This window comes from Ovis aries, chromosome X, assembly GCF_016772045.2.
Source record: "Ovis aries strain OAR_USU_Benz2616 breed Rambouillet chromosome X, ARS-UI_Ramb_v3.0, whole genome shotgun sequence".
Classification (NCBI taxonomy): Eukaryota; Metazoa; Chordata; class Mammalia; order Artiodactyla; family Bovidae; genus Ovis; species Ovis aries.
The window spans coordinates 71,431,301-71,719,658 of NC_056080.1; the positions used below are offsets into that span (position 1 = coordinate 71,431,301).

General features: G+C 37.7%; 1 protein-coding gene, 1 long non-coding RNA gene, 2 other non-coding genes and 1 pseudogene across 11 annotated transcripts; 4 read left to right on the plus strand and 1 right to left on the minus strand.

The window, feature by feature from the left end:
* Positions 1 to 5,983: 5,983 nt before the first annotated feature.
* LOC114111871 (U6 spliceosomal RNA) lies at positions 5,984 to 6,089 on the plus strand. Its single transcript, XR_003587603.1, has one exon. It is a non-coding gene; the product is annotated as a U6 spliceosomal RNA (small nuclear RNA).
* Positions 6,090 to 50,255: 44,166 nt separating this feature from the next.
* BRWD3 (bromodomain and WD repeat domain containing 3) lies at positions 50,256 to 213,871 on the minus strand. 8 transcript variants are annotated; one of them, XM_042242418.2, is made up of 41 exons: positions 213,640 to 213,871; positions 213,455 to 213,513; positions 213,222 to 213,251; positions 212,758 to 212,817; positions 200,261 to 200,411; positions 198,511 to 198,609; positions 157,726 to 157,886; positions 156,161 to 156,382; positions 150,746 to 150,846; positions 150,159 to 150,229; positions 149,103 to 149,203; positions 146,851 to 146,891; positions 143,302 to 143,406; positions 142,115 to 142,268; positions 138,936 to 139,070; positions 137,574 to 137,702; positions 135,434 to 135,659; positions 132,309 to 132,476; positions 129,775 to 129,958; positions 126,374 to 126,467; positions 123,653 to 123,802; positions 121,600 to 121,676; positions 120,848 to 121,016; positions 119,317 to 119,430; positions 108,481 to 108,588; positions 102,781 to 102,905; positions 100,447 to 100,529; positions 99,300 to 99,411; positions 98,288 to 98,349; positions 98,029 to 98,184; positions 97,227 to 97,347; positions 96,062 to 96,187; positions 95,896 to 95,974; positions 91,664 to 91,720; positions 77,358 to 77,498; positions 76,404 to 76,475; positions 74,833 to 74,985; positions 73,340 to 73,503; positions 72,862 to 72,959; positions 68,435 to 68,593; positions 50,256 to 50,822 (listed from the first exon to the last, which is right to left on the minus strand). In XM_042242418.2, exons 1-41 carry the CDS (start codon positions 213,668 to 213,670, stop codon positions 50,746 to 50,748), a joined length of 4,725 nt encoding a protein of 1,574 aa, XP_042098352.1. In that variant the 5' UTR covers positions 213,671 to 213,871; the 3' UTR covers positions 50,256 to 50,745. The 8 variants fall into 8 exon arrangements, 7 of the variants coding, with proteins under 7 accessions (XP_042098352.1, XP_004022269.1, XP_042098350.1 ...); XM_004022220.5 differs by lacking the exon at positions 50,256 to 50,822 and adding an exon at positions 53,482 to 59,112; XM_042242416.1 differs by lacking the exons at positions 50,256 to 50,822; positions 200,261 to 200,411; positions 212,758 to 212,817; ... (1 more) ...; positions 213,455 to 213,513; positions 213,640 to 213,871 and adding exons at positions 53,482 to 59,112; positions 180,095 to 180,216 and having other exon boundaries at positions 198,511 to 198,611.
* TRNAG-CCC (transfer RNA glycine (anticodon CCC)) lies at positions 51,180 to 51,251 on the plus strand. The gene has a single exon. It is a non-coding gene; the product is annotated as a tRNA-Gly (tRNA).
* On the plus strand, positions 103,459 to 104,779 carry LOC105605518 (tubulin alpha-1C chain-like; annotated as a pseudogene).
* Positions 213,186 to 216,112, plus strand: LOC132658749 (uncharacterized). The gene is made up of 2 exons (XR_009598746.1): positions 213,186 to 213,502; positions 215,516 to 216,112. It is a non-coding gene; the product is annotated as an uncharacterized LOC132658749 (long non-coding RNA).
* Positions 216,113 to 288,358: the final 72,246 nt, after the last annotated feature.

The following is a 288,358-nucleotide window of genomic DNA, read 5'->3' on the forward strand; positions in this document are numbered from 1 at the left end:
GGTTTTATTTGGGGAATGACAAAAATTTTATACAATTAGTGGAGATGGTTGTGTCTCTCAGAAAGCCTCTGAATCATAAGCTTTAAAATATGTTAAATTGTGAGTTTTATGTTATGTAAATTTTGCATTAATAAAATATAAGTAATATAACCTAAAAAATGATAATCTAACCTTCTACCTTAAATCACTGATAACATAACAAACTAAATCCAAAGCAAAATGTAGGGAGATAATAAGAATTGTTGTTCAGTTGTTCAGTCTTGTCTGACTCTTTGCAACCCCGTGGACTGTAGCACACCAGGTTTCCCTGCCCTTCACCATCTCCTGGAGTTTGCTCAATCTCATGTCCATTGAGTTGATGATGCTATCCAAATATCTTGTCCTCTTTTGTCCCCTTCTTCTTCTTCCTACAGTCTTTCCCAGCATCAGGGTCTTTTCCAATGAGTCAGCTCTACACATCAGGTGAGCAAAATATTGGAGCTTCAGCTTCAGCATCAGTCCTTCCAAAGAAAATTCAGGACTGATTTCCTTTGGGATTGACTGGTTTGATCTCCTCACAGTCCAAGGGAGCATTCTCAAGTCTTCTCCAGCACCACAGTTCAAAGGCATCAATTCTTAGTTGCTCAGCCATTTTTTTATTGTCCAGCTCTCACATCTGTACAAGACTACAGGAAAAAAAGCCATAGCTTTGATTATATAGACCTTTATAGGCAAAGTGGTGTCTCTACTTTTTAATATGCTGTCTAGGTTTGTCATTGCTTTTCTTTCAGGGAGCAAGCGTCTTTTATTTTCACGGCTGCAGCCACCATCCACAGTGACTTTGGAGCCCAAGAAAATAAAGTCTGTCACTGTTTCCATTGATTTCTCATCTATTTGCCATGAAGTGATGGGACCAAATGCCATGATCTTTGTTTCTTGAATTGTAGGGAAAGAGCAAATTAGCCAAGATGGCATGTTCAGGCACTCTAACCCCACGTTTTGTATATAATGACTATATAACAGCCGAGATCACATAGCTCTGTGCATGAACATCATGAGGTACTCACTTGGTCATGGGTGTGTGGTATGGATCTATGAGCTCCACCTAGAAAGTGGCAGCAATTACTGATATGTCCATTGGATCAGCCATGAAAGGAGAGAATATAACATGTCTGTTGCTACGGCTGCTGCACCATCCAGGAGAGAATACTTTTATGGTTGCTGTGCCAGCCAGGGGAGAGGTTGTGTTGTGTTAGGTTATGCTACAGCTTCTTCTATGGCTTCCGGTCAGTCAGGAGAGAATATGTGTGTCTGTAGTTTCTACAGCTCCTCGATTCTCCTTCCAGCCTCTTAGCTCATGCCTTGCCTACTCTTCAGTAAACAATGCAGACAGTGTGAACACTGAGACAATTGGCATAATGAACAGGATCAGCAATACATGAATGTTGAGTTTTAAGTCAGCTGTTTCACTCTTCTCTTTCACCTTCATCAATAGGCTTTTTAATTCTCTTCACTTTCTGCCACAAGGGCAGTGTCATCTGCATATCTGAGGTTATTGTTATTTCTCCCCACTATCTTGATTCCAGCTTGTGCTTCTTCCAGTCCAGCATTTCACATGATGTACTCTGCATATAAGTCAAATAAGCAAAATGACAATATACAGCCTTGATGTACTCCTTTCCCAATTTTGAACCAGTCCATTGTTTAGTTCTAACAGGCTCCTCTCTCCATGGAATTCTCCAGGCAAGAATATTGGAGTAGGTGGCCATTCCTTTCTCCACGAGATCTTCCCCATCCAGGGATTGAATGTGCATCTCCTGCATGGCAGGCAGATTCTTTACTGTTTGAGCCACCAGGGAAGCCTAATAAAGATTAGAGAATAAGTTAATAAATTAAATTAATAGAATAGAGAAAATCAACAGGATGAAAATGATCTTAAGAGGGACAACAAAACTGGAAAATCTCTTTCTAGACTTACAAAGAATAAAATGAGAAATGACACTAATTGCTAAAAGCAGGAATGAAAGAGGGGACATTAGTACCAAACTTAGAGAAATAAGAATTAAAAGAGAATACTATTAACAATTGTATGCCAACAAATTAGATAATGTGGATAAATATCTACAAGGGCAAATAGAACATATGAATGAATCTATTATGGCCAAGGGAGCTTCCCTGGTGACTAAGATGGCAAAGAATCCACCTGAACTCCTGGACACCTGGGTTTGATTCCTGGGTTGGGAAGGTCCCCTGGAGAAGAGAATGGTTACCCATTCTAGTATTCTTGTCTGGAGATTCCCATGGACAGAGGAGTCTGGCAGGCTATATTCCATGGTGTTGCAAAGAGTCAGACACAACTGAACAACTAACACTTTCACTTTCTACCCACCTTTTTCATAACAGCTAGACAATGTATTAGAAATATAAAACCTACCCACAAAGTAAAGCACTGTCCCAGATGCTTTCCTTCAGTGGTAAATTCTAAAAACAAACAAACAAAATTTTAAAAATAACTATTAACTTCTCACAAAGTCTTTAAACAAATAGAATGGAGAAATCCTTGTATCAGTTTACATTTTTACCAGCATTGAAAAGTGTTCCCTTTTCTTCACATCCTCTTTAGCATTTATTGTTTGTAGATTTTGATAATGGCCATCCTGACTCATGTGAGGTGAAACCTCATTGTAGTTTTGATTTGCATTTCTCTAATAATTAGTGGTATTCATGTATTTGTTGGCCCATCTGTATATCTTCTTTGGAGAAATGTTTATGTGGGTCTTCTGCCCAGTTTTTGATTGGGTTGTTTGCTGACACTGAGCTATGTGAGCTGCTTGTATATTTTGGAGATTAATCCTTTGTCCATTGCATTGTTTGCAAATATTTTCTGAGGATTGCCTTTTCATATTGTTTATGATTTTCTTTGCTATGCAAAGAAATTTAATTATTTTATTAAATTAATTAAGCTAGTTTCAGTTTAATTAGTTCCCATTGGTTTATTTTTATTTTCATTACTCTAGGAGGTGTGTTAAATACTTTGTGATTTATGTCAAAGAATATTTTGTCTATGTTTTTCTCTAAGAGTTTTATAGTGTCTGGCCTTGCCTTTAGGTCTTTAATCCACTTTGAGTTTATTTTTGTGTCTGGTGTAAATAGAAATAGAACTACCATATGACCCAGCAATCCCACTACGGGGCATATACCCTGAGAAAACCATAGTTTGAAAAGGCACATATACCCCAATGTTCATTGCAGCACTATTTACGATAGCCAGAACATGGAAGCAACCTAAATGTCCACCAACAGATGAATGAATAAAGAATATTTTATGTGTGTGTATATATATATACATACATATATATATATGTATACACACACACACACACACACTATGGAATATTACTCAGCCAAAATGAGAATGAAATTGGATCATATATAGTGATGTGGATAAACCCAGAGTCTGTCATACAGAGTGAAGTCAGAAAGAGAAAAACAAATATCATATAGTAACATATGTATATGGAATCTAGAAGAAGAAATCTACATGAACCTATTTTCAGGGCAGGAATAGAGATGCAGATGTGGACAATGGACTTTTGACACAGCAAGGAAGAGAGTGTAGGACGAATTGATAGAGTACCATTGACATACATATATACTCCATGCTAAGTTGCTTCAGTCATGTCCAACTTTTTGAGGGCCCCATGGAATGTAGCCCTCCAGGCTCCTATGTCCATAGGATTCTACAGGCAAGAATACTGGAGTGGGTTTCCATGCCCTCCTCCAAGGGATCTTCCTGACCCAGGGATCAAACCCTCTTCTCTTATGTCTCCTGCGTTGGTGGTTGGGTTCTTTAACTTAGCACCACCTGGGATGCCCACACACTAACATATGTAAAATTGACAGCTAGTGGGAAGCTGCCGTATAGCACAGGGACCTCAGCTCTGTGCTCTGTGATGACATAGAGGGGTAGGATGGGGGGTGTCAGGGTGGCTCAAGAGGTAGGGGATATATGTATACATATAGCTGATTCATTTTGTTATACAGCAGAATCTAACACATCATTGTAAAGCAATTATACTCTAATAATAAAAGTTTTTTTTAATGACAATAAGTAAACTAGAAAATAATTAAAAAAAAGAATGATTTTGGTGTTGCATAACAACCTACATTTACTTAATATCACAAAACTGTACACTGAAAATGGTTAAAATGATAATTTTTATGTTATACATATTTTGCAATTAAAAAAAAAACAGAAAGGAGGAAACACTTCTCAGCTCATTTTGTTAGGTCAGTACTACCTTGATACCAAAATCAAACAAACAATGTCACAAAAAAAGAAAATGACAAGTTAGCATCTCTTATAAATATGCATGCAAATACCCTTAACAAATTACTAGCAAACAAAATTTTGCACTATATAAAAATAATTATACATCCTAATCAAGTGGGTTTTGTCCAGGAAGTAAGTCTGTTTTTCATCTGTATATCAACAAATATAATACACAATGTCAACAGTGTAAAGTACAAAAAACTTACTATTATCCCAATAGACGTACAAAAAACATTTCACAAGATTCAATACCCCATCATGATTTTTAAAAACAGAGTGAAAAAGAATTTCTTCAATGTGATTAAAAGGATCTCTATTAAAAACTTACAGTTTAAATCATACTTGATGAGAGACTGAAAGGTCTCTCCTCTCTTAGATCACGAATAAAATAAGGATGTTCATTCTGATCACTTCTATTCAATCATATATTGAAGGTTTTAAACAAGACAATGAAATAAAAGAATCTAGAATAGAAAAAAAAAAGAAGTAAAGCTATACCAATTGGGAAATTATGTAATTCTATACATAGAAAACCCTCTAAAAAAGTATAGACTAAAAATGAGTTAACCATTGTTGCAGGATGCAAGGTCAATATACAAAAATCACTTGTATTTCTATATAATAGAGATGAACAAATCAAAAAGAAAACTAAGAAAACAAATCCATTTACAAGATCATCATAAAAATAAAATACCTAGGAATAAATTTAAGAGGTGCAAAACTAATACACTTCAAACTATAAACATTGTCTTAAAAATTATAAAAGAACTAAACAAAAACATGTGACACGTTAAGGTGTTGAAAAACATCAACATCCCTAAATTCATTATAGGTTCTTCACAATTCCCATCAAAGTATCCAGGGTCTTCTTAATTGCAAAACTAGTCCTCAAATTTATACAGTGGTTCAATGTACTCAGAATAATAAAAATGATCCTCAAAATAAAGAAGAAAGTTAGAAGACTTACATATCCAAAGTTTAAAACTCACTACAAAGAAACAGTGACCCCCCCCCAAAAAAAAGGAGAAGAAGATTGTAGTATTGGCATAAAGGTAAACATATAAGTCAATTATATTGAACTCAAAATCTAGAAATAAACTTTTACATTTATAGTCAGTTGATTTTCAACAAGGGTGCTGAGGCAATTGAATGGAGAAGGAACCGGGATTTTTTTGTAAGTATGTTTCAAAAATTGGTGCTAAGGCAACTGGATATCCACATGCAAAAGAATAAATTTCTTTTATTCACTATAAACAAGACTTACCTCACACCAAAAACAAAAACAAACTCAAAATGAAACAAAGAACTAAAGGGAGAACTAAAACTAGTAAATTCTTGGAAGAAAACCTAGGTGTAAATTTTTATGACCTTGGCTTGGATAATGGTGACAGATATAATACCAAAATCACAAGCAACAAAAGAAAAAATAAATAAATTGGACTGCATCAAAATGTTTAAAAGCGTATGCTTCAAACGATACCATGAACAGTATTAAAAGACAGCTCACTGATTTGGGAAAATTTTTTGCAAATTATGTGTCTGATAAGGGCACTGTATATAGAACATAAAAGAACTCCTAACCTCAAGAACAACAATAAAAACAGGCAATTAAAAACTGGGCAAAGGATTTATATATAGAGAGAGGTATAGTTGATTTAAAATGTTATCATAGTGCTCGCTTCAGCAGCACATATACAGAAATTGGAACGATACAAGAAGATTAGCATGGACCCTGCACAAGGATGACATGCAAATTCGTGAAGCCTTCCATACTTTTTGGGGTGATTTTTTTCCTCTTTTTCTTTAATATAGTATTTTTGAAAATCCAACCTCAACCCTAAATTTTTAATCTTTGCTTTTTGGTATTTGCAATCAATTTTGTACCTTTAAGAACCCAATCGTCAGTACCCATTTTTACTTGTGAGCGAGATTACTGGTTTGACTGCTCTCTCTCCCTTTGGACTCTCCTTTTTCTCCACCAAGTCGTCTTTATCTCCTCCCTCCCCTTTCTCTTCTCTACCCAACTCTATGAATTTCTTTGTGTGTTCTGGATGGTGGTGAACACTTAGGGAACTGATTACTGGCTGGATCTGTCTCTCTCCTTTTGATTCCTCCCTTTATCCTCATGGCCATCTCTGTCTCCTTCCTCCCTCGTCTCTTCTCTGTATAACTCTGTGAACATCTCTGAGTGGTCTAGACTGTGGAACACACATAAGAAAGTGATTACTGGTTAGCTTGCTCTCTTGTCTTTTGATTTCACCTCGTCTCATTCTGCTCACCTCTATCACCCTCCTCCCTCTTCTCTTCTCTGTGCATCTCTGTGAACCTCTCTGGGTGTCCCTCACTGTGGAGAAACTTTTCATCTTTAACCTAGATGTTTTACAACAGTGCTGTATAGATGGAGAAGTCTTGAGACTACTGTAAAAATAAGACTGAAAACCAGAAGCAGGAAGCTTAAGTCCAAATCCTGAGAACGCCAGAGAAATTCTGACTCCAGGGAACATTAATTGACAGGAGCTCATCAAACACCTCCATACCTACACTGAAACCAAGCACTACCCAACAAGTTCCAGAGCAAGACATACCATGCAAATTATCCAGCAACACAGAAACATAGCCCTGAGCTTCAATATACAAGCTGCCCAAAGTCACTCCAAACCCATTGACATCTCATAACTCATTACTGGACACTTCATTGCACTCCAGAGAGAAGTCCAGCCCCACCCACCAGAGCACCTACACAAGCTTTCCTAACCAGGAAACCTTGATAAGCCACCTGTACAGCCCCACCCACAGCGAGGAAACTCCAGAATAAAGAGAAATGCACAAACTGCCAGAATACATAAAGGACACCCCAAACACAGAAATATAAACAAGATGAAGAGACAGAGGAATACCCAGCAGGTAAAGGAACAGGATAAATGCCCATCAAACCAAACAAAACAGGAAGAGATAGGGAATCCACCTGGTAAAGAATTCCTAATAATGATAGTGAAAATGATCCAAAATCTTGAAATCAAATGGAATCACAGGTAAATAACCTGGAGACAAAGATTGAGAAGATGTAAGAAAGGTTTAACAAGGACCTAGAAGAAATTAAAAAGAGTCAATATATAATGAATAATGTAATAAATGAGATCAGAAACACTCTGGAGGGAACAAATAGTATAAAAAGAGAGGCAGAAGATGGGATTAGTGAGGTAGAAGATAGAATGGTAGAAATGAATCAGAGAGGAAAAAAAAGAAAAACTAATTAAAAGAAATCAGGACAATTTCAGGGACCTCTGGGACAATGTTAAGCTCCCCAACATTCAAATCACAGGAGTCCCAGAAGAAGAAGACAAAAAGAAAGACCATGAGAAAATACTTTAGGATATAATAGTTGAAAACTTCCCTAAAATGGGGAAGGAAGTTATCACCCAAGTCCAAGAAACCCAGAGAGTCCTGAACAGGATAAACCCAAGGCAAAACACCCCAAGACACATATTAATCAAATGAACAAAGAACAAATATTAAAAGCAGCAAGGGAAAAACAACAAATAACACACAAAGGGATTCCCATAATGATAACAGCTGATCTTTCAATAGAAACTCTTCAGACCAGGAAAGAATGGCGGGGCATACTTAAAGTGATGAAAGAAAATAACCTACAGCCCAGATTACTGTACCCAGCAAGGATCTCATTAAAATATGAAGGAGAAATCAAAAGCTTTACAGGCCAGCAAAAGCTGAGAAAATTCAGCACCACCAAACCAGCTCTCCAACAAATGCTAAAGGATCTTCTCTAGACAGGAAACACAAAAAGGGTGTATAAACTTCAACCCAAAACAATAAAGTAAATGACAACAGGATCATACTTATCAATAATTACCTTATACATAAATGGGTTGAATGCCCCAACCAAAAGACAAAGACTGGCTGAATGGATACAAAAACAAAAAGCCTATATACGTTGTCTACAAGAGACCCACCTCAAAACAGGGGACACATACAGACTGAAAGTGAAGGGCTGGAAAAAGATATTCTACGCAAATAGAGACCAAAAGAAACCAGGAGTAGCAATACTCATATCAGATAAAATAAGCTTTAAAACAAAGGCTGTGAAAAGAGACAAAGAAGGACACTACATAATGATCAAAGGATCAATCCAAGAAGAAGATATAACAATTATAAATATATATGCACCCAACATAGGAGCACCACAATATGTAAGACAAATGCTAATAAGTATGATAGGGGAAACTAACAATAACACAATAATAGTGGCAGATTTTAATACCCCACTCACACCTATGGATAGATCAACTAAACAGAAAATTAACAAGGAAACACAAACTTTAAATGATACAATAGACCAGTTAGACCTAATTGATATCTATAGGACATTTCTCCCCAAAACAATGAATTTCACCTTTTTCTCAAGCGCACATGGAACCTTCTCCAGGATAGATCACATCCTGGGCCATAAATCTAGCCTTGGTAAATTAAAAAAAAAAAAAAGAAATCATTCCAAGCATCTTTTCTGACCACAATGCAGTAAGATTAGATCTCAACTACAGGAGGAAAACTATTAAAAACTCCAAAATATGGAGGCTGAACAACACGCTGCTGAATAACCAACAAATCACAGAAGAAATAAAAAAAGAAATCAAAATATGCATAGAAATGAATGAAAATGAAAACACAACAACCCAAAACCTGTGGGACACTGTAAAAGCAGTGCTAAGGGGAAGGTTCATATCCCCTCCCTTTTGGGTCTCCCTCCCATCACCCTCCCCATCCCACCCCTCTAGGTTGATATAGAGTGCCTGTTTGAGTTTCCAGAGCCATATAGCAAATCCCCATTGGCTATCTATTTTACATATGGATTCATGTTGAGGTTTGACAGGAAACAACAAAATTCTCTAAAGCAATTATCCTTAAATAAAAAACAAATTAATTTTTTAAAAAAACCCTGCACTTTAGTAATGTATATCTTACTGCACTGTACATATCTTCTATCTTCTTCATGAGAGTGTGAGCTCCTTGAAAATGGTATATATCTTTGCACCCAAACATACTAAACACAGACATTCAACAAATGTTTTTTAGGAAGAAAGCAAAGTAAAAGTAATCTGCAGCCTTAGCTTTATTTATAACATATTATTACAAACTGTATTGAGAAACGGGGGGAAAAAGGAATATGCAAGCAATTCGAAACTCTGTTCAATTATCAATATACTTCCTATCTAAAGTGAAAAGATCACTGAACAGAGACATTAGAATACCCAGATCCTTTCTTGCAATGGCATTTAGGGATAAAAAGGGATACCAGTTAATACAAAAAAGCTAATTCAGAAAGTATACACAGAACACTAGATGGCAGCAGAAGAAACATTGAAAAGGCGGTATTCGGTTCAGTTCAGTTCAGTCGCTCATTTGTGTCCAACTCTTTGCGACCCCATGGACTGCAGCATGACAGGCCTCTCTGTCCCTCACCAACTCCCAGAGTTTGCTCAAACTCATCTCCATCGAGTCGGTGATGCCATCTAACCTTCTTATCCTCTGTTGTCCCCTTTTCCTCCTACTCTCAATCTTTCCCAGAATCGGGGTCTTTCAAATGAGTCAGTTCTTCACATCAGGTGGTCAGAGTATTGGAGTTTCAGCTTCAGCATCAGTCCTTTCGATGAATATTCAGGACTGATTTCCTTTAGGATGAATTGGTTGAATCTCCTTGCACTCCAAGGGACTCTCAAGAGTTTTCTCCAACACCACAGTTCAAAAGCATCAATTCTTCTGCACTAAGCTTTCTTTATACATGACTACTGGAGAAACCATAGCTTTGACTAGACAGATCTTTGTTGGTTAAGTAATGTCTCTGCTTTTTAATATGCTGTCTAGTTTGGTCATAGCTTTACTTCCAAGGAGCAAGCGTCTTTTAATTTCATAACTGCAGTCACCATCTTCAGTGATTTTGGAGCCCCAAAAAAATAAAGTCTGACACTGTTTCCACTGTTTCCCCAGCTATTTGTCATGAATTGATGGGACCAGATGCCATGATCTTAGTTTTCTGAATGTTGAGCTTTAAGCCAACTTTTTCACTCTCCTCTTTCACTTTCATCAAGATGCTCTTTAGCTCTTCTTTGCTCTCTGCCATAAGGGTGGTGTCATCTATTTATCTGAGTTTATTGATATTTCTCCCAGCAACTTTGATTTCAGCTTGTGCTTCATCCAGCCTGACATTCCGCATGATGTACTTTGCATATAAATTAAATAAACTGGGTGACAATATACAGCCTTGACGTATTCCTTTCCTGATTTGAAACCAAGCTGTTGTTCCATGTCCAGTTTTAACTGTTGCTTCTTTTGCTTCTTGACCTGCATACAGATTACTCAGGAGGCAGGTCAGGGGGTCTGGTATTCCCATCTCTTTGAGAATTTTCCAGTTTGCTGTGATCTACACAGTCAAAGGCTTTGTTGTAGTCAATAAAGCAAAAGCAGATATTTTTCTGGAACTCTCTTGCTTTTTTCTATGATCTAACAGATGTTGGAAATTTGATCTCTGGTTCTTCTCCTTTTTCTAAATCCAGCTTGAGCATCTGGAAGTTCACAGTTCATGTACCTTTGAAGCCTGCCTTGGGGAATTTTGAGCATTACTTTGCTAGTGTGTGAGATGAGTGCAATTGTATGGTAGTTTGGGCATTCTTTGGCATTGCCTTTCTTTGGGGTTGGAATGAAAACTGACCTTTTTCAGTCATGTGGCCACTGCTGAGTTTTCCAGATTTGCTGGCATGAGTGCAGCACTTTCACAGCACCATCTTTTAGGATTTTAAATAGCTCAACTGGAATTCCATTAACTCCATCAACTCCACTAGCTTTGTTTGTAGTGATGCTTCCTAAGGCCCACTTATCTTCACATTCCAGGATGTCTGGCTCTAGGTGAGTGATCACACCATTGTGGTTATCTGGGTCATGAAGATCTTTTTTGTATAGTTTTTCTGTGTATTCTTTCCACCTCTTCTTAATATCTTTGGCCTCTGTTTGGCCTATGCCATTTCTGTCCTTTGTTGTGCTCATCTTTGCATGAAATGTTCCCTTGGAATCTCTAATTTTCTTGGTATTAGGTGACATATATTAATATTAGCCCACTGCTGCTCTTCATTTGGCTACAGAGTTCAATTAACATCATCCTGGAGTGTGAAGCATACTAAAGGTATGGTGCTATAGGCCTTATCCTGTTTTTATCACAACTAAAAAGCAGTCAGATCTTGGCAAGTGTTTATTTAAGCGATTATTGTTCTGTCTTTTAGTTTCTACTTTAATTTGTTCCTTCTGATTATGAAATGGAGATAGATGATTGTTTTAGAGTTGCTTAAATATGAAACTTTTAAAACTTAAAAATTAGCTTGATGAATATTGTTTTGTTATGAAAGTGAATACCGTGAGGGAGAAGAGGAGTGCACAAGGGTATGTTGTCCTTTTTTTCCCTGCTTTTCAGTCTTTCTGCTGCTGCCATCTAGTGTTCTCTCTTATACTGCTTGCATTTGCTTTACCACTTCTGGGATAAGATAAAGTAGAACATGATCATAACAACTGTAGCTCTCATTTGTGATAGTCCCTGTAGCTTACAAAGTACTTTCACACATGTGTAATCATAAATTACTCCTAAGCAGCATTTCAATGATCCAGAGACTACAAAGACTCTAAAACAAATAATCGTACAATGTCAAAACTGAATAAGATATTAGAATATAGCTAGCTAAGTGGTTTTCAAGCCATGTTTTTCTCTATCCTAGAGGTCCAGGGAAGTGACTTGGGGGTAGAGGCAGGGGTAATGGGACTTCCTCCCCTCACTCCTACCACTATGAAATATACCTCCTTTATATATAGCACAGTTTCATTCATATGTTTTATCTATCTGGGTACTAATATGATTTTATTTTTCAGTATGAGGTTTTGTCCACTGCCAGGATTCTACTACTTAAAAGTAAAAATTGATAATTCATACAGATGAGAAAATTGAAGCTCAGAGAGTTTCAGTCATAAGTCAAAGATCACACAACTAATAAGTAGCAGAGCAAAATCTGCCTCATTCCAAGGCCCAGGTTGGCTTCCCAGACTATAGAGTTGCTTGTAATGAAGTAGATTAAATCCAGATGGTAAAAAGAAAGGAAAGATCAAACAGATGACTCTTTAAAAAAACTGTGGTAAAATATACATAACATACAATTTACCATTTTAATCATTATTTTAAGTTTATAATTCAGTGTCATTAAGTACATTTACAATGTGTATCCACATCGAATCCACCACTATCTATTTCCATAACTTGTTTTGTCATCCCAAACAGAAACTCCATACCCATTAATCAATAAATCCCCATTCTCCTCTCGATCCAGTTCCTGGAGACCAACAGTTATTCACTGTGTCTATGAATTTGACTGCTCTAGGAACCTTATATAAGTGGAATTATACAATATTTGTCCACCTATGACTGACTTATTTCACTTAGCATAATATCTTCAAGGTTCATCCATGTTGTAGCATGTGTTGGGGGAATTCCCTTCTTTTTTAAGCCTGAGTAATATTACATTGTATGTTATATACTACATTTTGTTTATTCATTAATCCATCAAAGGATATTGGATTGTTTTCTACTGTTGAATGTTGTCAATAATACTGCTATGAATATTGGTGTACAAATATATGTGACTCCCTGATTTCATTTACTTTGGTTATACATGAAAATAAAACTGCTAAATCATGCAGTATTTCTATATTTAACTTTTTACAAAACTACCAAATTGCTTTTCACATTGAAGTATATCTTTTTCTTTTATTCATTAAAAAAAATTGTAGTATTGTTTATATACAAAGTTGTGTTAGTTTCAGGTGTATAACAAAGCTTCCCTGATAGTTCAGTTGGTAAAGAATCCGCCTGCAATGCAAGGGACCTCGGTTCGATTCCTGGATTGGGAAGATCCGCTGAAGAAGGGATAAGCTACCCCCTCCAGTATTCTTGGGCTTCCCTCGTGGCCCAGCTGGTAAAGAATCCGCCTGCAACGGGGGAGACCTGGGTTCGAACCCTGGGTTGGGAAAATCCCCTGGAGAAGGAAAAGGCTACCCATTCCAGTATTCTGGCCTGGAGAACTCCATGGACTGTATAGTCCATGGGGTCACAAAGAGTTGGACACGACTGAGCAGCATTCACTTTCATATATATTTATATATATTTCCCTGGGTACATTTGATCCGTGGGTCAGGAAGATCTCCTGCAGTAAGAAATGGCAACCATTAACTCCAGTATTCTTGCCTGGAAAATTCCATGGACAGAGGAGCCTGATGGGCTACAGTACATGAGGTTGCAAAGAGTTGAACACAACTGAGAAAATACAACAGTATATGTCTGTGTGTATATATATATTCTTTTTCATTTCCCTGTGCTATGCGTTAGGTCCTTATTATCTATTTTCTATGATATTACTTATATGTGGAATCTAATAAAAATGATACAAATGAAATTTTTTACAAAAGAGACTCACCGTTCTCAAAATCAAATTTATGGTTACCTATGGGGAAAGGCGAGGAGAAGTGATTAATTAGGAGATTAGAGTTAACATATACATATTGAAGTATTTTTAAAAGCAATGGATTATAAATTCAGACAATATATTTTCCAAATAATTTATTTACCACTGCCAATAAAGATTTTCCTTTTATGTTAAACTGTTTTTTCATAGAACATTGTTGTCTATAATCAAGAACACCTTATGTGTTGATGGATGAACAGATTAAAAAAGTGGTATAGACGTACAGTGGAATATTTTTCAGCCTTAAAAAGGAATGAAGTTCTGGCACATCTACAACATGGATAACCTTGGGGACATATTGTTAAGTCAAATAAGCCAGACACAAGAAGACAAATATTGTTTGAGTCCACTCAGGTGAGGTATTTAGAGGAGTCAGATTCTTGGGACAGAAAGCACAATGATAGTTCCTGGGGTTTAGGGCATGAGAGTTGTTTAGTGGGACACTGTTTCAGTCTTGCAAGATGAAAAGAATTCACAAGGTTGGTTATACAACAACATGAATGTACTTAGTACTGAACTGTACATTCTAAAATGGTTAAAATGGTAAATTTTAGGTTCTGTGCATTTTACAATTAATTCTTTAATAAAAAGAAATTTAAAAGAACAACAACAACCAAGAAAAAACACCTTATGTGGTTTTTATCATTGCTTACATGAAGATTCTCTTGCTCTGCGTATAGTTACAATGAATTGAAGTTTTTGTTGATAATATTGCTTAAGTTAGAAGTCCTATGTTGTCTATGAAGATGCATTTCTTTACAATCTTTTCCTTTTTGTCTACCTTCCCTAACTTATTTTGGCAAGGCTCTAATCTAATAACAATTCTGACAATTCATCTAAGCATATCTGCCTCCAAAAGATGGAAAAATAAGACAAATATATCACACCATTTTTTTTGAAATTGCTCCAGATAAATTAAATGTCCCTTTCTCAGTGTTAAGTCTTCAGGTTTCCTAAAGCATAATTTTTTAATTAAAAAAAGTTTTTCACTTGGATCCGTTAATTAATGAACTGAATGATCAACTTAGAGTATTATGTCACAATGTCTCCTTTACCTGAGGTAACTTTGTGGTACAAATAAAATGTCATTTTTATTTTTAACCCCAGCACATAATGTGAAAAGTTTCCAGTGGAGGCATAATATGAAATCAAGTTGACCATGATTAATTCTACCATTATTGCTAATATCAGTGAATGTGACAAAAATAAATTTGCTTGAAGGAAGTATTATTAGATAAATTGATTCCTAAAAGATAAGTCTACCAACATACTGACAGGTTCAGGCAATTAATTAACCAAATTTTTTCCCAAGAGCTACTAATCTTCTGAGTTAACAAGAGAGGAAGATCCCTGTTTTCATGGAGGTTCTAGTCTAGTGCCATGAGACAGACAAAGCACAAATAAGTAAAAAATAGATTCAAATAGTGACAACTACTAGCTGAAAAGAGCTATTTTTTAGGTAAGATGGCCAGGGAAGACTTTTCTGAAGAAATATTTGAGCTGACACCTGAATGGCAAGTAGGAGGCAGCCATGCAAAATATGATCCTGGCAGAGGGAATGGAAAGTGTAAAGACCATGATGTAGGAGAGGGAAGGTACATATTTATGAGATCATGTAGGGTCTTGAAAATCACAAAAAGGAGTTTAAACTTTGATCTCAGTTCAACCTATATAAATAGAGTGGAATCACCAGGTGTATAATCTACTGCTGCTGCTAAGTCACCTCAGTCATGTCCGACTCTGTGCGACCCCATAGATGGCAGCCCACCAGGCTTCCGCATCCCTGGGATTCTCCAGGCAAGAACACTGGAGTGGGTTGCCATTTCCTTCTCCAATGCATGAAAGTGAAAAGTGAAGGTGAAGTCGTTCAGTTGTGTCCGACTCTTCGCAACCCCATGGACTGCAGCCTACCAGGCTTCTCTGTCCATGGGATTTTCCAGGCAAGAGCACTGGGGTAGGGTGCCCTTGCCTTCTCCTATGAGAGTCTAAATCTTGATTCAGACTTTTACAGGAGAATTTGCAATTTCCCTCATTCCTGTGGTAGAGGACAAGTCATTAGAAGTAAATCCTAAGATCGAAAAATGGTCATAGCTTTGTACCTTTATTACTACTAATTTATGGTTGGACACTACAGATGAAAAGGTAGGAAAACAGGTCAGTGGTATTCCTGCATTTTTGGGATGCTCTCAAGTAAAGTGTGTTGCAATAAGAGAAAACAGGGGGTTTTATTTTGAAGAATTTGAAAACCACATGATTTTATGGTTCAAGCTTGAGACATTTTGGGCCAGGGTGAGATAGTAAACCAATTATGACTTTCAATGCAAACCTAAAGGGTAAAAAATTTGCAGCTAATCCTTATTGTTTGGAACAAATGAGGTTTGGAGTTGGTGAAAGGTAATCTGGACAGTCATTGGAGTTTTACTGTTTTTATGGCACTTTCCTACCTTGTAACCCAAGTCTGCTCCCTATTTCCTATACTGCTTCAGGAGAAAAGTTGAAAAAAGTAAACATGTTACCTTAGAAAAGGACCAGAATTCCTAGGAACCAGAGGGATGATTTTTTTGCAGTTGAAGATGGAGAAGCTCTATACAGTCAGCAAAAACAAGACTGGGAGCTGAATGTGGCTCAGATCATGAACTCTTTATTGCAAAACTCAGACTTAAATTGAAGAAAGTAGGGAAATCCACTAGACCACTCAGGTATGACCTAAATCAAATCCCCTATGATTATACAACAGAAGTGACAAATAGACTCAAGGGATTAGATCTGGTAGACAGAATGCTACCAGATCTGGTAGACAGAAGAACTATGGACAGAGGTTTATGACATTGTACAGGAGACAGTGATCAAAACCACCCCTAAAAAAAAGAAATGTGAAGAGGCAAAATGGCTGTATGAGGAGACCTTACAGATAGCTGAAAAGAGAAGTGAAAGGCAAAGGTGAAAAGAAAGATATACCCATTTGAATGCACAGTTCCAAAGAATACCAGAGAGAAATAATAAAACTTTCCTAAGTGAATAATACAAAGAAATAGAGGAAAACAAAAGAATGGGAAAGACTAGTGATCGCTTCAAGATAAATAGAGATACCAAGTGAAAATTTCATGCAAAGATGGGCACAATAAAGGACAGAAAAAGTATTGACCTAACAGAGGCAGGAGATATTAAGAAGAAGTGGCAAGAATACACAGAAGAACTATGCAAAAAAGATCTTCATGACCCAGATAACCTCAATAATGTGATCATTCACCTAGAGCCAGACATCTTGGAGTGTGAAGTCAAGTGGGCCTTAGGAAACATCACTACAAACAAAGCTAGTGGAGGTGATGGAACTCCAGCTGAACTATTTCAAATTCTAAAAGATGATGCTGTGTAAGTGCTGCACTGAATATGCCAGCAAATCTGGAAAACTCATCAGTTGCCACAGGACTGGAAAAGGTCAGTTTTCATTCCAATCCCAAAGAAGGGTAATGCCAAAGAATGCTCAAACTACCACACAATAACATTCACTTCACATGCTAACAAAGTAATGCTCAAAATTCTCCAAGCTAGACTTCAAAAGTATATGAACTGTGAACTTCCAGATGTTCAAGCTAGATTTAGAAAAAGGAGAACCAGAGATTAAATTTTCAATATCTATTAGATCTTAGAAAAAGCAAGAGAGTTCCAGAAATATATCTACTTTTGCTTTATAGACTACACCAAAGCCTTTGACTATGTGGATCACAATAAACTGTGGAAAATTCTTCAAGAGATGGCAATACCAGACCACCTTATCTGCCTCATGAGAAGCCAGCATGCAGGTCAAGAAGCAACAGTTAGAACCAGACATAGAACAACAGACTGGTTCCAAAATGGGAAAGGAGAACATCAAGGCTGTATATAGTCACCCTGCTTATTTAACTTCTATGAAGAGTACATCATGCAAAATGCCAAGCTGGATGAAGCACAATCTCGAATCAAGACTGCTGGGAGAAATATCAATAACCTCAGATATGCAGATGATACCACCCTTATGGCAGAAAGTGAAGAAGAACTAAAGAGCCTCTTGATGAAAGTGAAAGAGGAGAGTGAAAAAGCTGGCTTAAAACTCAGCATTCAAAAAACGAAGATCATGGCATCTGGTCCCATCACTTCATAGCAAATAGATAGGAAAACAATGGGAACACTAAGAGACTTCATTTTGGGGGGTTCCAAAATCACTGCAGATGGTGACTGCAGCCATGAAATTAAAATATGCTTGCTCCTTGGAAGAAAAGCTGTGACAAACATAGACAGCATATTAAAAAGCAAAGACATTACTTTACCAATAGTCTATATAGTTAAAGCCATGGTTTTCCCAATAATCATGTATGGATGTGAGAGTTGGACCATAAAGAAAGCTAATCACTGAAGAATTGATCCTTTTGAGGTGTGGTACTAGAATTGATGTTTTTGAACTGTGGTGTTGGAGAAGACCCTTGAGATTCCCTTGGACTGCAAAGAGATTCAATCATTCCATCCTAAAGGAGCTCAGTCCTGGTTTTTCATTAGAAGGACTGATGTTGAAGCTAAAACTCAAATACTTTGGCCACCTGATGTGAAGAGCTGACTCATTTGAAAAGACCCTGATGCTGGGAAAGATTGAGGGCAGGAAGAGAAGGAGACGACAGAGGATGGGATGTTTGGATGGCATCACTGACTCAACGGACATGATTTTGAGTAGACTCTGGGAGTTGGTGATGGACAGGAGGCCTGGCGTGCTGCAGTTCATCTGGTCACAAAGAGTTGGACACGACTGAGCGACTAAACTGAACTGAACTGGACTCTAGAGTCCCTTGCAAGGAGATCAAACTAGTCAATTCTAAAGGAAATCAATCTTGAATATTTATTAGAAGGACTGATTCTGAAGCTGAAGCTTCAATACTTTGGCCACTTGAAATGAAGAACTGACTCATTGGAAAATACCCTGATGCTGGGAAAGACTGAAGGCAGGAGGAGAAGGGGACAACAGAGGATGAGATGGCTGGATGGCATCACTGACTCAAGGGACAAGGGTTTGAGAAAGCTCTGGGTGATGGTGAAGCACGGGGAAACCTGGCTTGGTGCAGTCCATGGGGTCGCAAAGAGTTGAACACCATGGAGTAACTGAACAACAACTACAGAAGGATGATGGAAGTGTGTAGACCTTAAAGAAATGCCACTTCATCTGATTAAGGCCTAGATGTAAGACCAGAAACTATAAAATTCTTAGAGGAAAACACAGGCAAATATTTTGACATAAATTGCAGCAAGATCCTCTATGACCTACCTACTAGAGTAATGGAGATAAAAACAAAAATACACAAATGGGACCTAATTAAACTTAAAAGTTTTTGCACATCAAAGAAAACCACAAACAAGGTGAAAAGACAACCCTTACAATGGGAGAAAATAATTGCAAATGAAACAACTGGCAAAGATTAATCTCCAAAATATACAAGCAGTTCATGCTATTCAAAATCAGAAAAGCAAACAACTCAACCAAAAAAAATGGACAAAAGACCTGAACAGACATTTCTCTGAAAGATGACATACAGATGGCCAACAAACCCATGAAAAGATGCTCAGCATCATCTACTGTTAGAGAAATGCAAATTAAAACTACAATGTAGTGTCACCTCACACAAGTCCAAATGGCCATCATCAAAAAAATCCACAAATAATAAATGCAGCAAGTATGTGGAGAAAAGGGAACCTTCCTGAACTGTTAGTTGGAATGTAAACTGACACAGCCACTATGGAAAACAATATGGAAATTCCTTTAAAAACTAGAAATAAAACTATCATATCACCCAGCAATACCACTGTGGGGCATATACCCTGAGAAAATAATAATTCAAAAAAACACTTGCACCCCAGTGTTCATTGCAGCAGCACATACAGTAGCCAAGACATAAAAGTAACCTAGATGTCCACAACAGATGAATGGATAAAGAATTTCTGGTACATATATACAATGGGATAACACAGCAGTAATTGGTTGCAGTCTCAAAAGTGACAGAATGATCTTGGTTCATTTCCAAGGAAAAACATTCAACATCACAGTAATCCAAGTCTATGCTCCAACCACTGATGCTGAAGAAGATGAAGTTGAATGATTGTATGAAGACCTACAAAATGTCCTAACACCCCCAAAAAAAAAGATGCCCCTTTCATCATAGGGGACTGGATTGCAAAAATAGTAAGTCAAGAAATACATGGAGGAGCAGGAAAGTTTGGCCTTGGAGTACAAAATAAAGCAGGGCAAAGGCTCTTCTTTTCTCAGGTATGATCATACCATTCAGGTATGATCTAAATCAAATACCTTATGATTATACAGTGGAGATGACAAATAGATTCAAGGGACTAGATCTGGTAGACAGAGCACCTGAAGAACTTTGGATAGAGGTTCATAATGGTAACCAAAACCATCCCCAAGAAAAAGAAATGCAAAAAGGTAAAGTGGTTGTCTGGGGAAGCTTTACACATAACTGAGAAAAGAAGAGAAGCAAAAGGCAAAGGAGAATGGGAATGATATATCCAACTTAATGTAGAGTTCCAAAGAATAACAAGGAGAGAGAAGAAAGCCTTGTTAACTGAACAATGCAAAGAAGTAGAGGAAAACAATAGAATGAGAAAGACTAGAGATCTCAAGAAAATTGGAGACACCTAGGGAATATTTCATGCAAAGATGGGCACAGTAAAGGACAGAAACAACAAGGACCTAACAGAAGCAGAAGAGATTAAGAAGAGGTGGCAAGAATACACAGAAGAACTATACAAAAAATCTTAATTAACTGGATAACCACATGGTGTTGCCACTCACCTAGAGCCAGACATCCTGGACTGTGAAATCAAGTGGGCCTTGGGAAGCGTTACTACAAACAAAGCTAATGGAGGTGATGGAAATTCAGCTGAGCTATTTCAAATCCTAAAAGACGATGCTGTGAAAATTCTGCACTAAATATGCCAGCAAATTTGGAAAACTCAGCAGTGGCCACAGGGCTGGAAAGGGTCAGCTTTCATTCCAATCCCAAAGAAAGGCAATGCCAAAGAATGTTGAAATTACTGTATAATTTCACTCATATAACATGCTAGAAAAGTTATGCTCAAAATCCTACAAGCTAGGCTTCAGCAGAATGTGAATGGAGAACTTCCAGATGTTCAAGCTGGATTTAGAAAAGACAGAGCAACCAGAGATCAAATTGCCAACATCTGCTGAACCATAGAAAAAGCAAGGGAATTTAAAAAAAAAGAAAAAAGAACTTATTTTTCATTGACTATGCTAAAGTCTTTGTATGGATCACAACAATCTTGGAAAAATTCTTTTTTTAATTTTTCCCCAGGTTTATTAAGATATAATTGACATACAACATTGTGTAAGTTAAAAGTACATAATGTGATGATTTGATACATGTGTCTTTTGTGAAATAATTACCACAACAAGGTTAATTAACACTTTCATCACCTCACATAATTACAATATTTCATAATGAATACATTTAAGATCTATTGTCTTAGCAACTTGAAAGTATTGTTAACTACAGTAAGCATACTATACATTAGAGTCCTCAGAACTTATTCATCTTATATCTGCAAAGTTGTATAGTTTAATCAGTACTTCTTGATTTCCTCCACTCCTTAGCCATTCATAACTATTATTCTATTCTGTTTCTATGAGTTCAACCTTTTCAGACTCCATGTGTAAGAGAAATCGTACAGTATTTGTCTTTCTCTGTTCTACTTATTTCATTTAATATGCCTTCAAAGTGCATCCAATTTGTTACAAATGTCAGGATTTTTTCTTTTTATGGCTAAATAGTATTCACATATATGTCCATATTGTATGTATACACACTTATACTATTCAGTCCATTTGCGCTAACTTTTCTGAGTGATGTAAGATGGGGGTCCAATTTTAACCTTTTGCATGTGACAATCCAGTTTGCTCAGAGCCATTAATTGAATAAACTATCATTTCTCCATTGAGTATTCTCGGCTCTGTTGTGAATATTAGTTGACGTATATGTATGGATCCATTTCTGGGCTCTCAATTCTGTTCCATTGGTCTACATGTCTATTTTCATGACAGTACCAAGCTGTTCTAATTACTATCAATTTGTAACATGGTTTGAAATCATGAGGTGTGATACTTCTGGCTTTGCTCTTACATCTTGAGGTTGCTTGGGCTCTTTGGGATCTTTCGTGGTTCCAAGTGAATTTTAGGGTTGTTTGCTCTATTCCTATGAAAAAAAAATGCCTGGAATATTTACAGGAATTGCATTGACTCTATAGATGGTTTGGAGTACTATAGACATTTTAACACTATACACTTGGTGTTAGGATACATGAGAAAGCAACTCTCTCTGCAGAAAGAACAGTAACAAAACTTACCTGATACAACTATGGTTCTGGATAGGGGAAAGGAAAATATCATCCTTGTGAAATAATAACCACAAATTGGCCCTCATGTGAGTGTTCAGCTAGGATTGTAGTCCAGACAAACCATAGCCAGACTTTCTTCTTTAATGTGGAGCTAGGTTGATAGTGACCAGAGGGCACTGGGAAAAGGAAACACTGGGAAATGGAAATCCTCACTGCGGAATGGAATTTCAAGTTAGGCCTCAAAGAGTTCCCACTAAAATGTTTCAAAGAATATACAACCACAGTCAGAAATCACCAAACAGCCACCTCTGCCCCAAACAAGCAACTATAAGTAAGCCAGCAGGAGAAAGAGAGAGAGACAATAGAATTAGATTCAGAGACTTCTGATGGTTGAGATTTAGACACTTAATACAAAAGATGTATATTTAAAAAGTAAAGGGGGATTGAAAATATTAGCAAATAGTAAGAAGTTATGAAAATGATTATGCATATTTTAAAATAGAAACAATCAGCGAGTTTCTGGAAATAAAAATATAATAATTATAGTGAAATAATCGTTAGATGCATTGAACAGTAGAATGGGTACAGCAGATGTTTAGTAAGCTGAAAAATATATTTATATAGTTGATCAAGAATGAAGCTTAAAGAGATAAATAGATGACAAGTATGAAATTCAATTTAAGAGACATGGAGAACAGAATATGAAGGTGTAATAAATTCTAACCGGGATTAGAGGAGATAGTGAAGGGAATAGAAGCATATAACATTCAAGAAATATAGGGTTGATAATTGTCCAGAAATGTTGAAAGTCGCTGATCCTCAGATTCAGAAACCTACAGCTTGCCTCCTTAAGGAATAAGATTCTAGAAAGAATGTTTGACATACAAGAAGAAATTGTGAGTAAAATACTGAGAAGTATGTGAGTAAATAAAAATAAACATTGAATAATGTAGCATGATAATGTTTAATTTGAAGGTTAAATAGTTAAGTAGAACTAAAATATGGGACCATAATAGTATCTAAGTTGGGATGATGGACCTTGAAGTGCTCTATGAACCTTGTGTCCTTGGTATCTCTTTTGTGTCCAAACTTCCTCTTCCTGTTTTTTAAAATTAAATTTACTTATCTATTTTTTAAATGAAACAAAGATGAGTATATTAATGATGAAGAAGAAAGTGAAGTGAAAGCCACTCAGTTGTGTCCAGCTATTTGTGACCCCATGGACTATACAGTCCATGGAATTCTCCAGGGCAGAATACTGGAGTGGGTAGCCTTTCCCTTCTCCAGGGGATCTTCCTAACCCAGGGATCAAACCCAGGTCTCCCGCACTGCAGGTAGATTTTTTTACCAGCTGAGCCACAAGGGAAGCCCCTTATATTTCTTCTGATTTTTGCTTTATGTATCCTTGATGATACATATGTATCCCTGATGATACATAAAGCAAAAATCAAAAGAAATAGAAAAGAAAAATATATAATCATGTGAAAGCAAAATCTGAAAATATTTTATCAAGTGTAGAAAAAATAAGAATAGGAGAATCTTGAGTGATGTCATTAATAATTTAACTGTAGATTTCTATTTATATTAATCTTATATCCTACACATATACACTTAAAATTTTGTATCTCATACTCTGTCATTAGGTTTCCATAGGATATTTAGAAAAACTGGCAAAAAGATAAACTACTAAATTTCAAAATGTAGAATTCTTTTTTTATTCAGTTATACAGATATATTATTTTTGAAATTATTTCTGTTATAGGTTATTATAAGATATTGACTATAGTTCCCTGTGCTATACAATAAACCTTTGTTGCTTGTTTCATATCGATTTTCTAAATTAGAAATCTATCCACACTAAGTCAAACAAGTAGAATCCAAATGTCATAAATTTTTACTTAGGAAAAAATTCATGTTTTCTATATATATATGTTATACATATTATTTATATGTATGTATAGAAGAGCTTTTCTGCTATGCTTGATAAAAGTTTGAGAAAGAACATAAAAAGAAGATATGGAGAAATTGGAAAGCATAAACTAAATGAAATGGGAGCACTGACATGAAATAGAAAAAGTAAAACAAAGTAAATGAAAGTAAAATATCCTCATATAGTCCAGTTGTTTTTAAACGTGGCTGCTCTCTAGAAACATATCTGGAGCTGTAGCCTAAAAAAGCAATACTTGAGCATTCATATTTTTCAACAAATTCCAAGATAATTCTGATATGAATTTGGATTTTTAAAAGTGATTACAGGTTTTTGTATTAAATGGTAGTTTTAGTGACACAGAATTCTATTATTTTTCTGTTGATAAATCATGATACAACGGTAATAAGTGAATAATTGTTCAGTCAGTTCAGTTCAGTTACTCAGCCATGTCTGACTCATTGCAACTCCATGGACTGCAGCACACCAGGTTTCCCTGTCCATCACCAACTTCCGGAGCTTGCTCAACTTCATGTCCATTGAGTCGGTGATGCCATCCAACCATCTCATCCTCTGCCATCCCTTTCTCCTCCTGCCTTCAATCTTTCCAAGCATTAGGGTATTTTCCAATGAGTTATTTCTTTGCATCAGGTGGCCAAAATATTGAGTTTTACCTTCAGCTTTAGTCCTTCCAATGAATATTCAGGACTGATTTCCTTTAGGATTGATGTTTGGTCTCCTTGCTGCCCAAGGGACTCTCAAGAGTCTTCTCCAACACCACAGTTCAAAAGCATCAATTCTTCAGTGCTCAGCTTTCTTTGTAGTTCAACCCATACATCCATACATGACTACTGGAAAAACCATAGCTTTGACTAGACAGACATTTGTTGGCAAAGTAATGTCTCTGCTTTATAATATGCTGTCTAGGTTAGTCATAGCTTTTCTTCCAAGAAGCAAGTGTCTTTTAAGTTCATGGCTGCAGTCACCAGCCAAAAAATCATTTTTGGCCCATTTTTGGAACAATGTTTCCATCGTTTCCCTGTATATTTGCCATGAAGTGAAGGGACCAGATGCTATGATCTTAGTTTTTTGAATGTTATGTTTTAAGTCAACTTTTTCACTCTTCTCTTTCATTTTCATCAAGTGGCTTTTAAGTTCTTCCTTTCTGCCCAAAGTGTGGTGTCATCTGAGTATCTGAAGTTACTGATATTTCTCCCAGCAATCTTGATTCCAGCTTGTGTTTCTTCCAGCCCAGCATTTTGCATGATGTACTCTGCATAAAAGTTAAATAAGCAGGGTGACAATATACAGCCTTGGCATACTCCTTTCCCAATTTGGAACTAGTCTGTTTTCTCATGTCCAGTTCTAACTGTTGCTTCTTGACCTGCATACAGATTTCTCAAGAGGCAGTTCAGATGGTCTGGTATTCCCATCTCTTCAAGAATTTTCCACACAGTTTATTGTGATCCACACAGTGAAAGGCTTTGGCATGGTCAATAAAACAGAAATAAATGTTTTTCTGGAACTCCCTTGCTTTTTTTTATGATCCAGCAGATGTTGGCAATTTGATCTCTGGTTCCTCTGCCTCTTACAAATCCAACTTGAGCATCTGGAAGTTCATGGTTCATGTAATAGTAACATAATCACGATAGTGAAAGGTATTTATCAATTTTCACAATCAATAGCCAGCAAAAAGTAAAAGATAATTACAATTGCAAGCCATAATGGGGACATGATTAACCTAACAATGTAAAATAATCACATGCAATTTGAGGGGTCAAGCAGAGTGATATGGTAAGTGGAAGTGCATACGTGCACATGTTTTCTTTTTCTTTTTTATTTTTTTTAGTTTTACTTTATTTTTTTTTAATTTTAATTTTTACTTTATTTTGCTTTACAATACTGTATTGGTTTTGCCATACATTGACATGAATCCACCACGGGTGTACATGAGTTCCCAAACATGAACCCCCCTCCCATCTCCCACTCCATATCATCTCTCTGGATCATCCTCGTGCACCAGTCCCAAGCGTCCTGTATCCTGTATCGAACAGAGACTGGCACTTCATTTCTTACATGATAGTATACATGTTTCAATGCCATTCTCCCAAATCATCCCACCCTCTCCCTCTCCCACAGAGTCCAAAAGTCCGTTCTATACATCTGTGTCTCTTTTGCTGTCTCGCATACAGGGTTATCATTACCATCTTTCTAAATTCAGTATATATGTGTTAGTATACTCTATTGGTGTTTTTCTTTCTGGCTTACTTCACTCTGTATAATCGGCTCCAGTTTTATCCACCTCATTAGAACTGATTCAAATGTATTATTTTTAATGGCTGAGGAATACTCCATTGTGAATATGTACCACAACTTTCTTATCCATTCATCTGCTGATGGACATCTAGGTTGTTTCCATGTCCTAGCTATTATAAACAGTGCTGTGATGAACATTGAGGTACACGTGTCTCTTTCAATTCTGGTTTCCTCGGTGTGTATGCCCAGCGGTGGGATTGCTGAGTCATAACGCCATTCTATTTCCAGTTTTTTAAGGAATCTCCACACTGTTCTCCATAGTGGCTGTACTAGTTTACATTCCCACCAACAGTGTAAGAGGGTTCCCTTTTCTCCACACCCTCTCCAGCATTTATTGCTTGTAGACTTTTGGATAGCAGCCATTCTGACTGGTGTGAGACGGTACCTCATTGTGGTTTTGATTTGCATTTCTCTGATAATGAGTGATGTTGAGCATCTTTTCCTGTGTTTGTTAGCCATCCGTATGTCTTCTTTGGAGAAATGTCTATTTAGTTCTTTGGCCCATTTTTTGATTGGGTCGTTTATTTTTCTGGAATTGAGCTGCATAAGTTGCTTGTATATTTTTGAGATTAGTTGTTTGTCAGTTGCTTCATTTGCTATTATTTTCTCCCATTCTGAAGGCTGTCTTTTCACCTTGCTTATAGTTTCCTTTGTTGACATGCACATGTTTTCATCTGCTCAGCCAATCTATGTATTTTTGTTGGTACATTTAATCCATTTACATTTAAGCTAATTATTTATATGTATGATCCTATTGCCATTTTCTTAATTCCTTTGGGTTTATTTTCTGTAAGTAGGTTTTTACCTTTTCTTGTGTCCTATCTAGAGAAGTTCTTTAGCATTCACATGAAACTGGTTTGGCGGTGATGAATTCTCTTAACTTTTGATTGTCTGGAAAGCTTTTGATCTTTCCATCAAATCTAAGAATCCTGCTGGGTAAAGTTATTCTTGGTTGCTGGTTCTTCCTTTTTAGCACTTTAAATATATCATGCCATTCTCTTCTGACTTGTGGCTTCCTGACCTGCATATAGATTTCTCAAGAGGCAGGTCAGATGGTCTGGTATTCCTATCTCTTGAAGAATTTTACATATGGTTTGTTGTGATCCACACAGTCAAAGGCTTTGGCATAGTCAATAAAGCAGAAATAGATGTTTTTCTGGAACTCTCTTGCTTTTTCCATGATCCAGCGGATGTTGGCAATTTGATCTCTGGTTCCTCTGCCTTTTCTAAAACCAGCTTGAATATCTGGACAGTCACGGTTCATGTATTGCTGAAGCCTGGCTTGGAGAATTTTGAGCATTACTTTAATAGCTTGTGAGATGAATGCAACTGTGCAGTAGTTTGAGCATTCTTTGGCATTGCCTTTCTTTGGGACTGGAATGAAAACTGACCTTTTCTAGGCCTGTGGCCACTGCTGAGTTTTCCAAATTTGCTGGCATATTGAGTGCAGTACTTTCACAGCATCATCTTTCAGGATTTGAAATAGCTCAACTGGAATTCCATCCCCTCCACTGGCTCTGTTCATAACGATGCTTTCTAAGGCCCACTTGATTTCACAGTCCAGGATGTCTGGCTCTAGGTGAGTGATCACACCATCATGATTATCTGGATCATGAAGATCTTTTTTGTACATCTCTTCTGTGTATTCCTGCCACCTCTTCTTAATATCTTCTGCTTCTGTTAGGTCCGCACCATTTCTGTCCTATATTGAGCCCATCTCTTCATGAAATGTTCCCTTGCTATCTCTAATTTTCTTGAGGAGATCTCTAGTCTTTCCATTCTATTGTTTTCCTCTATTTCTTTGCACTAATCACTGAGGAAGGCTCTCTTATCTCTCCTTGATATTCTTGAATACTCTGCATTCAAATGGGTATATCTTTCCTCTTCTCCTTTGCTTTTCACTTCTCTTCTTTTCACTGCTATTTGTAAGGCCTTCTCAGACAACCATTTTTGCTTTTTTGCATTTCTTTTTCTTGGGGATGGTCTTGATCCTTGTTTCCTGTACAATGTCACGAACCTCCATCCATAGTTCATCAAGCACTCTATCAGATCTAGTCCGTTAAATCTATTTCTCACTTCCACTGTATAATCATTAAGGATTTGATTTAGGTCATACCTGAATTGCCTAGTGGTTTTCCCTACTTTCTTCAAGTTAAGTCTGAATTTGGCAATAAGCAGTTCATGATCTGAGCCACAGTCAGGTCCCAGTCTTCTTTTTGCTGACTGTATAGAACTTCTCCATCTTTGGCTGCAAAGAATATAATCAATCTTATTTCGGTGTTAACCATCTGGTGATGTCCATGTGTAGAGTCTTCTCTTCTTTTATTGAAAGAGAGTGTTTGCTATGACCAGTGCATTCTCTTTTAGCAAAGCTCTATTAGCCTTTGCCCTGCTTCATTTTGTACTCCAAGGCCAAATTTGCCTGTCACTCCAGTTCTCTCTTGACTTCTTACTTTTGCATTCCAGTCCCCTATAATGAAAAGGACATATTTTTTGGATGTTAGTTCTAGAAGGTCTTGTAGGTCTTCATAGAGTCAGTTAACTTCAGCTTCTTCATCATTACTAGTCGGGACACACACTTAGATTACTGTGATATTGAATCGTTTGCCTTGGAAGCAAACAGAGATCATTCTGTCGTTTTTTAGATGGCATCCAAGTACTGCATTTCTGACTCTTTTGTTGACTATGATGGCTACTCCATTTCTTCTAAGGGATTCTTCTCCACAGTAATAGATATAATGGTCATCTGAGTTAAATTCACCAATTCCAGTCCATTTTAGTTCGCTGATTCCTAAAATATCAACATTCACCCTTGTCATCTCCTGTTTGGGACTTTTGGTACGTTTAATTTTGTCCCAGTGGTCTCTTAGGCTGCCTTCATTTCTTTTCATTCTTTTTCTATATTCTGTTCTGAAGCAGTGATTTCCACCATTCTGTCCTCCTGGTCATTTATCCATTCTTCTGCTTTAGTTATTCTGCTGTGGATTCCTTCTAGTGTGTTATTCATCTCTGTTTGTTCTATAGTTCTTGTAGGTCTTTGGTAAACATGTCTTGTGTCTTCTCAATGTTTGCTTCTTCTCTTTTCCGAAGATCCTGAATCATCTTCACTGTTATTATTCTGAATTCTTTTTCTGAAAGGTTGCCTATCTTCACTTCATTTAATTTTTTTTCTGGGGTTTTATCTTGTCACTTCATCTGGAACATATATTTCTGTTTTTGTGTGTGTGTTTGTGTGTGCTGATTAACTTTCTGTAATGTGGTTTTTGTTTTAGTCACTCTGAGACTGTGGTTCTTCTTGCTTCTTCTCTCTCCCCTCTCATGGAAGAGGCTAATACACTTGTGTAAGCATCCTGATGGTAGGGACTAGTGATGGGAAAACCTGGGTCTTGCTCTGGGGGGCAGAGCCTTGCTCAGTAAAGCTTTAAATCCAATTATCTGCTTATGGGTAGGGTTCGTACTCTGGTAGTTTTTTGGCCTAAGGTGACCCAGCCCTATGGCTCTATAGAGACTTCCAAGAGGGTTTACACCAAGGGGGTACCCTCCCAGGCTGCTGGTGCCAGTGTCTCCATCCCTATGGTGAGCACTTTCCAATCCATGCTTCCACAGGAGACCCTCCAATACTAGCAGGTACTTTTGGTTCAGTCTCCTATGGAGTCACTGTTCTTTCCCTCTGAGTTTTGGTGTGGGCAATGTTTTGTTTGTGCCCTCCAAGACTGGAGTTTTTGTTACCCTCAGTCTTGTGGAAGTCTTGCAATCAAATCTCACTGGTCTTCAAGTTCAGATTCCCTGGGGATTCCCAGTCCCTTCGTCGGAACCCCAGGCTGGGAAGCCTGATGTGGGGTTCATAACCTTCACAAAAGTGGGAGAAATTCTTTGGTACTATTGCTCTCCAGTTTGTGGGTCACCCACTTGGCGGGTATGGGATTTGATTTTATCATGATTGTGCCCCTCCTACCATCTCAGTGCTGCTGCTTCTTTGTCTTTGGATGTGAGGTATCATTTTTTGTCGGTTCCAGCGTCCTCCTGTTGATGGTTGTTCAACAGCTAGTTGTGATTTTGGTGCTCTCACAGGAGGAGATGAGCACACTCCACCATCTTCAACCGAAATTCTCTATGGAAAATTCTTAAAGAGATGGGAATACTGAAGAGGAAAAGTTTAAATTTTTACATAAGCTCCTGCTCTTTTTGCCTCTGTAACTCAGCTTGCTCCTTACAAAGTCTAGATCACATAGGTCTTAGAAAGTGGGGACTCACAATACTAGGAACTGGAGTTTATCTCACTCACCCTTGTCCTACTCTTTGCAATTGCCCTAGCCCCCACAAACCCACAAACCCACTTAATCATGACTGTCCATGTATAGAAACTCTGTAAGCCCTTTGTTCAGGGTTCTGCCAGTGTAATAAACCTGAGTTCTCCAACTCTCTGAGTGTGGTGCTTGGTTTCTCAAGAACTTGTTTCTGCAGCATTTCTGGAGGCCCCAGAGGTTCCAACCACACTGGCCCCTTGAGCCGCCAGACTGGTGGCTCGGCCAGGTCAGAGCAGAGGAGCCCTGAGACAAACAAAGAAGCATGCCACCCGATGGTTTTCCGGGTTCTCTTTCAGACTGGTGTTCCAACTCTCTGGATGGTCGAGCCCCAACTGGACTCATTGGAGGGATGGACCAACTCACCAGTAATGTCCACAGGATAAGGTAAAGCTCCGGGGCTGGTCCCCAGGCAGGAACCTACCCCAGTGGGTAGAAGAAGGGACTGATCACCTCCTTGGGCTCTCAGGAAGGGAGCATCAGATAGGGAGACCTGGGGACTGGGAAAAGGGAGGTACTGTGACAACCTCTGAGTGGTTGTGTGTGCATGATAGCTGATTGAAGGAAGTGAAAATGAGCTCCACAGTAATTGGACTATGGAACCTGACAGGGTCCAAAGCCTGTGGTTCCATGATGACCTTATAAGGCTGAAAGGTGGTGCCAGCCTCTGGGGGATTTGATCCCTCCCTGCGAAGCTGGTCCAGGTCGGGGGTGTACACCGACTTGCCAATGCTAAGAGGCATCTTAAATCTCCCTGAGGAGAGCGGCCAGGCAGAAAAATGAATGTGAATGAGTGTGTGGTCTGACTCGCTTGCACTTCAGGCTCAATTGTGTGGCTTCACGGCCTTCATGGCTACGGAGTCCAAGTGGGCCTTAGCTTATGGTTCCATAGTGACCTCATATGGCTCAAGGCAGTGTCTATCTTTGGGGGACCCAGTCCCTCCCTGTGAGACAGATCTGGATCAGGGTTTTATACTGATCCACCAATGCTAAGAGGCACCTAAGTTCCCCCTGGGGATGTGGCCAAGTGGGCACCTGAATGGTGTCCTCTTTTGAGGGGGAACCCACCCTTGTTTGTCTTTGCACCACCAACTCAGGGCAGGATACACAGGGAGGGAGAAATTATTGGTCACCAGTTATTCTCCTGTTGACTGACTCCTTGAGCTGACATCTTAAGAGATTAGGTTTTCCTCAAAATCCTGCCAGGTAGATTACATTTGTCAATGTGGGGGGAAGTTCCTCTAAGCCGACAGTTTTAGATTGCATGATAAAGAACTTTAAGAAGGGCTTGGTAGGAGATTATGGGGTCAAGATGACCCCCAGGAAGCTTCATAATTTATGCGAGATTGATTGGCAATCCTTTGACACTGGATGGTCACTGGAGGGCACTCTCGACCTGCCCACTGTTCAAGAAGTATACCAGGTAGTCACTGGGACTCCAGGACATCCAGATCAGTTTCCATACATAGACTCCTGGCTTCTAATGGCACAGATCCTGCCCCCATGGGCAAGATTTTGCATGAATGGACAGAGATAGAGTAGGGTATTTGTGGCCCATCCACTCAGAAAAAAGAAAGAAGGGGGAAAAAAACAAACAAACTATATATCAGGGAGATCCCGTGGAAGACCCACTACCACCCCAGCCATATGTTCCCCTGATTCCACAAGCCCCGGCACAGTCAGCATCGGACCCATTGCCAGACAGTCCACCTCCCGCAGTGTCCCCTGCACCACCTCATGAGCAAGACTCCAGCCCCAAGCCATTAGGGAAGTGGCTCTGCTTGGCCAGATAATCTAACCTGCTGGCCACAGCCCATCAGATGCCACTGCAAGAAACTCCAGGTCCTCAAAAAGTGAATGAGGATGGCTCAGTCTGTCCTGGTCACTCCATCCTCTATTACCAGACCTTCAGCACTACTCATCTCCTAAACTGGAAACACCTTAGAAGCCAGCCTACCCTGATAAACCACAGGTATGTTTGACCTCCTAGAATCCATTTTCCACACCCATCAGCCTACATGGGATGACTGTCACCAGTTCCTTATGTCTCTCTTCAGCACTGAGGAAAGGCAATGCATCTCAACAGAAGTCCAATAATGGCTCTGAGGACAAGCCTCCACAGAGGTCTTAGATGTGGAAGGATGGGAATAAGAAGTGATGCTGGAGATGAAACCTAATTAGGATTTCAATACCAGAGAAGGACAAGAAACCCTGGGTTGATACTGTGATGCCCTTCTACATGGACCTTGAGCAGGAGCCAAAAAGCCCACCAATATGTCCAAAATTACAAGGATAATCCAAAAAGTGGATGAGACCCCCAACCACCACCAAATTTTATGAGAGACTGTGTGAAGCATTCTGGACATACACCTCATTCAACCCTGAGACAGCCAATAATCAACAGATGATTAATGCTGCCTTTGTGGCTCAATCCTGTGCAGACATCCAACGAAAGCTCCAAAAGCTGGAAGGCTTCACTGGGATGAACGCCACACAGCTCTTGGAAGTAGTGAATAAAGTCTTTGTGAACCAAGACCATGAAGCCCAATGAGAAGTAGATTAAAAAAAAGAAACAGAAAGCAGCCCTGCTAGCAGCAGCATTGAGGAACTCAGATCCAGTGAAACAGACTGTTCTCTAATGGAAAGGGGAAACTAAGAAGAGACCACCACTACACTACGACCAGTTCACCTATTGCAAAGAGACTGGACACTGGAGGAATGAGTGCCTCCATTACAGAGGGATATATAAAGGATCAAAGAAGTTAAGTCAACCCAACAAAGAAAGGTACCAGCCTGAGCCGGCCGTCTAAAACCTTATCAGCCTGGCTAGAACAGAATCAGACTAGGGAAGACTGGGCTCCCTAATCCTGAGCCCCCGGGAGCCCACGGTCACAATGAAAGTAGGGGGCCAATCAATGACTTTTATGGTGGATACTAGAGTTGAGCACTCTGTGGTAACCACATGTGTGGCTCCCTCACAGGCCAAACAGCAGCTATTTTGGGGGCCACTGGGGACATGGCAGCCCACTCATTTTGCAAGGCCCATTCATGTCAGGTAGGGGGCCATCTGGTGACTCATGCATTTCTGTACTGACCAGAATGCCCCATTCCCCTGCTGGGTAGAGACTTACTGACAAAACTGGGGGCACAAATCACTTTTACCCCCAGAAAGCCTGTGGGCCTCACCTTGGGGAGCCAATCAGGTCTGATGATGGCCATGACTGTGCCCAGGGAAGATGAATGGCATCTCTATTCCTCAGGGAGGGAACAAATAAATCCCCCCAGACTGCTAAAAGAATTCCCTGAAGTCTGGGCAGAGAAGGGGACCCCTGCTGCTATTGCTGCTAAGTCACTTCAGTCGTGTCCGACTCTGTACGACCCCATAGATGGCAGCCCACCAGGCTCCCCGGTCCCTGGGATTCTCCAGGCAAGAACACTGGCTGCTACTGCTGCTAAGTCGCTTCAGTGGTGTCCGACTCTGTGCGACCCCATAGATGGAAGCCCACTAGGCTCCTCTGTCTTTGGGATTCTCCAGGCAAGAACACTGGAGTGGGTTGCCATTTCTTTCTCCAATGCATGAACGTGAAAAGTGAAAGTGAAGTCGCTCAGTTGTGTCTGACCCTTAGTGACCGCATGGACTGCAGCCTACCAGGCTCCTCTGCCCATGGGAGTTTCCAGGGAAGAGTACTGGAGTGGGTTTCCATTTCCTTCTCTGGAAGGGGACCCCAGGTTTGGCCAAAAACCATGCCCACATTGTAGTGGACCTGAGGCCAGGAGCCACTTCTGTTAGACAAAAACAATATCCAGTACCATGGGAGGCATGCCTGGGAATTCGGGACCACATCCGGAGCCTACAAGATGCTGAGATCCTAATCAAATGTCAGTCTCCTTGAAACACTCCACTCTTAACAGTCAAAAAGTCTGAAGGAAATGACTACCGCCCTGTCCAAGACCTCTGCACGGTCAACAGTGCTCTGATCACAATCCATCCAATGGTCCCAAATCCCTGCACTCTCCTGAGTCTCTTGCCCACTCAGGCAAGCTGGTTCACTTGCCTCGATCTAAAGGATGCATTTTTCTGCCTCCAGCTGTCATCAGCCAGCCAGCCCTTGCTTGCCTTGGAATGGGAAGACACCAGGAGAAAGACACAGCTGACTTGGACTCGACTGCCACAAGACTTTAAAAACTCACCTACCCTGTTCAGTGAAGCCCTGGCTGTGGACCTTGCTCCCTTTCCCAGAGAAACTTTAAACTGCACCCTACTCCAGCATGTGGATGACCTGTTGCTAGCCAGTCCCACCCAAGGGGATTGCTGGAGAGGCACCAAAGTCCTGTTGGCTCTACTCACCAAAGCAAGGTACAAGGTGTCGTGGAAAAAGGCTCAGATCTGAAGATAGGAGGTCAAGTACCTGGGGTTTGTCATCTCAAAAGGTCATCAGGCACTTGGATATGAGAGGAAGCAAGCTGAACACCAAGAAAGAAGTCTGTGAGTTCTTCAGGGCTGCCAGATTCTGCTAGATCTGGATACTGGGTTTCTCTGAAATTGCCAAGCCTTTGTTTAAAGCCACAGCAGGGTCTGATAAGGATCCCCTAGAGTGGGGACCTGAACAAGAAAAGGCCTTCAAGAAGATAGAGACTCTTGACCAGCGCTCCATCATTAGGGCTGACAGATGTGACTCAGGACTTTAACCTCTTTATACATGGGAAAGATCATATTGCACTGGGGGGTCCTCACACAAACAATTGGGCCATGGCAGCACCCAGCCTTATACCTGTCCAAACAACTGGATCCAGTGGCAGTGAGATGGCCGCCATGCCTCTGAGCATTAGCTGCCACTGTCATTTTGGTCAGAGAAGCAGATAAGCTTACTCTAGGACAAAATTTAAATGTAAGGGTTCCCCATGCTGTTACTGCCCTGATGAACAGCTAGGGGCATAAGTGGCTGACCAACTTCAGAATGATTCACTATCAAGGACTACTTTGTGAAAACCCACAGGTCCAACTTGAGACTGTGCAGATGCTGAACCCTGCCACCTTTTTACCTACAGAAGCAGGAACCCCTGATCATAACTGTGAGGAGGTCATAGATGAAATTTACTTGATCAGGTGGGACCTGACAGACATTCCCCTCCAGAACCCAGAACTGAAACTGTTCACTGATGGAAGCAGTTTCATCCAAGACAGGCAACACAAAGCAGGCTATGCCATAACAACAACTGATGAGATAGTGAAGGCTGAGGCTTTACCGCAAGGGTGGTCACCACAATGGGCTAAGCTATGGGCACTCACCCGGGCACTAAAGTATGCCAAAGGGAAACAAGTCAACGTCTATACTGATTCAAGGTATGCCTTTACTACTTTACATGTACATGGAAACATTTATAGAGAAAGGGGACTATTGACACCAGGGGGAAAGGAAATTAAAAACAAAAAAGAAATCCTTCAGCTGTTGGAAGCAGTCTGGAAGCCTTCCCAAGTGGAAATCATCCATTGTAAAGGCCATCAGCGAGGAACTAATTCAATAAGCAAAGGAAATCCATTGGCAGACCAGGCAGCCAAGGAAGTGGCAACCCAAATGAGCCCCACAGTGGGCCCCAAGTAAATCTTTAAGGTCCTCTTGGCACTAGAATTGCCTCCATCCCTGAGATACACTAAGGAAGAAGATCAATGGGCAAGGAAGAGATCAATGAAGGAGGAATAAAAGAAAAGGAGGGCTGGTGGAAGCTCTCAGACAAGACTCTTTGTCCCCAGCAATATAGCAATCCAGGTGGTAAAACAACATCATGAGACAACTCATTTAGGAAAAACTGCACTGAAGAGTTTACTGAGCTGCTACTATTTCATTCCTAAGCTCCCACCCCTGTGTGCCCAGATGAGTGCTAGATGTGTAACTAGTATTCAAAACAACACCAGCCAAGGACCAAGACCCAACCCAGAGGTTCAGACAGTTGGGACACTGCCCTTTGAAGATCTAGAAGTGGACTTTACTGAAGTCAAGCCGAATAGGGGCTATAAATATTTACTTGTGGTAGTCTGCACCTACTCGGGAAGGGGTGAAGCCTACCCTCCACACACTGAATGGACACGAGAAGTGGCCAAGGCCTTACTAGGAAACATAATCTCGAGATATGGGCTGCCTCTCTCCATAGAGTCTGACAATGGGCCAGCTTTTGTGTCTCAGCTAATCCAAACTTTATCCAGTACACTGGGAATCAGATGGAAGCTTCACACTGCTTCCAGGCCACAGAGCTCAGGGAAAGTTGAACGCATGAATTGGATCCTCAAGACTACATTAGCTAAACTCTGTCAGTTATCTTGGGTCGACATTTTACCCCTAGCCTTACTCCGAGCCTGATGCACTCCAAGGTCCTCAGGCTATTCTCCCTTTGAGATCTTAGATGGAAGAATGACCCCAGTGATAGGAAAACTCAAGGGAAACCCCCAACAACTAACTGACCTGGAGATGTCCTGAAACCCCCTGGCCCAAGGAAAAGTCTTCCACCATATTGCCCGAGAAACCTTAGAAAGGACACCCATTTCTTTGGGCAATTGGATTCATCCCTGTCAGTCAGGAGATGAAGTATGGGTTAAAGTTTGGAAAAAAGAACCATTTCAGCCAGTTTGGAGGGCCCTCGCATGGTCGTCCTGGCAGCCCTACTGCTATTAAAATTACAGGTGTCATCCCTTGGATCCACCACACCAGCGTCAAGAAGGCAGAGGCTGGTTTGGTTCCAAAAACAACGATTCTCACCCACAAAGGATGCTGAACCCTGCTCTAGTCACTCCAGAAGCTGGCTATCCAATGTACAGCAGAAGCTTGAGGATTCTTCATCCTTGCTCTAGCCACATTCTGGCAGTTGGCTGGTCAATGCACAGTGGAAGCTTGAGGATCCAGCTATCGAAATATCAACGGATTTTCATTGTCAACCCTGGACTCTATCCTTGATTGGTATTGCTCTGTCCTCGTCACTACAGGACTAGCTTCAGTCACTCCCCAGGACTGGGATTTGGGTCAGAAGCTGCGGTTAGCTGTCTATTATTTCACTGTAGTGGGAAGCCTCATTCTTATTAGATGTCACATATGATCAATTCTCCCTACTAACTAAATTGCTCCACAGTATAGCTTCACAATAAACTCAGTTGCTATAGCTGTGACAACCCAAAGATGGGGAGAAAACATTTTGCTAGTATTCAGTTATCTGTTATGTGCAGGCTGCTTTGCAGCCTTTTGTTGTCCCTTGCTGTAACAAATAGTGCCATTCCTTATCCATCATGCACCTGTCAACATTACAGTCTACCCTTGGAAAATCACTTACTTAACCATTAGCTAGAACAATGTATAGATAGCTAATCCTATAGGCTGATCACCTACTGCCTTCACAACCATATGATGTATATCCAGGGGCCTTGGTGCCAAAAATGTTTTCCAGTCATGTCCCCCCACCCACTGCTGCTACCTTTCCCCCACCAGAGGATCCAAACCCCGGGTAGTATCCTGACACCATGGCATTGCCATCATGCCCCTCTGCCTCCATCTACCCCAAATGCCACTCAGATGTTACAACCCAGTAAAGGCATCTGTCAAATAAATGGAGAAACCTACTAGACAGGGACAATAATACAGACAAACAAAATCAAAGACCAACTTTGCCCTAAAAAATCAGGCTCTACCTGTTGGCAGTATAACCCAGGTTACAGAGTTAACTCCCCTTAGACCTTAGTCTGAACCTGGTTCTCAACACAACTCATCACCTCCTTAATGACACCAACCCCCAGCTGGCTAAGGATTGCTGGCTTCGCTTATCCTTAAGAGCTTCACGGTACTTAGCTACACCAGTACTATTAATGCAACAGCCATGGGAAGTCCTATAGATCCATCCTTACAAGGGCCAGTCTTAAGGGCAATTGAGTTAACTCAAAAGGCTACAGCATGCTTTACAAATGATGGAGGAACTGAACCTGTAGGCCATTTAGCCAGGGACCAATGTAATCAAACTTTAAAAGGTGAGTGGCTCACTCATCCTCCCACAAACACAATGTGGTGCCGCTCCCAAGGCCTTTTTGTTTGTGAGGCAGATGCTTACTTGTGTCTACCAGTCAACTGGATGGGTATCTGCACCTTAGCTTTCCTCATTCCCCAGATAAATATTGTCCCTAGCAATCAGATTCTCACCGTACCACTGGCAGCACATACATGGTCAAAAAGAGCCATCCAGTTTATACCCCTACTAGTTGGTCTAGGAGAAGGCAATGGCAACCCACTCCAGTACTCCTGCCTGGAAAATCCCATGGGTGGAGGAGCCTGGTAGGCTGCCGTCCATGGGGTCGCTAAGAGTTGGACACGACTGAGCGACTTCACTTTCACTTTTCACATTCATGCATTGGAGAAGGAAATGGCAACCCACTCCAGTGTTCTTGCCTGGAGAATCCTAGGGATGGGGGATCCTGGTGGGCTGCCATCTATGGGGTTGCACAGAGTCGGACCTGACTGAAGCGACTTAGCAGCAGCAGCAGCAGTTGGTCTAGGAATCATTGGTCTAGGAATCACGGCTGGGATAGATACAGGAATAGGAGGAATTGCTTCATCAACCACCTTTTACCATACACTATCCAAAGACTTCACAGACAACATTGAGAGAGTAGCCAAATCTTTAGTGGCCTTACAGGACCAACTAGATTCCCTGGCTGAGGTGGTTTTACAGAATAGGAGAGGGCTAGACCTACTGACAGCTGAAAACTGAGGACTCTGCCTCTTCTTAAACGAAGAATGCTGCTTTTATGTAAACCAATCAGGAATAGTCAGGGACATGGCCCAACAGCTAAAGGAACAAATCATGAAAAGGAGAGAGGAAGTAGCAAATTCCTGGGGTAATTGGAACAATATCTGGAGCTGGGCATCGTGGCTTCTCCTTTTGACCTGTCCTCTCTTCATGTTCTTTGTGGTGCTCTTGTTTGGCCCTTGTACTCTGAATGCAATCAACCAGTTCATAACCTCTTGGATTGAATTCATAAAATTACAAATGGTAATAGCTCCGTATAGCCCCCTAAACAATGGGGAACCCTAAATGTCATACTAAAACATGAGATGGTGCTTTCTACAATGAGTGACAGAAGCATCAGGAGGGGGAAATTGAGAGGAAATGTTAAAATTTTTATATAACCTCCTGCTCTTTCTGCCCCTGTAACTCAGCTTGCTCTGATCATGTAGGTCTCAGAAAGTGGGACTAACAGTACTAGGAACTGGAGTTTATCTCACTTACCCTTGTCCTACTCTTTGCAATCGCCCTAGCCCCTGCAAGCCCACAAACACGCTTAACCATGCCTGTCCATGTATAAAAACTCTGTAATCCCTTTGTTCGGGGCTCAGAGCTTGGAGCGTTAACTCCTCTAGGCCCGCCAGTGTAATAAACCTGAATTCTCCAACTCTCTGAGTGTGGTGCTTTGTTTCTCAAGTACTGGTTTCTGCAACAATATAAGACCACCTTACCTGCCTCCTGAGAAATCTGTATGCAGGACAAGAAACAACAGTTAGAATTGGACATGGAACAACAGACTGGTACTGAACAGAAACAAGCTTCAATTGAAAAGAGATTTCAATGTATTTTTGGATTCTGACTGCTAGTGTTGGAGGGTCTCCTGTGGCGGCATGGGTTGGCAGTGACTCACTTCAGGGGGAGGGTCACTGGCAGCAGCAGTCCTGGGAGGTGCCCCTTGGTTAAGTCCTCTTGGAAGTCACCACCTACTATAGAGCCTGTAGACTCCAGGGCTGGCTCTGCTTAGGTCAAAAAACTCTTCAGTTCAGTTCAGTTCAGTCGCTCAGTCATGTCTGACTCTTTGCAACCCCATGGACTGCAGCACGCCAGGCCTCCCTGTCCATCACCAACTCCAGGAATTCATGCAAACCCATGTCCATTGAGTCGGTGATGCCATCCAACCATCTCATCCTCTGTTGTCCCCTTCTCCTCCTGCCCTCAATCTTTCCCAGCATCAGGGTCTTTTTCCAATGAGTCAGCTCTTTGCATCAGGTGGCCAAAGTACTGGAGTTTTACCTTCAACATCAGTCCTTCCAATGAATACCCAGGACTGATCTCCCTTAGGATGGACTGGTTGGATATCAGTGCAGTCCAAAGGACTTTCAAGCGTCTTCTCCAACACCACCGTTCAAAAGCATCAATTCTTCGGCGCTCACCCTTCTTCACAGTCCAACTCTCACATCCATACATGACTACTGGAAAAACCATAGCCTTGACTAAATGGATCTTTGTTGACAAAATAATCTCTGCTTTTTAATATGCTGTCTAGGTTGGTCATAACTTTGCTTCCAAGGAGTAAGGGTCTTTTAATTTCATGACTGCAATCACCATCTGCAGTGATTTTGGAGCCCAGAGAAATAAAGTCAGCTACTGTTTCCCCATCTATTTGCCATGAAGTTATGGGACCGGAGCCATGAACTTAGTTTTCTGAATGTTGAGCTTTAAGCCAACTTTTTCACTCTCCTCTTTCACTTTCATCAAGAGGCTCTTTAGTTGTTCACTTTCTGCCATAAGGGTGGTGTCATCTGCATATCTGAGGTGATTGATATTTCTCCTGGCAATCTTGATTCCAGCTTGTGCTCCTTCCAGCCCAGCATTTCTCATAATGTACTCTGCATATAAGTTCAATAAGCAGGGTGACAATATGCAGCTTTCACATACTCCTTTTCTTATTTGGAACCAGTCTGTTGTTCCATGTCCAGTTCCATATGTTGCTTCTTGACCTGCATACAGGTTTCTCAAGAGGTAAGTCAGGTGGTCTGGTGTTCCTATCTCTTGAAGAATTTTCCACAGTTTATTGTGATCCACACAGTCAAAGGCTTTGGCATAGTCAATAAAGCAGAAATAGATGTTTTTCTGGAACTGTCTTGCTTTTTCCATGATCTAGTGGATGTTGGCAATTTGATCTCTGGTTCCTCTGCCATTTCTAAAATCAGCTTGAATATCTGGAAGTTCATGGTTCATATACTGCTGAAGCCTGGCTTGGAGAACTTTAAGCATCACTTTACTAGAGTGTAGGATGAGTGCAATTGTGCAGTAGTTTGAGCATTCTTTGGCATTGCCTTTCTTTGGGATTGGAATGAAAATTAACATTTTCCAGGCCTGTGGCCACTGCTGAGTTTTCCAAATTTGCTGGCATATTGAGTGCAGCACTTTCACAGCATCATCTTTCAGGATTTGAAATAGCTCAACTGGAATTCCATCCCCTCCACTAGCTTTATTCACAACGATGCTTCCTAAGACCCACTTGATTTCACAGTCCAGGATGTCTGGCTCTAGGTGAGTGATCCCATCATAGTGATTATGTTGGTCGTGAAGATTTTTTTTGTATAGTTCTTCTGTGTATTTTTGCCACCTCTTCTTAATATCTTCTGCTTCTGTTAGGTCCATTCCATTTCTGTCCTTTATTGAGTCCATCTTTGCATGAAATGTTCCCTTGCTATCTCTAATTTTCTTGAAGAGATCTCTAGTCTTTCCCATTCTGTTGTTTCCTCTCTTTCTTGCATTGATCACTGAGGAAGGCTTTCTTATCTCTCCTTGCTATTCTTTGGAACTCTTCATTCAAATGTGTATATCTTTCCTTTTCTCCTTTGCTTTTTGCTTCTCTTCTTTTCACAGCTATTTGTAAGGCTTCCTCAGACAGCCATTTTACTTATTTACATTTCTTTTTCTTGGGGATGGTCTTGATCCCTGTCTCCTGTACAATGTCATGAACCTCTGTCCATAGTTCATCAGGCACTCTATCAGATCTAGTCCCTTAAATCTATTTCTCACTTCCACTGTATAGTCATAAGGGATTTGATTTAGGTGATACCTGAATGGTCTAGTGGTTTTCTCCACTTTCTTCAATTTCAGTCTGAATCTGACAATAAGGAGTTCATGATCTGAGCCACAGTCACCTGCCAGTCTTGTGTTTGCTGACTGTGTAGAGCTTCTCCATCATTGGCTGCAAAGAATATAATCAATCTGATTTTGGTGTCAACCATTTGGTGATGTCCATGTGTAGAGTCTTCTCTTGTGTTGTTGGAAGAGGGTGTTTGCTATGACCAGTGCGTTCTCTTGGCAGAACTCTATTACCCTTTGTCCTACTTCATTCTGTAGTCCAGGGCCAAATTTGCCTGTTACTCCAGTTCTCTCTTGACTTCCTAATTTTGCATTCCAGTCCCCTATAATGAAAAGGACATCTTTTTTGGGTGTTAGTTCTAGAAGGTCTTGTAGGTCTTCATAGAACTGTTCAACTTCAGCTCCTTCAGTGTTACTCGTTGGGGCATAGATTTGGATTACTGTGATATTGAATGGCTTGCCTTGGAAATGAACAGAGATCATTCTGTTGTTTTTGAGATTGCATCCCAGTATTGCATCTTGGAATCGTTTCTTGACCATGATGGCTACTCCATTTTTTCTAAGCGATTCCTGCCCACAGTAGTAGATATAATGGTCATCTGAGTTAAATTCACCCATTCCAGTCCATCTTAGCTCACTGATTCCTAGAATGTCGATGTTCACTGTTGTCATCTCTTGTTTGACCACTTCCAATTTGCCTTGATTCGTGGACCTAACATTCCAGGTTCCTATGCAATATTGCTCTTTACATCATCAAATCTTGCTTCCATCAGCAGTCCCATACACAACTGGGTGTTGTTTTTACTTTGGCTCCATCCCTTTATTTTTTCTGGAGTTATTTCTCCACTGTTCTCCAATGGCATATTGGGCACCTACCGACCTGGGGAGTTCATCTTTCAATGTCCTATCTTTTTGCCTTTTCATATTGTTCATGGGGTTCTCAAGGCAAGAATACTGAAGTGGTTTGCCATTCCCTACTCCAGTGGCCCACATTCTGTCAGACCTCTCCACCATGACCCGTCTGTCTTGGGTGGTCCCACATGGCATGGCTTAGTTTCAATGAGTTAGACAAGGCTGTGGTCCATGTGATCACATTGGCCTGTTATCTGTGATTGTAGTTTCAGTCTGTCTGCCCTCTGATGCCCTCTCAGTACCTACCATCTTACTTGGGTTTCTCTTACCTTGGATATGGGGTATCTCTTCACGGCTGCTCCAGCAAAGTGCAGCCACTGCTCCTTACCTCAGACTTGGGTTAGCTCCTCTCTGCCACCAGCCGTGACCTCGAGCATGGGGTAGCTATTCCCTAATAATCCTTTGGATTTCTTTAAGGTAGAAGGTAAAGTATTAAACTTTTGATTTCAGTAATTTGAGTCTATCTCATTTTTTTCTTAGTGTAGCTAAAGGTTTATCAGTTTTGTTGATCCATTCAGAGAGTTGACTTTTTTGTTTAATATACTCTATTGTTTTTCTATTATTTATTTCATTTATTTCCACTGTAATCTTTACCATACCCTTCTTCCCCCTTGCTTTTGGTTTAGACTGTTCTTTTTCTACTTTCTTAAAGTGAAAGGTTAGGTTATTGACTTGAGAGCTTTCTTCCATTTTATATATGTTTATTATTTTTGGCCTGCTGTGCAGCATGCATGATGTTAGTCCTGCAACCTAGGATTGAATCCATGCCCTTTGCATTGGGAATATGAAGTCTTAACCACTGAACTACCAGTAAAGTCCCTCTTCCATTTTATATATATAGGTATTTACAAGTATAAATTTTCCTTTGAGTACTCCTTTTGCTGATTTTGTGTTTCATTTTTTCTCATATCAATTATTTTCCAATTTCCCCTATAATTTCCTTTGGTCTGTCGGTTATTTAAGACTGTTGTTTTACTTCTACATAAAATTTTCAATTCCCTCCTGTTTGCTTTCAATTTCATTCCACTACAGTGGGAGGACATACTTTGCATGATTTAATCCTTTAAATCTATTAAAACTTGTTTTATGGCTTTACATATGGTATATTCTGGAGAATATCTCATGTGTTCTTGAAAATAATGTGTATTCTGCTGTTACTAGATGGTGTTCTATATATGTCTGTTAGGTCTAATTGGAGTAGAGTGTTGCTTGAGCCTTTTGTATCTTTAATTTTCTTCCTAGTTAGTCTATTTGTTATCGAAGGTGGAGAACTGAGTCCCCAAATACTGTTTAACTATCCTTTAATTATGTCACTTTTTGCTGCATGTGTTTGGGGCTGTTGTTGGGTACACGAAGATTTATAATGATCTTCCTTAAAGACTGACCCTTTTATTATTCTAAAATATACCTTTTTTTGATAGGGTCGTTTATTTTTCTGGAGTTGAGCTGCAGAAGTTGCTTGTATATTTTTGAGATTAGTTGTTTGTCAGTTGCTTCATTAGCTATTATTTTCTCCCATTCAGAAGGCTGTCTTTTCACCTTGCTTATATTTTCCTTTGTTGTGCAGAAGCTTTTAATTTTAATTAGATCCCATTTGTTTATTTTTGCTTTTATTTCCAGCATTCTGGGAGGTGGATCATAGAGGATCCTGCTGTGATTTATGTCTGAGAGTGTTTTGCCTATGTTCTCCTCTAGGAGTTTTATAGTTTCTGATCTTACATTTAGATCTTTAATCCATTTTGAGTTTATTTTTGTGTGCGGTGTTAGAAAGTGATCTAGTTTCATTCTTTTACAAGTGGTTGACCAGTTTTCCCAGCACCACTTGTTAAAGAGATTGTCTTTACTCCATTGTATATTCTTGCCTCCTTTGTCAAAGATAAGGTGTCCATATGTGTGTGGATTTATCTCCGGGCTTTCTATTTTGTTCCATTGATCTATATGTCAAAGAACTAAATAGACATTTCTCCAAAGAAGACACACGGATGGCTAACAAACACATGAAAAGATGCTCAACATCACTCATTATTAGAGAAATGCAAATCAAAACCACAATGAGGTACCACTTCACACCAGTCAGAATGGCTGCGATCCAAAAATCTGCAAGCAATAAATGCTGGAGAGGGTGTGGAGAAAAGGGAACCCTCCTACACTGTTGGTGGGAATGCAAACTGGTACAGCCACTATGGAGAACAGTGTGGAGATTCCTTAAAAAATTGCAAATAGAACTACCTTATGACCCAGCAATCCCACTTCTGGGCATACACACCGAGGAAACCAGAATTGAAAGAGACACATGTACCCCAATGTTCATCGCAGCACTGTTTATAATAGCCAGGACATGGAAACAACCTAGATGTCCATCAGCAGATGAATGGATAAGAAAGCTGTGGTACATATACACAATGGAGTATTACTCAGCGGTTAAAAAGAATTCATTTGAATCAGTTCTGATGAGATGGATGAAACTGGAGCCGATTATACAGAGTGAAGTAAGCCAGAAAGAAAAACACCAATACAGTATACTAACACATATATATGGAATTTAGGAAGATGGCAATGACGACCCTGTATGCAAGACAGGGAAAGAGACACAGATGTGTATAACGGACTTTTGGACTCAGAGGGAGAGGGAGAGGGTGGGATGATTTGGGAGAATGACATTCTAACATGTATACTATCATGTGAATTGAATCGCCAGTCTATGTCTGACGCAGGATGCAGCATGCTTGGGGCTGGTGCATGGGGATGACCCAGAAAGATGTTATGGGGAGGGAGGTGGGAGGGGGGTTCATGTTTGGGAACGCATGTAAGAATTAAAGATTTTAAAATGTAAAAAATAAAAAACTAAAAATAAAAAAAAATAAAAAAAAATATACCTTTTTATTGCTAGTACGTTTTGTCTTAAAGTCTACTTTTGTTTATATTTACTATACCCTCTCTACTTTTTGCCACCCTTCTACTTTTCATCTATTTGTATCTTTAAATCTAAAATATCTCCTGTATACAATGTATAGTGTTTTTTTTTTAATCTAGTCCAGCATATCTACCTTTTGATTTTATTGTTTAATCCTTTCACTTCTAAGGTCACATATACAGGTGAGTTTACTTTTGCCATTTGCTTTCACTTTTTGTCTCATGACTATTTTGTTGGAAACTGGACATTTAAAACAATATATTGTAGCAACTCTGGGCTTGTTAATGTTATTTGCTTATTTGTTTAGTAATGGATTAGATGATTTTAATGAGGTCTATTTCTCCTCCCACAGTCTTAAGAGTTTAATGTTGTGCCTCAGGGAGTTCGTTTCTAGTATGCCTATAATCACTCTGGGATGACAGTGATTTCAGAAGAGATCTCTTCCTCCTTTCCTGACTGTACTCAGCTGTCAAATTCCACTAATTACAGACTGATGGTTCAATTATTTTCAACAAGGCCTATTTGCATAAATTGCTCTACAAACTAAAGGTTTTGAAGTCTGTTTGATATTTGCCCTGACCTGAAGAATTCTCATTCCCCAACTCTCTCCTGCAAACTAGCGTGCCTCCGTATTGGCCTGTCCCCCCGCCACCCCCCCCGCCCAAGTCCTGTTAATTTTTTATTTGAGTATAATTGCTTTACAATATAGTGTTAGTTTCTGTTCTACAACAACATGAATCAGCTATATGTATACATATTTCTCTCCCTCTTGAGCCTCCCATGGTCATGCTAAAATTAATCTTTTAAGTTCTTTCTTTACACTTAAAATTGTATTTCATAAGCCTTCCTTTATGAAAACAGAAACACCCTAAAGTAGCTCAGATATTTGTCTTCAAATTAATAAATTTAATCCATACAATATAAGGGTTATCAAAAATCTAATAAAATCAAGTCTCCAATGAAAGTATATTTTAGACATTAGGAAAATGCATAAAGAATATGCAAAAATTGAGAATAAACTCATAAAGACATTAGAAATCATTTAGTGATCAACTTCACCCTTGTATAGCTAAAGAAAACTGAAACCAAGAAAGAAAAGGAAATTGGCCAAAGCCACTTAGTCTCCGACAGATCTAGGGTTAAAATAGACCAATGGGAAGTGGCATGTGTAATAACAGTTAAGTATATACACAGGCTTTGGAAACAGATCTGAGTGTAAACTCTGCCATTTATTAGCTGTGTGATATTGGGCAAGTTGTTTGCTTTTCTACACCTCAAGTTTCCTCATTTGCAAAATAGGGCCAATAATACCTTCTCAATAGTGTGGAGCTCTCAAGAAATCTATCACTAATGTATCAATTCTGACATTAAAATCTTACCCATCACAAACAATCCCTTTCCAACCCACTTCCTTCAAAAAAGTAAAACTCAGGTGGAGCTTCCCCTAACTTGTTTCTGAGGCTGCAGTGCTTGAAAGGTATCGACACTTAAATCCTAAACACTTGGTGTTCAGTTGTGAAGTCTGTCTGACTCTGCAAACCTATGGACTGCAGCATGCCAGGCTCCCCTGTCCTTCACTATCTCCTGGGGTTTGCTCAAATACATGTCCATTGAGTTAGATAGTGATGCTATCTAATCCCCTCTGCTACCCCCTTCTCCTTTTGCCTTCAGTCTTTCCCAGCATCAGGGTCTTTTCCAATGAGTCAGCTATTTGCATTAGGTGGTCAAAGTATTGGAGCTTCAGCTTCAGCATCAGTCCTTCCAATAAATATTCAGGGTTGATTTCCTTTAAGATTGACTGGTTTGATCTCCTTGCAGTCCAAGGGACTCTCAAGAGTCTTCTCCAGTACCATAATTTGAAAACATCAATTCTTGGGTGCTTAGCCTTCTTTATGGTCCAACTCTCACATCTGTACATGACTACTGGAAAAAAAAAATGTATTTTGACTGGCTAGACCTTTGTCAGCAAAGTGATGTCTCTGCTTTTTAATATGCTATCTAGATTTGTCATAGCTTTCCTTCCAAGGAATAAGCATATTTTAAGTTTCATGGCTGCAGTCACTATCCACAGTGATATTGGAGCCCAAGAAAATAAAATCTGTCACTGCTTCCACTTTTCCCTCTTCTATTTTTCATGAAGTGATGGGACCAGATGCCATGATCTCAGTTTTTTAATGCTGAGTTTCAAGCCAGCTTTCTCACTCTCCTCTTCCTCCCCATCAAGAGGCTCTTAAGAGGTTCTAAAGTTACTCTTTCTGCAATTAGAGTGGTATCATCTGCATAATTTAGGTTGCTATCTTATCTGGTATCATTGGCAACCTGAATACTAGAGAATTGTATTCCTTATTAACACACCAAATCCCATTCCTCTCTCTCCTCTAGTTAAGATGATTTTAGATATTTGTAAGTTTCCCTTCAGCTTCCCTTTCTCCCCTTACCCTCCACCATAACCACAGTACCTGACTCTAGAGTCAGACTATTTCCATCAAAACACATGTTAAGCATACAAGCTAGGCCACAGAATGGTGTCCAACCACAGCACAAGGCCTCAACCCAGGTTTCTAGGTTATATTATCCTAATGCAAGCAAAGGTTATCATAGGTATACTAAGTTAGCCAAACCAGACTTGCTCTATTTAGCTAGAAAATAAATTATTCATTTTGATGCCCAAAATAAAGTAGAATTGACTTATTAGAAATTAGGCAGCAAGCCTGAATAAAATTATTTTATTTTTTACTCTCTTTCTGTTTGATTTTTACAGTAATCTTTGTTGACAGAAGAACTGAATAGTCAATCTGTTAGAAATCAACATTTTTGTTCCTTGAATGACAATGAATGGAATGTGGTTAGAAAAGGTGGCATGATGAAATATGAATGAGACCAATGTAAAATGCCATAGCAAAATGCAACTCAGGCAGTCCTAATGGCTTTTTAAAACCCACTGAAGAATCCCATTACTTAAGAATAACAAGGGGAGATCTACTATGTGACAAAGACATTAGCTCTGAGTTCTTGAAGCTTTCCCCCCAATAACCACATAAACAGAACTGTTATAAAAAATAAAATACAAAAAACTGTTCTAAAATTCAAATTAGCAGGGGTTCAAATTTAGTTTTACTATACTTATACAGCTACTTGAAACACACCAAATCATCCCTGACCCAAAGTCTTACAAAAAAATCCAAATTAAAGTGGTACAAAAGAAGGACTGGTATATGAAAGATGGGTTAAAAAATGTTTCCTTTCTGAAACAGTCTTATTTTCCCTAGACATTTTCAATTTAGGAATTTTTTTTTAATGAAGGTAAAAGAGAAGAGTGACAAATTAAATGAGTGAAACTCAGAAGTGATTCAAGGAATAAAAAAAAAAAAATGAAAACACTTAACTAACCCATGGCTTAAACCAGGAACCTTCCCATATTCTCTGAGAACTGTACTTAAAACCCATTCAAACTCCAAAGGAAAAACAAAGTCTAGGTTTTGCAGCAGGAAAGAGATCAGTGTGTAAAGTAGCGGTAACCAATAAATTTTGTATCATGCACTGAAAAGGACACTTGTATAGACTATTAGCAGAATTAATCCTTAAAATAAGATATAAGCAAATTCTTTGATTTTCCTTGGATATTACCTTTGTGTAAGTATACATAAGATATGTATTTTCCTACTTATAAATCTGATATCTTAAAAAATTTTTAGCTCCTAACTACCACCTCTCCAAAGTACTAAGAGGCGTAAAGATCGACATCTTAATGTCTCCTTTATTAAATAATCTTAGCCATAAGCAAAAAGAAATGTCACCTTCAAAGTACACACTGTATGACTTTGCAGCTTTCATTTCATGGACAATGGAAAAGAGGAAAATGGAACCAAATATTACCCCATTAATAAGATACAAAAGTTAAGACTAGAAACCTGGAAGCAGATAGTCTGGATTAATCAAGGCTTTTCTATTTATCAGCCATGTGACCTTTAGCAAATTACTAGATTTCACTGAAATTCACTTTTCTGATCTGAAAAACAGAATTTATTGATAGTGTAATTCTGGTGCTTGAGTATATACTTAAAGATGAAATTTGTAAACTCCAAAGCTCTTTTAAAAAAATCACAATGCTTGGCACATAATAAGTACTCAGTAAAGGCTGAAATTAATTAATACATGTTGACTGAATTAATAAAATGAACAAATAAGCCTGAGAAGGAATAAATCAGTCTTCTTTTAGCCACCTCTTATCATTGATATGAAGAATATAGGCTATAAACTCCTGGTGGTAAGTATCTTCTTTTATGAAGGAGATCTTCATACATATCTGGAAAAAGAATGTAACTCATTATGTCAGATTTTTTTCCAACAACTTTGACCTGAATAATTAAGCAAAGTGATAAAAGATGAATATTTTGACAATGTTGAAATGTATTTACCAGTCATATTTTTGAGGTGACTGGAGAATAGAAATATATCGCTTAATAAGTATTTTTCTATATTATGTTAACTACTCAACACAATTAACAATAAAAATGAATAGCATCCTTCAAAAGTGAAAGGCAATGTGACTATGATCAAGCATTTACTACTCCATACCATCAGACTAGACAAAATTAACACTTATGTTTTTGTATACAAGGTTCGCTCTAATTTATAAATTAAAATTTAACAAATAGGGACTTCCCTGGTGGTCCAGTGGTTAAGACTCTGCGCTCCCAATGCAGGGGCCTGGGTTTGATCCCTGGTCAGGGAACTAGATCTCACATACCTCAACTAAGATCTGGAGCAGCCAAATTAAAAATATATATATATTAACAAACAAACAATTCAGAACGACCAGTATATCATTAATGTTTTAGGTGAACAATAACCAACAGTTACAAAAAAATCCTCTAAAAAATGAGTTAATGTATAATTTGGGCTGAAATATCTCATTTTAGCATGATATTCTAAAGTTTTTCTAAAAAGCAAAGAAAAATATTAAAAAACACCTTCAGAGTGTTAATGCCTTAAATTACTTGACAGAATACACAAAATACCAAACATAAATTAACATCGTGCTATACAAATACTACTTAGAACTGTAACATGACAAAAATCAACCACAAAAGCATTCTTAAAAATGAATAAATTCCACCAAGGAATATTAGTAACCTAAATCAAGCAATTTAAAATGTTTTTATTTCTTCATATATTTACTATAAAACTTATTTTCTGAAGAACATAAAGATGCTGAGAAGGCAATCTAATAGTACATAAAGTTTACAAATTAAAGGATACTAGCTTCAAAGTTGTTTTTAAAAGTGCTCCAATGTCAAATTAAGGTTTAATTTATTAATAATTAATAAAAGTTAGAATTATCTATTAGCTGTTTTATAACTGATAGGTGAAGTAACTTTATTAAGGCAACTGACATAGCTGGCAAATACTACAGTTACAAAAATAGGAAAAAAATTTTCTTCAAAATTCAGTAAAACACTGATACCATAAAAAGTTCTTTTTTATTTAATGATATATTTGGTTTACTAACAATAAGTAGCATTAAAAAAATCCTTTTAAGTACTTATACAAAAGCCCTAAGAAAGCAACCATAAGTATACAGGCTTAAGTATCCAAAGAAAACCAACCCACAGGCTCAATACACAGGTTTTCTTTTGTGCACTTATGGAAAGTAGTTTTAAATTATCAGGGACATATAACTCAAGAATAGGGTAGAGAGCACTCTGTCTTTGACCTTTCCAACTAGGAAAAAAATGGATCCTCTGGATACTGCTATAAAATTTTGTTATAAAAAATTATTTACTTTTTCTATCTTCAAAGGGCTTCACCATTGGCTCAGAGGTAAAGAATCCACCTGCAATGCAGGAGAGGAGGGGCTCAATCCCTGGGTCAGGAAGATCCCCTGGAGAAGGAAATGGCAACCTACTCTAGTATTTTTGTCTGGGAAATCCCATGGACAGAGGTGGTGGGCTACAGTGCATGGAGTCACAGAAGAGTCTGACAAGATTTAGTGACTTAATAACAATCTTTAAAAACCTATCAGGTGAAGTCAGAAGACATCAGATCCTGTTAATAAATAATTTTTAAGGTATACTTCTGTATCTTTAAAGAGGGCTATCTTTAACCAATGAAGCAACTACACATAAATACCAAACAATGTATCTCCACTTCAATCTCCAAATATTACAAAAATGTGGACTACTCTCATAGCCATAGGATGATGCCGGAAGGCAAAGTATTTTTTTTCTAAACACCTTATTTCTTAATTCTAAATGCACAAAATACAGTGCATGTATAAAACATACAGTCCAGTCTTTAGCCAGCTCACTTACCTTGAACTGAATGGAGTTCTGACCATTGGGAAGAAAATTCTCAGCAACCGTTTAGTTGCAGAAGTGGAATATTCTTGTTAAATGAGCCTTCACTTCCTGGCTCAAAAGTTACCTCTAACCTTACTTCTCTCCCTCTTTCACATACATTGAATCAAAGCACCATTTATAATATAGTTAAGCCTCTGTGGGCAATTTTACTATAAATAAGAATGGTGGAGATTCATAAGCTCAGCTGCTACAACTTGTAAGAAGCTTTAAACACATTAGAAATTTATTCATTTCAAAGACCTCTCTCTATAAAACAAAATGTTAAATAAAGCTTTGCCGGCTGTTTTTTAATGCACCAAGCAGCCCACATTTGAAATGTTAACATAGTTATTACCTAAAAATGACCCAAAGAATATCTGAAACAACTAAGGAAAAAAAAAAAAACCCTTAATTTTCTTTGATAGAAGGAAGCACCCTAGTTTCTTAGACTAAAATAATAACAATAAAATACTATATGACAAGAAATAAGAAAGGAAAGGCCTAAGAGTTACATGTTACAGTCTTTGAAGCTGGATAATGGAAAGGTAACTCCATATTTCTTTTTTCTTGTTAATTTATCTCCAGTATCTGAGTTGAAGCACAAAGCAGCAAGAGTGCAACTGATTCCAAACAACTTGGAATTTTATTGTAAACATCCCATAAAGAATGGCAACAAATTATTCCAGTTTTTTTCTTCGAAGATAATTGCTTATAATGACTAATAACTGCCAAACAAAACATCTTTTATAAACCAAGCCAGTTTAGTTTACCTTTCTTTACTGAATTTTAGTTTAATGGACATTTTGCCCATATACAACATCACATCAACTATTAACTGAAAGATTTTCCACCTTAAAATTTACGGATACTAAGAACAAACATAAGGTACAATTTTGTTAATACTTTGTTAGGAATTACAAAAGACAAGGATGATAAGTTACAGGACAAAGAAATAAATTACTGATTGCCATCACCACAGTATTGTTTAAAGAATTAACATTTGTAGTACTGCCTAATATGTATCTGGTGACACATGTAAACCACATTTCCCAAGTGGGTTTCTAAATATTCTTGTATGTGATTTCAAAAGTCAATTACCAATGGCAATTTTAATATGTATCAATAGTTTTATTTTTTAGAAAATACTTACAATGCTTTTATGTCAAAGTATCATATTCTAAATTTAATTAAGATAGGTCTAAGAATAACAAATGGGCACACATATAAATAAACAAACACATCTTAACTCTAAACTGCAGGGCCTTTCTACTGTACTTCTCCCATCAATGAATCATAAATTGCCAGTTTTGTCGAAGTTTGCTAAATTAGGTACAGTCTTCATTGAAGAAAGAGAAATGAAGGTAAGAGCAAGCAGGAGAGAAATGATGGAATAGGAAATAAGGATAAGACTATATGAGAAATAAGTGTCAAGAAATTTGAGGACAATACATATTATACAAAATACAGCACCATAAATATAATTTAACTTCATAATTAAAATTTAATCAAAACTTGTTAAATTTGGGAAAATGATCTTTGAATATTCTACTTTCAATAACTTTCATAAAGCCTCACGTAACACAAAAATGTTGGGGATGGAATTAACATTTAAAACAATGAACTTTAAATGTTAAAAGTTCCATTTCTTCCCCCAGAAGTAATTATTTATTTCCCAACTCAAAATGTTGGTTATTGTTTAAAAGGCAGGATATCAAAGCATACTGAAAATTATCTAGTAAAGTCTCCCTTCTGTGGATGTGAAAATCCCAACTTAAAGAAAATGCCAACTTTAAACATAAGTACCAGTTGATAAATGTGCATAAAATAATTCCCGAGATATAAAAGCAAGTAATAGATGTTTAATTTTATCACTACAAGATACAAATTTTGAAAAATTCTCCAAAAAGTTTTTATCAAAAGTTAGAAGTGGCATACACATCTTTCTATTTCAATCATTCTGTTATTATTATCTGATGACAATCTAGGATAACAACGAAAGCAATAACAAAGATAAATCACTCAAATTTACTTTAAAATATTGGAAGGCTGAGTTAGATATCTGAGCACACAGTTGTGCAGAATAAGATTTAATAATTTTACTCAGTTTCCTAGCCTCTGGGTGAAACAAAGTGCTGTATGGAAGAATTCGAGCACAAGCCTGATCTCTGGGAAAGGAAACGGACAAAGAAACACATGAAAGAAGGGCAAATTAAATTTTAAAAACAGGGCATATGTACACAACAAAACCTAGATTGTTTATCTAGAAGGCATAATGATATGGATAATCAAGCAGTATATATACAGGGTAAGTGCTTTACAACAGAAGCAATGAATTGGTAGACAGTGAATACAGCTGTCTTCCATATCAACTTTTTTTTTTTAATGTCTGAGATAAAACATGTTAAGTTGAGGGAAAAAAATCTATAGATCTGTGCACGCACACACAAGTGCATGCGTGCATGCACACACACACAAATTTAGTCATTACACTAAGAGGCCAGTGAATGTTTTAGAGAGCATCCTGTTGCTGGAAGAGATACACACAGCAAGCCATAGAAGCAACACAATCTGTTTCATAAACAGATACACATGCTAGAATCTTAAAGCTGGGAATTTAAACATTATTAGCATTCATGAGAAATATTACAATTCATTGACTATTAATATCTAGAACGGGAATAGGCTTTTACATGTATATGCTCTCATGGACCTAAATGTAACTTTTTTCTTAGAAATTCATTTAAAATTTAGACTTTTTTTTTTTTTTCAAATTTCTTAGCTCATTTCCTACTTGCTTTGCTATGGCTAAACCCAGATCTTATTTAGGTTTAAAGAACCTCTAAAAAATTAAAGTGATAAAATATCAATGCAATACAAATTACAACACATTCACAAGAGGTGATATTACAAAAAAAAAAAAAAGGCAAAGTATAAATTGGGGGGTGGGAATCCAGATATAAAGGTAAAAACACTGTCTTCCAAACTTTTATTTTTACACTTATTAAAATAATTGCATGCAAACAGAAAATTATCTGTTTTGTAGTAAGTGAAAACTATGCTCATCTAACATACCCTGGCGACTAACTTTTTACATCCTAATAACTGAAATCAACATTACAGCAAAATGCTGTTCACTAGTATTTTCACAGTATCTCACTACATATAAAATATTCTTTAAAATGTCTTCACCCTTTTTATTCTAATTATCTAAACCTAGAAAATCTTGACATTTGGGAAATAAATGTGCCATTTTTATTTTTCAAAATAAATTATAAATAAAGCTTGAGATAGCTAAATCACACAAATGGCAATTCTTCTACATTTCAAGAGGTCAGCTCTTCATAGAAGAATGTCAAAAAAATTTTTCACACTACAACGATATACATGATACACATTTGGATATATCCATGAATTTAAGTAACTATGTTACTTTGAATAGGGTAGGCCAAAGTGTTATCAATTCCAGGAAAACACAGGCACAAATTTAGTCTAAATGTCCAAGATATGAATAACTAAAATAGTACATTTTATAAAAAATCAAATGCAGAGTTTTAAACATGAATGTTTTAAAATCTATATTATGGGTTAAAAGTGGCAGCTGAGTTACAACCAGAAGTAATTTTGGTTTAGTGAAAAGTAGACTACAACAACCAAAAATAAACTTGATCTACTGTCAGGAAATAGAAATTAGTTCCATTAATAATTCACAATACTTTCTTAAAGCCTGAACATCATTTCTACTGCAAGTGAAAATTGCTTAAAGATGTTAGTCCAAGAAAAACCCCCACCCAACCCAACCAAAAAAGCAATGCTATGTGTGTACTCCTTCCTCTGCACTTAAGGATTTTCAGATGCATGAAATGATTGAAAACATGAGACAAATACATTAGCTTAAGAAATATCCTGGGATTACTAAGCATATATTAAGAAGTTCCTTTTATTTCATAAGTCTGATCTATGGGCAAATTAGTTGTTACAAAAACAGAGATCAATATTATTCTTACCTCAAAAATCTAGGTATCTAATGAATTAGCAAATTTGCAATCTCTCAAATTTGAGGAGTAAAATTGATCTTGGAACTCAAGCTCACTTATGGAACCAATGTGCACTCTACTGCTGTAAACAAGACCATAGGGTTTATTTTTAATCTATAAAATAATGACTCAAAATATCAGTGTGCAGTGCAACCAGGTTCTATTCTGAAAGATTAACAGAAGAACCCTTTGGAATGGTATGAGCTGAACCTACATTGATTCAAAATATTAGCTAGCTAAAACATTTTAACTCAAACTAGGTGCTGTGCTACAGTTACAAATTTAATATCAGTCACTCACAGCTGTTACTAAATAGCAAGTGGTAGCAGGGATATATAAGCAGTAGATCAAGTCTACTTACACAAATATGCTCTAAGAAAAGCCTAATAAGGTAGAGCTTATGATACTTGAAAAAATTTAATTGCAACTATTCATTTGAGAGCCAATACAATTATCAACAACCTCTCAGCTTATAACTTATGAGTATTCATTCCTACCAAGCTTGTTCTATTTCTCCTTAGTTAGTAATGAATAACAGCATCTATTTTTCTTAATGTTTCCAGTAGTTGTAGTTAATAGAGGTAGCTGAGCTACTATTCAGTTATTCTTTGTGGATGAGGATTTTTCAAATGTTTAAGTTATTCTTTAAGCTACACAAGTTCTATTAATGCAATAAAATATAACAGAAAAAAGAAAAAGGATGCAAGAAACTTTTGCATTTGGCACCTTGTCTAGATTGATACCTCAAGTATTCTTTTTTAATAAAGTTAATGCACACATCAGGACACACCACAAAGATCTGCTACATATTTACAAGGCACCAACCCTTTCTCACCTTTAACATGAATTAAGCAAATCAATGAAAAGCATATTAAGAACCCTCCCACCCCCCAAAAATAACTGTAGTATAAATATATACTTCAGTTCAGTACAATTCATGAAAGTTTGGCCTGGGAAGAGTAAAATAATCCAGATCGTTCTTACAATATAGAAACTGTAAACATTTAATAGCTGCCTTTAGGATTGGTGTATTGTGCAAAAGTTATTATTACTGGTACAAGAATCAAAATGGCAAAAACAAACTATATAAAACTCTGTAAGAAGGTGCTATACTTCTGTGATACAAAAGCAAAAGAGGGATATTCCATTTAGATAAAAATGTCATGCTACTCTTAAGAAGCTGAATGCTCCCTTAATGTAGTAAATCTGTAGTGTGTCTGTGGTTTGTGTGTGTGTGTGTGTGTAGAATTTTTTTTTTTAATTTAAGGCCTAATGAGTAAGGCTTGTTTGAACAAATGAAGTGTGGAGATCAAAAGTCTTGAAACAAATGTATACTGGCATAATGGAAAAGCACCAATGTGAAAGGAAGCAGAAGTCCCCACACAACTTGCTTTGTAGATTTCCTGGTAAATTCCCTGCAGTAGAAGGCCATTGAATTTTTAAAATTATTTTAAATTTATTAACTGCTAATAATTCCATCCCATGAGATGGCTAACCCTGGCTTTTTCTGTCATTTTACGCACTCTGCCTGATCTGGATGTACCAAGATTCAGAGGATCTTCAGTGGACACAAAATTGTCATTATCAGAATCATCATTATATAAAACAGTCCTCCTGCCTTGGTTTCTTGTTTTAATTCGAGGCAGTCTACTGAAGCGTCCTGAAAACATAGTATCAAATTCATCATCTGTAATACGTGCACGTTTGGCTCTGGTGGCTCCTCTAGAAGCACCTCTTCCTCCTCTCCCTCTTCCTCTCCCTCTCCCACCACCTCCACCTCTTCCTCGACTGCCTCGTCCCCTGCCTCCTCTTCCTCTGCCTCCTCTACTCCATCTACCCCATCTGCCCCATCTGCCCCTTCCTCCCGTGCCTCTCGTTTTCCAGTTTCTTTTTCCATTGGCATATTGCTTTCTGAGTTTTCTTTTAGGCCTAGTTTGTATGAATTTGCTATAATCATGGTCTCCATCTACATAATCTTGATCTGTTCTGGAAGTTGATTCAGAGTCAGAATCAGAACCACAGGTACTTTCAGAACTTAAACTGGATTCTAACTCTCCACTCTCTGAGCAGGATAAATGTGATTTCTCTTTTGTTTCTTTTTTCTCTTTCTCTTCTCTTCCCATGATTTCATCTTCTTCTGATGCACTAAGTAGTTTTCTCTTGATTCCTGTCCGGGGCTCTCTGCCATCACCATTTGTAAGGGGTCCATCAAGGGAGTGATCTAAATCAAGATGAATAATTTTTTAAAGTTAAGCTTTGACACTGATAAGATGATTATTTAGCTTCAAAAGTAAAGAAACAACCTATCAAAAAATATTTGGTGCCCAAATATAAATGGGGTAAAACCATACAGAGTGTTGGAGTATGAATTTAAATCTGTTTGAAATGGAAGATGTTGTTTAGATGCTAAGTGATGTTTGACTCATTTACAACCCTGTGGACTGCAGCCTGACAGGCTCCTCTGTCAATGGGATTTCCCAAGCAAGAATATTGGAGTGAGTTGCAATTTCCTCCTCCAGAGGATCTTCCTAACCCAGGGATTGAACCCACATCTCTTGCATTAGTAGGCAGATTCTTTATCACTAAGCCACCAGGGAAGCTCCTGAAATGGAAGACATTAAGGTTTTTATTTTTGTCTGACTAATTTTTGCAGGGATGAAGGGACTGTGTAGGGATGATGGGGGATGAAAAAGCTAGGCAAAAATGTAAGGGCTTCAACTCTAGGAGGGAACATGGGCACGTGTTTAGAATAATTTTATGCATTCATTCAACAATTATTACTGACTACTTACTATCAACTAGGCATTGTTTGGACACTGGAATATGGCAATGATGAGACAAAGTATTTGCTCCTTGAATTTATATTTTAGTGTGGAAACCCTGATAGACAATGAAGCAGACAAATAAATAATTTCAAGTACTAAAGTGGGTTATAAAGAAAACAAAAAGTGGGTAAAGAAAAGAGTGTGAATGTATGTATAACAGCTAGGGAAGATTTTTTGGCTGAGGCAGTATTTGAGAAAAAAACTGAATGAGGTGGTATCTGGACTTCCACTGGAGGAGACAGAAACCAGTAAAATTAAGAGTAGAAGAGAAAAATAGGAAATGAGTTGGAGATAACAGCCAATGTAGAATTTTAAAGCTAGAGAATGACAGCATTCAATTTACATTAAAAGAGTGCTATGGTTGCTGTCATCTGAGTTAATATTAGCCATTCCAGTTCATTTTAGTTATCTGATTCCTAAAATGTCAACGTTCACTCTTGCCATCTCCTGTTTGACCACTTCCAATTTGCCTTGATTCATGGACTTAACATTCCAGGTTCCTATGCAGTACTGCTCTTTATAGCATCAGACTGTGCTTCCATCACCAATCACATCCACAACTGGGTGTTGTTTTTGCTTTGGCTCCATCTCTTAATTCTTCCTGGAATTACTTCTCCACTGATCTCCAGTAGCATATTGGGGACCTACCAACCTGGGGAGTTCATCTTTCAGTGTCCTATCTTTTTGCCTTTCATACTATTCATGGGGTTCTCAAGGAAAGAATATGGAAGTGGTTTGCCACTCCCTCTGAAGTGGACCATATTTTGTCAGAACTCTCCACCATGACCCATCTGTTCTGAGTGGCCCTACACAGCATGGCTCATAGTTTCATTGAGTTAGACAAGGCTGTGGTCCATGTGATTAGATTGGTTAATTTTCTGTGATTGAAGGCAAAAATCCCTTAGAAGAAATGGAGTAGACATCATAGTCAACAAAAGAGTCCACAATGCAGTAGTACTTGGATGCAATCTCAAAAACATAATGCTCTCTCTTCATTTTCAAGCCAAGCCATTCAATTTCACGGTAATCCAAATCTATGCCCTGACCAGTAATGCTGAAGAAGCTGAAGTTGAATGGTTCTATGAAGACCCACAAGGCCTTCTAGAAGTAACACCCAAAAAAGATGTCCTTTTCATTATAGGGGACTGGAATGCAAAAGTAGGAAGTCAAGAAACATCTGGAGTAACAGGCAAATTTGGCCTTGGGATACAGAATGAAGTAGGGCAAAGGTTAATAGAGTTTTACCAAGAGGACACACTGGTCATAGCAAACATCCTCTTCCAGCAACACAAGAGAAGACTCTACACGTGGACATCACTGGAGGGTCAACACCAAAATCAGATTGATTATATTATTTGCAGCCAATGATGGAGCAGCTCTCTACAGTCAGCAAAAAATAGACCAGGAGCTGACTATAGCTCAGATCATGAACTCCTTATTGCCAAATTCAGACTTAAATTGAAGAAAGTAGGGAAAACCACTAGACCATTCAGGTATGGCCTAAATCAAATTCCTAACAATTATACAGTGGAAGTGAGAAATAGATTTACAGGACTAGATCTGGTAGAGTGCCTGATGAACTATGGATAGAGGTTCATGACACAGTACAGGAGACAGGGCTCAAGGCCATCCACAAGAAAAAGAAAAGCAAAAAAGCAAAATGGCTGTCTGAGAAGGCCTTAAAAATAACTGTGAAAAGAAGAGAAGCAAAAAGCAAAGGGGAAAAGGAAAGATATACCCATATGAATGCAGAGTTCCAAAGAATAGCAAGGAGAGATAAGAAAGCCTTCCTCAGTGATCAATGCAAAGAAATAGAGGCAAACAATAGACTGGAAAGACTAGAGATCTCTTCAAGAAAATTAGAGATACCAAGAGAATATTTCATACAAAGATGGACCTAATAAAGGACAGAAATGGTATGGATATAACAGAAGCAGAAGATATTAAGAAGAGGTGGCAAGAATTCACAGAAGAACTGTACAAAAAAGATCTTCATAAACCAGATAATCACAATGGTGTGATCATGCACCTAGAGCCAGACATCCTGGAATGTGAAGTCAAATGGGCCTTACAAAGCATCACTATGATCAAAGCTAGTGGAGTTGATGGAATTCCAATTGACCTATCTGAAATCCTAAAAGATGATGCTGTGAAAGTGCTGCACTCAATATGCCAACAAATTTGGAAAACTCAGCAGTGGCCACAGGACTGGAAAAGGTCGGCTTTCATTCCAACCCCTAAGAAAGGCAACACCAATAAATGCTCAATCTACCGCACAATTGCACTCATCTCACATGCTAGTAAAGTAATACCCAAATTCTCCAAGCCAGGCTTCAATAATACATGAACTGTGAATTTCCAAATGTTCAAGCTGGTGTTACAAAATGCAGAGGAACCAGAGATCAATCAAATTGCTAACATCTGTTGGATTATCAAAAAAGCAAGAGAGTTCCAGAAAAACATCTTCTGCTCTATTGACTATGCCAAAGTGACCGTGTGGTTCACAAGAAACTATGGAAAATTCTTCAAGAGATGGGAATACCAGACGACCTGACCTGCTTCTTGAGAAATCTGTATGCAGGTCAGGAAGCAACAGTTAGAACTAGACATGGAACAACAGATTTTTCTAACAGGAAAAGGAGTATGTCAAGGCTGTATATTGTCACCCTGCTTATTTAACTTCTATGCAGAGTACATCATGAGAAACACTGGGCTGGAAGAAACACAAGCTGGAATCAAGATGGCCAGGAGAAATAACAATAACCTCAGATATGCAGATGACACCACCCTTATGGCAGAAAGCGAAGAAGAACTAAAGAGCCTCTTGATGAAAGTGAAAGAGGAGAGTGAAAAAGGTGGCGTAAAGCTTAACATTCAGAAAACCAAGATCATGGCATCTGGTCCCATCACTTCATGGGAAATAGATGGGAAAACAGTGGAAACAGTGACAGACTTTATTTTGGGGGGCTCCAACACCAATGCAGATGGTGACTGCAGCCATGAAATTAAAAGACGCTTACTCCTTGGGAGCAAAATTATGACCAACCTAGACAGCATATTAAAAAGTGGAGACATTACTTTGCCAACAAAGTTTCATCTAGTGAAGGCTATGGTTTTTCCAGTAGTCATGTATGAATGTGAGAGTTGGACTATAAAGAAAGCTGAGTGCTAAAGAATTGATGTTTTTGAACTATGGTGTTTTAGAACACTCTTGAGTCCCTGAACTGCAAGGAGATCCAACCAGTCCATCCTAAAGGAAATCAGTCCTGAATATTCATTAGAAGGACTGATGTTGAGGCTGAAACTCCAATACTTTGGCCACCTGATGCGAAGAACTGACTCATTTGAAAAGACCCTGATGCTGGGAAAGATTGAAGGCGGGAGGAGAAGGAGACGACAAGAGGATGAGATGGTTGGATGGGTCACTGACTCAATGGACATGAGTTTGGGTAAATTCCGGGAGTTGGTGATGGACAGGGAGGCCTGGCGTGCTGCAGTCCATGGGGTTGCAAAGAGTCGGACATGACTGAGTGACTGAACTGAACTGAACTGAGGGTTGCTGTGCTATGGCAAATAGATGTGGAAACAATGGAAACAGTGACAGACTTTATTTTCTTGGCCTGCAAAATCACTGCAGGTTGTGACTGCAGCCATGAAATTAAAAGACACTTGCTCCTTGGAAGGAAAGCTATGACTAACCTGCTGCTGCTGCTGCTGCTGCTAAGTCGCTTCAGTCGTGTCCGACTCTGTGCGACCCCATAGACGGCAGCCCACCAGGCTCCCCCGTCCCTGGGATTCTCCAGGCAAGAACACTGGAGTGGGTTGCCATTTCCTTCTCCAATGCATGAAAGTGAAAACTGAAAGTGAAGTTGCTCAGTCGTGTCCAACTCTTAGCGACCCCATGGATTGTAGCCCACCAGGCTCCTTCGTCCATGGGATTTCCCAGGCAAGAGTACTGGAATGGGGTGCCACTGCCTTCTCTGATGACTAACCTAGACAGCATATTAAAAAGCAGAGACATTACTTTGCTGACAAAGGTCCATCTAGTCAAAGCTACGGTTTTTCCAGTAGTCATGTATGGATATGAGACTTAAATCATAAAGAAGGTTGAGTGCCTCAAAATCAATGCCTTTGAACTGTAGTGTTGGAGAAGACTTAGACAGCAAGTATATCAAACCAGTCAATTCTAAAGGCAATCAACCCTGGAATATTCAATGGAAGGACTGATACTTAAACTGAAATTCCATTACTGTGTCCATCTGTTTTCAAGAGCCAGCTCTTTAGAAAAGAGCCTGATGCTGGGAAAGACTGAAGGCTGGAGGAGAAGAGGATGACAGAGGATGAGCTGGTTGGATGGCATCATTACTGAGTCAATGGACATGAGTTTGAGCAATCTCCAGGAGATGATGAAGGACAGGGAAGCCTGGCATTCTGCAGTCCATGGGATCGCAAAGGGTTGGACATGACTGCTTGACTGAACACTGATGGCTGTTGTTCAGAGAACAGAACAGAGAAGGGGCAAGACTGGAAGCATAGATCAAGTGACAGTACACTGTAATAGACATGTTATGTAAGATATTATGAGAGATTTACCAATTGAGGTGATGAGAAGTGACTGGATTTACATATTTCCTTCTGGAGGAGCTATCAGAACCAACATTTATAGTTCAAACTGACAGGAATTGTTGACTGTCTGGATATGAAGTGTTAATCAAAAAGGAAAGTCAACTCCAAGGTTTTATGTATGGCCTGAATAACTTGGTGGATGCTGGAGATATTTTGCTTGGTTAGAGAACAATGAAGGAGAATAGGTTTGGGCAAGCTGTTGAAAAAAAAAATAGAGATTGCAGATTTAAATACTACTAGAAATCTTAAAGCATTTTAAGAAGAAAAAGAAAATCAGGTGGATATAGCAGTCTAGAAATAGAGCAGACCTGAATAGAGCTGGAGATATAGTTTTGGAAATTTTCAGTAAAGAAGTAACATTTATGGTGAAAAGAACTGAGAAAGCTCATTGAGAGAGCAAGAAGGTAGCTGAGGACTGAGACTTGGTATATTCCAACATTTAAAAATAAAAAATATTTGGCAAAGATAAGCAGGGTAGGAGGAAAACAGGAGTGGACTGGAAAAACTGGAGAGAACAAAGAGCAGGGTTATATGGTAATCATAATTACAAGATTGGTATAAGTGTTATGGACTGAATTTTGTGTGCCCTCCCACCTTTGCCAAATACATATGTTGAAGCTCTAGCCCCCAATATGACTGTATTTTGAGACAGGGCCCTTATAGAAATAATTAAAATTAAAAGAAATCATAAGGGTAGATGGGCCCTAATGCACCAGGACTGGCATCCTTAGAAGAGAAAGACACACCAGTGCTTTCTGGCTCTCCCTGACTGTGTATATAGAGAAAAAGCCACATGAGGACACAGGGAGAAGGTAGCCATCAGCATGTGAGGAAGAAAGTCCTGCTGGCACCTTGATCTTGGATTTTGGGCTTTCAGAACTGTGAGAAAATAATGTCTATTGCAGATTTATGAAAAGGTGCACAACATCTCTAATCATCAGGGCAATGCAAATCAAAAGCACAATCAGGTATCAGTTCACAGCTGTTAGGATGGCTAATATTGAAAAGATAAAGACTGGCAGTGGTTAAGACTACACACTTCCAATGCAGGGGGTGTAGTTTCAATTCCTGGTTGGGGAACTAAGAACCCACATGTTGCACAGCACAGCCAAAAATTTCGAAAAACTAAACAATAAAATACAAAATTGAAAAAAAAAGATAAGTGTTAGGGAGGATAAAGAGAAAAGGGAACCCTTGCACACTGTTGGAAAGAAAGTAAATCAGTACAGCCATTATGGAAATCAGTACAGATGTTCCCTAAAACAGAACTACCATTTGATTCAGCAATCCTACTTCTGGGCATATATCCAAAGAAACAGAAATCAGGATCTTGAAGATGTCTGTATTCCCATGTTCAATATAGCAGTATTCATAAGAGGCAAGACATGGAAACAGCCTATCTTCCTACAGATGAATGGATAAAAGAAAGGAATCCTGCCATTTACAACATGCATGGAACTGGAAGACATTAGGCTAAGCAAAATAAGCAATATACAGAAAAAGAAATATTGCACAATATCACTTATATGTGTAATTTAAAAGAGTCATACTCATAGAGGCAAAGAGTAGGATGGTGGCTACCAGGAGCTGGAGGGAGGAAAAATGTGGAGGTGTTGGTAAAAGGGTACAGATTGTTATTCTGGATGAATAAATTCTGGGTATCAAATATACAGCATGGTGACAACAGTTAATACTGTATTGTATACCTGAAATTCACTAAGAGGCTACACTTTAAATCTTCTACACACACACACACACACACACACACAGTGGCTATGTAGAGGTGATGGATAATGTTAGCTTAACTCTGGTGGCCATTTCTCAGTGCATATGTATATTTAACAAAATATCAAGTGGTACACTTTAAACATACAATTTTTAAATGTCAATGGTATCTCAATAAACCTGCTAAAAAATGAGTATCTGTTGTTTAAGCTACCCAGTCTGTAGTATCTCATTGTGATCACTCATGTTGACTACTAGACTAGGTGAAAAACTATGGGGATAGCAATATGAACTATAGACAAGAGATTTAAGTGATATTAAAAAGTTGTAGAATTTAGAAAACTTAGAAAGTGACACTTATGAGGGATAAAAGGTGAGTCAAAGAACATTGTAAAATTTTAAGCAGGATGACTCAGAAGATGACGGTGTCATTAAAATAGTGAGTGCAGAGAAAGAAGCACACTTGAAACAGAAAAATGGATGCTAAGCACACAAGAGAAACTTTTTTTAGGAAGTACTATAAATTATAATATAATTATACAAATTATATTAAATTTGATAGAACAAACAGATGTTAGGGCTAGATACATGAATTTGGAGTCATTAACATAAAGACCAGAGAAGGCAATGGCACCCCACTCCAGTACTCTTGCCTGGAAAATCCCATGGATGGAGGAGTCTGATAGGCTGCAGACTGTGGGGTCGCTAAGAGTCGGACATGACTGAGTGACTTCACTTTCACTTTTCACTTTCATGCACTGGAGAAGGAAATGGCAACCTACTCCAGTGTTCTTGGCTGGAGAATCCCAGGGAAGGGGTAGCCTGGTGGGCTGCCGTCTATGGGGTTGCACAGAGTCAGATATGACTGAAGCGACTTAGCAGCAGCATAAAGATGACTGATGTAGTTATTAGATTTCTTTATTTGTAGAAGACAAAAAAAAGTGAGAAACTGCAAATAGGAGGCATGAAGAGCCAAAGAATAGACAAAATATAGAAATATAGGCAAAACAGAGATATACAATCATTAGAGCATAGAAGCCAAGCAGTGGATTTCCTAGAGCAGGTAGTCAATAGCATGCAAAGACATAGAGAGATTGAGGAAGTGGGGTACTAAGAAAAGGACACTGGTTGGTCACTGAAGATTACTGGTGATTCTGAGGAGAATAGTTTTTGGGGAGTGGTGGCAGCAGAGGTCAGACTACAAAGGATAAAGGGATGTTTAGATGGAAAGAAAGAGTAGAAGCTATTCTTTCTAAAAGTTTGACAGTGAAGGAAAGGGCAAAAAGAGAAGTGGCAATGAATATAAAATGTATAGCAGGATCAAAGGTAAAGGTAAAGATATAGACTGGGGAAAATGAAGGCACTAATTATTTTAAAGTAATCAGATGCTTCAATATTTGTAATATAACATAAAATGTAATTTTAGAATATATATTTTTAATTTACTTAATAATTTAATACTAATAAACAACTTAACCTTTCATTAAAATTTATATAAATTAGAATGTATATATTCTAAAAAAAGATATTTGTAAAAGTATATTAATCATTCTTCCAAACTTCAGATGACTACATCAGAACTTCCTTTGAACATGGTCAGGGTCTACAACATAAAGCTTGCATAATGTTCAGTATTTATAACTGATGCCCCCAGACATGGTCCAAACTGGATGTACATGATAATGAATTATTAGGTCAGTGATTTCCTTTTTAGCAATGAAAATTATTCTTCAAATGAAAGTTATATGAAAGCCCATCACATGAAATAAAAATAAAAAGAGTTGTTCTGGTTGAAAGGAGAAAGTTCTTCTGCGACTTTCTGAAATACCTCTGTGGATTACCAAGAAATAGGTAGAGCACTCTGAAAACCCCTGAATTATTGAGACAGCAGGCCCCGGAGAAAGAGAATATCTGAGTTATATAGCTGGAAAACAAAAAGAAGGTTCCAAAAGTGGGTGTTGACTGAAAGAAGGCTCATTTTTTGACATAATCCCTTTGTAAAATACGGGTAGCCCTTAGAAATATTAGGCCTATTTAAAGATGATACTGAATTTTTTTTCCTTTTTTCTTAATGTGGTTTAATAAAATGAACAATCTTAAATACATCAAAAAGTCTGGGTTTTATATGCTCAGGGAAAGATCACTTTATTTAGTTTGTCTTCCCTACTCATTTTAAATTTTATTTTAAAAGACTAAGATATGTTTGGAAATGTGCATATGAAATCCTATCTGACTCAAATTTGACAGTATTGAAATCCTCATTAATTTTAAGGATATGCTAATTTTTACTACCTAAATATATCAGCTTTTAAAGGGTTTGCCATAAAGGAACAAAGAATAAATGCCCTGTTCATATTTATTTCTTACCTTGCTTAATTGGTAAAACTCTATTTCGAAATGATTTGGCTTTCCCTGGGTCATGGCTATTTCCACTTCGGTTATATCCACTGAAGCTCGATGAAGAAAATGGCCCATCTGGTTCATCATCAAGTAAATACAGTGAAAGCCCTTCAGCAGCATCTGAAACTTAATATTTAAAAAAAGACTATAATGTTAACATAATTATGCTTTCATAAAAACTAAAAAGGCTGCTTTTAAAACTATAGCTCACTCAGTTATTTCACTCTAACATCAAAATTACAAGTTGATTGAAGAAAAAATATGAATATTTTGAGAACAAACGGTTTATTACATCATTAAATTTTCAGGCTCCACCCATCAACACAAAATTGGATTAAGGATTTACTAAGCATGGCCCCTCACATCAGAACAAGATACAGTTTCTCCTTCAGTCAGTCTCTCCCATCAGGAAGCTTCCATAAGCTTCTTATCATTCTCCATCAGAGGGCAGACAGACTGAAAACCACAATCACAGAAAACTAACCAATCTAATACATGGACCACAGCCTTGTTTAACTCAATCAAACTATGAGCCATGCCATGTACGGCCACCCAAGACGGACGGGTCATAGTGGAAAGTTATGAGAAAATGTGGTCCACTGCAGAAGGGAATGGCAAAACACTTCAGTATTCTTGCCTTGAGAACCCCATGAACAGTATGAAAAGGCAAAAAGATAGGACAATGAAATATGAACTCCCCAGGTTGGCAGGTCCCCAATATGCTACTGCAGATCAGTAGAGAAATAACTCCATAAAGAATGAAGAGACAGAGCCAAAGCAAAAACAACACCCAGTTGTGGATGTGACTGGTAATAGAAGCAAAGTGTGATGCTATAAACAGCAATATTGCATAGGAACATGGAATGTTAGGTCCATGAATCAGGTAAACTGGAAGTGGTCAAACAGGAGATGGCAAGAGTGAACGTCGACATTTTAGGAATCAGAGAACTAAAATGGACTGGAATTGGTGAATTTAACTCAGATGACCATTATATCTATTATTGTGGGCAAGAATCCTTTAGAAGAAATGGAGTAGCCATCATAGTCAACAAAAGAGTCTGAAATGCAGTACTTGGATTCAATCTCAAAAATGACAGAATGATCTCTGTTCGTTTCCAAGGCAAACCATTCAATATCATGGTAATCCAAGTCTATGCCCTGACCAGTAATGCTGAAGAAGCTGAAGTTGAACTGTTCTATGAAGACCTACAAGACCTTCTAGAACTAACACGCAAAAAGATGTCCTTTTCATTATAGGGGACTGGAATGCAAAAGTAGGAAGTTAAGAAACACCTGGAGTAATAGGCAAATTTGGCCTTGGGGTACAGAATGAAGCAGGGCAAAGGTTAATAGAGTTTTAACAAGAGAACACAATGGTCATAGCAAACACCCTCTTTCCAACAATATGAGAGGAGACTCTACATATGGACATCACCAGTTGGTCAACACCAAAATCAGATTGATTATATTATTTGCAGCCAAAGATGGAGATGCTCTGTACAGTCAGCAAAAAGAAGACTGGGACCTGACTGTGGCTCAGATCATGAATTCTTTATTGCCAAACTCAGACTTAAATTGAAGAAAGTAGGGAAAACCACTAGATCATTCAGGTATGACCCAAATCAAATCCCTTATGATTATACAGTGGAAATGAAAAACAGATTCAATGTATTAGATCTGACAGACAGAGTGACTGAAGAACTATTGACAGGGGTTTGTGACACTGTACAGTAGACAAGGATCAAGACCATCCCCAAGAAAAAGAAATGCAAAAAAGCAAAATGGCTGTCTGAGGAGGCCTTACAAGTAGCTGTGAAAAGAAGAGTAGTGAAAGGCAAAGGAGAAATGGAAAGATATACCCATTTGAATGCAGAGTTCCAAAGAATAGCAAGGAGAGATAAGAAAGCTTTCCTCAGTGATCAGTGCAAAGAAATAGAGGAAAATAATAGAACGGGAGAGATTAAAGATCTCTTCAAAAAAATTAGAGATACCAAGGGAATATCTCATGTGAAGATGGACTCAGTAAAGGACAGAAATGGAATGGACATAACAGGAGCAGAAGATATTAAGAAGAGGTGGCAAGAATACACAGAACTGTACAAAAAAGGTCTTAACGACCCAGATAATCACGATGGTATGATCACTCACCTAGAGCCAGGCATCCTGGAATGCGAAGTCAAGTGGGCCTTAGGAAGCATCACTACGATCAAAGCTAGTGGAGGTGATGGAATTCCAGTGGAGCTATCCAAATTCTAAAAGATGATGCTGTGAAAGTGCTGCACTCAATATGCCAGCAAATTTGGAAAACTCAGCAGTGGCCACAGGACTGGAAAAGGTCAGTTTTCATTCCAATCCCAAAGAAAGGCAATGTCAAAGAATGCTCAAACTACCGCACAATTGCACTCATCCACATGCTAGTAAAGTAATGCTCAAAATTCTCCAAGCCAGTACTTCTAGATGAAGTACTTCCAGATGTTCAAGCTGGATTTAAAAAAGGCAGAGGAACCGGAGATCAAATTGCCAAAATCTATTGGATCATCAAAAAAGCAAGAGATTTCCAGAAAAACATCTATTTCTGCTTTATTGACTATGCCAAAGCCTTTGACTGTGTGGATAACAATAAACTGTGGACAATTCTGAAAGAGATGGGAATACCAGACCACGTGACCTGCCTCTTGAGAAATCTGTATGCAAGTCAGGAAGCAATAGTTAGAACTGGATATGGAACAACAGACTGGTTCCAAATAGGAAAAGGAGTCTGTAGAGCCTGTATATTGTCATCCTGCTTATTTAACTTATATGCAGAGTACATCATGAGAAACACTGGGCTGGATGAAGCACAAGCTGGAATCAAGATTGCCAGGAGACATATCAATAACCTCAAATATGCAGATGACACCACCCTTAAAGCAGAATGTGAAGAACTAAAGAGCCTCTTGATGAAAGTGAAAGAGGAGAGTGAAGAAGTTGGTTTAAAGCTCAACATTCAGAAAACTAAGATCATGGCATCTGGTCCCATCACTTCATGGCAAATAGATGGGGAAACAGTTGAAACAGTGACAGATTTCAGTTTTTCAGCTCCAGTGACTGCAGCATGAAATTCTAAGACATTTACTCCTTGGAAGAAAAGTTATGACCAACCTAGATAGCATATTAAAAAGTAGAGACATCACTGCCAACAAAGGCCCATCTAATCAAACCTATGGTTTTTCCAGTAGTCATGTATGGCTTGAGAGTTGGACTATAAAGAAAGCTGAGCACTGAAGAATTGATGCCTTTGAACCGTGGTATTGGAGAAGACTCTTGAGAGTCCCTGGACTGCAAGGAGATCCAACCAGTCCATCCTAAAGGAAATCAGTCCTGCATATTCACTGGAAGGACTGATGCTAAAGCTGAAACTAAAACACTTTGGTGTCCTGATGCAAAGAGCTGACTCATTTGAACAGACCCTGATGCTGGCAAAGACTGAAGGCAGGAGGAGAAGGGGCCAACAGAGGATGAGATGGTTGGATGCCATCACCAACTCAATGCACATGAGTTTGAGTAAACTCCGGGAGTTGGTGATGGACAGGGAGGCCTGGCGTGCCGCAGTCCATGGGGTTGCAAAGAGTAGGACACAACTGATCTGAAGCAAAACTGAAACTTTCAAGCACAGAATGTCAAAAAATGTTTCCAATGTAACTACTTCTTCACATAATGACTCTTCAATTTTTATGTTGGAAAATATATTGCAGATGACTGGTCTGAGATATTTCAGATGTTAAAAATCATAAAGTCACATAATTTTAAAGGTAAATTATTTTAAAATTCATCTAGTCTTAACACCCTTACTTTAAAAATAAAGAAACTCCCTCTCCCTCTGAGTCCAAAAGTCTGTTATACACATCTGTGTCTCTTTCCCTGTCTTGCATACAGGGTCGTCATTGCCATCTTCCTAAATTCCATATATATGTGTTAGTATACTGTATTGGTGTTTTTCTTTCAGGGTGAGATGATTTGGGAGAATGACATTCTAACATGTATACTATCATGTAAGAATTGAATCGCCAGTCTATGTCTGATGCAGGATGCAGCATGCTTGGGGCTGGTGCATGGGGATGACCCAGAGAGATGTTATGGGGAGGGAGGTGGGAGGGGGGTTCATGTTTGGGAACGCATGTAAGAATTAAAGATTTTAAAATTTAAAAAATAAAAAAAACTAAAAAAAAAATAAAAAAATAAAGAAACTATGACCTAATATCTTACCTAGGGCCACAGGGGTAGAAGAACTAGGGGTAAAATCAACTTTTCTATATCCAAATCCATCGCCCTTTGCATTATAAACCACGCTGCCTCTTCTATATCCTTAGTATTTAGCTAAAATACAGATCACCAAAAATAAAAGACATATTTACCAGGAGATGAGAAAGGAGTGCTCGTCCTGGCATAAGACACTGAGGTATTCTGGTCATTTTTAGGCTGCAGCTTCATTTGCTTCTGTTTCCCTTTTGGACTATAAGTAAAAATATATAATAATGAGCAGTTTTTTTCTAGTAGTAATATGTTATTATAGATAGTATGTTACAAAATGCTTAAACTAAGCATAGAAGAAACGTAATATAATTTAAATGAAATACTTCAAACTAGTAATAGGACAAAGTTAAATTTCAGTCATTAAAAAAATTTTTAAAAAGGTTTTGGTATAGTAAAATTCATATAAACAGAGCTTTAGGTTACCGGCTCCATCTTTATACAGGTTTAAGAGTTCTTAAAAAAAAAAAAAAATACCTCTTGGGTCTTGAGATTCCCTCAAAGTAGTTAATAAACTTTAAGAAGTAAGGTAATACATACAAAATGTTTTGAAAACTAAACTGCTACATCAATGTAATATACCTAGGAGCTCTGCTACTAGATAATGAACTGCTGCTGCTTCTTAGACGTTTTCTGTACCGTGGCCTTCTCCTCTTCTGACTCTGGATTGCTGACTTATACTCAGAGATGATATTTTTAATACGACTTTCAAATAAGGCAGACAATCGCAGTGTCATGCTATATATCTGCAAAGGTAGAAATTAGTCTTGTTTTACCAGCTACTTCAATTATATAAAAATAAAAGTTTATAAACATGCTTGAACAATACCAGCATCATCCTTTCAGACATAATATATGTGCTACTTCTACACTTAAAAAATTCTTCCTAAAGAATTAAAACAAGAAACCATTTTCACCTACAAATAATGATTTTTAAAAGAGAATATCCAGTGTTGGGAAGGGTAGGAAAAAACATTCTTATACATTGCTGGTGGATATTTTAACCTGAACAACTTTCTAAAGACAATTGGCTATACATGTCAAAACCCTTAAAATATACATATCCTTTGGTTAATAATTTCTCCACTAGGAATTTATCCTAAGGTAACATCAGAGAATTACACATGCTCATCATGTTCAAGGATGTTAAAGATGTTAGCCACAGCATTATCCATTTAAAGTGAAAAACTAAAAACAACCTGTATCTCTAGCAATAGGATGCTGGTTAAACAACACAAAACCACCTGTATGGTGGAATACAATGGAGACATTAAAACTTCTGTTTTCAAAAAGTAATGATAAAATTGGAAAATATTCATTATATATTTTTAGAAATGCCTCAAAATATAAAACCTAGTAAAAGATATATAAACATTTATAAGTATATATGTAAATGTAGAAAATAAGTCTACATTTATTTTAGAAATATGCAAAAAATATAGGGAAAAATATGAAAAACTATGTGTTCCAAAATCAGTAAAAATTCATTTTATATGAAGTAGAACCAACCATGTATATACCTACTGTGCAACTGATTTTAAAGTTAATCAGATACTAGTGATAAAAAAACATGAAAATTACCTTCTTATTCTTAAGATGTGTAAGTTATGACAGAACATAAAAAAGTATTACATTAAATGTGAGTATGGATAAAGTTATAATTTCCCAATATAGTTCACTAATTTGTTATAATAAAGGGAACATAAATATTCAGAGCTAAATACTTCATATAAATTAATCCTGCCAACCATTTTTATTAAATTATTTATTGAACATATTAAAGAATACTCAAATTTCTACTATTTCTTTCTTTAATTTCTTTTTGGCAAATATAGGTGTTATTTAAGAGTAAAGAAGAGGCAGGTAGGAGAAAGCAAGAGGGGCAGCTTAATTTCTCTTTAATGCTTGTTTGATGATAAACTGTTTCAGAGAAAGTTTAGAAAATCAAACTTGAGAAACTACATCAGAATGATAGTACATACTTGTTTAGCAATTTTAAAGCTGGTTATAGAAAACTGCCTCATATATAACTAAATGCTTAGGTAATTAATCCACCTAATAACGGTTCTTCATACCCGTGACTTTTTATTAGAGGTGTAAGCTTTGGAGTTGCTGAATATTTGGCGAACATCCTTATAAAATTCCAGAGGACTACCATAGTTTCCTGTTTCCAATGTTTCTTTCACAGTGCTGAAGTCCATAGGAGTGTCTATAACATCATGATGATCCTACAGAGAAGAATGTGTTATTAAACACAAAGGCTAAGTAACAATACTATACAAAACAATGGGACTGAGATTTGCATCACCATGAAATAAATATACTGCTCTTTAATCTGCACTTATTTCTTCTTATCCCCCAAATCATCTATTTAATAGAGGTCTTTTGGTGGCTCAGGGAAAGAGTAGGGTTCTGTGGAAGAGCCTTAGCCCTCACCCTTCAATGAAAAACCATTATGACTCTCTCAAGGGACAGAGCAGAAAATTCAGAGCCACTGACTTCATCACTACATAGTTTAGAGTATAGTTGAAAATAGTTAATTTGTGACATCAAATTATTTAATTCTGTGTGAATAATCCCATTTTCTACTTTCATTGAGCAATTTGCCAGGGAGTTGGCATGAGGGCATTCTCCCTAGACTGTCATTAGTTGAAGGTTATAATCAAATCAGTCATGTCTGTGTATTTCTCCTTTTTGTTTTTTAATAAATGTGACACTTTTGCTTTATGTAGAGTCTTCAGTCTCAGATTCATAATTAGTTTGGTTTTTATTTGGTTGGCCAAAAAGTTCCTTCAAGTTTTTTGTAACACCTTATGAAAAACCCAGACAAACTTTTTGGCCAACCCAATAGTTAAAGGTGGGAGAAGATTCTATTTTAGCCTAAATATTTCAAGTTTACTTAAGATGTTCCTAGGGTTATCATATGGAACTACATCTGGAATTTATATCTTATATATACCACTACCACCAGTAATAAACATGTTTTAGAGGGAAAACCATAGCCAATATTAACTCCTTCATCCTATTTAGAATCATTAAGAAGTGAAAGCACATTTCTCTCAAAAAAGAAGCCAAAGGGCCATAAGACAGGGCAGAAGAAAGGTATTATAAAAAGAGGGCAAAAATATTTTTCTAAGTACCAGAAAACACAATCAAATCTTATTGCATTAATATATTTTTAATTTTTTGGCTTAAATAAAAAAAAGTATATTCCAATATAATATGGTTTATGAAACAAAGATTTCTCATAGAGAAAAATTATAGGTAACTTGTATAACATGATGGCCAAAACTCAAAAGACCCACTCAGACGGCTGAATGAAGTCCTACTCAGAATAATCAGCTGCAATTACAGACATAGTTATGTTGTGCAATTGATGTTTTCTACTCTGCTACAGTAGCTTTAGACCTATAGAAACAAACATCTGCCTAGATGCTATGATGAACTCTTGAGAACATGCGTTATTAAAAAAAAAAAAAAAAGTAACAACAACCAAAGGCTTAAGCAAAGGTAAAAAGGCAGTGAGCAAAGTTGGAAAATAGCTTTACAAATTACAAAAGGTTTATTTACAGTATGGACATTTTAAAAAGTAAAATAATACAAAAACAATCAACATATACACCTTTTAAGAGATTACTACGCATACCTCACAAAGAGATGAATCTTGTTGTCCTGGAATAACAGACTCAGAGGATTCACCCTCTTGCTCTTGATGGCCCTATTAGGGTAAAAAAGATATACTGTGTTTCAAAACTACCACAACAAAATATCAAAATTTATAATGCAATTATGATCTAATGCACAAAGATCCATAAATTGGAATGTTTTTACTGACTATAATTTAAGATGAAGGAGGAATTCTACATTCACCATTCTCTATTATGAAAAACACAGGACTAATTTATTCTACCTAAATCCACTACAAAAAACAAATCAAGCTTTGTTGCACATAATTTTGATCCTTATTCGAATGACACTTTTCCCCAACAGAAACCTGTGTATATCGAGAAAACACTGATGCTTGCTAATTTCAGAGGTATTTCTGAAATACTGCTGTATCATTTTTCTGAAAAAGTTAAAACAGATTTGCTATCTGTAATAAAGGTTATTGAACATATAAATAGATAAACTCCTAGAAAAGGTATCCTATAATTTAAAGATCTCATGCTTTTATCTTTGACGAAAAGTAATATTGTATACTGGTTACTCAATAAGTGACCATATTGAATAATATGTTTATTACAAATTAAATAAGGCTGACATACGTTATGAATGGACTCTGAATGGACTCGAGTGTGTAGGAGTGTATTAGAAGTTAGCAAAAAGCATTAAATAAATAACCAAAATAAAAGCAGGAAGGAAATGCAAAGATGTTTAGATTAAAATTTGATTTACAACTGTGTATTTATACACAAAGTATGTCAGCCATTTTAAAAAGTCAGGACTAATCACACTACTCACTTTCACAATTCAGAAATGCACTAACAAAGAAGAAGGAAGGAAAGAAGAAAGGGGAGGAAGAGCTCTTAACTAAACTTAGCATAGTCATTTATGGGAAATTAAAATACATATTGGTAATTATTTAAATAACTATGCTTACTGGGTAGGAAAGAGGATCAGATGGTTGTCGAAATGGCTCTGAGTCTTCACGTTCATAAATGAGCCCCAACAGTTCTTTGCACTGTTTTCTCCAAGCATCAGGATTACACCTTAAGGACTGCCTTCTGCCTCGGCATTTGACCTGTAGATTTTTAAAGAATTATATTTAAAAGCTCTTTCCTGAAGTCTTTATTGATTTTTCTCCTATCTTCTTAATGTTAATATATCTATATAAGATAGAGTACCTGATAGGGCCTACATGGGGTCTCATTGATAAGATGGCTCATTATGTTGACCTTGCAAACAAAGAATAAATCACAGTGATCTGTGAGACTGACCAAATTTCCCAAATGGCATCCTGTTATCTCACTGGTGCCTATCTTCTCAAAGCTGCGAGACCACCAGATTCCAGACCTCCAGCTATGTGACCATCCCTTCAGAGAATTTTTCATTGGTGGACTCATCAGAAAGGAAGAATGTTGTTTCTCCTTAAGAGCCAGTCACCCTGTGATTTGTTTTTCCTCTAACAAATTTCCTTTTCTTGCCTGACTGCCCAGCTCACTCTCTTTTTCTCTGCACTCGCCTTGCATTCTGGTACCAAAACCCAGGAGGGAAGATCCACCATAAACTGGGTGGGCTCCTCTCACGAGCCCACCTGCAGTGGTCCCCTCCCTTGGACCTTGCCGAGAAACTGAGATGAGCTCTGGAACGGGACACTCCACTTGCCTTGCTGGATTGACAATCACACACCAGCCCACATTTCATCCATTGGTTACAAGGGTGAGTGAAATCCCATTCCCTCGGATCCTCTCTTTGACCTGGTTTCCAAGTCCTAGGGCTAGGTGGGAGGATCCCCATGGCCCTCAAGGCCTCGGCCTTGTGCCCCATCTGACTTTGAAATAGGGAATGCCCATTTCAAAGCAGACTATTAATACTCTCTGAGCAAGTCCTGAGAATGGGGATGCCTTTTCTCTTGGACCTTGCTCCTTGCTTTCTCTTGCCCTTGTCTAACCTCCCTATTCTGCCGAAATGGGAAATTCTCAATCTGAGCCCTCAAAATCTACTCCTCTAAAATGCCTCCTATGAAATCTAAAAAGTCTTGGGCTTCCAAGGGGCAATAAAACCAAAAAGACTTATTTACTATTCTAACACTGTCTGGCCACAATACAGATTAATAACAGGTCCCAAAGGTCAGAAAACGGAACTCTCAATTATAATATTCTATGGGACCTCAGTAACTTTTGCAGCAGCAATGGCGAGTGGTTCAGTTCAGTTACTCAGTCATATCCGACTCTTTGCGACCCCATGAACTGCAGCATGCCAGGCCTCCCTGTCCATCACCAACTCCCGGAGTTCACCCAAACTCATGTCCATCGAGTCAGGGATGCCATGCAGCCATCTCATCCTCTGTCGTCCCCTTCTCCTCCTGCCCTCAATCTCTCCCAGCATCTGGGTCTTTTCCAATGAGTCAATTCTTTGCATACTGAAAAGCAGAGACATTACTTTGCCAACACAGGTCCGTCTAGTCAAGGGTATGGTTTTTCCAGGGGTCATGTATGGATGTGAGAGTTGGACTGTGAAGAAAGCTGAGCACCGAAGAATTGATGCCTTTGAACTGTTGTGTTGGAGAAGACTCTTGAGAGTCCCTTGGACTGCAAGGAGATTCAACCACTCCATTCTAAAGGAAATCAGTCCTGGGATTTCTTTGGAAAGAATGATGCTAAAGCTGAAACACCAGTACTTTGGCCACCTCATGCGAAGAGTCGACTCATTGGAAAAGACCCTGATGCTGGGAAGAATTGGGGGCAGGAGGAAAAGGGGATGACAGAGGATGAGATGGCTGGAGGGCAACACCGACTCGATGGATGTGAGTTTGAGTGAATTTCAGCAGTTGGTCATGGACAGGGAGGCCTGGCGTAGTGAGATTCATGGGGTCACAAAGAGTCGGACACAACTGAGCGACTGAACTGAACTCTTCACGTGAGGTGTCCAAAGTATTGGAGTTTCAGCTTTAGCATCTGTCCTTCCAATAAACACCCAGGACTGATCTCTTTTAGAATGGACTGGTTGGATGTCCTTGCAGTCCAAGGGACTCTCATCTTTTTTTTAAAATATAAATATATTTATTTTAATTGGAGGTTAATTACTTTACAATATTGTATTGGTTTTGCCATACATCAATGTTCAGGCTCTTTGCTCTTCACTCTCGACCCTCTCTCTGTGAATCCTGTTCTACTTCTCAAATACTCTTAGCCTACTCTGGGCCACATCCTCCTAATACAATGTCTCCCCATCCCTGTTCAGACTTTTCTTCTTTCTTCAACCCTTCTGACCACAGCTCACCCCCTATCGCTTCCAATCCCCTTGCAGCAACTCCAGATCCAGTTCCACCACCTCCACCCTATGTCCTCTCCTCCCTCCCTCCTTCTCAAGTAGGCCACTGCCACTGCCAAGCTCCCAAACCCCTCCCCAGCCTGTGCCTGAGATAAGCTCTGAGACCTCAGCCTCACCCTTGACCCCAAGGGTCCCAAGGCTTTACCCTGACCTCCCTAGATATCCTCCCTGTACCTAGTCCTGAACAACTTTAAACAGGAAACTTCACCACAGGACCCCACTCCTTCCCCTGCTCCACTCCTCCCTTTATGGGAAGTAGCTGGAGCAGAAGGCATTGTTTGGGTTCATGTCCCATTCTCCCTCACAGATCTATCTCACATTGAAAAGCGTCTTGGCTCCTTCTCCTCAGACCCAGTTAATTATCTAAAAGAATTCAAGTATCTTACCCAGGCTTATGACTTAACTTGGCATGATATTTACACTATCCTTTCCTCTACTTTAGAGAAGAGAATACCAGACCACCTGACATGCCTCTTGAGAAATCTGTATGCAGGTCAGGAAGCAACAGTTAGAACTGGATAGGGAACAACAGACTGGTTCCAAATAGGAAAAGAAGTATTTCAATGCTGTGTATGGTCACCCTGCTTATTTAACTTATATGCAGAGTACATCATGAGAAACACTGGGCTGGGAGAAGCATAAACTGGAATCAAGACTGTCAGAAGAAATATCAATAACCTCAGATATGCAGATAACACCACCCTTATGGCAGAAAGTGAAGAGGAACTAAAAAGCCTCTTAATGAAAGTGAAAGAGGAGAGTGAACAAGCTGGCTTAAAGCTCAACATTCAGAAAACGAAGATCATGGCATCCGGTCCCATCACTTCATGGAAAGTAGATGGGGAAACAGTGGAAACAGTGTCAGACTTTATATCAGACTGATTTTTTGGGCTCCAAAATCACTGCAGATGGTGACTGCAGCCATGAAATTAAAAGACGCTTACTCCTTGGGAGAAAAGTTATGACCAACCCAGAAAACGTACTGAAAAGCAGAGACATTACTTTGCCAAAAAAGGTCCATCTAGTCAAGGGTATGGTGCTTCCAGTGGTCATGTATGGATGTGAGAGTTGGACTGTGAAGAAAGCTGAGTGTCAAAGAATCGATGCATTTGAACTGTGGTGTTTGAGAAGACTCCTGAGAGTCCCTTGGACTGCAAAGAGATCCGACCAGTCCATTCTGAAGGAGATCAACCCTGGGATTTCTTTGGAAGGAATGATGCTAAAGCTGAAACTCCAGTACTTTGGCCACCTCATGCGAAGAGTTGACTCACTGGAAAAGACTCTGATGCTGGGAGGGATTGGGGGCAGAAGGAGAGGAAGAGATGGCTGGATGGCATCACTGACTCGATGGACATGAGTCTGAGTGAACTCTGGGAGTTGGTAATGGACAAGGAGGCCTGGCGTGCTGTGATTCATGGGGTTGCAAAGAGTCAGAAACGACTGAGTGACTGAACTGGACTGGACTTCCTCCGCTTTTCTCCCATAAGACAAGGAACGAGTATGGCAATTCTCTCAGGCACCTGCTTATGAGATACAGAGGACACACAACACTAAGCCTGCATAGGAACCTGGAATGTTAGGTTCATGAATCAAGGCAAATTGGAAGTAGTCAAACAGGAGATGGCAAGAGTGAACGTCGATATTCTAGGAATCAGAGAACTAAAATGGACTGGAATAGGTGAATTTAACTCAGATGACCATTATATCTACTACTGTGGGCAGGAATCCCTTAGAAGAAATGGAGTAGACATCATGATCAACAAGAGAGTCCAAAATGCAGTACTTGAATGCAATCTCAAAAAAGACAGAATGATCTCTGTTCGTTTCCAAGGCAAACCATTCAATATCACAGTAATTCAAGTCTATGCCCCAACCAGTAATGCTGAAGAAGCTGAAGTTGAAAGGTTGTATGAAGACCTACAAGACCTTTAGAACTAACACCCAAAACAGATGTCCTTTTCATTATAGGGGACTGGAATGCAAAAGTAGGAAGTCAAGAAACACCTGGAGTAACAGGAAAATTTGGCCTCAGAATACGGAAGGAAGCAGGGCAAAGGCTAATAGTTTTGCCAAGAGAACACACTGGTCATAGCAAATACCCTCTTCCAACAACACAAGAGAAGTCTCTACACATGTACATAACCAGATGGTCAACATTGAAAACAGACTGATTATATTCCTTGCATCCAAAGATGGAGAAGCTATATACAGTCAGTAAAAACAAGACCGGGAGCTGCCTGGGAGCTGATCATGAATCACTTATTGCCAAAACCAGACTTAAATTGAAGAAAGTATGGAAAACCACTAGACCATTCAGGTATGACCCAAATCAAATCCCTTATGATTATACAGTGGAAGTGAGAAATAGTTTTAAGGGCCTAGATCTGATAGACAGAGTGCCTGATGAACTATGGACTGAGGTTTGTGACACTGTACAGGAAACAGGGATCAAGACCATCCCCATGGAAAATAAATGGAAAACAGCAAAATGGCTGTCTGGGGAGGCCTTACAAACAGCTGTGAAAAGAAGAAAAGCGAAAAGCAAAGGAGAAAAGGAAAGATATAAGCATCTGAATGCAGAGTTCCAAAGAATAGCAGGAAGAGATAAGAAAGCCTTCCTCAGTGATCAATGCAAAGAAATAGAGGAAAAGAACAGAATGGGAAAGACTAGAGATCTCGTCAAGAAAATTAGAGATACCATGGGAACATTTCATGCAAAGATGGGCTCAATAAAGGACAGAGATGGGATGGACCTAACAGAAGCAGAAGATAGTAAGAAGAGGTGGCAAGAATTCACAGAAGAACTGTACAAAAAAGATCTTCATGACCCAGATAGTCACGATGGTATGATCACTCATCAAGAGCCAGACATCCTGGAATGTGAAGTCAAGTGGGCCTTAGAAACCACCACTACGAACAAAGCTAGTGGAGATGATGGAATTCCAGTTGAGCTATTTCAAATCCTGGAAGATGATGCTGTGAAAGTGCTGCACTCAATATGAGAGCAAATTTGGAAAACTCAGCAGTGGCAACAGTACTGGAAAAGGTCCGTTTTCATTCCAGTCCCAAAGAAAGGCAATGCCAAAGAATGCTCAGACTACCACGCAAGTGCACTCTTCTCACATGCTATTTAGTAATGCTCAAAATTCTCCAAGCCAGCATTCAGCAATACGTGAACCATGAAATTCCAGATGTTCAAGTTGGTTTTAGAGAAGGCAGAGGAACCAGAGGTCAAATTGGCAACATCCGCTGGATCATCGAAAAAATAAAACATAAGAGCATTCCAGAAAAATATCTATTTCTGCTTTATTGACTATGCCAAAGCCTTTGACTGTGTGGATCACAATAAACTGTGGAAAATTCTGAAAGAGATGGGAATATCAGACCACCTGACATGCCTCTTGAGAAACCTGTATGCAGGTCAGGAAGCAACAGTTAGAACTGGACATGGAACAACAGACTGGTTTCAAATAGGAAAAGGAGTACGTCAAGGCTGTATATTGTCACCCTGCTTATTTAACTTATATGCAGAGTACATCATGAGAAACTCTGGGCTGGGAGAAGCACAAGCTGGAATCAAGATTGCCAGAAGAAATATCAATAACCTCAGATATGCAGATGACACCACCCTTATGGCAGAAAGTGAAGAGGAACTAAAAGCCTCTTGATGAAAGTGAAAGAGGAGAGTGAACAAGTTGGCTTAAAGCTCAACATTCAGAAAACGAAGATCATGGCATCCGGTCCCATCACTTCATGGGAAATAGATGGGGAAACAGTGGAAATAGTGTCAGACTTTATACCAGACTGATTTTTTGGGCTCCAAAATCACTGCAGATGGTGACTGCAGCCATGAAATTAAAAGACGTTTACTCCTTGGAAGGAAAGTTATGACCAAGCAAGATAGCATATTGAAAAGCAGAGACATTACTTTGCCAACACAGGTCCGTCTAGTCAAGGGTATGGTTTTTCCAGGGGTCATGTATGGATGTGAGAGTTGGACTGTGAAGAAAGCTGAGCACCGAAGAATTGATGCTTTTGAACAGTGGTGTTGGAGAAGACTCTTGAGTGTCCCTTGGACGACAAGGAGATCCATCCAGTCCATTCTAAAGGACATCAACCCTGGGATTTCTTTGGAAGGAATGATGCTAAAGCTGAAACTCCAGTACTTTGGCCACCTCAAGTGACGAGGTGACCCATTGCAAAAGACTCTGATGCTGGGAGGAATTGGGGGCAGGAGGAGAAGGGGACGACAGAGGATGAGATGGCTGCATGGCATCACTGACTCGATGGACGTGAGTCTGAGTGAACTCTGGGAGTTGGTGATGGACAGGGAGGCCTTGCGTGCTGTGATTCATGGAGTCAGAAAGAGTCGGACAGAACTGAGTGAGCGAACTGAACTGAAGCATGTAGGGGCAATGGCTGTCCCCTGAGAAGATCCCAACTGGGATTACCAGGAAGGGAGACCTGGATGAGCAGCCTGTAATCACATGGCTGCTTGTCTCATTGTGGGCCTTCCAAAGGCGGGGCATAAAGCCATCAACTTTGATAAGCTCCAGGAAATAACTCAGTTTGGTTAAGTTCAGTTCAGTCGCTCAGTCGTGTCTGACTCTTTGCGACCCCATGAATCCCAGCACACCAGGCCTCCCTGTCCATCACCAACTGCCAGAGTTCACTCAGACTCACATCCATCGAGTCAGTGATGCCATGCAGCCATCTCATCCTCTGTCGTCCCCTTCTCCTCCTGCCCCCAATCCCTTCCAGCATCAGGGTCTTTTCCAATGAGTCAACTCTTCACATGAGGTGGCCAAAGTACTGGAGTTTCAGCTTCACATCATTCCCTCCAAAGAAATCCCAGGGCTGATCTCCTTCAGAATGGACTGGCTGGATCTCCTTGCAGTCCATGGGACTCTCAAGAGTCTTCTTCAACACCACAGTTCAAAAGCATCAATTCTTTGGCACTCAGCCTTCTTCACAGTCCAACTCTCACATCCATACATGACCCCTGGAAAAACCATAGCCTTGACTAGACGGACCTTAGTCGCCAAAGTAATATCTCTGCTTTTGAATATGCTATCTAGGTTGGTCATAACTTTTCTTCCAAGGAGTAAGCGTCTTTTAATTTCATGGCTGCAGTCACCATCTGCAGTGATTTTGGAGCCCCCAATAATAAAGTCTGACACTGTTTCCACTGTTTCCCATCTATTTCCCATGAAGTGATGGGACCAGATACCATGATATTTGTTTTCTGGATGTTGAGCTTTAAGCCAACTTGTTCACTCTCCTCTTTCACTTTCATCAAGAGGCTTTTAGTTCCTCTTCACTTTCTGCCATAAGGGTGGTGTCATCTGCATATCTCAGGTTATTGATATTTCTCCTGGCAATCTTTTAGTTAGTGCATTCAAATTAGGTTCTAATGAAAGTCAGTTTTTAATTCTGAGCTCTTTATTTTGTTCTATTGGTCTATAAAGTGAAGTCGCTCAGTCATGCCTGACTCTTTGTGACCCTATGGACAGTAGCCTGCACCAAGCTCCTCTGTCCATGGGATTTTCAAGGCACGAGTACTGGAGTGGGTTGCCATTTCCTTCTCCAGGGAATCTTCCCAACCCAGGGATTGAACCTAGGTCTCTCACATTGTAGATAGATGCTTTATCGTCTGAGCCACCAGGGAAGTCTACGCATCCTCATAAAAACAGATGTATAGACCAAAAGAATGAAATAAATTGCTCTGAATTAAACCCACATATATGTGGTCTACTGATTTTCAAAAGAGTGACAAGAATAATGAGCAAATGGTAGTCGCTCATATAAACAGGTGTTCTGAAAACTAGATAGCCACATGTGAAAGAATGAAATTGGATTCATATGTCATACCACACGTAAAAATAAACTGAAAATTAATTGAAAATTTAAACATAAGATTGAAACCATAAGTCTTCTAGGAGAAAACAAAGAAGAAGCTGCTTGATGTTGATGTTGGCAATGATATTTTTGGATGCTATGCCAAAAGTACAGAAAACAAAAGCAAAACTAAACAAGTGAGATTACATCCAACTAAAGAGCTTCTGCATAGCAAAGGACACAATCAATAAAAGAAAAGGTAACTAATGGAATGAGAGGAAAGAGTTGCAAACATATCTGATAAGAGGTTCGTATGCAAAATACATAGGTTACTTCTAAAACTCAATAGCAAAGAAACAAATAATTCAGTTTCAAAATGGGCAAAGTACCAAATAGATATTTCTCTGCAGATGACATATAAATGGCCAACAGATAAGTGAAAATGAGCTCAATAGCACTGATCATTAGAAAATAAAAACCAAAACCACAGTGAGAAGTCAATTTGAGCCTAGGATTTTTATTATTATCAAAGAAGACAAAAGATAAGAAGTGTTGGCAAGAATATAATTTATGGAAAAATTTCCCACTATTATAATAAACTGTATGGAAGTCTCAAAAAAATAATTATATTGTCTTTATACAAACTAATTGTGTAATCAAAAAATAAAAGTTAATGTCAATGTATGTTAAAATCATTTACAATATTCAAATGAAAAAATTTTAAATTTTAATGAGGTACTTAACTATAATTAACATCAACCTTAACACTTAAAATGATCATCTATAATTTTTTATCATAATATTAAGTGATGCTGTCTTGAATTTCTGACAGCATCAATAAGATGCTTTATCACACAGATAGGTTAAGAGCGAACTGAAAGAATAGATCTGACTGCTTTTTTTCCTTTCTAACCACTTAACAAATTCTTTTTTTACAATTTAATACAATTTGAATAGCTCAATCTATTTTTATTATACGTGTGTAATTATTCTTTTAGTGGCTCTTTTGTTTCTTGGATAAATGTTGAAAAATTTTGTAATGACGTTGGCAGATTTTAAATAGTATAGGACTTTTTTCACACTATACATTTCAAAATAATTATCAAGACTTTTCTCAAATATAGGCACAGTGTCTTCTCTAGCCTTTTGAATATATTTGTATGTGTGTGTATGTATATTACACACATAGTCATATATGCTTATATACATATAAAGTGAAGTGAAATCGCTCAATCCACTCACTGAGTCACGAAGAGTCAGTCCGACTCTTTGTGACCCCATGGACTGTAGCCTATCAAGCTCCTCCATCCATGGAATTTTCCAGGCAAGAGTTCTGGAATGGACTGCCATTTCCTTCTCCAGGGGATCTTCCCAACCCAGAGATCAAACCCGGGTCTCCTGCATTGCAGACAGATGCTTTACTGTCTGAGCCACCGGGGAAGCCCCTAGATATATAAGTACATATTGTATATACGTGTGTGTACATTGGTGGCACTATCAAGTTTATATACAGTCTGTGCCCTATGGTATTTACAGTTTATTTATTAGGAACTGATCTTACTGATAACAAATGTTATAGAACATAACCAAAAAAGCAGTAGATTAAACTGTAATACATATCAATGGGTGGGAATTGAATAGAATTTTAAAATAAATTATCACCTGGAGAAAAAGATAACAATATAAGAAGTCAAGCTAGAATTGTGTCCAACACAAAATTTTATGAAGGAAAAATTATTTCACAGACAGTAAATGACTTTCCAAAAATGCACATATGGACAACAGCGAGTTGAAGATTGGAATCCAGGACAATGTCCCCTCTATTCTCACATATTAATGCTACCTAGTGGACGCTTATGTGCCTGTATATCCAGTCCTCCTCTGCTGCACACACAGAAACCTTTCTAGGAACTGTGTCTTCTTTTAACATCCTTATAAGACAAGCTCTTCAACTCATTTTGCACAAATTTTTAGAATGCACATTCTCTCAAACAGTACCACTGTGTTTACTTTTTCTTGGCAGCAGCAAATTAGATTCAGCCTTTGGATCTCATAGTTCCAATTCCAGATTGTCAGAGCGAACACTGCCTTTAAATAACTCAGGGGCTAGACAAAAACCCAGCACAATTTCTAGCCAGGTTAACTGAAGCACTACAAAAATATACAAAATTAGACCCCACTTCAGCAGAGGGCACTATTGTCCTTAACACCCATCTCCCAGTCTTCCCCAGATATCCAAAAGAAACTAAAAAAGGCAGAAGGCCCTCAAACCCCTCAACAAGACCTTATAAATTTCAATTCAATTCAGTTCAGTCACTCAGTCGTGTCCGACTCTTTGCGACCCCATGAATCGCAGCTCGCCAGGCCTCCTTGTCCATCACCAACTCGCGGAGTTATTTAGCCTTTACAATTTTCAATAACCAGGAAGAACAGCTAAAGTTAGAGAAGGCCCAACGAGATCAGGCCAAATACCACCTTTTAGCCACTGCCCTAGTGGCTCCAAGCCTCCATCAACCAACAAAGAAAGGAAGCCACTTGGGCCCTGCTTCAAATGCAGCAAAGAAGGCCACTGGGTTTGCTCATGCCTGAAGCCAAGGTCCTCTTTAGGTCCATGTCCCAGCTGTGGCATAAAGGGACATTGGAAGGTCGACTGCCCAAATTCCCTTCCAGGGATCCAGATATCTCCTCCTGGTTTTCAGCAGGAGTCCTCCAACCCAGCTCTTCCCAGCCTACTTGGACTTGCTACTGAAGACTGAAGGTGCTCAGGACCCCAGTCCCCCAACTCTCATCACCCCTACGGAGCCCAGGGTAACTCTTACAGTGGCAGGTAAGCCAATCTCCTTTCTCACTGACACAGGGGCCACTTACTCTGCTATGCCTGCCTACTCCGGAGAAACCAAGGACTCTCAGGTCTCTGTTATGGGGGTTGACTGTTTAATATCTATACCACTAATAATGGAGCCTCTACCTTGCACACATTAAGATACCCCATTTTCCCATTCTTTTCTCATAATCCCAAATGCCCCTCTCCTATTCTTGGGAGAGACCTTCTCTCAAAATTCAAAGCCTCTATTACTATCCCAAGCCCACCCTCTGATCTAGCCTGGTTACTGCTCCTAACACCCACCGCTTCTGACGTTTGTCTACAATAATAGGCTCCTTTCTGTTTTACCGGACAAAACTCTATAAACAATTCTTACCCTCAACTAGGAACTATACAACCACACCTCTGTAATCACACTTCACATCTCTCTATCGTGTCTCAGAAACTGCAGGACATTTTCTTACTTTCTCAGGAAGACACCCTTCTGCATATTGTGTAAATACTCTTCTTGTAGGGGCTACACTGGTGAGTTCATTGTCAGTTTCAGAGACTACTGACAAGTTCCCAGAAAGACTCCTATTTGCTATCGATTTCAGCTGTTGTCTTCTTATTCCTGCAATTGTTTTTTCTTATGTGGACCTACTACTTATTTATGTCTTCCCACTAACTGGACTTCCCTTATGGTTCAGCTGGTAAAGAATCCATCTGCAATGCGGGATACCCCAGTTCGATTCCTGGGTCGGGAAGATCCCCTGGAGAAGGGAAAGGCTACCCACTCCAGTATTCTGGCTTGGAGAATTCCATGGACTGTATAGTCCATGGGGTCGCAAAGAGTTGGACACGACTGAGCAACTTTCACTTATCACTAACTGGACAGGAACATGTACCCTGGTATATCTGGCCCCCGATATTTCTATTGCTCCTAACAATCAGATCCCTCCTATCCCACTAACTCATAACTGACCCAGATAGGCAATTCAATTCATTCCTCTATTAATCAGTTTAGGAATAGCCACTATAATTAGGACAGGGACCACAGGATTCAAAACTTCTTTAAATTACTATCAAAACCTTTCTAAAGACCTCACTGACAGCCTAGAAGAAATACCTAACAGCTTTATCCAAAACCAGCTAGATTCCCTGGCAGCCGTGGTCCTCCAAAACAGAAGAGGATTAGACTTTTTCACAGCAGAAAAATGAGGCCTATGACTATTTTTGGAGGAAGCCTGCTGTTTTTACACCAGTAAATCAGGCGTTGTAAAGGAAGCAGCAAGAAATTTGACAAACAGAGTCTCGAGAATACGCCAACACCTCAGTAATTCATGGGAAAACTGGTTAAGCAATTGGAATTGGATGCCTTGGATCCTACCTTCTAGGACTTCTCCTTCTACTTTACGCTTATTCTAACTTTTGGCCCATTTTAATGCATCTTTTTTCAAAATTTCTTCAGGATCACTTACAAGCCTTCACCAACCAAACCATCCACGAGCTACTGCTAACTCACTCAGATTATCAAAAACTTCAACTCTACACAAATCCCCTTGATCCGCAATTCACCCTTTTCTTATCTTACCCCTACAATACCCCTGTCCCATTACAGAAGATTGGCAGTTACAGAAGATTGACTTTTGGCCCTTATCCTAAATCAAAAAGATTGGAATGACAGGACCCACATGGGGTCTCATTGATAAGATGGCTCATTATGTTGACCTCGCAAACAAAGAATAAATCACAGTGATCTGTGAGACTGACCAAATTTCCCAAATGGCATCTTGTTATCTCATTGGCACCTATCTTCTTCAAGCTGCGAGACCACCAGATTCCAGACCTTCGGCTACCGTGACCACCCCTTCAGAGAATTTTTCATTGGTGGGGTATAAGAAGGACTCTGTCAGAAAGGGAGAATGTTGGTTCTCCTTAAGAGCCAGTCACCCTCTCTTTTCCCTCTAATAAATTTCCTTTTCTTGCCTGACCACCCGGCTCGCTCTCTTTTTGTCTGGACTCGCCTTACAGCACCCATTTAAAAGTTTCTTAGTTTTGATTAAATATCATTCCCTCTGGCAAAAATATAAACAAAAACTAGATTATTATATTCACAGAAACAGCAAGAACTCTAGTATTCTGAATTCTCATTTTGAGAAAATCCAAATCTTAAACACAGAGGAACTAAGTTTTCCTGTACAAGGGCAATGATTTTAATACCTTAATCTTTGCTGGTAGTTAAGAATATTTGACAATGGCACCATAATTTTCTCAAAATAACACTTGAACAATATGTATATTTTAAAGTAAATTCTTTGTCATCAGAATATACTCTAGGCTTTACTATTTTTCTGTCTTTTGTATACATTCTCTTTTAGTATTTGAAAGGAAATATTTTCCTTACATATAACAAATGTTTGTCTAATTATCATAGAGTAGAAGTTGTGTAGAACGGAGTTAACATAAAAGACCTGAGGCTATCTTTAACAGGCCTTGCTTGTCAGGTTAGCCCTTGATTAGTGTCTAGGAACTTGGGACTTGAACTCTTTCTTTAATGATAAAAGTAGTTTACTGTGCCCAAGTTAGTACAAACAATGTTATTTGTGTTGTATACCCACTTTCCTATAAATTTCCCGTGCTTTCCTGCTTTCTGAGAGTCTGGAATCTTGGCATGGATTAGTCAGATGAAGTAGACATAACAAGTCCTCAATAAATTCTTTAGGAACTGAGTCCCTAGTCACTTACATATTGCTACATTTTCATTGTGGGGAAAGAGTGTACTCTGTGTGGCCTTTCAGAGGAGAGAGAGTGCATAAGGAAATCTGCATATAGATTCCTCCAGGCTCTGCCAGTATCTTTTCCCCTGTGTTCCAGCTTTGTATCTTTACTTTGTCACTGTCATAAACCTTAGCAATGAGTTAACAAGTATACACAGGGCTTCCCTGGTGGTTCAGTGATAAAGAATCCACCTGCCAAAGGAGAAATGGGCTCGATTGCTGGGTTGAGAAGATCACCTGGAGAAGGAAATGGAAACCCACTCCAGTATTCTTGTTTGGGAAATCCTATGGATAGAGGAGTCTGTCAGGCTAGAGTTCATGGGGTTGCAAAAGACTCAGACACGACTTGGTAACTAAACAACAGCAACAAGTATATATACTAAGTTCTATAAGTCTTTCTAGCAACTCTCCAAATTTGTGGAGTTGATCTTAGGGATCCTTGATGCAGGAAGCTTGAATTTTTTCTGATTAGCAGTTCATTTATCCACTCACCCTTCTTCCAGATGAAGTTCCAGGTCCATCTGAATCTAAATCAACCATTTCTGTATCCTAAAATTAAAAGGGAAGAGTGGGAGAAGATATTGTTATATTTAGTCTTATAAACTAGATAAACATTTACAAAGAAACAGCAAATACAATCATAATTAACTCCCTCATTGAAGCAGGCAGCAGAACAGAGGTGGGAGAAAGATTCACTCTCAACTTCAGCTGCATGCTATAATCTTTTGCTACTTCAAGAAACAAACTTCTTTTCTATAGGGAAAATAAGAATATGTATTAAAAAATAAGATTCAGTGAAGTATCACCCTGAGGGATAGATTTGTAATACAAAGAGACAAGTCCCACACACTACTACTAATCTGGTGATGGTGAAGCACAAAGGTAATGCCTAGGAGAATCTAAAAAAAAATGTTACAAATAAACTTATCTATAAAACAGAAATAGAGCTATAGGTGTAGAAAATAAACTTATGGTTACCAGGGGTAAAGGGTTGGGATAAATTGGAAGACTGGAATTAACATATACATACTACTATATACATAATAGATAACTAATAAGGATCTACTGTATAGCACAGAGAAATCTATTCACTACTCTGAAATGGCCTATATGGGAAAAGAATCTAAAAAGAGTGGGTCTACATATATGTATAACAGATTCACTTTGTTGTATACCTGAAACTAACACAACATTGTAAATCAACTATACCTTAATGAATTTTTTTTTTCAAAAAGAAGAGAAGTAGCTCACAAGCCATTAGTTTCCCTTTCTGAAGTTGCTGAATTACATTTTAGTTTAATTTTCTATTCTAACCCAGAATGCTACTCTGAGGATAGCAATATCCATCCATGATATAAACTCTCAATAAAATAGGTATAGAGGGACTGTATCTCAACATTAAAAAAAAAGGTCATATATGAAAAACCCACAACTAATTTATTGTCAATTGTAAAAAGCTGAAAACTTTTCCTCTAAGATAAGGAACAAGACACGAATGCTCACTCTTTTATTTTAATTAACATAGTATTGAAAGTCTTAGCTAGAACAATTAATCAATAAAAACAAAAATTTAAATCAAAAAGAAAAATTGATACTGTCTCTATTAGCAGATGACATTGTATTACATATAGAAAAGTCTAAATACCCTACCATAAAACTGTTAGAACTAATCAACAAATTCAGTAAAATTGCAGGATACAAAACCATCATACAAAAAATAGGTTATGTTTCTGTATACTAACAGTGGACTATCAGAAAGAAAAATTAAGAAAACAATGCCATTTATACTTACATCAAAAAGAATAAAATACTAGGAATAAATTTAACCAAGGAGTTGAAAGATCTGTACACTGAAAACTATAAGACATTGATGAAATAGAAGAATATACAAATAAATAGAAAGGTATTACATGCCACAGATATGAAAAATTAATGTTGTTAAAACATCTGTACTATTTAAAGCAATATACAGATTCAATGCAAGTCCTATCAAAATCCCAACAGTATTTTTTGCAGAAATAGAAAAACAATCCTAAAACTCATATAGAACCACAAAAAAGAATTCTAATAACCATCTTGAGTAAGAAGAATAAAGTTGGAGGCATCACACTTCCTGATACCAAACTGTATTAGAAAGTTATTATAATCAAAATGTATGGTATTAACATAAAATATATAGATCAAGGGAACAGAAAGTACACGGAAATAAACCATACATATTGGTTGATTAATGTACAACAGAGGAATCAAGAATATAAAATGAAGAAAGGATAATTTCATCAATAAATTGTGCTGAAAAAACTGGAAAAAAAATCCACCTGCAAAAGAATGAAACTGGACCCCTATCTTACACCATACATTAAACACAACTCAAAATGGATTAAAGATTTGGATATAAGACATGAAACCATAAAGCTCCTAAAAGAAAACACAGGGGTAAGCTGCTTGACACTGGTCTTGGCAATGATTTTTTTGGATTTAACAAAATCCAAAGGTAATAAAAGGCAACAAAAGCAATAAATACCTGTGGCAGATTCATGTTGATGTATGGCAAAACCAATACAATATTGTAAAGTAATTAACCTCCAATTAAAATAAATAAATTTATATTAAAAAAATTGGGACTACATCAAACTACAAAGCTCTTCACAGCAAACAATAACCATCAACAAAATGAAGGCAATATACCAAATGGGATAAAATATTTGCAAATCATATACAGGGAGTTAATACTTAAATATATAAACAACTTGATAGCAGAACACATAACCTAATGAAAGATGCACAGAGAAACTGAATAGACATTTTCACAAAGGAGACATCCAAAAGGCCAATAGGTACCTGAAAAGGTATTCAACATCTCTGATCATCAGGGAGAAGCAAATAAAAACCACAATGAAATATCACCTCTCACCTGTTAGAATGGTTATTATCAGAAAGACAAAGAAATAAGAATTGTTGACGAGGATGTGGAGAAAAGACAGCCCTTGTGCACTGTTGGTGGGAATATAAATTGGTACAGCCACTATGGGAAACAATATGGTAGTTCCTCAAAAAATTAAAAATAGAACTATTAACACCATATGATCCAGCAATTTCACTTCTGTAATAACAAGATATCAAAGGTATAAAGTTGCACTCCCGTGTTCACTGAAGCATTATTCACAATAGCCAAGATGTGGAAATAATCTGTCTGTCAACAGATAAACAGACAAAGAAAATATGGTGTATATATATACACATATACACAATGGAATATTATTCAACCATAAGAAAGAAGGTAATTCTGCCATTTGTGACAATGCAGATGGAACTTGAGGGCATTTTGCTAAGTGAAATAAGTCAGATAGAGAAAGACAAACACAGCATGGTATCACTTATATGTAGAATTTTTTTTTTAGGTCAAACTCAGAAACAGAATACAGAAAAGTTGTTGGGTAGTGGACTGATGTTGGGAGGGGCCAGGGAGAAGGTGGTAAACAGACACAAACTTCTAGCTATAAGTTGAATAAAGTCTGAGAATATAAAGATCTAAGGTAAAACATGGTGACTTTAGTTGATAACACTGTATTGTATAACTGCAATTTGTTTAAAGCGTAGAATTTAAATGTTGGAAGGAAGGGAAAGAAAAAGAAAAAATAAGCTTGCTGAATTATATTTTACTTTACTTTCCTATTCTAATCCAAGTTATGTTATTTTGAGGAGAAATTCTTGCTACATCAAATTCTGAGCAAAACGCATTTATATTAAAGGTTAGAGAAAATATCAGGTATAAGAATGATAAATTTTTTATTAGTTTCAGGAGGATAATATCTAATTGGCATATCTGAGTTGTCTTTAATATATAAATAGCATTTAACTTCAATAATACTTACAACATTTTATAGTCAAACACGTTTTTGTAAAATTGAAAAACTATTAGAGATTTACCATTCTGAGAATTAACAGTACAGAAAATATAAACATGTAAACTACCTCTGTATAATCATAGCCACTGCAATAAAATCCAGCATATTTGAGTCACTTATCTCTGGGATGAATTGTTTTCCATAAAATATTTTTGAATTGTCATTTTCCATTATTGTTTCAGCCTCTTAACCTGGTTTTTGCTTCTATCATAGCCTCTAGTCAAAAATAACTTAGTGTAAATCAGGGATATGACTGGGTGGGGAAATAAGATACATGAGGGTCTGCTGACAATACTAATTCATTTCATTAAGAAAAACTAGTTTATGTTTATAAATTTCCACAAAGGAAATCAAACAGCATTTCCTTGAAACTACTAAAAATAGAGACTTTCAAGTCTAAAATTATAAAATACTTTAATATTATATATATACATATATATATGTATGTAGTATAGAAAATTAATCCCTACTAAAATTTCCATCAACTAACCATTCATTTAAAACACAGTTTAGTGCTTTGTCCTGTTTTCAAGGGCTGGAATATAAAGGATTGATTTCTCAATACTGAAACCACTGTGTCCAAAAGGATGAATGGCCACCTCTCTCTGAACAAACACTCCAGCACCACTACACTTTTGGTATACACTATCTAAATATAGTTTAAAGAACCTAATACAAAAAGATGCAGGTGCTCAGCGAGCTTTCAGAAATCAGATTCGTTGCTAATACCCAGTTACAACACTCATGTATAATACCCAATGTACTTTAAATGACAGAAAAGGAATTAATGCCTACTGGTCATGCTGTGATTCTTACCTCCTCTGCATCAGTGCTGTTTAGTTCTTCTGCTTTAATTTTATTGTAAGTATCCAGTATATCAGTACAGCTCTGATCCCTGAGAAACAAGATAAGTTAAAATACACTTCAATAAATTTTAAAAACTCAGAAGTCAGCCTCTATAGAAGATAAAACTGCTTCTTACCCAATAAATCGAAGTAAGACATCAGTTACAATTTTGGCTGCTTTAACTATAGGACTGTCAGGCTCATTGAAAGTCCTAGCATTATGCTCAATATAGCGTACTTCCCACATTAATGCTGATATTCTCCTATGAAAGCAAAAATACCCTGTTACTTTTGGTCGATACATTCAAAGTCTATTCTAGAATTAGACAATATAGAACAACTAGGCATTTAATCATGAAACATCAAAGGTGTTCAAATATATGTTTGTGACTCAATATATCTGCGTGACTAATATGCACCAATAAAAGTATATAGTTACAGTATTTGAAGCACAGGCATGAGTTCAGAACCACTGGATTATAAACTTGGATATTAAAACCTGGAAGAGAACTGACCCATGACATTATGGTAAATAGTGATGTGACCAAATATAAAGAAACAAATAGAAACAAACAGTGCTTTGATAAAGTCAACAAAAAAATGTTTAGTTTTCCGAGAAGACCAAAAATCAAGAAGCCAGGCTGTAGAAAAGGACACATATTTTAATGCAGTTGCTGTTATGATAATAGACTACTAAAGAAATTACAGGTAATGTTATGTTATAAGATATACGCACATGGTATTATTTATAACAATTTCATGGAATAATTGTTGTTAGGACACAGTAGACTTGAGGGTGAGAGAGAGAACAAAAGCTGCCCTCCACCGTCTCCCCATAATCGCATAACTTTCAGCAAAACAGAAGAAAAAAACAACTTGATTTTTTTTTTCTTTACACATTTTGGGGCTGGTGATTAAATCTATTTAACTGCTGCCTAATTTCCCAACAGGGGATTTAAAACATGCTCAAAGACTCTGGAGCACCATAATCAGGATGAATCCACAAACCCCTTAATCTGCTTTTAATAAACTAAGAGTTAACTGTAATTATTGTTTCAATTGTGACTTGTACTAGTCATAATTTTCTCCCTGTCCATACTCCTTTTTACCCTGGAAGACTGAGAATCTCCTGAAGGAAAGGAAATCAATTGTTTCAAATTTTCAAAAGAAATTTTGAGGTGGGTCTTCTGAGTGGTTATTTTACAATATAAAAACAAAGATCTCAGTGTATCATCATGCAAAAACGAAAGCAAAAGACATAAAGCTAAAAGCTTTATAGGAAATGGTAAAAACTAAACAAACCTGTAAAAGCGATTTTCAAGTCTCCGCCTGATGGTGTTGAGGTCAGTTGGATAAGCAACTACAGTACAATACAAGGGGTAGGCACTGAGATCCACTGGAACAGCAAAGGGGCTGGCAAAATCTACAATATTTACAAAATCAGAAAAGATAGTTATAAACAACACTAACATCTCATGTTAACAAACAAAAACCACATATAAATAGGAAGTGTGGGCAATATAAAACTATATTACTAAAATGAGATGATTAAATTATGCAAAAATTAGACCAATACTATTATAATGTTATTCTTTTTATTTGGACATATTATCTATGAATCATACATGATACACTGGTTCAAATCAGATAAAAACAAGACAAAATTATTGGAGAACTTTTTTAACTTCAAATTTATGTCTTTTCTGGATAAATGCCAAATTGTCTCATGTGATATACTTCAGAAAATATAACTAGTTATGGAGCAAAACTGATTACTCCACCCACAGTCTTTACCAAAAAAATCCACCCAAAGTTAGGCTCAGAGAATAGCTAGAGAGCCAAGATGGCTCACAAAAGTAAAAGACACTTACATGCCTTCACTATTATAACCCCAGAACTGAAAAGGTTTGCAAGTCATTACTTTGACCAAGCATACAAAAATATTATTAAAACTAGAATCACTGTGCCTTTTGAGTTAGAAGTATATAGTGAAAAACTGCATTTCCTTTTACAGAACTTTAAATTCTGCTGGTTTTCCTTATTCCTTCTCATCTTCCTAACATTCTTTTCTCATCTTCTTAATATTCTTTCACATTCACCATACCCAGGGAAAGAAGGTGGTTGATTCCCTGAATAACTCGTTCACATTCCTCATCTCTGGAATGAGCCCCCCACTCTCCTTCCTGAGGTTTGTATAGCAAAGCAGTCAGTTCCTCCTGGGACACAGGAACACCAGCACCAACTTCATCTGGAAAGGCAGCTATGCATAAGGTAAAAAATCAGAAATAATTAGTTTTCAGAATAATGCTATTGCTATTCTTCTTTTAGAAAAAGTAGAATTCATTTTTTAAAAGCATATTTACTTCCTTCTGGAATTGGCTCCATATCCCAGGGGCTCATCTTTTCTCTCTCATTATTGTCCCAGCTATTAAAAAAATAACAAGATACAAATCAAATTCACATGATACTTTTACATACTAGCATAATTTGGAGGACTTCTTGGGGGTGAAATCTGGAAAGGGGCATATACTTTCTTTAAAGTATAACTTCGCTTACACAAAGAAAATGATAACCCTCTAACAGAGAAAACATGGTCCACTAATATGAAAATTAGAGAGCCCTAAACTTATTCTTAGTTCTGTTTTTTTTTTTTTTAATTCCAACCAAGCATACATTCAATGTTAAGCCAGGGTACAGAATAAAAAGTTATCACTGGAAAATTCCTTTTAGGTTAAAAACTCAATTTAATACATCACTTATTTCTGTGAGATAATCTACTTTTTTCTACCAGGTTGACTATTATAGCTTCTCCAAAAGTTTACTATTCCCTTTTGATCTACAATATGAAGACTAAAAGTCAATCTTCACAGAATAAACATGTTTCATCATTCTTAAGAAGAAAGTTTTATTTATTAGGAATCGTACAACTCTGGTATTTCATGAAGAATAGAAGTAAATGTAGACAAATAGTATCACTATATCCAAAAGTAATGCACTCACCCTTGACTAGAACTTATACCATCAAATAAAAGACTATATAAATATTCACTATTATATTCCAGCTGAAACAATCACTTTAAACACTGAATTAATTTCAGTATTCTTTATGAAATAATAGTTGTAATTCTTATCGAAAATAGAAATATTTAAGAGAAAACATAGGAACTAAGGAGGCAGAAATAAGTATTCAGTTTCTGCTTTGTTTTAGCATGCATATTGCACCAGAAAGTTTATCATCAAATTCCTTCCTTAAAAGTACTATGATTCCTTCCTTACAGGTATAGGTCTTATAAGACTAGGTAAAGCAGGGTTTATAGAAAGTCCATATAGTACCAAAGTATTTTATCAGGTGTAAAAGACCATAACTGTACTTACTGAACACTGTAACACTGGAAAGAACTATCAGGATACTCTGGTTGAAAAGGTTGCTGACTTTCTACAGTCCCAAACCACCAGGCGTCATCTATTATACTGCGGAATCTATCACCTACAATGTTTTAAAACAAATCTTAAAAGAGTGCTCTTGAGAATAATTGCTATGTTCCCAGTCTAAACTGTACATTTTGATGAATATAATAGCATCATTGTATCCAGCATTATTACAGATTTCAATCTGAGTATTCCATAGTACTCTCTTCAAGGATTTTGATTTCCAAGTGCTAATAATTATTATGAAATAAAATCACATATTACTACATATAATTTAACTTCTTTCAATTACTAGGGATCATCATTAGACAGTCTGCTTTTTGTACTGCACATGTAACACCACAGTTGTTTCTTTTTTTTTTTTTTTCCTTCCTCTTATTTTTTGTTTTACCATTTTGTTTCTAAAAATCTCTTCATACTAGTTTTGTGCCTCTAAATGGCTAAGGAATATAAAACGAACCATGTGGATAAAAATGTTTCTTTCAATTAGAAAAGATAGAAGATACTAACAGAAAAAAAAAACTACTAATAGCAGATAATTATACAGTGTTTGCTCTGTGTCTGGTACATTTTAAGTTCTTTCTACATATTATTTATCTTTCATATCAACCTTATAGGTATGTTCAGATGTGATTCCAATTTTATAGATAATGGAAGTGAGGCACAGAGAGGTTAAAATCATGCCCAAGATTAAATAGCTAGAGAAGGTGGAAGGAATAGACAGGGAGACAAGAGGAGGGGTAAAGAGAGAAAGGGAGAAAAAGGGAGAGAGGTGGAAGGAGAAAGAGAGAGAGACAAAGCCACAATCAGTAAAGGTCTGTTAAGAGCCCAAGTGTTAAGTACTCCATATGAAGGCAACTGAAACTTCAGATTTTCATTTTAATTTAGATTTGTATTCTAATAGAATAGATATTCACAGAAAAGGTTTTATAACACATACAAAGTACATACAATCACCTAAACATAACTGAAAATAAAAATTTAATTTTTCTAATTTGGCTAACAGCTTTTTCAGTCTAAAATTTCTCACTGTTAATTCAGTTTAAAAGTTACTCTGCTTCAAACAATATTTAAGTGGGAATTCTATATTTACCTATCTGCCAGTTCCTTTCTTTGGCTTCATTATAAAACTGGTGTAGCACAAGGAAGTCAATGACATCTGGCATGTCATGATACCTGAAGAGAAAATAAAGTACATGTGATTCAGTATACAGATACAACAGTATATGTCACTTTCCAAATATCCAGGGATATATATGCTTAATGTGGAGTTATTGAGCAAACTGTTGCAAACCTCAAGGTCCATACAAATGCTTTTAATTAAATTAAACCCCATGTGTTTGATCGGTTTGTCTTAAATATTTACTTATGACCTTAAATCACTATATTACTTTTATCCTATCTTGTACGACTGTTATTTCTTACATTATCCAATGTGTAAGTATATCTCCAACAAAACTAATGATGCCTAAATGTCTTGAGACAACTGATCATATACTGTGTTGGCCAAAATCTTCCTTTGGTTTTAAAGTAAAAATTAAAGGCCCATTTTTCATTTTTCACCAAGAACTTTAAGTGTATCACCATTTTGTTCCACTATCTTCTGCCATTTTTCAGGCAAATTGATAATTCCATCTTCCCAAAAGTTTTCAATTTTTTTTAACAAAAAAAATGTTTTAGATGCCTTTTACAGTATTCCAGGGAATTGAAATATCTTCCATTCAGGTAATTTTGTAAAGACAGAAATAAATGGACATCTGAAGGTGCAATGTCTGGTGAATATAGTGGATGAATCAGAACTGTCCTGCCAAGCTGTAACAGTTTTTGCCTGGTCGTCAATGGAACATGTGGTCTTGAGTTATCCTGATGGAAAATTATGCATTTTCTGCTGATTAATTCTGGAAGCTTTCTGTCACGTGCTGCTTTCAGTTGGTCTAATTGGAAGTAGTACCTGTTGGAATTAATTATTTGGTTTTCTGGAAGGAGCTCATAATTCCCTTCCAATTCCACTATATGTACATCACCTTCCTTGGAATGAAGACCAGCCTTTGGTGTGGTTGTGTGATAGTTTATTTCACTTGCCCCATGATCTCTTCCATTCCACATTATTGTACAGTATCCATTTTTCATCATCTGTCCCAATTTGTTTTAAAAATGGAGCATTTTTTCCTTGTTTCAGTAGAGAATCACATACAGAAGTACAGTCAAGATGATTTTTTTCGCTTATGTGGAACCCAAACATCAGAGTGATTAACATTACCAAGCTGGTGCAAACAATTTTCAACACTTGATTTGGATATTTTGAGAATGTCTGCTACTTCCTCTGTGTATAACTTTGATTGTTCTCAGTTAATGTCTCAATTTGATCACTATCAACTTCAACTGGTCTAACTGACCATAGAGCATTGTCCAGCAAGAAATCTTCAAAACAAAACTTCACAAACCACATTTGATATGTTTGATCAGTCACAACACCTTCTCCATATATTGCACAAATCATTTTTTTGCATCTCAGTTGTTTTTACCTTTCTTGAAACAATAAAGTATCATATGCCAAAAATGTTCCTCTTTTTCTTCCATCTTCAATATTATAATGGCTACACAAAAATTCACCAGTTTTATTTTTTTTAAATGCTCACTGATATGACAGCTGTCACAATACAACCTAAAAAAACCATTCTGAATGAAGTTAAAGACAATGAGAGTCATCTTATGGGGGGGAAAAAAAAAAGAACTCTGGCTATCCCAATAAAAGAATCAAGTCATTAGCCACTGTAGTTGTTGATCTACAGTTCACCCTGAAAGGAATTCAAGATGAAGCATTCTGTGTTTTGGATATATGGACTCTTAGATAGTTAAGATGCCTATGTAAGGAAGAATTTCAATGACCCTGCACTCTTGCATCTTTCCATATATAGAACACTAAAATCACTGAGATATTTGATCCTTGTGACTACCAATAACTAGCAATATGCATGCCTGACTACATGTATTTCCCAGCCAAAAAAATTTCAAATGTACCCTGGCTCTGCTCCTGCTACCTCTTGAGAACATCTTGTCAGAGTTGTCTAAGGCTATCTCCCAGACTATAGTCCTCAGCAAGCTCCCAAATAAAACTGAAACCCATAGGTCTCATGTTGTATGTTTTTATTTCAGTTGATCTATCTATCTATCTATATATCTACCTATCTGTCTATCTATATCTATATCGTGTGCATGCTAAGTTGCTTCAGTCATGTCCGACTCTTTGTGACCCTATTAAGTGGAAAAACAAAACAAGAATTGAACATTAAACCATGGTCTTTAAAACTCTAAAGCCCGTAGTGCTGTCATGTTTTCTTTATCATCAGGAATACATGTCAGGAATTAAAATACATACACACACACACACACACACACACACACACGAGCCAGCACAGATACTCACTTAATGGAAAAAGATTCTCCAGTCATTTTGCCTGAAATGGGGTCCAGAAATGCAAGCTTCAAGCAGCATAGTGTAGGTGGTCCAACCTCATATTTGATTCCTACAATCTTAACAAACTCTTGTTCCTATTCATGAGAATACCAAAAAATTATTAATTTCAATATAAGTAATTGCTTAACATTTGCATATTATTTCATTATTATTTGAACAATTTAAAAATTATTTGAAATGTATTGTAAATCAACTATACTCCATTAAAATGTTTAAAATTATCTGATAAATTTTATTTTAAAATTATTAAATTTTAAAATTATCTGAATACCCACCAGATTTGAGGCATTCCACTAAGCGTTAAAGGTAATAAGACATGGCTCTTGACCCCTTAACAGCAATTTGTAGTTTAGTGCATGGCTCTAAACCAAGGATAAGCAGAAGAATCCCCTTGGTAATCTTTTTAAAATTCAAGTCCCTATTTACTACTATGGAACTGAGTTCACTATATCTAGGGTAAAGCTCAGTCATATGTATTTTGAACAAACTCCTAGGTTTTCCTCTGGAGAGTTAAGAAGTTTTCTGCTGGTTAAGAATCACTCCTCTAGTCACTACTTGGTGTGAAATCTTTGTGGCCATCCCCTCGCCTCCTCAATTCCTACAGAACCCTACAAGTTTCATTCATGCATTGAGTACATCTTAATCCACATTGGCTAGGCGGGTGTACAGACTGGCAATGCCTATTGGGAGCTCTATTGCTTGGAACATGGCATCTAGCCTGATGGCCAGATGTCAAGTGATATGACCACTGGAGGAGGAAAAGACTCCTTCAACACCTTGTTCAGTGAGACAGACACTGGCAAGTATGTGCCCAAGGCAGTGTTTGTAGACCTGGAACCCACGGTCACTGATGAAGTTGGTACTAGCACCCTCCGCCAGTTCCTCCACACAAAGAAGCTCATCAGGGCAAGGAAGATGCTGCCAATAATTATGTTCACAGTCACCACATGATTGGCAAGAAGATCATTGGCCTTGTCTTGGACTGAATTCAGAAACTGGCTGACCAATACACAGGTCTTTAGGGCTTCTTGCTTTTCCACAGCTGTGGTGGGGGAACTGGTTCTGGGTTTACCTTCGTGCCATTGGAACATCTCTCTGTCAATTATGGCAAGAAGTCCATGCTGGAGTTCTCCATTTACCCAGCCCCCAGGTTTTCATAGCTATAGTTCAACCCTACAACTCCACCCTCACCAATCACACCACTCTGGAGCACTCTGTATCCTCATGATAGACAATGAGGCCATCTATGACATCTGTCATAGAAATCCCGATATTGAGTGCCCAATCTATACTAGTCTTAACTGTCTCAAAGCCAACAAGTAGTGTCTTCCATCATTAGTTCCCTGAGATCTGATCGAGCCCTGAATGTAGATATGACAGAATTACAGACCAACCTGGTACCCTACCCCTGCATCCACTTCCCTCTGGCCACATATGCTCCTGCCATCTCTGGTGAGAAAGCCTAAAATGAACAGCTTTCTGTAGCAGAGATCACCAATGCTTGCTTTGAGCCAGCCAACCAGATGGTGAAATGTAACCCTCACCAAGCTAAATACATGGCTTGCTACCTGCTGTACCATGGTGACATGATTCCAAAAGATATCAGTGCCACCACTGCCACAATCAAGACCAAGTGCAGCATCCAGTTTGTGGACCAGTGCCCCAATGGATTCAAAGTTGGCATTAATTATCAGTCTCCCACTGTGCTACCTGGTGGAGATCAAGCCAAAGTACAATGAGCTTTGCGCATACTGAGGCCTGGGCTCACCTGGATCACAAATTTGACCTGATATATGCCAAGTTTGCCTTTGTTCACTGGTATGTAGGTGAGGACATGGAGAAAGAAGAGTTTTCTGAGGGTCATGAGGACATGGATGCCTTTGAGAAGGATTATGAGGAGGTTGAAGTGCATAGGACTGAGGGAGAGGATGAGGTTAGAAAATATTAACCTGTCTATTACAACTTTAAACTCTTGGGATTGTCTAATTTGTGTTCTGTGGAGCTGCCCAATGCAGCCCTATCTTGTCAATAATATTAAATTCTATTGATAACTCTATTTAAAAAATAATTCCTCTAGCAGAAATACAGTCTGTAATTAGGCAGATGGACATACTATGTATATGTTTGGGAAAAGGACTTACAATTTTGAGTGCTACAATATTATTTTAAATACCATCCTTAAATACTGTTATTAGTCACATTTAATGATGACAAAACAGAGCCTCATGGGTACAGTGATGTTTTTAGAGTTACACACTTGTATATAGCAGAGCTGGGATTGAAATTCAGATCTTATTCCAAAGTCCAGGGTCTTATACCACAAATAAGTTGACTTCTAAAATTTACTATAACCACAGGGTTAGAATTTAAAATAAGAAATCACACAGGCTCAGTGAACTGCTGCTGGATGCCCAGTAGTCCAGGCTGAGCACTAGGAAATGGCCTTCCTTGGGAGTCAGTGTGGTCCTGACCCCACCACGACCTTGGTGACCCGAGGCATTTGACTTACAGGCACTGGGTCCAATGCAACTTAGTCTGAGTATGTGGCTCCATGAGTCTTTGGGCTCTGGGCTACGAAGACAAACCCCACACATCCCGGTGACAGAAACACCCCATGAGGGCCTGTCCTCTCCTCCTGGTTAGTATTTATTTCAGCACTTTGTTAATGTGGTTGTTTTATTTTCTACCTATTGCACTGTTGTGACTTGTTCACCATTATTTTTGTACAAATAAAAGCTTTGTTACAGAAATCAGCATCAGTTCAGTTCAGTCGCTCAGTCGTGTTCGACTATTTGTGATCCCATGAATCGCAGCACGCCAGGCCTCCCTGTCCATCACCATCTCCCGGAGTTCATTCACTGATGTCCATCGAGTCCGTGATGCCATCCAGCCATCTCATCCTCGGTCATCCCCTTCTCCTCCTGCCCCCAATCCCTCCCAGCATCCGAGTATTTTCCAATGAGTCAACTCTTCGCATGAGGTGGCCAAAGGACTGGAGCTTCAGCTTTAGCATCAGTCCTTCCAAAGAAATCCCAGGGCTGATCTCCTTCAGAATGGACTGGTTGGATCTCCTTACAGTCCAAGGGACTCTCAAGAGTCTTCTCCAACACCACAGTTCAAAAGCATCAGTTCTTTGACGCTCAGCCTTCTTCACAGTCCCACTCTCACATCCATACATGACCACAGGAAAAACCACAGCCTTGAATAGATGGACCTTAGTCAGCAAAGTAATGTCTCTGCTTTTGAATATACTATCTAGGTTGCTCATAACTTTTCTTCCAAGGAGTAAGCATCTTTTAATTTCATGGCTGCAGTCACCATCTGCAGTGATTTTGTAGCCCCTCAAAATAAAGTCTGACACTGTTTCCACATCTATTTCCCATGAAGTGATGGGACTGGATGCTATGATCTTAATTTTCTGAATGTTGAGCTTTAAGCCAACTTGTTCACTCTCCTCTTTCACTTTCATCAAGGGGCTTTTTAGCTCCTCTTCACTTTCTGCCATAAGGGTGGTGTCATCTGCATATTTCTCCCAGCAATCTTGATTCCAGCTTGTGTTTCTTCCAGTCCAGCGTTTCTCATGATGTATTCTGCATATCAGTTAAATAAGCAGGGTGACAATATACAGCCTTGATGTACTCCTTTTCCTATTTGGAACCAGTCTGTTGTTCCCTGTCCAGTTCTAACTGTTGCTTCCTGATCTGCACACAGATTTCTCAAGAGGCAGATCAGGTGGTCTGGTATTCCCATCTGTCTCAGAATTTTCCACAGTTTATTGTGATCCACACAGTCAAAGGCTTTGGCGTAGTCAATAAAGCAGAAATAGATGTTTTTCTGGAATTTTTAGAAGTGCCTAAATCTTTATTTCAATAAATATACACATTCTCTCTTCTATCCTTCCTGTTAAGCATCATTACAAAACAACTAAAGAATGTGCTAATCATTGGACAATTGCACTCATCTTCCATACTAGTAAGGTCATGCTTAAAATCTTGCATGCCAGGCTTCAGGATTATGTGACTCAAGAACTTCCAGATGTTCAAGCTGGATTTAGAAAAGGAAGAGGAACCAGAGACCAAATTGCCAACATTCACTGGATTATAGAGAAAGGCAGGGAATTACAAAAAAAAAAATCTACCTCTGTTTCAATGACTATGCCAAATCTTTTGACTGTGTGAATCGTAATAAACTGTGGAAAGCTCTTAAAGAAATGGGAATACCAAACCATCTCACCTGTCTCCTGAGAAACCTGTATGTGTGTCAAGAAGCAACAATTAGAACCCTGTATGGAACAGCTGATAGGGTCAAGATTGAGAAAGGATTACAACAGGGCTGTCTGCTGTTACCCTGTTGGCATAATCTATATGCTGAGTACATCATGAGAAATATCAGGCTGGATGAGTTATAAGCTGGAGTCAAGATGGGCAGGAGAAACATCAACAAACTCAGATATGCAGATGATACCACTCTAATGGCAGAAAGTGAAGAGAAACTAATGAGCCTCTTGATGAGGGTGAAGGAGGAGAGTGGAAGAGCTGGCTTAAAACTAAATATTAAAAAAAACTAAGATCATAGCATCCAGCCCCACTACTTCATGGCAAATATAGAGGGAAAGGTAGAAGTAGTGACAGATTTCCCCTTCTTGGGCTCTTAAATGATTGCAGATGATGACTGCAGCCATGAAATCAGAAGAAATTTGCCCCTTGACAGGAAAGCTATGACAAACCTAGACAGTATGTTGAAAAGCAGAGACATTACTCTGCTAACAAAGGTCCGTACAGTCAAGGCTATGATCTTCTCAGTGGTCATGTACAGTTATGAGAGCTGGACCATAAAGAAAGTGGAGCACTGAAAAACTGATGCCTTTGAACTACAGTGCTGGAGAAGACTCCTGAGAGTCCCATGGACAGCAAGGAGATCAAACAAGTCAATCTTAAGGGAAGTCAACCCTGAATACTCATTGGAAGGACTGATGCTGAAGTTGAAATTCCACTATTTTGGTCATCTGATGTGAATAGCTGTCTCACTGGAAAAGTCCCTGATGCTGGGAAAAATCAAGAGCAGAATGAAAAGAGGTCATCAGAGGATGAGATGGTTGGACGGCATCACCAACGCAATGGATATGAACTTGGGCAAACTCTGGGAGATGGTGAGGGATAGAGAGCCCTGGCATGCTGCCATCATCCATGAGGTCACAAAGAGTTGGATACAACTGGGTGACAGGACAACAATAACCACAAAGGTATGAGTTTCTTAGGATTTATGATATTTACTATATCCTAAAGCTGCCAGAATCTTGAGGGTGTCTGTAGTCCATGCATGCAGTCAATTTACAGAGCCTCCAGAAAGCACAAAGCTGCTAAGGAAAATATCCACACCATGGAACTACTGCACTGCTTGAAGTACATAGTATACACCAGAGAACCTGAAGCTTGAAGGAAATTAGGTCAAAAAAGACAACAAGTGGCACACAAATTCCAGGAAACAAAATGCGGCCCACAGGATTCAGCTGTACAGGAGCATGGTACATCACCTTATCCTGGACATACAATCAACACTGAACTATCCAGAAACTGAGAATAAGCATACAGGAAAGTAACTTAATTCCAAGATACTTCAGTACATAGCTTATTAATTTGGCAAACTTACCCTGAGATCCATTTTATTCCACGGCTGTTTTTGTAAATTAACGCTGTATGTTTTTGATTTTCTTACAGCCCGTACATAAGCTTCATGTCCTTGCCTAAAATATATAAGCTAAAACAAAAAAGAATGAGTTATTAAACAGCAGCATCCCATTTAGCCACTCTATACATCCCAATATATTCCCACAAATGTCCTCTTCGATTAACAAAATATGTAATCATAATTTTGAAAAAAAATTATACAATAAAGTTACTTGTCAGTGTTAAATAATGTTCATTCAGTACTTATACCTATGCAGCCCTGCACTAAACACTGCATAATAAAAACAGAGAGAAAGTGAAAGTTGCTCAGTCATGTCCAACTCTTTGAAACCCCATGGACTATAAAGTCCATGGAATTCTCTAGGCCAGAATACTGGAGGGGGTAGCATTTCCCTTCTCCAGGAGATCTTTCCTACCAGGTATTGAACCCAGGTCTCCTGCATTTCAGGTAGACTCTTTACCAGCTGAGCCACCAGAGAAGCCCAAGAGTACTGGAGTGGGTAGCCTATCCCTTCTCCAGGGAATCTTCCCAACCCAGGAATTGAACTGGGGTCTCCTGCATTGCAGGTGGATTCTTTACCAACTGAGCTTTTAGGGAAGCCCCAAAACACAGTTCTCCTCCACAGATTTCTGAAGAAACAGACTAATGGCTGTACTAGTTTGCATTTCTACCAACAGTGTAGGAGGGTTCCCTTTTCTTCACACCCTCTCCAGCATTTATTGCTTGCAGATTTTTGGATCGCAGCCATTCTGACTGGTGTGAAGTGGTACCTCATTGTGGTTTTGATTTGCATTTCTCTGATAATGAGTGATGTTGAGCATCTTTTCATGTGTTTGTTAGCCATCCGTATGTCTTCTTTGGAGAAATGTCTACTTAGTTCTTTGGCCCATTTTTTGATTGGGTCATTTATTTTTCTGGAATTGAGCTGCATAAGTTGCTTGTATATTTTTGAGATTAGTCACAGCACTGTTTATAATAGCCAGGACATGGAAACAACCTAGATGTCCATCAGCAGATGAATGGATAAGAAAGCTGTGGTACATATACACAATGGAGTATTACTCAACCGTTAAAAAGAATTCATTTGAATCAGTTCTGATGAGATGGATGAAACTGGAGCCGATTATACAGAGTGAAGTAAGCCAGAAAGAAAAACACCAATACAGTATACTAACACATATATATGGAATTTAGAAAGATGGCAATGACGACCCTGTATGCAAGACAGGAAAAAGACACAGATGTGTATAACGGACTTTTGGACTCAGAGGGAGAGGGAGAGGGTGGGATGATTTGGGAGAATGGCATTCTAACATGTATACTATCATGTAAGAATTGAATCGCCAGTCTATGTCTGACGCAGGATACAGCATGCTTGGGGCTGGTGCATGGGGATGACCCACAGAGATGTTATGGGAGGTGGGAGGGGGGTGCATGTTTGGGAACACATGTAAGAATTAAAGATTTTAAAATTAAAAAAATTAAAAACTAAAAAAAAAGAAACAGACTAATGACAAATGTACGCAAAAGCAGTCATCTTTTTAAATAATATATTTCAAACTATAATTGACATTCTAAAACATCAACATCTTAATAGTGAGCCTATGTATGTATGTGAACATATACATTTGTTGTTGCTGTTTAGTTGCTAAGTCTTGTCTGATTCCTTTGCCATCCCCTGGACTGTAGCCCACCAGGCTTCTCTCTCCATGCAATCTTCCTGGCAAGAATACTGAAGTAAGTTGCCATTTTTTCCTCCAAGGAATCTTCCCAACTTGGGGACTGAACCTGTGTCTCTTTTGTCTTCTGCACTGACACAGGGGGAGTTCTTTACCACTGAGCCACCTAGGAAGTGTGTGTATATATATATACACCAGTATATGTGTGTGTGTTTGTTAGTCATTCAGCTATGTCCAACTCTTTGCGATCCCATGGTTTGTAGCCATGGGATCAGGCTCCTCTGTCCATGGAATTCTCCAGGCAGGAATACTAGAGTGGAAAAAATAGAAAGAGAAAAGGAAACATTGCAACAAAAAGAATAAAATACTTAGGAATAAAGGTACCTATACGTGAACTGTGAACTTCCTGATCTTCAAGCTGGTTTTAGAAAAGGCAGAGGAACCAGAGATCAAATTGCCAACATCCACTGGATCATGGAAAAAGCAAGACAGTTCCAGAAAAACATCTATTTCTGCTTTATTGACTATGCCAAAGCCTTTGACTGTGTGGATCACAATAAACTGTGGAAAATTCTGAGACAGATGGGAATACCAGACCACCTTATCTGCCTCCTGAGAAATCTGTATGCAGGTCAGGAAGCAACAGTTAGAACTGGACAGGGAACAACAGACTGGTTCCAAATAGGAAAAGGAGTACGTCAAGGCTGTATATTGTCACTCTGCTTATTTAACTGATATGCAGAATACATCATGAGAAACGCTGGACTGGAAGAAACACAAGCTGGAATCAAGATTGCTGGGAGAAATATCAATAACCTCAGATATGCAGATGACACCACCCTTATGGCAGAAAGTGAAGAGGAACTAAAAAGCCTCTTGATGAAAGTGAAAGAGGAGAGTGAACAAGTTGGCTTAAAGCTCAACATTCAGAAAACTAAGATCATCCCACTTCATGGGAAATAGATGGGGAAACAGTGGAAACAGTGTCAGACTTTATTTTTGGGGGCTCCAAAATCACTGCAGATGGTGACTGCAGCCATGAAATTAAAAGATGCTTACTTCTTGGAAGAAAATTTATGACCATCCTAGATAGCATATTCAAAAGCAGAGACATTACTTTGCTGACTAAGGTCCATCTAGTCAAGGCTATGGTTTTCCCAGTGGTCATGTATGGATGTGAGAGTTGGACTGTGAAGAAGGCTGAGCACTGAAGAATCGATGCTTTTGAACGGTGGTGTTGGAGAAGACTCTTGAGAGTCCCTTGGACTGCCAGGAGATCCAACCAGTCCATTCTGAAGGAGATCAGCCCTGGGATTTCTTTGGAAGGAATGATGCTAAAGCTGAAACTCCAGTACTTTGGCCACCTCATTGGAAAATACTCGGATGCTGGGAGGGATTGGGGGCAGGAGGAGAAGGGGACGACCAAGGATGAGATGGCTGGAAGGCCTCACTGACTCGATGGACGTGAGTCTGAGTGAACTCTGGGAGTTGGTGATGGACAGGGAGGCCTGGCGTGCTGCAATTCATGGGGTCACAAAGAGTTGGATACGACTGAGCGACTGAACTGAACTGAAAGAAACAAAAGATGATTAAAGAAAGAAATGAAAGAAATCAAAGATGGCACTAATAGAGAAATATACCATGTTTGTGGATTGGAAGAACCAATATAGTGAAAATGAATATACTATACAGAGCAATCTATAGTTTCAATGCAATTGCTATCAAGCTACCAATAGTATTTTTCATAGAACTACAACAAATAATTTCACAATTTGTATGGAAACACAAACAACTTTCAAGAGCCAAAGCAATCTTGAGAAAAAAGAATGGAACTGGAAGAATCAAGCTTTCCGACTTCAGACTATATGACAAACATACAGTCATCAAGACAGTATGGTACTGGCACAAAGGCAGGGCTATAGATCAATGGAACAAAATAGAAAGCCCAGAGAGAAATCCGTGCACCTATGGACACCTTATCTTTGACAAAGGAGGGGAAAACATACAATGCAGAAAAGACAATCTCTTTAACAAGTGCTGCTGGGAAAACTGGTCAACCATGTATAAAAGAATGAAACTAGAACACTAACATCATACACAAAAATAAACTCAAAACGGAGTAAAGATCTAAATGTAAGGCCAGAAACTATGAAACTCCTAGAGGAAAACATAGGCAGAACACTCTCTGATATGAATCACAGCAAGATCCTCTATGACCCACCTCCCAGAGTAATGGAAATAAAAACAAAAATAAACAAATGGGACCTAATTAAACTTAAAATCTTTTTCAAAACAAAGGAAACCATAAGCAAGGTGAAAAGACAGCCTTCAGGATGGGACATATAGTAAATGAAACAACTGACAAAGAATTAATCTCTAAAATATACAAGCAGCTCATGCAGCTCAATACCAGAAAAACAAACAGCCCAATCAAAAAGTGGGAAAATGACCTAAACAGGCATTTCTCCAAAGAACACATACAGATGGCTAAAAAACACATGAAAAGATGCTCAACATCACTCATTATTAGAGAAATGTAAATCAAAACCACAATGAGGTATCATCTCATGCTGGTCAGAATGGCCACCATCAAAAAGTCTACAAGCAATAAATGCTGGAGAGGGTGTGGAGAAAAAGGAAGCCTCCTACACTGTTGGTGAGAATGCAAAGTGGCACAGCCAATATAGAGAACAGCATGGAGATTCCTTAAAAAACTGGAAACAGAACTGCCATATGACCCAGCAATTCCATTGCTGGGCATACACATCAAGAAAACAAGAACTGAAAGAGACACACATACCCCAATGTTCATTGCAGCAATATTTACAATAGCTAGAACATGGAAAGCAACCTAGATGTCCATTAGCAGACGAATGGATAAGGAAGTTGTACATACATATACACAATGGAATATTACTCAGCTATAAAAAATAACACATTTGAGTCAGTTCTAATGAGGTGGATGAGACTGGAGCCTATTATACAGAGTGAAGTAAGTCAGATAAGAGAAACACCAATACAGTATATTAGCATACATATATGGAATTTAGAAAGATGGTTGGAACGATCCTATATGCTAGGCAGCAAAAGAGACAGAGAGGTAAAGAACAGACTTTTGGACTATATGGGAAAAGGCGAGGGTGGGATGATATGATAGAATAGCATTGAACATGTATATTATAATATTGACCAGTGCACATTTGATTCATGAAGCAGAGCACGCAAAGCTTGTGCTCTGGGACAATCCAGAGGGATAGGGTGAGAAGGAAGGTGGAAGGGGGGTTCAGGATGGTGGGACACATGTGCACCTGTGGCTGATTCATGTTGTTATATGGCAAAAACCACCATAATATTGTAAAGTAATTATTCCCCAATTAAAAATTATTAAAAAAAAAAAAGAATACTAGTGTGGGTAGCTATTCCCTTCTCCAGGGGATCTTTCCAACCCAGGGATTGAACCAGGGTCTCCTGGACTGTAGGCAGAATTTTTTTTACCATCTGAGCCACCTGAGAAGCCTGTCTGTGTGTGTATATGTCACAGTCTACTGCTAAATACAGTAATTTCCCAATTAAAATTGTTCTTTTTCAAAAATTAACATCAGAACTGGCATAGTATGAAAGAAAAATTAATCCAAGTGTTTGGTAAAACCCTTCGCCTCCTTAAGACAGCATTCACTATTATATAGATTCATTTAAAAAGTTTCTTTCCCACAATAATTCTTTTTTCAACCTCACACCCTACTGACAGGTTTGAATCACCTCCCAACCACAAAAGTCTTAGTTTCTTTTAAAGCTAGGAATAGTAGATCTGACTAAACAATCAGCTAACATTTCACAAGTGAGTGCCACCCTGGATACAGCTTATTGTCCCAAGCATGTGCCCACCAGGGTAGAACAATGCCAGAGTGAATGGCCTTGCACAGTATTGGTCCTCAGATACCCCTGGGGGCACTCTGTACCCGAGAAGCTAAAGATCAACTTGCATGTAGAATAAATTATTAGTTCTACCCTTCTTGTACATGTAGCTACTCCCTAATAGCAGACCCATTTTGGAGGATTTTTTCCCACTCCATTGATTTATTATTACTCCAAACACCTCACAATCATTACACAGAGGCAACTCTAGGGACAAGGAAAGAGTCAGGAGACCTGATTGCTGTTTGTGCTACCTTTATAGGCCATGTGACTCTGGTCTTTCACATGCTCACCTATCAAATGAAGGGAACATTCTGCTGCCAGGTGTGTTTTAAAGATTAATAACAAGAGACAGAGAAGCATGCTTCAGGTATAATCCTAAATGCCTTATAAATATCCATTAATTTAATCCTTCTCAGAACCCTATAAGATAGATACCTTTTATCCCCATTGTACAGTTGAGGAAACTAGGGCACAGATAGGTTAAATAATTAGTCAAAAATTGGTCAGAATCTTGTGTTTCATGAGCCTCAATGTTCACTGCAGCACAATTTACAATAGTCAGAACATGGAAGCAAACTAAATGCCCATCAACAGTGGAATGGATTAAGATGTGGTACATATATCCAATGGAATATTAATCATGTATAAAAAAGAATGAAATAACACCATTTGCAGCAACATGTATGAACCTAGAGATTATACTTAGTGAAGTAAGTCAAACAGAAAGGCAAATATATCACTTATTTGTGGAATCTAAAAAAGATACAAATGAACTTATTTACAAAACAGAAGTAAATTCACAGATACAGAAAACAAACTTATGGTTATCAGGGATAAGGAGGAAATGGATAAATTGGGAGATCAGGACTGACATATACATATACTATATATAATATAGATAACTAATAAGAACCTGCTGCATAGCACAGGAAATACTACTCAGTATTCTGTAATAGCCTATACGTAAAAAGAATCTGACAAAAAAGTGGATATATGTATAACTGATTCACTTTGCTGTACACTTGAAGCTAACACAACATTGTAAATCAACTATACTCCAATAAAGATTTTTAAAAAATTTTTTAAAAAAAACATGTTTTCTACAATAATTTTAAAGTGGTGGTAGAGATAAATAGCAAAAAGTAACACAAAAAATACCATACTATGGAGATTTCTAAAATACTCTGACATATATCTATCAACACTGTCTAAGTCAGGATTTCTAATAGTTAAAAATACAGATAAAATTTTTAAAGGTTTAAAATTAGTATACAAACAGAGGGGCTTCCCTGGTGGATCAGATGGTAAAGAATCTGCCTACAATGCCAGAACTCAGGTTCAATCCCTGGGTCAGGAAGATGCCCTGGAGAAGGGAATGGCCACCTACTCCAATATTTTTGCCTGGAGAATTCCATGGAAAGCAGAGCCTGGAAGGCTATAGTCCATGGAGTCACAAAGAGAGAGACACAACTGAATGACTAACACACATGCACACATAAACACAACCGGAGTGGTTAAGAAAAAAATTCATTACTATGCTTACCAATAACATGATAAGTATGTTATTCAGTTACCCTTTATTATTTATTTCAGTACTCAACAAATATTGAACAAATATGTATGTTTGTACAGGGCACATAATCAAAATAAAATCTTTTCCCTCAAGGATATGGACAGATATGTAGATATACAATGCATGGCAGAAAGTAATATGTATCATGAGAGATAATTTAGATGGAAAAGTTCATGAAGAAGGAGTGGAAGCAAAAGAAAAGTAGGGATAACACGCAGAAGAAGTTGGTATTTAAGTTAAACCTTCAAAAATGAGCACTTTGAAAGGTAATGATGTGTGGGTAGGAATATTCCAGGCAAAATAATGAAGACTTAACATTTAAAAAGTAATGCTGTCATCAAGAGAATGATTATATAAAAAGTATATTTCTGCCTTTATGAGTTCTTTAAAAACATTCTTTAATTGACACATTTCATTGTCTGATTCGCTTATACAGCTTTCCAATTACCTGAACAACTGTCATTACCTGATACACATTAATCTTGAAACATATAAGCAAGTGCTAAGTTTAATAAAATAGAAGGAAAGGTAAATACATTCCTATAAAAGAGAAAGGAGTCTCAGATCACAGAGTATACAGATCCTTATTCTGTTCTAAGATTAATTCAAAAAGATTTCTCTTAAGCTCCCATATAAAAGGCAATAAATACAAGAAATTTGATTTTAGATATGCCCCTAAAAAGCTCTTCTAACTTTTTTCATATAACATTCCTTCAGAGCATGTTTTACTAAAATAACCGCACAAATATTTGCTCAAAAGTCCAACACATATAAAAAAAACACACTTAGACAAGGAGACATTTTAATAAAATCAACACATAGGCAGCAAGTAATGGCTTAATTGTAAGGTTACTCCACAGCTGTCTCTCAAAGTACCCATAAAAGACAATTATAGAAATGTTTGGTGAAATTGTCATATGGCCCAAGACATTTAGAACCATTTCCATGGTTTTGCTCCTTCTTTGTTACAATGATAATACTGCATTCCTACTATCTCTCTTAAGTTGAAAACTGTGGGTAAACATTTAATGATTCAAAAATGAATGATTAGTCAATGTATCAGAAACCATACAAGTCAACTAGGGCTCAAAATATAATAATGCTACCATAATTTTTATGAGAAAATCAAATTTTGTCACTGTATAGAATTTAAATCAATTTTTGACTGACCAATCATAAATACGGCTGTTACTCAATCACTGTTTCAGTAGGAAGGCCTTGCTTGTGAAATGACATTCTCCTGAGCACCAAAAGGGGTGATTATCTGCTCTAATATTTTCTATCAGGTTGACTATCAGCTTCTTTAAAAAAAAATATTAGGACTTAATTAGGATTCAAAACACACTGACAATGAAAAATCAGAAAGAAAAATTAAGGAGTCAATCCCATTCAGCACTGGAACAAAAAGAATAAAATATTTAGGAATAAACCTACCTAAGGAGACAAAAGAACTGTATACTGAAAACTATAAGACACTGATGAAATAAATCAAAGACAACATAAACAGATGGAGAGATACTCCATGTTTCTGGGCTGGAAGAATCACTATTGTGAAAATGACTATAGTACCAAATGCAATCTACAGATTCAATGTGATCCCTACCAAATTACCAATGGCATTTTTTACAGACCTAGAACAAAAAAAAAAACCTCACAATTCATATGGAAACACAAGAGATCCTGAACAGCCAAAGCAATCTTGAAAAAGAAGAATGGAGCTGGAGGAATCAACCTTCCTTACTTCAGACACTACCCCAAAGCTACAGCCGTCAAGACAGTACAGTACTGGCACAAAAACAGAAATACAGACCAATAGAAAAAGATAGAAAGCCCAGAGATAAGCCCATGCACCTATGGGTACCTTATTTTTGACAAAGGAGGCATGAATATACAATGGGACAAAGATAGCCTCTTCAGTGAGTGGTGCTGGGAAAACTGGACAGCTATTTGTAAAAGAGTGAAGTTAGAACACTTCTTAACACCATACACAAAGATAAATTCAAAATGGATTAAAGACCTAAATGTAAGACCAGAAATGATTAATCTCTTAGAGGAAAACATAGGCAGAACTCTCTATGACATAAATCACAGCAAGGTCCTCTATGACTCACCTCTAGAGTAATGGAAATAAAAAACAAAAATAAACAAGTGGCAACTAATTAAACTTAAAAGCTTTTGCATAGCAAAAGAAACTATAAACAAGGTGAAAAGGCAACCCTAAGAATGGGAGAAAATAATAGCAAATGAAACAACTGACAAATGATTAATTTCCAAAACATATAAATAGCTCATACAACTCAATACCAGAAAAACAAACAATCCAATCAAAAAGTGGGCAAAAGACCTAAACAGATATTTCTCCAAAGCACAAATACAGATGGATAAAAAACACATAAAAAGATGCTCAACATTGCTCATTATTAGAGAAATGCAAATCAGAACTATAAAGGGATATCACCTCACACTGATCAAAATGGCCATCATCAAAAAGTCTACAAACAACAAGTGCTGGAGAGGGTGTGGAGAAGAGGGAACCCTCTTACACTGTTGCTGGGAATGCAAACTGGTACAGCCACTATGGAGAAAAGGATGGAAATTCCTTTAAAATCTAGGAATAAAATGAGGCAGCAATATGACTACTATGCATATACCCTGAGGAAACCAAAACTGAAAGAAAGACACATAAACCCCAATGTTCACTGTAGCACTATTTACAATAGTTAGAACTTGGAAGCAACCTAGATGTCCATTGACATATGAATGGATAAAGAACCTGTGGTACATATATACAATGGAATATTACTCAACTATAAAAAGGAAAGAATCTGAGTCAGTTCTAATAAGGTGGATGAACCTAGGATGAACCTGTTATACAAAGTGAAGTAAGTCAGAAAGAGAAAAGCAAATATCATATACAAAGATATATTTATGAAATATAGAAAGATGGTACTGATGAAATTATTTGCAGGGCAGTGGTGGAGACTTATGGACATGGTATAGGGGAAGGAGAGGGTGGACTGTATGGAGACAGTAACATGGAAGCTTATTATTACCATATGTAAAAATGATACCCAGTGAGAATTTGCTGTATGAATCAGGGAACTCAAACCAGGGTTCTGTAACAACCTAGAGTGGTGGGGTGGGGTGGGGAGGGAGATGGGAAGGAGGTTCAAGAGGGAGGGGATATATGTATACCTATGGCTGATTCATGTTAATATTTGGCAGAAATCAATACAATTCTGTAAAGCAATTACCCTTCAATAAAAAATAAATACATATTATAAAAACAATATTAGGACTTGATTAGGATTCAAAATACCACTCAATTCAACTATGTGGCAATTAAGATAAAAACAAAGACAATTATGTTCATGGCATCACAAGCCAATCAATTTATCTCAATGTTCATTGAGCATACACGAAATTAAAGACTGTGTCAGGTCCTACAAAGGACACAAAAATTAGTAAGATTCAGTCACTGTACACAAGAAATATATAATTGAGCAGCACACTTAAGATGGCATACATATAACTATAATAGAATTGAGACTATAAATAACCTAAGACTGATTAAAGTGAGTGCTCTTGAGATTACAAGAGAAAAATGTTACAATAGGAAACAATTACCTCATCTCCCATCTGTGGGACAAATGGTGAACGCCGTGGTATGGTATCCAAGATCCACTGAGGGGCAAACCATTCTTCATTGGGCTCTCCTGCCATAGAAACTAGTCCACCTTTCTAAAATAGAGTTCACAAATATATAAACTTTAATATATGAACAGTTACAGGAAAAATCACAAGTAGAAAATGGTAAAAAAAAAAAAAATCAGGTTATAATAAAACAAAATATATACATTTTAAACATTTTAATTACCAATTAATTATGTGCAACTTTTGTACCAATAAACAGTCAAGTGAATAACCTGTTGCTCAATTTTGGTTGACAGATAATATGACACTATATACTATTTAAAAACCATAAATGTTACTCTTCATGCCCCTAGTATATCATATAAATTCAAACACAAGTAACACAATAACTTTTTGCCAAGAAAATGGTGACCATCAAGAAGATAATTCTGTCCACTAAAGCAAGAAGTTAGAGCATGCACACAGAATACATATTTAAATTAGTATTCAAAGAATTACATGGATTAAGTTTTTATATCATTCAAATGAAATTATAGTGGAGAAAAATCCATCACTGGGGTGAAATAAAAACACAAATATAAGAGCCCTACAGGATTTAGAACATCCTTCCATTTTATAAGTCAACAATGTATAGAAATGTATTACTTGTAACATTGACAAGAATAATCCTTTCATACTATACTAGCTTATTTAAAATTCTACTACATTTTAACAAACTTAATATGTTTTAATTTAATAATGAAAACATTCTAGCCTCTACTTTTTAAAAATTTCAAAAGGTCTTTCCATTTCAAAGTCATTATATACAATTTTACTTAGTTTCTAAAATGGGGTATTATTTTTAGAGAAAAGTGAAGTGTTATTGCTAAATATTTAAGTGAAAGAAAGTGAAAGTGTTAGTTGCTCAGTCATGCCCAACTTTTTGTGACCACATGGACTGGGGTCCAAGAGGCTCTTCTGTCCATGGAATTCTCCAGGCAAGAATACTGGAGTGGGTAGCCATTCCCTTCTCCAGGTTATCTTCCCGACCCAGGGATCAAACCCCGGTCTCTTGCACTGCAGGCAGATTCTTTACCATCTGGGCCACTGTGCTGTGTGCTTAGTTTGACTCTTTGTGACCCCATGGACTGTAGCCCACCAGGCTCCTCTGTCTATGTGGATTCTCCAGGCAAGAATAGTGGAGTGAGCAGCCATGCCCTCCTTCAGGGGATCTTCCCAAACCAGGGACTGAACCAAGGTTTCCTGCACTGTAGTTAGATTATTTACCGTCTGAGCCACCAGGGAATCCCAGGAATATTGGAGTGGGTACCTATCCCTTTTCCAGGGGATCTTTCCGACTCAGGAATTGAACTGGGGTCTCCTGCATTGGAGGTAGACTCTTTACCAGCTGAGCTACCAGGGAAGCCTATATGAGCCACTAGGGAAGCCCAAATATTCAAATATCAAAGATAAAAATCAACAACCAAAAAAAAAAAACCCACAAAAAACTTGTAAACTCACAGACCTTCTTTCTAGTCTGTTTAGGTTTCTTCTGCCTTTCTTCAAGTGACTTCAAATTTTCCTCCTCAGAGCTGCTGCATATTTTCTGTGTTGCCTGTCTCGTTTGCCTTTTTGGAGGTTGCAAATTTATTCCGGCATCTGCTGTCCAATCAGAATATTCACTTGATGAATCACTGTAAATAAATCAAAATTATGAGTACATAAGTTTTGAAAAGGAATAGTTTTGCCTCATGATTGAAAGATGATTATTTTGTAATCAAACAGTATTATAAATGACATTGTTTGATTTTGTTCTAACCAAAGACAAAATAAATCAATATAGAATTTTGACCATTACCTAAGTGATTTTAATGAAATGATTTCTGGATAAAGTATAATGCTTAATTTCCCATAACAGCATTTAAAATTCAAAATTCCTGTCCAAACCACAAAAACTTCTTTAAATAAAGATGTTCCTTATCCCTAGAAATGCTTAAATATAGTTGTTTTAACCCTGAAATAAATACAGATAGCCTGCCAAGATGCTGAACATTGCATTTACAAAGAATCTTACTTTAGGGATGAGGGAACTAAATTCCATGTGCAAAAAGATATTAGTAGAGCCAGGATAACACAACAGATCTCTGGGCTTCTAACCTAGCACTCCTACTATAAAACACTATTATAACTGGATTTACCAAATTTCTATAAGAACATACATAATTTCACATTAAAACCATCAAATAATTTTGACCAAATCAAAACCATTAAAACTACCTGGAGGAACTTTCACTTTGCCATTCAATAACAGGATCCTCTATAGAAGCATCACTTGTGCCAACTGTTTCATCTTCCTGGAAGAAAGAGCCAGCAATTGAGATATACAGTTATTATTAACTAGTATATTATTATTAATTAGCATGTACCATTTGTTTCATAGAACTTTTTGTATTCCTCCCTCCAAAAAAAGAGTTCTGGTTAAAATGTACATAATCATTTTTCTATATAACTCACAACTAAGCCTACCAAGTATTTAAAGATTTCTAGCATCTACTATCTTATTGATATGAGGCATCTATTATTATTTCAAAGGTTCAGTAGATTCCTTAAGAATCCCAAATATAACTCTCTTAAATTTTGTTAATTTTTTTTTTTTTCAATTTAAGTGTAGCTGATTTACAAGGTTGTGTTAGTTTCAGGTATACAACACAGTGATTCAGTTTTATATGTACATATACGCATATATTTGTATGCATATAAAAATATATTCTTATTCAGATTCTTTTCTTATAGAAAGCCATAATTTAAAAAAAAATCTATATAAAAAAGGTAAAAATACTTATATGCCTCTGCTACTGCTACTAAGTCGCTCCAGTCGTGTCCGACTGTGTGACCCCATAGACGGAAGCCCACCAGGCTCCCCCGTCCCTGGGATTCTCCAGGCAAGAACACTGGAGTGGGTTGCCATTTCCTTTTCCAATGCATGAAAGTGAAAAGTGAAAGTGAAGTCACTCAGTCGTGTCTGACTCTTAGCAACCCCATGGACTGCAGCTCACCAGGCTCCTCTGTCCATGGGATCTTCCAGGCCAGAATACTGGAGTGGGGTGCCATTGCCTTCTCCTATATGCCTCTACCAAGTTAGTATAATTACTTTCTATAAAAAAGTTAATAAGCCTTTTATTATATAAGATCTCAAACATACCGAAGTAGATAACACCCTTCTATATACAATCACCAGTTTAGACAGTATCACATTGCCTATTTTATTGTATATATACTGTTACCAGTTGCCTCATATCTCAGGGATTATTTTTGGGGGGAAAAAAGCATTTCTATTATAATATTTATTAAGACCAGGAAACCTTTTTAAAGCACAACCAAAATTATTATATTAAAAAGACAATATCAATTACTGATTAAGTGATCATTCTTTTCAGATCAAGATTTTCATGAACAGGAGTAGAGAAGGAGGCATATCATTGATAAGAATTAAAGAACTGTGAATGCTGGGAGAAGAATGGGGGTACCATATATTGTCAGTACATAATGAAGCCTTCATTGTTCATTTAACAGTGACAGTTGTTTAAAAGAACAAAAGCAAAGGACTGAAAAAGAGAGGAATGTGAAAAAAAAGAACTGCTATGGTCTTTATTCCATTACCATGAAAAGGGTTAGGTCTAAGAAAAATCATTACTTAGTAATCTCCATGATGAGTAAAGTCAACAACAACAGAAAACATGTATATTATGATTACCCAGTGAACAAGTTCTGGGACTGTATAGCTAGTTATCTCTGTTAATATTTACTTTTTTTCATTTCTAGGCAGATTTGCTCTCACTCTCTTTTCTCACTGTCTTGAAGTCAAACTTTTCCTGGCATGTTTGATACCCTCAACCAAGATAACATCTTAGGTACAAATAAGAGAAGATACCTAAAGGAATTCAATATAATGCTTAATTTGCCTACTAAATGCCTTATTAATGAATAATCCTCTTTTAAGAAAGTTATTTCAATAATTTTCTATTAAGGTGACCCTTAAAAGTAAATCCAGATTTTATCAAATTCCTGTTTCTTTTTTGATGCGTAGATCTTCAGCCTTCCATAGATACAAAGAACTTTGAAAAGGAATCTAGGTATCAGATATTCATTAACTTCTTTGTGATTTTACAAGATCTCAGTCAGATATTGACTTCATTGATGGTATCATGTTATTAAATCTAGTTGAAAAAGCAATATTGACAAAGCAAAAACAACAAAAAGTAAATCCAAAATGATGATATTAACTGGGAAACAAAAAATTACACTAAATAAATAATAGCAGATATCTAACCTCTGAGGAGCTATCTGAGTCTTCCTGTACACCTGAATTTTGACATGATGCTCGTGAATTATGCTCTATGTTGGATCGTGTTTGGTAAGTATGCTGTCGTTTGCGTTGTGTCCTTCGCAAAGATCGCCCATAGCTAGGCTGATAATCACTCTGTAAAACAGAAGGAAAACAAATTTTAAAAAATTAAAAGTTCACTGAATATGCACAAAAGAATATATATAAAGCAAATCAATTGGGCAGTGGTCATGTATGGATGTGAGAGTTGGACTGTGAAGAAGGCTGAGTGCCAAAGAATTGATGCTTTTGAACTGTGGTGTTGGAGAAGACTCTTGAGAGTCCCTTGGACTGCAAGGAGATCCAACCAGTCCATTCTGAAGGAGATCAGCCCTGGGATTTCTTTTGGAAGGAATGATGCTAAGGCTGAAACACCAGTACTTTGGCCACCTCATGTGAAGAGTTGACTCATTGGAAAAGACTCTGATGCTGGGAGGGATTGGGGGCAGGAGGAGAAGGAGACGACAGAGGATGTGATGGCTGGATGGCATCACTGACGCGATGGACGTGAGTCTGAGTGAACTCCGGGAGTTGGTGATGGACAGGGAGGCCTGGCGTGCTGCGATTCATGGGGTCGCAAAGAGTTGGACACGACTGAGCAACTGAACTGAACTGAAGAGTAAGGGTGGAGGTGAAAGAGAAATGAATACTCAAAAGAAAACCCAAGATATACTTTTATACTACATTTTTATATAAAATATATTTCATTTCTATATATTTAACCCATTTCCATTAATATTGATTACTTTCCTATTTTGAAAACATTGTGATCAAATTAGACAGTGCTGAAACTCTAAGCTACAAGAATTTGCCCAGAATTTACATATTCTGGCAATATCTACAAATTATTATAGGATAAAGCCAGCTATCTACATCATATCTATATATATAACTCTTAATATAACATGTATTTCTTTAGTTCTATAAAAACTACATTCAGTAAACAAGTCAAAATAAAAATGTAATTTTTACAACTAAAACATAAAAACTGTTTTATTCTAAACTTTACAAGTATAAAATATTATTACTGATATATCATATGCCAAACCTATAACCCTAATATGTCATCAGAAGTAAATAATTTTAAAGTTCTTATAAATCAGTATCAAGGGCCAGGTCTCTATCTTATGTGTAAATGTTTCTCATTTTCCGTATAAATAAAAATGCTTACAGAGTCAACTCCCCTGTTTATTAGTCTTAGACAAGTCTGATGTCTGATAAATCAGCTTAGCAGGAAAAAGAATATAAATCATGGATGAGTTATTCATGATCTCTAAGAAAATAATCTTATCAGAGAACATCAAATAAGCTAATAAAATCTGAATAGAAATTAAGAAAATGATCTAAGAACATTTAGAGATAGTAATATACTACCTAAAACTGTGTTTATTGATACTGAAAGACATTTAAAATTCAGCATCCATCCCCTATATTTGTCTAAAAAAATTAAAATCAAACTAGACTTCCCTATTTATCATACTCTTTAGGAGTTACATTTATTAGATCTGGGAACAAAACTATATATTCTTATGTGCCTAGTTTGTTCAACCTCTAAGAACTAGTAAGGGGTTTTCCTGCTGTTGTTCAGTTGTTAAGTTGTGTCCAACTCTTTGTGACCCCATGGGCTGTGGACCACCAGGTTTCTTTGTCCATGGATTTCCCAGGCAAGAATACTGGAATGGATACCCATGCTCTTCTCCAGGGGATATTTCGAACCCAGGGATGGAACCCACGTCTCCTGCATTGGAAGGTGGATTTTTTTTAATTTAAATTTATTTATTTTAATTGGAGGCTAATTACAATATTGTATTGGTTTTGCCATATATCAACATGAATCTGCCACAGGTGTACACGTGTTCCCCATCCTGAACCCCCCTCCCACCTCCCTCCCCATACTATCCCTCTGGGTCATCCCAGTGCACCAGCCCCAAGGATCCTGTACCCTGCATTGAACCTGGACTGGCCTACTGAGCCACTTGAGAAGTGGTAAGGGGTTTACTATATACCTAATGGAGTACAGGCTCTTACTCCCTGCTTACAAGTTTCTACTGGTATATATTAATTTTCCTAATGTATAGATCAGATTTTGCACCTGTTTAGGTAGGCCAGAAGTAAGCCTATAGCAGGGGTGAGCAAACTTTTTCTGTGAAGGGTCAGAGTATAAATATTATGGCTTTGCAGGTGATATGATCTCTGTGGTAACTACTCAACTCCATAGAGCATGAAAGCAGCCATAGACAATATATAAATGAATAGGTATAGCTGTGTTCCAATAAAACTTTATTAATAGGAATAGGAATCAGTAGACCAGATTTAGTCCCTGGGCAGTAGTTGGTCAACCTCTGGCCTAGGGTATCTCAGCATTTGTTTTACATTGTGATTAGTGACCAGACAATAATTTTAAGGTTTACTTTAACCAAATGAAAATGGTATTTTAATGCAAATATATCATACCTACAATAACCACGTCCTAGACTTGAGGGGATAGTCCTAATGCTGTGCACTTTATCATTATTAATAATAATCATATCTCAATATGGGGTTCAAAAAATAGTTTCTTTATATACAGACACCTATCAAAATAATCACTTAATACATAATGGCCACCTTTCAAACACTTGGTATTTGCAAATAGTGTATTGCAGAGTACTTTGTAGCTAAACTTACCCTTTGGGTAGTATAAGATGGTTTTTTCTTCTTTTCAACTGTATAAAGACTGATTTCTATGTCACCTTTTACAGTTCGACATTCTTCCTGAACCCTAGTAATAAATTGAAGGTCAAAGTAATAGAAGATCATCAAAAAGCAAACCAAATGGTTTAAAATCAGATAATAAAAACATTTTTAAATGTAAAACTGGACATTTTAACCATTTTAGGTGTATAATTCAGTGGTACTGTTGACATTTACAAAGTTGTGTAATCAACATCACTATTTCTGAAACTTTTTTATCACTCCGAACATAAACTTTGTAACCATTAAGCAATAACTCTGTCTCTCCTCATCAATTTGTCTACTTTAGATATTTTATATAAATAGAATTATACATTATTTGCCCCTTTGTGTCTCGCTTATTTCACTTAGCATAATGTTTTAGATGTTCAAGCATGTAGCAAGTATGAGAAGTCTATACAGCTGAGTTTCATTCCATTGAAGTACACTGTTGTTGTTGTTCAGTCACTTAGTCATGTCTGACTCTTTGCGACCCCATGGACTGCAGCATGACAGGCTTCCATGTCCTTCACCAACTCCTGGAGCTTGCTCAAACTTATGTCCATTGAGAAGGTGATGCCATCCAATCATCTCATTCTCTGTCGTCCCCTTCTCCTCCTGCCTTCAATATTTTCCAGCATCAGGGTCTTTTCCAGTGAGTGAGCTCTTTGCATCATGTGGCCAAAGTATTGGAGCCTGAGTTTCAGCATCAGTCCTTCCAGTGAATATTCAGGACTGATTTCCTTTAGGATTGACTGCTTTGATCTCCTTGGAGTCCAAGGGACTTTCAAAGAGTCTTCTCCAACACCACATTCAAAAGCATCAATTTTTTGGCACTCAGCCTTTTTTATGGTCCAACTCTCAAAACCATAGACGACTGCTGGAAAAACCATAGCTTTGACTAGAAGGACTTTGGCAGCAAAGTAGTCTCTGTTTTTTAATACACTGTCTAGGTTTATCATAGCTTTTCTTCCAAGAAGCATCTTTTAATTTCATGGCTCAGTCACTATTTGCAGTGATTTTGGAGCCCAAGAAGATAAAGTGTCTCAGTGTTTCCATTGTTTCCCCATCTATTTGCCATGAAGTGATGGGACCCGATGGCATGACGATCTTAGTTTTTTTAAATGCTTAAGCCAGCTTTTACACTCTCCTCTTTCACTTTCATCAAGAGGCTCTTTAGTTCCTCTTCACTTTCAGCCATAAGGGTGATGTCATCTGCATAGCTGAGGTTATTGATATTCCTCCTAGCAATCTTGATTCCAGTTTGAGGTTCATCCAGTCCAGCATTTCACATGATGTACTCTGCATATAAGTTAAATAAGCAGGGTGACAATATATAGCCTTGATGTACTCCTTTGCCAATTTTAAACCATTCCATTGTTTCATGTTTGCATCTAACTGTTGCTTCTTGACCTGCATATAGGTTTCATAGGAGGCAGGTAAGGTGGTTTGGTATTCCCATCTAAGAATTTTCCACAGCTTATTGTGATCCACACAGTAAAGGCTTTAGCATAGTCAAAGAAGCAAAAGTAGGTGTTTTTTTCTGGAATTCTCTTGCTTTTTCTATGATCCCACAGATGTTGGCAATTTGATCTTTGGTTCCTCTGCCTTTTCTAAATCCAGCTTGAACATCTGGAAGTTCTCAGTTCATGTACTGTTGAAACCTAGCTTGAAGAATTTTGAGCATTACTTTGCTAGCATGTGAAATGAGTGCAATTGTGTGGTAGTGTGGACATTCTTTGGCATTGCCCTTCTTTGGAACTGGAATGCAAAGTGAACTTTTCCAGTCTTGTGGCCACTGCTGAGTTTTCCAAATTTGCTGGCATGTTGAGTGCAGCACTTTAACAACATCATCTTTTAGGATTTGAAATAGCTCAACTGGAATTCCATCACCTCCACTAGCTTTGTCTGTAGTGATGCTTCCTAAGGCCTACTTGACTTTACACTCCAAGATGTCTGGCTCTAGGTGAGCGATCACACCACTGTGGTTATATGGGTCATTAAGATCTTTTTGTATAGTTTTTCTGTGTAATCTTGCCACCTCTTCTTAATATCTTCTTCTTCTGTTAGGTCCATAGTGTTTCTGTCCTTTATTGTGCCCAACTTTATATGAAATGTTCCTTTGGTATCTCTAATTTTCATGAAGAGAACTCTAGTCTGTCCCATTCTATTGTTTTCCTCTATTTCTTTGCATTGATCACTTAGGAAGTCTTTCTTACCTCTCCTTGCTATTTTCTGGAACTACATTCAGTTGGGTATATCTTTCCTTTCCTTCTTTGCCTTTTGGGTCTCTTTTCTCAGCTGTATGTTACTGCCTCCTCAGACAACCATTTTGCCTTGTTGCATTTCTTTTTCTTGTGGATGGTTTTGATCACCACCTCCTGTACAATGTCACGAACCTCTATCCATAGTACTTCAGGCACTGTATCAGATCTATAACATTTTATTTATCTATTCATCCATTGACTTATATTTGAATCATTTCTACCTTTCAGGTATTATGAATAATGCTAAATAAATATTGGCATACAAATATCTGAGTCCCTGCTTTCAATTCTACTTTTAACACTTTGAGCAGAGAATTACATTAAATTGGTCTACTGGCAGGGGGTAGCATTCAGTTCATAAATTAGCCATGTCTCCCTTTTTCTTATTACTGCTAAAGAAATATTAAGGTGAAACCAAATTAATTTTGCTACTTGTTGGCTCAGCTAGTGAGAAGGTCTACTGGGAAGATATCATGATTTAAATGGATTTTATAGGTCCTCTGTCAATGTGCTTTCTCTTTTCCAAATCTATTTCCAGTTGTTGTGCATTATTTGTCATTATTATAGTAAATGTTAAGGTTTACTGATAAAGATAGGGATTTCAAGTTTGAAATTCATCCTAATGAAATCCTTTCATCCAAAGAAGTCTACTTATATTTCTAAAACTACAATATGCACTGGGCTCTACTATGTATCTGTACTGCACTCCCAAACTGTTCCAATTCTGAGTTTCCTCAGAACCACTGTTGAATTTTTGGGTCCATGTATCACTGACATATTTACTGGCCTCATGTTCTTACTTAATATTTTTTTCTTATCTTCTAACCTAGACTATAAACTCAAAGAAGACAGAGATCAGGTTTTTCACTTTTCATTATTCCCCAAACCATTTAGTAACAAGCTAAGAAAATTTACGATAATCTTTAAATAGTTGTTATGGAATGAACGAATGGAAGAATGTGGAAAAAATAATGCATGACTCAGCTAGATTAAAAAAAAAAACTTAGTTATTAGCCTAACATAGTACATTTTTATTTACTAAAAAAGAAAACTCTCAATGTTCTTATGAATGTTACCATATTGACTCACCTACTAACCCCATTATTTAGCTCATTGACTACCACTCTTCTGCTCCATGCCATGAGATCTCGTTCAGTGGCCATCTGGCTTCTAGGAGCATTGTTATGCATTTGTCGGACACCTTCAATCTGACCACTACGTCGCAGTCCAATATTTGGGGAAGAAGATATGTCCATATCTGGATTTCTCAGAGCTAAAACAAAAACAAAGGAATGCTCCATGCTCTGAGCAAAGAAAGACACCAAACTTTTCAAGATCAGAGCTCTAAATAAAATACGAGATTCAAAGATAATACTGCTAGACAATATTGCTGTTCCTTTAATATATTTTCTGTATCCCCTTTATGGTCTTTATAGTTTTATAAATAAAGCAGGTACTCAATAAATGTTTATTGTCTCTATAGCTCTTTTAATTTTTTTCAAAGTACTTTCACATCTGTCATCTACTAAATGCTCAGTAAATACAAAAACTGTATTTAATGTATTTGGTAGATTTATACATGTTATTAGTACTAGTTCAGAAAGCAGCTTTTTAATCTAAATTCTACCTTTAGTCCATTAAAAGGTTTCTGAATAAAACCCAAAAAAACTTTTCAAAAATAGGAAGAAAAAAATATAGGACTTCCTGTGTGGTCCAGTGTTTGGGAATTAGCCTGCAAATGTAGGGGACATGGGTTCTATCCCTGGTACCAGAAGATTCCATATGCTGTGGAACAACTAAGCCCATAAGCCATGACTACTGAGCCTGTGGGCCACAGTTTTACTGAAACCCTTGTGCCTAAAGTCCATGCTCTGCAACAAGAGAAGACATAGCAATGAGAAGCCTGAACACTGCAACAAAGAGTAGCCCCTACTCGCTGCAACTAGAAAAAACTCAAGCAAAGCAATGAAGACTTAGTGCAGCCAAGAATAAATAAATAAATAACATAAATATCATTTATTAAAAAAATAGCTGAAGGAAAAGGAGAAACTATGCACAATTACTGAGTCCATGCTCTACAGCCTATAACTGCTACTGAGCCCACACGTGGCAACTAATGAAGCCTGCATGCCTAGAGGCTGTGTTCTGCAACAAAGAGAATCCACTGCAATGAGAAGTCCATGCACTGCAATGAGTAGGAGCCCCTGCTTGCTACAACTAGAGAAAAGCCCTCATGCAGTAATGAAGATCCAGGGCAGCCAAAGATTTTAACATAAAACAATAAAATAAAAAATAAAATTATAAAAAACCTATCAAAATTTCAGTTTCAAAATTGATAAGGAAGGAAAGAAAAAGGAAATAAGTAATAGAAATGTTACTTTTCTTTTTAATCCTCCACAAAAGTTTCTGATTATTTTGTTCTATTTGCAAATAAAACAAAAATGGTAACTGAAACACTAAACTGTTAAAGTATGCATCAGAAAAAACTCAAAACAAATGAACACTGCAAAGAGAAGACAATGGAATCTGTTTGCTTAACAGCATTCAAATCTATTCATGTAAATCTAGTAATGAAGTTACTGATCTCTAAAATCAGGGTTCTAAGAAAGTTTTATGTCTTAGGAACAAAAGGCTTGGACATATAGGATCATCAGTCAATGTCTTACCTTATTCCAGGTTAAGGAAAGTTATATGAGATAGGTGCTCCAAGTGACATGAACAAATAATATTTTAATTTTAATTTTATGGGATACTAAACAAATCAGAAAGTGAGTAAAAGACCCTGTGAATCACCTCAAATTTAGATCACATTCCTGTGGATTCCAAAACACTACACTACCTAAATCAATGACCGCAATTATGTAAACATACAAAGAAACATGTGCCAAAATCCCATAAGAGGATGTATTTTTAAAGTTGAACAGTTCTTAACAAAAGCAAAACTAACACAGCCTAAGATTATACAAAACTCAGATGCATAAACATATTTCATGTAAAGTGAAGGAAGACCTACAATAGATTAGAATAATACTATGAGATCAAACTTGTGACATGTAAAGTGAAGGAAGACCTACAATAGATTACAATAATACTATGAGATCAAACTTTTGAGAGTCAATTAAGAAACTGTATTCCCTAAGAAGAGGGCTTGTTGTCTGCCAGTGTTTTTGTAAACTCAAGAGAGACAGATGATATGTTGCTGTTTTGACTCTACCATCTGAGCCACCAGGGAAGCCTACTTTTTCAATAATTGAGGGCAAATATTTCTGAAAGTAATTTTTAAATTTAAAGTGATTTTAATTTTGCAAACTTTATAGGTTGGTTCCCCTAGAAGGGACTGGACTTGTTATAGCACCTTGCTTATTAGAATAAGACTGCAAATATATTACTAAGTTTAAAGAAAATAGTATATTAAAATACACGGTCTGTACTCCTTAGAACATGCTAAATTACTTTACTCCCAAATGATAATGAGATCCTGGCACTTTGGTGTATCTGATATCAAAACTTTAACAAAATGTTGCTTTTATTTAAAAACCTAAAATGTTCCTCATGTGTAATTATTTGTTACAGATAAAATAAAGTACATTCATCATATATTATACAAATATATACATACTTACCACCATTAGAAGAATACGATCTATTAATTGGAAAATGTGGAGCATCTCCTTCATTAATTAGCCTCAGATCTTGTTCTCTTTGTAACTCCCTGATTATTCCATCAAGAATGCTCTCATCTTGATCATTGGTTTGTTGCCCAATTACCTGTTCTACTACTTCACCATCACCTAAATCAGACCAAAGATATAACGCCACAAAATTATTTACATTTCTGTATACCATAAGTAGAATAAAATCAAGGTCAATCTATAAGTTGCTAGACAAATAATTTTTAAAGGATTAAAATGAAAATAAAACATATAGCAAACAAAATATTTTTAAAGAGCTTTTAAGTACGTCAGCTTGTGTATTTAACTTAACCAATATACCCAATGTCAGACATTTTGATGAGGACCTTCTCATCTTACAGAAAAAAAAAGTGATTAAATTATTAAGAATGAATTTTCTCTATGGAATATTCAAAGCTAAAAGTTGTGTGCATGCTCATTTGCCCAGTCATGTCTGACTCTTTGTGATCCTATGGCCTGAAGCCCATCAGGCTCCTCTGAAGCTAAAAGTTAGGAGTAAATATTTGAGTAAGGTTTTAATAAGTTCAACGGCAAATACCGAAAATGCTTTGCATCTTTCATGAGAACTTCCTTTCTGAAAGAAATCAAAATAACGGTCTTTATAATATTGTTTCTTTTGATAACATCTCAGTAGACAGATGTGAGGGCTTCCCTGATAGCTCAGTTGGTAAAGAATCTGCCTGCAATGCAGGAGGGCCTGGTTCAATTCCTGTGTCAGGAAGATTCCCCTGGAGAAGGGATAGGCTACCCACTCCAGTATTCTTGGGCTTCCCGTGTGGCTCAGCTGGTAAAGCATCCACTTGCAATTCGGGAGACCTGGGTTCCATCCCTGGGTTGGGAAGATCCCCTGGAGAAGGAAAAGGCTTACCTACTCCAATATTCTGGCCTGGAGAATTCCATGGACTGTATAGTCCATGGGGTCACAAAGAGTCAGACATGACTGAGCAACATTCACTTTCACTTTTCATACATTTGAGTATAAAAATTATTTCTTATAATGAAATTCAGTTACATCTGAATGAAAATTTTATTTATTTCTATTATCTTTTTCTTTTTTAACTACATCTTAGACCTGTTTTTCATCTTGTCTTCTAGTCAGAGTAAATGCTATCTGTTAAGAGTAGCCAAGTGATCAGATCTTACAGGAAAAAAAATATGATAAAATATAGATTTTTAAAATTCATGTTTTCAGCTCTACCTCCTATTTGATATTGATACATTTCCTCCTTGTTTAATTAAATATGACATCAACAAAGTAACTATTATCACATGTTTAACACCATTTCATTGCTCTACAAATCTTTATGAGAGAATATAAAAAGGATATGTAACATTTCATTCTATAATGGTCAAGTCTTAATTTGTAAGTAAGGATATAAAATTCCATTTGCAAACAAATAACTCATTGCCTCATACCTGGAAGAAAACCTACAAGTAACAAACTAACATATCAAGACATTTTGGTGTCAGGGTGGGATGGAGGCAGTATACCTAAGGGAAACACATTAACCAAAAGGGTTGTTTTTTTAATGTCTTTTTCTACTATGCTCCCATCATGCATCACACTCATCACTGTGTCGTCAATATCCTCCAATACTACTGTTATTTAAACACTTAGCATTCTCCTCCCGAACACTAAATAATTCTTTACATTTCAAACGTGAGGGTGGTGGGTAAACAGCCACCTTCCAGTTTATAGTTCTTTAAATTTCCTCTTCTTCAGTCCATTAACTATGTACTCTCAAATTAAAATACCAATACTAAGAGCAGTAGAATTTCACCAATTATAAAAGCTTGACACACTAAAGTTACTAAATTTAATCATCACTTTTGTGGTTCACTCAGTCGTGTCTGACTCTTCGTGAACCCACAGATTGCACCCACATGGACTGCAGGAAGCATAGACTTCCCTGTCCTTTACCATCTCCTGGAGTTTGCTCAAATTCATGTCCATTGAGTCAGTGATGCCATCGAACGACCTCATCTTCTGTCACCCTCTTCTCCTCCTGCCCTCAAACTTTCCCAGCATCAGGGTTTTTCCAATGAGTTGGTTCTTCACATCAGATGGCCAAAGTATCAGAGCTTCAGCATCAGTCCTTCCAATGAATATTCAGGACTGATTTCCTTTAGAACTGAATGGTTTGATAACCTTGCAGTAAAAGGGACTCTCAAGAGTCTTCTCCAACACCACAGTTCAAAAGCATCAATTCTTCAGCACCTGGTCTTCTTTTACGGTCCAACTCTCACATCCATACATGGCTACTGGAAAAACCATAGCTTTGACTATACAGACCTTTGTAGGCAAATTAATGTCTCTGCTTTTAAATGTGCTTCCTAGGTTTGTCATAGCTTTCCTTCCAAGGAGCAAGTATTTTTTCATTTCACAGCTGCAGTTCCTGTCTGCAGTGATTTTGGAGCCCAAGAAAATAAAGTCTGTCACTGTTTCCTTTGTTTCCCCATCTATTTGCCATGAAGTGATGAGACCATATGCCATGATCTTAGTTTTTTGAATGTTGAGTTTTAAACCATCTTAAATTATCACTAAAAGTCAGTTCTGAAAGCATCAGGATCATACATATGTTCAGGTTTCTAAGGAAGCAGGTCAATACATTCTCTGCTTCAGTGTACTCTTGTTTGCCCTAATCCATTTATCTGTGTCTAGATGAGATAAACAATGTAAAAAATTACATTGGTAAGGTAAAAAGTTCTATGCCACTGAAAATTAATAAGGTATCAGATAAAATATGGGGCTTCCCTGGTGGTTCAGATGTAAAAAATCTGCCTGCAAAACCTGGGTCAGGAAGATCTCCTGGAGAAGGGAATGGAAACCCACTCCAGTATTCTTGCCTGGAAAATTCCACAGACGGAGGAGCCTGGTGGGCAATAGTCCATGGGGTCACAAAGAGTTGAACATGACTGAGCAACTAACACTTTTCACTTTCAGGTAAAATATATTATAACCTACTACGTAGTTTAGCATGGGGATATATTACAGAGAGAAGAGTAAGTTCAACACTTTACAAAACATTTTAAATTTGATTTTGTTGATAACATACCATTAGCCACATATCCCAGCTGTGGTATAAGTTGTTCATCTTTACAATTTTCCCGTCCTGGTACCAGTCTTTGAAATTTTGTGGGATGAGGATTTCCATCAACATCCACCAAGAATGGTGGAGGCATGAGATGAGGAGCTTGTTGGGTTTGTTCATCCAATACATAGTTGTTGGCATCACGGATAAGAGGTCGATAATCAGTATGGAAGAACATCTGATCTGGAATCTTTATGATAGACTTTTAGTATTTAATGGGCACAGGAAATTTATTAACAAGCATTTATGTTCATTCCTAGAGCATGTTTTGTTTTTCAAATCAGACAATTTTTGCATTATCTATATACTCCTCTATTGTCATGTGTTCTCCCTAGGTAGAAGTGAATCACCTAGATCATAATGCTATTTTTCCCCACAAAACCCGATAATATATATTATTTTCTGGCCCTTCCCTATCATATTTCTCCAATTAGGATAAGAGGAAGCAAAACAGTAATGTAGTAGATAAAGTTAGTTATTTTTAAGTTGCAAAAAACTGACAAAGAACTAATCTCAAAAATATACAAGCAACTCCCACAGCTCACTTCCAGAAAAAGAAACGACCCAATCAAAAAATGGGCCAAAGAACTAAACGGACATTTCTCCAAAGAAGACATACAGATGGCTAACAAACACATAAAAAGATGCTCAACATCACTCATTATCAGAGAAATGCAAATCAAAACCACAATGAGGTACCATTTCACACCAGTCAGAATGGCTGCGATCCAAAAGTCTACAAGCAATAAATGCTGGAGAGGGTGTGGAGAAAAGGGAACCGTCTTACATTGTTGGTGGGAATGCAAACTAGTACAGCCTCTATGGAGAACTGGAAATAGAACTGCCTTATGACCTAGCAATCCCACTACTGGGCATACACACCGAGGAAACCATAATTGAAAGAGACACGTGTACCCCAATGTTCATCACAGCACTGTTTATAATAACCAGGACATGGAAGCAACCTAGATGTCCATCAGCAGATGAATGGATAAGAAAGCTGTGGTACATATACACAATGGAGTATTACTCAGCCATTAAAAAGAATACATTTGAATCAGTTCTAATGAGGTGGATGAAACTGGAGCCTAATATACAGAGTGAAGTAAGCCAGAAAGAAAAACACCAATATGGTATACTAACACATATATATGGAATTTCGAAAGATGGCAACAATAACCCTGTATGCGAGACAGCAAAAAGAGACACAGACGTATAGAACAGTCTTTTGGACTCTGTGGGAGAGGGACAGGTGGGATGATTTGGGAGAATGGCATTGAAACATGTTAATATCATATATGAAATGAATCACTAGTCCAGGTTCGATGCATGATACAGGATGCTTGGGGCTGGTGCACTGGGATGACCCAGAGGGATGGTATGGGGAGGGAGGTGGAAGGAGGGTTCAGGATGGGCAACACATGTACACCTGTGGCAAATTCATGTTGATGTATGGCAAAACCAATACAATACGGTAAAGTAAAGAAAAAAAACATACAAACTTTAATAACTATTTTTCTTGCTTGTTTTTATTCAAACAAGAATAGACAGAGTATAATATAAATGGTGAGACAGGTAAATATCAATGCATGAAAGACACAAAGGTGATTAAGTATCAACATGAACTCAAAGACTCTAGTTCTTTTCCAACTCCAAGATTCTATCATCTATCCTAAACTCACAGCTAATAAAATAAAAGAAATCAATTAAATTAGCTTCCAAAGTATTTTAACAAGATCAATAATAGGTAAAATAAACATTCAGTAATGAGCTGTTTATTCCTAATTTATGATAAGTAAAGGATGTAACCTGGTCAAGTTATTCGCTTATTACACCTAAAAGGTAGTATAGAGAGAGAATATGTACTAAGCAAGAGTGTTTTCCAATGAATTTTTATATCCACATCACCCTATATCTTAATAGTAATTTGAACTGCCAAGCCTTATATTCTAGCAGTGACGAAAAATTTTACAAAAAAAAAGCAACTTTGTTATTTTATATCTATTGAAACATAGTGACCTTTATTAACCATAAAGCTTCAAATAAGATGCATGAATGATACTATCAAAAATTGCAATCTATAACAACAATTAAGTATACTAACCTTTTCATAGTATTTACTGCATCCAAATCCAAAAAGCAGCAAATGCCCATGTGAATCAGTGCAGGCAAAATGATTACCATCTGGTGAAAATTTACAGTCAAACACTGCACCATGGCCTTGGCCTTCAATCTGAAATTTAGAAGTCACCTTAAGTCACCTTAGGAGGTAATTTTCAAACAATAAGTAGTCAATAGCTTCTACTTGCTAATATTGTGGATTCTGTGATACATCAACATTCCAATGTACTCTCTGACTTCTGTAGCCAGAATCATACTGTAATAGTAAAGCTCTGAAAGAAATTAGGGAGTTTCAATATGAAATGCATTGTATCAAACATTACTAGCAATGCCCTAACTGAAGAAGGACTGCATGAATGACTGAGGAGAATATAAACGACCTAAACACAACCAGATTAATAAAGGTGCTATTTCAGGAAAGTCAAGATATTATCTTCATATTTAAACTGCAAATCAAACTTTAAAAAACCATCCCAAAATTAAAGCACACAAATCAATCTCACTGACAAAAGACAAAGGGTTATTATTAACACTCTAAATCTGTATAAAGCCTATAAAAGGGAGCTCAAAGGCCAATAATTTAGAAATATTTAGTCAGAACTATTTTTCAGAAAGGAACAATAAATATGGGAAATATGAGTATTCTCATCACCATAGGAGGGTGTTCAACTGGGAGAAGAGATACTTCACCATATTTTTCCATTGTTTGTATGAAATATATTCTAGGAGTATCTACATCTCCAATTCCATGTGTGCCAAACAACTTCCTGATTACTAACTAAGCTATATAGGATTTACCAGACACAGATACAATATAGTCACTGTTGTGATTCATTCATTAGGATTATAGCTTAAACATTATTTTTTTTGTAATTTTGTTTAGTGTTAAATCCAAATGCTTATTCAATTTGAGTTTCTAGAATTAAGAGCTGGGAAACAGAATTTGGAAAATGTTAACACCACAAAACAGAGACACCCTGAAAGGCATAATTCTCAGTTGGCCTTACTCTCAGATCTTGAGTCATTCTCTAAGTTATTATATGGATTTAAACAGGGGGCAAGAGGTTCCTTGGCACTAAGTATACTTTAATTACCAAATTATCCTAGTCTGCTTTTTTATCAACTAAGCATAGATTGGGCTTCCTTTGTGGCTTAACTGGTAAAGAATCTGCCTGCAATGCGGGAGACCCAGGTTCGATCCTCAGGTTGGGAAGATCCCCTGGAGAAGGGAAAGGCTACCCACTCCAGTATTCTGGCCTGGAGAATTCCATGGACTATATAGAACATGGGGTTGCAAAGAGTCAGACATGACTGATTGACTTTCACAAACATAGATTTCCCTTACCATATTAAAATAATTCCGAATTTTGGTCCCCCGGTCAAGGTCCCAAACAAAAATGTTCCCATCATGACCTGCTGAAAGTATGATCCTTTGATCAAATGGATGTGCTTCCAAAACAAATACTTCATCATCATGTCCCTGTGATAAAATCAATATTAAAAATGAAAAGCAACATTGAATATCTGTCTTATTTGGTTAATAGATCTCAGGATATCCTATCAATCTAATTCAGGTGAATTCATGTATGTAAATTTAACAGCATTTACAAACATGGACACTACAAGAAATAGTTGTTAGAGTTCCTTATATGTTTAAATGCTGATTTCATAAAATATGGCTTCTCTGATAGCTCAGTTGGTAAAGAAATCCCCTGCAATGCAGAAAACCCCAGTTCAATTCCTGGGTTGGGACGATCCACTGGGGAAGGGATAGGCTATCCACTCCAGTATTCTTGGGCTTCCCTTGTGGCCTACAATGTGGGAGACCTGGGTTCAATTCCTGGGTTAGAAAGAACCCCTGGAGATCTTCCCTACTCCAGTATTCTGGCCTGAAGAATTCCAGAGACTATATAGTCCAAGGGGTCTCAAAGAGTCGGACACAATTGAGTGACTTTCACTTTCACTTCATAAAATATTCAATAGACAAAAGACCTGAAAGGTATTTGAAATACAATCCAAAATCAGGCCTCTGAAATGGAATTCATATTTCTAGGGCTTTGCTATTAAAAGGTCACAGAATATGTGACAAACAAAATCTTTTATTAACACCCAATTCTGACACAGTGATAACAGACAAACCTTCATTATTCTTTATCCAATACTCACTGATATTCATATTGTATCATGGGAGGACCTATGATATGTTCAAACAACAAAGTATAGTTTGTCTTTTTTACCTTTATCTACTTTATAGTTGAAGGTTTCATTTAATATTCTACCTGAAAAATGGGTATGCTGCTAAAAAAAAAAATAACAAGTTTGAAAACCAACGTTTCTATATTTCCCCAGCAATAAATCAATATCAGCATCTCTACAGACTTTAGATCAGGAGTCTGGAAACTTTAGGCCAACTAGCTCCCCAATGTTTCTAGACAGACAGCTTAAGGAGTGGTTTTTACATTTTTTAAAAGGTGGTAAAAAATGAAAGAATATTCAACAGAGACCATATGTGGCTTGCAAAGCTGAAAATATTTACTATCTGGCCTCTTAAAGAAAAAGTTTGTCAACACCTAATTTAGATCACTGTTCATTTTTGTTAATTCTTGGCCAGAGAGTACAGGCTCCAAGTTTTAGAGAAGCATGTGGGACATCTTGAAATTGCTTTTCACTTAGGAACATATAAGCATATTACATGTCAGGAGCTTCCAGAAATAATCACATGTTGTGAACCTAAAAAGTGCATTTTACCCCAAATCATTGCCTAAAAATAGAGTAACCTGCCCTACTACCATTATGTTAAAAAATGTAGCTTATTAAAAAGTAACTTCAGAATGTCTCAAAATGAAAAGTGGAAGATGAAGAGGTAAAATTCATTTCGACAAATACCAACAAAAAACTTTTTTCCCAATGACTATCAAAAAAATTATTTCTCTGTCATAACAAAATCTCTTACTGAATATCCAATTTGATATAGTAAATACTTTCTCAGGTTCCTAATCAGTAAGCAGTAAAATTACTCTGTTAAAGTCAAATGATAATGTTACAACTACATCGGCGTACATTAGGAAAGAGAGATTTTTAAATAGGGGGTTCCATTTTTGGTCCTTGGTCATGAGAAACAAAACTTAGTCAGATTAAGTAATGTCTTAAGATTTATCATCTGCCCTATTTTATTTATTAAGCACACCTCTATTTCCACCACTACCATACAAATGCAAATTATCATTAAGGCCCATCCTATCATAGAATCCTACAGTATAATCAGAGTCATCTTTATCTCATTCCAATCTATTCTCTCTACTCTGTTGCTACAATTAGGAGGCATTTTTCAAAAGCAAAATTCACATGCCATTCCTTTGCTTTTAAACCTTTTCATGGTACCTATTGGTCTCAGGATAGATCCTACAAGACCTTGCATGGTCTGGCCCCTGCCTATTTCTCCTCCTATCAGGTGATACTCTTTCTGCTCTCTGTGCTTTAGCCAAAAAATTGGCTTTTACCTCAAGACCTTTGTACATGCTTTTCCCTCTTCTTGGAGGGAACTTTCAACCTCCTCACACATGTAATTTACCAAATATTTATTGATCCCCTACCATGTTGAGACAGAAAATAAACAAACAAAAAATACAGTAAGAAAATACTAGGTAGTGGTCAATACTACGATGAAAATAAAGATGATGACTGGGAGGCTACCCAAGATTGTTTGCTAAGGAAGGCCTTGTCAAGCAGGTGACATTTAGGATGAGAGCTGGGAAATTTTTACCTATCTTACAAACCTTAACACAAGCTTCAACTTCTCAGAAAGCTTTCTCTGACCCTTCCAGACCAAGTTTGGTTATCCTACTAGAAACTTGCGTTGTGCTCTTCTTAGCACTTATTTGATTAAATGCTTGTTTCTTTGTTTCATTTAATAGGCTACGAACTCTAGGAGGATAGGGACTCTTTAATCTACTATTTAAACCTATCTCAGTGGCTGGAACAATGGATACTCAATAAGTATTTGTTGAATTAAAGAACTTCACACCCTAGTAAGACTCTGATACACAAATTCTAGACCTGTAGCCACTGGCCACATATGGCTACTAAGCATCTTAAAATACACACTAGATTTCAAAGATTTAGTATGAAAAATGTCAACAATTTCAATAATATTTCTTATATCATGCTGAAAAGCTACTATTTTGTATACACTGGGTTAAATAAAGCCAGCTCTACCCTTAAAAACAACAACAACAAAAATCCCAACTCATGCTATGAACAAATAACTTACATACCCTTGACTGCATATGATAACATAATGGGTAAATAAATATGGGAAAAGATCCTGAAAAGTTTTCATATCTGCTTTTAATAGCTACACCATGCGCCATCCTTATTTTGCAGATATGTCAACAAAGGTACTTTGAATAATTCTCCAAGCAACAGTAGGCCATAGAAAGCAAACTAGAAAACTTAAAATTTCCTGTCTTCTAGAATAATGCCCTTTTCGATCATTTTTAATTATTCCACAAATAGAATACTTACGGATAACGTATGAAGAAGTTGGCCTGTGATAGAATTCCATACTTTCAAAAGGAAATTGTTCACTGCAGTAATAACTGTGGTGTCATATCGATCCCAGGCCACCATAGTCACCTTAAGTTTAGTGACCTTGTCTTCTCCAGATGGCAAATTGTTCCTAAACAAAATAATTTCAGGGTTAATAAATATTGAACAAAGGAGCATCTAAATAGCAAATTATGAAAAAAAATCTCTCTAGGAGCATGCAACTTTTTAGATAAAAAAATCCTAAACTGTATCTTTAACTACACATGAAATAAAATAACAAAAGTATTAATATCACATAGGGCAACATCTATAGGCTTATTTTATGGAGGGAAAAATACGAAATGACAAAAATTTTATAGTTAGCTAATTGAGAGCAACAAAAAATGAAGTTAGAAATGAATCTTCAGATACCTTGAAAAGTAAAATACAAGGTCAGGTTGGCTACCAGAAAATATGAGGAAAACATAATTAAATGGACACCTTATTCCTTTAAATATTCATTTTTTGAAACTAAAGTAGGTATATAAAAAAGCAGTAAGAAATTCAGTTAATTGATTTAATCAAATGACATTATCAGTAGCTGACTATGACTACAAAGTTGATTTTATATTGTTGTTAATGGGAAAATAATTAATTTCAGGATCATATCCTAAAGAAACTGTTGTATCCTAAAGAGGTAATTAATGTATCTTCTAGTTTATAGTGAAGATGATGAAATGTAATTCTGATTAACTGTATTTATAATGTTGAGTAGGAATACTAACAATATGAAACATAAAGGTATTCTCAGTAAGTCAGAGAAATATCTAAAAATATGATGACATTTAATACAGACAACCCTCAAAGTTGTCTAGTATTAAAAAAAATATAAAAATGACTTATAGAAAACTAGGACAGAGAATGATTCTATAGGCATTAGTAAAGCACAGAGATCTTTGGATCACAAGAGACCAGAAGTTTGAATGAGTCAGATATGTTCCTATCATCCAATCTGTCAATCAACGGTTAAAGACAGTGTTCTTAGAGACTAAACACAGATACAAATTTCTACCAATTAACTCCAAATTAAAAAGATATTTATTTTCATTATTAAATAGAATATGATAATGTAAAAGATACTATACCATAAGAGAATCATTAAAATATCTAACATCCAATCTTACCCAGTCATTTTAGTAGCCATATCTAGTACTATACTCTTCCATTCTTGTTGCTGGTATTGCCAAATTCTTGCTGTTCCATCTCTACTTCCACTAACAAATCTTAAACTGCAAAAAAACAGTTAAAATATTCTTATTGCCTTTCTCTAGAATGAAAATCACTACTTTTCTAATTATAAAAGTAATACATTCATCCTCATATACTTCTGTGGATAATGAAAATGGTACACTTTGGGAAGCAGTTTGGCATTCCTCAAAATGATAAACAGTACCACGTGACTCAACAATTCTACTCCTCCATAAGTATACAAGAGCAATGAAAACATAAGTCCACAGAAAAACATGTACACAGATATTCATTGTATTATTCATTATATTTCAAAAGTGATGACAACCCAAATGTTGATCAACTAATAGATGGATAGACATATTTTATAGCCATACAATCAAATTCTTGACAGCCATAAAAGGAAATAAAATTCTTATACATGCTTCAACATGGATGAATCTTGAAAACATGCTAAGTTAAAAATGTCACAAAAGACCAAATACTGTATGATTCCATTTATATGAAACATCCAAAATAGGCAAATCGGCAAAAATAAAAAGTGGATTAATGGTTGTTCAGAGCTGAAGGTAGTGGTGTAGAAAGATGGGAAATTGAAAGCTAAAGGGTATGGATATGGGAATTCTTTTGGGGGCAATGACAATGTTCTAGGGATATGGGATTAAGAGATGCAAACTATTATGTATAAAATAGATAAGCAATAAGGATATAAGAGTAAAGCATGGAAAAATATAGTGATTACAGTAACTTTAAATAAAGCATAATCTATAAAAATATTGAATCACCATCTTTTATACCTGAAATTAATATAATCTTATAAATCAAAAATATTTTAATTAAAAAATAAAATAAAAGTGATCATAGTGAAGGCTGCACAGCCCTGGGAATATACTTAAAACACTGAATTTTATGTGGAATGCATCTCAATAAAACTGAATAAAAATACATTCGTTAACCTATAACTATAACCTATAACCTACCACTATCCGTAAGTTAGTTTCTAGTCTTTCAGACTTTATATAGACACATACATTTATATATTCCCACTACAGGGAATAGAACTACAGTACAAAGGAAGATCCCTTGGAGGAGGGCATGGCAATCCACTCCAGTATTCTTGCCTGAAAGGTCCCATGGACAGAGGAGCCTGGTGGGCTACAGTCCATAGGGTCACAAAGAGTTGAACATGACTGAAGTGACTTACCACACACACACACACACACACACACACACACATTGATTTATAGTGTTGTTCCAGATGCTGCAACTAGAGTTTGCATGCCACAACAAAGATGGAAGATCCCACGTCCCAACGAAGATTGAAGACCCCATATCTTATGTGTTATACATATATCTACATATATTTTATGCATTCATGGCATACCTTTCTCTTAATATTTTCAATATTTCTAAGCTATGTGATTTGTCTGAGTTTTTTCAAATCATCACAAATCTCCAAAAAGTTTTCTAATGTATCAATTTAAAAAAAGCATGCATAAGTGGACCTGCACAGTTCAAACCTATATTTTTCAAAGGTCAACTTTATTTTGTAGATATATTTCTCAGTTTACAAATATAAAAATTACCATCCCTTTCAATAATTATTCAACAATATGGATCTATCAAAATTTAATCAACCACTTAATAATGAACATTTTTACTATTTCCAGTCTTTGCCATTATAAATAATGCTGTTATGAATATCTCTATACACATCTTCGTGAAACCTTATATATATCTTTGCTGAGTCCAAGGGCAGGCACATTTTTTTTAAAGAAAGAAAAGCTTGTTCCAACTTCAGATTTGGCCATAGATGCGCACACTAGGAGCTGTCAAATCAAAGACATTTTCCTAGTTTAATGGTATAATGGACTCTTTCATGAAGAATTTATACTTTTTCTGCATCTTTTCTCTGTAATATTCCCCCTTCAGGGTAGGCACATTTTGAAAGCTTTTGACATACTGCCAAATTATTTCCCTAAAAAGTTCTTTTTAAAAAAACAATTTACAGTTATCATCAAGGTTGTGGGACAGTGCTTATTTTTCCTAAACCCTTGGCAATACTGGATGCTATGATTCTTCAGTATCTTGTCATTCTGAAAGAAAAAATTGTTATTGTTATTCTAAATTGCATTTCTCTTGATAATTAGTAAAATTGGACATCTTTTGATATATGTACTGGCCACATAATTTAGGTAAAATAATGTTTTGCATTTAAGGAGAAAGGTAAAGAATTTTAAAAATTCAGATACTCCTAGTATGAAAGAATAGTAGCTATACAAACCTTTACATGTATACTCAGTATGGTACAATAAAACAACCTTAAAATTATTTGAAGGTTTTTTTAATTCCTAATAAATATATCACTCTTGGTGGATCATTATTATTTACTCTTGCATTGAATGAAGATGAACACAATCATCACAGTAATCACCGGTGTTTGAAAAGTATTTAATAGTAAAACATGGTCACTCACATAATGTCCTTATAGACAGATATAGATACAAACTTATGCCAAGTGGATAAATTTTAAAATCTATTCTAGGTCAATCTGTAGGCCAAGGCAGAAAGTTATCACCTTCTGGGGATGATACATTTGATAGGGTGCAAGAATACTTGTATATAATTTCTGAGTTAACAGACATAGGAAATGTGATACACACTTACAGTAGAGACAGTAAACAATCTAGATATTTAGAGGAGACAAGATTGCTAAAATCTCGAGGAGTCAGGAAGGGCTTCAGGTAGGGTATGAACCTTAAAAGAAAGATAGAACTTAGAAAAGAAAAAGAGACAGGAAGGAGAAGGAAATAAAAGGAAGGAGAGAAGGGAAAGGGAAGACATAGGAGGGATAGAATGGGAGTGAAAGGAAGTAGGGTATGATTATTCCTGGTAGGAGGTAAAGTATAAGCAAAAGAATGGATGAGAGAATACATATGGACTATAATAATGATGATGATTAAATCAATTGGGCTGGATCTGAGTATTTAAATAGGGAATAGTAGATGAGAAAAGAATGTAGGCCTAAGTCAAGTTGTAGAGAATTCTGAATGCCAGGCTAAAACATCTGAATTCTATCCTATAGACAAAGAGGAAACACTAAAAATTTCTGAATAGAGCAAAGTTAATCTGACAGAAATGGATAAGACACATTTAGAAGGGAGAAGAATATTGAAGGTAATGGGTCAAATAATGGAATTCTTGACCAAGGTGGATGATAACAGAAAGGGAAAAAGCAAAAAAAAAAAGAAAGAAAGAAAGAAAGAAAGAAAGAAATCATTCATACAGGAAGAATTGATAGACTATGGCTACTATTTGGATGGGAGCTTAGAAGATCTGGGATGAGAAAGTCATCAAACAGAGACAACAGCTTTCAGTTTAACTAGAAAGAAATAAAACATCTATAGTAGAAGTAGCTTTTTCTGAAGACACAGAGGTAAAATATGTGAAACATCTGTTTATACAGATATGTACTACATAATTACCTGTCTCCATTGTTACAGAACTGAACAGCAACAACTTTGTCCTAAGACATAAAACAAAAGGTTTGTGATTAGAATTATTTTTAAAATTAATAAAGTACTCTTTTCCTCAAATTCACACGCAAAAGTTTCATTAAGTGGATTTTTTAATGTTATAATTTTCTTTTAAAAAAACTCTAATTTTCTTTAAATAAAATTAATGAAGACAAATTATTAACTCAGGAGGAATAGTTATCAGCAGTAATTTGAGACAAACTTGTTTCTAAACATAAGAAAATCTGTTTCTAAACCATAATCTCAAGAGACAAGATAGTTCTGAATAGGTATTAGTTTATTATATTCCCCCATAATAAGATAACACACTAAAATGCCACTTTAAAATAATTCATTTAATAGTAGTTGAATTAAATTTTTCACTTAACATTTTTTTAATTTTCAGAAAACAAATCAGTCATTTGCTGTTTCTCACATGGTTTATTTAATTATTTTACAATGAATTCATTTGACAGTCTTTAGGTATCTTAATTTAGATACTGTTGTTTGAATCTTCCTTTATCACTAAACTACACTTATTACAAATATAATGTGTACTGTAGTGATTATACTATAGTAATGTACCTTCAAATGTGGTAAACATTTTCACAAACCACAATTATTGAACTAAATTTGAACTTAACTTCTTTTAATTTTCTTTATTTGTACTTAAATTTTAATAAAAAGCTCAGATACTAAATGTCTTCATATTTATTTTTCATTTTAAAAACACATTAAACCATCTTCATATGTTTAGACATGTGATTCCCACTGTTCCATGATTTCATTGAGTATTTTTATCTGATAGATTCAGGACTCTCACTGTCAGTTCCAATAACTGGTTTTAGATGTTATGAAAGGACATCTTATTTCCAGGGACTAACAGATGCCACTAATTTCAACAGGGAATGTTTAAGTTTTCTGACTTTTTTATCTGGGCCTCTGCCAAAAAACCCTCTACCAATCAATTTTTCTTCATCTTTTCTCCCTCAGTTATTTCCCATTTATTTATTACTTCCTCTTTTCTCAGCTCTCAATAAATGTGACCATACTGTATACAGACCTTGCTTGGGTGGTAACTGTAAAGATGTCTCCTTTGTGTGGTCTAGCACAACTGGATTTTTCCTACTGGATAGTCTCAAGATTGAGATTGTTTTTATATTTCACAATTTAAATAATATTCCAGGATTTTAGTATCTATGAATAAGTTACAGCAAGGTGAGAGCTCAGCTTGGTTCAGTAACTCTTCATAAGCTGAATATTCAATTATGTTCATATGATAAGACAAAAGCAGGAGGCTGTTTCCAAAAGTTCAAGGAAAAAGTTTCTAACAGGGGTCTCAGTTATACTCAAATTTTAAGAACATGAGTGATTCTGGAACTCACAAAGTATCTTTTTTAAAAAGTTATCTTTCAGGGAAATTTTGTGTTTTACTGATATGTACTAACACTATTCCAAATCAATTAAGCATCAAAAGTAGTAGGAACAGTAATAGTAAGACTTATAAAGCTGAGTACTTTCAGATGCAGACTATATAGCTTTGACAATGAGGAATACAAGATCTATAGTGAGTTGAAACAAATACTCCCATATTCAACAGTAAACAACTGTCTGGAGGAGAAGGTGAGGAAATAAAGAGGAGGAAGAAGTAAAAGGTATACAGGGAAATAAATAAACAATAATGGCTCCAAAATTTCTTGTAAATGTCACACAACAGTGGAGAGAGCTTGAGAAGAAAAGTCCCAGGCACCAATAGCTGTCACCCTAGTATAAAACTTCCCTGTATGGAAGGCTGTTGTTGACAATTAAATGGGATTAGATTTCAGGAGTCTCATGGCATTCTGAAAATAATCAAACTAAGACCAATGAGCTAAGTTTAGTAAAAAGAATTTTTTTTCCTAAGATGTACCTTAATATGTCTTTTAATAAGTAGACTTCAAAGTAACAAACAGTTATATGATTAATAAAGCAGGGTAAAAGATGATTTTTTTAATAAATTATTACTATAACGTATTTTTCCCTTCTCATATAGTCAGAAATTGTCTTAAATACTATAAGCATACTAAATTCAGAATTTCATACCAATCTTCACCACTAAAAAGAAATCTTACCATACAAGTTTCAGGACCAATCTATATTAGAGATCAGCAAAGAAGAAAACCAGATTTCCATGGGTGTTTAAAAAGAAAGCATGATATTTAAGTTTTTCATTTTGTTCTTACCGTATGTGACTCTAACTCGGCAATTTTCTCAGGGATCTCAGAACCTAAATAATATATTCTAATCACATGGTCAGTGCTACCTGTTGTAATGAACATACCACCTAGAGGATTAAAAATAAACAAACATTTAAGAAAATTATACCAAGAAACTTTAAAAACCCTCTGACTGCTTCCTTAGTTATACTTTATTAATAAAAAAGTCTTCAACAAACACAAAGTTATCTTCTGCCTATTAAAGGCATATTAATATTTCAGAAAAAAATGAGCAAAACTCAAGAAACACAAGAGGAATATTTAAGGAACAACTATATCACTCACCCAATAAAAACACAACTTTTACATCAAATACAGGCCTTTGGATCATAAACACTAAAAGCCTTGAGGAATTCATTTCTTTATATCTCATAAAAACATAATGTTCCAAAATTATTTATAAAATAATCTATACTTACAATTCTCTGTATAGTGGCTATAGTGGTTAAGGGTGAAAACTAGCAGCTTTTGGGATGATGAAAAAAAATCTAGAGATGGATGCTGGTAATATATGTAGAACAATGTGAATGTACTTAATGCCATAGAACTGTACACTTAAAAATGTTTCTTAAAATGGTAAATTTAATGCTATATTTTATGACAACAAAAAATAGAAGGTTAATTACCATACTCTTAACAGCAGTAGAAAAGCACTGTTTACATACTGAGAACGGGTCTTCTATATGGAGCCACAGTACATGTTTTCTGAAAATTCAGGGTAGGATTTTCATGTTGATTGTGTGTGAGTGTTGGGGGAAGGCTGTACTTTTTAACCAACTAAATTCACTGTTACATAAAAATACATTAATTGTAAATAAGAAAAAAACTCAAATTCTATTATATGTTAATTAGAATCCACAAAGGTCTATTATAACATGGTTCACATTTTTAGTATGTGTCTATTAATTCTCAAACATATGCATTTTTCTCCACAAAACTGAAAAATATTTTACAATTGAAAAATCTTTTATACTGGATTATTCAATATTTTAGGTACTCAAAACACTCAATTTTTATACATACCAGAACTGAAAGATGAACAAGATATCTGAACTCCAGGTCTAGATCTCTCAGTAAATTTCACTGGGCGATCTCTAAGAGAAAAGTAAGATGTTTTTATTTTTCATCATGTTCTTTTAATGTACAAGAATTTTAGCACACTGCTAGACACTGACAGATTTATCATCAATATTATAGAAACCACAAAACTGAAGTAGTCAATAGGTACTATTTCCACTATTGAAGTTAAAAATGCATTTAAACTTACAAACATACTTTATGCTACCAGTATTGTTATTTTAGCTTTACAAATAAGTTACCACGTTACTTACTAACATCATGAAGAAAAGTTCAAGGTGTTCTTACCATGGTAAGAAATGAAACAAATACTCCTTATCAGAATTTTGTGTATAATCTCTTCAACATTGGTTTCATAAAAAAGTTCACTCTAAAATCTCTAACATCCAATTGAAGTCAGTATGGATGTGTGCACACACACCCATGCACACATAATTTACATATTTAATACATGAACTATCAAGAATCTCTCAAGATGATAAAGAAAAATGAACATTCTTTTCATAAAATTTTTAACGAAACTCTAAACTTACTTAAACTTCATTGTTTTCACATGCCACTGCCAGAAACAAATTGTTCCATCAGCACCAGTAGAAGTGAGGTATCTGGTTGTGCCTTTAGTTGATGGACAAAACTGGAAAAAGAATTCTAATTAAAATAGAAACCTTTCATGTTTCAACTTAATTTCAGTTTCAAGAAATTAGTTATTTAAATTTCCTAGATTAATGGATATCTTATTAAAAACTAAAATTAAAAAAAAAACTGTAGAGAAAGTCAGTCATTTAATTTAGGATGAAATATTTTAGTCCTAAAGACACTTATTTAAAAATTATTCAATATAACACTTAAAGATTATTATTTCACTGCTTTTAATGGAGAAAACACAAAGTCATTACTAGTTAAACCATTATAAATCTGCTGAATACATGCTTATATAGCAACAACATAAAATTTTTATAGTTCACCTGAAAAAGGCATCAAAAGAAAATCTAAAAATCAGTAACTAGGAAGGTACAAGTCTAAGTGTTTGGGTTTTAACATTTTAAACTCTTAACTTCATGAAGTACAATGGAAATTTTGGCATTTTTAAATCTAAATCATTTTAATGTACATGGATAATGTAAGTCAAATGTCTGTATGTATCACTGTGGAAAAAAGATTTAAAAATATAAATTGAGTTGTCAATTTGAAGTATGACTACTATCCTAGATAAACCACAGATGGTCTTAGTCACGTAGGATTCTCAAGCTCTAACTCTCAGTATTTTACACATCCTCAGAAGAGAATAAGGGAAAAGTTAACTATACTCCTGATGTCTGGGACACAGAAGACTGAAAATCAAACCAGGGTCTCGAGCATGCCCATGAGTTTTAAAAATCCCAAATGAGGAATTTCCTGGCAGTCCAGTGGTTAGGACTGAGTGCTTTCACTGCCGTATCCTGGGTTCAATTTCTGGTTGGGGAACTAATATACTATAAGCCATGCAGCATGGCCAAATAAATAATTTACAAAATAAAAATTCCAAATAAACATAATGAATACCTTCCACTGAGATGAAGATTAAGGATCAAGATGAATATGACTTGAATAAATTTTAAACTCAAATCAAAAGCAAATAATCATTATAGGTATTAGAAGTCATTTATTTAGTTTTCTTGTTTGGAAGCACAGAACTTCAGACTACAAAGCTTAAATCAAACAAAAAATACCAATTAATATTATCCACTAAGAGCTGATGAACAGTAAAGAAACCAGTGCTCAGGTAGTAAACTTATACATTCATTTCTGAGCTACAGAAGCTTGCATCAGAAAGCTGAATCCACAATCTATAGCAGAAGCCTCCAAATTATAGCCGACATACCAAATCCAGTTTCCTGCTTGTTTATGTAAATAAAGTTTTATTGGTACACAGTCACCTTAAACTGGCTATGGCTGCATTGCACTGCAACAGCAAAGTAGTTGCTGCTACTGCTGCTGCTGCTAAGTCGCTTCAGTCGTGTCTGACTCTGTGCGACCCCACAGATGGCAGCCCACCAGGCTCCTCTGTCCCTGGGATTCTCCAGGCAAGAACACTGGAGTGGATTGCCATTTCCTTCCCCAAGGCATGAAAGTAAAACGTGAAAGTTAAGTTGCTCAGTCTGAATAGAGGCCATATAGTCTGCAAAGCCTAATATATTTACTATCTGGCTGGTAAATATGCTGATCTAGGATCTAAAGAAATGAGACAATAAAATATGAAATAGTATGATTTTATGCAGATGACACCAACTTTATGGCAGAAAGTGAAAAAGAACTAAAGAGCTTCTTGATGAAAGTGAAAGAGGAGAGTGAAAAAGTTGGCTTCAAGCTCAACATTCAGAAAACGAAGATCATGGCATCTGCTCCCATCACTTCATGGCAGATAGATGGGGAAACAGTGAAAACAGTGGCTGACTTTATTTTTCTGGGCTCCAAAATCACTGCAGATGGTGATTGCAGCCATGAAATTAAAAGACGCTTACTCCTTGGAAGGAAAGTTATGAGCAACCTAGACAGCGTATTAAAAAGCAGACACATTATTTTGCCAACAAAGGTCCGTCTAATAAAGCTATGGTTTTTCCAGTGGTCATGTATGGATGTGAGAGTTGGACTGTGAAGAAATCTGAGCACCGAAGAATTGATTCTTTTGAACTGTGGTGTTGGAGAAGACTCTTGAGAGTCCCTTGGACTGCGAGGAGATCCAAGTTCAGCCTAAAGGTGATCAGTCCTGGGTGTTCATTGGGAGGACTGATGTTGAAGCTGAAACTCCAATACTTTGGCCACCTTATGTGAAGAGCTGACTCTTTGGAAAAAGACCCTGATGCTGGGAAAGATTGAGGGTAGGAGGGGAAAGGGACAACAGAGGATGAGATGGTTGGATGGCATCATTGACTCGATGGACATGGGTTTGGGTGGACTCCGGGAGTTGGTGATAGACAGGGAGGCTTGGCGTGCTGTGGTTTATGGAGTCACAAAGAGTCAGACATGACTGAGTAACTGAACTGAACTGAACTGCTTATGTTTGAAGAAATACTAAAACCTTTATTATCCTCATTATACTTTAACTTTTTCAATCACAAAGGGGAATTCAATCCATAAATGTATCTATTTTTGTATTTAATGTATTTTTAATTAATTAATTATTATTTTTGGCTGCACTGGGTCTTCATTACTATGCATGGGCTTTCTCTAGTTGCAGTAAGTGGGGACTACTCTTTGTTATGGTGCATAGCCTTCTCATCATAGTGGCTTCCCTTGTAGAGCATAGGATCTAGGCATGTGGGTTTTAGTAGTTGTAGCTTGCAGGCTCTAGAGCGTGGACTCAGTAGTTGCGGCACCTGGGCTTAGCTGCCCTGCAGAATGTGGGATCTTCTAGGACCAAGGACTGAACTTATATTCCCTGCATTGACAGGCAGACTCCCAAGCACTGGACTACCAGGGAAGCCCCATTTTTGGGTTGTTTTTGAATGAGAAATCATGTTTAAGATTATAAAATTAAAAACACATGTGCATTTCTGAATATAATTTTTATAACATTAAAATTACAATTTTATTTTAATACACAGTTATTGAAGAAAAGCTAGGAAATATAGAAAAACAGAACAAAAGCTATTCATAATCCCACTATCCAGAGGCAACCACCATTAACACCATACCATATTACTTCAATTTTATTTAAAAAAGAAAGAAACTGAAAAAATAATAATATATTACAATGTTAATAGAGACAATTAGCAAAGAGTAAAGCATATAGAATGCATGCTAAATGATGATTATTACTATGAACAAAAATGAAGGAGTGCTGGTAGGAGTAATGATTTACAATTTTAAAATAGTAAGTTAGTCAGAGAAAGTTTCCCTGGGAAAAGTGACAGGCATTTCCATTATTTAGAAAGTAAGGGAATAAGTCATATGACCAAAGAGGACCATTTCAGAGATATAAAACAGCAAAAGCAAGGGCAGGGGTGTAGCTAGAGTGGTTTAAAGAAGTAGCTAAAGCAGGATGATAACAAGCAGTAGGAGATATGGTCAAAGAGAGCAAGGGGCTGAGAATGTAAGGTTTTGTGGGTCACTGTAAAACCTTTGGCTTTAACTCTGAGTTGGGAGGCTATTAAAGGTTCTGAGCACCAGTGACATGATTTAATTTCCTTTTTTTAAACCTCCATCTTAAAATCACTTATGCATCTATGCAGAGACTAGACTACGGGAGGAAAGAGGGATGGGAAGAAACAGGAAGATTAGTTAGAAGTCTATTTCAATAATATAGGTCACAAATGATGGTGGTTTGAAATAGGTAGTAATGACAAAGGTCATGAGAATTTGTTCAGATTCTGGATATATTTTGAGGGTAGAGTAAACATGATTTGCTAACAAGTTAGATATGTGATATAAAAAAACAAAAAGTCAGGGATGACTACTCTGAGCAACTGAAAGGATGAAGTTGTCATTTGTTTATATGCGAAAAGGTTTGGGAGGAGCAAATCTGAGAAAGGAAGACAGGGGTTCAATCTTGAAGATGTTGAGTTTGAGATGCCTTGCAGACATTCATGTGATGATGCCAACTAGGTAATCGAATGTACAAGTATGGAGCTAAAAGATAGGCCCCAAGATGGAAGTACACATTTGGAGTCATCAGCTTACAGATGAAATTTAAAGCCATGAGACTTGATGCGATCACTAAGGGAAAGAATGTTATAGAAAAGAGGTCCATACAAAAACAACACAAAAAGCAAAAACAAAAGAGGTCTATGGATATCTAGGGCACTTACACACACAAATGAAATGAGATAGAAACTAGCAAATGAAACTATGATGGAGTAAAACAGTTCCATAAATATTTTCAGTAGTAACAAATATTCATATTTTTCATGTTGTAAAAGATTATCTTCAAATTTCAGAAATAATCTGTCAGATAGGATGGTGAGAACACAAGAAACTAGTAATACCCCAAAACAAAATCCAATAGATAATTTCAAACAATCAAAATTCTGATGTATGGTGGGAGGGGGGTTCAGGGTTGGGAACTCATGTACACCTGTGGTGGATTCATGTCAATGTATGGCAAAACCAATACAGTATTTTAAAGGAAAAAAATAAATAAATAAAAATTTAAAAAAAAAGAAAAGAAAAATAAAAAAATAAATTTTCAAATCCAATATACATTGAACCCAATTCTTGCTAGTACCTCATAAACAGGTGATATATTATTTAAATTATTAAAACAAAAATTGCCTGGCATACTTATTAGTGACTAAAGAACAAAGAACATTCAATTGGAGTAATTATCTCATCCACAAAAGTGGTCTCGTTGACCAAACTAAAAGACAGTGTCAAAAGGATTCCTCTGTTTTGCTGTCAACACAAAGAAGAAAACAAAGTTCTTTGGGGAGTATCTAGGACTTTCACTACCAATGTCTGGTAAAAACATTATATGGACAAATATTTAAAAAGCTGATGTATGTCAAACATCAAGTTGAAATAAATTCATGAAAATAAGAATAAAAATTTCCCTAATATTAAACTACACACACACAAAATCTGAACTAACAAACATTTTGCATTAAATATTAACACAAAGTATGCCAATATTCAAGTTAGAACCTGTTCATATCCTGCCTAAAAGGTATCAGTGTTCCTTAAGGCAATTCCAAGTCTTGTCCCTTGTTCACAAATACAAATGAGATAAATAAGATGTCTTACACTGTACTCATAAAACCTTTTCAATAACTGTTTTACTTGTTTCTAAACAGAACAGATTTATACGAAAAAGGAACTTTAAAATAAATACCTGTTTACAAGATAGGGACAAAGCCCTTAAGAGATGAAAATTTTTCTGTTGCCATTTTTATATTATCCAAACAATGTAACAAAAAACAAGAAAATTCTCATTCTTATTATATATATTACAGGTATCCTTGTATTTTTCTTACCTGTATGGAAGTGATAGAAGCTGAATGTCCCTGAAGGACTGCAACTGGCGCACAAGTTCGAAGACACCACACTCTTACAACTTTATCACAACTGCCTGCGGCAATGAGAGTATTTTCATAGTTAACAGCCATGTCAGAAATTTCAGCAGAGTGCCCTCGAAGTGTAGCCAGAAGGCGTCCATCATCTGTTGCCCAGATTTTCACCAAACAGTCATCCGAACCCTACAGCAATACAAAAGGACAAAAGATTTACAATGAAACAGAAATTCATCCCCTCACAAAGGGGTCAAAAAAAAAAAAAAAGCAAAAACAAAGTGAGGATTTTATTAAGGTTGTTTCTAAGTATTTACTTTTTAGTCTCTTTTCTTCATATAATATGGATCTAATAGCAAATATAAAAGATGTCCAAATAATAGCACTGACAGTCTACAATGATAATGGCATATACAGTCTACAATGATAATGGCATATGTGAAGAACTCCTCAAGGCTACTACCAATTCTGATAATTCAAAACATTTTTAACTCACATTTAAGTGTGGTGGCATTAAGTATATCTGCCATTATTTCTTTCCTTACACCTGACAGTCTTTTTTCTTAATTGCTTGAATATTTTGAATGTTTTTTTCTCTACAAATACTTAAAACTTTAACCTAAAATCTACATGCATTTCTCAGTAAACATGAGGCTTTGCTATAACCTCTGGTGAAACTATTATGAACTTCCTCATGACAATTTCAAAAGAGCTTTAAAATATTAAAAAGCAATTCTACTCTAATGTGGTAGATATGTTATCTGTTTATAAAAACAAAATCATCATCCTCATCCTCATCAACAACATCCATATACTCATTTTGAAGTCATGAAAACATCAATGGAAGAGTCTGTAATGAACTCTAAGAAGTCGAACTTCTCAAATACAAACCACTTCCTTTGTTTTAGCATAGGAATTTAAAAAGAAAATCATGCCATTACCTACACTTTTACATTAACTTAGTACTGAAACACTGAGACTAAGCCTTAACTTGGAAACATTAGTCTGCTACAATTTTGTACAAAAAAGCATACAGTTAATAAAAATCCAATTTCAAAAATAGTACTGAATTCAAAGAGAGATATATACAATATTACAATATATAATCTTTGTTACTAACTGTATAGTTCAACTACTCAACTATAAGGATGATGTAATCATTAATTAAGCAGAACTGGCACCAATTATGCTAAATGGCAAATGAAAAATGCATTTTAATGTTTGCTAAAATAGAATGAAATCAAATTAAGTAGATAAAACTTGATTCACATAAATTAACCACCTTTAGAATATAAGGCCTTCTAATAATTTAATTTTAAAAAAAATTAGATTTCCCAAATGACAGAAGTCATTATAGTTCATCCATTTACTTACATAATAAGAGAAAAGATTTTCAATTTCCATTTATTTTTTTCTTACATTCATGTGTCTAAAAAGGAAGAGCTGCTTACAAAGCATACTTCAATGCCATGAAGCCTTGCTTCCATTGTTGTAAATCTCTAATATGCAAGTGTCATAAATTTTAAACTCACTGTAAAAATTCTTCTCCCACTTCTGTCAAATGCTACACAGTAGACAGATGACAAGTGACCCAGAATTCTCTTATGCATCTTAATGTGCTGGTAAGCAGCTGAAGGGAAAATATGGCTGAAACGACTACATCCGGTTAATTGCCTGGCTGAGGTGATATTCACTGAAAAACATAAAACAGAAGATTCACTTCTTATAAACCTAAAAGCAAAAACTACATTTAAAGTTAAATCATCAATATTATGATGAAACAAAAGGGTACACACACAACAGCAATTCTATGCTGTGAGAAGTCTAAATTCCATCACACATTTCACGATTTTACAAACTCAAGTTCACTACCACAAAGCCCTAAGAATACTTTAAGTCCCAGAAGTCTGATTTTCTGTTTGCCTTCCTATGGTTTCTCAAGTACAATCCCATTTTGCCTTCCTTGGTTCACTATAGTCAAAGAAACTGTAACTTTAAATATATAAATAAATCTTACTATAACATGAAGGAACTTTAGAATAAAGACAGCATTTGGTTAAGTATAACACAGCTTAAAAACTATATAGGAAATTCTATGAACTCCTGTCCTACCTTCTCACACCTATCCACACCATAAACAGTTGTCCCTAAAAATTTATTAAGAGTATTACAAGAGATTCATACAGTAAAAAGAGGAAGAAGCCTATAACACCACATAGGTTTTCAGTAGCAGTGCTTTCTAGACTTATCTATAGGTTTTCCCCATTTCTGGTTTCAGAAACTATAGACTCCCCCTCTAGTTACTAATCAATGAACTTTTGAGGTTTCATCTCCTATAAGATCAACTTAGATCCTGTCTCCTTTTTTTGTTTTGTGATCTAATTTTCTTAAAAAGCAGCCAGAATAAAGCATAAATCTGTACAATTCTCCAAATACTACGTGGATTCTTCTCACTTCCCTAAAACAAAGATCTTGTTCCCTATGTAAGTATATACAAGCATCTACTTGCTCTGTGAAATTCCTCCAGTATTCCACATCCCATAAACTGTATTTTAATCAAAACACAGAAACCTTCTGATCTTGAGGCAAGGCAAAATTTTACCATACTGTATAAATAACAGTATACATAATACCTTTATGTTGAAGCAAGGCAACATTAAACCAAGAACTGTGATTAATACAATTAGAACCATGCCAGAAATAAAAATAAAAAACTCTCAACATCTCAATCTTTTTTTCAGGCAGAGGTCACCTTAACAGTCACCTTAAATTGACAAAATGATAAAAAATGAATGATGAATAGCAAAATCCAACTTTGAATGCAAAACATAAGAACACATTAGCGATCTGAGTATTTATATTGAGATGCTAAGTAAATAATGGTAGGAAATCCATAACCATCAGTACTATGTAAGAAGATTCATTTTTGGCAGTTGCTTCCCATCCCAAACTCTAGAAATATCCACAACTCTAAGTTGGGAAGAGCAGGCATTAAAGTCTGAAAATTATAGAAGTTATCTTCGTTCTCTAGTCAAATATTTCTTACTGCTCTGAGTTCCTTGAAGTAATCAACCATTACTTCTGCTTTGTTTTCTACATTTTTCAACCTTGGAACTACTGGACTTACGAACTTTGAGACTGGTGAATCTTTGTTGTAGGGGGGCTACAATGTTTAGCAGCATACCTGGCTTCTACCCAACAGATGCTATTAACACACCATCACCAAAAACCTGTGACATGCAAAAACATCCCCAGACATTGCCAAACATCTCCTGGGGGGAAAAAAATTGCCCCTGGTTAAAAATCAATTTGAACTTTAAGAACTAAAAGCAACATCATCAACATGAAGAATAAACCAGAAAATCAGATGGAGAAAGAATCAGAATTATAGAATATATGATAAACTATTCTATAAAAATTAATAATTAAAATTGGAAACTACCTCAGTATGGAACAATTATGAACTACAAAGCAAAAAATATGAACTTCAAAATATATGATGACTTAAATTATATAAAAATATATATATATGTGCATAAACACCAGAAAGAAAAAGAAAAATGAAACCAACCACTTTGTGATAAAAGTGTAGATTTTTTTTTTTAAGTTTCATTTAAACACTCTTCTATGGGCTTCCCTGGTGGCTCAGACAGTAAGAATACAACTGCATTGCAGGAGATCTCAGTTCAGTCCCTAAGTTGGGAAGATCCCCTGGAGAAGGGAACAGCTATCCACTCCAGTATTCTTGCCTGGAGAATTCTATGGACAGAGGAGCCTGGCAGGCTACAGTCCATGGGGTTGCAAAGAGTTTAACACAACTGAGCAACTTTCACTTTCACTAACAATCTTTAAACATACATTTTTATCTTAAACACAAGTAGGTTCTGTAGTCCACGAACAGCTATTCAAAAAATTCCAATATAAGGTATATTGCATATTCAACAGCATAATCATCAAATATTCCTTGTTTCCTAACTCAGCAATATTTTTATATATAAAATGATACATATATAATCACGTGAAATGATAATGTTTGTACATTTTTCTCAGACATTTGGTAATGTCAACAGGCCTTAGGCTCTATATTCAATAAGGAGTTCTGTCAACACTCTTTTGCATGTACTCTCCATTTAACCACTATTTTTCAGCACTGATGCTTTTTGTTTTTCTCACATCTTTAAAGAGCATTTTATCAAGAACATTTTCTGAAATTTGTAATGGCTGATAAATGACTATAAAAATACAATTTAAAAGAGTCCACTTTTGACCAATCCTTGAGTATTTTACTAGAAAGAAGTGAATCCCATTCTTCTAGCATGAATATATATAGCTCCTTTGGGATGGAAGGATGCTTGAAGTTCCTTTCCTCAAAAGTAATAATAAAATAAAGGGACACACATACACAATTATTACTGAGTTGTATTTAAATGTCTCTATCAAGATTACTATGGAAAACTATATGCCAATAATATGGACAACCTAGAAGAAATGGACAAATTCCTAGAAATGTACAATCTCCTAAGATTAAACCAGGAGGAAATGAAAAGTATGACTAGTCCATTAGTAACCAAACCAACGGTTACCAATGAAGAGAGAAAAGGGGGTAAGGGCAACTTAGGGATAGGAGATTAAGAGATACAAACTACAATGTATACAAGCCACAAGGATATATATTGTACAGCACAGGGAAATATCACCAATATTTTATAATAACTATAAATGCAGTATAATCAATAAAAATTTTGAATCAATTATATACCTGCAACTAATATTGTAAATCAATTATATGTCAACTAAAAATAAATAAAAATAAAACAGGCAAAAATAAAAAGTATATGCCAAATTTTTAAAAATCTTGAAAAATAAATGTCTATTAAATGCACTATTTGAACACATTTAATTTTTTTTAAGGTTTTTAAAATAACATTTATTTCTTAAAAGTTAACATGTGCATATTAGGAAATCAAAAAACACAAGAAGCAAAAGACAAAGTCATTCATAATCACAAGCAGTTTACCATTTGATGTGTTCTTCTAGGTCTCATTGTATTTTCACAACTAAACATCCATTTTTATGTAATTAAGATCTTATAGTTAAGTATAATGCTGTTTCACACATCATAAATATTTTACCATTCCAAAATCCCAAAGCTATGAGTATTTTGATAGCCAAGAATACAGTACACCAACTCAATCTGGAAGGAAAAAAATGTAATCCTGCCTTTGTTGGTGACAAAAATTTAAGAAAATATAAAAATGGCAACAGGTCTTTAGATGAAGATATTGGCAGTTATGATTAAAACACTACATTGTTTCTTCTTCTCAAGATAAGAGATGAGCAATTTAAACTTTCACTCTAACAAAGTAAAATGATGTATTAATGAGAAATAACTACAAATAAAAAATTCCCACAAACTCTACACCAATATATCCAGTATTCATTATCACATTCTCAATATTTAGACTTCTAATATCTACAGTATTTCAAAAGCAGGTAACAGTTTTAGTATATATAATTAGTTACCTTGATTAAAGTATTTTAAAAACACAATAAGAGTAAATGTTATCTCAGCCTCTATTTACTAAGGACTTTAGCTCTCAAAGTTAAAAAAGTAAGATTACAACATTCAAAACACTGGTAAGAATAGGACAATCAAGCAACATAATTTTAGTCAGAACAAAATGTCTGCTTCTTCATCCACTGTTGTAAACGATTTGGCAACCTTTGAAAAATAGCACACATTAATTAGGACACCGTTCTATCTAGGAAGCTAAGATTCAAACAATCAATCACAGAGTATTTTCTCTTGAGTAGTGATGTGAACATGCCAACTTTATCTTGAAATTTATTAACAATTTTTGAGAGAAACATCTGTGATGTCACAATAAAATGTTGACAAATTAGTTAAATATAAATATGCATAAAATGTATTTAAGTACAAAATATTAGATTCAGAGTCCATTATGTCTCCTAAATTTTGCCTTTAAATTTTTGTAGAATAAGCTTCCAAACTGCTCTCTAAAAAAATGATATATGAACTAACTCAATAAGAGACCAAAATGCTTAAAGATTCAAGTAATAACAAGACTTACTCTATGTATTTATAGACTTATTAAGTCACAAAAATTAATAAACAGCTACAAATAAAGTTATTGCTATATTTCTTAAAACATATTTGTTCACAACCTACTATGAGCTAAGCACTGTGACAGATGCAGGAAATACAATTTATAAGTCAAACAAGATCCCTATCCTTGTGGAATTTACATTATTCTACTGGGCAAAAGCTTTAATCATTTACTCAACTATAAGAATGAATAAAATATTTTAATGAAATTATCTACAGAAATATATATAGCTCTCAACATGTTTTTTTTTTTTTTTAAAATAAGTTCTGCAAGCGATGCTGATACTGTGCCAAATTAGGGAACTGCCAATTCTACTCCAAATTCTCTCCCCACAAAATTATCCTTTCTATAACATATTTGTTTGAAGGCCTTTCAGACTCTTCCTATACACTTTTAATAAAGAAGAGATTATTTCTCAAAAATTGTTCTAATTTTGGACAGACTCTTTCTTTAACTGAACTCAATTGCTTTCCCCATAACTTCCAGAGAATAACAGTTTAGCCCTTGAGAGCTACACATAAAAGATAAGTAAAATCCCTTTGCTATATGGTAATTCATGAAATATTTAACAATCACTATCATTTGCACCTTAATTTTGTCCCTCAACATGTGAGGTCCCCCTTTACATTACTCACAGGAATAATTTACAAACACCTTTTCTATCATTCCCTATAGAAAAAACACTTTCACCATAAACGCTATTGTGTTTGCCTTTTTTCTTTTTCTGGGAAATACCTAGTTCATCAATATCTGAGCCTCTTAAAACAGTAAGAACTGAGCAAAATATCCCGGTGGTCTAATCAGCACAGAATACAGGGGATTATTTCCAGCTACACCTCTACTACATTAGATTTCTAAAACAGCTGCCTTACACTACCTTACATTAGCCAGATTAGTTAGTTTGACATTCCTTTTTAGTATACATATTTAAGTTCCAGTGACAACCTCCTTAAAGTACACATCTGTACCATTTTTCTAGATTTCACACATATGCATTAATATATTTGTTTTTTCTCTTTCTGACTTACTTCACTCTGTATGACAGACTCTAGGTCCATCCACATCTCTATAAAAGCCCCAAATTCGTTCCTTTTATGGCTGAGTAATATTCCACTGTGTTTATGTATATCTTCTTTATCCATTCATCTGTCATTGGACATTTTGGTGGTTTCCATGTCCTGGCTATTGTAAATAGTGCTGCAATGAACATTGGAGTACATATGTCATTCTGAATTATGTTTTATTCAGGGTATATGCCCAAAAGTGGGATTTCTGGGTCATATATAGTTCTACTTTTAGTTTTTTAAGGAACCTTCATACTGTTCTCCACAATTTACGTTCCCCACCAACAGTGCAAGAGGGTTCCCTTTTCTCCATATCCTCTCCAGCATTTATTGTTTGTAGTTATTTTTGATGATGGTCATTCTGACTGGTGTGAGGTGATACCTCATTGTAGTTTTGATTTGCATTTCTCTAATAATTAGTGATGTGGAGCCATCTTTTCGTGTGACTCTTGGCCATCTGTATGTCTTCTTTGGAGAGAGGTCTATTTAGGTCTTCCGCAGAACCTATTTCCAGGGCAGGAATAGAGACACAGACATTGAGAATGGACATGGGGACACAGAGGCAGAAGGGGAAGGTGGGACAAATTGGGAGATTAAGATTGACATATATAGACTACCGTGGGAACCTGCTATAAAGTACAGGGAGCTCAGCTCGGTGCTCTTTGATGACTTAGATGGGTAGGATCGGGGAGGTAGGAGGGAGGTTCAAAAGGGAAGGGATATATGTATACACACAGCTGATTCACTTTGTTGTACAGCAGGAACACAACATGGTAAAGCAATTATACTCTAGTGAAAAATTAAAATTAAAAAATAAAAGTACACAAATAGTTATTAAATAAGCTTGTCTAAAATTTTCCTGAGGTTAAAGCTAAATTCACCCATCAATAATTTCAAGATCTAGTCTTTGTTGCTTTTTGTATACCTGTTCATTCTGTATTCCCATTTCTTTTGTCTACTCTGACTACACAAAGAATACCTAAACTAGTTCAGTATACCAGGACTTGAGTCATTTGTAACTCTTAAAGCAGCCAAGTACTCACTCATATATCTTGAAATTTTTTTTCACCCACTAGCTCTACCCTTTACAGTTTAGAAATCTTTCTCTTGGGTAGAGAAGAATAAAGCAAAATATAATTATCCCCAACAGTTAAAACTTCAGTAGTTAATTTATCCCATCTATTCCTTTTAAATAAATCTATAAATTCCTTTCCCATATGCTAACTGGAACTTTAAATGTGTTTTGGGGGTATTCGTGCATGGATTAACCATATGAAATTGTTAACATGCAATCATTTTCTACAAACAGAAGTAGTAGTTTTAAATGCCTCAACATAATAACTAAACTGGAGTTGAGGGGGATGGGGGACATTCATTTTTAGTTTGATCTAGATATCCTGCTTTTTTACCTCTCTACTAGGAAAGCATCATTTATACTGCCCAGTCTTTAATATAATCCTGTATAAATTTATCACTCAATTTCTACCCACTGTCGTACAGCCAAATTTTGGTCCATAGATTTGTAAATACATTTAACTTGCACTACGATGCCTCACCTTCCCAATAGATATGTTTGTTTAGGACCAAATATAGCCACTCATCACATTTTAAACACTAATACTATTTCAAGTTTTGAATCTCTTTATGTTAAAATTTCTAGTTCACTCTGTTGCATTATATCCAATATTTTAAAATATCCTGCCTAACTTAAACGTTTTCTATTGTGAATTACTGGTCACTTTCTGCTTTACATGTCTTTTCCTCATGTGGTACCCAGTATACTTAATCACAACATTGGGTAATTTTCTTATAGGTAACTTTACTAGTGTCACTAAAAAACAGTAACTTAAACTTATTTTGGCTTAATATACTGTGCTTTCTCAACATCAGTTAGAAACGGTAATGAAGAGTAAAAGGGAGAGAACACAGTAATCCCCTAAGAAGCCTCAAATTTTATGAAGAACATATTAAAGAAATTAATTAAAACTGAATAAAATTCACATAAATGTTCTCCTGAAATCTGTCATTTTATTCTATTAACATTTTAAATGCTATTTAGTTACATTGAGAAATGAATAATAATGGCCTTTGAAAAAAGAAACAAAATCTCATAATGCAAAGCAAATAATATTATACTGTATGTTGGATATTAACATACCATTTCATGTAATCAAGTTCTATTTGTTTCAAAATTACAATACAGAACATTGTATTTCAAATTAATAAAGTTAGAATCACACTGACTTTTTTCATCTAGTCTTCAATAATAGCTTGAACTTCCTCATGCTGTGACATCCTCAATTTTTATAAGGATGTGCTTCTTTTCTTATGTTACTCTTTTCTTCACTTTCCTCTCCATTAAGTGATCATCCATCATTTCATATGAAAAAAATTAAAAAGTATCAATAGCTGGTAAAATTCTGTTAGAAAAAAAGTGTGCATATTTTAGAACATTTGTTGAGTATAGCACAACATGTACTATGTATTATCTTGACCTCAAAGGTCAGTGCTAGACCTTCAAATATTAAATGGTAAAAAAAAAAGACCTAAAAAATATTAGAAGAATCAATAACAAGGACAGCAAATCCAAATCAAGGACTTATTACAGGGTGGTTGTATCAAAAAACTTTATTTAGTACATCAGCTTATTTCTACAATTGTTCAAGACAACACAGTCTGTTCTCCTAAATCCAGTCAATAATATCAAAGCACCTAGGTCAGTAAGCAGGAAGAAAGAGAAGGATCACTACAATTGAAAATGCACAAATTCTGTGGGGGGTGGGAGGGACCACAAAGTACATTTCCTTCTATTATCTCCATACATGAAAAATAGAATATTATTAGACCAAAAAAAACACCCAAAGATTAGGAAACCCCTGCTAAAACATGTTGAAACAATCATATAACAGATAGTGGACAAAGACTACAAAGTAGCAAATAATTTTAAAATTTTGGAAATTAGTAATAAAATATAAAATAGTTATCTTATACTAAATTTAAGGTTTTATATTTCACATACTTAATAAAAAATGTTGAATTAAAATTAACATCTCTTAAAAAATAAATAAAATGAATATTTCTTTTAAATCTCATAGTAAACATGATTTCTTGCAAGGATACAGCTATCAATAGCAGAATCCAAATTTAAAATGCACTATGGGATTGACATTAGCATTACAGCAGTTGAGTTTTTTCTTTTTTTTTTTCTCTCCCCTTTGATGAAAAACTAATTGGACAATAACAGCTGAAAACACTGCAATCATGGGAAAGGACATGCAAATACATGAAGCTAATAGAAAACCCTATTACCACAATTCAAAAAGACCTTCTGTAAAACACATTATAACGAAAATTTCAGAAATCAATGGTAAAGAAAGAATATTAAAGGCAGCAAAAGGAAAAAAGATGATCTACAAAGCAAATCCTATTAGGCTATCAGTAGATTTCTCAGCAGAGACTCCATAGGTCAGGAGAGTGTGGAATGATACATTCAAAATATTGAAAAATAAACACTGCCAGCCAAGAATACTTTACCCAGCAAAGTTATCCTTCAAAAGTAAAGGCGAAATAAAGGATTTCTAAGACAAACAAAAGCTGAGGGAGTTTAACACTGGTATACTTGCTTTGAAAAGATATGCTAAAAGGAGTTCTTCAAGCTGAGGAAACAAAAACACGAAAAAGCAAGATGATAACATATGAAACACTCTGGTAAAGGTTAAAAATGGACAGAGTTAGAAAACTATAATTCCATATTAGAATGGTATGTTAACTACTTAACTGTAGCATACAGCTTAGAGGAAAAGACTATTAAAAAGGACGCTTGTTCCTTAGAAGATCATATGACAGGACACAAAACAAGTCCTAGCAAATTTAAGAAGACTAAAATCATTTTGACTATCTTTTCTGACTATAATGATATAAAACTACAAATCAACAAAAAGAGGAAAGCTGGAAAGTCTACAAACATGTGAAAACTAAACACACTTCTGAACAACCAATTGTAAAAGGAAAAAAAAACCAAAAGGAAATAAAAAAACTATATGTAAATAAATGAAAATGGAAACATATCAAACCCTATGAGATGCTGCAGAATGTATCAAAAAATTAGAACAATTGGAAATAGAATATCACTTCAAGAAACTAGAAAGAACAAAGTAAAACCCAACAGCAGAAGGACAGAAATAAGAGATCAGAGGGAAAATAAGTGAAACAGACAAGAAAAACAGTAGAAAGGTCCAACAAAACTAAGAGCTGGTTCTTCAAAAAGATAAACATTTGACAATTGTAGCTAGACTAAGAATAAAAAAGAGAAGACTCAAATAATACTGCAGAAATATTTGGTTGGCCAAGAAGTTCCTTCGATTTTGGATTAAAGACACATTTTTTCATTTTCACCAAGAACTTTATTGAACAGTGTATCACTGTTTTGTTCCACGACCTTCTGCCATTTTTCAGGCAACTTCATAATTCCATCTTCACAAAACTTTATATTTTTAAGCAAATAACTATTCCAGGTGCCTTTTAACAGTCTTCCAAGGAACTGAACTTTTTTCCATTATGAGAATTTTGTCAAGATCGAAATAAATGGAAATCCAAAGGCTCAATGTCTGATCAATATGGCAGATCAATGAGAATTTCTCAGCCAAGCCATAATAGTTTTTGCCTGATCATCAAAGAAACATGTGGTCTTATATTAGCCTGGTGAAAGATTATGCATTTTCTGCTGACTAATTCCAGATACTTTTCATCAAGTGCTGCTTTCCACGGTCTAAATGGGAGCAGTACTTGTGGGAGTTAATATTTGGTTTTCCAGAAGGTTTTCATGATAGACGACTCCCTTCCAATCCCACTATATCCACAACATCACTTTCTTTGGATAAGACCAGCCTTCGGTCTGATTGGTGGTAGTTTATTTCATTTACCCCACACTCTCTTCCATTCTACATTATTATACAGTATCCACTTTTCAGTATCTGTTACAATTTGTTCTAAAAAACAGAACATTTCTGTTATGTTTCAGAAGAGAATAACATGTGGAAATATGGTCAAGAAAGTTTTTTCACTGAATTTATGTGGAACCCACACATCAAAATGATTAATTTACCAAGGAGGTATAAATGATTTTAAACACTTGATTTGGATATTCTGCGTATGTCAACTATCTCCTATGTGATATAACATTGACTGTTCTCAACTAATGTCTCAATTTGATCATTATCACTTTCGACTTGTCTCTGCAACCATGGAACATCATGCAGTGAGAAAAAATCCAGGTCAAAACTTCACAAATCACTCTTGACACTTTTGATCAGTCACAGTACCTTCTCAATATACTGCAGAAATCTTTTTTTGTGTGTCTTTAAGTTGCATTTTTACCTTTCTTGAAATAATAAAGCATCATATGCCAAAATGTTGCTTTTTTCCTTCATCTTCAATACTAAAATGGCTACACAAAAATTCACCAATTTTTAGTAAGTCTTTTTAATGCACGCTGATATGACAGCGTCATTATACACAATACAATCTAACAAAAATATTTCAAATCAAGTTAAAGACAACTAAGAACCATCTCTGGGGAAAAACATGATAGAACTTTTTGGCCAACCCAACACAGAGGTTCATAAGAGACTACAATGAACAATTACATGCCAACATTTAGATAATCTAGAAGAAATGGATAAATTTCTAGAAACACATAACCTACCAACACTGAAGCAGGAATATACCAACACTGAAGCAGAAATAAACAGAAAATCTGAACAGATCAATAACGAGTAAACAGACTGAATCAGTAATCAAATAGCTCTCAAAACAGAAAACCCTAGAACAGGTGGTTTCACAGGCCAATTCCACCAAAACTTTTAAGAAGAATTAATGCCATTCCTTCTCAAACTCTTTCAAATTGTAGAGAAGTGAACACTTCCAAATTCATTCTACAAGGCCAGCATTACTCTGATACTAAAGTCAGATAATGACATAGGAAAACTGCAGATCAATATCTTAATGAACACAGATGCAAAAAATTCTCAACAAAATAACAGCAAACCTAATTCAAGAAAACATTAATAGATCAAGTGGAATTTATCCCTAGGATACAAGGATGGTCCAGCATATGCAAACCAATAAATATAATGTATAACAATAATAGAATGAAATATAAAAATCACATAATCATCTCAAAAGATGAAGAAAAAGCATTTGAAAAATCCAACATCCTTTCATGGTAAAAATTTTCAGTACATTGGATATAGAACAGCATACCAACATAATAAAGGTCATATGCAACAAATCCATAGTTAACATCATATTCAATGGAAAATATCAAAAGTTTTTCCCACTAAGACTAGGAGCAATACAAGGATGCCTACTCTCACTACTTTTGTTCAGTTTAGTACTGAAGTCCTAGACGGAGTAATTACCTAAGACAAAGAAATAAAAGACATCCAAATGGGAAAGGAAGAAGTATAACAGTTGTTATTAGCAGATAATATGATTTTTCTTTTTTTTTGAGATGATATGATTTCATACACGTTAGAATGAATCAACACATTCAGTAAAGTTTCAGGATACAAAATCAACATAAAAAAGTTTCACTTCTAAACACAAAAACTAATGAAACATCTGTAAACAAGCTTATTCCATTCACAACAGCATCAAAAACAAAAAAAAAATACCTAGGAATAAATTTAACCAATAATGCAAAAAAATCTATGCAAAAAAAATACTGTAAGACTTTGTTGAAAAAAATTGAAGAACAAACAAATGGAAAGAAATTCCATGTTCATGTATGGAAAGATTATTAACGTGTCCATGCCACCAAAAGCTACTTATAGATTCAATGCAACCACCATGAAAATTTTAATGGCATAGTTCAAAGATATAGAAAAGGCAATCCTAAAATTTGTACAGGAACCACAAAAACATAAGAATAATGGAAGCAAGCCTGAGAAAGAACAAAGCCAGATGCATCACACTTTCAGATTTCAAACTATACTACTAAGATATAGTAAAACAGTATAGCACTGGTATAAACATACACCCACATACAAATGGAACTTCCTGAGAATCCAGAAATAAGCCTCCATGTGATAGCTTATGGTGAATGGTGTTGGATTTATGACCTCCAAAGAAGATTTAGCTTTGGGATTAGGGACCAGGCTTGATTACACAGAGGTTTTGTGTGGCGGAAGTTTTATTACAGTGAAAAAGTACAGAGAAAGCTTCTGACATAGACTTAAGAAGGAGGATGGAGAGTGCTCCACTTGCTAGTCTTATCAAGGCCTTATATACTTTTACCAGACCCACTCCCACAACATACATCTTAAGTGAACAAGATTAGAACTAACAACAGAAAGGTCTTGCCAGACCCAGTCCCATCTCTTAAGAAAATAAGATTAGAGAGGTGGTCCTAAGATGGCAGAGGAATAGGACACAGAGACCACTTTCTCCCCGACAAATTCATCAAAAGAACATTTGAACCCTGAGTAAATTCCACCAAACAACTTTTGAATGCCGGCAGAGGATATCAGGCACCCAGAAAAGCAGTCCATTGTCTTTGAAAGGAGGTAGGAAAAAATAGAAAAGACAAAAAGAGAGACAAAAGAGATAGGGATGGAGCTCCATCTGGGAAGGGAGTCTTAAAAAGAGAGAAGTTTCCAAACACCAGAAAACACTCTCACTGCCTAGTCTGTGGTGAGCTTTGGAACCACAGAGGGCAACATAACTGGGAGGAAAAATAAATAAATAATTTAAACCCACAGATTACATCCCCAAAGGTAACTCCTCCAGCGGACAAGCAGTACAGACACCTGCATCCACAACTAGCAAGCGGGGGCTGGGCAGGGAGTTGTGGGCTGCATTGATTACAGTAAGGACTGGGCCTGAATGCCCCAAGGGCAATCTGAGGGAACTAATTTGGGCTAGCAAACCAGACTGTGGGATAACTACCACGTGAAAAGCACTAACTTAAGACATCCCCAGTCCCACTCACAGAACAAAGGGCTGACTAGAGCTAAACAAAAAGCCCTAACCTAATATACCCGCAGGCCTGCTCACAGAAGAAAGGACTGAACAGAGGTAGCAGGCTGCAGACCATCCCACTCCAGTGACAGGCAGCCAAAGCCTGAAGGGTGTAATCACAGAGAGGCATGATCTGCCAAACTGCAAGCAGGCTTCGCTGCTAACTAAGACGTCCTGGGATTCTGGATGGTCAACATCCACCTGAGAAGGTGTGCCAGCTGTACACCCAGAAAACTGAGTGGCAGGGATGGGGGAGGCGATAAGTCGCAGTGACCGTGCTCGCCAAACACCTGATGACCTGAGCTGCTCGGACCTGGGAAGGGCACAAAATGCAGACCCAACGGAGTCTGCGCCTCTGAGGACTACCTGAGTACCTGAACCTGAGCAGCTTAGACCTAGGAAGTGCATACAACCCAGGGCTGGCCTCAGACAGTTCCCGGCAGAGCAAGCTAGAGCCTAAGCAGTGTAGACAGGGAAAGCACACATGCAGTGAGAGGGGGCAAAACCAGTGTGGCCGAGATACTGCAAGCACACACCAGTGTTCTTGTTTGCAGCGTCCCTCCCTCCCAACAGCACAACTGAAGCTCCAGGCTAAAAAAGTGTCCACCACCGCCCCCTTGTGGCAGGGAGGCTATTAGACACTGAGTTCAGTTCAGTCGCTCAGTTGTGTCTGGCTCGTTGCAACCCCATGAATCGCAGCACGCCAGGCCTCCCTGCCCATCACCAACTCCCGGAGTTCACTCAAACTCACATCCATCAAGTCGGTGATGCCACCCAGCCATCTTATCCTCTGTCGTCCCCTTTTCCTCCTGCCCCCAATCTTTCCCATCAGAGTCTTTTCCAATGAGTCAACTCTTCACATGAGGTGGCCAAAGTACTGGAGTTTCAGCTTTAGCATCATTCCTTTCAAAGAAAACCCAGGGCTGATCTCCTTTAAAATGGAAGAGACCAGCAAATAGAAGAAGCTAAAACAGAGATAACCACCTTGGAAGTGACAGGTGCAATAGATTAAAACCCTGTAGTTAGTACCAACCATATAGGAAGGGGCCTATAGATCTTGAGAAATATAAGCCAAATCAAGGAACTATCCGAAAATGAACAGACCCCACAATGCCCACAACAACACCAGAGAAAGTCCTAGATATATTTTTACTATTTTTACTATCATTCTTTTTTTCAATTTTTTTAAAAATTTTAAGTCCTCTATTACTCCTTTATTTTTCATTTTTATAACCTACTATTAGTTTGCAAAAAAAAAAAGAGAATCTATTTTTTAAAGCAAACTTCATATATATGTATATGTTTTATAATTTTTGTAACTTTTTCTTTTCTTTAATATTGTATTTTTGAAAATCCAAATTCTACTCTAGAATTTTAATCTTTGCTTTTTGGCATTTGTTATTAATTTTGTACCTTTAAAAACCCAATCTTCAGTACCCATTTTTACTTGCGAGTAAGATTACTGGCTTGACTGTTCTCTCTCCCTTTGGACTCTCCTTTTTCTCCACCAGGGTGCCTCTATTTCCTCCCTCCCACTTCTCTTCTCTACCCAACTCTGTGAATCTCTTTGTGTGTCCCTGGTGGTGGAGAACACTTAGGGAACTGATTACCGGCTGGATCTGTCTCTCTCCTTTTGATTCCCCCCTTTATCCTCCTGGTGACCTCTGTCTCCTTCCTCCCTCTTCTCTTCTCTGTATAACTCCGTGAACATCTCTGAGTGGTCCAGACTGTGGAGCACACATAAGGAAGAGATAACTGGCTAGCTTGCTCTCTCCTCTTTTGCTTTCACCTCATCTCACTTGGATCACCTCTAACTCCCTCCTCCTCCTTCTCTTCTCCATGTAACTCTGTTAACCTCTCCAGGTGTCCCTCACGATAGAGAAACGTTTCATCATTAACCTAGATGTTTTATCATTGGTGCTGTATAGATTGAGAAGTCTTGAGACTACTGTAAAAATAGGACTGAAAACCAGAAACAGGAAGCTTAAGTTCAAATCCTGAGAAAACTCCTGACTCCAGGGAACATTAATCAATAGGAGCTCATCAAACGCCTCCATACCTACACTGAAACCATGCACCACCCAAGGGCCAACAAGTTCTAGAGCAAGACATACCACACAAATTCTCCAGCAACACAGGAACATAGCCCTGAGCTTCAATATGAAGGCTGCCCAAAGTCACTCCAAACCCACTGACATCTCATAACTCATTACTGGACACTTCATTGCACTCCAGAGAGAAGAAATCCAGCTCCACCCACAAGAACAACAACACAAGCTTCCCTAAGCAGGAAACCTTGACAAGCCACCTGTACAACCCCACCCACAGTGAGGAAACACCACAATAAAGAGAACTCCACAAACTGCCAGAATACAGAAAGGCCACCCCAAACACAACAATATAAACAAGATGAAGAGACAGAGGAATACCCAGCAAGTAAAGGAACAGGATAAATACCCACCAAACCAAACAGGAAGAGATAGGGAATCTACCTGATAAAGAATTCCAATAATGATAGTGAAAATGATCCAAAATCTTGAAAACAAAATGGAATCACAGATAAATAGCCTGGAGACAAGCATTGAGAAGATGCAAGAAAGATTTAACACAGACCTAGAAGAAATAAAAGAGTCAATATATAATGAATAATGCAATAAATTAGATCAAAAATAATCTGGAGAGAAAAAATAATAGAATAAAGGAGGCAGAAGATAGGATTAGTGAGATAGAAGATAGAATGGTAGAAATAAATGAATCAGAGAGGAAAAAAGAAAACCGAGTATAAATAAATGAGGACAATCTCAGAGACCTCTAGGACAATGTTAAACACCCCAACATTCAAATCATAGGAGTCCCGGAAGAAGAAGACAAAAAGAAAGACCATGAGAAAATACTTGAGGAGATAATAGTTGAAAACTTCCTTAAAATACGGAAGGAAACAATCACCCAAGTTCAAGAAACCCAGAGAGTTCCAAACAGGATAAACCAAGGCAAAACACCCCTTTTAATTAATCAAATTAACAAAGATCAAACACAAAGAACACATGTTAAAAGCAGTGAGGGAAAAACAACAAATAACACATAAAGGGATTCCCATCAGGATAACAGCTGATCTTTCAATAAAAACTCTTCAAGCCAGGAGGGAATGGCAGGACATACTAAAGGTGATGAAAAAAATAACGTACAGCCCAGATTACTGTACCCAGCAAGGATCTCATTCAAATATGAAGGAGAAATCAAAAGCTTTACAGACAAGCAAAAGCTCAGAGAATTCAGCACCACCAAACCAGCTCTCCAACAAATGCTAAAGGGTCTTCTCTAGACAGGAAACACAAAAAGGGTGTATAAACTCAACCCCAAACCAATAAAGTAAATGGCAACAGGATCATACTTATCAATAATTACCTTAAAAATATGGGTTGAGTGCCCCAACCAAAAGACTGGCTGAATGGATACAAAAACAAGACCCCTATATATGTCATCTACAAGAGACCCACCTCAAAACAAGGGACACATACACACTGAAAGTGAAGGACTGGAAAAAGATAATCCATGCAAATAGAGACAAAAAGAAAGCAGGAGTAGCAATACTCACATCAGATAAAATGGACTTTAAAACAAAGGCTGTGAAAAGAAACAAAGAAGGACACTACATAATGATCAAAGGATCAATCCAAGAAGAAGATATAACAATTATAAACATATATGCACCCAACGTAGGAGCACTGCAATGTGTAAGACAAATGCTAACAAGTATGAAAGGGGAAATTAACAATAACACAATAATAGTTGGAGATTTTAATACCCCTCTCACACCTATGGATAGATGAACTAAACAGAAAATTAACAAGGAAACACAAACTTTAAATGATACAATAGACTAGTTAGACCTAATTGATATCTATAGGACACTGCACCCAAAAACAATGAATTTCACCTTTTTCTCAAGCACACACAGAACCTTCTCCAGGATAGATCACATCCTGGGCCATAAATCTAGCCTTGGTAAATTCAAAAAAATTAAAATCATTCCAAGCATCTTTTCTGACCACAATGCAGTAAGATTAGATCTCAACTACAGGAGAGAAACTATTAAAAATTCCAACATATGGAAGCTGAACAACACGCTGCTGAATAACCAACAAATCACAGAAGAAATCAAAATATGCATAGAATTGAATGAAAATGAAAACACAACAACCCAAAACCTGTGGGACACTATAAAAGCAGTGCTAAGGGGAAGGTTCATAGCAATACAGGCATACCCCAAGAAACAAGAAAAAAGTCAAATAATTAACCTAATTCTACAGCTAAAGCAACTAGAAAAGGAAGAAATTAAGAACCCCAGGGTTAGTAGAAGGAAAGAAATCTTAAAAATTAGGGCAGAAATAAATGCAAAAGAAGCAAAAAAAAAAAAAAAAAACCATAGTAAAAATCAACAAAGCCAAAAGCTGGTTCTCTGAAAGGAAAAATAAACTTTACAAACCATTAGCCAGACTCATTAAGAAACAAAAGGAGAAAAATCAAATCAATAAAATTAGAAATGAAAATGGAGAGATCACAACAGACAACACAGAAATAAAAAGGATCATAAGAGACTACTATCAGTAATTATATCCCAATAAAATGGACAACGTGGAAGAAATGGACAAATTCTTAGAAAAGTACAACTTTCCAAAACTGAACCAGGTAGAAATAGAAAATCTTAACAGATGCATCACAAGCATGGAGATTGAAACTGTAATCAGAAATCTTCCAGTAAACAAAAGCCTAGGTCCAGAAGGCTTCACAGCTGAATTCTACCAAAAATTTAAAGAAGAGCTAACACCTATCCTACTCAAACTCTTCCAGAAAATTGCAGAGGAAGGTAAACTTCCAAACTCATTCTATGAGGCCACCATCACCCTAATACCAAAACCTGACAAAGATGCCACAAGAAAAGAAAACTACAAGCCAATATCACTGATGAACACAGCTGCAAAAATCCTCAACAAAATTCTAACAATCAGAATCCAACAACACATTAAAAAGATCATACACCATGACCAAGTGGGCTTTATCCCATGGATACAAGGATTCTTAAATATCTGCAAATAAATCAGTGTAATACATCACATTAACAAATTGAAAAATAAAAGCCATATGATTATCTCAATAGATGCAGAGAAAGCCTTTGACAAAATTCAACATCCATTTATGATAAAAACTCTCCAGAAAGAAACGTATACCTTGAGCTTCCAGATGGTTAAGCTGGATTTTGAAAAGGCATACACAAAAATAAACACAAAGTGTATTAAAGATCTAAACATAAGACCAGAAACTATAGAACTCCTAGAGGAAAACATAGGCAAAACACTCTCTGACATAAATCACAGCAGGATCCTCTATGACTAACCTCCAGAATATTGGAAATAAAAGCAAAAATAAACAAATGGGACCTAATTAAAATTAAAGGCTTCTGCACAACAAAGGAAACTCTAAGCAAGGTGAAAAGACAGCCTTCAGAATGGGAGAAAATAAGAGCAAATGAAGCAACTGACAAACAACTAATCTCAAATATATAAAAGCAACTCCTGCAGCTCAATTCCAGAAAAATCAATGACCCAATCAAAAAGTGGGCCAAAGAACTAAATAGACATTTCTCCAAAGAAGACATACAGATGGCTAACAAACACATAAAAAGATGCTCAACATCACTCATTATCAGAGAAATGCAAATTAAAACCACAATGAGGTACGATTTCACACTAGTCAGAATGGATGCTATCCAAAAGTCTACAAGCAATAAATGCTGGAGAGGGTGTGGAGAAAAGGGAACCCTCTTACATTGTTGGTGGGAATGCAAACTAGTACCACCACTATGGAGAACAGTGTGGAGATTTCTTTAAAAACTGGAAATAGAACTGCCTTATGACCCAGCAATCCCACTTCTGGGCATACACACTGAGGAAATCAGAATTGAAAGAGACACGTGTACCCCCAATGTTCATCGCAGCACTGTTTATAATAGCCAGGACATGGAAGCAACCCAGATATCCATCAGAAGACGAATGGATAAGAAAGCTGCGGCATATATACACAATGGAGTATTACTCAGCCATTAAAAAGAATACATTTGAATCAGTTCTAATGAAGTGGATGAAACTGGAGCCTATTATACAGAGTGAAGTAAGCCAGAAAGAAAAACACCAATACAGTATACTAATGCATATACATGGAATTTAGAAAGATGGTAATGATAACCCTGTATGTAAGACAGCAAAAGAGGCCCAGATGTATAGAACAGTGTTTTGGAGTCTGTGGGAGAGGGCGAGGGTGGGATGATTTGGGAGAATGGCACTGAAACATGTATGATATCATATATGAAACAAATCACCAGTCCAGGTTCGATGCCTGATACAGGATGCTCGGGGCTGGTGCGCTGGAATGACCCAGAGGGATGGTATGGGGAGGGAGGTCAGCAGGGGGTTCAGGATGGGGAACACGTGTACATCTGTGGGGGATTCATGTTGATGTATGGCAAAACCAATACAATACTGTAAAGCAATTAGCCTCCAATTAAAACAAATAAATTTATATTTAAAAAAAAGAAAATAAGATTAGTCAGAAGGTTCTCGTTAAGGAGAAACATGTTCTTCAGCAAGATACACTGTTGTTATATAATCATTAGTACAGAGCTTAAGGAAAAACATACCCTTTAGAAAAATGCATTGTTTTCTTGTATAATCATTAGCTCTGGGCTTAAAGAAAGTTAGTCTTAATAATTGTTGCCATAACAAGTCAAGAGTTTAACAAAAAAAAATGTCTTATGTGACTAAGACAAAGCACTATAGAAAATAAAAAAGTTTGACCTTTTCTCCTCCTTGAGAGCCCCATACCATTTTCTCCTCCTTGGAGACCCAGAACTTCTTATCAACCTACCTTAGAATTAATTCTCTCACATGTACAGTTAACTAATATTCAAAAACAAAATGGAACCAAGGACACTCAATGGGGAAAGGACAGTTTCTTCAACAAATGGTGCTGAGAAAACTGGATAAACACAGGTGAACAACAACAAAAAATGAAACCAGATCCCTATCTTGGATCACTCACAAAAATTAACTCAAAATGTATCAAAGATCTGACACCATAAAACCTCTAAAAAGAAAATATAGGGAAGAAGCTCCTTGCTATTGGTTGTGGCAATGATTATTCAGATGTGACACCAAAAGTATAAACAACAAAAACAAGAATTAACAGCTGGTACTTCAAACTTAAAAGTTCCTGCTCAGCAAAGTAATTGACAAGATGAAAAGACAAACTACAGAATGGAAAACATTTTTTGCAAGCCATATATCTGATAAGGGGTTAATATCCAATATATATAAAGAACTCAAACTCAATAACAAAAAAATATATATTATTAAAAAGTGGGCAGAGAAAAAAAAATAGGCAGAGGAGCTAAAACCAAAAGTCATCCAAATGTGCACCAGGTAAATGAAGAGAGGTTCAACATCACTAATCACCAGGGAAATGCAAAGCAAAACCACAATGAAATATCACCTCACACCTGTTAGAAAAGCTATCATCAAGAAGACAAGAGATAACATGAATTGGCAAGGATGAGGAGAAAAGGGAACCCTTGTCCACTGTTGGTGAGAAGGTAAGTTGGTTCAGTCACTATGGAAAACAATATGGAGGTTTCTCAATAAATTCAAAATAGAACTACCAGGGAATTCCCTAGCAGTCCAGGAATTAGGACTCTGTGCTTCCACTGCAGGGGCACAAGTTCAAATCCTGGTCGGGGAACTAAGATTCTGCATGCTGCACGGTGCAGTCAAAAAAAAAAAAAAAAAGAACTACAACATGACCCAGCAATTCCACTTCTCATTATATACTCAAAAGAAATGAAAACAGGACACTGAAGAGATTCACTCCCATGTTCACTGTGGTATTACAATAGCCATGATATGGAAACAAACTATGTACCTACCTATCAACAGACAAATGGATAAAGAAGTTATGGTATATAAATATATACAGAATGGAATATTATTTAGCCATGATAAAGAAGGACTTCTTGCCATTTGTGACAACACATATAGATCTTGAAGACTTTAATAAAAGTATGATAACTCAGACATAGAAAGATAAGTACTATACAATATCATTTATAAGTGGAATCTAAAGAAAACCAAATTCATAAAGACAGTAAAATAGTGGTTATCAGGGGCTGGGGACTAGGGGAATAGGACAGATATTTAAGGGTATATACTTCTAACAAGTAGTAAATAAGTCCTAGGGGTGGCGCAATGCACAGTACAGGGAATATGGACAACAATTAATTTATAATCATCAAATGTGCTAAAAGACTAGAACCATTCCAGTCGCTAAAATAAAATGATAATTATGTAATGTGATAGAGGTATTAACTATCATTACAATGGACATCATATTACAATATGTAAATATATCAAATCAACATGTTGCAATCCTTAAATTTACACTATATGTGCAACAAATTACTTCAACTTTTAAAATGTGCATTAAAAATGTCCATTTTTGTAAAAAGCATAGGCTCAAATAAGCATTTGATTCAACCATATGAAGAAACATTTGCCCACAGGTACGATTAGAAATTTAAATTTGTAATCATTTTCTGTCTTATGAAATTTTTCATTGAGATTTACATTTAAAAAGTAACTGACCTTTGTGCTCTTTAATTCTCGATATAGGAAATGCAGGAGATAGGGAAAACAGCTGCCTTTTGCAATGAGAAAATGCAAACCTGCCATCTATGACAACATGGATGTATCTGGTGGACATTATGCTAAATGAAATAAGCCAGAAAAAGATAAATATTACATGAGTTCATTCATACATAGAATCTTTTTAAAAAATATTGAATTCATACTAACAATAAAGAAGAATGGTAGCTTCCAGAGGCTTGAGGGAGACAGAAAAGGAGATGCTATTCAAGGAGTACAAACATTCAGTTTTAAGATGAAAAAAATTCTGGAGATCTAATATATAGCTAATATATAGCTTGTGACAATAATTAATAATAATAATCTAGTGTATACTTGAAATTTGGTAAGAAAGTAGATCTTAAGTGTTCTCATCACACACACAAATATGGTAATCATTTCACATCACAGACATATATCAAAATACCATGTTGTACAACTTAAATTTATACAATATGTTTCTGTCAAAAATAAAAAGGGAAAATGCAAACCAACACTAGTGAAGATTCTGAGAGGCTAATCACCATTTCTGAAGCCCTAGAAAGTAATCTACAAGCAACCATGCTCTACCTTTCTCTCTTTGAGCTAGTGTACATTATAGAATTTTGCCAGAGCTTGAAAGGACTTTATAAAGATTAATTTTTAGTCCAACCACTCATTTTACATATAAATAAACTGTGATTCTGGTTGGTGAAGCAAGTTTTCCAAAGTCATACAGGTGATAACAAACAGAGAAGGAGGGTGCTTGATCTTGGGTCCAATGTTCTTTCTTCTTATATGATAGCTGCCTCTTCAGTTAGTGCTTTATGTTTAAACATACCAGCAATACTTATCTCCCACCAAATAAAAGATATTGATGATCAAAGCAGTGAACTCATCTCCTTGTTTGTTTGGGTACCAAGTGACTATTCAGTACAAAATGGTAAACAATGAGAACATGTGTCGGATGGGCAAGGAGAGCAGGGGTACGGATATATACATCAGTAATCCTATGGGGAAAATCAAAGAGCCAGGCATGTAGCTCAACAGGTTTTGGCACAATGGGTTCTGCTAATTCCCCCTATTTTGGCAGAATGATGGAGTAAAAAGGTAACACAGTATTGAGAAAAGAAAAAGTGGCCTATCTTCTTCCTTACCTATAAAATCTATAAGCATAATACCACCTATCTTGAAAATTAAGTGAAGTGAATTTTGTAGCACATCTACATTGTATGTTTAACATATTTAACCCCATGATTACTATTAATATCCCCTTTTTAAGACATGGAAGCTGAGGCATAAAGGGGTTAAACAACTTCTCCCAGGTCCCAAGCTAGTAAGCAATACAGGCAAGATTCAGTCTGATCTCAGAGGCTGATCTCTTAACCAATATTCTGTAATAGCTCTTCTGAAGAAAAGAAAAAACTTTTTAAAATTAGCATTTGACCCAATAGGTAAAGTTTGCTACAATGACTATAATAGGTTTCACCACAAACCTTAACTTCTAGCCCAAACCAACTCAGAACATAATCAGTTCAGTTCAGTTGCTCAGTCGTGTCCAACTCTTTGTGACCCCATGAATCGCAGCACACCAGGCCTCCCTGTCCATCACCAACTCCTGGAGTTCACTCAAACTCACGTCCATCATGTCAGTGATGCCATCCAGCCATCTCATCCTCTGTTGTCCCCTTCTCCTCCTGCCCCCAATCCCTCCCAGCATCAGAGTCTTTTCCAATGAGTCAACTCTTCACATGAGGTGGCCAAAGTACTGGAGTTTCAGCTTTACCATCATTCCTTCCAATGAACATCCAGGACTGATCTCCTTTAGAATGGACTGGTTGGATCTCCTTGCAGTCCTAGGGACTCTCAAGAGTCTTCTCCAACACCACAGTTCAAAAGCATCAATTCTTTGGCACTCAGCTTTCTTCACAGTCCAACTCTCACATCCACACATGACCACTGGAAAAACCATAGCCTTGACTAGGGGCTCAATAAAGGACAGAAATGGTATGGACCTAACAGAAGCAGAAGATATTAAGAAGAGGTGGCAAGAATATACAGAAGAACTGTACAAACAAGATCTTCACAACAAAGATAATCATGACGGTATGCTCACTCACCTAGAGCCAGACATCCTGGAATGTGAAGTCAAGTGGGCCTTAGAAAGCATCACTACAAACAAAGCTAGTGGAGGTGATGGAATTTCAGTTGAGCTATTTCAAAGCCTGAAAGATGATGCTGTGAAAGTGCTGCACTCAATATGCCAGCAAATTTGGAAAACTCAGCAGTGGCCACAGGACTGGGAAAGGTCCGTTTTCATTCCAATCCAAAAGAAAGGCAATGCCAAAGAATGCTCAAACTACCACACAATTGTACTCATCTCACACACTAGTAAAGTAATGCTTAAAATTCTCCAAGCCAGGCTTCAGTAATTTATGAACCGTGAACTTCCAGATGTTCAAGCTGGTTTTAGAAAAGGCAGAGAAACCAGAGATCAAATTGCCAACATCTGCTGGATCATGGAAAAAGCAAGAGAGTTTCAGAAAAACATCCTTTTCTGCTTTATCGACTATGCCAAAGCCTTTGACTGTGTGGATCACAATAAACTGTGGAAAATTCTGAAAGAGATGGGAATACTAGACCACCTGACCTGCCTCTTGAGAAACCTATATGCAAGTCAGGAAGCAACAGTTAGAACTGAACATGGAGCAACAGACTGGTTCTAAATAGGAAAAGGAGTACGTCAAGGCTGTATACTGTCACCCTGCTTATTCAACTTATATGCAGAGTACAGAACATAATAAAATCTGCCAAATCACCCAATCCCAAAACTATAGTATAAGAAAGCAAGATAGAATATGTTTAAAAAGACATTGAAAACTCCTAGAAATAGATGGACTCAGCAAGGTCATAGGAAGAAGATACACATACACAAATCAAATGCATTTCTACACACTAATAATGAATATGCAGAAACCAAAATTAAAAATACAATACCATTTTTGATCACTCAAAAAATCCTTAGATATATACTTAACATGTACAATATCTGTATGCTGTAATTAGAAAATTCTGATAAAAGAAATCAAAGGACACCTCAATAGAGACATACCATGTTCATGGATTGGAAGTTTCCACAAAGTAAACATCAATTCCCTCAAAATGATCTTACTGCAATTAAGTAAGCTCTTACTGCAATTCCTTTCCAAAGGCTCCCTGCAATTCCTTTCCAAAGGCTTTTACAGACATTAATATCCTTGTCCTAAAATTTATATGGAATGGCACTGGCTGGCCCTAGAAGGCCCTAACATGCTGAAAACACTCTCAAAAAATAATAAAGTGGGCGGGATTACTCTTTCCAATATTAAGGCTTACTATGTAACTATAGTAATTAAAACAATACAGTACTGGCAAAGAATTAAATACATAGGTCAATGGAACAGAATAGAGGACCAATAAGTAGATTCACACAAATATTTTTAACTGATGTTTTAAAAAAGTACTAATCAGATGCAATGGAAGAGGATATAGTTTTAAATAAATGGTACTGGAGCAACTAGACATCTATTGATTTAAAAAAAATTAACTTTCACCTCAACTTCAAACCTAAACTTCTCCAAGTTTTCCAACCCAGCACCTTTGCTTATGCTATTCCCTTAGTCTTATACCAAACTTCAGCCATTTCAGCTTGTCAAGATCCTTATCCTTGGAGGCACAACCTAAAACCATTCTCTTTCATGAAATATATTTTCAATCACTTCAACCAAAAGTAAACTCTCCAGCTTCAGTTATCATAGTCCTAGTATTAGTTATTTGTGTACATCTCTGATCTAAGATTAATTACCAGCACTTTAAGGACAGAGATTAACGTCTACTCAGCTCAGTCCCTTGGAAGCAAAAAATACTCAAATATTTGTTTAATTAATCCAGTCCCATCTTTCCCAAAATATCCAACCATAATTCACACTACTCAAAGGTATAAATTTTCCATTTAAAATCAGACAAGCCTTTTTTTCTGTCCTATGCGGATACACTCTCACCTGGAATGTTCCTCTCTTTCAGTTATAATTTATTCTTCAAAGTTCATTTCAAAGATCAGTTATTCCTTAATGTCTTTCCTTATTTCCCTTAATCAGTTCCATCTCTTCTTCCTTAATGTTCATTATTGTATTTCCCTTAAATCAGTTAGTCTGTGTCTGCTTTAGACTGAACTTTTGTGACAGTCCCTTAGACAGCAAAAAGATCAAACCAGTCAATCCTAAAGGAAATCAATCCCAAATATTCATTGGAAGGACTGATACTGAAGCTGAAATTCCAATATTTTGGCCACCTGATGTGAAGAGCCAATTCAATGGAAAAGAGCCTGATGCTGGGAAAGACTGAGGACAGGAGGAGAAGGAGGTGACAGAGGATGAGATGGTTGGATGGCATCCCCAACTCAATGGGCATGAGTTTGAGCAAACTCCAGGAGACAGTGAAGGACAGAGAAGCCTGGTGTGCTGCAGTTCATGGAGTCACAAAGAGTCGGACATGACTTAGTGACTGAACAATGGATGTGGAACCTCCAGGGAACTAAATTAGTGGCCTTATAAAAGAAGCCTAAGAAAGTTCCCTTGCTCCCTCCTCCATGTGAGGTATCTATGAACCAGAAAACTAGTCCTAATCAGACACTAAATCTGCTAGAGCCTAATTTTAGACTTTTCAAACTCCAGAACAGTCAGAAATAAAAGTTGTTTATAAATACTTTTGTTTATGCTATTTTGTTTCAGAGAAGGCAATGGCAACCCACTCCAGTACTCTTGCCTGGAAAATCCCATGGACGAAGGAGTCTGGTAGGCTGAAGTCCATGGGGTCGCTAAGAGTCGGGCTCGACTGAGCAACTTCACTTTCACTTTTCACTTTCATGCACTGGAGAAGGAAATGGCAACCCACTCCAGTGTTCTTACCTGGAGAATCCCAGGGACAGCAGAGCCTGGTGGGCTGCCATCTATGGGGTCGCACAGAGTAGAACACGACTAAAGCTACTTAGCAGCAGCAGCAGCATACTATTTTGTTATAGCAGTCTAAACGGACTGAGACAATGCCTTGTACTATAATCATACTCCAGCATCTGTCTAAACTTTCCCAAAGATTCAAATCCTTGAAAGCAAGTGCTGCCCTGAACACTTAGAAAAGGTTTTGTATCAATTTGGTGTTCAAGTGTTTGCTGAATTGAATAAAAATTATTTCTAGTGTTAAACCTTCTAAACCATTGAGAATATAAATTTAATAGCAAATTTTATAAGGAATATTGATCAAATCTATAATCCTCTTATTATGACTTCCAAAATATCATTTCTGATTCTCCCCCTGCCTCTCTAAACCTTGTCTTTTTACTTTCTTATATTGTTTTTTTCTACTCCAACTCACTCTTGATGAAATGCTTACAGTTCATTCAAATTTTATCCTGGGCTTTCTTCTCTGTTTTCATGCTGTCCCTGCAATCTTACCTACTCACATACTAATTACTGTGAAATCTTTACCTAGAACATTATCTTTCACCTTAGCTCCAGGACCACATTTTCTACCTAATAGACATCCTTCCCCTCTACCTAAAGGTGTACCACAGATGGCGAGTTCCCAAATCAAGTTCACTATTCTTTCATTTAAAGTTATCTATATTCTCCTCCTTAATTTTGTTACTGATATATTTTTTTACTCTTCTCCTTTATGCCCATATCCAATCAAACTGTATTATTCATCTCACCTCAAAAATTTTGCTTGAATCAATTTGTTAATGTTAATTTCTATTGCTATTGCCCTCACACTCATCATCTTCTGTCTACATCTATACTAACAGCCTTCTCTGATTTTCCAGCCTGCCTCCTCCAGTCTCTCTCTTCTCCAATTTACCCTATACTCTGTTTCTGTCACCTGAGTTATCTTTTCAAAATAAAAAATTCAATCATATAATTTTCCCATTCAAAAGTATCCAATATTTCCTCAGTACCTATAAGATAAAATCTAAATTCATAATTTTAGAACAGGGGTTGGCAAACTAGAGTCAGTAGGCCAAATTCAGCCCACCACCATGCTCATTCATTTACATATTATCTAGAGCTGTTTTTACACTACCACAGAGTCAAGTAATTTTATATGAGCCAGAAAGCGAAAAAATTAGACTATCTAGCCCTTTTATCCAAAAATTTTGCTGACTCCTGACATGGACAGTTCAGAATATTTGAGTCCTAATCTCACTTTGGCTCACCAGATGGCTTAGTGGTAAAGAATCTGCCTGTCAAGCAGGAGATGCAGGTTCAATCCCTGGGTCAGAAAGATCCTCTAGAGAAGGAAATGGCAACCCACTCCAGTATTCTTGCCTGGGAAATCCCAGGGACAGAGGAGACTGGCAGGTTACAGTCCATGGGGTCGCAAAAAAGTCAAACACAATTTACTGACTAAACAACAACAAACATCCCTTTCCAGTTTCACCTCCCACCACAAACTCTAAGCTCTTACAAAGGGTTCTATTATGGCAACTAGGAAATATATATTACTTACTTGGCTGAGACTTTTGTGTAAAGGGCACTGGATTTGAAGACAAAGAACAGATTCTGAAACTTAAGTTTAGATACTAAAAAAACACCCCACTACAGCTGCACGTGAGCTAGATATTCTTTCTGTGATGATAACCTGAATACTAGATCTTCAATCTTTGAGTCATTATTATCATTATCAACATTATTATCAGCATCTGTGACCCAATATCATGGGTTTCCCCAGTGACTCAGTGGTAAAGAATCCACCTGCCAATGCAGGGGTTCAATTCCCGGGTCAGGAAGATCCCATGGAGTCAGAAATGGCAACCCACTCTAGTACCCTTGCCTGCAAAATTCCATAGGCAGAGGAACCTGGTGGGTTGCGGTCTATGGGGTTACAAAGGATTGGACAGAACTAAGCAACTGAGCCTGGAGAAGGAAATGGCAACCCACTCTCAGTATTCTTGCCTGGAGAAATCCCAGAGACAAAGGAACTTGGTGGGCTGCTGTCTATGGGGTCGTGCAGAGTCGGACATGACTGAAGCGACTTAGCAGCAGCAGCAGCAAACAACTGGGCACACACACATGACCCAAACTCTTAATTACATGTTATATTTGCATAACATTTTAAAGCTTATAAAGTAATTCTACAGACATCTCATTTGAGTTCACAGTAATTCTGTGAGATGTGAAGGCAAGCATTTTTTTCAGTCCATAAAGGAGGAAATTAAAGCCCAAAGGAACTGTGTCTCGCCTAACATCAATACATGGCAGACCCTTGGTTCAATCCAGGTCTCTTGATTCTAGTTCAATAGTCTTCTTACACTTCAATGCTGTTTATTTAATGACATTATAGGAAATACAACCTAATATAATCCTGAAATAGGAAATAATTTTAACATCAAAAATTCTATATTATATTCTTCAATATTCCCTCTACCTGCAAGACACTGAACAAAATCAGCAGGGATTCTGGTATCTATTAAATTGGGTTTTACTGGAAAGTTTACCAAGATCCAAAGAGTATTCTGAAATGGCCACATCAGAGTTGTTAGACCACTCTTCTACTCCACTCATGCTCTATTTACATTGGAGAAAAATCTGTTTTAAAATTATTTTACATTGGCATGGAACACTGAACTGGTGTTAGAAAATATTTCTAGGCTAAACAAAGGATTGTCGATTCAACAAACAAGAACATCCAGAAAAGCCTTTGTTGCTCGCTCAGTCATGTCCAACTCTTTGCGACCTCATGGACTGTAGCCTGCCAGATTCCTCTGTCCATGTAATTCTCCAGGCAAGAATACTGGAGTGGGTTGTCATTCCCTTCTCCAGGAGATCTTCCCAATCCAGGGATCAAACCCAGGTTTCCTGCATTGTAAGCAGATTCTTTACTATCTAAGCCACTATGAGAAACCCTTAAACAAAATAACAAATTGTATGCTGACCATGTGTTTCTAAAAGACTTATAAGAACAAGTGTTGAAAGAATCAAAATTTCTTTGGGCATGAAAGAGTAAACTATCAGCTAGGGCTGAAAAAGAAAAAAACAGCTCTGCAATTAATCAGGCTGTGAAGACAGACACAGATAAAGCCAGCTGCAAAGTTAACAGGAAACACTGTTCCTCCCAAGGTCATGCAGCAGTTGTAAACTATCATAATGACCCCTTCTTTGGGTGATTACTACTTTCTTACCAATGATGCCCCCATCCTAACTTTGGTATTTTCATTTCTTACTGGAACAAGATACCCAATTCTTATACTTCCCTGTTTCATGACAGCACCCAACCCCTAGTTAATCCCCACTTCTTTCAATTTGCCTCAGAAGCAGCCACCAATCCAGAACTAATCCTGGCTTCCTTCAGATTGACCTCAGAATTCTTCTGTGGTAAGCCAAAATTCACAAGACACTTCCCTCCTCCCTCTTGTCCAAAGGCCTTCCATGGTCCCTCAGGAGTACACTCCCTCCCTATGAGTCAATAAATCTGATTTTGTCAGACTACAGGCTTGTTCCTGGTGGTCTCCATCTAATGAGACCTTAACAAGGTAAGTTATTTTGAATTACCCTACATATTCAGCAGTTTAGTACTGACAAAAGCCCTCTCCACTCCAAAACAAAAAAATTCATGAACCTAAACCTGAAAATCATTAAGCACAAGAAACTTCACTTCCAATAAAGTGAACAACACACTGAATTCTACTCCTTATATCACAGGAAATATCAGTGGTGCTAAGAGATAATAATGTTTAACCAAAACCAGGTAACTACTCTGTGCGACGCTATGGACTGTAGCCTGTCAGGCTCCTCTGTCCATGGGCTTCTCCAGGCAACAACACTGGTGTGAGGTGCCATGTTCTCCTCCAGGATCTTCCCAACCCAGGAATCAAACCCATGTCTCATACATCTCCTGCATTGGCAGGCAGATCCTTTACCACGAGGGCCACCTGGGAAGCCTGGTAACTACTATATCTCCTGGAAAAAAACACTGTATCTTCAACTTGGCATTAAGTTCGAGGTAGCAGACTCTAATATGTTGTCCTGCTTATTTAACTTATATGCAGAGTACATCATGAGAAACGCTGGGCTGGAAGAAGCACAAGCTGGAATCAAGATTGCCAGGAGAAATATCAATAACCTCAGATATGCAGATGACACCACCCTTATGGCAGAAAGTGAAGAGGAACTAAAAAGCCTCTTGATGAAAGTGAAAGAGGAGAGTGAAAAAGTTGGCTTAAAGCTCAACAGTCAGAAAACTAAGATCATGGCATCCGCTCCCATCACTTCATGGGAAATAGATGTGGAAACAGTGTCAGACTTTATTTTGGGGGGCTCCAAAATCACTGCAGATGGTGATTGCAGCCATGAAATTAAAAGACGCTTATTCCTTGGAAGGAAAGTTATGACCAACTTAGATAGCATATTCAAAAGCAGAGACATTTCTTTGCCAACAAAGGCCCATCTAGTCAAGGCTATGGTTTTTCCAGGGGTCATGTATGGATGTGAGAGTTGGACTGTGAAGAAATCTGAGCACCGAAGAACTGATGCTTTTGAACTGTGGTGTTGGAGAAGACTCTTGAGAGTCCCTTGGACTGCAAGGAGATCCAAGCAGTCCATTCTGAAGGAGATCAGTCCTGGGTGTTCTTTGGAAGGACTGATGCTAAAGCTGAAACTCCAATACTTTGGCCACCTCATGCGAAGAGTTGACTCATTGGAAAAGACTCTGATGCTGGGAGGGACTGGGGGGCAGGAGAAGAGGGGACAACAGAAGATGAGATGGCTGGATGGCATCACCGACTCGATGGACATGAGTTTGGGTGAACTCCGGGAGTTGGTGATGGACAGGGAGGCCTGGCGTGCTGCTATTCATGGGTTCGCAAAGAGTCGGACACGACTGAGCGACTGAACTGAACTGAATATGATGCCCATAGCATCAAGAAGAAATGTTTTAAAATCCAGTAAAACAACTCCGTAACAGTAAAGCAAAGTTGTGACCTTCTAGGAAATAGTAGCTATACATCTCCCTCAAAGACAAACCTCAGGAACGTGGGGGTAGGGTAGAAGATGAAACAGAGAGAAGCCTGCTTTCAGCAAAAGCTTAAGACAATCAAAACAGTAAAAGGCTCAGCTAGTAACTGCTAACCAAATAAAAGACTTAAGGCTTTATACACACAAGGTAGAAAAGATTATTGTTCACAGATCAGGCTCCTTATACTATACCCATCAACAACATCTTCAAATACAGTTTTTCAGAAAACAAGCCTTATTTAAAGAGGGCTAAAATATTCTTGGATTAGTCTTTTCTCTTTTACCAAAAAAGTCACATGATTAACATTTATAGTTATATATTTTAATTTTAATTAGAAAATAGAATAATAGCATATATACCACTTTCTGATTGGTTAAAATGTAGTTCAACATATCAATCAGCTCCTATAAACAGAGAGGACTATAACAAACCAAGGAAATACTCTGTCAAAAACATCAGACTTCCCTGGTTGTACAATGGATAAGAATCCACCTGCCAGTGCAGGTGACATGGGTTTGATCTCAGGACCAGGAAGGAAGATCCCACATGCCACGGAACAACTGTACCAAAACTACTAAGCCCACAAAACTCTAGAGCCCGTGAACCACCCAAGTGCCATAGCTACTGAAGTCTGTGCTCTCTAGGGACCTGAGAGCTGCAACCACTGAAGCCCATGTGCTTACAGCCTGTCTTTCACAACAAGAGAAGCCACTGCAATGAAAAGTCTGTGCACTACAATGAAGAGTAGCCCCCACTCCTTGCAACTAGAGAAAGCCACACACAGCAACAGAGACCCAGCACAATCAAAACAGATAAATAATTTTAAAATGTATACATAAAAAAAGAACATTGGAAATTGACTCATGAAATTCAGTGTCAACTCAAGATTTAAAATGACTAGTAGTGTTTTCTGTGTGAAGCTTGGTTTGGGACTTCCCAAAATAGCTCTGCATGCATGAGTGCCTGCTAAGTCACTTCAGTAGAGTCCAACTCTTTTGTGACCCTATAGACTGTAGCCTCTCAGGCTCCTCTGTCCATGGAATTCTCCAGGCAAGAACACTGAAGTTGGTTGCATGACCTCCTCTAGAGTATCTTCCCAACCCAAAGATCTCTAATTCATGCCTCTTAGGTCTCCTGCATTGGCTGGTGGGTTCTTTACCACTAGAACCAACTGGGAAGCAAATTAACATAAAGTCTCAAAAGAAGCCAGGAAAAAAAAAAAAGAAAGAAAAATGAATTTTAATAAAATCTGAAAACTGTAGTAGAAGCACAACAGAACTATTTCTTTCATGGATTTGTTGCTACTATGAATCAAATTAGGTCTCTGAAACCTTAATCACATACAGTAACAGCTTTACAGTCTTTAAGGCTGATGCCATTCCCACCCCCTTAACACCCATCCACAGTACAATTTAAATAAAACTAGTAAGTCCTAAGGCTATTGGTATTCATGGTCATTGAATGTCTTATTGCTAGATAATATTAAGATATGGCAAAGAAACAGTATTTCTAATTCCATTCAGCCTTTCTGCAAAGTTCTAAATCTTCATTTTACTATATTCTTCTAAACCATTTCATTTGATTTGGTTATTATACACAGACGTTTTAGACTGCCTTTTCTTCCAACTAAACGAGTCTATAACTGTTTCCAACTTCCCTTTGTGAACTATAAATATAAAATTCTATTTCTATAAAGTACTGAGTAAAATGTATATAACAAGTACTAAAAGACCCTTTTAGAATACTTTGATGTATGTTGAAAGAAAATGCTAAAGAAATGACAAAGAATGATAAGGAAAGGAAAAAACTGTCCATAACAAAATTAAACAGAAACTCTTTTTTCATTATACTTTACATGATCATACTAAGACAATAAAATCTATTTTCCTTCAAATAAAATAAATAAAATTATTTGCCCTAATATTAATACAACATTGATTCTAGAAATGGATACGAGGGGCTAGAAACTCACACAAGCTATAAAAAACCATAAAAATGCCTTTAAAAGGGATGCTTCCATTTCCATGTAACAGCAATTATAGCACTTCCATTCATTTAACATTTAGCGAGGACTCATAATGTAGAACATACAAAAAGACTGAGTTTATATTCCACTTCTAATCACTTGCAGGTGTGACAAGAATCCCTTGCTCCTCTCCAGATATTAAAAAAAGGTAATAACTTTAGAAGCAACTTGCTTCCTGGACAATTATCAAGCACAAAAAGGAGGAAGGTGAAGTGGGAGAAGCAAGCAACAAACAGCAAGGCTTAGCCGAAGAGTGATCCATGGGCAAGAGACAAAAACTACATAAAATCAGAGGAAGGATGAGAAATATTTCTGGCAGAAACCCTGTCACCTCAGCCAAATAAGGCATAAATTAGACTCCTTTCTTTCAATTTCTATTTACATATTAAGACAAGGCAGATTTCCCACCTCCAAGTGAATTCTGGCTTTAAGTGTGACATATAACCATACAATGGCCAATAAGTCAAGAGCCAATCAATGCTAAATGGAAGCTTATGAAAACAAATAAATATTAATTTGTCTATAGAGTTAATGTAAGTCTCCTGAGCTGTGCAAGGTATAAATTACAGGCCTACTATGCAAATTATAGGACACTGCTATATGTCAACTGTACCAAAGATAAAAGGGGTAAAACAAGAAAAGGTTTAGAGTGTTACTGCATCATACTCTTCACTCAGTTTAGAAATACAAGAATGTACATTTGTTCCTTGGGTGTTACATTAAGCCACAAACTAAAATGAACAAGCTATCTTGCTGCCATTTCTATAATTTTATGAAAACTGTTCAGAATGTGATAATTAGGACAATTTCTGAAATCTTTACCATGATGGGTAATAACTATAATACTAGTTCTTCCAAATATCCATTTTGAACAGACATGAAACAGATTTTTAAAATCATTTCTGTACTGAAAAACTAGCTCATAGCAGATTTGTGTTGGTGTGAAATTATATTTTCAAATTTTAGTGTGACTACTACAGTTTCCAAGAAAACTACTAATTTTTAAAAGGATAAAGAAGCAAAAATACGTAGTGACTAGAGTACAAGATCTCAAACAATACTACAAACATTAATTACATATGCCCCAAGATTTCTTTGAGTGGCATTACGTATTAATACTGTTTTGAACAAAAAAGGACTCACAGACATAGGAAACTTATGAATACTTAAAGGGATAGTGGACAGGAAGGGAGAAAAATTAGGAGATTGGGATTAACCTATATATACTGCTATTTATAAAATAGATTAAATAAGGACATACTATATAGCATAGGGAACTATATTCAGTATCTTAACCTATAATGGAAAAGAATCTGAGAAGTAGATAAATATACATATAACTGAATCACTTTGCTACACACCTGAAACTAACACAACATTATAAATTAACTATACTTAAATTTTTTAAAAAAAGGTTAAAAAAGATTAAGACAGAGACTTAATATGAAAAAAATACTATTTTTAATTCAGTTCAAGTTTCTTCCTCTGATTTAATTTGATACAAAGCAAAATCAACTTGATTAGTTGAAGCATACAGCTAATGAGGTAGAATGACTGGAGCTTAGACCTATAATAATGTAAATACAGGCACTGTCCCTGCCCTAAAGGAATTTGGAAATTTACTTCTGGTACACTTAAGTCACATACATTTAAAGTACTACAGTTGTTAGCCTGAAGAGTATGTGGGAAGTAGCTCCCAAATTTCATTCCATGCTCCCTCCCCTCCATTTCATTAAATTACTAAATATTGTTGCTAACTGCACAGAAGATGGAAACATTTGAATACATAATCCAATATAGTAGAGAGTCCAGATAAGGTCAAAATTTCTTGGATTTGGCCAAAGACAACTGTAAAACTCTGACTGGAAAAAAAAGCGGCACAATGTGATTTTTAAAGTGAATTAGTAAATTCATAATAGGAAAAGTTAAAAGTCAGCTTCTAAGTATAAAAATTGGAAACACTCCAGGTTAAGTATGTAGAGTGAATATTAGTCATAGATTATTAACAAATTATGCACCTATCCAAAGGCTGCTTACTGGTTCCCACATAGGTCTAGATACGCACTGTCCATTAGCTATATGTGCTTACAGAACGTCAAATTACTTAAAATTTCACAAAATTAAAAACTTAGGGGCTTTCCTGGTGGTACAGTGGTAAAAAAAATTCTCCTTCTAATGCAGGGGACACTGGTTCTATACCTGGTCCAGGAAGATCCCACATGCTGCGGAGCAACTAAGCCCATGTGCTATAACTACTGAGCTTGTGCTCTACAACAAGAGAAGCCACTGCAATGAGAAGGCTGCACATTGCAAATAGAGAAAAGCCCGCCAAAAAAATAACTAAAATTAAAAAGAAAAACTTAGACCTCAGATGCAATAGCCACATGTGACTAGTGGCTACTGTTTCAGATATCACAGGATAGAACATCTCCATTATCACTGAAAGTTCTATTGTACAGCACTATTCTACATAAAAGGTCAGTTAAAATGAGTGCCAAGAAATGACTAGTAAAATTCTAACATTACTGAGTAAAATTGTAAATGTGGGACATATCTATTTACAATAAAATTTCTAAAGAAAGTTGGAATAGAAGGGAACATTCTCAACCTGATAAAGAACATCTATAATCATACTTAATGGTGAGATTGCCCACTTTCCCTATAAGATCAGCAACAAGGCAAGGACATCCAGTTTCATCACTTCAATTCACCAGTGTACTTCAGGTACTAGCAGTTCAATGCCAAAAAAAAAAAAAAGAAAGAAAGAAAAAAAAAACACTATAAAGCAAACAAGATTAGAAAGGATAAATTAAACCTGTTTTTACTTGCAGACAACATGATCATCCATATAGAGAATCCCAAAGAATCTCAAAAAAATAGAGGCTATTTGATGTAGTTAGTGGAATTGTAGCTTTAGTGATATATATACACACATACTTATATATGTATATTTTCTATTTACTGAAAACTGAAATTTTAAAATATATAATTTAAAATATCAGAAACCCAGGAAGTTCTTAGGGAAAAATTTCATCACAAAACATTGCTGTGAGAAATTTAAAAAGATCTAAATAAATGGAGAATTATACTATGTTCCTGGAGTTGAAGGCTCAATGTTGCTAAGATATTAATTTTCCCAAAATTCATCTATAGATTCAAAGTAATCCCAAACAAAATCTATGTCACTTTTTTTAATAGAAATTGATACTCTAATTCTAAAATTATACCTTGCTAGAACACAGAATGAGATAGCTGCTTTCGAAATAAATTGACAGTGTCTTAAAATTAAACATGCACTTACCATATGATCCAATAATCCACTACCTAGCTATTTACCCAGAAAAATGAAAATAGATGTTCATGCAACAACGTGTACAAGTTTATTTATAGGCCTTTATTTATAACAGCCAAAATACGCAACCCAAATGTCCATCAATTGATGAATGAACAAACAGACTGTAGTATATCCATACAACAGAATACAACTTGGTAAAATGATATGCATGAATCAGAAGAATTCGGTCTAAGCGAAATCAAACAAGCACAATAGGCTACATACTGTATAATTCCATTAAGATGACATTCTAAATTAGGCAAAAGTACAGTGATAGAGATTAGTGGTTTCTAGGTATTGAGGAATAGGGACTGACTCTAAGGAGGCACGATAGAAATTTAAGGAGTGATACAAATGTTCCATATTTGTATTGTGCTAGTGGTGGTTATATAAATGTATACATTTGTCAAAACTCATTGAACTGCACATTTAAAAAGGCAGAACTTGGGAATTCCCTGGTGGTCCAGTGGTTAGGACTCAACTTTCACTGCCAGCCAGGTTCAGTTCCTGGTTGTGGAACTAAGATTCCACAAGCCTCATGGCAGGGACTAAAAGAAAAAAAGGGGAGAACTTTTTTATGTGAATCATACATACACCGTAATGTACTTGACTTAAAAAAATTAAAAAAGTTAATATGGCTAACTCTCAATCTTTTGAGTGCTGTAAGTGTAATCTATTACAAAGTACTGGTAACATCTGTTGGTTCTGGTTTGTTTTTTGGGCTGGGATTGAACCAGGACCTTGGCAGTGACAGCACAAAGTCCTGACCACTGGACTGTCAGGGAACGCCCCATGAAGTGGTTCAGAAATAAACGAAAGACAAGCAGTGTAATGTATGCCAGCCACATACTTCTCTGGGCTATGGATTTTTCTTCTGTAAATAGGGGTTTACAATCCAGTTTCCCAAATTTGTTACCAGGAAACTTTCAGAATGTTACAGGGAGAATGATTTCCACTGTCAAATTACTTAGATAATGTTCTCCCAAAGATAATTCACAATGCATTTTAGTATATGAGCAGTCCTACATGTAGTCATTTTTTCCCATATTTTTTTAAACTCAGTGTTTTTCACATTTACTTGACCAAGATAAGAAATAATATTAATAAAAGATCTTTCTCATGCTAAGATTCTTTTATAAAACCTTTAAGACTTACTTTCATGATTAAGCTTTATTTACATGGGGGAACTATAAAACTGATTTAAAAGTAGCTATGGAAAACTATACCCCACCATGAGAAAACTATTTCACAGGACAAATTTTAAAAGATCTCCTATTCATCTTATTTACTTTCCTAGTCAACTCCCTTGAGTTTTTATCAGGTTCTGAATTCTAAATATGTTGAACTTAAGTATCTTGACTAGTACATACTACATGAAAACATATCATATTTGAACTATCTCTATTCTAATAGCTCCTCCCCAAATAACATGGCGAATTTAAGAATGTGAAAGCATCAATGACAGGGACACTAAAATTCCTAAGCAATTAACATTATGAATAACAAAGTGATTAAATCAATGTAATTAGTGTAAAAAACCAACAAAAGTTCAAATGCATATGTGCAGTATTACAATTTTTTAAAAGAAAAGAAAATAATAAAGAAATATTGAAAACCTAATACTCTAAAGACTGCTCTTCAGGACTTCACATGTGACCACTGAAGGAAGCATAAAGCATATAAACAATATTGACAGTATGGCTAAAACTGTTATATCATCTGAACATAATACATGAATAATAAAAGCTATCTCAATTTATTCAATCAATTAACTATCAATAAAGCTTAAAGGAAAAGTGAACACCAGAAAATTCTGGATAGTGAACAAACTACCCCGGAAAATGAAAAAAAGTGTTAAAAACACCATGTCAAATTAGACCGAACCTAGTAGTCTACTTTTTCTGGTAAAACCCAGGCTATCAAAGAGTACTATTGGCAATATAGATCAAAGAATCCAAAATTACCTTAATAATGCTTATGAATCTTTTATCAATGACTTCATCTAAATATTTTAAAAATTATTTCTAGTCTAAATTTATTTAACCTCTTTGGGTAAATAAATTCTATAAGCTAATTATGTATTCTTATTTTTCAATTTGAATTTAAGGCATACTCTCTAGGCACTAGGCACTAAATAAAGTAATTTAATTTTTCAGAAGACTGAGAAAATAGGAAAAGAGTGGCAGTTACTCATCTATCTGCTTGGTTCTATACAGTCTTTGCAAGAATTAACATTAGTATAAACGGTTTTGTTAGCTAGATCTTCTCAGGAAACACTACTAGCATTTCTTTACAATGTTTTGGCCAGAGATGACCCAGGATAATATGAAAAGGACATATGAATTTCAGTAAACTACATATGGGAAGGGTGATATTTCCTTCTTTTAATAAAGATAAAACTTATTACATCATTATAAGTTTGGCAAGCAAATATAAGAAAAACGTATTTTTATTTCCTTCTAAAATCTGTGTTTATATAGTTCCCTGTAAAATCTTTGAGCTTGGCACAGAAATATGTAAATACACTTCCATATGGCTAAAAACACCTGAAGTATATAAAAAAGGAAATGCTTCTGCTAAGAAGAAAGAAAAAGACAGGAGAGGAGAGAATTGGAAGGGGCAGGGGAGGAAGGGAGAGGCAGAGAGGGGAGAGCGGGAAGGGGGATAGGGAGGGGAAGGGGAGAGGAGAGAAAAAGGAGGCGTCTTAAGAGGGAGGGGAGGGAGGGGGAGAGGAGGGAAAAAAGAAGGGAGGATGATGGGGGGAGCGGAAGAAAGAAAATGAATTTTTAAAAGTCACCTTTCACAAAACTATGATTATATTTGCTTTAAGTAAAAATGCTTTAAAAAAATTCTGGACCAACCATGAAACACCTCAAAATGTAAGCAGTTCATTTACATTTCAAATTTAATTCTGGTACCTATTTTTGGCTTTATAATGAGTTCAGGAAGGAACAAATCAAGACTGTGTTTATAACTCACATGGACATTACTCACCCACATTTGGAGGTTTCACATAATTTACAGGTAGTTCTGGAGGTCTGCCTCTATGTAGAGCTGCAAAAGCAGAGCCATTCCATAGTGTACTCTTACAGTCTATACAGAAAGATTCAAACATTAGTCAAGGCATAGAATATTTTTTAAACTGCACCTCAGAGGCAAATGTCTATTTTCAATTTCATTACTATTAAAACCACAATAAGAAAATAACATATATATGTTTAAACATGCTATAATCTATATTATGACAGGTAAACAAACACCAATGCCTTCATGTTATCATCAGGATATTTTATTTTTTGTGCTGATCTAGAATCAAAGCTCTTATTATACATATATTTGAATCTTCTGTAAATGTCATTGATTAATAAGGTTTTAGTTTATATTGGTCTCCTTCTGGATCTTTAGGCTTACACATGTCTACTCATATAAAACTGTATAAGCAAGGAAATGAATACAGCACAAGTATGCCAGGTAAAGTTCAGAAATTTATACTCTGTATATGCTCATGTTATGGAGTGACTGCCAGTACTGTAATAGGTAACAACACTACGTATCAGATGAAAACTGAGTAAAAATAGTTGTGTTTTTGTCTTTAATGTTTATGTCAAAATTCAAGCAAATATGAAATATTCCTAATAATTCAACTTTGAAACAAAAGTATTCTACTAATCTCCCAAAAGATGTCAAGCTAACTGAATTGAAGAATTTCCTTAAATTATAAAATGAGATAATAAAAAACTGGTATCATTTATGCAACCATTTATTTATCTTTGTGAATTAGGATTTTTAAAAACATTTGCTAAAAAAGCAAAACAGAAATAAACTGGTTGCTAAATAGACCTGAAATATTTGATTCACTAAGGCATCCTTAACATCTAATTACACATTTTTATGTTCAGAAAATTCTATCTATATAATTTACATACTGGGGTTCCATGTAAAACTTTGGGGAGGACTTCCCTGGTAGTCCAGTGGTTAAGAATCCATCTGCCAATGCAGGGGACACAGATTCAATCCCTGATCCAGGAAGATTCCACATGCCATAGGGCAACTAAGCCTGTGTACCACAACTACTGAGCTCACATGCCACAGCTACTGAAGTCCTAGAGCCTAGAGCCTGTGCTCCCCAACAAGAGAAGCCACTGTAATAAGAAGCCCAAGCACCAAAACTAAAGAGGAGCCCCTGTTCACTGCAACTAGAGAAAGTCTGCACACAGCAACAAAGACCCAGTGCAGCCATAAATCAATTTATAAATTAAAAAAACAACTTTGGGGAAAATCTGTAAAAGATTGAAAAACACTGGAGTAGAGAAACTTATTGAAAAATAATGGATTGATACTTTTGTTTAAATATCTTTAAATATAAACATCTTGACAGATCATAAATTTACCTGTTATGAAATACTCCTTGTGATTAGAATATCAGGAGTCAAAGATTAAGAACATCAAAATGTAATGAAAGAATATTTTATACATTGATACTGTACTAATCAGAGCAGCGATCTTTTGAGATTTCTATTCCACAGGATTACAAAGAGATTTTCTATTCTTTACCTCTACAGTATTCACTGTTTTACAGAAAAGGGCTCCATTTAGGCCTCTAGAAATTTACTTGTACACTAGGAAAATAAAAACAAGATTGGCAAGATAAGAAACACTAGAATAAAATTAGTATTTAGAAAAGCCTGGGTACATTTCATTCACATAAAAATATTCCTTTCTCTAAAAACTATAAAAATCTTACCTTTGGCATCCCTTAACAGAGACTGCCGACCAACACCGAGTAATGTCTGTACCCCAGGAACACTCTGAGGGATCTCCTTATCTAGTAAGGGACCAATCCGCTCACAAATTTTAAGGAGGTAGTCTGGAGGAATGTGTGCATTGGCTGCCACCTAAAAAGCATAAATAAAATACAGGAAAACAAATTTGTTTTAAAAACATTACCAACCTGCTCCAACGTGGAACAAACTCAGCCATTAAAAAGAATTCACTTGAATCAGTTCTAATGAGGTGGATGAAACTGGAGCCTATTATACAGAGTGAAGTAAGCCAGAAAGAAAAATACCAATATGGTATACTAACACATATATATGGAATTTAGAAAGATGGTAACGATAACCCTGTATGCGAGACAGCAAAAGAGACACAGATGTATAGAACAGGCTTTTGGACTCTGCGGGAGAGGGAGAGGATGGGATGATTTGGGAGAATGGCACTGAAACACGTATAACATCATATATGAAATGAATCGCCAGTCCAGGTTCGATGCATGATACTGGATGCTTGAGGCTGGTGCACTGGGATGACCCAGAGGGATGGTACAGGGGGTGGGGGTGGGGAAGGAGGGAGGGGGGTTCAGGATGGGGAACACGTGTATACCTGTGGCGGATTCATGTTGATGTATGGCAAAACCAATACAGTATTATAAAGTAATTAACCTCCAATTAAAATAAATAAATTTATATTTAAAAATAAATAAATAAAGTACACAACAAGGAAAATAACATTTTAAATATTTAATACTTCAACCAAATTTAGGAAACAGCCACAAAGAATTAAGCACCATTTAAGCAAATATTAACATGTAAATGACAAGGCAGTTTAACTTACTTTTACATGTTTTGATTAAATCATTTGCTTAGCTGTTAATCTTATACAAAAAAGTGTTACAAAACAGCAAAAATGAGCATGTCTAAAACCCAAAGAAGTACAAAGATGATGGCTAAATTCTACTAGTACTTGATCATCAGTGATAAACTGATCAAGAATCAGAGAATCTAGATTCTATATAAATGATAAGAATGCAAAGTTATTACTTCCATAAAACTCCCACTTAAGCCCCTTTAGGATTAACAGTACGTATTTGCTTAATTAAAGCAGCACTCTTTCCCTAAAAAAGCTAACTGGTTTTCAAAAGAGTATAAAATTAATGATAATTTTATATACCATGTTCTAAACAACTAAGCTATGTACTCAAAATTCAATGCAACAACTCATTTTTAAAACACAATTTTTGAAGATGGTTAACAAATGCAGACAGGAATGAGACAATAAAACAAAAGTGGTTTCCATTTTTTATCTAAGCTAGTGTTAAAGTTACTGATGTGTTTCACCAATACCTAATTATTAAAACAGTAAACAGAGTAAACTAGAATATTAAAAATCCTTAGACAAAAAGAACATCTACATTCTCATCTTGACAAAAGGTCCTAAAATCTATATATATAGTGCTCTATATAGAGAGAACACATATGTGTGTGTGTGTGTACCTGCCATCACATAGGACACACATCAATATATTACCACCAAATCAAGAACAATATAGTGCAAAAGGTAATTTTGTAAATCATCCTTAATGATCACCAGCACAAGAGATTTTGTGTGTTCTTGATAAATATTGGTTCACTGAATCAATGAATAAATGAAAACCAAAGTCTACTTATAAGCAATATCAGAAGAATTCACAGAGGAAAAATGTTTCTCCTATCAGATTGTTTTCTTAGGAAACACAGGTTGAAGAACTACAATCCAACATGTACGTAGGATCTGGGGATAAGTGATCTACTGTGACTTTTTAAAATTACTTATTGCCAATTATCTTTTACAAGCCCCCTCAAAAAACTTTTTTTTTTTTTTTTGTGCCACATGACATGACATGTGGGATCTTAGTTCCAGACCTGGGATAGAAACCATGCCACCTGCAGTGGAAGTATTAACCACTGGACCATCGGAGAAGCCCCCACAAACCAATTTTGATCTACCCAAATCACTGGGGCCTGCACAACTGTCATGGTGGTCAGGAAGAACGGCAACTTAATCTGATCACTTTTCATTTGCATCTGGATTGGGACAAAGGATCAAGCAAATTCTTTCAGTTATTTCACACAATTCTAGTTGTGTTTCTAAGCAATTAACTACATAGAACTAAAATAATACAAGTAATATTGAAGTCAAAGCAGGTGATGATTCAATTTAAAAGCCTTTTTTTTTGTTACCTAGAGCCTGGTGGGCTGCCGTCTATGGGGTCGCACAGAGTCAGACAGGACTGAAGCAACTTAGCAGCAGCAGAGACACTGATGGGTTTCCCTTAAAGAATCCACCAGCAATGCGGAAGACCTGGGTTGGAGACCTGGGTTTGATCTCTGGGTTGGGAAGATCCCCTGGAGAAGAGAAAGGCTACCCACTCCAGTATTCTGGCCTGGAGAATTCCATGGACTGTATAGTCCATGGGGTCACAAAGAGTCAGACACAACTGAGCGACTTTCCCTTTTCAGAGACACTGATATCCTAGAATCCTAGTTTGTAATTCATCCTCTCCACAAGAGGGCATTCCTAAATAAGCCTACACACAAATATAATTAGTACTCCCAAAAATATATACATCACAAAGAAAAAAGCCTTAAAATACAGCATATTAACATCTATAATAGTTTGTGCCTTTTTCCCAAAAAAACTGTCTTGTGTAAACTGGGCTTCTGTTAACATTTTCCACCAAGTAAATGTTACAAAGCTTTACACATGATGGTAGTTGATGTCTTCAGTGGAATTTTCTATTCTATCAATTTTCTTGTTTTCATTTCATTACCATCTCAAGAGTTACAAAAAGCTAACTACCCTAGAACTTGTAATATACGGTAATATATACCCAGAAAATAGGCGTTCTCTGATATGAATTTTTAGAATTACCATCTTATAGAAACCTGTCAGATTTATGTCTTTTTTACGATTATATAAATTTTATTAAGAATCAAGCAGCAAGAAAAGGACAAATAAATATAATCTTACTTCAAAAAACCCTTACTACTTAAAGTTGAATATTCCAACAATTATGTCTTAAACTGAAATCTTAGGCCCTCTGGCTACTTCATTTTATAAAAACAATGATGTTTAGGGACCTCCCTGATGGTCCAGGGGCTAAGACTCTGGACTCCAGGTTTGACGGTTGGTCAGAGGACTAGTTCTCACATGCCACAACTAAGAGTTTGAATGCTGCAACTAAAGATCCCACATGCAGCAACAAAGATCAAAGATCCAGCGTGCCGCAACTAAGACAGATGTGTGTGTACACCCAAATAAATAATGAAAACAAATTTTTAAAAAAATGATGTTTGATTTTCAGGTGTGTGTGTATGTGCGTGCGCACACAGGTGTGCACGTGCATGCTCATTTCTGTCTGACTCTTTGTGACCCTGTGGACTGTAGCCTGCGAGGCTACTCTGTCCATGGAATTTTCCAGCCAAGAATACTGGAATGAGTTGCCATTTTCTCCTCTAGGGGATCGTCCCAACCCAGGGATTGAACCTACACCTCTTGTGTGTGTCTCCTGCATTAGCAGGTGGATTCTTTACCATTTGTACCAACAATTATATAAACTTTTTATCATTTCCTCAGGAATTATTTTAAAACACAGAATCATTCATTAAGCAACTAAAACAAGGTTCATCTACTCTCAAATTCTCCCCCTTGAAAATTTGCATTATAAAATATTAATTTTTTTCACAAGTTTGCTTTTCACCCTATACAACAGAAAAATTACTCAACTTCTAGGCAGTTCCATTCAAAAATTCATTCCTCTAAAATCAATAAAAATTTGATTATAAAACAGTACTAGAGGAACACAGATTCTATCAACACAATGGCAATAACAATATTTTTGAGTTTGAACATGTTTTCCTCCTTTAAATAAAATTAGCAGGCTTCCAGACTTCATCAGCACAGTTTTTGCAATAACAGTTTCTTCTAAATCAAACTTCAGGACTTTTAAGTGGTATAAACGTTTACTTCAACCCATGTTCTTTGATTAAAGCTGGAATTTCTTAAAGGTGATCTTTTTAAACATAAGAACTCTTATCTACACTCAGTAATTATATTTCTAAGTTCTTTTAAAAATTCTATATTAGAATTACATGTGAATATAATGCAATATATAATAAAATATAATATCAAAAGTATATATTAAAATATTCTATGAAATTAATGCCTTATTAAAAGTCATTTTTTGATTAAAACTCAAAGCATTCTAATTTCAATTATTTAACCAAACTTCTCTTTCTGGAATATAATGACCAACAAGTAACAGAACAAGTACTTTCAGATTTGAGGAACAAAACCATTCTCTAAAAACACAGTTCAAGAGTATAATACAAACTTCTGTATTACTTTGTAAAAAAAACTCCAAGGAGTTAAATTATAAAACTTTTGAACTGGAAGAATCCTTATATATAATTAACTTAATTCCACATCTGAGTAGGAAAAACAAATTCAGAGAAGTGATATCCAATGGTCACAATGAATGGATAGCAATCTGGGTCACTGTTATTTCTATTACTGCCCCATTAAGGCAACTGGAAAATAAAGGTAATTAACACAAAGACTGCAAAAAATTAAAACTAACAAAAATATAAATTAAAACTAAAAAAATAAATCTGAATGCTGCTAAGTCACTTCAGTCGTGTCCGACTCTGTGCAACCCCATAGACGGCAACCCACCAAGCTCCCCTGTCCCTGGGATTCTCCAGGCAAGAACACTGGAGTGGGTTGCCATTGCCTTCTCCAATGCATGAAAGTGAAAAGTGAAGGTGAAGTCTCTCAGTCGGGTCCGACTCTTCGTGACCCCATGGATTGCAGCCTACCAGGCTCCTCCATCCATGGAATTTTCCAGGCAAGAGTACTGGAGTGGGGTGCCATTGCCTTCTCCAATAAATCTGAATAAACTGGAAGAAATTAAATGAAAGCTAGATTATAAATAAACCTTAAAAGGAAGACTGGCTGACCTGAAGAGCAAATCTAACAACTGAAATTACCACACTTCAGAATCATTATGACAACTGAGAAGACCAGAGAAATTCTACTAGTCACAATTAGTTAAAAGAAATCCAGTTGGGCACTGAATAAAACATTTGCTTGCTAAGTCACTTCAGTCGTGTCTGACTCTGTGCGACCCCATAGATGATAGCCCACCAGGCTCCCCCTTCCCTGGGATTCTCCAGGCAAGAACACTGGAGTGGGTTGCCATTTCCTTCTCCAATGCATGAAAGTGAAAGTGAAGTTGCTCAGTCATGTCTGACTCTTCGCGACCCCATGGACTGCAGCCCACCAGGCTCCTCCATCCATGGGATTTTCCAGGCAAGAGTACTGGAGTGGGGTGCCATTGCCTTCTCCGGAATAAAACACAAAGGGTCCCTAATCTCAGGGGGCCAGGCCTGCACCAAGAGCTATATTTGAAATACTAATTTTCAGATGGCCATGATAGTATTTTTACTTTGGCGTTTTGAAATAATAGGATCAGACAAGTAACCAAAAAATGAAGAAAACAGAATTGTGTATTTTATTTTCTAACTAAAATCATGACTACACAGGAAAAATGAAGAATGAAACTGAGAACATATGCTCAAGAAGTAAAATGCAACATTTTATTTGAGATTCAAAATGTTCTTTTTTTCTGGTGGAGGAGGGGGAAGAGAAAAAGCACATGCACAGTTTATCACAGGACTTTTTGATATCTAGGGACAGAAAATGAAACAGATTTTGAAAAATGTAGCAAGGCTTTGAGATAAGCATGATACTCTGAAGTCTAAGAGCCTGAATTACTCAGGTTCTAAAACTGACTAGCTGTTACTCCTTTTGTGAGTGTGATACAGTAGAAAAGACTTGGATTTAAATTTTTCCAGCATCCCCAGGCTCCTACTTATGTGACCTGTAAAGTTATTCAGCCTTTCTGACTCTGAGCTCCCTCATCTGTAAAACAGGGAGTAATGATAGCTACTTAATATTATTTGTAAAACAAAAACAAAACCATTCACTTACGCATTCATTCATTCAGACGTTTAAAGTATAGGGATATAATGAAAGATTAAACTGCTGCCCTAAGAGAATCCATAGTCCGAGTTGTGTAGACTAGTAGATAGAAACAAATCAAATCTACAAGTGCCCAGAGGTTTAGTACACAGAGCTAAAGGAATAAAGTGCAGTACCTCATTCACACTGGGGTAGGGGTTTATGTCCAATTTCACACCTGGATTCGAAGTGAAAGTTAACAAGAGAGACAAAGAGAAAGCATTCCAGGCAAAAAGAAAACACTTTGCACAGTGCCTAGTACATATATCTCCTCAAGGTTTAAGATGTATCTCCACAACCTTAAGTTAAAAAAAAAATCAAACACTATCTGGAGTACCATCTGATTTTGAAGGAAAAAAATGCACATACTTGTACAAAAAAGAATGAAAGAGACCATTAAAAATTAATAGTTTATTTTCTGCTTGATACATTCCAGTAAAATATAAATGTCTACAATAATCCAATATTATCTTTATAATTTTAAAAAATTCATTTTAATATTTGATGAATTTGAAGGAGAAATGAAAAACTGAGCAGTAAAGGAAAGAAAACAGGCCTTCCCATTGAAGTAATAACACTGGTTAACAGGGTGGGCTACAGTGTTAAGACTTCCTATCACTTTCTTTTGAAAATATTAATCATTGTTCATAGCATCTTTTTATTAGTTTTAAGATTTCCTCAGAAATGAAACAGGCAGAGCTATCCACCTAGGGCTCAAGTATTCTCTGGGTTATACTGTTTCAAGAAAGTACTAAAAGTACTATAACCTTGAGATCAGATGATATCAAGACAAGAACTAGGGACCCACCCACTAGAAGTTTCTCAGAAGAGAAAGATTCAATGAAAAGAACTCCATACTAGCTAGCAGATTAGCATATGTAAAAAGTATATACCATGAAACACTTTTTTTAAAAGTTAAGAAAATTGAGCAAATAAGAACTAGCTAATTATAAAGTGCCATGGTAGGTACTAAAAGGCATAAGAAAAACACTTTCAACAAAGTAATATAAAGTACAAGAAATAAATTATCAACCATGTGTAGAAAATAAGATTAGGATAAGAAGAAATCAATCAGAAGGGTTGAGGATCCCTGCAACAAGACATGGGAAAAACATACCTCCCACTTCTTAAAAATCAGTGAATACTGTTCCAGTATTATACTGAATTATTTTCTATAATTCATAAAAATGCAAATAACACTAAATATCTTTTGATATAATGATCATTCTTTGAATTAACACAGATGCACTTCAAAAACACTCATTTGGGGCTCAATTCTGACACTTTCTAAATGCTCTTTTTTAAATGTTACTATTATATATGCCCCTTACCTTATTAAAAAAATTACTAGGAAAATTGGGTAGTGATAATTAGCTAGCTAAGAAAACATAAATTCTGTGGTCATAATTCTTCAGATTTTAATGCTGGTCATTCAAACTCTCTGTTCTATTTTTAAAATATAGTAAAATGTAGTAACCAACTTATTTGCACTCATTTGCATTCTTTCATATTTAACTCATTTGGTCCACATAATAACCTTGCAAAACAGGTAGGGGTTCTTATTTTATAAATGAAGAAATTGATTCTCTGCGAGGTTAAGTAACTTGCCCAGGGTGCCTCAGCAAGTACTACCCACAAAATTCTATTTGAAAAATGTTAAAGGCATCTCTAAAATATGACATAAACATTAAATTGACTTGAAATTACTATTTTAATCCCTACAAAAAATTTATTAATCAATCAATAACCAACATCAGTAAAACTTTAACAAAAACACGCAAACTAAACTTAATAATCAAATGTCACAAAGGTTCTTTTGGGACAAAATTTTGTAAGAAACATTCACCCAATACAAATTCTTACTCTCTTCATTTCCTTAATACCATCTCATTTGTACTGAGATACCAGTTTTCCTAGGACTGATGAGAAATCTCCAAAGGGATTTTAATCACTGAAAATGTATTCCTAGAGCCCAAGTGTTGGGGGAAAAAGCCAAGGATCAATCCAGATGAATAGCTAAAACTGATGTGGCTCAAGCAAATCAGTAGTGAAGAATATCAGTTTCCAGACACTGATTGCTGTCTGCCATACCTATCATTTAGCAATATATCCACAAGGAGGTCAAGCAGCACATGCCTTTTGGTTTCCCACAATGCATTCTGTTGCTAACTATGGCTGTGTGTTCACATAACAGTTAATAAGTCACACATGCTTAAATTGCTTCCACACTTAGAGATGCAATAACCATGCTATTAGCACTCAAAGATTATTCTACAGTTCTACTAGACAATTTAAGCTATTACTAATAACTAGAGAACAAGAGCTGGGTAAGAGGAGAAAAATACAGGCATGTCTGTAATTCAAATATGGTATTTAAAAGCAGTTGGTGAGGATCAAATGAAATAATGTGAAAACAGTTTTAAACTTAAGTATGTTAAATACAGGTGTAAATTCTTATAATGGCATATATCACCATAGATGTATTACTTTTTAAGATACAAGTAAAGATTAAAATCTTGATCAAGTTTTCTTTTTTTTAATATAGCATAAAACTGCTTCAAATCTTTTCCATGTAAAACAAAGGCAATACAATCTATGACACTCCAAATGTAGCACTAATTGGGTGGTTTCAATTCTATGGATGAAAAATGCTGAATAAATGTAAAAATATACATCACACCTAAAGATACTTATGTCTCTGGTTCAGTCTTATGATAAAAGTACCCACAAAATAATTCAAAAATCTTAAGGTATGTCTTTAAAAATGTTTCCAAGTCATCTTTCCGATATGTAAAATTTGTGTATTAACAAAAACTATTCATTTAAACACACATACACACACTCCTCACTGCTCTGTCATTCCTAATGATCATCCCAGTAAAGCTCCAAGGAGGAAGCAATAGAATAGTGCACAATTCAACAGGGTCACCACAAATGAAAGGACATTTGTAATTACTTAAATTATCTACCTTAAGAAGAAGCAAATCAAATTCTATTATATTGTAAATAAGTCAAGCAGAAATAAAGAAAAATACTTAGATCAAACTTCAGAAACAATCATCCTGACTTCAAATCTCTCCCTGTATTATTACAAAACTCTGAAAATTAATTTAGAATTTTCTAATGTCATAATCAAAAATGTTACAGTTCAACATATACTGACAAACATTTCACCAAGACTCTTCTTTAAAAGGCACTTTATATCCCAACATGTTGATATTTGGCTGAAGCAGGTTTAATAAAAAAAAGCACCTTTCCTGGTGTTCCAAATTATAAGTAAAACACTAAATCAGATTTAAGAAAGAAAAAGAGGGATTTTTAGACTATGTAATAGTAACAGTAGTAATAATTGTTGATGAAATCCAACATATTATCTTAATATTATTCTGGATAAATCAAGTTAAGCAGTATAGTTTTTTACAATTCAATTAAAAATATACATATGGACAGAAAGGCAGGATTTTTGTTTCAAGTAAGTAGTATACATGACTATGCAACTTCAATTCAGTATTTTGATATCCTTGTTTATACTCCTTTGCCTCTTTATTATGCACTTGTATTCTTTCCTTTTAATATCCCAGTACATTTTAAGTTTGAAATTTTGCAATATAATTTAACATATAAGGTTATACTAATTAATAATACTTTGTCCTAAATTTCAATCAAAAATATGTAGCTAAATCAAAGATCACAGTTTAAATCCATTGTTCTAACAGCACTTTAAAAAACACCCCAAGAAAAAAATGCATCTCTCCTACAATGAAGCCACTCAAAATCTCACATCAGATTTGAAATCATTTTTATCAACAACTGATGAATCTAGGAATCAGTCTAACACTACACACTCAGTTCTCAGCCACTTCTTTTCCTTCTGTTCAAATTCTCATTCAGCTCTGTTTCATCTCCCGTTACAAAGAAATCTATAGGTAGAGCACAGACATATGACTAAAAATAAAACCTCATTATCAAAATGTATTATCCCTAGAAAAATTGGATCCTGGTGTGGAAAAATAAAAGCCTATATGTACAATATAAAAATTAAGTCAAAAACAAAAAAAAATAACACTATCTAAACTAAGGATAATATTAATAGAGAAATTCTGTGTATATAAAAATTAAAAATGTATAAAGAATTATAAAAACAATAAATTTAAAAGATAAAGGTGAAAATCAAGTATACACAGGAATATACAAATGGATTAACAATAATTACAAAATAACTTGTTAAAGTCTCACTAACAGAAAAGAGCTAATTAAATAAACAAAATAAAGAGGATTATTTTCACCTATTAAAGCCACCAAAAGATTTTAAAAATTCATTCTAAGTATCTAGATGGTTAGATTATAAATTAGTACAATCTCCTGGAGAGCAATTTTATAATATATAAAATGGATGAGACCCCTGACCTGATAACTCCACTTCAGAAATATAGCCCAGGAAAATAACTGGGGATAAAAAAGGGGAAAAAGCAGAATGACTACTTAACTATGCAAAGATACTAGTGAAAAACTGCAAGTAACCCAAATGCTCAACTAGCAATTGAGTTCTAATCACAGCAACTTAAATAAAACTGAATCTTTCCTTGCCATTAAATAACAATAGCTATTCAAATATAGATAAGTATATGTAAAAGTGTTAAAATATAAAGCAAAAAATGGATACTAATTGCAAATACATGAAGACATGCCTTTACAATATAAGGAAAGGAAGTCTAGTAAACTGGGCTTTGTTTTTTTTTGTTTTTCTCCCTGTGTGTTTGTGTGTATATGTGTGTGTGGTTAGAAGACTGTATTTTTAATATTTTTGATGCTCATCTCCTTTTTACCACATCAAGTTAATTTTTAAAAAGCGTTTTCCTTTTAAAAAATGCTACTTGCTTAAAACGGTACACTTAGAGACAAATAAATGTTAACCAAAAAATTTGTCGATACAGCTTAGTATGAAGCACTATTTTCAAAACCACATTAGTCATGAAGTGTTAAAACATATTGGTAGGCATTGTTGTTTTTGCCCTTTTTTGGCAGGACTTCAGTCCAACAAAAAGTTCTGACTACAAATTAAATAAACTGGAAATACATGCAGTTTTTCAGAATTTTTATCTGAGAATTTTTGCCATTAATAATAGTACAGATGATGGAGTTTATCCTTATCGCAAGTATTATACCATTTTCTGTGCTTTGCAAAACTAAAAAATTTAGATCTGGTAATTAGCATGGCTTCATTCTTGTAATTTAATACAAAGAAAAATCAAATGAACACCAAAGTAATTTAAATATTGTCTTGCTGAAAGCAAACTTTAAATTATGTTATTTATATTTAGAGTCTACCATATCCCTCCAACTTTCTTTAACTTTAATGTTCCTCCATTCGGATCTTATCGGAAGGAAAAGTGGCTGAATTTAGATTTTAGTAACATCATACCTTTCTCCTTCCATTTCCTTCCAATTGACTGTGCCAGTGGATAACAAGAGGTAACACCCACCCCTCAAATAAAAAGGATCACCTTTTTGTGTGTGTCAATGCCAAACAGAAGGTGCATTTACACTATGAATTATATCTATAAAACAAGCAACAGTCAATCCAGTGCTTTTGGTCCTTTACTAAAGCATGTTCTATTTTAAAATTTTAAAAACCATCGTTGTCTCCTTGTAAATCCCAAATCGTGCTTCATTAGTCCTCAAAAAACGCATAATCTATAGTTCTTATATAGTGAAATTTTAACTACACAAATGCGATTTAATAACGACTAAAGCAATTTTCTAAAATCTGAGATATACAATGATTATGCTATTATTCCGCAGTCGATTATCTAAACCTGGCAAATTTTGGAATTAGTTCGATGCTCCCTATTATTTTTAATTGTGCTGTTTTTCCCTAGTCCCGGGTCTGTCAATTCCCCTTCGGAAGCCCCTTCGCCGTGCGGCCCGACTGCTCCCCCTGCAAAAAAAGGCTAAGCCTGGCCTCAGTTCCCGTATTTTAAGCCAGGACCAACCAGAACCCAGTTTTCTTCCACTAATCCGGAACTCCCGGCTGTTACCAACGCTGTCATTGGCCAGCGTCAGTCCTTGGTACGTGCCCCAAGATAACCCCCGGGTTTCTCTCCTTTTTCCCCCTACAATAGGCCTTTCCTGATGTTTGTAACATATTTATAAACCACAATTCGGCATCTCAGATAACCAACTCACATTCTTCAAAGTTTTCGGGTGGAAACAAACGAGGCCAAGGGGAGGGCAAGATACCTTTTCTCCGACTCGCCAAGAGGGGGGAAGGGACGTTCATCGGCTCAGCACGGAGCTCTAGAGCCGCGTCGGTAGAAGGGTCGGGGGTAGGTTGGGGATACAAGGTGGTGGAAAGGGAGTGAAGAATGAGTTGGGTTGAGTTGAAATGAAAACTTTACTCACCAGATCCTCGAAGCTTCTTCGGTGCTCTCTCCCCTCCCAGTCTAAGCGGCGCGGAATAAGCTGGGGGCCGGCAAAAAGAAAGGGTGGAGGGGGCAACGATAAAGGCCAAGCCTCTTCTCCGCATCAACCCGACCCAGCTTGGGTCCGGGTCCTCGACCCTTGGCGTCTTTATTTCTCTGGCCTGATAGCTGTTGTCTCAGAGCTAGACGAGTGTGGGGGGGAAGGAGGCCGAGGAGGAGGAAATCCTGAAAAACCACCTCCCACAGGCATAAAATGGGGTGAGTTAGGACCCCAGAGATATCCGCCCCCTTTGAGGGAAGGAGCCGGTTCACCCCTGTAGCAACAGCTATGAGTGCCCAGATCCGAGGCTCCCTCCCAGCCCTTGCCCTCCGCCCCTTACTTGCCCTCCCCTTCCTCCAGTCTCACCCAAACCCTACCCACCTCTTCCCGAAGGGGCTACGTACCTGATGCTCCTCGAGTTCCTGCACTAGCACCTGAGCAAAAGGGAAACACGGATTATGACGAGCAGCTGGGGCCATCACCCATTCCTCCCTCCCCAATTCGAACCCAGCCGCTGACTGTAGAGCTACTCAAGGCCGGCCTTTACCTCAACCACAACGAAACTGCACACTCTGCTGCCTCGATTTCCCCATCGGGACCATTCCCCAAGACTCCCAGATCTCCTTCCCCGTCTCACCTGAGCGGATTTGTTGCAGGGTCCGGATTGCAAGAATCTAGCGATCAGGTAATACAGCTCTGAGGAAAAGGGGGGGTGGGAAGAGGTTGAGAGGGAGGCAAAGAGAAATAGAAGCTTTTTCAAAAGAAACTGACAGCCGCCACGCTAAGCCCCCATCCTCTTAACCCCCGGACACAGCCACCCACCGGCTTCGATCTGGGTAGGTGCCGCCGCCATCCTTTTCCTGGGGGGGGGGGGGGGGTTGGGGGCTTCGCTCCAGAGGGGCTGGCGGGGGAGAGTGGGGGCGCTGTCTCTATTGTGGTGAAGCCCCCATGCCCAGGAGTCCCGCCGCTTCCGCCGCACTCTGCGTCCCGGTTTCGGTCTTTCTCGGATTCATCGCATCACGTTTCGACCCATAGATATTCTAGCCCAAGAGCTGAGGAGGCGGAGGAGGAAGGAGAGTAAGAGAGAGAAGAGGAGGGAGGAGCTGAAGTGTCGGAGGGGTGGGCGGGGGCAAAGGGGGTGGAGAGAGGGGAGGGTAGAAACTGTAAGAGGTAACTGCAGCGCTCCTTGTCCGCCGCCAGGGGCACTAACGCAGCCGCCAGTCCTCCTCTCTCCTAGACGGCCACGGTTGCCTAGCTACTACTCTCAGAAGGAAGGGGAGGTGCTAACTGATGGCCGACGCTCTGGCAGCCGCCGCAGAACTCGGTGGTGACGTTCCCTTCCGCGAGCTCCTGAATCCTTTGCCCTTCCTGTGAGAGCAGTCAGGTCCTTTCCTGTTAAGGACTTTTCCCTCAGGCTGGTTATGAGGGACTTGTGAGGAGCCAACTTGACTCAGCGTCTTTCTTAGATTTCCTCACGGCAAGAAAGAGGCTTTATTTTTTTGCCTCTCTTCCACCAAAAGGAGTTTAGCCTCTAAAGGATCTTGTGACTGAGAAAGAAAAGGATCCCCTACTTCGTGGTCACTTGTTTGTCTTTAAAATGATTTTTGTACGGATGAAAACGCTGTGTAGTAAGCAGTCCAGAGGGCAGGGCTCATATTGTTACAGAGAAAGAGCAGCTATCAAATGTCCCCTGGTTCTGATAAATATTTCAGGAAGAATTTGCTGTTAGACATGAAGCATTTTATTTTTCCACTTCTGAATGTTTCAGTTCAGTTCAGTCACTCAGCCCTGTCTGACACTGTTGCCCCATGAACTGCAGCACGCCAGGCCTCCCTGTCCATCACCAACTCCCGGAGTCCACCCAAACCCATGTCCATTGAGTCGCTGATGCCATCCAACCATCTCATCCTCTGTCGTCCCCTTCTCCTGCCCTCAGTCTTTCCCAGCATCAAGGTCTTTTCCAATGAGTCAGCTCTTCTCATCAGGTGGCCAAAGTATAGGAGTCTCAGCTCAGCATCAATCCTTCCAATGAACACCCAGGACTGATCTCCTTTAGAATGGACTGGTTGGATCTCCTTGGAGTCCAAGGGACTCTCAAGAGTCTTCTCCAACACCACAGTTCAAAAGCATCAATTTCTTCGGCGCTCAGCTTTCTTTATAGTCCAACTCTCACATCCATACATGACCACTGGAAAAACCATAGCCTTGACTAGACGGACCTTTGTTGGCAAAGTAATGTCTCTGCTTTTTAATATGCTGTCTAGGCCGGTCATAACTTTCCTTCCAAGGAGTAAGCATCTTTTAATTTCATGGCTGTAATCACCATCTACAGTGATTTTGGAGTCCAGAAAAATGAAATCAGCCACTGTTTCCACTGTTTCCCCATCTATTTGCCATGAAGGGAATGTTTAACATGTGCCATATCTGTCCCTTTCCTATACAATAATTTTCAGTTGTGTCTTCAAATACTGCCAAAATATTTTTTATGTTAGCCATGGATTTTTATGCATTATTTCACATCTGTATGCAAGGTATTTTACAGGTTTGGGGCAACGTTTGTTATTTAATATAAAATGCCTAACTCAGTATAATACTGATTTTCAGTATTTGGTTATTCGTCTCAAGTGATGAAAGGATTTGTAGAGTAATTGACACATATAATGAACAGACTTCTTCCCTATTTTCTCTTTCATTTCAGTTGCTCAGTCGTTTCTGACTCTTCATGACCCCATGGACTGCAGCACGCCTGGTGTCCCTGTCCATCACCAACTCTTGGAGTTTACTCAAATTCATGTCCATTGAGTCAGTGATGCCATCCAATCATCTCATCCTCTGTCGTCCCCTTCTCCTCCTGCCTTTAATCTTTCCCAGAATCAGGGTCTTTTCCAATGAGTCAGTTCTTTGCATCAGGTGGCCACAGTATTGGAGTTTCAGCTTCAGCATCAGTCCTTCCAATGAATATTCAGGGCTGATCTCCTTTAGAATGGACTGGTTGGATCTCCTTGCAGTCCAGGGGACTCTCAAGAGTCTCCTCTAACACCACAGTTTAAAAGCATCAATTCTTCCTTGCTCAGCTTCCTATATAGTCCAACTCTCACATCCTTACATGACTACTGGAAAAACCATAGCTTTGACTAGACGGACCTTTGTTGGCAAAGTAATGTCTCTGCTTTTTAATATGCTGTCTAGGTTGGTCATAGCTTTTCTTCCAAGGAGCAGGCATCTTTTAATTTCATGGCTGCAGTCACCATCTGCAGTAATTTTGGAACCCCCCAAAATAAAGTCTTTCACTGTTTCCATTGTTTCCCTATCTATTTGTCATGAAGTGATGGGAACAGATGCCATGATCTTAGTTTTCTGAATATTGAGTTTTAAGCCAGCCTTTTCACCCTCCTCTTTCACTGTCATCAAGGCTCTTATTTTCTCTTATGTAATGTCATGTTCCCACCTCAAGCCCTGACCAAAAAGTACTTAATGGAAGCTGAACCTGATGAAACCAGAAATGCTGTTTAAGCTGCTTGTACTATTTACAATGAAATATTCTGATTTGAAGGTTCTCCTTTTAAGGTTAGGGCTGAATTCTTAGGAATTTTATTTCCTCCCACAGAGCTCAGCCAGTGACCACAGTGGGCCTAGAATTAAATCATACTGACATAAACTTAGCATACCTTGGTTAGCTCTCACTCTGGCCATTATTTTCCCTCAGAGAGAACCACACAAGATATGTGATATGATAGGTCTATCTTAGGTCATTATGCTATTGTACTTGATAAGATAAATGCCATTAACTAAAAAAAAATCAGATATTGAAAAAATATATAAGCCCTATGTAAATAATTGCAAGTAGCTCAGCAAAACACCAGACTGAGTACATTTTACAGATCAAGTATAATATATATAACAGTTAACATTAAGCCATTACCATGTACAAAGCACTTTACATAATTTATCTCATTTAATCTTTATAATGACACTAGGAGGTAGTTTCTATTGTTATCTGCATTTTACAAATGATAAAAATACTGTATGACTTTGGACAACTCACTTACATATTCTTCATGTATAAAATGTAATAGTACTTGCCATCCCACTTCAAAGGAACTGCTGTAAAAGTAATGTGAATATATTTGTGTCATATTTCAAATTTTATAGGGCATTGTTATTTCCATGATCCTCAGTATCAATCTAGATGCACACAGGAGAGAAAAAGCACACAGTGATTTGAATAGAAAAAGTTTAAGGTACAGAATTATTAACAATAACAGAAAATAACAGAAGATTGGAATAATGAGGAATTACCTAATAAGGTGTAATGAGAACTCAAAAAAAAAAAGAAAGAAATAGAAGACACAGTATATAATATAATGTGCTCATGGACTGTGGTCTGTCAGGCTCTTCTGTCCATGGAATTTTCCAGGCTCGAATACTAGAGCTGGTTTTGATTTCCTACTCCAGGGGATCTTCCCAACCCAGGGATCAGGTCTGCTGTCTCCTGCATTGGCATGCAGATTCTTTACCACTGAGCCACCTGGGAATCCCCACATCTGTTTTTTAGAATAAGGCTAATGCTTTGAATTATTTTGTTGCAATTAAAATCACCTGTGGGGCACCCCTGGTGGCTCAGTGGTAAAGAATCCACCTGTCAGTGAAGGAGACGGGTTCGATCCCTGATCCAAGAAGATTCCACACACCTCAGAGCAATTAAATCCATGTGCCACAACTATTGAGCCTGTGCTCTAGAGCCTGGGAGCCACAAATACTGAAGCCCCCATGCCCTAGAGCCTGTGTTTTGCAAGAAAACCCAGCACAGACAAAAATGAATAAATAAATAAAATTATTTAAAAAGTCACCTGTGGCTAAAGTCTTATCCTTGTAGCTCAAGGCTTAATTGGGAGAAGGAAATTGTTATAAATTAAAGCAAATATGGATTTATGTAGAAAGAGTCAGGAATGTCTACCTGATAGGTGTGTTAGTTACAAGGGCTGCCATAACAAATTATTGGGTTGACCAAAAAGTTCCTTTGACTTTTAAGTAAAAATTAAAGACACAGTTTTCATTTTCACCAAGAAATTTATTGAATAGTGTGTTGCCCTTTTGTTCCACTACTTTCTGCCATGTTTCAGGTAACTTCATAATCTCTTCTTCACAAAACTTTTTATCTTTTTGAGCAAAGAACTGTTCCAGGTGCCTTTTTACAGTCTTCCAGGGAATTGAAATTTCTTCCATTAAGAGAATTTGTCAAGACTGAAATTAAATGGATATCTGAAGGTGCAGTGTCTGGTAAATACAGTGGATGAATTAGAACTCCCAGCCAAACTGTAACAGTTTTTGCCTAGTCATCAAAGAAACATGCAGTCTTGCATTATCCTGATGGAAGATTATGCATTTTCTTCTAATTCCAGATGCTTATCATTAAGTGCTGCTTTCAGTTGGTCTAATTGGGAGCAGTACTTATTGGAATTAATCATTCGGTTTTCTGGAAGGGGCTAATAATAGAGGGCTCCCTTCCAATCCCACCATATGCATAATATCACGTTCTTTGGATGAAGATCAACCTTTGGTGTAGTTGATGGTAGTTCATTTCACTTTCCTCACCATCTCTTCCATTCCACATTGTTGTACAGTTTCCACTTTTCATCACTGGTCACAGTTAGTTTAAAAAATGGAATGTTTTTGCTACGTTTCAGTAGAGAATCATATGTGAAAATAATCAAGAATGTCCCCCATTCCCCCCCCCAACTTAACTTACTGCAACCCAAGCATCAAAGCGATTAACATAACCAAGCTGGTGCAAATGATTTTTGACACTTGATTTGGATATTTTGGGTATGTCAGCTATCTCCTGCATTATCTAACATTGATTGCTCTCGATTAATGTCTCAATTTGATCATTATAAACTTCAACTGGTCTACCTGACTATGGAGTGTTTTCCAACCAGAAATCTCTAGCACGAAACTTTGCATACCACTTTTGACACATTTAGTTAGTCACAGCACCTTCTCTATACACTGCACAAATCCTTTTTGTGTGTTTCAGTTGCATTTTTACATTTCTTGGGATAATAAAGCATAATATGCTGAAAATGTTGCTTTTTCTCTTCCATCTTCAATATTAAAATGGCTACACAAAAATATACCTATTTTGATTTTTTTTTTAAATTCATGCTGATATGACAGCCATCACAATACAATATAACAAAATTGTTCCAAATGAAGTTAAAGACAACTTAACCACTATGAGAGCCATATTAAGGAAACTACCAAACAAACGTTTTGTGGTATTTAACCCAATACTAAAAACTGGGCAGTTTAAAATAACAGAAATTTGTTTTATGAGAGTTTTGGAGGCCAGAAGTCTGAAATTAAACTGTCACCAGGCCAGAGTTCCTCAAAATTTCTGGTGAAGATCCCTTTTTTCAGCTTTGATGGCTCCTGGTATTCCTGGAAATTATGGTTGCCTGACTCATATCTCAGGCTTCCCAGGTGGTGCTAGTGTTAAAGAACCTACCTGCCAATGCCAGAGACTTAAGAAAGATGTGAATTGATCCCTGGGTTAGGAAGCTTCCCTGGAGGGCGTGGCAACTCACTCCAGTATTATTGCCTGGAGAATCCCATGGACAGAAGAGCCTAGCGGGCTATCATCCATAGGGTCACAAATAGCTCGACACCACTGAAGCGACTTAGCATGCTTGAACTCAAATTTCTGCCTCTGGCTTCACATGGCCTTCTTCCTTGTGTATCCTTGTGTTAAATCTCCTTCTCTTTGTTCTATTAACAAGAATACCAGTCATTGGGGTTTGATCCCATCCCAAATCCAGAATAATCTTGAACACCTTAACATAGCTACCTCTGCAAAGACTCTGTTTTCAAACAAGGTCATATTCGCAGGTACTGGAGGATAAGGCATAGACATATTTTTTGGATAATGCATAACTAAACCCACAAAATATTTATTTTATTCTGACTCTATAAAAATCACATTTTAAAGGAAGATCAAAGTTGAAAATTTAGTACTTCTCCCCAGGATGGCCAAAAAGAAAGAAAAAAAAAAAAGATAGGAAATTCTGAGATGGAGGGACAGAAGTGGTAAATAAGGAGATTAAGAGACTTTCCTGGCTTTCCAGTGGTTAGGACACCATGCTTTTACTGCCATGGGCCCAAGTTCAATCTCTGGCCAGGGAACTAAGATCCTGCAAGCAACTCAGCACTGCCAAAAGAGTAAAAAAAAAAAAAAAGATTAATATAACAAACTTTGTAAATAAATAGTTGCTTTCTTTTCCTGTCTCCATTTCTTAAAATAACAAAATTATATACTATGATAATTAAAATAACATGCTCTTACATTAAAAACATATCACATGCATTATAATATGTTATTAATAATTTATTTTAACACAAGCATAGGTGTAATATAACAAAAATAGAGAAAAAAGAGAGAACACTATAAAAGAGTATCATTTGTATATCTTGAAAGAATGAATTTGGTATAAGAGCAAACTGTATTCTCTTAAGAGGTACACAGTCAGCCCTAGATGAACCACTAAGAAAGTAACTTTAAAAATAGTGAAAAAAATTAAAAAAAATTTAAGTTCAAAAAAGATTAAAATTCCTCTAAGAAGTATTTGCTTAGTGCAAAAGAAAGGAAAAAAGTAAGAGTAGGACAAAAAAGACATGAGATATATAGAAAAAAATATTAAAATGGCAGACATAAATCTAACTACATCAATAAAAACATTACATGTGGATGGATAAGTTTCACTTCTGGCATGATAGCATGAAGAGCTTTGTAGACCAGCTCCCCAGTTAAACTAGTAAAAATTATAAAATGTAAACAATCATTTAAAATTTCTGAAAATGGTCCTAATGGCATAAAACAATTTAAAAAAAAACACATGTTGAAGAAATCTACTAAAACATTAATAACAGTGAAAGTTTATGCTATTTGAACCAAGACCCACCTCCTTCCTCTGCCTACTGAAGCTTATCACTGCAGAGTAGAACAGCCAAGAACACAGGGCTCCCTCTCCCCTTGCTTCTCAGTTGAAGGGCTATATTCTTGTGTGGGAAAGGACATAAATGTTTCTCACACTTCTTTCAGCTACCTATTGCTGAGACTAACTTCTGAATAACCAAGAGGTGGTAGCCCCCTTCTTTTACCCAACCCCCAGTCATGGGACTACATCTTGAACATGATGGGTATTATTGGGAATACTGGGGCCTCAATCAACCTTGCACCAGATTGAGGCACAGGAGATATATGCTAAATAGGCAAGGCAAAGAGACCTAGGCCTGTTGCTCCCTTCCTACACAGAGCACTCATCTCCAAAAGCAGAGATGTCAGAGAGAATTGTGCTATTGTCCTGGCCCTTAGTACCAAAGCTGTAGCTCAGATATTTTGTCCTAGGGGAAAAACTGGGCTAAGAATAGAGAGTTCTTAATCTTCACCCAGAAGAACTGATTTCATTTGCAACAGAATAAAGAAATTCAAACATAAAAGCACTCTAAAAAACAGTGAAGATAGTGGTAAAAGAGTATTTTAAGAAAATTGGTATATTCTTTGGAATTATGGGGTAAACCATAGGCTAATTAGCTTGCAGAAAAGAAGCATAGGAAAAAGACAACTGAAAAAAAGCCCTCTTGGGAATTCCCTGGTGGTCCAGTGGCTAGAATTCTGCACTTTCACTGCAAAAGGCCCAGATTAGATCTCTAGTTGGGGAACTGAGATCCCACAAGCTGTGTGGTGAGGAAAAAAAAAAAAAAGAAAGAAAAAAACTGTCTCCTGAAGTCAGAGCAAATCTCAAACACTAGCTTAGGGAAATACCTCTTCAAAGGAACCCAAATTTGACTGGATCAGACTGTGAGGCAATAATACCCAAGGGTATTGTTGAAAACAGTAGAGCAAACAGCAGGCAAATAATGAAATTTAAGAGCTGGAAGTGGTCACAGAAAGAGACAAAGAGAGCCCTGCCAAAATTAGTGCCATCCCAGGATGATTGTATGCATATTCAAAGCTACATCCTCTGAGGGTCAACATCAAGGTCTTCACATAGTGAAGTAAACAAGCACATAACAAAGACATGGAGGTAGGGGAAAAAAACAGTACCCAGAGTTGCTGCAATATGTCTAAAATGTCCAGTTTCCATTAAAAAAAAAAAAAGACATGCAAAAAAAACAGGAAAGTATGAACCATACACCAGAATAAAAAGGGGGGGGGGGGAGGCAACAAAAACTTCCTGTGAAAATAATCAGATTATATTAGATTTAATAGCCAAAGCCTTCAAAGTAACCATTATAAATATGCTCAAAAAACTAAAGGAAGCCATGATTATAGAAGGAAAGTATGGCATCAATGTCACATCAAATAAAGAATATAAAGATAACATATTTCTAAAAAATGGAGATTTTGGGTTTCAACAGAACAATAACTAAAATGTAAAACTCACTAGAGGGAACAAGAGTATATTTGAACTGGCAGAATAAAAAAATAGCAAAATAAAAATAAACAAGTAGGACTACATCAAACTAAAAAGGCTCTTCACAGCAAAGGAAGCAACAAATTAAAAAGGCAACCTACTAAATGGGAGAAAATATTTGCAAGTTATATATCTCATAATAGGTTAATATCCAAGTACATAAAGAACTCATACAATTCATTAACAAAAAACAAACAATTTGACTTAAAAATGGGCAGAGAGGGAATTCCCTAGAGATCCAGTGGTTAAGACTCAGTGGTTTCAATCCCTGGTCAGGGAACTAAGATCCCCCAAGCCACAGGATGCAGGGGGGAAAAGGTGGGGCGGGGGGGGTGAGAATCTGAATAGACATTATGCCAAAGAAGACATAATAGTTACATAAGAAGATGCTCAACACTACTAATCATCAGGGAAATGCAAATCAAAACCACAATGAGAAAAAAAGAAACACACAATGAGATATCACTTCACACCTGTTAGAATGGCTATCATCAAAAGAAAAGAAATAACAAGTGTTAGCTAGGATGTGGAGAAAAGGGAATCCCTGTGCACTGCTGTGGGGAATGTAAATAGGTGCAGACACTTTGGAAAACGGTATAGAGTTTCTTTTTAAAAGCTAAACACAGAGCTAGCATATGATCCAGAAATTCTGCTTCTGGGTATTTACCTGAAGAAAATGAAACCACTGTTTCAAAAAGTTATATGCACTCCCAAGTTCATTGCTGGACTTCCCTTGTGGCTCAGCTGGTAAAGAATATGCCTGCAATGCTGGAGACCTGGTTTAGATCCCTGGGTTGGGAAGATCCCCTGGAGAAGGGAAAGGCTACCCACTCCAGTATTCTGACATGGAGAATTCCAGGCCAATGCAGGGGACATGGATTTGATTCCTGGTCTGGGAAAATTCCACATGCCTTGGAGTAACTAAGTCCTGTGGGCCACAACTACTGAGCCTGTGTGCCTAGAGCCAGAGCTGGGCAACAAAAGAAGCCACCACAATTGCACACCACAAGTACAGGGTAATCCCCACTCACCAAAACCAGAGAAAGCCCTCATGCAGCACTGAAGACCCAGTGCAGCCAAATATAAAAAAATAATAATAATTTTTTAAAAAACAAGTGCCAACATATGTGGCTTGTGAGTATTAGAAGGAAAGAAGAGTGAGAAAAGAGAGAATTAAAAAAATAGAAAAAATGATGACTGTTTATTGAAAAACTACTGAAAACATGCAGGAAGCTTAGTGAACTGCAATTAGGAAAAATGCAAAGAGATCCACAAATAGTCACATTATAGTAAAAATTCTGAAAGATAAAGAGGAAGCCTTGAAAGCAGCAAAAGAAAAATGATTATGTCTTACAAAGGATGATTAAAAGCTGATTTCTCATCAGAAGCAATGGAGGACACAAGGCAGTGGACAACATATTTAATGTGCTCAAAGAGAAAAAAAAAAAAAGGTGAATACTATATCCATGAGAACTATCTTTTAAAATGAAGGTGAAATAAAGAAATTACCAGATAAAAAGTTAGAGAATTTGTTGCTAGCAGACCCATATTACAAAAGCTATCAAGGTGTCAGGAAGCATTTAACAGGAGGCTTCCTGTGTGCTGTTTCGAATCTGTCAGGAATCCTCTGTTCCTCATTAATTCCTGAAGGAGAGGCAAGTCTCTCCCGGGACTGAGGGATCCAGGCATTTCCTTCATTAGTTTTTCAATATGGTGATAAGTATCCTCTTCCTTCTCATAAACCATACGGTAAAAGTGATTGTTTACAACTCTCTCTCTCTTTAATATGGATTGCCTATGTTTTGTAAGTCTGGAATTTTAATCTTTATCTGAGAATAACTACCTTGTAAAACAGTATATATGCCCACACCATGTTGATCAAAACACCTCTGCTCCATCAGAGCTTTGGTCCCCGTGTCTTGCTTTCTTTTGCTCTCTCTTTCTCTCTCTCTCTCTTTTTCAGGCTAATTCTCTGGAGTGCAGAGGCCCTCTGGGTTCACTTTCCTGCCCAGGCTTCTAAGACCCTCTCGAGAAGGCACTCTGTGCCTTCACCCTCCTCGAGTGGGCGCCTGAGGCCTTCGTGAACAGAGCAAGCCCCGTGTCAGGGACTTTATTGGTTTTCTGCATAAACCAAGGAATATCAGCCTCTTTCTCTCTCCTTTACTTTCTTATCATCGACTCCGGACCACCAGGTTCCAGTCCATTAAAGGACCTCAACACAAGGGATGTTATTTGGGCTGAAAGCAACTGAATCCAGATTGAAAAAAAAAAAAATCAAATCCACACAGAAAATAAAACTCAATGGCAAAGATAATTGGATAAATTACAAAAGACTGTAAAAATGTATGTTTCTCCTACATTGTTGAATTATTTTATGATTGTGTAAAATAAAATGTTTAGCATATCACAAATAGAAGTGTAATATATTTGCAGATAACAGCAAACAGAAGGTGAGGAACAAAGCTTCATTGGGTTAAGAATGTAATACCATAGTGAGTCAGATATGTAGGAACAAATGCAGAGTGCAAGAAATAACAAATAATCACATTAATATCACAAAAGCTATAAATATATACTAGCTCTTCTTCAGTTCTTTAAAAGATTAAATTATATAAGGTAATGGTTATAACAATATGTTGTATGGATTGAAAAATTTATAAATGTAATATGTTTAACATCACAAAGGGGGAATGGAGTAGAGTCATATAGGAGTAACATTTCTATATCTCCACAGAATTAAGTTAGTATAAATCTTAAGATGATTCTAATGATTAATAATGTACATAGTAAGCTTCAGAACCACTATGGAAATAACTCCCCAAAATGTAGTGAAAATATTATTAAAGAAATTTGAATGCTGCATCATAAAATGTTCACTTTAATGAAAAAGAAAGAAACAAATAAAGAGTAGAGGGACAAAAATGAACAAAAAGTAAAATGATACAACTGTTGGTAGGAATGTAAATCAATGTAGTCAGCATGGAAAACAATATACATTTCCTCAGGAAATTAAAAAAAGAACTAACATATGATCCAGCAATCCCACATCTGTGTGTATATCTAAAGGAAATGAAATCACTTTCATATTCATAACATTATCCTCAATAACCAAGACAGGGAAACATCCTAAGTGTCAATCAACAAAGGATAGAGAATATCTGGTATAACCTGGCTGTCCAGTAGGAAGGTGTCCCAAGCTTCCAATGCAGGAGGTGCAGGTTCGATCCCTGGTTGGAAAACTAGGATCCTATATGCCACACAGTGCAGCCAAAAAATGAAAAAAAAATCTGATCTATACATATATATAACATTATTCATCCATAAAAAACATTATTCATCCATAAAAAAAGGAAATTCTGCCATTTGAAACAGTGTGAATGAAACTTGAGAGCCTTTTGCTAAGTGAAAGAAGTCAAACAGAGAAAGTCAAATACTGTATAATCTCGTATATTTTTTGATTCACATTTACATGTGAACTTAAAAAGGCTAAATATAAAAACAAGAGTGGAATGATGGCTGCCAGGAGCAAGGGAGTAGGAAAATAAGGAGATGTTGGTCAAAGGATGCAAACTTCCAATTATAAGATAAAGAAGTTCTGGGAATCTAATTGTTGTGTTAAGTTATTTTTAAGTAGAGCCTCAGTGTCAGGTGGTGAGCCTCAGCTCAAGAAAAGACCGCAAGAGGATTAAAATAGAGAAGTTTTGAGGGCCTCCCTGGTGGACTGTGAAGAAAGCTGAGCACCGAAGAATCGATACTTTTGAACTGTGGTGTTGGAGAAGACTCTTGAGAGTCCCTTGGACTGCAAGGAGATCCAACCAGTCCATTCTGAAGGAGATCAATCCTGGGTGTTCTTTGGAAGAAATGATGCTAAAGCTGAAACTCTAGTACTCTGGCCACCTCATGTGATGAGTTGACTCACTGGAAAAGACTCTGATGCTGGGAGGGATTAAGGGCAGGAGGAAAAGGGGAAGACAGAGGATGAGATGGCTAGATGGCATCACTGACTCGATGGACGTGAGTTTGAGTGAACTCCAGGAGTTGGTGATGGACAGGGAGGCCTGGCGTGCTGTAATTCATGGGTCGCAAAGAGTCGGACATGACTGAGCAACTGAACTGAACTGAACTTACTTTCATCACCAGTCATATCCACAATTGGGTGTTGTTTTTGCTTTGGCTCCATCTCGTCATTCTTTCTGAAGTTATTTCTCCACTGTTCTCCAGTAGGATATTGCGCACCTACCAACCTGGGGAATTCATCTTTCAGTGTCCTAGCTTTTCACCTTTTCATACTTTTCATGGATTCTCAAGGCAAGAATACTAAAGTGGCTTGCCTCCCTTCTCCTGGGGACCACATTTTGTCACAACTCGCCACCATGACCCGTCTGTCTTAGGTGGTCCTACACAGCATGGCTCATAGTTTCATTGACTTAGTCAAGGCTGTGGTCCATGTGATCAGTTTGGTTAGTTTTCTGTGATTGTGGTTTTCATTCTGTCTGAGCTGAACTGAACTGAACTGGCAGTCTACTGTTTAAGACTCTGCCCTTCCACTGCAGGGGGCACAGGGGGCACAGGTTCAATTCCTGATTGGAAACTAAGATCCCACAAGCCTTGCAATGCGAGGCCACCAAATAAAAACAAAAACTAGTGAAGTTCATTCCTCACAGGTCCTGGAGGAGGTACATAGCATGCCTCAAGGGACCGTGTGTAGCACGACCTAAGATCCATGCCCCTATCAGAGTCTGAGGGTGCAGTGCTTTGAGATTTCCAAGCTAAAGCCAGACTGATCAATTCAAACCAAAAAGAGAAGGTGCTTGGTCTGTTTTACAAGGGTTTTATCTAAGGAGTGCACAAGGGGAAGGCTCTGCGAGGTGGTGGGGACTATTTATCACAAGGGCCTTTAGGGCAGTCATGTCAGGAACTTGTAGTTGCTTGTGACTCTGCAAGTTGTTTCTAGGGCAGGTGCTCCCAGGAAGACCAAGACCTAGTGTCAGTTCAGGGGCTCTGGATGCCACTTGGCTACACAAAATGGATACCAAGGAAGTGATGTTGTAGAGTACTTTAAACCCTCAACACTAATGTACAACATGTGATTATAGTTAACAATACAGTATTGTATGCTTGAAAGTTACTAAGAAAATAAATCTGAAATGTTCTTACTATAACAACAAAAATTGTAATTATGTAAAGGATGTGTTAACTAATCTTATATGATAATCATTTCACAATACATATTTGTATCAAGTCATCACATTATACATCTTAAACTTACACAATGTTATATGTCAATCAGGCTGGGGAAAAACTAAAATGATATGTAAATCCAAATATATCAACAAAGCCATTAAATATGAAGGATTAAACAATCCAGTTAGTCATACTGGATTAAAAAAAATTATCCAACTATATGCAGTCTGTAGGTAAAACACTTTTGATTCAAAGATACAAACAAATTAAAATGAAATGGATTGGAAAATATATATCATGCAAACAGCAGTCACAAGAAAGTTGGAGTCTATACTAATATCAGAAGAAATAAAATTAAAAACAAAAAATGTTACTAGTGATAAAGAGGGACATTTTACGATAGAAGTTTCAATACATCAGAAAGAAGTATATTTTAGGCCATAAAACTGACCTTAATGGACATTGAGTTTAAGCAAACTCTGGGAGATAGTGAAGGACAAGGGAGCCTGGTGTGGTGTAGTCCATGGGGTCACAAAGAATCAGACATGACTGAGCGACTGAATGTCAATAATTTGTAAAAGATAGAAATGCAAGCAGTCCTCAACTTAGGTTGGTACTTATGATTTTTTCAACTTTTCAATGGTGTGAAAGAAGAAACTATACTTTGAATTCTGAATTTTGATCTTTTCCTGGGCAAGCAGTATATAATACAATACTCTGCCATGATGCTGGGCAGCAGCAGTGAGCTGCAGCTCCCAGTCAGGTATGCAATCACCAGGGTAAACAGCTGATACATAAGATTTAGTACCCACACAATCATCTGTTTTTCACTTCCAGTACAGTATTCAAGAAAATACATGAGATATTCAACACTTCATTGTAAATAAGCTTTATGTTAAATAATTGTGCCCAAGTATAGGATAATGCAAGTGCTCTGAGCATGTTTAAGGTAGGCTAGGCTAAGCTATGGGCTTCCCTGGTGGCTCAGAGGTTAAAGCCTCTTCCTGCAAGGCGGAAGACCCGGGTTCAATTCCTGGGTTGGGAAGATCCCCTGGAGAAGGAAATGTATTCTTGCCTGGAGAATCCCATGGACGGAGGAGCCTGGTATGTTACAGTCCATGATGCTCAGTAGTTTAGATGTATTAAATGCATTTTTGACTTGCAATATTTTCAACTTATAATGGGTTTATTAGGATGTAACTCCACCATAAGTCAAAGAAGGTCTGTAACACAAATAATGTTCTCTGACCACAATCAAATGAAATTAGAAGTCAATAACAAACAACATTGTACAGTAATTATCCTCCAATTAAAATAAATAATTTAAACTAAAAAAAAAATTGGAAACTTAAAAATATGTGGAAATTAAACAGCACACTCCTATATTACCAAGGAAGAAGAAATCAAAAGGGAAATTTTATATTCTATCTATCCATTTATTTGATGAAATCACTGAAATTGTATTTCTCCCAAAGAATATTTATCTGATGATTGTCGCATTTAAATAAATTGGATTTCTTTTTAAAAGAAATTGAAATGTGAGCTACATTTCTCTTTTATTATGAACCAGATTTTAGGGACAGTCCTTGTCCATGTTTCAAGAGGTAATATACGTGAAATGTCAGATATTCTGATCTTTTAAGGAAACAAGTCTTTGAGGAAATAAGTACCTAATGATAAAACACGATGTTTATAGAATGACTTCAGTTCAGTTCAGTTCAGTTCAGTCGCTCAGTCATGTTCTATTCTTTGTGATTCCATGGACTGCAGCATGCCAGGATTCCCTGTCCATCACCAACTCCTGGAGCTGGCTCAAACTCATGTCCATTGAGTCAGTGATGCCATCCAACCATCTCATCCTCTGTCGTCCCCCTCTCCTACCTTCAATATTTCCCAGCATCAGGGTCTTTTCCGATGAGTCAGTTCTTCTCGTCAAGTGGCCAAAGTATTGGAGTTGCAGCTTCAGCACCAATCCTTCCAATGAATATTCAAGAATGATTTCCTTTAGGATGGACTGGTTGAATCTCCTTGCAGTCCAAGGGACTCTCAAAAGTTTTCTCCAACAACGCAGTTCAAAAACATCAATTCCTTTATATATAACTCTCACATGCATACATAACTACTGGAAAAACCATAGCTTTTATCAGAAGGACCTTTGTTGGCAAAGTAATGTCTCTGCTTTTTAATATGCTGTTTAGGTTGGTTATAGCTTTTCTTCCAAGGAGCAAGCTCATGAACAGTATGAGAACCCCATGAACAGTATGACTTCAAAGAACATCAACACCTTCAGGAGAAACTTTAAATTTCCTTGCATGCAGTTATAAACTCAGTAAATGATTGCTAACTAGATGAACAAGAAGTGAAAATATTGATTCTTTTCATCGACTTCAGTAGTAGTCTTTGCACAAAATTTCTCAAAACTTCATTCAAATTCATTTTGTAGACATCTGAGGGTATCTGTGAAGTACAGAAATATACTTTAAATAATTGACTTTAGAATTGTATTACTCTGCTTTCACAATGTCCTCTCTATAACATAATTTTCAAATGAAAATAGTGTTACCCTCATTGTTCACTTTCTTCTTCCCATTGTAGGCTTCCTTGTAGCTCAAATGGTAAAGAATCTGCCTATGATGCAGGAGACCAGGGTTTGATCCCTGGGTCAGGAATATCCTCTGAAGAAGGGAATGGCAATCCACTCCAGTATTCTTGCCTAGAGAATCCCATGGACAGAGAAGCTTGGCAGGCTACAGTCCATGGTTTTGCAGAATCAGACATGACTGAGCAACTAACACACACACACACGCACACACTGTTCACTAGACTTGGCTCTGAATTACTTTTGAAATATCTCCAAAACTGGTTTCACCCTCAAAAGATAATGTTGTTATTGTTCAGTCGCTAAGTCATGTCCAGCTCTTTGCAACTCCATGAACTGTATGCAGCATGCCAGGCTGCCCTGTCCTTCAGTATCTCCAGGAGTTTGCTTAAACTCATGTCCATTGAGTCGGTGTTTCCATCTAACCTTCTCATCCTCTGACACTCTCTTCTCCTTTTGCCTTCAATCTTTCCCAGCATCAGGGTATTTTCCAATGAGTTGGCCCTACACATCAGAGGGCCAAAGTGTTAGAGTTTCAGCTTCAGAGTCAGTCCTTTCAATGAATATTCAGGGTTGATTTCCTTTAGTATTGACTGGTTTGATCGCCTTGGAGTCCAAGGGACTCTAAAGAATCTTCTACAACACCACAATTTGAAAGCATCAATTTGGCGCTCAGCCTTCTTTATGGTCCAACTCTCACATCCATACATGACCACTGGAAAAACCATAGCTTTGACTGCATGGGCCTTTGTCAGCAAAGTAATGTTTCTACTTTTTAATAAGTTGTCTCTGTGTATGCTAAGTTGCTTCAGTTATGTCTGACTCTTTGCAACCCTATGCCCATCAGGCTCCCTCTGTCCATGAGATCCTCCAGGCAGCAATACTGGAGTGGGTTGCCATGTCCTTCTCTAGGGGATATTCTTGACACAGGGATGAAAACTGTGTCTTGTGTCTCCTGAATTGACACGTGAATTCGTTACCATTAACACCTCCTGGGAAGCCCCTCCTTTTTAAAATCTAGCCCGTACATCTGGAAGTTCTCAGTTCACAAACTGTTGAAGTCTAACTTGAAGGATTCTGAGCATAACCTTGCTAGCATGTGAAACGAGCACAACTGTTTGGCAGTTTGAACGTTCTTTGGCATTGCCTTTCTTTGGGTTTAGAACGAAACTGATCTTTTCCAGTCCTGTGGCTACTGCTGAGTTTCCCAATTTGCTGACATATTGAGTGTAGCACTCTAACAGCATCATCATTTAGGATTTAAAATAGCTCAGCTGGAATTCCATTACCTCCACTAGCTTTGTTCATAGTAGTGCTTCCTAAGGCCCACTTGACTTTACACTCCAGGATGTCTGACTCTAGGTGAATGACCGCACCATCATGGTTATCCAGGTCATTAAGAGCTTTTTTTTTTTTTTTTTTTTGGTATAGAGATCTCTTCAAAAAATTGGAGATACCAAGAGAAAATTTCACACAAGGATAAGAACAATAAAGGACAGAATGGGCAAAGACCTAGCAGCAGGAATAGAGATTAAGAAGCGGTGACCAGAATACACAGAACTATACTATAGATAATGTATCACCTATCACTGAGACTGTCCAAAACTATTTAACTTAAGTTTGAAAAGCATTGTAAAAACTTTAGAGTGTGTCCTAGTGGTGGTTTTACCATGCTAAGTGCATAGCCATAGTCCTGCTACTTCTTCAATTTCATTAAAAATACTTTAGACTAACTCAATGAAGCAAAACCTTATGAAATGTATCTAAAGCAGTGCTTAGAGGGAAATGTAAAGTTGTAAATGCCTATATTAAAAAAGAAGAAAACTCCAAAATCAGTAATCTAACCTTACACCACAATACACTGGAAAAAGAAAAGCAAATGAAATGCAAAACACACAAAAGGAAAGAAATGATAAAAATTAAAGAAAAATTAATGAAATGGAAAATGGGGAAATGGTAGAGAAAAACCAATGAAAGAAAAACTTGATAATGTGAAAAACCAACAAAACTGAGAAATAGATAGGCTGACCAAGAAAAAAAAAAAAAAAACGAAAGAGGAATCACAGTACTAAAATCAAGAATGAAAGATGAGGCATTATTGCCAAACTCACAGAAACAAAAAATAATCAAAAAACTTCCAAAAACTAAAGCCCAGACCCAGCTAACTTTATTCCTGAATTCTAACAAACATTTAAATTATTAATGGCAATTCTTCACAAATTCCTCAAAAAGTAGTAGAGGAAATAATACTTTATGATATGTATGACTTTGTGATACACACAGTCAAAGATTTTTGCACAATCATTGAAGCAGAAGTAGATGTTTTTCTGAAATTCTCTTGTTTTTTTTTTTTTTTGCAATCCAACAGATGTTGGCAATTTGATCTCTTGTTCCTCTGCCTTTTATAAATCCAGCTTGTACATCTGAAGTTCTCAGTTCACATAACTATTGAAGCCTAGCCTGAAGAATTCTGAGTATAACTTTGCTAGCATATGAAATGAGTGCAATTGTGCAGTAGTTTGAACATTTTTGGCACTGCCCTTCTTTGGGATTGGGGTGAAAATTGACTTTTTTCGATCCTGTGGTCACTGCTCAGTATTCCAAATTACTGGCATACTGAGTGCAGTACTTTAACAGCATCAACTTTTAGAATTTGAAGTAGCTCAGCTGGAATTCCATCATCTTTACTAGCTTTGTTCTTAGTGATGCTTCCTAAGGCCCACTTGACTTCGCTCTCTGGGATGTCTGGCTCTTGGTTGCTGACCACATCACCATGGTTATCTGGGTCATTTAGACTTTTTTTTTTTGTTGTTACAGTACTTCTGTGTATTCTTGTCACCTCTTCTTAATCTCCTCTGCTTCTGTTATGTCCATGCCATTTCTGTTCTTTACTGGGCACATATTTGCATGAAATATTCCCTCGGTATCTCTAATTTTCTTGAAGATCTGATCTTTCCCATTCTATTGTTTTCCTCTATTTCTTTGCATTGTTCACTTATGAAGGCTTTGTTATCTCTCCTTGCTATTCTTTGCAACTCTACATTCAAATGGGTATATCTTTCCTCTTCTCCTTTGCTTTTGCTTCCCTTCTTTCTCAGCTTTAAGGCCTCCTCATGACTGAAACGACTTAGCAGCAGCAGCAGCAGACAACTGTTTGCCTTCTTGCATTTCGTTTTCTTGGGGATGATTTTGGTCACCACCTCCTATACAATGTTACAAACCTCTTTGGGTCTAGGGTTTAAGCTTTTCAAATCTCTAATTGATTACATTGAAAGATGACACTGAGCAAGAGCTAGGTAACTGGCATATGATACTTTCCAGTATTTTTGGAAAACACATGAGTATAATGATGTTGGTTTATTGCTCTTAATGTCACTAATGGTGAAAGAAAAGGATGAGATTCAAATTCACACATTCAAGGGACACATTGGCAGGGTCACCATGATCCAAGCAACTGCCCAAACTCCACGCTCAATCTCCACTGGGACAGTGCTGCCAGAGGCTAGAAAAAAGCCCCAAGATTACCATATTTCCTGCTGCCCTAGCCTCCAGCTCCCCTGAGTAATTGATGCTACCAGGGCCTCAGTGATCCAAGCAGCTGTACCACCAAAACATCTGGTCCTCACTCAGTCAGACTCAGGTCCTCCAGGGCAGCCTCAGGAGCAAAACCTTGTGGATGACTCACATGAAGAGTTGGAGTTAAAACCAAAATTGGAACCCAGGGATAGTGTGGTTAAGGAAGAGGACCTAATACCTTCCCACTAGTGGTACAAGTTGCAGACTAAATCCACGTGATCAACTAGGCAGACTTTGTGTCTATGGAATAAATAAAAGGAAAATGAGGAATCCCACAAAAGAAAATGCCCTAGCCCTGGCAATTGTGGACATTGTAGGCAAGCACATGCAGGAGTAGGACCAGATTAGAGTCTGAGCTGCCCTCACAGCAGGTCCACAGACCAAGGGCATCCTAGGGAGGTGAGTGGACTGTGACTCACAGCAAAGAAAAAGGACACTGACAGCTGAGATCTAAGAAAAACATGTATTATTCTTATATTTTGGTTTTTGCTTCTGAATTTTTTTTTCTTTTCTGTTTTTCCCCTTCTGTTGTTGAAGTTGTTGATTTTATTAGTACTATTAAATTTATTTACACTTTAGAGAATTTTTTGAATCACATTTTTTTTATTTCCTTTAAGTAGTTCTGCCTCTATGTTGGCCATTTATGAGTTTATGCAGTTTTTTCCTTTAACTTTTTTTTTTAAGAATTTTTAAAATTTATTGCTATTTTTCTACATATATGATTTTGTTGGCTTTTCTTATTGTTCTTTTCCTGCTCTGCCATGTGCCATGCTAAGTTGCTTCAGTTATGTCTGACTCTATGAGACCCTATGGACTGTAGCCCACCAGAATCCTCTGTCCATGGGATTCTCCAGGCAAGAATACTGGAGTGGATTGCTATTCTCTTCTCTAAAGGATCATCCCAACCCAGAGATCAAACGGGCATCTCTTATGCCTAACTTGTATTTGCAGGCTGGTTCTTTACCACTGGGCTTCCCTGGTGGCTCAGAGGTTAAAGCATCTGCGTGGAATGCAGGAGACCCTGGTTCGATCCCTGGGTTGGGAAGATCCTCTAGAGAAGGAAGTGGCAACCCACTCCAGTACTCTTGCCTGGAGAATCCCATGGAGGGAGGAGCCTTGTAGGCTACAGTCCATGGGATTGCAAAAAATAGGACACGACTGAGCAACTTCACTTTCACTTTCACTTTCTTTACCACTAGCACCACCTGGGAAGCCCTATCCTGTTGCAGTTATTCTTTAATATATATAAATCTTCATCTCTATTTAACTTTGCTCTTCTATTTTTTTTCTTTTTCTCACTATGTTTATTAATTTGTTTTGCTTTCATTGCTTTATTCCCAAGTTGGCACCTTGCTTTGACTTTGTTTTCCAGTTTGTGCTTTAGTCAGTTTAGTTTTTAACTGGTTGATACCATTTTTGGTTTTTTTTTTGGACTCTTTTGGTTTTGTTTATGTGTGTGTATATATGTGTGTACATTCCATTATTTTTGTTATTATTTGCCTGATATTGTATTTCCCATGTGTCAGGGATTTGTATTTAGTTTATTCTTCTTGTGTGTATTAATCCCCTTTAATGCCATTAACAAATCACCCGTGGAATCTCAGTTTCCCAGTCAGAGATAGGGCCTTGAGTTTTAGGAGTTGGAGCCCTGACAACAGGACTCTTTACTGCCAGAAAACTCATAACCCCAGGGAATGTTAATTAGCTAGAACTCCCACAAAGGTCTCCAACTGTATACAAGATCTGACAACTGTGTGCAACACCTGACATCACCCAACTGCCCGAAGCAACCAGTGCAGGAAGCCTCTCCCAAACAACAAAAAAGACAAAAACACAAACCAAATCACCGTCAGACAGGATTACCATGTAATACAGGTCTGCCCATCACAGGGAAAAAACTCACTTCCTCCCAGCAAAATGCAAGCACAAGTCACTCCCAACATGAAGCCTACACAAACCATTGGACAAACCTTACCCACCAAGGGCAGAAATAAAAAGGAAGAAAGAATTGTACCTTGAATCCTGAGAAAAGGAGACTTCAAACACAATGTTAAAAAATGAAAAGGCAGAAAAATATTGCACAAATGAAGGAAGAAACTAGAAACACACAAGACCAAATAAATGAAGAGGAAATAGGCAAATTACATGAAAAAGAATTCAGAGTAATGACAGTAAAGATGTTCCAAAACATTGAATATAGAATGCAGAAAATGCAAGCAATTAACACAATGAAGGGACTCTCCGGGTCAGCCTCTGGCCACCCCAGCACAAAAGGATGCCTTGAGCTACAGTCCTACTGGGTGTCCTTGGGAATGAGATGCTATGTCATTGTGGTTTTGCTTTGCATTTCCCTGATGATTAGAGAGATACCTGATGATTAGAGATATACCCTGAAGAGATACACCACACCCAAGGTAAGAGAAACCGAAGTAAGATGGTAGGTATTGCAAGAGGGCTTCAGAGGGCAGACACACTGAAACCATACTCACAGAAAACTAGTCAATCTAATCACACTAGGACCACAGCCTTGTCTAACTCAATGAAACAGCCATGCCCATGGGGCAACCAAAGACAGGCGGGTCATGGAGGAGAGGTCTGACAGAATGTGGTCCACTGGAGAAGGGAATGGCAAACCACTTCAGTATTCTTGCCTTGAGAACCCCATGAACAGTATGAAAAGGCAAAAAGATAGGACAATGAAATATGAACACCCCAGGTTGACAGGTCCCCAATATGCTACTGGAGATCAGTGGAGAAATAACTCTAGAAAGAATGAAGGGATGGAGTCAAAGCGAAAACAATACCCAGCTGTGGATGTGACTGGTGATAGAAGGAAGGTCCAATGCTGTAAAGAGCAATATTACATAGGAACCTGGAATGTTAGGTCCATGAATCAAGGCAAATTGGAAGTGGTCAAACAGGAGATGGCAAGAGTGAACGTCGACATTCTAGGAATCAGAGAACTAAAATGGACTGGAATGGGTGAATTTAACTCACATGACCATTATATCTACTACTGCTGGCAGGAATCCCTTAGAAGAAATGGAGTAGCCATCATGGTCAACAAAAGAGTCTGAAATGCAGTACTTGGATGCAATCTCAAAAACAACAGAATGATCTCTGTTCGTCTCCAAGGCAAACCATTCAATATCACAGTAATCCAAGTCTATGCCCCAACCAGTAAGGCTGAAGAAGCTGAAGTTGAACGGTTCTATGAAGACCTACAAGACCTTTTAGAACTAACACCTAAAAAAGATGTCCTTTTCATTATAGGGGATTGGAATGCAAAAGTAGGAACTCAAGAAACACCTGCAGTAACAGGCAAATTTGGCCTTGGAATACGGAATGAAGCAGGGCAAAGTCTAATAGAGTTTTGCCAAGAAAATGCACTGGTCATAGCAAACACCTTCTTCCAACAACACAAGAGAAGACTCTACACATGGACATCACCAGATGGTCAACACTGAAATCAGATTGATTATATTCTTTGCAGCCAAAGATGCAGAAGCTCTATACAGTCAACAAAAACAAGACCAGGAGCTGACTGTGGCTCAGATCATGAACTCCTTATTACCAAATTCAGACTTAAATTGAAGAAAGTAGGGAAAACCGCTAGACCATTCAGGTATGACCTAAATCAAATCCCTTATGATTATACAGTGGAAGTGAGAAATAGATTTAAGGGACTAGATCTGATAGATAGAGTGCCTTTTGAACTATGGAAGGAGGTTGGTGACATTGTACAGGAGACAGGGATCAACACCATCCCCATGGAAAAGAAATGCAAAAAAGCAACATGGCTGACTGGGGAGGCCTTACAAATAGCTGTGAAAAGAAGAGGAGCAAAAAGCAAAGGAGAAAAGAAAAGCTATAAGCATCTGAATGCAGATTTCCAAAGAATAACAAAAAGAGATAAGAAAGCCTTCTTCAGCGATCAACACAAAAAATAGAGGAAAAGAACAGAATGGGAAAGACTAGAGATCTCTTCAAGAAAATTAGAGATACCAAGGGAACATTTCATGAAAAGATGGGCTCGATAAAGGACAGAAATTGTATGGACCTAACAGAAGCAAAAGATATTAAGAAGAGGTGGCAAGAATACACAGAAGAACCATACAAAAAAGATCTTCATGACCCAGATAATCACAATGGTGTGATAACTCACCTAGAGCCAGACATCCTGGAATGTGAAGTCAAGTGGGCCTTAGAAAGCATCACTATGATCAAAGCTAGTGGAGGTGATGGCATTCCAGTAGAGCTATTTCAATCCTGAAAGATGATGCTATGAAAGTGCTGCACTCAATATGCCAGCAAATTTGGAAAACCCAGCAGTGGCCACACTACTGGAAAAGTTCAGTTTTCATTCCAATCCCAAAGAAAGGCAATGCCAAAGAATTCTCAAATTATCACACAATTGTACTCATCTCACATGCTAGTAAAGTAGCGCTCAAAATTCTCCAAGCCAGGCCTCACCAATATTTGAACTGTGAACTTCCTGATGTTCAAGCTGGTTTTAGAAAAGGCAGAGGAACCAGAGGTCAAATTGCCAACATCTGCTGGATCATGGAAAAAGCAAGACAGTTCCAGAAAAACATCTATTTTTGCTTTATTGACTTTGCCAAAGACTTTGACTGTGTGGATTAGAATAAACTGTGGAAAATTCTGAGAGAGATGGGAACACCAGACCACCTGACCTGCCTCTTGAGAAATCTGTATGCAGGTCAGGAAGCAAGAGTTAGAACTGGACATGGAACAACAGACTGGTTCCAAATAGGAAAAGGAGTACATCAAGGCTGTATAGTGTCACCCTGCTTATTTAACTTATATGCAGAGTACATCATGAGAAATGCTGGACTGGAAGAAACACAAGCTGGAATCAAGATTGCCAGGAGAAATATCAATAACCTCAGATATGCAGATGACACCACCGTTATGGCAAAAAGTGAACAGGAACTAAAAAGCCTCCTGGTGAAAGTGAAAGAGGAGAGTGAAAAAGTGGTTTAAAGCTCAACATTCAGAAAACGAAGATCATGGCATCTGGTCCCATCACTTCATGGGAAATAGATGGGGAAACAGTGGAAACAGTGTCAGACTTTATTTTGGGGGCTCCAAAATCACTGCAGATGGTGACTGCAGCCAGGAAATTAAAAGACGCTTACTCCTTGGAAGAAAAGTTATGATCAACCTAGATAGCATATTCAAAAGTAGAGACATTACTTTGCCAGCTAAGGTCCGTCTCCTGAAGGCTATGGTTTTTCCAGTAGTCATGTATGGATATGAGTTGGACTGTGAAGATGGCTGAGTGCCGAAGAATTGATGGTCTTGCACTGTGGTGTTGGAGAAGACTCTTGAGAGTCCCTTGGATTACAAGGAGATCCAACCAGTCCATCCTAAAGGAGATCAGCCCTGGGATTTCTTTGGAAGGAATGATGCTAAAGCTGAAACTCCAGTACTTTGGCCACCTCATCGAAGAGTTGACTCATTGGAAAATACTTTGATGCTGGGAGGGATTGGGGGCAGGAGGAGAAGGGGACGACAGAGGATGAGATGGCTGGATGGCATCACTGACTCGATGGACACGAGTCCAAGTGAACTCTGGAAGTTGGTGATGGACAGGGAGGTCTGGTGTGCTGCGATTCATGGGGTCGCAAAGAGTTGGACATGACTGAGCGACTGAACTGAACTGAGAAGAAATAAAGAATAAACAGAGATGAATAACACAATTACTAAAATTAAAAATACTCTAGAAGTAACCAATAGTAGAATAACTGAGACAGAAGAATGTATAAGTGAACAGGAAGATAGTGTGGTGGAAATAAATGCTAAAGAGCAGGAAAAAAAAAATAATTGAGGCTAGCCTCAAAGAGCTCCTGGGCAATATTAAATGAACTGACATATCAGTTATAGGGGTCACAGAGGAAGAAGAGAACAAGAAAGGCACTGAGAACTTTTTTGAAGAGATTATAGTCAAAAAGTTCCCCAACCTGGGAAAGGAAATATTGAATCAAGTCCAAGCAGCACAAAGTCTCATACAGGATAAACCCAAGGAGAAACACATCGAGACAGATACTAGTCAAGCTAACAGAGACTAAACACAAAGAAAGAATTTTAAGAACATCAAGGGAAAAGCAACAAGCAATGTACAAGGGAAAACCTGTGCAATTAGCAACTGATCTTTCAGCAGAAATTCTGCAGGCCAGAAGGGAATGGCATGATACATTTATAGTACTGAAAAAAAAAAACCCCACAACCAAGATTACTCTATATGTCAAAGGTCTCATTCAAAATTGATAGAGAAATAAAAACTTTATAGACAAGCAAAAGTGAAAAGAAATTAGCACCACCAAACCAGCTTTACAACAAATATTAAAGGGTCTTATATAGGCAGTAAACACAAGACAAAGGGAAAACCTACAAAGACAAACCAAAAACGATTAAGAAAATTGCAATAGGAACATATATATCAATAATTTTTTTTAAGTGTAAATGATTTAAACGATCCAACCAAAAGGCACAGACTGTCTGAGAGGATATATGAACAAGACTAATACATATACTGTCTACAAGAGACCTACTTCAGACCTAGAGACACGTACAGACTGAAAGTAAAAGGATGGAAAAAGATATACCATGAAAATGGAAATAAAAGGAAAGCCAGAGTGGGAAATCTGATAGTGGACAAAATAGACCTTAAAATAAAGAATATTATAAGAGATAAAGAAGGACACTATGTAATGATCAAGGGATCAATCCAAGAAGGCATAACAGTTGTAAATATTTGTGCACCCAACACAGGAACACCTCCATATATAAGGCAAACACTAACAGACACAAAAGGGGAAATTGACAGTAACACAAGAGTAGGAGACTTTAAGCCCCCACTTACACCAATGGATAGACCATCAAAACAAAAAATTAATAAGGAAACACTGATCTTAAATGAAACATTAGACCAAATGGACATAATTGATATCTTTAGAACTTTTCACTCCAAAGCAGAAGGGTACACTTTCTTCTCAAGTGCACATAGAACTTTCTCCAGGATAGACCATGTCTTGGGTCAAATAATCAAGCCTCAGTAAATTTAAGAAATCAAAAATCATATCAAGCATCTTTTCTGCCCACAATACTATGAGACTAGGTATTAACTATAAGAAAAAAACTGTAAAAAAAATAACATGGAGATTAAACAATACATTTCTAAATAGTGAATAGGTTATTGAAGAAATAAAAAAGGAAATAAAGATTCCCAGAAGCAAATGACAATGAAAACATGACAACTCAAAACCTATGGTATGCATCAAAAGCAGTTCTAAGAGGGAAGTTTATAGGAATAAAATCATATCTCAGGAATCAAGAAAACCTAAATTGAATAGAAAACCTAACTTTACACCTAAAACAACTGGAAAAAGACAAAGAAGAAAAAAAAAAACCCTAAAGTTTTTAGAAGGAAAAAAAGTCATAAAGAGCAGAGCAGAAAAAGAAATGAAGGAAACAATAGTTAAGGTTAATACAGATGAAAGCTGTTTCTTTGAGAAGATAAACAAAATGGAGAGACCACTTGCCAAACTCTTGAAGAAAAAAAAGGGAGAAGAATCAAATCAAGAAAATCAGATATGAAAAAGCAGAGGTTACAACAGACAACGCAGAAATACAAAGAATCATAAGAGTACTATGAGCAACTATATGCCAATAAAATTGACAACCTGGAAGAAATGGACAGATTCTTAGAAAAGTTCAACCTTCTAAAACAGAACCAAGAATAAATAGAAATTATGAACAAGCGAATTACAAGCACTGAAATTGAAACTGTGATCAAACATCTCCCAAAAAAACAAAAACCCAGGCCAGATGGCTTCACAGGTGAATTCTATCAAACATTTAGAGATGACCTAATACCTATCCTTCTAAAATTCTTTCAAAAACTTGGAGAGGCAGGAACACTTCCAAACTCATTTTATAAAGCCACCATCACCCTGATGGTGCAAAAACAACACAGGAAAAGAAAATTACAGGCCAATATCACTGATGAACAGAGATCCAAAAATCATCAACAAAATTCTAGCAAACAGAATTCAGCAACACAATAAAAAGTTCATACTCTATAATCGAGTCAGGTTTACCATAGGGATGCAAGGATTCTTCAATGTACACAATGTACACAATGTAAACAAATCAATTAATGTGATACACCATATTAACATATTGAGAGATTAAAACAATATGATAATCTCAATAGATGTGGGAAATGCTTTCAACAAAATTCAACACCCATTTATTATAAAAACTCTTCAAAAAATGGTCACAGAAGGAACATACTAAGTCCATTCAGTTGTGTCCAACTCTTTGCAACCCCATAGATTGTAGCCCACCAGTTTCCTCTGTCCATGGGATTCTCCAGGCAAGAACGCTGAAGTGAATTTCCATGTCCTCCTCCAGGGGATCATCCCGACCAAGGGATCAAACCCGCATCTCTTACATCTCCTGCATTGGCAGACAGATTCTTTACCACTAGCACCACCAGGGAAGCCCATAGAAGGAACATGAAGTGAAACGAAGTGTTAGTCGAATAGGCACTTCTGACTCTTTACAATACCATGGACTGGGGCTTTCCAGGCTCCTCTGTCCATGGGATTCTCCAGGTAAGAATACTGAAGCAGGTTGCCATTTCCTTCTCCAATAGAAGGAACATACCTCAACATAAAAAGGCCATATATGATAAACCCACAGCAGACATTATTCTCAATCATGAAAAAATGACAGCATTCCCTTTAAGATCAGGAGCAAGGCAAGGGTGCCCACTCTCACCACTATTATGCAACATAGTTTTAAAGTTTTAGCTATGGGAATTAGAGAAGAAGAAAAACAAAAAGTAATCCAAATTGGAAAAGAAGAAGCAAGAGTCTCACTCTTTGCAGATGACATGATACTATACACAGAAAACCCTAAAGGTACTATCAGAAAATTACTAGAGCTAATCAATTAATTTATCAAAATCACATAATACAAAATCAATACACAGAAATCACTTGCATTCCTATACACTTACAATAAAATATTAGAAAGATAAATTAAGGAATCAAATCCATTTACCACTGCAAGAAAAAGAATAAAATATCTAGGAATAAACTTACCTAAGGAGAAAAAAGAGCTATATAAAGAAAACTATAAGACACTGGTGAAATAAGTCAAAGATGACATAAACAGATGGAAAGATAATCCATGCTCCTGGCTTGGAGAATCAATCTTGTGAACATGACTATACTACCAAATGCAATCTACAGATTCAATGCAATCCTTATCGAATTATCAATGGCATTTTTCACAGAACTAGAACAACAACAACAAAAAAAACCTCACAATTTATATGGAAACACAAAAAGACCCCAAATAGCCAAAGCCAACTTGAGAAAGAAGAATGGAGCTGGAAGGAATCAACTTTGTTGACTTCAGACACTACTACAAAGCTACAGTCATCAAGACAGTATGGTACTACCACAAAAACAGAAATACAGACTAATGGAACAAGATAGAAAGCCCAGAGATAAACCAATGCACTGTGAGTACCTTATTTTTGATGAAGGAGACAGAATATACAATGGGGCAAAGACAGCTTCTTCCATAAGTGGTGCTGGGAAAACAGGACAGCTACATGTAAAAGAATGAAATTAGAACACTTCCTAACACCATATACAAAGATAGGCTCAAAATGGATTAGAGACCTAAATTTAAGACCAGAAACTATTAAATTCTTAGGGGAAAAAATAAGCTGAACACTCGATGACATAAATCATAGCAGGATCCTTTATGGCCCACCTCCTAGAGTAATGAAAATAAAAACAAAAATAAACAAATAGGACCTAATTAAACTTAAAAGCTTTTTCACAGCAAAGGAAACTATAAACAAGGTGAAAAGACAACTCTCAGAATGAGAAAAAATAATAGCAAATGTAACAACTGACAAAGGATTAATTTTAAAAGTATACAAGCAGCTCATACAAGTCAATACTAGAAAAGCAAACAATCCAATCAAAAAGTGGGCAAAATACCTAAACAGACATTTTTCCAAAAAAGACATACAGAAGACTAATAAACATCTTTTCATGAACATGAAAAGATGTTCAACATCACTCATTATTAGAGTGATGAAAATAAAAACTACAATGAGATATCACCTCACACTGGTCAGAATGGCCACCATAAAAAAAAATCTACAAACAATAAATGCTGGGGAGGGTGTGGAGCAAAGGGAATCCTCTTGCACTGTTGGTGGGGGTGTAAATTGCTGCAGCCACTATGGAAGTGAGTATGGAGGTTCCTTAAAAAACTAGGAAACCACCATACGACCCAGCAACCCCACTACTAGGCATATATCCTGAAGAAACAAAAGTTGAAAAAGAGAGATGTACCCCAATGTTTATGACAACATTATTTACACTATCTAGGACATGGAAGCAACCTAAATATTCATCAACAGATGAATGCATAAAGAAGCCGTGGTACATACATACAATGTAATATTACTCAACCATAAAAAGGAATGCATTTGATTTCAGTCCTAATTATGTGGATGAACCTAGTGCCTATTGTACAGAATGAACTCAGAAAGTGAAAAATAAATATCATATACTTTCAAAATTCTCCAAGCCAGGCTTCAGCAATATGTGAACCGTGAACTTCCAGATGTTCAAGCTGATTTTAGAAAAGGCAGAGGAACCAGAGATAAATTGCCAATATCCATTGGATCATTGAAAAAGAAAGAGAGTTCAAGAAAAACATCTATTTCTGCTTTAAGGACTATGCCAAAGCCTTTGACTGTATGGATTACAATAAACTGTGGAAAATTCTGAAAGAGATGGGAATACCAGACCACCTGACCTGACTCTTGAGAAATCTGTATGCAGGCCAGGAAGCAACAGTTAGAACTGGACAGGGAACAACAGACTGGTTCCAAATAGGAAAAGGAGTACATCAAGGCTGTATATTGTCACCCTGCTTATTTAACTTATATGCAGAGTATATGAGAGAAACTCTAGGCTGGAAGAAGCACAAGCTGGAATCAAGATTGCCAGGAGAAATATCAGTAACCTCAGATATGCAGATGACACCACCCTTATGACAGAAAGTGAAGAGGAACTAAAAAGCCTCTTGATGAAAGTGAAAGAGGAGAGTGAAAAAGTTGGCTTAAAGCTCAACCATTCAGAAAACGAAGATCATGGCATCCGGTTCCATCACTTCATGGGAAATAGATGGGGAAACTGTGGAAACAATGTCAGATTTTATTTTGGGGGGCTCCAAAATCACTGCAGATGGTGACTGAAGTCATGAAATTAAAGGGCTCCTACTCCTTGGAAGAAAAGTTACGACCAACCTAGATAGCATATTCAAAAGCAGAGACATTATTTTGCCAACAAAGGTCCATCTATTCAAGGCTATGGTTTTCCAGTAGTCATGTATGGATGTGAGAGTTCGACTGTGAAGAAAGCTGAGCACCGAAGAATTGATGCTTTTGAACTGTGGTGTTGGAGAAGCCTCTTGAGAGTCCCTTGGACTACAAGGAGATCCAACCAGTCCATCCTAAAGGAGATCAGTCCTGGGTGTTCATTGGAAGGACTGATACTAAAGCTGAAACTCCAATACTTTGGCCACCTCATGCGAAGAGCTGACTCATTGGAAAAGACCCTGATGCTGGGAGGAATTGGGGGCAGGAGGAGAAGGGGATGACAGAGGATGAGATGGTTGGATGGCATCACCAACTCGATGGACATGAGTTTGAGTGAATTCCGAGAGTTGGTGATGGACAGGGAGGCCTGGTATGCTGCGATTCATGGGGTCGCAACGAGTCGGACATGACTGAGCAACTGAACTGAACGGAATGCATATATATGGAATATAGAAAGACAGTACTGATTAACCTATTTGCAGGGCAGAAACAGTGATACACAGAGAATAGACTTATGGACATGGGGCTGGGGAGAAGGAAGGAGACGGTGGGATGTATGGAGAGAGTAACATGGAAACATAGACTACCATAAGTAAAATAGATAGCCAATGGGAATTTGCTGTATAATTCAGGAAGCTCAAACTGGGGCTTTGTAACAAGCTAGAGGGGTGGGATGAGGAGGGAAGTGGGAGGGTTGTTCAAGAGGGCGGGGACATAAGTATGCCTATGGCTGATTCATATTGATGCTTGGCAGAAATCAACACACTACTATAAAGCAATTATCCTTTAATTAAAAATAAATAAATTTAATTTTTTAAAAAAAGGCACAGAAATGACCTAAGAAGGTGTACATGTGCCATGAAAGAAATCTTATCTCTTGTAGCTGTAGAGCTGAAATTGCTGAAAATCAAATACAGAATGTCATCTTGTGACTGGCTGACTTACAATGCAAGTTGAACTCCCAGCCTTGCAAGGTGTCTGTGTTAAAGTGAGGACATAGATTTTTAAAGAATGAGATCTTATAAATTGAAATGGGGTAATGTGGGAAGACGCTGAAGAAGCTGAGGACATTGGGCCCCAAAATTCTTTTAAATCTTATTTACCAATCCAAGGGACATCTTTCCACCAGTGGAAAGTGCCCTCCTCAATCCCAGCAGAATTGACTTCTCAACTCCTTTCAAAAGTAGTCTTTTACCTCCAGCAGCAGCAACATCTCAACCTTGATTGTTATCAGCTTTTCCATCAATAGCAGTATCAGGGGTCCCTCTTCCACCTAGAGTTAATCATGCATTGCCCAAAGAAATTGTAAAGATCCCTTCTAAGGCAGTTGCCATGTAAGACAATGGTGATTCTTCCAAGGGCCCACCTCCACCACCACTCTTTACTTCTATACTTATAACTAGACTGGAATACCTGCAGGCCCCTAAAGATGAGGTACAATGTGTGTGACCCATAAGGAGGTGTATGTATTCCAAAATAACTACTTGAATTTTCTAATTATACAAACCAAAATTCTGGGAACATGTGTGGAAATGGATAAGAAGGGTGTGGATAATAGTGGATGGAACATAATGAATCAGGACAAATTTTTTGATATGGGCTCATTAAACAGAAATTACATGTTTAATGTCACAGCCCAGGGAGTTAGAAAGGACTCTTAACAGTTTGTTTAGTTTGTTGTTTGGTAGAACTAAAAGGTAGCCAGCATGAGTGAGCTGAAAATGCTAGACATGCCTTGATTTAGCAGAGGAAGGGCTACAAAGACTTAGGGCTTAGGGAGGTTGGAATGGTGGAGGCTGTCATTAAAGACCAACTCACCCAAACAGAGATGGTCCAAAAGACATACATTTTACCAATGTTGTGAGGCATATATTTGTGAGGAGAGCCACAGCATCCTTGAAGAGCTCTGTGGTCACTCTTCTTTGTAGGCCACACCTCACAGTGGGAACTACTGTTTATTAGAAAACCTAAATGCAGTGGGAATAATTGTATCCTTAGATGACAGAGGCCAAGTGGCTGCATTCAACCATTAAAGGCAATGTGGGCATGATTTCTGTAATGGACAGTAGAATTAAAGCTGCAATTACAAAAGTGTGACTTGCCAGACCTATAGCATTGGCTAATTGATCATAGTATTCTTAGAAGTAAAAGAGATAGGAAACCTACTAAAACCTGACTTGATCTATATGAGCAGAAAAGTTCTAAGTCAAGTAAACCAAAGTCCAACCTAAGTCATAGAAATGGAGTCATAGTCACTCAATTAATTACCAGACAAGCCAGTTTACAGACCCAGAAACCCTTGAAAAAAAGGAAGGGCACATTGCTTCAAGGAAAGACTGCTGCTGCTGCTGCTGCTGCTGCTAAGTCACTTCAGTGATGTCCGACTCTGTGCGACCCCATAGACGGCAGCCCACCAGGCTCCCCCGTCCCTGGGATTCTCCAGGCAAGAACACTGGAGTGGGTTGTCATTTCCTTCTCCAATACATGAAAGTGAAAAGTGAAAGTGAAGTTGCTCAGTAATGTCAGACTCTTCACAACCCCATGTACTGCAGCCCACCAGGCTCCTCCATCCATGGGATTTTCTAGGTAAGAGTACTGGAGTGGGGTGCCATTGCCTTCTCCATCAAGGAAAGACTAGTAAACTAATAATTTTACTGTTATTCTTTCTCTCAATCTTACCCAAAAGGATCTATGGCCTTTTACCACAATAACTGTGTACTGAAGAAAAGGAAATAATTAGACCTTTGGGGACTACTAGGCTCTGGCTCTGAACTGATATTAATTCCAGGAAACCCAAAATGTCACTGTGGTCCTCTCGTCAGAGTAGGAGCTTATGGAGGTCAGGTGATCAATAGTGTTTTAGCTCAGATCCATCTCACAGTGTGTCCCAAAAATATACTGTGGTTATTTTCCCAGCTTCAGAATGCATAATTGGAATAGACATAGTTAGTAAAGGGTAGAATTCCCACATTGGTTCTCTATAATCTGTGGAATGAGGGTTATCATGATGTGAAAGCCCACATGGAAGCCCTTAGACCTGCTTCTAACTAGAAAAACAGTGTATCTAAAGCAATACCACATTCCTGAAAGGATTGCAGAGATGTGTGCCACCAACATGGAATTGAAAGACATCTGAGTGGTAATTCCTATCATATTCCCATTCATCTCTCCTATTTGGCTTTTGAGGAAGACAGATGGGTTTTGGATAATGACACTAGATCATGATAAGCTTAAGCGGGTAATGCCTCCAATTGTAGCTGCTATACCAAATGTAGTTTCACTGATTGAGCAAATTAACATATCCCCTGGTACCTGATATACAGCTATAGATCTGTCAAATGTCTTTTTCTACATCTTTGTACATAAAAATCCACCAGAAGCATTTTGCTTTCATCTGAGAAGGCCAAATATACACTTTCACTATTCTTCCTCTGAAGTGTATGGACTCTCCATCCCTACGTTATAATTTAGTTCTCAGTGGCCTTGATCAATTTTCCCTTCCACAAGATACTACACTATTCTACATTGATAACATTATGTTGATTGGACCCAGAGAGCAAGAGATAGCAACCACTATAAACTTGGTAAGACATTTGTATGTCAGAGAATGGGCAATATATCTGACTAAAATTCAGGTGACTTATGCTGCTCCTGCTGCTGCTAAGTTGCTTCAGTCATGTCTGACTCTGTGTGACCTCATAAACGGCAGCCCACCAGGCTCCCCCGTCCCTGGGATTCTCCAGGCAAGAATACTGGAATGGGTTGCCATTTCCTTCTCCAATGCATGAAAGTGAAAAGTGAAAGTGAAGTTGCTCAGTCGTGTCTGAGACCCCATGGACTGCAGCCTACCAGGCTCCACCATCCATGGGATTTTCCAGGCAAGAGTACTGGAGTGGGGTGCCATTGCCTTCTCGCCAGGTGACTTATACCTTAGTGAAATTTCTAGGTGTCTTGTGATATGAGACATGTTGAGAATTCCTTTCTAAGTGAAGGATATATTGTTGCATTTGGCTCCTTCTACAACTAAGAAAGACATAACACCTAGTGGGTTTCTTTGTATTATGGAGGTAGCATATTCCTATTTTGGTGTACTTCTGTGGTCCATTTACCAAGTCAACCAAAAAGTTGCTACTTTTAATTGGGGCCCAGAACAAGGGAAGGCTCTACAACAGGTCCTGGCTGCTGTGGAAACTGCTCTGCCACTTGGACTATATTATCCTGCATATTCAATGCTTAAAGCAGGTAGGTGAAGGTGAAGGTGAAGTCGCTCAGTCGTGTCTGACTCTTTGCGACCCCATGGATTGTAACCTACTAGGCTTCTCTGTCCATGGGATTCTCCAGGCAAGAATACTGGAGTGGATTGCCATTTCATTCTCCAAGGGATCTTCCCAACCCAGGGATTGAACCCGGGTCTCCCGCATTGGAGGCAAACGCTTTAACCTCTGAGCCACCAGGGAAGCCCAAAGGTAGGGATAATCTTTAAAGATTTTGAGAGGCTTGTCTAGGTGAATTGGAGCACAGAACTTTAGGCTTTTGGAACAAGATCTTGCCATCATCTGCAGATAACTACTCTCCATTTGAGAACTAGTTTTTGGCCTGCTGCTGGGCCTTAGCAGAGACTAAATGCTTTACTATGGGCCACCAAGTTACCATGTTCCCTAAGCTGCCAATCATGAACTGGGTTTTATCTGACACACCAAGCTATAAAGTTGGGAATTCACTGCAACACACCATTATCAAGTGTAAGTGGTATATACAGGATTGGACTGAAGCAGGCTTTAGAGGCACAAGTAAGTTAAGTAAAGAAGTGGCCCAAATGCCTACGGTCTCCACTCCTCTTTTTTTTTTTTTTTTTTTTTTTTGAATCAATTTCTTTTAAATTACCTTCTCTCTCCCATTCTGGTCCATTTGGCCTTATGGGGAGTTCTATAAGATAAGCTGGCAGAAAAAGAGAAGACTCCAACCTGGTTTACAGATGGTTTTGGACAACATAAAGGCACCACCTGAAAGCGGAGAAATACTGCACTATAGGCCCTTTCTGAGACATTGCTGAAGGCCACTGATAAAGTGACATTCTCCCAGTGTAAAATCTTTGAGCAGTGCACCTGGTTGTTCACTTCACTTGGTAGGAGTAATGGTCAAATCTGTGATTATATATAAATTTATGGGTGGTAACCAATGATTTGGCTGGATTGTCTGGTACTTGGAAGGAATATGATCAGGAAAATGGTAACAAAGGCATTTGGGGAAGAGGTATGTGGAAAGAGGGCTTCCCTGGTGACTCAGACAGTAAAGAATCTGTCTGCAATGCAGGACACCTAGATTTGATCCTTGGGTAGGGAAGATCCCTTAGAGAAGGGAATGGCTACCCACTCCAGTATTCTTGCCTGGATAATTCCATACAGAGGAGCCGGGCTGGCTACAGTTCATGGGGTCACTGAGAGTTGGGTGACTAACACTATGTGGATAGAACTCTCTGAATGGGCAAAAAAATATGAAGATATCTGTATTTTATATGAATTGTTACCAAAGAGTAACCTTAGCAGAGCATGATTTTCGTAACCTAGTATGATCCATCCCTGGGTACCAGTCAGACCTATCATTGCCCAATGGCCTCATGAACAAAATGAGCAGGGATGGAGGTTGTAGTTGTGCTAAGTAACATAGATTTCTACCCATCAAAGTCAGTCTGACTATGGCCACCATTGAATTGCCCAATCTACTAGCAACAGAGAACAACACTGAGCTCCTGCTATGAAGCCATACCCTGGGTTGATCAGCCAGCTCCCCGGGGGCAGGTTGATTATATCAGACCACTTCTATCATGGAAGTAAAAGAATTTTGTTCTTTCTCAAATAGCATACTGTGAATGTGGATTTGTCTTTGCAGCATACAATGCTTCTATCATCAGTATCATCTTTTGACTTAACAGAATGCCTTATTCACCATCATGATATACTACACAGCATTGTTTGTAATCAAGAAACAGTGAATAAGTGTGTCAGTGAACCCGTGCTCATAGAATTCACTGATCTTATCATGTTCCCCGCCATCCTGAAGCAGCTGGCTTAATGCTTGCTCAGTCACTCTGTCATGTTCAACTCTTTGAGACCTCATGGACTGTACCCTGTGAGACTCCTTAGTCCATGGAATTTTCCAGGCAAGAATACTGGAGCAGGTTGCCATTTCTTACTCCAGGGGACCTTCTTGATTCAGGGATCAAACCCAGGTCTCTTGCATCTCCTGCTCTAGCAGGCTAATTCTTTATCACTGTGCAAGCTTGCTTGATGGTACAGGGTAATGGCGTTTGAAAATTCAGTTACAGTGCCCACTAGATGGTGATATCATTCAGAGTGTAATATTCTCCAGAAACCTGTACATGCTTTGATTCAACATCCAATATATGATAACTGTTGCTCCAATAGCCAGGATTTATGGATCCAAGAATCAAGGGGTAAAAATGGGAGTGGCACCACTTATGATTACCCTTAGTCGTCTGTTAGCAAGATTTTTTATTCTTGTTACCATGATATTATGCTTTGTTGGATTGGAGATCTTAGTTCCAAATGGAAGAACGCTTCCACTAGTAGACACAATGATTCTGTTGAAAAAAAAGTTAAGACTTTCACCCAGGCATTTTGGGCTCCTAATGCCTCTATTTATTTATTTGGCCATGCTGTGTGGCTTGTGGGATCTTAGTTCTCCAACCAGGGATCAAACCCAGGATCTTGGCAGTGAAAACAGGGAGTCCTGACCACTGACTGACAGGGAATTTCCCCTAGTGCCTCTAAATCAACAGGAAAATAAGGGAATTATTGGACTGACTGAGGTGTTTGATAGTGAATAAGAAGGGAATATTGGACTGTTACTCCAGAATGGAGGTAAAGAGGAGTATATCCGGTATACAGGATATCTCTTAGTGCTTCTCTTGTTTACCATGTTCTGTGATTAAGATCAATGGGAAACTTACAACAAACAAATCCAGGAAAATTAGTAATGACCCAGATTTTTCAGGAATGAAGGTTTGAATCATCCTACCAGATAAAGAACCCTGACCAGCTGAAATATTTACGGAAGACAGTTCAGTTCAGTTCAGTCGCTCAATTGTGTCCACCTCTTTGTGACCCCATGAATCACAGCACGCCAGGCTTCCCTGTCCATCACCAACTCCCAAAGTTCACTCAGACTCGCGTCCATCGAGTCATTGATGCCATCCAGCCATCTCATCCTCGGTCATCCCCTCCTTCTCCTGCCCCCAATCCCTCCCAGCATCAAAGTCTTTTTCAATGAGTCAATTCTTTGCATGAGGTGGCCAAAGTACTGGAGTTTCAGCTTTAGCATCATTTCTTCCAAAGAAATCCCAGGGCTGATCTCCTTCAGAATGGACTGGTTGGATCTCCTGGCAGTCCAAGGGACTCTCAAGAGTTTTCTCCAACACCACAGTTCAAAACATCAATTCTTCAGTGCTCAGCCTTCTTCACAGTCCAACTCTCACATTCATACATGACTACTGGAAAACAATAGCCTTGACTAGACAGACCTTAGTCGGCAAAGTAATGTCTCTGCTTTTGAATATACTATCTAGGGTGCTCATAACTTTTCTTCCAAGGAGTAAGTGTCTTTTAATTTCATGGCTGCAATCACCATCTGCAGTAATTTTGAAGCCCCCCAAAATAAAGTCTGCCACTGTTTCCACTGTTTCCCCATCTATTTCCCATGAAGTGATGGGACCAGATGCCATGATCTTAGTTTTCTGAATGTTGATCTTTAAGCCAGCTTTTTCACTCTCCGCTTTTACTTTCATCAAGTGGCTTTTTAGCTCCTCTTCACTTTCTGCCATCAGGGTGGTGTCATCTGCATATCTGAGGTTATTGAGATTTCTCCCAGCAATCTTCATTCCAGCTTGTGTTTCTTCCAGTCCAGCGTTTCTCATGATGTACTCTGCATATAAGTTAAATAAGCAGTGTGACAATATACAGCCTTGACATACTCCTTTTCCTATTTGGAACCAGTCTGTTGTTCCATGTCCAGTTCTAACTGTTGATTCCTGGCCTGCATACAGATTTCTCAAGAGGCAGTTCAGGTGGTCTGGTATTCCCATCTCTTTCAGAATTTAAGGGAATACAAAATGGATAGCTGCTGCTGCTGCTGCTGCTGCTGCTGCTGCTGCTGCTGCTGCTGCTAAGTCGCTTCAGTCATTGTTATGCCCAGAGTCTAAGTCCCCAAAACTGAGAGAATAAGACATCCACAGCAATGCAAAAGCATGAAGGGGTTTTATTTCTAACTTGAGCTAGGGCTCCCGCCGCATCCAATGCAGTGGAGTGGAGTAAGGAGCCCTGAGCCCAGATTTACAGCAGTATTTATAGGTTTTAGAACAGAGAGTTGGCAAGGGCTGATTGGCTGCAGGAGTTTCCTAGTATTTACTAATTGGCTATTGGCTGCATGGGGATGTCTTTTACATCCTGAAAAACTTAAACCAGGTTACGGGGAGTATGCTGATTAGACAAGTCCTGGCATCCGTGGGGATGACCTCACTGGGCAATGACTCAGCCTTTCCCGTGAGTCCTACCTTAGTCCCTGAAGCCTATCAGGGCGTTTGTTAGGTCCCAACATTCCCCCCTGTCCTTTGATCATGGAGAGGAATCTTCCTCTTCATTCTGAGACATTGCCTGATATTGTTGTCTCAGCATCATCACTTGAACTGTACTGATATGTTCTTTTTACAAAGGTCCAAGGTCGAAGAATAAATCTGGCCACGAAGTATTGGGGGGATTCCAGTAGTCGAATTGAGCACCTCATGGGTTAGTCCATTAAGAAGCATCCAGGTGATCTTAGCAGGTTGATGTGGGTTAGCACCAGCAGTTTCGGAGTGGAGAAGGAGGGCCACCAACAGGAGAGTCAGGGGGATTTGTCTGGGGCCAGCTGGTGGATGAGCTTCATTTTTAAGGGGTTGGTGGGTTGCGGCATCGCCTTCCATTCTTTTTGGGCCTTTTCTTATTCCTCTGGGATGGCATGACACACGTGGTTGCAGTGCACCCAGGGTCCAATTCTGTCCACCTTTAGGGCAGTGGGGGTGGTAAGGAGAACAACATAGGGGCCCTTCCATCTTGGCTCTAAAGTTTTTGACTGGTGTCCCTTAACCCAGACCCAATTTCCTGGGTCCATAGCATGGGACGGGATTGTTCCTTTACTCTGGCCCTCATGAACTTCTTGTATCAGTGACCAGATATGTTTATGCACTTTACTTAAAGCCAGCATCTCTTGTTGGAACGTGTGTAGCGAGAGATATGGTTTAGTCTTTCCCTCAAACACTGAACAAATGGGGGGTGGACTTCCATATACAATTTCAAAGGGAGTCAAACCTAGTTTATAGGGGGTATTGCATGCCCGAAAAAGCACAAAGGGAAGGAGGGTTACCCAGTCCCCGCCACTCTCTATTGCCAGCTTTGTTAAAGTTTCTTTTAGGGTCCGATTCATTCTTTCTACTTGTCCTGAGCTCTGGGGACTGTACTTGCAATGTAGCTTCCATTTGGTCCCCAGGGCTGAGACCAGTCCTTTAACAATTTTGCTCACAAATGCAGGTCCATTATCAGAGCCAATAGATGCTGGCAGCCCAAACCTATGTGTTATCTCTTCTAGGAGCTTAGCCACTATTATTGCTGTCTCCTTTTTAGTGCGGTAAGCTTCTACCCACCCAGAAAATGTATCAACCAAAACTAACAGGTAATGATAGCCATAATTGCCTGGCCTTACCTCTGTAAAATGTATCTCCCAATGCTGTCCCGGCCTTTCCCCCCAGTATCTTACACCCGTGTGCTGTCCTTTTCCCTGCCTCCTCATCTGACAGGCCTTACAGGTGCGGACTATGTCCTGTATGGTTTTCTTTTGTCAGGGAAACCGCAGCTGCGCTGCTCGTAGAAGCGTCAAAGTCTTTTTCTCTCCCAAATGGGTTGTTTGATGTAAATGGGTACAGAGATGTCTGCCCAGGTCGGCAGGAAGCAACAGGTTGTCATCCTGGTCCCGATACCATCCGTCCTTGCCCACAGGGCGGTTGGTGTTATCCTGCATCCAGCTTAAATCGGAGGGGGAGTATATGGGGCTTGAGGGGAGAGTCCCCATCCCCGGCGGTGGTAATCCTACAGCCAGCACATGAGCTTGGCAGTATCCAGCGGCCACCTCGCAGGCTGCTGCATCGGCAGCACGGTTGCCTCGGGCCCTGGCATCTTCTCCTTTCTGGTGTCCTGCGACATGTATTATGGATACCGCCCAGGGCAAGTGGACCGCTGCCAAGAGTCTGCGTATTTCAGGTAAGTTCTTAATTTCTTTTCCCTCTGCCATCAAGAACCCCCGTTCTTTATATATAGGGCCTTGAATATGCATGGTGCTGAATGCATACCGGCTGTCAGTGTAAATGGTGATCTTTTTTCCTTTCGCCCTCTCTAGTGCTTGTGTCACAGCTATCAGTTCTGCTTTTTGGGCGGATCTTCCAGGGGGCAAAGCCTCGTTGAACAACGTCGGTGAGTTTTTAAATCCCGGTGGAAGGCGAGTCCAGGTCAGCAGTCCTACAGTTTGACTGTCTTCGTCAGTCCATTCAAATGCGAAGGTCTCTTGGCTCTGGGGGGCCCGAGGCAAACTAAAAAAGGCATCTTTTAAGTCCAAGATTGTATACCAGATGTAATCTGGTGGCAAGCCACTCAGGAGGGTGAATGGGTTAGGGACAGTGGGATGAATGTCACTCACCCGTTTGTTGACTTCACGAAGATCTTGGATGGGTCTAAAGTCCGTTCCCCTGGGCTTTTTCACAGGCAGCAGGGAAGTATTCCATGGGGACTGGCACTTTTTAAGAATCCCTACCTTCAGGAGGCACTGTATGTGTGACGTGATTCCTTGACGGGCCTCCTGACTCATGGGGTACTGCTTTATCTTCACAGGGGTAGCATTTGCTTTTAATTCAACAATGATGGGAGGTCTTTGTTTTGCCAGTCCTACTCCTGCCATCTTGGCCCAGGCCAGAGGGTATTTTTGGATCCATTGTAGCATAGCCGGGTCCACAGCTGCAGGGGGTTTTGGTGAATATAGTCTGTATTCATCTCTCAGTGCCAGGGATAAAACATGAATTGGTTGTCCAATCCCGTCTGTGACTGATATCCCTCCAGAGTCAAAGTGAATTTGCGCATTGACTTTGGACAATAGGTCTCTTCCTAATAAAGGGGCCGGACATTCCGGGATCACCAGAAATAAGTGGGACACCCGTTGGGCTCTCAAGTCCACTTTTCGTTTAGTAGTCCAGTAATATCTTTTTGTCCCAGTGGCTCCCTGGACCAAGTTAGTCTTCTTGGACATTGGCCCGAATTTTTGATTGAGGACCGAGTATTGGGCTCCCGTATCTACCATGAAGCCGACTGGTTTCCCCTCCACATTAATAGTTACCCAGGACTCGGGGAGTGGTGCTGGGCCCTGACCCCCGCTAATCACTATCTTCTCCTGCATATAAAGTGCGGGTACCCGAGGGAGATTCTCCTTTTCTTACAGTCCTTTTTTTCAGGTTTCTCTTGGGGCACTCATTTTTCCAGTGCCCTTGCTCTTTGCAATAGGCGCATTGGTCTCTCTTTAGGGTCAATCTGGCTGGTTTCTCCCTTCCTTTCGGCTGGGTGTCTCAAGTCTTCTGGGAATCAGGTCCCAGTCTCGTCCCTGCAAAGAAAATTTGAGCCAGCTCTTTCTGATTTCTTTGGTTTTCCTTAGTTCTAAATTCCCTTTCCTCCCGTCTAATTTGTTCCTCCTTCTCCTCAGGGGTCTCTCTGTTATTAAACACTTTCTCAGCTGCCCTCACCAGATCCTGTATTGACTGTTCTCCCAGCCTCTCTATCCTCTATAACTTCCTCCTGATATCTGGAGCTGCCTGATTAAAAAGGCTAGCAAGACTGCTGCACGTGACTCATCAGCCTGAGGGTCCACGGGCGTATACTGCCTGAAAGCCTCCATTAACCTCTCTAAAAAGGCTGCTGAGCTCTCATTTGGCTCCTGCCTTATCAAATTTACCTTAGACAAATTCGTTGGTTTCCTGGCAGCTGCCCGGAGGCCAGCCATCAGTCTGGCGGTACACTCGGAGACACTCCCTACCTTCAGCGTTCAAAATCCCAGTTCAGTCACATCAAAGGAAACCCCTCCTCGATTAGGTGGAGCTGCGTGGTGGGTCTTCCATCCACTCCTGGAACATGTTTTTGTGCTTTCGATAGAATTCGCTCCCGTTCCTCCGTGGTGAAGAGCACCTGCAACAGCTGCTGACAATCATCCCAAGTAGGATTGTGAGTAAACAAGATAGAATCTAAGAGATCAATAAGACTTTGGGGTTTTTTGGAAAAAGAGGGGGTTTGAGTTTTCCAGTTATATAAATCACTCGTAGAAAACGGCCAGTACTGGTATGTTCGCTCTCCACCGGGATTTGCTGGCCCCACACGGACAGGGAATGCCCGAACGGTGGATGAAGGAGCCTCCTGGCTTCCATCCTCAGAGAAGTCTCCACCCCTTCAAGTCCTTCCACGAATTCCTTGGGCCGGCCCCCCTTCCCATGGCGGAGCTGAGGGTTCTGGGACCCTCCTTTGTTCTACAGACGACACCTGCGGTACCTGTGGGGACAAGGGTGGCTGCATATATGGGGGAGGTGAGATTTCAGTGTCTAAGTCAATCAGGCTAGGATATAAAGAGGATTCCTGGAGTATCGGCTTCTTCTTCTGACTCTCCTGATCTTCATGATCAGTCATTACAGGCAAAGGGGTGGAAGAGCTTTGACCCATAATGACGGAGCTCACAATGAACACACAAAGAAACAAAAATGGCGCTGGCACACAAAGAAAGGCCACAGACAGAAGACAGACAAATATCGGCCGAAAACACAGAACTAGGTCTATCCCGGGTTACTGTTGTCTTGCTTCCCAATGTTATCTCACCGAAGGGCGTCCACTGCCCACCAGATTCGGAGTCGGGAGGGATGTTCCTTCCCAATCCCTCACAGAACCAGCTGCCTTCCAGGGCGAATGCTGGGCCCCGGTCTTATGCTGGCTGCCAGTTGCCTTCCAGCGCACTCACTGGGCCTCAGTCTTACACTGGCTAGGACGACTAATTCACCTCTGATTAGGCCTAACAAGAACCAGCTGCCTTCCAGTGCGTATGCTGGGCCTCGGCCTTATGCTGGACTTAACCAGACTTAACACTGGTGTTCAAATATCTTTCCTCCTCGTGAGGAAACCCCTTCTACCAGTAGAGTGTTATTCTTCCCAGTTAAAGGGATCCCAGACTAGCCCCCAAATGTTATGCCCAGAGTCCAAGTCCCCAAAACTGAGAGAATAAGACGTCCACAGCAATGCAAAAGCATGAAGGGGTTTTATTTCTAGCTCGAGCTAGGGAGTGGAGTAAGGAGCAGTGGAGTAAGGAGCACTGCACTCCAATGCAGTGGAGTGGAGTAAGGAGCCCCGAGCCCAGATTTACAGCAGTATTTATAGGTTTTAGAACAGAGAGTTGGCAAGGGCTGATTGGCTGCAGGAGTTTCCTAGTATTTACTAATTGGCTATTAGCTGCAGGGGGATGTCTTTTACATCCTGAAAAACTCAAACCAGGTTACGGGAGTATGCTGATTAGACAAGTCCTGGCATCCGTGGGGATGACCTCACTGGGCAATGACTCAGCCTTTCCCGTGAGTCCTACCTTAGTCCCTGAAGCCTATCAGGGCGTTTGTTAGGTCCCAACATCATGTCCGACTCTGTACGACCCCATAGACGGCAGCCCACCAGGCTCCCCCATCCCTGGGATTCTCCAGGCAAGAACACTGGAGTTGGTTGCCATTTCCTTCTCCAATGCATGAAAGTGAAAAGTGAAAGTGAAGTTGCTCAGTCGTGTCCAACTCTTTGTGATCCCATGGACCAGGTTCCTCTGCCAATGGGATTTTCCAGGCAAAAGTACTGAAGAAGGTAATTATAAAATACCAGCTATGTCCACTGATCAGTGATAGAAACAAGAACTGTAATTATCATGGGTGATTTTCTACTTACTTTGCTATGAATGCAGGTGTGTGTGTGTATGCATGTAAGGTGTATTGATTTTATATCACAATATTTAAGTATTGTCAATTTTACATTATAATATTTAAATAATGGGAAATTAAGAGAACTAAACATCACTCAAGGACTTTATTTCCTATTTAGGTGTCGGTATTTTTCAGTTATTTGCAGGATGTTTTTATCGTGTTAGAATTAAGACCTTGTTATTGTCTTTATTTGGTAGTTAAATATGGTTTTAGATTGACAGGGGTGGGCTTCTAATGGTTAATTTTGTGTGTCAACCTGTCAATTGGCCTAGGGGTGCCCAGATTAAACACTACTTCTAGGTGTGTCAAATCTCAGTTCAGTTCAGTTAAATCACTCAGTAGTTTCTGACTCTTTGTAACCCCATGGACTGCAGCACGCCAGGCTTCCCTGTCCAGCACCAACTCCCAGACCTTGCTCAAACTTATGTCCATCAAGTTGGTGATGCCATCCAACAACCTCATCCTCTGTCACTCCCTTCTCCTCCTGCCTCCACTCTTTCCCAGCATAAGGGTCTTTTCCAATGAGTCAGTTCTTCACATCAGGTGGCCAAAGTGTTGGACCTTCAGCTTCAGCATCAGTCTTCCCAGTGAATAGTCAGGACTGATTTCCTTTAGGATTTACTGGTTTGAGATCCTTGCAGTCCAAGGGACTCTCAAGAGTCTTCTCCACACCATAGTTCAAAAGCATCAAATCTAGCTATGACAAATCTAGACAGCATATTAAAAAGCAAAGATATCACTTTGCTAACAAAGGACTGTATCGTCAAAGTTATGGTCATTCCAGGAGTCATGTACAGATGGGAGAGTTGGATCATATAGAAGGCTTAGCACCAAAGAATTGATGCTTTTGAACCATGATGATGGAGAAGACTCTTCAGAGTCCCTTGGATAGCAAGGAGATCAAAGCAGTCAATCCTTAAGGAAATCAACCCTGAAAACTCATTGGAAGGACTGATGCTAAGGCTCAAGCTCCAATACTTTGGCCACCTGATGAGAAGAGCCATATAATTGGATAAAACCTTGATTCTGAGACAGATTGTGGACAGGAGGGGTAAGGGGATGACAAAGAATGAGATGGTCGAATGGCGTCACTGACTCAATGGACGTGAGTTTGAGCAAACTACAGAAGACAGTGAAGGACAGGGAAACCTGGCTGCAGTCCATGGGATCACAGAGTCAGACATGACTTAGTTACTGAACAACAACAACAACAACAATAACAACTAGGTATGTCTGGGAGGGTGTTTCTGGATGAGATTAACATTTCAATCTGTGGACTTTAGATGGGGATTATCTAATTCCTTGAGAACCTAAATAGAACAAAATGCAGAGGAAAGAGGAATTTATCTCTTTTTCCAGTGGCTCAGATGGTAAAGTGTCTGCTCGCAATGCGGGAGACCCGGGTTCGATTCTTGGTTCTGGAAGATCCCCTGGAGAAGGAAATGGCAACCCACTCCAGCACTCTTGCCTGGAAAATCCCATGGACCGAGGAGCCTGATAGGCTACAGTCCTTGGGGTCGCAAAGAGTCGGACACTACTGAGTGACTTCACTTCACTTCACTGTTAATCTGGGACATCTCACCTCATCCTGCCCTGACCTTGGACTGGAATTTACAGAGTTGACAAAGATGTGGGGAAATTGGAACCCTCATACCCTGCTGGTGAGAACATAAAATATGGAATCTGTCTTGAAAAAAACTGATCAACATTTCCCCAATAATCTAAACATAGAGTTAAAACAATTCTACTCCTAGGTATGTACTCTAAAGAACTGAAAATGTATGTCTACTCAAAAATTTGTATTTGAAAGTTTATATCAGCATTAAACATGATAACCCCATAGTGAGATGGTAGCAGGGGCACAATAATGACAAAATCAATCCTGTATCTGCCAGGTGGATGACCTGCAAACTGGAAAACAATAATACCAAAGATGTTCTTCCATTGTTGTGAAGATTCTGAGCCCCACATCAGACTTCTCAGCCTGGGGACCCAACAAAGGGACAGGCAGGCTCCCAGGGAATCTGACTTTGAAGGCCAGTGGGATTTGATTACATGACTTCCACAAGACTACGGGAAACAGACTCCACACTTGGAGGGCACAGACAAAATCTCGCATGCACCAAGACCCAGAGGAAAGAAGCAGAGACCCCCCCAGGAAACTGAACCAGATCTATTTGCTAGTGCTGGAGGGTCTCATGCGGAGGCATTGGTCAGCAGTGGCTCACTGCAGGGACAGGGGCACTGGCAGCAACAGTCCTGAAAGGGGCCCTTTGGTGTAAGTCCTCTTGGAATTCTCCACTAACTCTACCATAGAGACCATAGACCCCAGGGCTGGGTGGCCCCAGGCTAAAAAATTAACAGGGAAGGAGCACAACCCAACCCATCAGCAGATAACTGTATTAAAACATTACTGAGCATAGTGCTGTCCACAAGAGCAAGACCCAGTACTCACCTCCCCCACCACAGAAGCTTACACAAGCCTCTTAGCCTCCTCCATCAGAAAGCAGATAATAGACGTCAGAACAACCATCCAACAGTAGATAGAACAAAAACACATTACAAAAGCTTAATCAGCATGAAAAGCCAAAAAGTTATGTGCTAGATGAAAAGATATTAAAAGTTCAGTTCAGTTCAGTCAGTCAGTCATGTCTGACTCCTTGTGACCCCATGGACTGCAGCATGCCAGGCTTCCCTGTCCATCACCAAGTCCTAGAGCCTGCTCAAACTCATGTCCATTGAGTCAGTGATGCCATCCAACCATCTCATCCTCTGTCATCCCCTTCTCCTTGTACCTTCAGTCTTTCCCAGCATCAGGGTCTTTTCCAATGAGTCAGTTCTTCACATCATGTGGCAAAGTGTTGGAGCTTCAACTTCAGCATCAGTCATTCTAAAGAATATTCAGGACTGATTTTCTTTGGAATTGAACGGTTTGATCTCCTTGCAGTCCAAGGGACTCCTAAGAGTCTTCTCCAACACTAGAGTTCAAAAGCGTCAGTTCTTCAACGCTCAGTTTTCTTTATGGTCAAACTCTTACATCCATACATGACTACTGGAAAAACCTTAGCTTTGATTAGATAGACCTTTGTTGGCAAAGTGATGTTTCTGCTTTTTAATATGTTGTCTAGGGTGGTCATAGCTCTCCTTTCAAAGAGCGAGCATCTTTTGATTTCATGGCTGTAGTCACCACCTGCAGTGACTTTTGAGCCCAAGAAACTAAAATCTGTTACTGTTTCAATTGTTTTCCCATCTATTTGCCATGAAATGCTGGGATCGGAGGCCATGATCTTCGTTTTTTGAATGTTGAGCTTTAAGCCAGTTTTTCACTTTCCTCTTTCACTTTCATCAAGAGACTCTTCTGTTCTTCATTTTCTGCCATAAGGGTGGTGTCATCTGTATATCTTAGATAATTGATATTTCTCCCAGCAATCCTGATTCCATCTTGTGCTTCATCCAGCCTGACATTCTGCATGATGTAATCCGCATATAAGTTAAACAAGCAGAGTGACAAGTTGGAACCAGTCCATTGTTCCATGCCCGGTTCTAACTGTTGCTTTTTGACCTGCATACAGATTTCTCAGGAGGCAGGTAAGATGGTCTGGTATTCCCATCATTCTAAGAATCATCCACAGTTTGTTGTGACCCACACAGTCGAAGGCTTTGATGTAGTCAATGAAGCAGAACTAGATGTTTTTCTGGAACTCTCTTGTTTTTTCTATGATCCAACAGATGTTGGAAATTTGTTCTCAGGTTGCTCTGCCTTTTCTAAATCCAGCTGGAACATCTGGAAGTTCTTGGTTCATGTACTGTTGAAGCCTCGCTTGGAGAATTTTTAGCATTACTCTGCTAGTGTGTGAGAAGAGAGCAAACGTGTGGTAGTTTGAACATTCTTTGGCATTGCCTTTGTTTGGGATTAGATGAAAACTGACCTTTTTCCATTCCTGTGGTCACTGTTGAGTTTTTCAAATTTGCTGGCACATTGAGTGCAGCACTTTCACAGCATCATCTTTTAGAACTTGAAATAGCTCAGCTGGAATTCCATTACCTCCACTAGCTTTGTTTGTAGTGATGCTTTCTAAGGCCCTCTTGACTTCACATTCCAGGATGTCTGGCTCTAGCTGAGTGATCATATCATTATGGTTATCTGGGTCATGAAGATTTTTTTTTATATATATATAGTTCTTCTGTGTATTCTTGTCACCTCTTCTTAATATCTTCTGCTTCTTTTAGGTCCCTACAATTTCGGTCCTTTATTGAGCCCATTTTTGCTTAAAATGTTCCCATGGTATCACTAATTTTTTTGAAGAGATGTCCAATCTTTCCCATTCTATTGTTTTCCTCTATTTCTTTGCATCGATCACTGAGAAAAGCTTTTGTATTTCTCCTTGCTATTCTTTGGAACTGTGCATTCAAACAGGTATATATTTCCTTTCCTCCTTTACCTTCTCTTCTCTCTCTCTCTCTTTTTGTTGTTGTTGTTGTTTTTTTTTTTTTTTTAGTCTCAGTTATATTTATTTTTTTACTTTACAATATTGTATTGGTTTTGCCATACATTGACATGAATCTGCCATGGGTGTACATGTGCTTCTCTTCTTTTCTCAGCTATTTGTAACGCCTCCTCAGACAAACATTTTGCCTCTTTGTATTTGCTTTTCTTGGGGTTGGTCTTGACCACTGCCTCCTGTACAATGTAACTAACCTCCATCCATAGTTCTTCAGGCACTCTGTCTCTCAGATCTAATCTCTTGAATCTATTTGTCACTTCCACTGTGTAATAGTGAGGGATTTGATTTAGGTCATACCTGAATGGTCTAGTGGTTTTCCTAACTTTCTTCAATTTAAACGTGAATTTTGCAATATGGAGTTCATGATCTGAGCCACAGTCATCTCCCAGTCTTGTTTTTGCTGACTGTATAGAGTTTCTCCTTCTTTGGCTGCAAAGAATATAATCAACCTGATTTAGGTATTGACCATGTGCTGATGGCCACATGTAGAGTCATCTCCTGTGTTTTTGGAAGAGGGTGTTTGCTATGACAATGTGTTCTCTTGGCAAAGCTTTGTTAGCCTTCACCCTGCTTTATTTTGTACTCCAAGGCCAAATTTGCCTGTTACTCCAGTTCTCTCTTGACTTTCTCCTTCTGCATTCCAGTCCCCTATGATAAAAAAAATACATCTTTTTTGGTGTTAGTTCTAGAAGGTCTTGTAGGTCTTCACAGAACCATTCAACTTCAGCTTCTTCAGCATTTGTGGTTGAGGCATAGACTTGTTATATTGAATGGTTTGCCTTGGAAATGAAAAGAGATCATTCTGTCGTTTTTGAGATTGCATCCATGTACTGCATTGCAGACTCTTTTGTTGGCCATGATGGCTACTTCATTTCTTCTAAGGGATTCCTGCCTGCAGTAGTAGATTTAATGGTCATCTGAGTTAAATTCACCCATTCCAGTCCATCTTAGTTCGCTGATTCTTAGAATGCTGATGTTCACTCTTGTCATCTCCTGTTTGACCACTTCCGATTTGCCTTGATTCATGGACCAAACATTCCAGGTTCCTACGCAATATAGCTCTTTACAGCATTAAATCTTGCTTCTATCACCAGTCCCATCCACAACTGGGTGTTGTTTTTGCTTCAGCTCCATCCTTTCATTCTTTCTAGTTATTTCTCCACTGATCTCCAGTAGCATATTGGGCACCTACTGACCTGGGCATTTATCTTTCAATGTACTAACTTTTTGCCTTTATATACTGTTCATGAGGTTCTCAAGGCAAGAATACTGAAGTGGTTTGCCATTCCCTTCTCCAGTGGACCATATTCTGTCAGATCTCTCCACCATGACCCATCAGTCTTGGGTCACCCACACAGCATGGCTTAATTTCATTGAGTTAGACAAGGTTGTGATCTATGTGATCAGATTGGCTAGTTGTCTGTGATTGTGGTTTTAATCTGTCTGCCCTCCAATGCCCTCTCTCAGTGCCTACCATCTTGGGTTTTTCTTACCTCGGACATGGGGTATCTCTTCACGGCTGCTCCAGCAAAGCACAGCTGCTGCTTCCTACCTTGGACATGGGGTAGCTCCTCTTGGCCACTGCCCCTGACCTTGGATGTGGGTTAGTTCCTCTCAGCCGCTGCCTCTGACCTTGGACGTGGGGGTAGCTCCTCTTGGCCACAGACACATAGTAATCAAACTGACAACTATTAAAGACAAAGACAAAATTTAAAAAACAAAAAGGAAAAAAGAAAACATACAAGGGAATTCCTGTAAGGTTGTCAGCTGATTTCTCAACAGAAACTCTACAAGCCAGAAGGGAATGGCATGATATATTTAAAGTGATAAAAGAGAAGAACCAATAATACTCTACCCAGAAAGACTCCCCTTCAGATCTGACAGAGAAATTAAAGCTTTCCAGACAAGCAAAAGCTTAGAGAATTCAGCACCACCAAACCAGCTGTACAACAAACGCTAAAGGAACTTTAAGCAGGAAACACAAAAGAAGGAAAAGACCTACACAAAATAAACCCTAAACAATTAAGAAAATGGTAATAGGATTATACTTATTGATAATTACCTTAAATGTAAATGGATTAAATGCTGAAACCAAGAGATATAAATTGTCTGGGCATATGAAAACATGTGCATGTATCCACTTCCACTTACCACATCACTCTAGTTAAACCCCCCCAAATTGTATGTAATTATTTTATATTGTTGGGTTAATCATGTTTCCATTATGGCTTGCAATTATAATGATCTTCTATTTTTTGTTTGGATATTGATTGCAAAAACTGATAAATGTCTTCTACTATTGTGATTTTTGCTTAATACGATAATTGTATCATGAAAAAAATAGTGATTATGAAAATGTACGTTTAAATTTGGGAACTAATTTCATGACAAGTGGGCAATTTGTGAATCGACTGTAAAAGGAGATCTAATTTAGGAGTTAATTTCTTTTTTTTCTTTTTAGTCAAAATGCACATTTTGGGGGATTTTAGTTTCCCAACCAGAGATTGGACCCAGACCACCACAGTGAAAGCACTGAGTTCTAACTACTGGACTGACAGGAATTCCCTAGAAGTTAATTACTGTATATTAAGCCAGGCCCAGCTTAATTAAAATGGCCTTTACAATCAACAACAAGACAAAATCTATTCTACTCTTGATGCTTCCCTCTATTGTCAATGTTAGATGTCACACAGCAGTCTAAAATACTGGAGAGAATCCAAGATTCAGAAAAACAAAACTGAAATGTAGTATAGAAATTATTTTCAATATTTATTTGCTTATTTATTTGGCTGTGTTAGGTCTTAGTTGCAGCATGCAGAATCTTCATTGTGTCATGTGGGTTCTTTCACTGTGATGTGGGCTCTACTTGTGCCTGATGGGCTCAGTAGTTGTGGCAGGTGGATTTAGCTGCACCATGGCATGTGGGATCTTAATTCTCAGACCAGGGATTGAAACTGTCCCCTGCATTACAAAGAAGGTCTCATGCAAATATTTGTACCCAAAATTGAAGGTAAAAAAGATCATCAACTTTTCATAAATTTACCGTGAAAGCTATTGTACATTCATTTATATTTTCAAGTAAACTTGTAAACATAATACTCTAATTTTTTTTTAAATTGAAGTATAGCTGATTTAAATGTTATGTTAATTTCAGGTGTAAAGCAAAGTGACTTAGTTATACTTGCAGTGAAAGCTCAGAGTCCTAACCACTGGACTTCAAGGGAATTCCTTCTAAAATGTATTAATTTATACTCCCACTAATTGTAATATTATTTTCAGCAGTTCATGAAACTTCCTGTATCACTAAACTTAATTTTTAATTTTTTACTGAAATTCTTTGGTTTAGTGAAATTAAACATTTATTATGTATTTATTAGCCTTTTATGTTTCATCCTCTATGGATTGTCTGAACCACCTATATCCTTCATTTATTTATCTACTGGATTTTTGGTATTTTTCTTATTACTTTGTATGAACCACTTGTATATTAAGAATATGACCACCTTTCTGTCATATTTTTTGCAAGCTTTTCCTCCTAGTTTTGTTCTTTTTTTGTAACAATTTTCTTTTTTTAAACATATAACCAATTTCTTTTTCCCAACTGGAATTCATTTTGTGTGAAGTGAAAGGATTATTTACAGATGGCTAACCAGTGTTCTATTATTATTTATTGACTAGCTTTAGTTTCAAAATTATATCATATGGCCTCTATCATCTATTAAAACATTATAATAAAGTTTATTTCTTTGCTATTTGTTCTATTCCATTGATCTGTCTTATCATTCTTGTGCCTGTATCAGGTTGATTTAATTTTTACATTATATTAAATTTTAGCATCTGACACAACTAGCCTTCACACACCATTTTTTTTTCTGTTTTCCTTTTTTAAGCTGTCTCTTTTTTAATTTCCCAGAGGCACTTCAGAAAAAAATTGTCACATTTTCCATTTTTACTCCCAAATTTTAAGTTGGAATATTGACTGCAATTGTGCTATGTATACCACTTTTCTTGATTCAGTTATATATACATATTTCTTAAGTAAATTTTTTAAGACTCTATATAATCCCTGTTAAAATTATTCAGCCTAAAACCTTTTTTAAAAAATGTATTTATTTTTAATTAGAGGATAATTGCTTTACAATATTGTCCCAGTTTCTGCCATATATAAATATGAATCAGCTGTAAGTATATATGTGTCCTCTCTCTTTTGAACCTCTCTCTCACCCCATTCCACCTCTCTAGGCTGTCACAGAGCACTGGATTTGAATTCTGTGCATCGTACAGCAAACTCCCACTGGCTATCTATTTTACATATGGTAATGTGTATGTTCAATGTTTCTCTCTCAATTCATCTCACTTAGTTCCTCTGGAATCCAGACAATTCCAGGTAAAAATTTTGTTTTGTTCCTATTATGTGCTAATAAGCACTGGGCTAGATCTTCATATGTATTATGGGTAGTCCTCACAAGAACCATGCATAATAGGGATTTATCATTCCCATTTAATTAATCAATTTTAATTTATTTTTGGTTATGTTGTGCGGCATGAAGGATCCTAGTTCCCAGTTCTGTTCAGTTCAGTCGCTCAGTCGTGTCCAACTCTTTGTGACCCCATGAATTGCAGCACACCAGGCCTCCCTGTCCATCACCAACTCTCGGAGTTCACTCAGACTCATGTCCATTGAGTCAGTGATACCATCCAGCCACCTCATCCTCTGCCATCCCCTTCTCCTCCTGCCCCCAATCCCTCCCAGCATCAAAGTCTTTTCCAATGAGTCAACTCTTCGCATGAGGTGGCCAAAGTACTGGAGTTTCAGCTTTAGCATAATTCCTTCCAAAGAAATCCCAGGGTTGATCTCCTTCAGAATGAACTGGTTGGATCTCCTCATAGTCCAAGGGACTCTTAAGAGTCTTCTCCAACACCACAGTTCAAAAGCATCAATTCTTCCGTGCTCAGCTTTCTTCACAGTCCAATTCTCACATCCATACATAACCACTGGAAAAACCATAGCCTTGACTAGATGGACCTTTGTTGGCAAACTAATGTCTCTGCTTTTCAATATGCTATCTAAGTTGGTCATAACTTTCCTTCCAAGGAGTAAGCGTCATTTAATTTCATGGCTGCAGTCACCATCTGCAGTGATTTTGGAGCCCCCCAAAATAAAATCTGACACTGTTTCCACTGTTTCCCCATCTATTTCCCATGAAGTGATGGGACCAGATGCCATGATCTTAGTTTTCTGAATGTTGAGTTTTAAGCCAACTTTTTCACTCTCCTCTTTCACTTTCATCAAGAGCTGGGCACAGGAGGGCCTAGAGGAGCTACTCCACGTTCAAGTTCAGGAAGGGCGGTGGTGAGGAGATACCCCTTGTCCAAGTTAAGGACCAGTGGCTGCGCCTTGCCAGAGCAGACGTGAAGAGAAACCCAAGTAAGATGGTAGATGTTGCAAGATGGCATCAGAGGGCAGAAACACTGAAATCATAATCACAGAAAACTAGTCAATCTAATCACACTAGGACCACAGCCTTGTCTAACTCAATGAAACTAAGCCATGCGCTGTGGGGGCATCCAAGATGGGCGGGTCATGGAGGGGAGGTCCGACAGAATGTGGTCCACTGGAGAAGGGAATGGCAAACCACTTCAGTATTCTTGCCTTGAGAACCTCATGAACAGTATGAAAAGGCAAAATGGTAGGATACTGAAAGAGGAACTCCCCAGGTCAGTAGGTGCCCAACACACTACTGGAGATCAGTGGAGAGATACCTCCAGAAAGAATGAAGGGATGCTGCTGCTGCTGCCAAAGCAAAAACAATACCCAGCTGTGGATGTGACTGGTGATAGAAGCAAGGTCTGATGCTGTAAAGAGCAATATGTATAGGAACCTGGAATGTTAGGTCCATGAATCAAGGCAAATTGGAAGTGGTCAAGCAGGAGATGGCAAGAGTGAACGTCGACATTCTAGGAATCAATGAACTAAATGGACTGGAATAGGTGAATTTAACTCAAATGACCATTATATCTACTATTGAGGGCAGGAATCCCTTAGAAGAAATGGAGTAGCCATCATGGTCAATGAAAGAGTCCACAATGCAATACTTGGATGTGATCTCAAAAACAACAGAATGATCTCTTTTCGTTTCCAAGGCAAACCATTCAATATCACAGCAATCCAAGTCTATGCCCGTACCAGTAACGCTGAAGAAGCTGAAGTTGAACGGTTCTATGAAGACCTACAAGATCTATTAGAACTAACACCCAAAAAGATGTCCTTTTCATTATAGGGGAATGGAATGCAAAAGTAGGAAGTCAAGAAACACGTGGAGTAATGGGCAAATTTGGCCTTGGAATATGGAATGAAGCAGGGCAAAGACTAATAGAGTTTTGCCAAGAAAATGCACTGGTCATAGCAAACACCTTCTTCCAACAACACAATAGAAGACTCTACACATGGACATCACCAGATGGTCAACACCAAAATCAGGTTGATTGTATTCTTTGCAGCCAAAGATGCAGAAGCTCTATACAGTCAGCCAAAACAAGACCGGGAGCTGACTGTGGCCCACATCATGAGCTCCTTATTGCCAAATTCAGACTTAACTTAAAGAAAGTAGGGAAAACCACTACACCATTCAGGTATGACTTCAATCAAATCCCTTATGATTATACAGTGGAAGTAAGAAATAGATTTAAAGGACTAGACCTGATAGAGTGCCTGATGAACTATGGACTGAGGTTCGTGGCATTGTACAGGAGACAGGGATCAAGACCATCCCCATGGAAAAGAAATGCAAAAAAGAAAATGGCTGCCTGAGAAGACCTTACAAATAGCTGTGAAAAGAGAAACAAAAAGCAAAGGAGAAAAGGAAAGATATAAGCATCTGAATGCAGAGTTCCAAAGAATAGCAACTAGAGATAAGAAAGCTTTCCTCAGCTATCAGTGCAAAGAAATAGAGGAAAACAACAGAATGGGAAAGACTGGAGATCTCTTCAAGAAAATTAGAGACACCAAGGGAACATTTCATGCAAAGATGGGCTCGATAAAGGACAGAAATGATAAAGGAACTCCCCATACTTATGTATAATTCATGTTTCCCCCCTCACCCAGCGTGGCCAGTGGGATCTTAGTTCCCTGACTAGGAATCAAATCCATGCACTCTGCATTGGAAACACAGAGTGTTAAACACTGGACTACCAGGAAAGTCTTTTAATTCACATCTTTTTAGTACAATGATCAAAACTTTCCAAAGTATGTTTAATAACAATATGGTTACAACTGTTAAAAGTTCAGTTTTATTGGGACTATTTCTAGTGTTCAGTATAATATTGACTATTGATTTAAGGTTGCTATCCTTTGTCAGATTAAAAAAGCATGCTTATTCTTCATTTTCTAAGAAGGGTTTTTATTTATTTATTTAATTGGAGGATAATTGCTTTAAAATGTTGTGTTGGTTTCTGCTGTAAAACAACACCAACTAGCCCTGAGTACACATATATATATCCCCTCTCTCTTGAGTCTCCTCCCACCATCTCACCCATCTAGGTTGTCACAGAGCTTCTGGCTGAGCTCTATGTGTTATATAGAAGCTTCTTGCTAGTTACCTATCCTACACATGGTAGCGTATATATGTCAATGCTACTCTCTCAATTTGTCCCACCTGCTCCTTCCCATACTCTGTCCAGAAGGCTTTGCTTTTATAAATCAAGATAGATTTTTCTAGTACTTATTAAGCTGATAGTGTTGGTATCATTTTATATCCTTTGTTTTACTTTTTTTCTACTCATTTTTCATTTATCTTATCAGCTGTACTCTTTTGAGCCACATAAAAATCTTTCCATGAATAATATAGATATGGTGGTGGTGGTTTGGTTGCTAAGTCGTGTCTGACTCTTGTGACTTCATGGACTGTAGCCTACCGGGCACCCCGGTCCAAGGGATTCTCCAGGCAAGAATACTGGAGTGGGTTGCCATATCCTTCTCCAGATACGATGTTATATATTAATGGATTTCCTAATATAAAATGATCCTTCCATACTTGGATGAAACCATATTTGTGAATGGCATATTATTATATATTAAATTGCATATTATATTAGCATATAGCATAGTATATAATATACTGTTGAATTAGGATTTTTGCACCTGTATTCTTAAGTAAGGTGGGTCTATTTTATAATTGTATCATGTATGGAGGCTGAAACTCTGTAACTGTAGCAAAGAAAGTGATGGGGGCTGTGACAAACAGAATAATTCATACCCCGTCTAAATGGAACAGCCATAACTCAATGCCAGTTGATTGTTGTAAAGTAGGAATGTAGACCCAGTGTGGTCAGATCCGAGTTTTTGAGATGCCATAAATCCAGAATTTTATGCTAAGTTTCTTAGATTTTAAATATTGACATCTGATTCTAATTGTTTTAAAACTCTGTATGGGGAAATCAAAATAAAACAAGACAACACAAATCCCCAGAGAATCTGAGGGCTGGGTCCGGCCTATGACTGCCAGTTTTCTGTCTCTGAAATTGAGGATTTCTTTTTTTGCCTAGTTTCTTTTTCTTTACTTAGGGACAAATTATATAGTGTCATCAAAAAATTATAATGATGATTTAAAGACTTCTCCCTTAAAAATTGTCCACTTATTTAGCTATTAATTGATGTTGTCTACAAATATGAACAGAACAAGTCATACTAAATTTGCATTCATATCCAGCTAGTTGAGAACATTCATTATAAACATGTATTGCTTATGATATAGTTTAATGGGTAGTGTAGTGGAATGAGAAAATGCTATTCTGGGAATCAGGAGACTTCAGAGATTTAGTCTTGGTTTTTAATGTAATTAAGACCCTGAATAAGTTGTTTCTCTACTCTGGACCTTAGGTTCCTAACTTGCCCCCATGATTTCTAGGCTCTTTTTTTGGCTCTGGCATTCCAAAAAGATCTGTGTTGTAGAAAATTTCTCTTAAAAAAAAAAAAGAAATCATAGATATCATATATGACACTTTTAAGGAGTCACTGTTTAAGTAAAAAATAATAAGAACTTGATGGAAGTAGAAATTCAAAATTACATACTCACAATCCTAAAATTGTTCATTCCTTAGGTTTTTTAGTTGTTTTAGATATGATATTTTAACTCCATTCTTGCCTAAGGACTTTTTTCACATATTTCCTCTAGATGGTGCTCCATAACCCCAAATCACTCGTTTTATGCTGCTGCTGCTGCTGCTGCTGCTGCTGCTGCTGCTGCTGCTGCTGCTGCTGCTGCTGCTGCGTCGCTTCAGTTGTGTCTGACTCTGTGCGACCCCATGGATGGCAGCCCTCCGGGCTCCCCCGTCGCTGAGATTCACCAGGGAAGAACACTGGAAAGGGTTGCCATTTCCTTCTCCAATGCATGAAAGTGAAAAGTGAAAGTGAAGTTAGACTGCAGCCTACCAGGCTCCTCCGTCCATGGGATTTTCCAGGCAAGAGTACTGGAGTGGGGTGTCATTGCCTTCTCCCCTTTTAAGCTAGAAGCTATTAACAAATATTCTTATTCAAGAACACACTCTCCTTTGGCTCCAAATTCTCTACTATATTTTATCAGTGTCACAATTTATAAGATACCAGTACTACAAATATATTTTTCTAAGATGTATAAATACATCTGACAAATGTATTTAATAAAGCACAAGCCACCACCTGTATGTAATAATACCATCTGTTTTGCTGTTCACTGATCTCATTTCTTATATCCATTATGGAAAGCAGCCATTAATTGGTGTTCAATGTTTAGTGTTCTCTTGATCTGCTAAACAGTAGGTACATCATTTAAAAAATGAAGCTTTTGGGAATTCCCTGGTGGTACAGTGGTTAGGACTCTGTGCTTCCACACAGGGCATACGAGTTCAATTCCTGGTCATGAAACTAAGATCCCAGAAGCCTTGCAGCATGGCCTAAATAAATAAATAAATGAAACTTTTAAAAACATAGGACACCTTGAGTTAAATTTTCTTTACACATATCCAATAGATACATAATGAATATTTTAAAGGAAATATTTTATTTATTTATTTTCATTATAATATTCATTATTTCACAAAAATATTACAACTTTATACATAAGAAAATCTTAGATCAGACATTTTTGACTTACATTTTACAAAAGGTCATAAATGTCATTTAATTAAGAAAAATTGCGGTTGCACTGTTTTTATTCTTAAGTATTCTGTCATTCTTTAGATCTCTAGTCTCTCTAAGAAACTATCTCTGTAACTCTAATCTCTTACCATCACTCTGCTTTTCACTTTAACCCTGAAAGCCAATGATGTCAATTCCTTGGTACTTCAACATCCTGAGAGTACTAAATTGGAAAATAACATGAGTTGTCTTGGAGTATTTAAAAAATTATTTTTAAAACTTTTTTGAGCCTTGTGTGTGTGTGTGTCTGTGTGTGTGAGTTTTATCACATACAATTTTGTATTTAGCTGCCATTTTAAATAAATTACTAATTCAATTATAATTTTGTGTTTATTGATTGTTGGAGAATTTTAAATATAGTGTAATTACTTTTTTCTTCTTAAAATTTTTATTGGAGTAAGGTTGATTTACAATGTTGTGTTAGTTTCAGTTGTAGAGCAAAGTGAATCAGTTATACACACATATATATATATATTCTTTTTAATTATTATTTTAGATTCTTTTCCTATATAGGCCATTACAGAGTACAGAGTAGAGTTCCCTGTGCCTTACAGCAAGTTCTATTAGTTGTCTATTTTATATAGAGTAGTGTGCTTATACCAGACCACCTAACCTGCCTCTTGAGAAATCTGTATGCAGGTCAGGAAGCAAGAGTTAGAACTGGACATGGAACAACAGACTGGTTCCAAATAGGAAAAGGAGTACGTCAAGGCTGTATATTGTCACCCTGCTTATTTAACTTATATGCAGAGTACATCATGAGAAACGCTGGACTGGAAGAAACACAAGCTGGAATCAAGATTGCTGGGAGAAAGATCAATAACCTCAGATATGCAGATGACACCACCCTTATGGCAGAAAGTGAAGAGGAGCTAAAAGCCTCTTGATGAAGTTGAAAGAAGAGAGCGAAAAAGTTGGCTTAAAGCTCAACATTCAGAAAACGAAGATCATGGCATCTGGTCCCATCACTTCATGGGAAATAGATGGGGAAACAGTAGAAACAGTGTCAGACTTTATTTTGGGGGGCTCCAAAATCACTGCAGATGGTGACTGCAGCCATGAAATTAAAAGACACTTACTCCTTGGAAGAGAAGTTATGACCAACCTAGATAGTATATTCAAAAGCAGAGACATTGATTTGCCGACTAAGGTCTGTCTAGTCAAGGCTATGGTTTTTCCTGCAGTCATGCATGGATGTGAGAGTTGGACTGTGAAGAAGGCTGAGAGCCAAAGAATTGATGCTTTTGAACTGTGATGTTGGAGAATACTCTTGAGAGTCTCTTGGACTGCAAGGAGATCCAACCAGTCCATTCTGAAGGAGATCAACCCTGGGATTTCTTTGGAAGGAATGATGCTAAATCTGAAGCTCCAGTACTTTGGCCACCTCATGAGAAGGAAGAGTTGACTCATTGGAAAAGACTCTGATGCTGGGAGGGATTCGGGGCAGGATGAATTCATTTGTACCCCCTTTTTCAGATGCCACATATAAGTGATATGATATTTGTCTTTCTGTGTTTGACTTACTTCATTCAGTATGACAATCACTACGTCCATCCATGTTGCTGCATATGACATTATTTTGTTCTTTTTAATGGCTGAGTAGTATTCCATTGCACATATGTACTGGATTTTCTTTACCCATTCCTCTGTTGATGGACATTTAAGTTGTTTCCATGTTCCGGTTATTGTAAATAGTGCTTCAATGAACATTGAGGTGCATATGTCTTTTTGTTTTTGTTTTTAGTTTTATTTAATTTTATTTTTTATTTTTATTTTTCTAGTTTCTTATTTTTTTAATTTTAAAATCTTTAATTCTTACATGCATTCCCAAACATGAACCCCCATCCCACCTCCCTCCCCATAACATCTCTGTGGGTCATCCCCATGAACCAGCCCCAAGCATGCTGTATCCTGCGTCAGACATAGACTGGCGATTCAATTCTTACATGATAGTATACATGTTAGAATGCCATTCTCCAAAATCACCCCACCGTCTCCCTCTCCCTCTGAGTCCAAAAGTCCGTTATACACATCTGTGTCTTTTTTCCTGTCTTGCATACAGGGTCGTCATTGCCATCTTTCTAAATTCCATATATATGTGTTAGTATACCGTATTGGTGTTTTTCTTTCTGGCTTACTTTACTCTGTATAATCGGCTCCATTTGAATTATGGTTTTCTCTAGATCATATCGTAGTTTTATTTTTATTTTTTTAAGGAACCTCCATTTGTTCTCCATATTAGTTGTAACAGTTTACATTCTCACCAAAAGAGTAGGAAGGTTCCCTTTTCTCCATGCTCTCTCCAGTACTTTTGTTTGTGGATTTTTTTTTCATGATGGCCCTTCTGATTGGTGTGAGGTGATACCTATTGTAGTTTCAATTGGCATTTCTCTAATAATTAGTGATGTTGAGCATTTTTTCATGTACTTTCTAGCCACCTGTATGTCTTCTTAGAAGAAATTTCTATTTAGATCTTCCATCAATTTTTTTTTAGAGTTGTTTGTTTATTTGATATTGAGTTGCACTAGCTGTTTGTATATTTTGGAAATTAATCATTTGTTGGCCACTTTGTTTACAAATATTTTTCTACCATTCTGAGGGTTATCATTTCATTTTGTTAATGGTTTTCTTTGTTCAGGAAAAGCTTTTAAAAATAAATAAATCTCATTTGTTTATTTTTGTTTTATTTTCATTACTCTAGAAAGTGGATGAAATAAAAAAAAGATCTTGCTGCAATTTATGCTATACAGTGTTTTGCTTATGTTTTCCTCTGAGAGTTTTATAGTATCAGGCCTTACTTTAGGTCTTTAAATCCATTTTGAGTTTTTTTATATGGTGTTAATAGATTGTTCTAATTTCATGCTTTTATACCTGCTTTGTTTTCCCAGGAAAACTTGGTGAAGATACTATCTTTTCTGAATTGTCTAAGATTAGGTGACCATGGGTACATGGGTTTAACTCCTGGGATTTTTTAAAGCTTTTATTTATTATTTTTTAAAAATTATTTTTAATTGAAAGAAAATTACAGTGCTGTGCTGGTTTCGGCCATCAGTTCAGTTCAGTTCAGTCACTCAGTCATGTCCAACTCTTTGTGACCCCATGAATAACAGCACACCAGGCCTCCCTGTCCATCACAAACACCCAGAGTTCACTCTGACTCACGCCCATCGAGTCAGTGATGCAATCCAGCCATCTCTTCCTCTGTCGTCCCCTTCTCCTCCTGCCTCCAATCCCTCCCAGCATCAGAGTCTTTTCCAATGAGCCAACTCTTCCTTTGCAACAGGTGGCCAAAGTACTGGAGTTTCAGCTTTAGCATCATTCCTTGCAAAGAAATCCCAGAGCTGATCTCCTTCAGAATGGACTGGTTGAATCTCCTTGCCGTCCAAGGGACTCTCAGGAGTCTTCTCCAACACCACAGTTCAAACGCATCAATTCTTCAGTGCTCAGATTTCTTCACAGTCCAACTTTTACATTATACATGACCACTGGAAAAACCATAGCCTTGACTAAATGGACCTCTGTTGGCAAAGTAATGTCTCTGATTTTCAACCTGCTATCTAGGTTGGTCATAACTTTTCTTCCAAGAAGTAGGCGTCTTTTAATTTCATGGCTGCAATCACCATCTGCAGTGATTTTGGAGCCTCAAAAATAAAGTCTGACACTGTTTCCACAGTTTCCCCATCTGTTTCCCATGAAGTGGTGGGACCAGATGCCATGATCTTCGTTTTCTGAATGTTGAGCTTTAAGCCAAAGTTTTCACTCTCCATTTTCACTTTCATCAAGAGGCTCTTTAGTTCTTGTTCACTTTCTGCCATAAGGGTGGTGTCATCTGCATATCTGAGGTTATTGATATTTCTCCCAGCAATCTTGATTCCAGCTTATGCTTTTTCCAGCCCAGCGTTTTTCACGATGTACTCTGCATATGAGTTAAATAAGCAGGGTGACAATATACAGCCTTGACGTACTCCTTTTCCTATTTGGAACCAGTCTGTTGTTTCATGTTCATTTCTAACTGTTGTTTCCTGATCTGCATATAGGTTTCTCAAGAGGCAGGTCAGGTGTTCTGGTACTCCCAACTCTTTCAGAATTTTCCACAGTTTATTGTGATCCACACAGTCAAAGGCTTTGGCATAGTCAATAAAGCAGAAATAAGCACAGGCGGCTGCGACCGGTGCACTAAGCGCGGCCAAGGTGAGCTACCCCACATCTGAGGTCAGGGGCAGCAGCGGAGAGTGCCAGGCTGTGATGGTGCAGGAATGGCCGAGAGGAGCTACCTCATGTCCAAGGACAGGGGCAGCAGCTGGGAGGAGCCACCTCGTGTCCAAGGTCAGGGGCAACAGCTTAGAGGAGCCACCCTGTGTCTGAGGCCAGGGGTGGCAACCGAGAGGAGCTACCCCGTGTCCACGGTCAGGGGTGGCAGCCTGGAGGAGACACCCCATGTCCAAGAAGCTGTGGCTGTGCAGGCATGGGAGGGCTGAGAGGAGCCATCCCATGTTGAAGATCAGGAAGGGCGGTGGTGAAGAGATACCCCTCATCCAAGGAAAGGAGCAGTGGCTGCACTGTGCTGGAGCAGCCATGAAGAGCTACCCCACGTCCAAGGTACGAGAAACCCAAGTAAGATGGTAGGTGTTGCAAGAGGGCATCAGAGGGCAGACACACTGAAACCATACTCACAGAAAACTAGTCAATCTAATCACATTAGGACCACAGCCTTGTCTAACTCAGTGAAACTAAGTCATGCCCACAGGGCAACCAAAGCCAGGTGGGTCATGGTGGAGAGATCTGACAGAATGTGGTCCATTGGAGAAGGGAATGGCAAACCACTTCAGTATTCTTGCCTTGAGAACCCCATGAACAGTATGAAAAAGCAAAATGATAGGATACTGAAAGAGGAACTCCCCAGGTCAGTAGGTGCACAATATGCTACTGGAGATCAGTGGAGAAATAACTCCAGAAAGAATGAAGGGATGCTGCTGCTGCTGCCAAAGCAAAAATAATACCCAGCTGTGGATGTGACTGGTGATAGAAGCAAGGTCTAATGCTGTAAAGAGCAATATTGCATAGGAACCTGGAATGTCAGGTCCATGAATCAAGGCAAATTGGAAGTGGTCAAACAGGAAATGGCAAGAGTGAATGTCGACATTCTAGGAATCAGTGAACTAAAATAGAATGGAATGGGTGAATTTAACTCAGATGACCATTATATATACTACTGTGGGCAGGAATCCCTTAGAAGAAATGGAGTGGCCATCATGGTCAAAAAGAGTCCACAATGCAGTACTTGGATGCAATCTCAAGAACAACAGAATGATCTCTGTTCATCTCCAAGGCAAACCATTCAATATCAATGAAGCAGGGCAAAGACTAATATAGTTTTGCCAAGAAAATGCACTGGTCATAGCAAACACCCTCTTCCAGCAACACAAGAGAAGACTCTACACATGGACATCACCAGATGGTCAACACCGAAATCAGATTAATTATATTCTTTGCAGCCAAAGATGGAGACACTCTATACAGTCAAAGAAACAAGACCAGGAACTGACTGTGGCTCAGATCATGAACTCCTTATTACCAAATTCAGACTTAAGTTAAAGAAAGTAGGGAAAACCAATCAGGTATTACCTAAATCAAATTCCTCATGATTATACAGTGGAAGTGAGAAATAGATTAAAGGCCTAGATCTGATAGATAGAGTGTCTGATGAACTATAGGTGGAGGTTAATGACACTGTAGAGGAGACAGGGATCAAGACCATCCCCATGGAAAATAAATGAAAAAAAGCAAAATGGCTGTCTGGGGAGGCCTTACAAATAGCTGTGAAAAGAAGAGAGGCAAAAGCAAAGGAGAAAAGGAAAGATATTAGCATCTGAATGCAGAGTTCCAAAGAATAGCAAGAAGAGATAAGAAAGCCTTCCTCAGCAATCAATGCAAAGAAATAGAGGCAAACAACAGAATGGGAAAGACTAGAGATCTCTTCAAGAAAATCAGAGATACCAAGGGAACATTTCATGCAAAGATGGGCTCAATAAAGGACAGAAACTGTATGGACCTAGTAGAAGCAGAATATATTAAGAAGTGATGGAAGGGGCAAAGAATGAAGCAAAACATTAAAAGTTGATAAATCTGGTTAAAAAAAAAAAAAAAAAAGAAGTGATGGCAAGAATACACAGACGAACTATAGAAAAAAGGTCTTCATGACCTGGATAAACACGATGTTGTGATCACTCATCTAGAGCCAGACATCCTGGAATGTGAAGGTAAGTGGGCCTTAGAAAGCATCACTATGAACAAAGCTAGTGGAGGTGATGGAATTCCAGTTGAGGTATTTCAAATCCTGAAAGATGATGCTATCAAAGTGCTGCACTCAATATGCCAGCAAATTTGGAAAACTCAGCAGTGGCCACAAAACTGGAAAAGGTCAATTTTCATTCCAATTCCAAAGAAAGGCAATGCCAAAGAATTATCAAAATACTGCACAATTGCATTCATCTCGCACGCTAGTAAAGTAATGCTCAAAATTCTACAAGCCAGGCTTCAGCAATACGTGAACCGTGAACTTCCTGATGTTCAAGTTGGTTTTAGAAAAGGCAGAAGAACCAGAGATGAAATTGCCAACATCCACTGGATCATGGAAAAGTAAGAGAGTTCCAGAAAAACATCTATTTCTGCTTCACTGACTGTCAAAGCCTTTGACTGTGTGGCTCATAATAAACTGCGGAAAATTCTGAAAGAGATGGGAATACCAGACCACCTAACCTGCCTCTTGAGAAATCTGTATGCGGGTCAGGAAGCAACAGCTAGAACTGGACATGGAACAGCAGACTGGTTCCAAATAGGAAAAGGAGTACGTCAAGGCTGTATATTGTCACCCTGCTTATTTAACTTATATGCAGAGTACATCATAAGAAATGCTGGACTGGAAGAAACACAAGCTGGAAGGATGATTGCTGGGAGAAATATCAATAACCTCAGATATGCAGATGAAACCACCGTTATGCCAGAAAGTGAAGAGGAACTAAAAAGCCTCTTGATGAAAGTGAAAGAGGAGAGTGAAAAAGCTGGCTTAAAGCTCAACATTCAGAAAACGAAGATCATGGCATCCGGTCCCATTACTTCATGGGAAATCGATGGAGAAACAGTGGAAACAGTGTCAGAATTTATTTTGGGGGGCTCCCAAATCACTGCAGATTGTGATTGCAGCCATGAAATTAAAAGATGCTTACTCCTTGGAAGAAAAGTTATGAGCAACCTAGATAGCATATTCAAAAGCAGAGACATTACTTTGCCGACTAAGGTCCGTCTAGTCAAGGCTATTGTTTTTCCAGTAGTCATGTATGGATGTGAGAGTTGGACTGTGAAGAAGGCTGAGCACCAAAGAATTGATGCTTTTTAACTGTGGTGTTGGAGAAGACTCTTAAGACTCCCTTGGATTGCAAGGAGATCCAACCAGTCCATTCTGAAGGAGATCAGTCCTGGGATTTCTTTGTAGGGAATGATGCTAAAGCTGAAACTCCAGTACTTTGGCCACCTGATGCGAAGAGTTGACTCACTGGAAAAGACCTCGATGCTGGGAGGGATTGGGGGCAGGAGGAGAAGGGGAAGACAGAGGATGAGATGGCTGAATGGCATCACTGACTCGATGGACGTGAGTCTGAGTGAACTCTGGGAGTTGGTGATGGACAGGGAGGCCTGGCCTGCTGCGATACATGGGGTCACAAAGAGTCGGATATGACTGAGCAAATGAACTGAACTGAAATGTTTTTCTGAAACTCTCTTGCTTTTTCCATGATCCAGTGGATATTGACAATTTGATCTCTGGTTCCTCTGCCTTTTCTAAAACCAACTTGAACATCAGGAAGTTCACGGTTCACGTATTGCTGAAGCCTGGCTTAGAGAATTTTGAGCATTACTTTACTAGCGTGTGAGATGAATGCAATTGTGCAGTATTTTGATAATTCTTTGGCATTGCCTTTCTTTGGAATTGGAATGAAAACTGACCTTTTCCAGTCTTGTGGCCGCTGCTGAGTTTTCCAAATTTGCTGGCATATTGAGTGCAGCACTTTGATAGCATCATCTTTCAGGATTGAAATAGCTCAACTGGAATTCCATCACCTTCACTAGCTTTGTTCATAGTGATGATTTTTAAGGACCACTTGACTTCATATTCCAGGATGTCTGGCTCTAGGTGAGTGATCACACCATTGTGATTATCTTGGTCATGAAGATCTTGTTTGTACAGTTCATCTGTGTAATCTTGCCATCTCTTCTTAATATCTTATACTTCTATTAGGTTCATAGTATTTCCATCCTTTATCAAGCCCATCTTTGCATGAAATGTTCCTTTGGTATATCTAATTTTCCTGAAGAGATCTCTAGTCTTCCCCATTCTGTTGTTTGCCTCTATTTCTTTGCATTGATTGCTGAGGAAGGCTTTTCTTATCTCTTCTTGCTATTCTTTGGAACTCTGTATTCAGAAGCTTATATCTTTCCTTTTCCCCTTTGCTTTTCACTTCACTTCTTTTCACACCTGGAATGTCAGGTCCATGAATTAAGGTAAATTGAAAGTGATCAAACAGGAGATGGCAAGAATGAATGTTGACATTCTAGGAATCAGCAAACTACAATGGACTGAATGGGTGACTTTAACTCAGATGGCCATTATATCTACTACTCTGGGCAGGAATCCCTTAGAAGAAATGGAACAGCCATCATGGTCAACAAGAGTCCACAATGCAGTACTTGGATGCAATCTTAAAAATGACAGAATGATCTCTATTCGTTTCCAAGGCAAACCTTTGAACATCACAGTAATCCAAGTCTATATCCCAACCCGTAATGCTGAAGAAGCTGAAGTTGAACTGTTCTATGAAGACCTACAAGATCTTTTAGGACTAACACACAAAAAAGATGTCCTTTTCATTATAGGGGACTGGAATGCAAAAGTGGGAAGTCAAGAAACACGTGGAGTAATGTGCAAATTTGGCCTTGGAATACGGAATGAAGCAGGGCAAAGACTAATAAAGGTTTGCCAAGAAAATGCGCTGGTCATAGCAAACACCCTCTTCCAACAATACAAGAGAAGACTCTACACATGCACATCACCAGATGGTCATCACCAAAATCAGATTAATTATATTCTTTGCAGCCAAAGATGGAGAAGCTCTATACAGTCAACAAAAACAAGACCAGGAGCTGACTGTGGCTCAGATCATGAACTCCTTATTGCCAAACTCAGACTTAACTTGAAGAAAGTAGGGAAAGCCACTAGACCATTCAGGTATGACCTAAATCAAATCCCTTATGATTATACAGTGGAAGTGAGAAATAGATTTAAAGGACTAGATCTGATAGATAGAGTGCCTGATGAACTATGGACAGAGGTTCGTGACATTGTACAGGAGACATGGATCAAGATCATCCCCATGGAAAAGAATTGCCAAAAAGCAAAATAGCTGTCTGGGGAGGCCTTACAAATAGCTGTGAAAAGAAGAGAGGCGAAAATCAAAAGAAAAGGAAAGGGTTTCTGCCATACAACAATGCAAATCAGCCATAATTATACATATATCCCCTCCCCAAATCACACACTTCGAAGTCATCACAGAGTTCCAGGTTGGGCTTCTTGTGTTTTATAGCAATTTCTCATCAGCTGTCTATTTTATACATGGTAGTGTATATATGGGCTTCCCGAGTAGCTCTGTGGTAAAGAGTTTGCCTGCAATACAAGAGACATGGGTTTGATCCTTGGGTCAGGAAGATCCCCTGGAGGAGGAAATGGGAACCTGCTCCACTATTCTTGCCTGGGAAATCCCATAGATAGAGGAACCTCGCGGACAACAGTCCATGGGATTGCAAAAAGCTGGACACAACTTAGTGACTAAACAACAACATGTATATATATGTATATACATGTGTATATGTATGTATATATATGTATGTATATATATGTGTGTGGGTGTATATATATTTATATATATATAAATGATACTTTCTCCATTCGTACCACTGTCCTTCCCCCACTCTATCGACAAGTCCATTATCTGTATCTGCATCTCCATTTCTTCCCTGTAAATAAGTTTATTAATATTAATACCACTTTTCTATTCTCCACATATATATGTTAATATATAATATATGATATATGATAACAAATATATGATATTTGTTTTTGTCTTTCTGACTCACTTTTCTCTATGTCATAGGCTCTAGGTTAATCCATCTGATGTGAACTGTTTCAAATTTGTTTCTTTTTATGGTTGAATAGTATTCCATTGTATATATGTATGACATCTTCTTTATCCACTCATCTGTTTATTCCTTGTTGCTGCAAGGAATATTGGGGCACATGTATCTTTTAGAATTGTGGTTTTCTCAGGGTCTATGCCCATTAGTGGGATTACTGAGTTATATGGTGGATTTAATTCTAGTCTTTTAAGAAATCTCCATGCTGTTTTTCCTAATGGCTCTATCAGTTTACTTTCCCACTAGTAGTGCAAGAGGGTTCCCTTTTCTGCACATCCTCTCTAGCATTTATTGTTTGCAGATTTCTTGATGATAGCCAGTCTGAATGATATGAAATGGTACCACATTGTAGTTTTGATTTGTATTTCTCTAATAATCAGTGATGTTGAGCATTTTCCCATGTGTTTACTGGGAATCTGTATGTTTTCTTTGGAGCAGTGTCTGTTTACGTATTCTGCCCATTTTTTGATTAGTTTGTTTGTTTCTCTGATATTGAGTTGTATGAGCTGGTTATACATTTTGGAGATAAATCCTTGGTAAGTTGCTTCATTTGCAGTTATTTTCTTTCCTTCTGAGGATAGTCTTTTCATCTTGTTTATAGTTTCCTTTGCTGTGTTTTTATTTCCATTAATCTAGGAGATGGTCTAGTGGTTTTCCCTACTTTCATCAATTTAGCCTGAATTTTGCTAAAAAGAGTTGTGACCTAAGCCACATTCAGCTCCAGGTCTTATTTTTGCTGACTGTATAGAGCTTCTCCATCTTCAGTTTTAAATAATATAATCAATCTGATTTCGGTATTGACCATCTGGTAATGTCATGTTTAGAGTCGTCTCTTGTGTTGTTAGAAGAGGGTGTTTGCTATGACCTGTATATTCTCTTGGCAAAACTCTGTTAGCTTTTGCCCTGCTTCATTTTGTACTCCAAGGCCAAACTTGTCTGTTACTTCAGGTATCTCTTGACTTCCTACTTTTGCATTTCAACTCTCTATGAAGAACAGGGCATCTTTTTTTGGTGTTAGTTCTAGACGACCTTGTAGGTCTTCATAGAACTGCTCAACTTCCACTTCTTCTTCATTAGTTGTTGGGGCATAGACTTGGATTACTGTGATGTTGAATTGTTTGCCTTGGAAATGGACCAAGATCATTCTGTCATTTTTGATGTTGCATACATCATTCTCTTGTCTCTGAGATTTCACCCAGGTACTACATATTGGACTGTTTTGTTGACTGTGGGGGCTACTCCATTTCTCTTAAGGGATTCTTGTCCATAGTAGTAGATATAATGGTCATCTGAGTTAAATTCACCCATTCCTGTCCATTTTAGTTCACTTATTCCTAAAATGTCAGTGTTCACTCTTGCCAACTTCTGCTTGACCACATCCAATTTACCTTGATTCATGGACCTAGCATTTCAGGTTGCTGTGAAATATTGTTCTTTATAGCATCAGACTTTACTTCCACAACAGACATGCCCACAATTGAGCATCATTTTCACTTTGGCCCAGCCTCTTCACTTGTTCTGGAGCTATTTCTCCACTCCTTTTCTACTTACTGAAAAATTCAGGCTTAAATTGAAGAAAGTAGGGAAATCTACTGGACCATTCAGGTATGACCTAAACCAAATCCCTATGATTTTATAGTGGAGATGAAAAATAAATTCAAGGGATTAGATCCAGTAGACAGAGTGCCTGAAGAATTATGGACTAAGGTTCGTAACATTGTACAGAAAATGGTGACCAAAACCATCCCTAAGACAAAGAAATGCAAGAATGCAAAGTGGTTATTTGAAGAGGTCTTACAAATAGCTGAAAAAAGAAGGGAAGTGAAAGGCAAAAGAGAAAGGGAAAGATATACCCAAATGAATGTAGAGTTCTAAAGAATAGTAAGGAGAGTTAAGAAAACCTTCTTATGTGAACAATGCAAAGAAATAAAGAGAAACATAGAATGGGAAAGATATGAGATCTCTTCAAGAAAATTGGAGATACAAAGGGAATATTCCATGCAAAGATGCATACAATAAAGAAAAGGCAGGGACCTAACAGAAGCAGAAGAGATTAAGAAGAGGTGGCAAGAATACCCAGAAGAACTATATAAGAAAAGTCTTAATCTTCCAGATAACCACAATGGTCTGGTTATTCTCCTAGAGCTAGACATTCTGGAATGTGAAGTCAAGTTGGCTTAGAAAGCATTGTGTGTGCTAAGTCACTTCAGTCGTGTCTGACTCTTCGTGACTCTATGGACTGTAGCCCACCAGGCTCCTCTTGTCATTGGGATTCTCCAGGCAAGAATACTGGAGTGAGTAGCCATTCCCTTCTCCAAGAGATCTTCCCAACCCGGGGATTGAACCTGATTTCTCTTGCATCTCTGGCACTGGCAGGTAGGGTTCTTTACCACTACTGCCACCTGGGAAGCCCTAGAAAGCATTACTACGAACAAAGCAGTGGAAGTGATGAAATCCCAACTGAGCTATTTTAAATTTTAAAAGATGATTCTGTTAATGTGCTGCACTCAACATACCAGAAAATTTGGAAAACTCAGTAGTGGCCAAAGGGCTGGAAAATTCAGTTTTCATTCTAATTCCAAAGAAAGGCAATGCCAAAGAATGTTCAAACTACCATATAATTGCACTCATTTCACATGCTAACAAGGTAATGCTCAAGATCCTTCAAGCCAGGTTTCAAAAATTCATGAACTGAGAACTTCCATATGTACAAGTTGGCTTTAGAAAAGGCAGGGGAACCAGAGATCAAATTGCCAACATCCTTTGGATCATAGAAAAAGCAAGAGAATTTCAGAACATCTTCTTCTGCTTCATTGAGTATGATAAAGCCTTTGACTGTGTGGATCACAAAAAACTGTGGAAAATTCTGAACGTGATGGGAATACCAGACCACTTTACCTGCCTCCTGTGAAACCTGTATGCAGGTCAAGAAACAGCAGTTAGAATAAGACATGACTTTGGGACTGAACAACAATCTAGTAGCTGGGTCAGAGAGAATCGCGCTGCAATTTATGTAGAAGAGTGTACTACCTATATTTTCCTCTAAGAGCTTTATATTTCCTGGCCTTACATTTAAGTCTTTAATTCATTCTGAACTTATTTTCTATATGGGGTTAAGTCATTCCTTTACACATAGCTGTCCAGTTTGTCCAGCACCACTTATTGAAGAGACTGTTTTTTCTCCATGGTATATTCTTGCCTCCTTTATCAAAGATAAGATGCCCATACGTGTGTGGGTTTTTTTCTGGAGCTTTCAATCTTGTTCCATTGGTCTATATTGCTGTTTCTGTGCCAGTACCATACTGTCTTGATGACTATAGTTTTGCATTATAGTTGAGGTCAGGGAGAGCTTCTCTGGTAGCTCAGCTGGTAAAGAATCCACCTGCAATTCCAGAGACACTGGTTTGATTCCTGGGTCAGGAAGATCTGCTGGAGAAGGGATAGACCTCCCACTCCAGTATTCTTGTCTTCCCTGGTTGCTCAGCTGGTAATGAATCCAACTACAATTGCAGAGACCTGGGCTTGATCCCTGGGTTGGGAAGATCCTCTGAAGAAGGAAAGGCTACCCACTCCAGTATTCTGGCCTGGAGAAATCCATGGACTATACAGTCCATGGAGTCACAAACAGTCGACACGACTGAGTGACTTTCATTTTCATTGAGGTCAGGGAGTTCAATTCACCTAGCTCCATTTTTCTTTCTCAAGATTACTTTGGCTATTCAAGGTGTTTTATATTGTGAAATTTTTTGTTCACTTCCTGTGAAAAATGTCATTCATAATTTGATAGGGATTTCATTGAATCTGTAGACTGGCTGGTGTAATATAGCCATTTTGGCAATATTTATTTTTTAAATCCAAAAATATGGTATATGTCTCTATCTGTTTATATTGTCTTTTATTTCTCTCATCACTGTCTTATAGATTTTCAAATACAAGTCATTTGTATCTTTGGGTAGGTTTATTCCTAGGTATTTTATTCTTTTTGTTGCAGTGGTGAATCAGTCTCCTTAATGTCTCTTTTTGGTTTTTCATTGTTAGTATACAGGAATGCAAGGGATTCCTCTGTATTAATTTTACATTTTACATTCTGTGAATTTTTTGTTGTTGTCCAGTCACTCAGTCATGTCCACCTCTTTATGACCCCATGGACTGCAGCATGCTAGACTTCCCTCTCCTTCACCATCTTCTGGAGCTTGCTCAAACTTATGTCCATTGAGTCTGTGGTATCATCCAACCATTTCACCCTCTGTCATCCCCTTCTCCTC

Coding starts and splice junctions, on each gene's coding strand:
- BRWD3 (XM_004022220.5), bottom strand. CDS start 213,670: ATGGCGGCGGCACCTACCCAGATCGAAGCCG. Junction 135,660..137,573: donor GCAGTAAATACTATGAAAAG/GTTAGTATACTT, acceptor TCTATCATAAAG/ATTCCAGATCAGATGTTCTT. Junction 129,959..132,308: donor ATCGTATTCTTCTAATGGTG/GTAAGTATGTAT, acceptor TTTTTGTTTTAG/CTCTGAGAAATCCAGATATG.